General features: G+C 42.4%; 1 protein-coding gene across 20 annotated transcripts; it reads right to left on the bottom strand.

Moving 5' to 3' along the window:
- Positions 1-23801: 23801 nt before the first annotated feature.
- On the bottom strand, positions 23802-239082 carry LOC104138472 (NEDD4 like E3 ubiquitin protein ligase). 20 transcript variants are annotated; one of them, XM_068924505.1, is made up of 32 exons: positions 238855-239045; positions 195044-195117; positions 147805-147886; positions 142997-143035; positions 140081-140134; positions 85592-85642; positions 79577-79638; positions 79370-79472; positions 77067-77233; positions 75507-75639; positions 74067-74243; positions 71043-71117; positions 68804-68863; positions 60715-60846; positions 60140-60259; positions 57896-58093; positions 55525-55602; positions 53417-53471; positions 53271-53327; positions 48538-48596; positions 44733-44798; positions 43117-43346; positions 40636-40757; positions 39711-39781; positions 37734-37829; positions 33236-33309; positions 30452-30512; positions 30000-30059; positions 29489-29596; positions 28391-28487; positions 27704-27776; positions 23802-25284 (listed from the first exon to the last, which is right to left on the bottom strand). In XM_068924505.1, the coding sequence occupies exons 1-32, from the start codon at positions 238900-238902 to the stop codon at positions 25182-25184; spliced, it is 2985 nt and encodes a 994-aa protein (XP_068780606.1). In that variant the 5' UTR covers positions 238903-239045; the 3' UTR covers positions 23802-25181. The 20 variants fall into 20 exon arrangements, with proteins under 20 accessions (XP_068780606.1, XP_068780611.1, XP_068780616.1 ...); XM_068924510.1 differs by lacking the exon at positions 238855-239045 and adding an exon at positions 204691-204796; XM_068924515.1 differs by lacking the exons at positions 53271-53327; positions 238855-239045 and adding exons at positions 193623-193638; positions 204691-204705.
- Between the last annotated feature and the right edge of the window lie 27472 nt (positions 239083-266554).

Raw genomic sequence — 266554 nt, 5'->3', positions numbered from 1 at the left:
TACCTATTCTGGTCGTTCTGACTACTAGATAGAGAAAGATTAACTTAAAACTTAGGATAAAGTAGAGCAAAGGTATTTAACCTGGGAACCATGATCTTTTCTGATTTCTGCTGGGCCTCAGTAAACTAAATTGATCCACATTTCCCAATAATCAAACTCATTACATCAGTTCTACATCATCCTGGCATTCCCCACAACGATTCACCATCTGACCCATCAGAGATGAATTCAGGTTGAGGATTATCTTAAGACTGAGGGTAGAAAGTCCGATTAACAATGTGTCTTCCATGAAAGTTCTGTGACACGACGTATCATTACATACATTAGATGCTGAAAGTTAATTTTTAGAATTATAAATGAGGGACTGTCATTTCAGGAATATTTCCCCAAATCCTTTCGGAGCTCACATCCCAGTAGCGTTATGATCTGCAGGAACTGCCATAGTACATCAAACCCTTGTTCAGCGGTGGCCAAGGCCAACCTACCTCTGAGAAGACAAAAACCACTCAGCGTTTGCTCCCTCCTCTGTTCTGCGATTAATTCACCTTAATATCGTACTAAATTTTGATCATCGTGTCTGCACGACGGGCTTTGACGCCCAGCACAGAAAACGCACAGTTACCCTGGCCTAATTCACCGCAGGAGGCAGCCGCGGCGCGACCCGGGCCCGGAAGCGGGGTTGAGGTGAGATTGCGTCGCTCCCTTCCCTTCCTTTAATGCCGCTCGAGCTGCACAGAGAACGAAGCAGAAAAGCGCAGCGTGAGGGTCTTTGATTCGGAGGAGGACAAGAAGCTTTTCTCTCATTTTCTCCTATCTAGCTGCATTGTTTGCAGGTGATAAAACAGCCTGAACGCTCTTCTCAGAGTTCAGAGAGACGTTCCGGGCCTGACATCTTTTAATTAGCCATGTAACCACTTTGCTGAGGAAGTGGAGAGCTACGTGCTCACGCGGCGCAGGTACTGCGCTGCGCGGTGAGGCGGGCGGTGGGCCCGGCCGGCCCGGGGGGCCGAGACATGGCGGGGAACCTTCCGGAAGGGCGAGGAAGGGACCAGCCGCGCTGCGCCTCAGCCGCGGAGCCTCCCTGGGGCGAGCGCAGCACCGGGGGTGCGGGGGACCGAGACATGGCGGGGAACCTTCCGGAAGGGCGGGGAAGGGACCAGCCGTGCTGCACCTCAGCCGCGGAGCCTCCCTGGGGCGAGCGCAGCACCGGGGGTGCGGGGGGCCGAGACATGGCGGGGAACCTTCCGGAAGGGCGAGGAAGGGACCAGCCGTGCTGCACCTCAGCCGCGGAGCCTCCCTGGGGCGAGCGCAGCACCGGGGGTGCGGGGGGCCGAGACATGGCGGGGAACCTTCCGGAAGGGCGAGGAAGGGACCAGCCGCGCTGCGCCTCAGCCGCGGAGCCTCCCTGGGGCGAGCGCAGCACCGGGGGTGCGGGGGGCCGAGACATGGCGGGGAACCTTCCGGAAGGGCAAGGAAGGGACCAGCCGTGCTGCGCCTCAGCCGCGGAGCCTCCCTGGGGCGAGCGCAGCACCGGGGGTGCGGGGGGCCGAGACATGGCAGGGAACCTTCCGGAAGGGCGAGGAAGGGACCAGCCGTGCTGCGCCTCAGCCGCGGAGCCTCCCTGGGGCGAGCGCAGCACCGGGGATGCGGGGGGCTGAGACATGGCAGGGAACCTTCCGGAAGGGCGAGGAAGGGACCAGCCGTGCTGCGCCTCAGCCGCGGAGCCTCCCTGGGGCGAGCGCAGCACCGGGGGTGCGGGGGGCCGAGACATGGCAGGGAACCTTCCGGAAGGGCGAGGAAGGGACCAGCCGCGCTGCACCTCAGCCGCGGAGCCTCCCTGGGGCGAGCGCAGCACCGGGGATGCGGGGGGCTGAGACATGGCAGGGAACCTTCCGGAAGGGCGAGGAAGGGACCAGCCGTGCTGCGCCTCAGCCGCGGAGCCTCCCTGGGGCGAGCGCAGCACCGGGGGGTGCGGGGGGCCGAGACATGGCGGGGAACCTTCCGGAAGGGCGAGGAAGGGACCAGCCGCGCTGCGCCTCAGCCACGGAGCCTCCCTGGGGCGAGCGCAGCACCGGGGGCGCGGGGGGCCGAGACATGGCGGGGAACCTTCCGGAAGGGCGGGGAAGGGACCAGCCACGCTGTGCCTCAGCCGCGGAGCCTCCCTGGGGCGAGCGCAGCACCGGGGGTGCGGGGGGCCGAGACATGGCGGGGAACCTTCCGGAAGGGCGGGGAAGGGACCAGCCCCGACGCCTTCCGTCAGGGAAGGTTTGCCCGGCTGGGAGGGGGGACGGACCGGCGACTGAACCGCTGTCCCGCTGTTGCCGGCGGGCGGCTCGTGCGCGAGCGCTGCGGAGGGCGTTGGGAACGGCGGGAAAGGGGCGCGTGCCAACTCCCGCTGATCGACTCTTACTCGCGTTAACTCCTAGCGACGGGCGAAGTTTGTTCTGGGTGTGAATCGTCTCAGGCTGCATCTCCTCTGCCTCCCCCTGTGCGGCCAGCGAAACCTTTTCGAGTTAATCCGGTTAAAAAGGATTCGGGAAAGGCTTTCGCACGCCCTTTGCTTTTTATTGTTTTTGCTTTGTTGATAAAAGACAAATTACAGACTTGGGAAGTGGTTTGGCCTTTTGTAAAATTCTGAATACAATGTTTTTATAACTCTGTGTTGAAACTTTAACCTATTCTTCCTCTGCCACTCAGTTCGGTGACCGGGGAAAGGACTTGCTTGAGTTAGCCGATACAGCCAACGCACACGGACACAAGGCGGCAGTTACGGTTACCTAAATACAGCGTGGTGCGTTTTCTTTCCTTTCTTTATCCTCTGATTTCTTTATCTTTCTTCATCCTCTAATTAAACAAAAAATAATGGGGCTGTGATATCGAAGTTTTGGAGGCAAAGCCTCCAAAAGCCTCCTTTGGTGGCAAAGCCTCCTTTCCCCCCCCTTTTGGAGGGAAAAGGTCAAGAAATTTTAGTCATTAAGTGTTTTATATGACATTACAGACACTTTTTTTGCTAAATGCAAACTAAAATAGATATCAAGCAGTGGTGTTTCTTAGTTCACAAACTCCTTAATATCCTATCCAGCATGACATTGTTTCACATGGCTGTTCCAGTCCCGGATCCAGCACCTCTGTGCAACCAAAGTATCCTTCACAAAACCCCAATTTCAAGACCCCAGAGAAAAAGAAAACGCCATTTCTTTCACTAGTCTGTCTCTGTGGTTAATGGCTGTTGCTGTCAACGGAGCATGTCGGCAGTGAAGGGAGTGCACCTTTCAGGGCAGCCGTCTCCGTTTGCTCACCCTGATGCGGGTGGTGAAAGGCAGGGATCGTAGTTTCTTTTTACACATTAATAGTGATTTTCTGTAGTGGAAAGAGGGTCACAGTAGTGAGAAGATAGTCTGGTCTTGCAAAAGGAATTGAAGACCTCTCTCTCCTTCTCTCTCCCTCTAACAAGAAAAGTTGACCTGTTGTATTGGTAATTGAGGAATGCTACTAAAAGGATATTCTTTCTAGAAGGGGCAGCAAAAGCTGGTTTCCGACTTGAAACTTGAATAGCTGTGAAATATGATCAGTTTATATATTACAGATAACTTGAATGTAGAAACAACATAAATAATAAAATACGAATTTTGAGCTCAAGATAAAATGATGCAGCAGCCATTCCTGGCCCAGCACTGAGAATTGCAACAGTATTCAACAAAAATACTGAAAGAGTAATTATTAATCTACCTTGCAAACAGTAGAAGCAGGGTTTGGGAGTTGCACTATTGTTGAGACAGATAGGAAATGAGTAAGTCCTCATTGAAATCAGGTGTGAGGGTGGCTCAGGTGCATTCCTGGAGACTTTTGCATGGTTATCTGCTCTTTGAAGTGATACTTGGAATGGGCAAGCGATCAGAATAGTCTCTGCCAAACTGGAGAAGCTTTCCTATTGCACTGGCTATTAAATTTACTGGATACGACAGGTTCTTAAGACTGCTCTTCGGAAGTGACTTGGCTGGTGTGAAGAAGCTTACAGCTGACAATTTAGGTAGGAAAGATTAGTTCCAGACTTCTAATCCAGGGTTGTAATGTGATGGCTCTGAGGTTCCAGTACTCAGCAATTAAAATAAGAGGCACTGTTCCCTTAAAAATAATGAACTGCAAGTAACAGCTTTGCTGGGTGCTGCCAAGAGCATCTCAGCATGTCTTAGAGTTGATGTCCTTTACAAGCTGGACATCCATGGATGGTGGGAAATGAGCTGGATCAGAAATAAACTACCTCAAAATTTATGATCTCAAAGAACTGAACTTATCTGAAGCTACTTTTTCATCCTGTTCAATGGGATCCTCTTACAAATGTGCTGAGATGCTTCTATCTCCTTGAGTGGTGGAAGTGAGAATGGCATTTTTGGAAAAGAATGGACCTTCAGTTTGCGTTCAGTAGGATCAGGAGAGTGACAAATGGAGAGATTGTCCCTTTCTGCAGTAGTATTTTTACCTTTGCCTGAAATAGGGAAAGGAGTTGCAGTTCCAGCAGCAATAGAAAGAAAGCAGGTTCTGTTCATACAAGAACAGTTTACTGCTCTTGAGGTGCTGTGAGAATAGCCATAGGGTGTAGCTGGAATACCCTATAGCCCATACCCTATAGCAGTCACCTAGTCAAACGATGGAGATAAGTTGGCAACTGTTCTGTACCTGTCCTTTTTTGGTGTAGTTGACTGAGACTGGACATCAGTCTAGGCCTGTACCTGTGTTACACTGGAAGCAATACTGTGCCAGGGAAGAGCTGGGGATCCAAGAGAACTTGGAGAAGGAAGGAGTGGAAATGGAGAGCAACATAGTATGGAATCTTCTTCCCCTCCCCCATCCTCCACCACCCCAAAATATCTCATGTCCAGGAATTGACTTAAAATCTCAGCGAGGGGGGGGGGGAAAAGGTGACGTTAATAAAATCAGAGATGGCCTTGTGCTTAGCCCTCTGGATAGGTGAATGGCCTGGGCAAATGTGATGGTATCTGGCCCCTTGCCAGTTTTGCAGTTTCTGTGTTTTGAACTGGAGGGAGGTACTCTGGACAAGGTCATTCAGGACAGGGTAGCAGGAGCCTTTGAAAATCAGCTCCTGGGAATCTGTGGGTTTGCAGTCTACTAAAGCATGAAAACTATGGCACAGAGCTGCCAAAAATACTTTCCTGAGTTGTAATCCCAAAGACAGTGTTGATGAACCAGGCTTAAGCATTTATGTCCCAGCAGAAGGTCTAGGCCTTATTACATACTCGTTTGGTGTTTATGCTGTCACCTGCAGCATCTGCACTGATAGAAAAACTTAATTGTATCTGAAACCAGAACATAGAGCCTGGAGTCCCAGTAGCTGAGACAAGAGGTAATCTTCTCCCTTGTTCGTGAGTCCTCCTTGACTGGAATCTTTTCGTCTGACGGTGTACAGCCTGTACAGTGTTTTCAAGACCAATATTTAAGAGTGCTTGTCTCTGGATTTACGAATCAGGTGACTGCGTTTCTGTAACTCTCGCGGGCACAGAACAGATTATAAGAAATGGAAGGGCCGGCTTGAGGTTCTGCGGTGTAACGCGATACACCGCGGAACGTGAAATGTGCCTGTTAGGGCAAGTACGGTGCTATGGCTGCAGTAGTGTTAGACCCAACACCTGATCAGTATATCAGATCTTGTATTGGGTAAAGTGTTTAAATTCCAAAAGTGAAGCTGAAAGGACATTATCTCCACAGACGTAAATGAATGAATGCCAGAGCGTCTGGAGAGCAGTGAGTGATCTAGCCTGGATTTAATGCAGGCAGATTCAACAAGCATCAGCTTCTCAAGAAATGATGACTGTGGACTGTACTGACTTCAAAAATTTCACCTTGATTATATGAAGGTCTATATTGTCTTTTCTCTAAGTTTTCAAACCTACTCATTGTGGGAAACCTGCCCACATTTGTGTGAGATCTATAGAAAGTAAAGTTTTTGAGTCTCTCAGCACCATATTTGGCCTGTGCAAATTTAGTATTGGATGTTCTAAAACAATACTTGGAACATTTCCTAGAGAGAAGATGGTAAGCTCCTGCTGCGGACAGAGCCAGAGTCCCAGTTTACTGACCTGTCCCTATTATCCAGCTAAGATTTGGGGGGTGGGGAGGGAAGGGTGATCTTGCAGGACTATTACCACAGATTTGTATCTAGGTTCTTAATTGCAGGTCCCCTCATGGGCTTGTTACCCTGCCTTGTAGGCGATGGATGGCGGCACGTGTAAGAACTTTTTGGTATATTAAACAAATTCTATGTAGTGCCCTGCAACTCTGGAGTCCAGTAAACACTTTTTTTTTTTTTTTTTTTTAACATATGTGTAATCTGAACGAAGCTTCAGGGCATTTTGTACCTCAGCAGGAAATGGCTGCCATTGAAGCAGAAACATGTAGTCCTTGTGCGTATTCTCGTAATGCACCATTGATGCACGGGCAAACGTAGGCTTCTTTTCTGAAGACGGAGCTAAACGTGAAAAGGGAAGGCTCCCTCATTGCACTGTGGGGTGGGCGAGGAGATATGAGATTGGGTGTGTGAGCTCTTTAAGAAAGACACCTGGCCTCTGCTCAGGGAAGAAAACAGGTGCAAGTAATAGGAATTAGCTGCCTGTATAACCACGTACCAATTCAGATGACCAGAGCTTTAAACTGATTGCCATGAGCTTGCTAGTTTTCCAGGTCATACAATGTTGTGCTCAGAATACACTTACAAAAATATGTAATTTGAGATTTTTTTTTTTTTCTGTGATTCACTTCTTAAGATTTCATTGTGCTGGTATTAGTGTTTGAAAGAGGAACTAATTTGCTGGTCAAACGTATTTCCAATTTTTTGAAATGGAAAATGAAGATCCATTTGTGAAAGAGGTGAGTTTTATTTTTTTTAAGGGAGGGGGTCCATACTCGGTTTGCAACACCTATTTGAAATATTTTTATTTTGAAATGAAAACATTTTTATTTGGAAATACTAGTGAGATGTTTCTGTAGTGTTGTGAGCCAGGATATATTTAGTATTAATCTATACTAGTCCCTATAGTCTAGGAACTATATTTCATAGCCACCATATAGACCCCTTAGTGCAGTATGACGTCCCTCTTTTGCTGAATCATTGATATCATCTTGCTGTTACTCAGAACAGAGTACAGCTCAGAACACAATGGCTCTGTCTAAGCTATACTTTTCTTTAGGTCACACCAATTTTTTAAAATATATACTTAGTCTCAGAGGAGTCTTTTGAGCCAAAGCAGCTTGTTGGGTTTGTGTGTGTGTGTGTGTGGTTTTGTTTTTTTTTAATTTTAAAAGCTAAGACTTTCCATTGGCACCAAAGTAAAGCAATACTTTCCACTCTTGTAATTTTTCTGTTGTGCTGGAAATCAATTCAACATATGCAATTCTTGTTTTAGTAATTTTTGTGTGGATTAAAAATTTTTGAAAATAGAAGGTAGGCTTGCGTTTTCGTAAAGACTGAGCAACGACTAGTTATTTTCATATCCAATTGAAAAGACTTTTCAACTCTGAAAACTGCAGTTATTTTAATGCTACTTACTTTCATGGTTTATTCAGGGATTCAGAGATTACTTTTTCTGCTTACTGATTGAAAATACATTTTTAACTTTATGCTTGTAGGATAAAATCTATATGAAATTAAACTTGGAACTCACCTGCTGTTCCTAGAATATTCTTGAAAACGTGTTTTCTTCTGAGGAAGCTTATTATGACTGAAAAGAAAAATCACAAACCACACACACAAAGCTTAGTCTTTATCCCCAATGAAAAGTGACTTATTTCCTCCTTATGTTAGCTGATGTTTTTCCAACTTACTTTCAAACAGTATCCTACCGTCTATGTTATGCAGCGGCCCTTAGAATAGTGCGGTAGGCATGGCACTGGGCAAAGGTGGCGCTTGCGTCCACCGTGCCAGACACTGACTGCGTGTGCTGCTCTGGGGTCAGAATGGACCCTTTTCATGCGGTTTGGCTTTGTTAAAGATTACTCAGTCTGAAAGGTGTCAAGCGCAAGCCTTCTCTTAGACTTGATTGTTACTGTGGATATTTTTTCTTTAGGACAGCTGTTGTTTACCCTTTTGATAGGACTTCATCTTTCAAGGGGATGGCATTTGGCAAGATCTGTTTTCTAGAAAAATTCATTGCAGTTTTAGCCGCTGTGAGCGGGTTTGGTCACCGGAGGGACTGTGCTGTCCCGTTGCAGCTCTTGGGGGATGTTAGGTTTTATGAGTAGACTGCTGTTGTGTTGTACCTCTGGGACAGAGGAGACTGCAGCTGCAAGACTCGAACTGGCCGTGTGCTGAACTGAAGCATGCTCCAATAGTGTGTGGTCACCAGCACAGCCAGGAGCGTGTATTTTAATGTTATGAAATATGCCTGCCAGTGGAAAAATGCACACGCTTTTCCAGTGTGATTTGTGCATTGAGGTACGATATTCTCATGGATAGCTTGTTTCAGCCGTTTCACGATAGAGGCATTACATACATGAACTTGAAAATGTTAAATATTAATCATTCTTATCAGCCATCTGTAAGCAGTAACCCAATGCCCTGTTTTAACTTCAGGTAAATGAACAAACAGTCTGTACAGCTCATGAAAGGAAGCGATTTGTGTGTCAAGATTGAGCTTCTTTCATGATTCTTAAATGCTAGTTCCATGCATCTTGCAATAAACTTTCTCTAGAGCACGTGGCCTGTAATTATATTTATCCTTGAATGAGTTGCTTGTAATATCAGTGGACAGGCAGTAGGAATTACTTTTCGGTTGACAAGGGCCTGACCTGAGGAGAGCAACTGCCTTGACCTGAGGTTGCGGTCAGCTTTGTGATAAAGATTGCATCTAACTTCTAAGCTTCTCCCTTGTTTCTCCCCTCTCTCCATGCCAGAAACACTTCTTCCTTAGGACAGGAAGATGAAAGGTATTTTTTGCCAACTCAAAGCGTTGGACGAACAAATAAACCAGCTCCTAAAATATCAAAAACAATGAACTCTGGAAGAAATACTTTTTTTTCCTTTTTTTTGACAATGGTAATTAGCACCCCCCCAGCACCTGCCACTGTGTTGATACAGGACTGCCTCGCAGTAGGAGCCAGAGTTAGATCTTCCTTACTAGATAATAACAGGCTCATAGGCTAACTCAGGTTGGAGGGGACCTCAATAGGTCTCCAGTCCAACTTCCTGCTCAGAGCAGGGTTGGCTAGGGGGTCAGACCAGGTGGCCTAGAGCTTTATCCAGTCAAGTCTTGAAAACCCCCAGAGGTGGAGATGGTACAACCTCTCTGGGCAGTGTGTTCCCAATTTGATCAGAAGAGATCCAGTAGATCAGCAGATACTGAACAAGATCACACCAGATAAAACAGCTGCTGTTTGACCTGAGATATCCCCTAGGAAATCCATAACAGTTGCTTACTTTCAAAGCCATACACAGAACATCAGTTCCTTCTTTCAACTTTCATATGTCAAAACATTTCAGGTGAGCTACAACACCAAACAGCAACCTATTCAATTCAAAGGAAGCTTCCTATGGAACACAGGAGGTGCAGAAGCCTTCTTTCTGGAAGCCTATAGGGAGAAGTAATGGACAGTGGCTGAAATATAAATTCTTGGGTGACCAGAACGTGCATGCTTTGTTCCACAAGGCTATGAATTTTCGTGGGAGGGTAGCACTGGCCAACGCATTCTTCTGTTTGCTGATGTAACATATACATGTTATTTCTCCTAAGTCTTTTGAGGCATCACTAGAATTCTAGTAGTGTTTTTGAGGGGGGGAAAAAAAGGGTCTCATATCTCGTTTGTAGTAATGAAATTTATACTACCATACCTCTTAAGAGCCAATAACATAAAATTAGACTTTTAATGGGTTAAATGCTGCATGAAAACAGTGAAAGTGATAGACTGTAAAATCTTTAAAGAATAAACTAAGTAAAAGACAAGTGAAAGCCTGATGAGGGAGTGCAAGGAGACAATGAGACAATTTGCGTTTTTTCCACACACTAGCAGTCTATCTATCTGCCATGTTTTTTTTTTTTTTTCTTCTGTAACTTCATGAAGAAAGAGGCACTGTGGAAGGCAGTAATGCTTTGTTTATGTGAGTATTGGTGTGTCTGCCATACCATGTGTGAGGGAATGAAAGTGCTTCATTGAAAACTGAGCTAGTAGGTGATGGTTCTAGAGCTGACATTTCAACGCTGAAGGAAAGCTGATAGCTGGTGTGAGGCTTTGAGGAGAGGAAGAGTTTGCATGTGGCCTTGAGAAGGGTTACAAAGAGCAAGATGATGTGAACAAAGCAGCAGGTGAGAAATGTATTTGCGGCAACACTCAACATCATTAGTTTTTCATTAGTCTTCTTGCATTTTAAGCCTGCCGTAACTGAGGTTCCTTGCCACTACCGCGGTATAAGTAGGGACGTTGCTTTCTAGGGGCCATAGAAGAGGAAATGCCAAGTGGCACAACTGTTAGTGAAAACTGATTAAAAAAGAAGGAAGATTGGAGGTACTAATTAGCATATCAACTATTCATTTCTTTGAAGTTATTTCAAATCTTGTGTCAAAATCTGAAGAATATTGACTGAAAAGGAGGTTATCTATGTATTTTTAAAGTTAATGCATTAAACGTACTCAAACTTCAGTAAAGCGGGGGGAAAAAAAAATCACAAATGCTCCTCGTAAAACTTTAGTCAAGTCTATATTGGACTATGTTACATCAAAACAGTCTGGAGCACTGTATGTCTGATGTCCAGGACCGACTTCAAGAACTTTCAAAGTTGCATAATTTGTTGTTACTTGTAAACTGTTGCTACAGTTTCCAGTAGCTCCTTGGGAGTAACAAATTTAACACTGCTCAGAAAACGTGACGGGGAAGTGCCAGAGACTCCGTGAGGGCAGGCCAGAGGCAGCTTGTCGTAAGGAAGCTGAGACCAGATTTGGCTGCGCTACAGTGGAGCATGTGCAGTGCCAAGAGACCTGCAGCAAGCTCTTGTCAGTCTTGGTAGCGATGAAAACTGGTGAATGTTCTGGGTGAAAACCCTGTGACAGCACCACTGGCAGAAGAATCGCTTTTGGTTTTCTGTTTTTGCTTTGGGTTTGGTGTGTGGTTTTTTTTTTTTTTTTTTGGAGCACATCTGTCCAGATCCTGGAGGATGTTTTCCTTAAATAAAATTTTTCCTGAAAAACATCATTTGACCAAATATTTCAACTAAAGTGAAAACTTAAAACCTAAATAAGTTTCTGTTTCACTTCTAAATGCATTTTTATTAACTTCTTGAATTCTGGCATGAATTAAAACAAAAATACTACATTTTCAAGTGTTGCTAGTAAAAAAATTACACACATGCAAATACACACATACACATATATATATTTTTTTAAATCCAGCTTTCAGATATTTTGATTGGGACATGAGGAGGACATTGAGCACAGACCAATGAGGATACTATATATTGCTTTTGAGTTCTCCGATCCAATTAAGTGAAGTATTGAAGTGATGAATATTGTGTGAAGTCCTTAATTTTTAATGAAAATCAAGAGTCTCATGCTAATGAAAATGAACAGAGAGAATAGCTCAATTTTAGCTCTTAAGGCCGAAAATGTTCAATCTGAAGGACCTTGTGTTCCATGCCTGACCAGTTTAACAGTGTAATTTGATGGTACTGTAAGAATTGACTATGTGACATTGCAGATTTAAAATGTCGTTTCCAGACCAATTTTTCATAACTTGTTGGCTATTCCTCATGTGAAATCATCGCTTCAGCTCAGGCTAGAGTAAGAGTAACAAAGGACCTTCACTTTGCTGCTGCTTTATTTCAGAAGCGAATATGATTCCTTGCTTCTCTTATGTAAGCATCCTTATATTCTTTATGAAGGCTCAAAATACTTGCAGATAAAAATCTTGTCTTGTCTTGCACTTGATATTGCTGCAAATTTGTGATTGCTCATGCCTAATTATTGAGCCAATTTTTTTTAGTTGCACTTTATTTTTCTAGTCATCATTGTTCATTAATGGCTCTTGGAAGCAAAAAAGAGATGTAAAATGCATTGAAACATGTTCTGTGCAAACGCTGTGCAGATATGCAGCAAGGTTTTTTAGCCAGAACAGCTCCATATGACATGGTTGGTGCAGCTCCTTGTGTGATGTTACTGTGGAGTGTCAGAGTTGTGATTTGGATTTCACTGATGACACCAGTTACTTCTTTGTCTCTAGCCACCCTTAAACCTTAACAAAGAAGAAGGTGATGCAGAGAGATTAAAAAAAAAAAAAGCTTTGTTTTTATGAGTGTATGCCGTTAGCTTAGGTGATGTCTGACAGACTATAATAAAGTATAGAATTTAGTGCAAAAAATGATAAATACGATATTGGAAAAGAGTCAGAATGATTTGGTAAGGAAAAAATCCTGCCTCTCAAATCTGAAGTATGCCATGGCATGCAGAAAAAGAAAATATGCTTGCTCCTGTTTGTTTGGAGTGGCAAGTCACACCTGACAAATTCCTAAAGAGCTGAAGCTGCTGTGTGCCGAAGGGGAAAGTCTTCATAAAACCAAATATCAAGCTATAGGAGAGAAAACAAAATGCAATGAGTAATTGTCAGTTTTCCTCCTGCAAGGAGTTCCTCAAGGATCTGTATCGACCTTTTCAATGTATTTCAGGAAATCACCGCAGAACGCGGCAGGATGTTGCTGGGTCCCTGGTGTAGGTTTTTTGTTTTGGTGAGTGGTTTTTTTTTTTTTCCCCTGTCTTTCTAGCCTGCCTGTAGGAACTGATGGCCAAAGTCAAGCAGGCTACTGAGTAGGTGACCAGCTGAACTGACTGTTTGGTCATTGGACTCTTGTCCTTCAGGATGTGGACAGATCTGCTCAAACAAAGCTATTTAAACAGAGACCAGTGGCACAGATAAAAGGTGGTATGGAGATACGTATGTGTTTGTAAGTGTGTTTGTGTGTGCATATGTATAAATATATATAGGTGCACTTTTTTTTTTGGTCCTATAAGGACATGAATATGTATTGTATTAGTAAAGCCTGTTCAACATGAAAACTGGATGACTGGTCTTTTCCTGGGATTAATCAGAAGTTGCTGTGCCAGTCAAATGAGTCTCAGGCCTCTCCATTAAACGTCACTCTTGCTGGTGTTGTGTTGTCATTAGAAATTGTTAAGTTTTAAAATGCTCTGAATTTTTCTCAGTTAAGACTCGCGGGCATGCAGTAGGCATAGAAAGACCTCTGGCCTCACTTAAAAGTTGTACTCGTTTTCCTTCTGAGTGCAGCTTGATGTGGACTGCTGCTTACATTAGCAGTCTGGCTGAGTTCTTCCTTCTTTCCCCCAAAACCTTATGCTGCCTGGTTTCTTTTTCTGGGAGAAAAATCTATGGGGCTGTGCCAGAAATAGTTGCACAGAAGCTGCTGTAGGTTGAACTGTTGTCTGATACAGTAAGTAACAAACTTTCATTTCCTAAGCCTTAGTGAATATATTCTATCTGCCCTCTGCAGTGCTTTGAATCGCTTCCACCCAATAGTATTTTTTATGGGAGGCTGGATATTAGTGATAGGCTTGATTTTTTTTTTTTTTTTTTCATAGCGACTTGTCTGATGGACAAAGGGACAAGAGTAAGGGATGCGATATTCTCAAACTTTGAGAACATGAGCTAAAAGAAACTTAGAAGTAGATGTGGCGCTTGTTTCTTCATCCTACTCTTTTCTTGTAGAGCCAAGGAAAGCTGTGGAAGAGTAAGGTAATTAAGAAAATGGATCTGTGGAGTGAAGCTGGTGGGCATGTTGCTGTAAGTACTATTTGGAGACAAATCTGACTTTGTGCTCACTGCTCTGTGCAGCTACAGAGGGAAAAATTATGCTTTTATCACTACAAAGAAAAATAGTTACTTGTCCTGATGCTGTAAGGACAGTGTATGCTTGCCATGCAATGAACAATAACATTGTAGCAAGAATAAGCAGAAACTGAGATGTGTATGGTAAAACTATCACTAATATATATGGAGTTAAGTTTTAAGAGCATTCATTTCTTGGCCTAACGTTCACTTTGAAGACAACAGTAATACTAAAAAGATACAGGCAGCGCTAGCTGCTGTTGGGAATCTCTTCTCACATATGTACAGTTTCCCAAACTACAGTGTATCTATTAGAGAAATTAACTATTGTACAAGGTTAGTTATCTCCCATACCTGCCCTCAGATACATGAACAAATGAAGAAACAATATGCAGAGAAGTTGCAACTGGAAGCTTGAGGTTAATTTCAGTCAGGGTGGCCTCTCTTTCCATGGCAGCAAACAATATTTCATGGATTTGAGGTGCCTCTGTGCATGCATCAGAGGGCAGAGATCTGGGAACTGGATCTGATCTGAGACTTCTGGCTCATGCATTCAGAGAGAGGCTGGACACCAAAACAACTGTTAGAAAGTCCAAAGACAATTTGGCTTATGAAGCCCAGTTTTGTTTTGTTGGTTTTTTTTTTTTTTTGGGGGGGGGGGGGGGGAAGCGGTTTCCCTCACCCTGCCCTCCCCACCACCCTCTGAGTTAGTAGGTTGATTTCTCCATTGAACCAAGAATTTGGAGCCCAAAAAATCTAAATGGAGTTGCATTTTATCTTACTAGTGTTCTTACCAGTTCTTTTCTGTGCCTGTAAGCTGTCGAATTGTAGTTATTGACAGCAGGTAACCATAGAGCATTTGCATCTGAACTTACACCATCATGGCTCATATTTTTCTGGTCCTGTGCAAACATTGGCCCAGAAAGCATTCATCACACCTGGGTTTCTGGGGAACATTTTGATTTGTCTTGGGCTGCTTCCCTGTAATGTAACATTACCTGGCTTTCTGTCTTGGAGCTCAGTTCTCGCTGAATAGCGTATGATCTGCAAAACCCTCTTCCCAGCTGATTACCCGAGGGTTGGTACTATTGTTACCAATCAAAAAACAGAAAGGAGCAGCAGGGAGATGTTTTCCATCTCACTATCAAATCACAAATTCCTTTATAAAAAGAAGAAACAAGAATAATGATTTGGTCTGCATGCTGCTTTTTCTGCATGAGGGCACAGTTAGGAAATATTAAGGCCAAGATGTGTGTGTTGTAACAAGCCCTTGAGATAATGACATTATCACAATTTGTATTTACATTATTAAATGACAATGAACCATCTGCAAGCTTGATTAGGAAGTAGATTTTGGCAATTTTTCTTAAATACTGTTGTTCACAAAAGCAAAGAACTGGAGCAAACAATGACAGGGATGGTAGAAGATGATAGGGAAAATGTTGTTAGTAGTCAAAACAGGTAGCCCTGAACTCTAGGTGGGCTGCAGAGGAAGAAAATTCCTGGACTTGCACAAGAAGGGGAAACATTAACTTCTAGCTGCTTCAAAGGTTCTTTTTCCTGTCTTTTTTTTTTTTTTTCTATGTAAAGAAACCCCTATACCTAAAGATATGGTCTGCATCAGCATACCAAAACAGTTGGAGGCACAGCAGGGAAAGGCCTGTCCACTGCATGAGACTAGTATTTGCCAGCTATTGATCTAGCATCCGTCTCTGTTATTCTTTAACTTTAGTCCAGGGTTCAAAGGTCTGTCTTTTGTTTAAAAACTGATTTCACTGCAAGGGCATGAACTCCAGCTAATCCAGGAGTGCTAGAGGTCTGTCGTCTGAGAGTGGGGGTTTGCCACAATTTAGAGGAACATGCTGACGCTCATACAGAACTCACCTGTGGCACACAGGCGTGCGCGTATCCACACGCGTTGCAGTATATAGTGATCCCAAAAGAGTGGCAAAATGGAGCAAGTAGGTAGTCCAAATTAGCACACTAATGCAGAAGCCCCGGATCTTTCTCATCTGTTTCTGCACATACACGGCAAAAATGAAGGTGTGGTTTTTAATCTGTGCTTTTCTATCTGTGCTAGTTTAAGCTGGTAAGACCAGGTAGCACAACACTGGCACCCTGAGTACAACTGTTAAGTTCATGGCTCTGTTATTCACGCGTGTTACTGTGCCTTTGCTACTTGCGTTATTTGTACTCGCTTGAGGTAAAGGTCACCGCTTGCTTTGCTGTGCGAATGTGCCTTACATCTAAAATTGACATTAGCTCAGAGTCAGTGCGTTCAGCCCTCCGCAGGGTCAAGCTTTCTGATCCTGTTCAAGTGCAAAGGAGAAATTCGTTTTTACCACACTTGAGCATGTAGAAGCCAGCTAAAGATTAAATTCAGGGTTGCATGGTTAACCTGATTGCTGTCCCTGTGAATTTATGCCATCTCCTGCCCCTGTTTTATTTTAGTGACCTGACTTAGCAAGTGGGCTTCCTTGGCTTCCACAAAGTGGATGGCGCTAAGGATGCTCCTTCGCAGGCTGATAAAGGGTAACCTGATTGCTCTGAGTCACCCTCTAGAGGAGCCTTTCTCCTGCCATATCCGTGCTTAGGGAGGCTGCCCGTGCCTCATTTATAGCCACAACACACCATCTAATGATTTCTTTATGAAAGCCCCAGCTTCCTGTTCTGTTATCATATAGCCCGTCAAGATACGATGCTGAATGTCCAGGCTTACAAAACTGCAACATGTCTGCTTCTGTTCAGGTGTTTTAGCGCTTTCTAAATCAGTGAGTTAGGTATTTGCATGCCCTGATGGATCTGGACTTATATCAGCAGAAAAATCTGGCTACTGGTAAGGTGGCTGTTGTCTTCCTCTTCACTGTCATAGTAGAGCTTGCTGGGAATAATGGCAGATGTTTCAACCAACTTTGCTTCTAAACATATTTAGCAAAAATATTGTGACAAATGGTTAGATACTCAGAAAAATTAAAAATATATATTGAACAAGCTAGAGGTATAAAATAGCAAAATGGTTGATTGTTAGACCCTATTGACAGAGACCTTTTGTCAAAGGCAGGAAAATGAAATTCAGTGTCAAAGACTTGTATTACTAAGGTGGTGATATGACATAGAGGATAAAGATAATAGATTTAGACCAGGGTGTATTTGTAAGTAAGTAATGTATTTTATGCTTGTATTGCATTGTGCTCTAAATGAGTCTATTCTGTCAGGCTAATGAAGCACCCACGGAAAACTGCAGAAAATAAGTCAGGTAGAAAATACGAGATGCATTTGATCAAGAGTACATTGAATTTGAACAGGCTCTTTCAGCCCAAGGCAAGGGAAGGTGATACATGGGTAATCATCAAGAGATTATTTCTCTTTGTGCTCCTTGTTCAGGAGCCATTTAGAAACAGGAGCGCTTCCTGTTAGGTTGCCACAGCAAACCCTGGGTGCCGTTCTCACGAGCGTCTTATGCAAGAATGCAAATAACTGGTTTTTATGTAGCTCCAATTTTGGAATGAAAAAGAGCACGAAATTCAGCTTGTTATTCAGCAGGAATTAAAGCACTCGGGACTGCCGAAACGGAAGAGAGGTTGGCTTTGAGACGTGAGCGTGGACCTGCCATTTAAAGACATTTCAGCTTTTGCGAATGCCAGTAGGTTTTTCAATGCCCAAATAGTCATTAAATACAGTTCTAGCTGTAAGGCCTCCACAAGAACTGACTCTCGTGTTGATTCTTGGCCTGCTGCGTGCCCCCTACCCAATTAACGTCCGCCTGCCCAGAGCGTAAAGAGCTCTCATGGATTTCTGGGCGCTCTCACCTAGGCGTTGCAAGGCCCGGCTGGCCCGCTCGGCGGCAGAGGCCCTTGGCATCCAGGGTCTCTTGCCGTGGGAGTACCGTTACCGCCGCTGGGGGTGGCACTGCTGCCTGTAGGAGGCCGTGTTGGGATCCAGATGGGTTTGTGGCGGTTCCTACCCAACGCCCTGCTAGCGGCCAGGCCAAGGAAAGGCAGCGGCCCCGCGCTGGCCGGGCACGGCCCTGTCCCCCGCAGCCAGCAGAGAACCGCCGCCCTCTGGGCTGTATGTAGGCACGTGCACCCCACTGGCCATCAAAGAATATTTACTTTAAAAAAAAAAAAGAGAAAAATTATTATTTGATGGCTATTTATATTAAAAAAAAAAAAAAAACAACTCCAACCAACCCCCCACTTGAGCTGCGTCACTCTTACTTGGTCGGGCAGGGCCGTTGAGCTTCTGTGGGTAGTCGTATTATGACAGCAGGGTGGAAAAAAATAATTAGTTTTGATATTTGAGGGTGTTTTTTTTTTTTTTTGGTCCTGTCATCAATCCTGCTGGATTACTGCCTGAAGCACCAACTTTCAGTGCTGGAAATGAAGAGCTGCTCACTGCTCATCTGGCAACTGCAGCGGCTCCTGCGGGTGGCTGCAGGGGAGTCCTGATGTATACGTGTGTGTTTATTAGTGCTAATATATATGTGTTTGTTTATTAGTGCTGAGATATGTGTTTATTATATGCATTATTTTATTACTATTTTCATGTAGCAAATTTTTTTTAAGCAGCAGCAAGCCCTTCCTCAAAAGACCTACGCGGTTGGCGCAGAGCCGGGTGGTGCAGGGATTAGCACAGACAGCCTGCGACTACTGAGGCGGTTACGTTGCGACCAAGTATTTCTTTTTATTTCCATTTGGGAATACGAATAGCGTTGCAGAGCGTTTCCTTCTTCCTCTGTCCTGTGCTGCAGTTCATCACTTTATAGTACAAAGCTGTTTGGTGCTTAGAAAGGAGGATGCTGGCCCCACCGCTGAGCTCGTCTGGGCGCAAGGCAGGGCGCAGCGGTGACGGCCGCGCTGGGGGGCCGGGGGCTGCGCTGGGGGCCGTGCTGGGGGAGCCCCTCGGGGGCATGAAGCTGCTGGTTCACGGCCTGCAAACGAAGAGGCGCAGCAGCGAGCGCTGCCCGCCCAGGGACCGTGGACGTCAAGGAGGAAGAGGCGGCGGCGCTGAACTCGCCGGCCACGACGCGTCGGCCCCCAGCTAAGGCCGCTCACGGTGTTTTTTTTTTGGGGGGGGGGGGGGGGGGGCGTCCGGCAGCTTTGGGGAACTCGGGTCCTAACAGCCCTTCCCGGCTGCTGACAAACCGGGCAGTGTTTCTGAGTGACACGTGCCGCTTCTGGGGCGAATTAAGAGCTTGTTTGCCTAGTCACGGTGTCTCCATGTCTGCCCGTGCTCCTCTTGCAGCTCCTGGACACCTGCTTAGGCTGGTCCCCCCCCCCCCCCCCCCCCCACACACACAGTTTAAGCTTTTTGGAGGTTTTATTGGTTTTTTTGTTTGTTTTTTGCAGCCCTGAGGGCAGCTGCAGGAGAGAGCTACCCCGTCCCTCGGCTATGTTACTGCCCGTCAGCTCAGCGTTGCAAGTAGGTGATGCTTAATGAGACACTGGTAGAAGCCCAGAGAGTTTGAGCGCTAAGTTGCATAGTAATTAGGACTAAGAGAGACGAGCTGTATCTCCTTCAGGCGCTGAGCTCGGCAAGGGAGGCGCGCAGAAGAGAAAGTGCCCTATTCCTAAGGTGAGCCCGCATGTCAGAAAGACGACTTAGTGTTGTTTTTCTTTTTTTCTAAAGCAACCGATTAACAGAAAAGGCAAAATAAATTCTATTGCTGTTACTGAAATATGATTCTTACAACAAGTTTGAATTGTAGCACTGCATATTAATACCAAAAAAAAAGCACTGATGCATAGACCTGCGTTGTTAAAATAAGCTGTGTCTCATCTGTTGCGACCAGGTGATCCTACTTTGTAGTACATACATACATACATTAACATTTTGGGGAGGGCTCTACAGCCACCTCCCAGGCCTTCCAGGAAACGTTGACCCTACTGCTAGAATTTTTTTTAACAAAACAAAACCAAGCTTCAGTTAGACAAAAAATATATTTGAGGTATAAAATGCTCTAGCTTCCATAATTCTTTATTAAATATTTAAGTTGCATCATTTCATTACAACAACTTCATTTTGTCACATTGAGCTTTTGCTGTCAGGAAAACAAACTACAATTTCCTTCAGTTCTCTTATGAAAATAAATGGAAAAAAATTTTTTTGCCCTTAAACAAAACCTTCCCCCACAGTGTATCAAATCCAAACACAGTTCAAAGCTGTTTTAATTGTGAAAATGAGCATTATCTATAAGTACTTTTAAAATCAATTTTTAAGGTAGTTCAGCATAATTTTGAATTGTTGCCAAGTATGAGGCAATTTTACAAAAACAGTTATGAAAGAGTGTGAATTTATCTGGAATGTCTGAAACTCTCATTCACCTGTGGCAATAGTAACGGTCTCAGGTTTAAGTTTGATTAAAAACGGTGGGTTCACGAGCGTAGAACAAAACACCATTAGTTTCTGGAGTTTGCCGCCTGGGTGCTGCCACTCCTCACCTCGCAGAGCCAACGCAAGGGAGCTGAGAAGCATGGAAAAAAATGCAACACCCATCTGCATTACTGCATGTGGGTACATACTGTGTATGTTCTATATATATAAATATATATATAAAATTGTTAAGAAAAAAGGAGCAAAGATTACATGAAAATAATATGGGAAAGAAAAAACCAACACGTTGAGTGGCAGATCAGTGGAGAAACAGATTGGTTAAAATGTCTATATAGACATATGACTAAATGTGATTTGCGCTGACGGCTGTGTTACCTAAGGAGGCTGAATGCGCAGCATGAACGATCTGCTAGGTATGTAACATTAATATGGTTAAATTCCAGTTTCACAAGTTTCCCATGCATTTCAAACATGCATCACTTTTTAGTGCAACATCAGGTATCTGACAGCTGTAGGGTTTTTTGTTGTAATTTTATATACAAAAGGAGTTTTTTATCACTAACAAACAGAAGAAAATTAATGTACATTTAAGATGTCCAGTCTGGTAATTCTACCTTTTTTTGCATGACACATTGATGATTAGCCCTGGCATTCACATGGGCTTATTACTTATCTAGAAATGCAGCGCAACTATCTAGTTGCTCCCCCTGGACCCCGTCTTCAGCTCCCTAGTTTTGTGTTCCTAAACACACCTCCTGCACCTTTGGGAGCCATCAGGGTTTCACCGGTGGCACCTGGAAAAGGTTAGCTGGCCTCTGCAGCCATGGCTGTCAGCTGAGCGCACCATGCAAGCAGCGCATGTGTCCGGAGGGGCACTGGACGCCTGCTCGGCTGATACCGCAGCCACCTCCGCTGATTTCTCAGTGCGCAGCTCAGGCCAACGTGCTGCTCGTGCTCCTTTTGCTCCAAAGTCAGAGATGGAGCAGTCAGGATGACTGTTAACCAGATTCTGTTACTTCTGGATAAAAAGCAGCAATTTCCAGCAGCTGGCAATGCAAATTGGAGTTACTGTGGTAGGGATGGTGTATACTGATTAATTAGCAGCCTCACAAGGCACTCAGCTCCAAAAGCCTTGACATGAAGAGGTGACAGCTCCAGGGCTCTATAATCTATACTGTGACTCAAGTTTTCACGATTAAGGTTTCTCAAATGCAGACAAGTAATGCTGTATGTACCATTTTCATGATTATTATTTACTGACATTTTAAAATGCTGTTGGGACATTTTGTGGTGAACAGCCTGAACTATGAGTGTACAGGGGTAAAAGCAAGGTAAATTAGCTGGGTTGAGAAAGGCACTGGACTATGGTGCAAATCCCATTGGAGTAGTTGCTTTATTGTGTTTTAGATGCTATTTGAAGTAAATGACATATTTAGACACTTTTTTTTTTCCTAGCAAGATTCCTTCAGGCTTAGCTCTGTGCGGCCCAGAAGGATTCTCGAGTCTACAGCATGTTAGAAAGGAAAGTCTGGCATTCAGTTTAGGAGCCCAGGAACAGCACTTACTTAAGCTTTATGTTACAGAGCTGTGTAGAAGAAAACAAATTTGCTGCTTCGCAAGCTGATGCCACGTACTGGGCCTCATAGTTTACTGCAAAACTAAGGTAATTTCCTGGGTTTTGTCACACTGTAGAGGATCTTAACTTTTTGGCTGATGCAAGGGGCATATCTGCCCAAGGGTTTAGCCATCAAGGCAGACACCAACAGTACATTTTAGTAGAGATTTCCATCAGCGCAGCCAGAGCTGTTTAACTACACTGATGGCTAAAACCCAAAACATAGCCCAAACCACGATTGTTATTTATGTAACTTTCTTAGTAACAGCCTGTCAATTCTAGCTAATGAGAAGGCTCCGCTACACAACATAAAAGCTTTATGCACCAAAGGGATGGGCCTGAGCGAGCAGACTGCCTCAGCTCACCTGACAAGTACTTGTGCTCCTTTCCGGACGTGGACTCTAGATTATTTATGGGCCCCAGCAAGAAATGGATAGTGCCAACTCTACCATGGAAGCATCTGCAGTATTACAAAGCTGCATCCCCAAAGGCAAAACGCAGTGCTGTGTAGTAATAACGTAGCTACCTCAGATACTGGAAACTAAAGAGCTGGCTTACCGCTGTAGAAGTCCATCAGGCGCTGCGTATGCATTTCAGTGACACTGTTGCCTGAGTTAGTTCAGCTCTCCTTGCCCGGCGCAGGCAAAACTACCAGCTGTATTAACAGCACATCTTGAGGGACTCAAGGGCTTTCTTTTCAATGTTAAAACTTTTTTCTGGAAGAATGAAAAATCTCCTCCCTTAAACTAAACCAAACCAATCCAACTACACATCAGTTATGCTTCCTACAACTGCAGTTCATACACTAGCGTGATTCCCAGTGAGTTCTTCTGGAGCGCCTGCCGGTTTGTGCAGGTAAGTGCACCTGGAAAGATGTTAAGCTAATTCACGCTAAATTTTCTACAGAAATCCACAAACAAAAGTGACCCCCAACAACAACAAAAAAGCCCTTTCTAGTCTGATGTCACCATGTAATTCTTGATAACTATCAGCACACAGTGCCTGAAAGGACTTTGATGTAGGTCAGTATTAGTAAACCCTGTTTTAGACTTTGAGGATGCGGGAAGGGAAGGGACTAAAATAAGATCATTAACAAGAGGAGTATCAGCGTCAAAACACAACCCAACCTCTGCTTCCACCCCAGCTTAACTACTGCAAGAGCACATCCTCCATTGATACCTGAGATTACACTTCAAGTCCATAGCAAAACATCTCAGCAGTTCTTCAGGTTCTGCTACATGGCAACGGACACGAACATAACCCCCAATCCTTCAGATGATAGAGAGATTTAGAAAGGAAAAAAAAAAACAAAAAACCCAGATTCTGGAATATGAAATTTCTGTAGAGGGAGTCCATGTTGTAACTAGCAATGCTAAACACGGAAAGACACTGCAAATCATTGGGTTTGCCTTGTCCTCTCCCCTTCCCTCACACTGCTTCCCGTCAGGCTGGTCATCAGCACGGTGTCTCCCCAGCTGCACTGCTCAGGGCGCACTGCCCTTCTTCCTCATGTTCAAGCGTTTCTGCTCACCAAATGCAAAATGTCAGAAAGGAATGTCAGAAAAATATATTTCATAAAAAAATGAATCTGGCCTTGTGTTCAAATTTAAAAAAAAAGAACTTCTCCAGGTACCTATTGGCTCTTCAGAGGTGTTTTTTTTTGCTAACACACACACGTACGTTTGCTAGCACTAAGTCTTCTTCCAGTGGCCTTTGTAGCTAAAGTAGTTACATGTTAAAGTTTCTGCCCTCAAGTAGTGCAGAAAGCATCAGCATCAGCTCACTGTACTTGCCAGTGGGTACCGGGGCCAGGCACAGGCTAGCGAAGCTGTTGGCAACGAGGTGAAATTTGGCATGTGGTATCTTGCTTGGTAAGCGCTAAATGGATTCTTAGGGGGTTAAAAACCCTACACGTCGAAAGTATGGGGGCAAAACTGACAAAACTGACCATACCCAAATTGCTAAAGCCGAACCCTCAGACCTCCTCCTGGTAGTACGGTAACCAGTTAACGTCAGTAGGTCAAATGCAAATCTCACTTTTAATCCATCACACAACAGATGCAACTCAGACATCATAGTTTAAGCATGCAACATGTCATAGGTAACAAAACTGATTAGATAGCAGTGTATATTAACTAAACCTTTGTGATTAAGTAAAAAATAAATCACAAAACCAACTGGTGAGAACATGTCTGCAGGCTCAGCTCTACATCTGGTTTTTTTTTTTTTTTTTTCTTTTATACATCAGCAGCAGCCAAATTCACAATTGCTAGATATTGCACCAGAAAGACATGTGCAGTGAGAAGGAATATAATCACATTAATGTTTATGATAAAAAACAGATATGACTTCCATGTGTTACATAAAGTGCCTTTAGAGTTGGTGCAGTTAGAAACAAACAAAAAATATTGTTATTTAGTTATCATGAGCAAATGCATACAAATAGGAGACAAAAACAGCTCTGTTTTCCATAGTGCCAAATCACGCAGTGTCAGGTTTCATTCAAAATGCCTCCATTGCAAACAGTAAAGAGGAAAGGATAATAAAAGAATCACTGTACAAAGAAAATGACAGGGTTACGCATATTTTCCTAAAATGATTAATGCCAACCCTACCCCAAACTGTTTTATAGTACATGTAAATATTACCAAGGAATAATGAGGCAATTTCTTTATTGAACATGAGATCTGGCATGCTATGTTATGATTCTCTCTTGACTTTTAACTATTCTATTGATCTATACAAAAAAAAGCAACGTCCAATCCTTACTTCTTCTGGATACAGAAAAATATTTATGTGCTCGGTGAAAAGGTTTTTAAGAGTTGCTCTTGATACAGCCCACGAACAGAAAAGTTCCAACATAGCTTTCTCCTATTTTCTTTAATGGTTTGGGAACACGAGGCTCAAAATGCGCTTTGAATAAATGACACTGGCATCAAGTCTGGTATGAAATTAAGATAAGAAAAATGCTCATTTTTCCAAGTATATGAGATTTAATTGTAATGAAATAAAATCTGAAAATGTCTAAATCAATTAAAAAGTAAACATGAGTTGTAATACTATACCTGTAAAATGATTAATTCCATTCATTGTCATTAGAAATTATGTAAAATATTTATTAAGGGCTTTGCCTACAGAGGCACAACATAAATAGAACAAGTCTTGCTGAAATGTAATCAGAGTACACGTTAACCAGTTGGTAATTTGCTGTGGAAACGTCAGGAAAAACAATCCACAGATTACAGTTCAAACTTCTGAATTTAGGCAACTGCACTGTAGAAGTGTTTGCTCCATGAACCAACATTGTGCAACTGTTCTGCCATAGTCACTCAGAGTCCATTAGGCAAATGCAAAAGTGCAAGCAGAACTTGCTTGAAGGGGGGGAAAAAAAGTAGCTGCTTTAATCCACTCCTTCAAATCCTTGAGCATTTTCAACTGCCATAAGTAGCTTCTCTCGTAAATCTTCAAAAGATTCATAAAGAGGTAAGTCTAGGCGATTAAAGCTGAAATTTAGAAGGAAAAGAATAATTTAATAATTGAAAACATGTTAAAGAAAATGTTAAAGAAATTGAAAAGATTAAATATAATTTGGAGGCCTTAATAAAGGATATATCTTATTGCGCACATGGGGACAATCTCCCATAGTGCCCTTTGCCAACCTAGCTAAGTGCTTGCGTTTCCAAAATCGGTTTTCAAAAATAACCATCTTCCTTCTTTCTTTTCAGTGCTGAATGTGGGAATCTGTTAAAACCTGCTTAGAAAAGGAAAAAAGAAAAAAAAAAAAAGAAAAAGCATATTCAGGTGATAGGAAATCAGCCTTCTGACAAAGCTGAAATGTTTTCAAAGACTCAGCAGAGATGTTCTGAATTTACAGGATAAACTTTCTACCCTCTGGAGGAGAAAAAGAATAGGTCCTGTAAAATGTAAAGAGTAACTGAAAAGTGAAGAGGGTGGGTTGGTTTTGGAACTTTTTTCGGTTTTTTTCCTTAATAAAAGTTTTTAGTCTACAGAATGGTGATTTTTATGGAAAGACGACCATTCTGTACTAATGTTCTAAATAATAATTTTCTTATACAGCACAATTTTTTATCTTAAAAAAAAAAGCCATACTCTTGAGATGCAACAAAAATTTGTAGTAAATGCTTTCAACATTTGCAAATTCTATAAATAAGGATTAAATTAAGCCGGTTAGGCTCTAATCTCATAGTTTTAGTGAATTATCCAACACATTGGGGCCTTTATGCCACATGGCTTCCTATGGCTGTGCTTTGGTCAGTCAGGCTTTTCAGAGTTCACCAAACCCACTTACCAGGAGGAGGAAAAAACATCACTGAAAATGAGAAAGGGAACATGATGAGAGTAAAATGCCTGCAGAGTGGTTCAGATCAGAGAAGTGTTATCTGAAGCACAGCAACCCCCCCCCCCCCCCGCCAAAAAAAGTTTATCAACCCCTATTTGTACAATTGGCTTTTCCAACTTGTGGATATCCCTCAATTTGTCAGATCTCCAGAAGGAAGGATGAAGAGGTGATAAATTTCTAAGACATATGAAAGCAAGCAACGAATAGTTTTAATTCGACAACGCGAGGCAGCATTGTTTCTTCCAACACGCTCCTTAAATGTATACCGTTCCCTTCTTATTGGTCTCTCAGACAACTTATGCCCTATCCTGTATTTTTCAAAGCCTTTGGAGTGACAAAACAGAAAATATAAAAATAATTCAAGAGGAAGAAGATGTATAATTCCTCCTGCTACTTTTCCCCAATCCCAGTTTTGACAGGAACCACAAAACTCCTAACTGTTCCCATCCTGCCTCTGCCACTAATTTGCAGCATCACCAGTGAATCATTGTACTTCTCTGTGACAATGTATCCTTATCTGTAATGTTTGCTTGTCAGCTTCCCAGAAGGTTGTGGGAGATGTATAAAGTCTTCCTAACATGAAAGACACTGGAAAACCATAAAATATTTTTGCGGTGGACATAAACAGGATGTTCAGCCAGTGGGGCACAAGTTAAGACAATCCGTAAGATCTTGGGCTTTATCTCAGGAGGAGGTGAGGATCCTACACCTACGTTCAGTAAAACATTTCAGCACACAATACACTTCTGTGCTTTGCTTCGTGTGCTTTAATTTAGACTGTTACGAGTACCTTGCATGAATGAATTCTTATATATTTGATACAGAGAAAAGTCTTCTAGCAGAAGGGATTAAAAATACTTCAATTTCATCAGAAAGTCAGTTTAACTGGCAAGTGTTTAAGGCAATTTGCAGACTACTGTATGTCTTCAAATTTGATAGTGAATTAATATTTGCTACATATGGGTAGCATTTGTTTGGAACACAGGGTACAATGAAGTGGGGAGAAGCTACTGCTTCTCTCTAAAATACATCTTACGGCAGCAGCAGTCACCAGAGTAAAAGTCCCAAATTTACAGGCTACTTGGAACACAATAAAATAGAATTAAAAAGTCTTTTATGAGAAAAGTAAGCTGGAATGAATATAATTTGAGTTGATTTACCTGCATTTATTGTAGAAGTCTATACATACTTACTTTATAACATAGCTTTTTATGTGTTGATGTGAAGGCTAAACCAAGTGTCTTTTAGAAACTGTAAGAAGCAATGGCAACATACTGAAATTGAGCCTTGCTAGTTCCTGGAGTTCTGCATGTTACATTCTGGCAACTGTGTGTGAGCATATAAACACTAACTTTTCTTTCCATTTAGAACTTGGGATTCTATATATATACATATATATAAATATATAGATAGGTATGTGCAGTTTTGAGACTATCCAATTTTATGCAATGCTGTATGATCTGGAGCTAGAATATGTTAGATAAGGCTAGTTATCAGTCTCTCCCCTTTCTTGGCAGCGTAACAATGCAGAAAGGCACTAGTTTTATGCCTTTATGACTTACCATGTGTGAGCTCTGGGCAGTTTATCAGGACTTCCCCATTGCTCTATTGTAAACAGCTGAGGACCGTTTGAACCTGGTTGAAAATGAAAAACATATGAAATTTAAATTACTAGATACTACAGAGACTACCTAAATGTTATTTTCTAAAGTGAATGTTTGCACAAATTATAGGTTAGATTTTCAGCTGGCGCAAATTAGCTGGTACAAACTCTCTGAAGTCAAAACTACATTGAAGCACACAGAAATACTGTTATTTATTTCCACGTCTAGTTTAGTTAGTTAAGTTTGTTGAGCTCCCTTTGTACAGAGCGGCTGTAAAATTCCAAAGAAGTAAGCTCACACATGAACACTGAAAAATTAATTTGCCTGGATAAAAACACAACCTCCTCTCCCTCAAATGCCATCAACATTATTCCTGTTGACAGTCAAAATTTGCTGAGTGGAAGCTGATCCATTCCTGGGCAAGGAAAATAGCTGTGGCATACAAAGCTTTACTCCCTCTTCAGGTGTCCCCCCAAAATCTCCACTGTTCACAGCATCAGGAAGGAGAAATCTTACGGTGGGGTCAAAGGTTGGCTATTACTGTATTCCAGCAGTGCCCAGGTTTTCTCCTTGACGTGCTGTGAATAAGTTCCTGCAGCCACTCTAGAACTGAATGTAATCTGTGGGCAATGGAAAGCAGCTCACCGTACAGTTCAGCAAATCCATTCATAGGCACGCGTGACGTCCCAGTAACAAACTGCAGTAATCGAATCCGTTTTTCAGCATCCATCAGTAAAACAGCCTATTGACAAACACACACAGTCACTGCCTGTACACTAATGTAGCTGTAGATGCCATTGTTTAAAAAAAAAAAAAAAAAAAAAAAGAAACAACTGAGTAAATTTATTTGTGCAAAACTTAGACATGTGACTTTGAAAGCTGTCATATGGGTAGCATGCCAAGTTTTCTACGGTTAAATAAGGAGCATCCTTTTCTAACTGCCAGTGTGCCAAAACAAAGAAAGAGACACTGCCCTGGCAGCAGCTGGTGCTACGAACCGGCTGCGCCTCTGTGAGGTGCCTTTCCTTTGGGCAATCTGTAACCCTTACCTGCCAAGCGTTTTGGTGCACAACGGATGCATTAGATTTATAAATTTATTCTCTGACAGAGAGAGTAGAGAAACACAGAAGACAGAAATACCTTGAAGATCAGACAAAAGCAAATCCAAAGATTCAAAAAAAACCCCAGACTGCTGTTACACTATAGGAGGACCTCGGAGTCAAAACTTTTGGGACCATCTCACCACTCAGACTAGTGAAACTTCATATCATTGTAGTGTGGTGACTGTTAGTACAAGTACATATTCTTCATTTATACCATACATGGTCATGAAAATGATGTAAGAAACCCAGAAATGAACTTTGAATGTATGTACAAAGCTACAAAATTCCCGTAATTTTAAGAAAAACAGCCACCCCTTTGAAAAGTAAAAACCTATTGCCGTTACGTGAAAAAATATTTTAGTAGTTTTTTTGTGAACATGTGCTTCTCAGAAAAATATTTTACTTCACAAATATTTCAAGACGCTTTAGATAAAACCAAAGATCCAGACTTCATAGCTTGGGTCTATTTCTAGTACAGCTTCTCATGAGTGCCACGGTTGTCATTTCCTGCATACAAAAACGTACTCTTCAGCAGGTCTCGTGAAGACAGCAGACAGATTTCATAACAGACCCCGCAACACAGCAAGGTACCTCTGACTTTCCGAAATACAGGGAAGTCAAATGCAGTAAACAGTATTACCTTCCAGAACCACTGGATAACAGGATGGTTTGGACAGTAACCGTTCTTGTAGATAGTGTGCTGTCTCCAGTCGTTAACATCAACATCTCCAAGGCCACACATCAGCAACTATACGGGGAAGTAATTGTTAGGGTGTTAACTGAAGGTGGTGCTATCCTGCGCGCGCTAACAAAAAAACCTGGTAACCTCTCCCTCTCGTCCGCCCTTTTCAACAGCTACGCGCTACGAATATAAAGGAGAGTTGGGCTTCTCTGTAGCATTTTGCTCAAAACACATAAGGCCAATGCAGGCATAATGGCTTTAATTCAGCATGCAATTTTTCACATACTCAACTGCCTCACTGAATAATTAATATTTTTGTGCTTTTTTTTTTAATTAAATTGATTCATTAGAGGGAAAAAAATCCTCATTTCCCACCATAAGAAAGCACCTTTGCTACCAACAAACTTGTAATTTAGTGAATCCAGAATATAATGCAATTGTCTCTAGACGTCAGTTAAAATGTACTCACCTCTAGCTCATTTTCATCAAAAATTTTTATCAGATCAATGGGGAGAAGCTCTGTGAATCCCTAAAAGAAAGCAAAGTGAAGTTAAAATTCTCATACCATGTACAACTAAGTTTTTATTTAGCAAGATCTTTGACTTCAGGGAAGGGAAGTAAATGAAATATACAGTTGTGAAAGTATTATGAATCTCTAATTTAAAAATTAGTCGCTAAATGATTTCAAGTTCAAGTAATATAAACTTGAAAGAGAAAAGACCTTATGAAGGGAAAAATATGAAGCCATAAAATATGAAGCGTTCTAGAGCTCGTGCAGCCCTGCAAAGCTCCCCACTCCCTCAATCCAGACACTGATGTATAAAAAGTCTGCATAAAAAAACATTTACTCTGGACTCTCAATAAACATCCATAAACTTAAAAGATTTTTGGGGTGAAACACAGCAACTAAAAGAACCTTACCTCCAGAAAAGCATTCATTTGTTTTTGAACTCTATTTACAAACCTCCACTGGATGACGAGGCTACAGTAGAGAAACAAACATTCATCAGAAGACTGAAAACAAAGTGTTTAGAGATTTTAGCTACCCCAATATTTTCAGTTTCTCATTTACAGCTTCAGTTAGCTCCCACTATACTCTGCTGTAAGGAAACAGGACTTGGGAAGGGAAAAATCTCTCAAATTCCTGCGGAAGTTTCCCTGTCTATGAAAGACATGCAAATAAACAGCCTGTTATTAATTGCTCACATTTATCTTTTGTGACTTTTCAAATTGTTAAAAAAAAAAAACTACTGACTAGTATAAAGAAGATTAGCAATGAATATTTTCACTTTAGCATGTGACATTAAAACTCTGCCCATATATATCAATTTTTTTTTTTTTAGATATGACCTTTCTTTATCACTAAAAACTTTTGATGCAACGCTAGCAGAGGACATGCCATTAATCTTTTGGTTCCTCTGGATATTAATTCAAAGATGAACATGGTAAAATGGCTTGCTTGTGGACTCAAATGGCCTAGAAATTCTTGACTATGTTTTATTTTTTTCTAAGTAAGGCTGTAATTTAGACCCCGGACGTTGTATTTACTCTTAATATTCGTTATCTAAATAACTAGACATTTTATTCCTCCAAAGCTCTGGGTAACTAACAATGCCCAATAAAGTCTGCAAAATTTGAGGACAGTTAGAATTAGATTTAACAGTCTGTCAATAAAAAGCTAGATAGACAGATGAATAAAAACTGCAGTATCAACAGAAACTGCTTGTGTTTCAGTGCATAATTACCTACTGCATAAATACCTTACAGGTTAGTGCTTTAGAAATCCAATTACTTTCCTACTCAAGCAAGTTGCATGCCTAATTTGCATGACTATTACAGTTATAATGTTTGCTCATCACTTTGAGGAGGTACTTATTAAAAAGGCCAGCAAATATTTGCTGAATTGAATATTTTATACTCTGGTAGGCAGAAAAACTGAGGAAGCTTAAAATTAAACACAAATAGCCTGTTTAAATTCGGACAATTTCTGAGAGTGGCACTAGGTACCAAAATCACGGATGTGGTCTGTGAACCCAGCAGAGAAAGACGATGGGACGATGGCCACTCTAGCAAGCAGCTTTGGGCTCATCTTAACTTAGGAGCTTTGGGTCACCTTTGGGGAAGCATGTTTCCTGACTATGTAGGGGATTTCAGAGAAAACAAACTGCTCAATTAATTTATTCTATTTTTGTTCTTACGTTGGACAATGTATATGTAAACTGGAATTTTCAAAAACAGCATGACAACATTGGATAGTGTTCATTTGAAGGTTACTCACAATACTTAGAAATAATTTGAAATAGATTTTTAATTAGGAGCTATTTAGTCAGTTTATGTTTTCATTCTTTCCTGAAAAAAATATTATATATTAATAAAAAAAGGAAATGAAATATGAGATTTTCTCACACACTATACCACATGAGCACTACACAGGCGCGAGAATGCACCATTTAGGTGTTTGTGAAGACAAAGAAGCAAAAATAAGTTTATACTTGTGACTTTTTTTTTTTTTTTAGCATACCAATTAGTATAGTTGAATAGTGCTATCATAAGGGAATTCCAGGGAAAAATTATATGAAGGACTTTGATTTACATATGCCATTTCCAAATGAGAGAAAGCAAACAAAACTGTTGATTTTAAAGATATAAAACAATATTAAGGCTAGCCATGCAAGAAATATCTAGATGTATGCCTAATTCAGTTATGCATCTTGAACTGCACATTTTCAAGGAGCTTTTCTTTACGGCAGTGTATTGAGATGACAGAGGTTTTAAAAAAAAAAAAAAAAAAGGTTATGAAGTCTGATATTTTGCATCTGAAAGCACAACTGACATGCCTGGAGAACTGAAGCGTTGACAGCATAAACATATTCCACACCATCAAAGCAATAGTGAAAAAGAATTCATAAAAGCAGAAAATTGTTATTGTTCCCCCATTACAGTCAGGTCGCTGTAATACAACACTGCCAATGACATCAGCAAACCAGTACAGAGTTTTCCTCTTAGGAGGAAAATACTTAAACACGTACAGATCTCCTGAGCCCGCCCTTGAACGTGGACGAAAACAGCAAGCAAATGTTAACTTGATAAATTGTTTGCTATCCTATTTCCATTCCTTTCTCTTTAGCCAGTTTAGTGCTCAGATCTGGACTCGATTTGTATTCTGTGACCCTGCAGTCCGTCATGAAAAACTGCAAATCCCATGGTGGAAATTCATCACTACACTGCAGGTTTACAAAGCAGAGCTAGCTGCCCATGGCGCTTAGTCAACAGACAGTAACAGGCATGAAATCCGGTGAAATTCATATGCCTAGTTTAACCTTATAATTATTGCATCCAAGATGTGCCATTTTTTTTTCATCAACTCTAAAGGGAGCCCAGAGTGAGTAATTCATTGAGAGCAATCCCACCCATTCTTGAATGCTCCTCATGAAAATCAAGAAAATCTTGATCATCAAGAAAATACTGTGTGTTTCATATTACGTCATGCTCTACCTCCATTAGTGTAATTTGCAGAACAATTAATGTTAACATTCAAACTTGCTAAGCGTTAGTATGTAAACAAACTATGTTAATAAAAGGCTTTTCTTTTCACTGATGATCTGTTGGGCTGCACCGCTGCAGTAACTGCGGCAGTTTACATTCCAAGACAAACACTACTGTGCTTTGTTACGCTCTGGATAAATTCCATAAATATATACGTACTCAATGTATTCCCTTTTGTTTTCATTTGTTACCATGATTTCTGACCCATTTGGCTTCAAGTCAACTTGATACGTCTGTATTTCAAAAGAAAAAACAAAACATATGACATTATTTCAGACCTATTTCTCATGAAATCCACTACTCTTGAGCAGTGTTTTAAGAGCAGTATCATAATATTATTACGCCATAAGGGCTAGGGACATCAAGATATTCCACATTTAAAGATAACGTCATTAAGTAAGAACACTCTCTCATATTCATTAGCTAGCGAACAGACAAACAAACCACTCAATAGCAAACTTGTAGCCCTGAACAGCAGGTTCACTTGGGTAATGAAAATACATATTCCATTTTAATAAGGACCGAAACCATAGATTATAAGATTGAAAAATCTTTACAGATTGTTCTTTTCAATCTTACGTTCTATGGTGACCACATTTATTACACTTCACAAGAACGTACCGTAGGGCAAACAAGACATTGATTTCTGAATAAAGCAATTCATCAGCAAGAATTGAACAGAATTAATGCTGGGTGGGTACCATGAAAGCCATGGCAACCACAAAAGTTGGTAGCTATTTTTGTGCACATACAAAAGAGCTACCAAACAATATGCTCCACAGCAGCAGCATCTGAATGCAGATCCTGGGGTTAACACATAGCGCAGGCACAAGGTTTCATTCCCTTTTCCTACAGAACGCGTAGTTGGGACAGTTGTTCACTTGGGTAGCAGAGGAGGAAAATCCACTGTTTCACTGTTTTTACGTCGTTGCTCTGTTCCGTTCAGCTTGCACCATCAGTTCGAAAGCACGGTGCTGCTAGCAGTAACCGAGACGTGCCTACGCACCCAAATCCAGCACAGCCTTTTTTGAGCCATTACTAATCTCAGCATGATTAAATCAGATGTTCTGGCTGGGGAAGGGTAAGATAGTAAACTCATTTACTAAAAAATAGAGCTGTGAAAGAAGAAGGTTGGAAAGCTCTTTCCAGGACTGGCTTAACACTGAATGCGTCAATAAACAGAAAAACAGAATAGTAAGTCTATTTGGATAAGTATGCATATTATCATGTGGAAAAAAATAAAGGACTATACTATTAACAGAAAGCTATTAACGTGGAAGCTGCACGCCTCTGAAACATTTCTAGTTTTGTAGTTCCACAAAGATCAGAGAAGACAGTCCAGAACTAAGCAGTAAAAGGGCTGCTCTACTTTCAAGATTAAACAGGATAAAGATATTAAGATTACAGACATCATGGCGCACACAGATGGCAGAAGGATTTTTGGCTCTTGTTTCTTTCTGCCCACTGGAAGATATGTTGCTTTTAAGAAATGACAAGTAATATTTCAGAGCCATTAAGATGATACTTCTACTTTTGAAGAACACTCTCCATCCTGTACATCTTGAAAATATCTACTGCATTTTGTTTTGTATATAAGAACTTCCTACTAAAGAGTAAGAACTACCGAAACCCCATTGTTGGTTATTAAGAAAGGAAGGGTAACAACTAGAAAGGCTTCATTAATTTTTTTTTCTAACGCCACAAAACATTTGGGTAATAAATGAAGTATAAAGAAACAGTGACGCTAACAGCAATGCAGATATCTCACTCCTATGTCCCCACGTCCTTGTGGAAGCAGGTCAATCTCTTAAACAGTTTTCCCAAGGGCACTTCTATCCAGTTTTAGTAGTTTTAGCAACAGATAAGGCAAATGAAGTGTCAACAGTGAGTCAAGATCTCTTGACTTCTAGCAGTTCCCAGAGCACTGGGGACTGCGGCCAGTGGCACCTCCAGAAGCAACTGGTGCTGTAATGAGTAGTCGGTATTTGCCATATTCTACAATTTCTGAACTGCTGGGAAACCTCTTATATGCATTCTGGCTGACAAGATGCCTCTGGTTAGATGGATTCCTGCTCACTACATCAGATCCTACCCTTGCACTACCGGGCTTCTTCAGGCTTTTTGGGGTTAAGATTTGTCATGTGCCAATTTTGCATTTCACCAGAAGTATGATGGAAACAATATTGTATTTACTGCTATTGGGATTTGCGACTCAGTGAGCTTATATATATAAGTTAAAACAGGAGTTAGTCAAGAGAACTAAAAATTCATTCATCACTACTGCTGTAAAGCTACCTAAAACCGCCACGTCCCTCTGAGATACAGGAAGACTCTGCTATGAGCTCAGTCCCCGAAATCTACGTTAAAACAATTAGAGCAAGCAGTGATGTTTCTGTTAATAAGATGGGCATTGAATGAGCACATGTCCTCTACGCACCAACTTGAACTACCGTGTAATCGGAGTACAGAACTGGAACTTGTGCTGCTGCTGCAGCATTTTGTGGTTCCTAGATTGCAGAGGATTACTCCATTTTGTGGATTCCTAGATTAATAAAGACTTTAATCTCCAAAATTTATATATACCTGCCATATTATGAGGAAGGACTCTAGGGGCAAGAAGGTGAGAAGAAACGTTGAAAACAGTAACTAAGACACTTTGTGATGCATTTATTTCCAAAAAACTATCTCTTTCTCTAAGCAGGAGAAAGAAAGACTGCCTCATGTACTGTTATTATAGTTGTATCCAGGGAGCTTTAAAAAACAACCCACACGTGCTATGTTCAAGATAAAAGAAATTATAAACCCTGTTAATTGTTTTGCACCCCATTACGTACAGAAGAACAATGCTTAGAAAGCTTTAATAGGAAGAAGGTAGACTAAGAAATGAATCAGGGAGTCTCAACCTGTAGCTATTTATAAAGGCAGTTTGTAAAGCTTCCCTGAAAGTGGAAGGATAGACACCCTGGATATGTCTGCAGTTTTGCTGCTGTTGTTGTTATGATGTGTCACTCCCTAGCAAGGATCTACTCGCTGCTTATGCAGAGCTGAATTGCTGAAGAATGAAGTCTAAAAGATGAATGTTTTTTGGAATCATATGCATCTGTTGTAAATTAAATCAAGATTAAATTTGCTGGCAATAACAAAATTAGCTATTAGAAAGATTAAATAGTTAGATGAGCAAGAAACATTGCCAGCAAGTTGCCTGACGTGAAGTCAGAGAATTAACTTCTGCCAGCCAAATTGAAAACTGGCAGTAAAAGACAATTCACTACGAATAATTTGAAGTTAAATCATTACAGAATAGAAAATAATAAAAATTAACCAACAAACATTTCAGCGCATTGCAAGAACTTTTCTTCCTGTGACATTACTGTTCTCGTTATTTTCCACGTAACATGTAATGGAAAATACAGGTAATTGCCATGTATTTTCTATTAGTTTCCATGTTAATGGAGGAAAAAAGAAGTACACATTGAGAAACGGATCGAAATGTTCTTGACAGTACGTTGTGTGCTTATGCTTTGAAACTTTGCAGCCCGTTTAAAAAAAAACTACTGAGGCCCTGAATATAGAGACTGGGACTTGGAGGCAAGAGATACCAGCCTGAGAGGTGAACACAGACTGAAGACACTTAAAAAAGACTTAAATGCTTATAAACAAATTAAATAAGAAACACATCTAAGTATTATAAATTTGTAATGTTATACAAAATACAATATGTTTTGTCATTAAATGTATGCATACAAAACGGTTCAGCTAGTAAAAAACCAAACTGAACCAAACAAAGAAAACACAAAAAATAACACAAAAAACAAAAAGGCGGCCTACCCCTGGCAGGCAAATAAGTTCCATGATGATGTAAAACAAACCATGACTGATTTGCCTTTAGGTCCTCAATACAATTTAACATGTATACCTATTCATGGGACATTTATTTGTTCCCAAGTTATTCACATCCAGAAACTGATGCAGATCCCTGAAGTTTGGTTTAACAGGATTATCCGTAAAGGCTGACTATAAACCGAAGACAAACCGTAGCGTAAGCTGCTGCTACAGCTTCCTCTGATAAAATGAATTATGGCTTCAGGCGACAAATCACATTGTCGTCTACTCGTTTCTCAGTTTTTAAATATACATGTAACACTTTTGGGTTGTAACAGAGAATTATCCATGGACTGTGCACCTTTTTAAAATGTGCTTCTTTTTGCTGTATCATCTGACTATATAACCCAAAAGATAAAACTAAGCACTTCACTGATTTTAATTCTACCACTTACCTTGTCCTTCCAGAATAGCTTCAACCTATAGAACCCCAAATCAGCCCAGGTTGAGACTACTTTCTAATAAATACCGTGCAACATCTTCCTTATTAACCCATTACTGTGAGTATTTTGGTCAGCTGGAAGCACTGCTTTTCAGAAAGATGTGGCATTGCTCACTGGAAAGAATGTAATTTCCTTCTTTAGTTTAATCTTCATCCTTAGATAGCTCAGGAAGACAGACAGGCTAGGATTTAAAGCCTGCCTATTCCGATCAGTAACAACCTGCGGTTCTGACTGAGTTCACAAACCATGAGATACTGCTCACTATTTAGTTACTTTTTGGCAGCAACCAACAGTAAGACGGAAGTACAGATTTTCAGATAACTTTCACATACCTGTCCAAAGTTTTCCTCATCTATGCAAAACATGAGATCCAACTCTGTAGGGTCATTTTCCAGGATCCACTTCAAAGAGTTGTAGTATTCACTATCCTACAGCAGATTACATTTATAAATGTGAAGATTCAAGGTACAACTTAATTTTAAAATAAACAAGTAAAAAAAAAAAATCTAAAACTAGAAGGCAAAGAGATTGGAAGGATGAGGACTCACTGATTTGCACAGCTACGGTAAAGAAGGGTGAGATGGATTGCTTTATTCATTTGCACTTTTCTTAGATGCTATATTTTTAGATTTAAGTAACTAGTCTTAATTGGCTTGGAATCATGTTATACAATACTGTAAATCAGAACCTCCATATATGCTTGGCACTTAGGTATACTGCAGTGGGTAATAATTGGGTAGCAAATCTCCTCTCAGATAAAACTGAGCATTCTTTTCAACAAAATTTATGTATCATTTCATTACACCAATAATTCAAGACACCCTCTAATTTCCTGGGTTGCATCTTCACCTTGCATTAGTTTCATAATTAAAGAATGAGTCAAGAAAGGAAAGAAGTGTACATGTAGCTATCAGCAAACATTTCCAAGCAAAAGAGCCATAACAATCACAAGTTTAATTTCAAAATAAACTTAAAACGTTACTGAGTCATGTATGCTTCAACAAAAGAATGACTTGCCAAAATTTAGTGATTATAATAGAGAGAGCGGGAGCTGGAGCAGAGACTAAGCAGCTGAACCAGTGTTTATGTCAGTGACTGAAAATCTGTCAAACTCTACAACACCAGCAAGAATCAACCGCATTTTATTCTCCTTCTACCAGGTATCCTTTCGACAATATCAAGAAAAACTACTGCAAAGCTAAGAATTATGAGAGGAAAAGCTCTCCCAGCTAGCTGCAGGAACAACAGATAGGGTTTGATTCTGAGGGCCTGAATCTAATCCTAAGATCTCTCTGGATATGTATCATATCGGCTTGGGTTGAAGTCTGCACTTGAGCACAAGCCATCCGACCCTCTGCAATTTTGCTTCTGCGCCGGGGTTGAGAGTCACCCGGCTCTCGGTGAGGAAAGTCTCAGGGAAATGCAGGTGAGCGGCCGGGCTCACACCCAAGTCCTGCCTCAGAGATACGCTGGAGGCTGCCTGGGATGCTCCTGTCCAGATAAACTGTTTTGTGTAATGAGGTAAAAGCTGTTATTTAGCTGTTGTATATATCTGAAATGTACCGTCTGGTACAGTACATGCGGTACTGGTAGAGTACTGGTACCAGAACACGTGTCTAGACTGGGGATCTGAGAGATCCTTTTTATCCTTGTCCTTCATTTTACAATACAAAGGTAGAGACTACTACCTGGTAAAACAACTGTTTTCTCCCCCAAGAAGCTCTGAACTCCAAAGTCCTTGACAGCAACTCATGTTGAAGGACTGGAGGTGGAGAAAGTGCAGGGAACCAAACTGAAGCATAAATAAGGGCACAGTCCGTGTTGCACTCATCAAGTACATTTTGGGGAAAACTATTCATCATTTGGGAACACTTTTCTCTTCCAGCACCGCGGGTGACTTCCCTCACTCGCCAGGTCAGAGCCAAGCCCTGGCATCGCCTCTGCCTGCTCCCATAACGCAACCGAAAAGCGGTAGAAACCATCTATGGTGCTGCTTATAGCAGGGAGAAAGTTGACACAGTGGAAAACCTGAAACCGTAATTAGCACCTTACGCTGTGTGTCTTACTGGCCTACTCATCTCTTCTCCCTCATCCCTAACCACTGTTAGTGCACTGCTCCTGAAACTGCTGTCCTAGCAGGGAAAAATTGTTCTATTAAAAAAATAAGTAGGTATCTTTCTCAAGCTCTTGCAACTCTAACCTTGTGTTTTCCACCATGCAGTTTCCTGGAACTGTTAGCTTTTCTAAATCTTCCCAGAGAAAAAAATCACAGAATTGCTAATGCCGGTAAGGTTTAAGTGTTATCTTACCACTGACTCCATGTCTTTCAGAGTTATTGGTTTCCCCAGCATCATCTTGTAAAAAGGTCTGATGAAGAAGCCTAAAATAGAGGGACGAGCATTACATCCACTGTTCTGCATTTTCCCCTTACACAAAGACACGACCGCTCAAGGATGATACACCACAGTACTTCATGGCTTGCCCATGGGAAAGAAATCTCCTGCCAGCAACAGCACTGTAACTGCCCAAGTTAACCCAGCAGCCTCATTTTTATTTAGGCACAGAAGGATCAGTTTTTCAATTACAAGAATCATGCCAGTGTAAGTAATGTAAGAGCTGTAAGGCAGAGAGACATAAAAGACGAGGAATTGAGCTCAGAGTACATTAGAGTGCCATTTAAAAGTGCCATTCTTCTCTCCGAGGAAACGCTAGATAAGTACCACTGTGAGCCTCCGCTGTGGTGCTGCGTTGTCTCTAAATAAAATACAGTCAGTTTATAAAGTCTGTTTGCTGGCTTATTCTGGGATTTCAAAGTTGAGCAGAAATCTTTTCTCATTAAATCAATGAGTATGAACTTTCCTGTAATTGGCATCTGCGCAGCTTCATTGGCTTCAGCTGGTTTGCACAGAAATGGTGGATACAGATTTAGTAATTTTTCCCTTTAGGGATACAGCTATTTTGGCAATGCTGATTCTGTACGGTTAGCAAGAGTGGAATAAAGAACAAAACATAGTTGTATATGAAACACATTTGCTGAGCAAGACACTGTCATTTTGATAAAGTCACCATTCAAAGCAGGAATGCAATTTCTAGAGGTTCCAGTTCCGTTACTTTCACTCAGACTTTGTCTCCTGAAATACTACACACTCTTAAGCATATGAATTACTGAAGTGATTTATTTCATTTAATAAAAACCTAGTAACAGTAAGACAGCCATAAAGTGTAACAACTCACCATCTAATAACTTCCCATGATATACTGCCAGACCAGCAACCCGTCCAATAAACGTGAAATACGACAGATGATCTTCATTACAAAGACCTGAATTAGGATTAATCTGAAGTGTATAGTTGTCCCTTTTTGGGGGGAGAAAAGAAGAAAAAAAAGTATCTAAATAAGGCCAAGTCTTTAAATAACCAGATATTGAGACATGTTAATAAAACTTGGAGCTTAGGTCCAATTCGTTGGCTACTTTTGCAAAAGTGTAATACTCCGGTTTATTCACTACTTAACAGAAGTATCTTACAGTTTGTGGACAGGCTGACCTAAACACAACTGTCCCGGTAGGACCACAGTGACTATTTGGCAAAGGCTACTAATATTCCCCCTTGTGGAGTAACACGAGTCCAGCTGTGCCTACCTACTGTAAGGTACACAACAAAAACAGCTTTCTTGTAGGCAGCACCGTATACTGCCCTACCACACACAAAACCCTGCACGAGTCATTTTTACTAAACATGTCTCCCATTATGGGATCACTGAATGTCACTGAAGTGGGACCCTGGGCAAAAAAAACGGGGAAGACAAACCCATGCGCTGACAAATGATGACTGGACTTCAAGAGGTGTCACCACAGCTTCTGAAGCATGTGGGTTAGTGCAGAATTTAAAACTTGTCACTACTGTACACAATCTAACTGTAGGTGTTTTAATGAATAAGAAAAACATCTACTTTAAAAAAAAATCTCTTTCACAGATTAAGACTATGCTACAAATAAAAAATTACTGCTTTTAGACTAATATCTTGTTGTGACATGCTCTTTCACACCGGACTTGGTATTCTGTTACCCAGGTAAAAGATCTTGGTCCTTTGCCAGCTTTTTATTATGCCCTAGGGGATTAACACAATTTCAGAGACGGTCTGAAGCTGATGGCAAAGTTTTACTGCTTTCAGTGATGCAAGGCTTTCATGCAGCAGAGAGGCCGGCACAGCCCCCTTCACGGAAGATTAAATCTGACGAGCGCAAGAAACAGGAAATCTAAAAGCGCAGAGAGTCATGCAGGCAGGGAGCCCGGTCACCTGCTCAGGCACATCCAAAACGAGAGGACAGCCACACTCGGACAGTGCAGAGTCTCTTCTCCGAATAAACCAGGTCCGAAAGACTAGCTCAGGAAGGGTCGGTGAGAGCTAAGCTGGTGACTTCCAGGTTCCTGTGACATCTCTACGGATTTCAAATTCTCTAGCCCAGTAAGAGACTCCTAAAAATCCATAACTAAGTCCTATTTTATGTTTTGCAGACTAAATACAATTGATGAGACTTAATATAATGGTCTGTACAGTAATGTGTAAATGAGTAACTGTAGGATAGGTAATGTTTATTCCCTGGATGTACAAACATTCCCCAGAATTAATTTTACATTCATTTTTCCATCAAAATTATGCAATGGAGAATTAGAAGAAATATTGTTTCTTCTAGGGTCTCTCCCAGCAACATCAGTAAAAAATACGCCACCTGTAGTAAATTTTATTTATTTTTACTGCTGATAACAAGTCTCAACCTAATGTGAATTTTTACAATTTAAATTGTACTTTTCCATCAAATTGAACCTAAAATGAAATAACTTTTTTTTTTTTTTTAAATATCTGTAGTGACATATACCTCCATAAGTGAAAGTAGTATTTCAAAAGGCAAACATTATCCAGTGAAATCTCTTAATGCACAGGCATTCTGAGCTAAACAATGTTTTGTAAGCTCTGCTTCCCTCCAACCACAGGACGTCTTTTCTGAGACACCAAAGAGAGAAACCCCTCGTCATACAGCCTTTGCTCATCTACTTTACAACCTATGCAACACTTGCTAGAAAAGGAGTGAGCTTGGTAACGACAAGAAAACATCAAAACTGTTACCTGCAATTAAAAAATCCATCCTTACTGTAGCTGAGTACGTGACGTGGAGTTACGTGGAGCAGACTAAAATAGATGTACTTTAAGCAAATGAGATCTGCTTTCTCATTTACATGAATGCATTGCTCAGGGACTTCAAAATAGGACGAAAATACAATTAAACTCATTTGAGGCCACAGGTGTAAGTGTACTGAAATGTAACCGAGAAGGCGGTTCATAAGGGAATGACAAAGGAGCTCTGCATTTCTGGAGCGCTCGTGCTTTACAAGGTACGGGGAGGGCACAGAGAAATGCTTTCTCCTGGCACCACTCCTCTCACTACTGCTAGCCTCAGAAACCACCCGCTGCAAGCAAGGCAGTGGTGAACACTGTCGTAATAATGAAAATGTTTTATGAGATTTCAGTGGCAATTTGAAAGGTTTCCTGAAATAAAAATAAGAAATGATAGTACGGAACAGAGGTTGGACTGGTTAAGAGTATATACCCGTGTATCACGAAGGATCATCTATCTATTCTCCAATTTAACTTCATCTCCCACACAAAACTGAATGTGTACCACTTACAAATGGAAATATTTTAACGGACACTTACGTTGCTGAATATTCAAAGAGACCATAATAAGGATTAAACATCTCCTTGGACAAGAGGAAGAACCATTCTCTGGCCACACCACCATAGTCGAGTCCTTTTTCTGACTCAAACTCAATCCAGAGCCTGGCTTTTAGCACATCAGGTCTCTTCACAGACATGATTCTTCTGTAGGACTCCTCAAAAATATTATTCCTGTGTAGCTTCATCTCAAATCTGTTCGGTATATCAGCCTGTGTGAAAGGAGAGATACTGCACTTGTTAGTCTCAATAAACGGCCTTCAGACAAACTATTCATCGGTGGTTAACAGCTAATCGAGAGATTACGAAGCTTCCCCTTGCTCGTTGTTTTCCAGTGCTCTCTACGTCTACAAGATGACAGCTTACAGTGAGCTGCATAAATTCCACTATAGCAGTTCAATCATTTCTACGGTATTTGACAAAACAACGAGAGGGAGAAAATGACTGATACTGCTATGCCCTATTTAAGGGCATTTTCACTTAAAATGATAAGACACGCAAAAGCGGTATGCAGTCCTTCCACTCAGATATAGGTAAAGGCCAGAACGGGTGCACAATAAGAACACTTAAAGTGCCATAAACACACCAGAATTGTATTGCCAAGACGTAAACAAGCAGCATTGCACTGCCAAAATGTCTTAAGAGTTCAGGCTTTATGAGTTCTGTCTAAGCTGAGAGAGCTAACACCCGTTACAGTTTAACCCAGGCAGCTACATGCAGAAAGGATGGACGAGAACTGAGTTAAAAAGTAAGAGAAGTTGCAGAAAGCAGCAGCAGCAGAGTGGATGAACAGACAAGCATGACGTTTATAGCCAGGTGTAGTTTTCCTGATAAAATTGACTTGAAAAAAACCTGTTTCTGAAGGTTTGCTTTTTTACTGCCAATTAGAGTCTTAGCGTGTCCAAGCACCTAATACTCGAAGTGCCTGTGAAGTATTACATTTTAATATTGTCAGAAAAGATGTAGTCTCTCGCAGTTAAAGATGAAAACGTAGGGAGCTACCAACATACAGGCCAAGAACTTGCTGCTGCCAAGGCCGTTTACTCTCGATTACAAGTCGGTATCACAGAAGACCTAATACTGAACACTCTCTTAAGTTAAAGATGATACTGGAAATACTTTTCCACAGAAGAGGAGCACCAGAAGCACGTGCTCTGGCACAGCCTTGGGCTCGCTCTGCCAACCTGCTTCAGCTCTGCCCTTGGAAGTCCACTGTGGAAGATGAAGGAGAAACAGCAAACCCTCAAGCCCGTTTTCAGCCTAAAGGCTCGTCAGCTAGCACACCAATTAGTCTCAGGTGCAGTGGGAAACAGCGAATCACTGCTACTTCTTTGCAGCCCCATTGCTTTGATTTTCTAGGAAAATATGAGCCTTCAAGACTTGTAAATGTTTTTGTCCAGAAATCCATTAGTCAAATTCAAACTTTGCCTCAGTTTTCTGGCTCTACTTAACTCCTTTAGTAGGAAGATCAGCAAAAATTGGCAAGTGTGATGTAAGAAGATACACCACCATTCTACATCTACCCCTTCAGATGGGTGCTTTTTCTTCCCAGATACACCGTAATGGAGCCCAGCCCACAGCAGCACGGTTCTACTCACTGGCTTCTTCAACTTCTTCCGGAAATAGTCATATTTCTGTTTGAATTCCCTGGAATACGGAACTGCCTGCCAGAGAATTGTAAATACAGATTATTTCACAGGTATTAACAATGCGATACTCCAGTATTATTTGAGCAAAAACAGAAGTTTAAAGACATGCTATCTAGATACGTATGCTACAGGTTCATTGGAAAAATACCCCACTACGCAGGTAACACAGCACACACAATTTTCCCATTTCTGGGTGGGTAAATTGAGTTATAAGGCATCAAACCTTTTGACCCAATCTTCCTGTTTCATCAACTAGTTACCCTCAATTTTTCTTATTTTAGAAACAGAATAGAGCAAAGACAACTCTTTAACACAGAGAAAAATATTCAAATGTATTGCTGCCACCCATGTGTCATAATAGGAAATAATCAGCATGCCGTATGGTATTTTATGAATTTTTAAAATGAAGAGTGTTACCATCAAACATGGATTTACGCTGCTGGATGTGCTAAAGCACCGTCCAATGCTACACAAAGACATAAAATTCAAAGACAGACCTGAGAAAAAATTAGGGGCTCCAGTAAAACTACCCCAAGAAGAACAGACGCTGTTTGCTGGACGCGTGTGCCCACGCACCAGCGTCAATCCGGCGGGGAAACGCCCGCGGCCAGGAATTCTCTTTTCAGCCCCGCGTGAATAAACCTAGTTCTTGGAGGGGAAGTGATAAAGCTGCTTTTGTAAGCTGCTTCTCATGGCGGAATACACCTCCCTCGCGCTCCTCACCGGGATCCGACAGCGTTCTGCACACAAATCGCCACCCCTGTGCAGCAAGCACAAGGCACGGAGTAACGCCTGTCTGACGCGTCAGTCGGACGCGCTTCGGAGCGACAGCAGCGTGACAGAAACATTTCCGAGCAGAAGTTATAAAAAAAAAAAAAAAACAACCCCCCCCCACCACCACCCCAAACCCAACAGCACAGGAGTGAAGGATGGTGGAATTACATTAACCAGGAGAGCTGGATATCGGTTTCCGGCACCCGCGAGCGCCCCGCGCCGACTGCCGCAGGTCTGCGAGACGTTTGGGTGGACGCCCCGGCGCCCGAGCGGCCTCTCGGACGACTCCAGGCACGTGCAAACCCCTCAGCTAAACCAGCGGCAGCTACGTCCAGCCAAGGGAGTCACAGCCTCCGCCACTCCGAGCCCGGGCGGAGGTTTCCGCTTAACGCCGCGCTTCTCCTGCTTGCCAACGCGCCGTGACGCGGCAGGAGACGACTGCCACGTTCGACGCTGTCTGACCACCAGGAGGAGGACGGCCGCGGTCCCGTCGGCCGGCCGCGGCTCCTCGCCAGAGAGCAACCCAATGCCAAGCTGCCGACAGGCAGAGATCTGCCTCGCGGCCAAGCGGTGCCGGCCGCAACAGCGCTCACGGGCGCCGGCCGCCATCTCGGGCGCCGGCCGCCATCACGCCGCAGCGCGGGTGGCAGCCGTCCGTCCTCCCGGCTGCCAGAGCCGTGACCGCAAACTACTCCGTCCAGCCCTCGGGTAACGCAGGCGCTCACGAGATGTTGTGGCTCCGACAGATAACAGCTACGGCACCCAAGTAAGAGTCCTTAATTCCCTGCTTTTTGCCAGACCCCATCTACAACACCCGTTTACCTGGGGATTAGAGAGAGGCCTGAAGGACTGTCACTTTACCGCAGCCATTAAGGAACCTTTCGACATGCTCATATCATTTACATTCAATGTGAAATGCTATTTAACTACCTCTCTGTTTTGGTCGTGGCCCCAAAAATACCATTAAAAATACTATTAAAATCATTAAGATGAATATTTATGTGGCCGTAAGACAGATTTGATCTTGTTTCCTCTTTAAAAAAAAAAAAAAAAATCCTGTTATTAATTTAATGGGATCAGGATTGACCTTGATTATCTTGAAAGAAAATTCTCCTAACAGTCTCTCCCATTTATGCTCGAGGTTTCTTGGAGAATAAATGTAAGAATTGGTACCATATACTGTAGATTAGTATCGCAAGCATTAAGTCCATGATAAATGGATAACTCAGTCCAAAAGCAATTATGTTCAAGCAAGAAATTGTAGTAGTGAGTAGTAATTTAGGACTATACTACACAGTAGTTAATCTGCTATGCACTGTAACCCCTAAAAATCATGAGCCTTTATTCAAAATAAAAAGCATTATTGGAAGATTCCTTCCTCTTTCCACCTGAAAACATCTTAAGGGTTGGAAATATGATCACTCAGGACACCGTAAAATGATATAAAACTGCATAAAAAAGATCAAAGAATCACTCCACATAGCTGATGTTTTGACAAACTGATATTAAAGTAAAAACATAAGTTTATTTTTTCCAAGGTTCATAGTCTGAAAACGGTTTTATCTACAGTAAGTTTTATGTCTCTTTTGAATTTGATAGCCCCAGGAAGAAAGTACGCTTTCTTCCTTACTGAGTGGAAACAGCTTTTTATTATCCAGAAATCCAAAAACGTATACCTCAATAAGATTCTGTGACCCGTATAAGGGGTAAACACAAACATCTCTCCTATCCACATCCCTAAAGCTTATGATCAATGATTCAGCAAAGCACTTGGTCTGAAACTCCCAAGGACTGAGATTCAGAGCAGACTCAGCGCCTTCACGCAGCCTAATAACAAAACAAACTATTTGAACACAGTGGAGGAAGGGATAAGACGCAAAGATTTAGTACCGTCCGCCCCACAGTAAGAAAGTTACAATATCAGAAAGTTTGAAGAAAGAAAGAGAAAAAACCTAAAGAATATTTTACACTAACATTATTTTAGCTGTACTTTAAGTAAAATCACACCTGGAATTTCACCATCACAGGAAGCAGCAAATTCAACTGCAAAATCTGCCTTGAGATTTTAAGTTTTTACTTTCAGCCAAGGATCATACCAGTAATGGATCTCTTTCAGAGATCTCATTCATCACCTCACTTGGCGGACCCAGTCTCGGGCTGCAGCGGCAGGAGAACGCAGCAGATGAGAAACGGTGGCTTCCACGCGTTTCAGAGAACAAACTAGTGGCCGCAGCGTGTTTAGCTAGGTCATTTCAGAGTGGCTGGGGAATCATCCAGAAATCACACAACAACATAAAAGATAAAAACCAGCCCAACAAAATCATCTCTATCCTTCTGAAGAAAGAGCCTTCCCAGCCTTGAGATGGACGCATGCTGGGATCTACTGTCACAGTCCGTTTCTTAGACGCTCAAATAAGGATGCTAGCATCACATGCTAGCAGCTACAAGAAAGCAAGCATACCAGAAGACTGGAAAAATTCCCTATTTAGGTCGCTATTGTTAGGGAGGCCTCCAAAACCACCAAATAGCCACTGATACCACATATTTGCCAACCTGTGTGTTATCTGGATAGCGCTATAGTGAGAAATGCTCCCGCGATTCCTGATGAGCACGTGACTGCACCAACCTCGGGCAGCTGGTGGCAGGCCAGAAGAGACCCCAGTGTAGACCAAAGCAGGGACCAGACCGCTGTCCAACCTTCTCCACGCCGGGGACAAGGCAACGGCTGGGGCACCGTGACAGGCCTTCGCAGGGCAGCACCTCCCTGCTGCCCGGGAAGGCAGAGGTGGCTCACGCAAGGCCAGCACCCCTGGAAAGACCATGCGAAGCAGAGATCTGCTTCACAGCCCCTGCACGGGGAAAACAGCCTGAGCCGACCTAGAGGGCACGCAGTGACCAGCTCTGCGGGAACGCCTCCTGCCCACCCTGAATATACCCTGAGTCGCGGCACTCAACGCGCAAAATCCGCAGCAGTACTTACTGGACCAGTAATCGCCGGGTTCTGCAGCCTGGGGTCTTCCCACTGGGTAATTTTATTATCTGCAAGTAACAAAAGAAATCATAGCATCACTTCTCTATTACCATACTGTGAATTTATGTTTTTTTCCCCCTTACAACTCTTTTCCCTACCATTTCCACAATTTAGTATTTCAGGGTTAGAAAAAAATGCATTCACCCATATCCATCAAAACCCCATCACACCATTTAGTTGGAAACACTCATTCAAAAATGCAAAACTACAACATAACCCGGTATATTTACACTGCTTTTATTCCAAAGCCTGTACATGTTCTATTTGAACATGGTCTGGACTCAACTTATATTAGAAATACACAGAGTTCATGCCTGAAAGGTAAAGGAACCCAAAAACGTCATCAAACGACAAACTAAGTTTATTTGAAATTTTGCAAGAAGATAGCCAAGATATAAAAATTTTAAAAGATAGTCTGAATTTAAATTTGAAGGGAAGAGGATAAACCTCTTGAAAAAAGAAAAAGAAAATCCTAGACACTCATTTAATGAAAAGGTTAAAGGATCATTAAGGGAGGCAAAATTATACAGTCATGGTATAAGAGATCACTCAGTTTTGACCAAAGCAGATTTTGGCAAGAATGCAACAGAATTCAGTTCTTTCCATCTACAGTCTTTAAGAGCACTGGCAGGGCTAGACAGTAAGGTTACTGTGTAAGGTACTGTGGTTAAACTCTTGCTGCCTCCAGACAACTGTTCCTCATAAAATCTAAACACAATATAATCACAACAAAATGATGATGTTGCAACAATAAGACAATGCTCCAAAAACCAAATTGGGTGCCATCTGCAACGGCAAAGTTTAAGTCATGTATTTCCTCCCCTGCAAGTGTAATAATACATCTGTTTGTTACATGCACTGCTTTGATTTATGATATGTATATTAAGATAGTGGTCAAGATTTTAAGTTTGTAATTGCTAGTTTGGGAATAAACACACTAAGTTTCAAAAACAATTTTTTTAAGGCTGCTATAGTAAAAGCAAAAAAAAAACAAGCACACTTATACTAAAATACAAATATTTTCCATGTTTCTATAGTTGTTTAAATAAGTTTAAACATCCCAATCTAATTTTGAAATAGCCAAAAATTTAGACTGGATTTTGAAAGCTGACCTTCATTAAATGTTGCTGAAGAAAATTCAAAGAGATCACAAGAAAAGCACATCTCCAGAAGTTTGGATCTATCAGTTACTTTAATATTAAAATACTATTTTATTTCTCTTCACACGTTATCTATTTAGTGCTTATGGACATCAGGGAAGAAGGAACTTAGACTGACAGCTCCAGAAACCACAAGGCACCCGCAGTCACAGCGAGCGGTAAGGCTTGACTCCTAGTTTGGCCCTATTCATGTTGCTTCCACCTGCTCAGTCAAACTTCCTTCTACAAAATTCACTGTTTGCAAACCGCTTCCTTTCTCAGAGACCCTCTTGAAATTGAGAGCCACAAGTTGCGGTGGCAGTTTTCTATGAATCAAAGATAATAAACAGAACCGGAAAGGACTCAGAGTTTGCCAGGTCCCTCCTACCGCACCCGCTGAGGTACGTGCTGTCACTGAACGGCTTTGTCTAAGCTGTTTTCCCGAGCACTGCACTGACAGGGACTGATAGGACACTACACAAGCTGCTTCGGGTGCTTAAATACCCTTAAAATTAGAAAGGACAATGTCTAACCTGAATCATTCTACCTGGAACTGTAGCTCTAGATTTCCTGTGTTACTCAAAGCGGAGGTGGATAACAAATTCAGTCCCTTTGCAGCACATTTTTGAAAATCTATTGCTTCTCTGGAGTTAGGCCAAACGAATTCAGGACTCAATCTTTCCTCATACATCAGGCTTTATGGCCTTTGAGGATTCCCGTTTCCTCTGGTCCCTTCCCACCTGGTCCACTACTTTGCTGGAGTTCAGGACCCAATTCTAGACAGAGAATTACACCTGAGACATTACAGGTTAGAAGGATTACTCCTGGTCTTACCCAAGACACTCCAACTGATACATCACTGCATGTTTGCTTTTTTCCAAGTCAGTAGGACAAGTTAACTCACGTTTACCTGATGATATTTTCATGTCCTTTTTAACAAACATTCTGCTAATTATTCCCATTTTGAGCAGTATTTTGTAATTCTTATTAAATAGCATCTTTTTTACTTCAAGCTGCACCTGCAATTTGTCCAAATCATGCTGAATTCTCATGAATCTCTGAATTCTCATCCCACCCTACTGAGCGCTTCTTGCCTCTCCCACCTGGGAGTTTTCTGCAGATCTAACGAATACATTCCCCCTATTTATCGTTCAAATCACTAATAATATATTGAGGAGTGGCAGATCCAGGACAGACACTGAGGGAAACCATCCCCCTGTCAGCAAACCAGTGATAACTATTGTGAATATGCTTGGAAAACCTTTGTGGTTTCCCTCAAGATAAGTTCCAATAGCTGGACGATATTTTCCTAAAACGCTCCTAGGAAACGCCTAAGTTTAAGTGTGCTACAGTAGATGGAGAATACTAATTTTTCCAGGGATGGTAAATAACGTTGACCCAGCTGGCTAAGGACCAGTCATGGACAACTAGAGACTGCATTTTATAAGGATCGAGCGCTGGGGAAATTCTTAATAAACTGTTTTAAAGTTTTTGCTACATTTCAGTTTCTACTACGTTACAAGTAACACTTAAATTATTCTAACAATATTTTGCTTTATTAGTTTATGCTGTCTATTCAATAGCTGCTGGCGTTGCTCCCCAAGAGGCAGCTTCTGCGCTGGTTGAATTAGACTTTTTTACAGTTTCTCTCAGGGAAGAGAGAAACATTAATAAAATAGGATAATGGTACGGGGTAATTATGCAGGATAATTTAAACAGAGTATCTGGGGATCCGGGACTGGTAGCAGCTGAATCTGTTAACACTTTTAACATTTGTCTAATAATGAAATTAACTACATGTGTTGCCCCTTAACTAATCACTTTAGCAGAGAATGACCGAAATGATGGCCAGTTACCAGTGATGGACTGCCGAGGCTTTCTTATTCTGGGGAAGTACAGCTGATTGCACCCGTGACCGCTTTCACATATGTTCTGAAGTTAGTCAAGAAACAAGTAGGAGTGAGCGGACTCACTCCTAAAGGTCTAACTACGGTCAAAGAAATAAAGGAAGGAATAATATTGAAATCCTGTTCCGCACAAAGGTCATTGCGCTTCCTTACCAATACTGTGAAAATGCTACTATTGAGATTGTCCAAGACAAATCACTGATCCCTGACTGCCGCTGGTAGTCGTTCATTACACACGGAGCACAGTGTTATCCCAGGGGAAGTGGAGCATGTCCACTGTAATACCACTGGCATCACCTCTGCTGCTACAGGCCTACAGTCCCCTTGGAAACTGCAGCGGTGTAATACCTCCATGACAGAAAAGGCTATTTGCTGGAACAAGTAGCATTAACCAAAAAAAACCCCCCAAACTATTGTAAAATCTGCTATCTACAAAGCTAAACAATTTCAGATCAAAAGAGGGGGCTGAAGAGAGATTTCAGGTGCAAATACATTATTTTTATAGACATCATGAAGTCTTTGGGAGATTTTGATTAATATACACCTTTAACATTCTATTTACTTTTAGAGACTAAAACATATATTAAGTAGGTTTAGAAGACTGAGAAATTAAAACTTTTCAATGGTAAGGAGGTTCAGGAATCATACAGAGATACTAAATTAGAAAGTTTTATTCTGTAACTCTTTAGTGACAGCAGGTTACAATAATTTGCTAGATTTAATTTTCCAGACATTTGTTGATTGAGATAATTGCAGAAGGTATAAAGAACATTAACGATTCTGTATTAATGTCTGAAAGAAGTTAATCTTTTTCTTGACGAGTGTATTATTTCTTTTTTTTATTTAAAACTATGCATGCAATTTCAAAACTCATATTACTTTAGAGGCAATATTTTAATAATGATATAAAATACAACTAAAGATAAGCATAGGAGTTAATTTTACTGCTACTACAGGAAAACCATGATACTGTCAAATATGTATAGTGGTTTAAGATGTTCATTCCACAAGCTTTCTGCAGCAAGCGTACCCTCTTCCAAATGTTTTGTGAGCTACCTAGTTCTGTGAAGTTTATACTATCAGTAGAAACACCCCATTATAAAGTCCAGCAGAAGTCTTAAAACAACAACAACAACACCACAACCAACCTTGCTGGGCTAGTTTATTTTCAAACAACAACAAAAACTCACACAGTAGTTCTGAGATGCTGTAATAAGACAAATCTACAATGAAACATCACTTACACTAGAACTTCACTAACAGAACTGAATAGATATTAATGGGCTGGGTGCAATATAACATGCTACAAATAGGAAATAAGATCAGAACTAGCACTGCCACAGACCTTCTTAAAGGAAGCGAGAGAAAAGAGTACTTGGCAGTGTTACTTCTCCACTGCCTATATGCAGAGTTGTGGCTATACGATCTTTTCTCATCTTATTTTCTATTCCTAGTGTATATTTTAATTTATTAAGTGCAAATAAGCCATGGGATCATCAACAACAACAACAAAGAATCCAAAATATCAACAAGAACAAAAGAAACCACAAATAAGAAATGTTAATGCTTCACAAGTCAGAGAGGGACAAAGCTTGATGAGCCAATTAAAAGCAAGCTTTCAGTGAATATACAGTACCGTACGAGGGCACTAAGTCTCTGGTATCAATGTCTCCACATATCAACACCTGGCTTCCTAAATGAAGAGTAAAATTATAAAGCTTTCACTTCAATATTTATTACCTCCCTTTGTCTATATGTTGTAGTACCGGAGTGCTTACTTACTATGATCTATATAAAATGTTCTTCCATCCAAATGTATCCTTTCCTCCCAACCAGGCTAGAATTGGGGAATAAAAAAAGAGAGAGAGAAAATAAGTGAAGCGCAACTGCTCATGCAGTATGAAGCAACACATTACCCACAGCTACTTAAAAGTGTTTGGAAGATGTTTGTGAGGTAGAAAACACAAAGCGATCACAAATGCACTACGTCAAGGCCAACAACGTAACAAAACTCCAAGAAGAACTGACTGTTACACAGATAACTGTACCCAGTACAGTTAATATATATATATTTTTAAATTGGAAGCAGAAACTTCAAGGTTTGCAATCATTTCCTACTGCGAGGAAGCCATCACAACAAGTTGCCCGTCATCTGTCTGGTTGGAGAGTCTCTGCTTCTACCTCTGAAACCCCTGTGGGTTATTTGCTGTCAATATACAAGCCAGGATCCTACCAAAGCAGGACAAGAACATCTAACCTAGTCCTCACGTCTTCCCTTTTTAGCGATCCCCTTTGCCTACCTTCCAAATGATTATAGTATAGAAAGAAGAATAAATGGCAGATTGTACATGCAACGCTGTCCAACCTAGCATTCAGTCTGGCTTCTGCCTCCTATATGATACAGAAGGTAAATGATTTCATTTCAGCCTTTTTTTTTATAAACAGCTCTTGTTAAGTTCTGTAGTCATTCTTACCTCACTCAAAAATGCCTTGTTTTAACTGAGTTTAAAACTGTTGCTAATTATGTATTCCCAGTAACATACGCCCGGCTTCCCTCATTTAATAGCATGTTTTCTCTCTTGCAATTAACAGAATGAATTGTAAATTGGACGCTCAGTTACTCCTGCACAGTGTCTTCTAAGTAATGTCTCCCTAGAGGTTAAAGCATGCAGAATGCATCTGAAAAATTACCAAAGAGCTGCTATTCCCACAGCTGTTTTCTTAAAAAAAGAAACTGTTTTAAGAAACTGTGTCTTTACTGCTGTGTTGTAACTAGCAAATGCATCATAATAAATATATTCATCTGAGCATAGTTTTTGATCTAATTAATGTTCCGAGACACTGGGCCTGACAAACTGCCAAACTTGATTTAAATACAAAACAAAATTTTTTGCTAATCAAGAGAAGGGCAGTGAGATTTTAGGATGTTTCAGAGGAGAATGTCTGATCATAGGTGGTAACAGAGGTTGTCGCCCCAACAAGAGGTAGCTGTTGTCACCGCTCTTGCCCAAAGGTAGCACCCGTCTTGGTTTGCTGGCAGAGCAGCTCGTCTAAGTAAACTGTAACCCACTTTACTTGGGTTCAGTGACAAAACGAAGCTAAGTGTCCCACAGGATGGGACAGCAGCCTCTTCTGCTGGCCCAGCTGCTTGCCACCCGCGTGTCCCGAACGCTCCGGGCGCAGGTGGGCGGCCGGCGGGGGCTCACTACTACTAAGATTTCCACTGTGGCAAATGCATTCCCAATGGGCAATTTTTCAGAAGCGTGCTTAGTATGTACGAGGCAATTAACATGATGCTGCAATAATCAGCACCTTAGAAAGAGTGTCAACTTTCATAGGTTATCTTCTGTTTTTAAGGGTACAGCTCTTTAAAAATAAAGCAAAGATTTTTATTCGACGTGGGTATAATTCAACATTACACGTTGGCTACAAGTATGACCAGATTTTTGAGATTACTATGATGATTTTCTCTATAGAATATGACAGTGCCATTCAAAAGCAAAATTTATTTGGATTTCTGAATACCAATATATGCTGGTACATTTACAAAGCTCACTTCGAGCAAACATTTTTTCTAAAGCAACAGTTAACTATCTAAAATCACATAGCCAGTGATAAAACTAACGGTAAGTTTATTCAAAGCTCAGTGTTTCATATAAGCAAAGAAGTGTTTGATTACTTGAGAAATACTATGATCTGGCTTCAAAAAGCCTGAAGGATTCACAGATCACAGTAAAGCTCTTTGGTGTTGTATATAAACACAACTTTCAAATCTACATCAAAGTGATGATAGCAACGCACATACCCAAACACAATAAGTGACTGCAGTAACAGATCTATTCTCTTAAGAGAGCAGGTATATATTAAAATACATACACATTGTCACTTACAGGAAGAGGGCCCAAATCATTAGGATTCAAAGAAGCTTTCGATCTCAAATGCACTGGAAATTTCAGTCGTGGATCCTCCTGTAATATAAATCCATCAGATTAAGTCCAAACTACCCACTTAGCAAAATGCAGAATTAGCTGGAAAAGAAGTCTGCCTACGTTAGGACTAGCCTTCAAGGTTTTTCCTGAGAATAAAATACAAAACCAAAACACAGAGAAGCTACAGAACATTCAGTATCTGGATGTGTCAAATACTTTATTAAAGATTTATAAATTGCAACAACTTTTAGATGTTACAGATAGCTAGGGCGATGTTAAGACCCTAACTGTGTTATTTCCAGAGGTGTGCTTAAAAACAATACAGGCCTAGTCTTACCAATTCACACACTCCTATAAGGGGCGCTCAGAAACATATGCATATGCTTGGCTCTTAAAAACATAGAGAAATAAGCCATTCAGTGAGGACAAGGCTAGAAAAGGATCAATTGAATGAATTTAATGAAGAAATATTAAATTAATGTCCCAATAAGGCAAAAAGTGGCAAGTAAAATAGGTCACAGAAAAAAAAAATCTAGATTAAAAAACGCTTGAGATTTCTTCACATACACAATTTTCCCACATCCATCTGGGAACAACATCAAGGGCCACCATTAGAAACGTTTAATGTAAATAGCGGTTACTGAGAATTAGAATGGTACCTAACCAACTAAAGTGTTGCTCGTATTTAAATGACCATGTGAAACACCAGAACACTTGATTTCTAAGCTAGCTGAAATTACTAAAACCTTAGCTTGCTTTGGTTAGGCACAAAAGCTTCCACTTTTAGAAAACAATTAAAAACAGATGGATCAAGCACGCTCACTCTCCCTGGAGCTTGAGCTTAAAAGTTGACAAACATAAGTACAAAGCAGATGCGCCTGAATTTATACTGCACCTAAGTCAATGCACTGCTTTTTATTGACAGGACTACATATGAACTAAAACCTTAATACGGTGATCTATCTTAGATAACAGAGCTGGATAATAGATCATTTAATACTTGAAGGAAGTTTTATCAAAAAAACCAAAATATAACTTTCTACATTGCTAAAATAAAAGTGTCATTAACCCAATTTGTTGTAAATTCATAATCATCCTCAGCATTGTATTGACTTTTCTGAAGCTACTGTAAGCTGGTGAGAAACAGACAATAACTGACACTAGGAACTCAAGGATCAAACTGACATCTGGATCTAGCATGTCTCTTTATTCAAGAAACAGCATGAAGAGTGAACCTCAATAACCTTCTTGGACACAAATTCAGATGGACAGATGCAAAGTAACTTCTCAGCTCCTATGGACATTGCTGTTTAATACCAACAGCAACTTAAAAAGAATTTGCCTTCTAGGATAGTAAATTTAGAGTAACAGAGTAATAGAGTAAATTCTGATGGATAAAATGAATTCTTATTCTGAGAATACATAAGCAATAAGCAAGCAAAATTCAAGGATTTAACTAAGTGACCTAAATGAAGTCCCAAGCTGGTGCTGCAAACTTACATTGCTATGTCTTATCCTTCAGCAGGTAATACATTTTGCCTACAGTTGCAATTATTGCAAATGGTATATGTTTAACCAGAGGAAGGAAGACCAGATATTCTACTAGAAAATATCTGAAGTTCATACAGAAGCAAGATGGTGCCCCTTTTTGGGCCACCAACACATTTTTTCCTAGTTTAATTTTTTTCTTCAGTTTGCTTACTGAAACTGTAACATTATTGAAAAATAAAGCTTCGTGACCTAACACAAAAACGGATTCTGAGAACTGAAGAACATGAACATACATTATGTTAATAAAAAAGCAGTACTAGTCACAGTGATATACGATAGCATTACAGACAGTCTTAAACTAAATAGCAAATATTCATCATCATGTTGCATGCACCTGAAATCCAAATTTGGGGAGTTTCAAACATAATATTTGCATGCAATGGTTTACCAAGTATAAAAACATCAGATACAAAATGCAAAACACTACTGCATGGTATATGATGCATAAATTCACCAAAATGTATTTTCAGTGCATAAACCAAAATAAGTTTCCCCTCTCTGAGGGCAGCAATGGCAGCACTACAACCACATCAAGAAATTCGTGCTGGAAGTCTATCGCTACTTTACAGCGCTGTGCAGAGGATGCAGTCAGGTTCCTAGATCGGTTTTGTGAAACGTTTGGCTGATAAATCCCTCACGCTGAACTTGAACTTTAATTAAAAACAAGACAAATGGCCACAATAAAAAGGAGGGGATACAGGCAGGAAAACAGAGAGGGCAAGACAGAAATATTTCAGATACGGCAACAGATTTGAACTCCGTTACCTCGCGTTCCACTTACCCACGTAGTGGTCTTAGTGTTGTGGTCGATGAAGAAGGGCCGGCCATTGGGTGCGATTCGCATCTCCCAGCCCGGAGGCAAGAAGCTTTGTGCGACTTTATGCTGTGGTTTAGGAGAGTTGTAAGGCGAGGGCTGCGGGGACTGCGGATTGGAAAGGGTGTCCTTCACAGCTCTGCGCACAGGTGAGTCCTTCATACCCTGAAGGAAATGAGGAACATCAAAATTTGCCAAATGTCACTCAATTACCGTAAAACGAATAAAACTCGGCATTACAGCCAGTGATCTGGCTCATTCGAAAATTCCACTAGTAGACTGCGCATTTAGACATCTAAAACAGCCTTACAAATTTGATCCAGATTTACTCACCTGAGAAAACACTGTCACCACTAAAAAGAAAATGAGATTTAAATATTCAGTTTTGATCTTGTTTGCCTTTGTACTTCTTAGTTATTTTCCAAAAATAAGCTTTCTTTGGCTGATAAATGATAATTGTTTTTCTACTTATTTTGCTAATTATTAAGATTCACTAAATCTATGCATGCTTATTTAGGCAATTCTCTAATTTAACAACACTTATTCACTGTAATTACTTTTTTTCCTCCCATTATACTGGAAGACGAGGAGTCAACAAAGATATTTACAAAGCTATTATTGTCTTATTTGTGGCTTGTTTCAAGCTGCATTTGGATGGAAAATGCAGCTAAGTTACAGCGTACAAACGTAGTATGTAAAATTATTCTCATTAAATAAAAGCTTTCCATATGAGTTGCACACGAAAAAGTTGAACACGTTTTACAATAAAAGAACAAAATAATAAAAACAAAGGAAGTCCTTTATAAAAAGTTGAACTATTTTTTTTTCCTTGTGGTTGTATCCTTGAAGATTTTAATACTAATAAGTCTACACCTTAATTTAAAAAAATATATAAATTATTTTAATTCAGAGGTGGATAAAAGAAAACAAGCTTTGTGCTTTCCAGCACCCTTGTGGTTTCTGAACATTCAACAAAACCATCAACCACTGAGCGGATTAGCTGAATATACATACTGATGTGGAAAAAACTACTCTCCTTGCAGTTGTGAAAAAGGTTATTGCCATTAAAAGCTGGCTGATCACTTTGAGAAACCAAAGCGTCAGGTGCTCAGCATCAGCTAAGTGCCTCAGCTCAAACATTTAAAATTTCAGTAGGGAGAGGAATGGCTTGAATGTTTTAGTTTAAGATAGACAGAACTTTTAAATTTCATTTACTAAATTACAGTAAATTTAGTCTTTAAAATTAACAATGGTAATGGACTTGAGCAGTTCATTTTTAAAGGGCTTATTTAAATCACATCTAAATAAAGGTTATTTTAAATATAGTGGGCTACAATCATCCTGTCCAACATAGGATCAAGAGATCCTATGATCCTACCTTTGTTTAATGACTTGTTCAATGACTGGGACAGTATTTTTCAGTATAAGGAAGAAAGAAGAATGATGCATAAAATAAAACTAATTAAATGCTATGCTCCTCATATGACTGTTGGAGAGCTTTTCCAGGAGCAGAAGAGAGAGCAGCAGGAAAGAGAGGGTAGAAGAGAAGATGACACCAGACTCAGTTTGAAGTTTTTAAGAACAGACTCTCCTCCATACAGCCATGTTTAACTGATTTAAGAGGCTTAATCATACTTTCAGAAGTAAAGCACACAGTCTCTGATTGCGTAAGAAGCCGCTAAAGTTATTCTTCAGATACGCTGCAGAGAACAGCATCCAATACTGTTCTGAATTATCTTTACAGATACTTAAAAGAAGTCCTTTTGAAAGGCAAGAAATACAAAACACCAAATCAGCGTCTCATTCCAGGATTTTCCAAAATCAATTGCAGGTATGATTTTCAAAGGAACCAGCACTAAAATCAATGTTTCAACTTTAAAAATATTTCCGATTTTATAAATCTGTAGTACTTGAAAGGAGTCACAATAACGTATATATTTCAAATAGATAGTGAAATAAGTGTTAGCTAACTAAATCAAATTATCACATATAAGAAAGACTTGCACATATCATTCAAGGATCATAAAAGTTACTATTGTACAACACAAAGATGCAGACGGAAAACTACTGAAGAAAACAGTAGTATGTTAGGACAAAATTAACAGCTCAGGAAAAGCGGCCGTGGCCGTGCTGCATAACTAAAAGGTTATAAAGAAACGTAGCGTGAGAAGCCAAAGATAGGCGATCCTTGCTGACGACAACGTTTCTCACCTCAAGCGGAGCAGACAGAGTTACTGTGGGTGAGCTGAGGCTACGAGGCCGTCTTATCTGAGGTTCGCTCAGATGGTTGTTGCTGTTGGTTGCTGACCCAACCGTGCCGTCTTCTGCAAGCTATTTCAGAGGTAAAACCAAATTAGCTAGTTGTCAGGATCACAGTTCATCCAGTTAGGACATGTAAAAAAATGTCGTTACTTCATTTATTTATTTATCATAATTATTTTAAGGAAATCTTAAATGTACTATGTGAAAGATCAAGTTTATTATTTCATTTTAATTCCACTGGAAGGGTAAATAGATGATTTTATTAATGGATCTACAGAACTTTCAAATTCAATCCTGGAATCGTATTTGCCTCTATTTATTTCTGCTATGTACCTCTCCATAAATTCCCTCCATCGTCGCAATAAACTTAATCTGGATCTTCATATAGTTAAGAGAATTAACAAAAAAATCTTGTCATGACAATGCTTAGAATATTTTTTTTGATATTAGAGCTTTGAAGAACGGCTTCAACTGGAACTATATTCAGCACTGTCCAAGTTAAGCAATATAACATATCTTCATACCTGCATAATGGGTCGTGTCCAAGTTGTGGTTCGATTGTTATGATTGACATAGTAAGTACGTCCCTTAGCGTCTTTTCTTTCCTCCCAGCCTGAAGGTAAGCCTGGTGTAGTATGTACATAGGCCACTGAAGGCTGTTCAAGCAAGAAATTACCATAATGTTATTTCATAATAGCTTAGAAAAAGAAAGTTCCTTCTTTAAAAAACAGAAAAAACCCCAAAATCCTTAATTTACACCATTCTTAAACAGAACAAATATACTGAAATGCATAGCTTCAGATTTCCATTTAATATAAGCTCTTTTTTATTCACCTTTGAATCAAATTGTCTTTTCTGACAACAGATCTCTCACTTCACATTTGCACACCTTTAAGTATCTTGTTCAGAAAAAAGCTAAGCTCCTATGCCCTCAAACTCTTCACTTTGTAGATTACAGATCACGACAAAAAGCGATCTTACATTGTAATGATTTTCCTTTAAAAAAGTTGGGTCTTTTTTCCTTTGCGTTAGTATGGTCAAGGAAGAACGCCCGAGACCATGCAGTCTAGTCAAGATATCGCAAATTCTTACCCGGCCTCTACCACAGAGTGTCTCGAGCAAGCAACTCTACTACAGGCTAAGAAGTGAAGTTCGACCATTTTGTGGTAACTACAAATTATACGTTCAAGGGTAGGTGACTTGAAGATACAAGGTGCACACTAAATTTGAGCCTAAATTCTAGAGTAAAAATAAGCTGTTGTTATTACTATTATTAAAAAGTTGCAGAACAGCTTCATTGCCCTAACAAAAATATACAGATCATGGGGGGAAAGGGACTAATTGTCATTACAAAAGTCATGCCACAATTTAACACTATAATTGTGTTACAAGACATGATCTTGCACGCTTCCCGTGGGGAAAATTTTCAATACTTAAACCAACTGGTATTGTTTATTACTGGGACATACAAACGAAAAAAGAAATAGTGCAAGACAAACAGTAAAGCCTCTTGAAGAAAAATGGCCTGGAGAGATTTTTTTAAACCTGAGCCTATCTGCATCTGAACACATACCTAAATTTCTTCAGGTATTTGTTGCTAGCTTACAAAAAGTCTGAGCTTTTGTTTAATTCACTGTCTCGAATATTAAGAAATGTGAATTTTCTTTACTCAGAATTCCTGGAGGTGAGAGAAGAAGTTGTTCTTCTACCTCCATCACAAGCTCACAAGCTAATAGTAGCACCAAAAAGAACAAGCTGGTCGTAGCTCCCCATCTAAGCTCGTGTCAGAAGCGGAAAGGGAGGTAGTGGAAACAGACTTAGACGAATTTGTTATGCAGAATTACAAGCCATTTCATTCTTAAATTCTAAATAAAACTCTACTTTTCAGGTGTATGGAGTAAAAAGGGACCATCTGAATTTTACACAAAACTGGGCAGGGCTGCAGAAAAAGCAGCAGTCTTTGCAACCTCACGACTGATATAACCCGTCTCCAAACGGGGGATTCTTAAGTCTCCACACTGACTCAGTATTTGTGTCCTAGCTGCAGAGAAGGGGAGAGGGACAGGGAGCTGCAGTTGTTTTAAAACATACACTCTTTAACTGCGCTTATTAAACCTAGTCACCTTCTAGTTTGGGACTCCTTTTCTCTTAAGGCATCGCTCCAATGAGGAACTAAGGAATGCAATTCCAGCTGCCAGTGCAAAAAGCAAGAAAATCAGGCTACTCGGGGTAGGTGCCTTTCTGACACGCTGACTTAGCGCCACGGGCCAGAGAGACGCTGGAATTCCTGTGAGCTCTGCAGGACCGTGCTTCTGCTCTCTAACGCAGCCCGCGTACTGGCAATAGCACCAGAGTCTTGGTAGGTGCCACGCGCTTTTCAATATCTGTCTCCATATGGTTGGTTCAAAATATATTTGGTTTGATTATTAGATGAACCACATTGAAATATATATTCGTATTTTAATTACCAGCAGACTGTATTACTAGAGATTCCTTTAGTCTTTCAACATAGCTGTCGTGATGGCAAAAGAATCATTACACCTAAAAGTCTTTATCATATGGCAGAGTAAAAGAAAGTGCTTGAACTTAATTGTCTGATTAATCTTTGTGCGGTGCTTCAGTTTGTCACGAACAACATCAACCCCTTCAGAAAGCAGGTAGCTTTGCAGCTCTAAGAAAACAAGCCAAAGCGCCTTCACAAAGCAACCCACTTTTATCACAGCTTTCCGAGCGCAGGCTGTAATAACGGACACGGCGTTTTTCTCATGGATGTCGAGGGTGAAGTTACTGGTCCTCGGAGAACTTCACGCATAAACGCCAGCAGTTAGGGCAGCTCAAGACAGGAAGAACTACACAGCAGTGCCAGAGAGACAAAGGCAGGGTCGGTACTTAAACGGTTAAATTACTGGGCTCGTAGCACCTGAACATCAAATGTAGCATGATGCTGCAAATTCCCAAGCAGCCGCCACGGTCAGCGCCAGCGCTCAGGTCTGGAAGAAACGGTCCGAGCCGGGGCCGGACCGGTTTCCGATCAGTGTCCATGCCGCAGGGAGCAGCTGTGGGGTTTTCACACCGGTCCTCCCCCCACAACAGCCTACGGCTTACAAGAAGAAGGTTGATAAACTCTTTTTGGACTGTTTGGAAACAGAGATGTTGTTACAAGACCTTCCCTGAAAGGAGCAGGATGCTGTATTTAAAAATACCATCAGAAGGAGGACTGTAAAGCCAGGGTCCGACAAGAGGCAGTCGCAGGTCCCAGCAGGGGAAGGAGGCTGGGAAACACATGCACACTTGAACTGTCCTTTGCTAAAGGGTCAAATTCCTCCAAGGATCGCTAGTGTGGTTAACTTCACAAAGAAGCCACATATTTAAGGCAATTAAGAACTGCAGAAGTCAAAGGGATGTCTTTTTTCGGGCAAAAGGATTTTTACGTTAAAAAAAAAATCCTTTCAGTTTCAGCCCGAAGTGGAAAGACTTCTGATCTATGGTCCCGCTCTCATCCTGCCTTCTCACAGAAATCAAACATGAAGGTGTATCTTTTTCACTTCCGTCGTTTCGGGAAATCGGATGGCGAAGAGGTACAGCTGTGCTGGACAAAGGAGAAACGGAACACACTGGCTCATTTTGTTAGTAACAGCAGTTTCATTAACTACTGAGAGATTCCTGTTCAAATTTCAAACTCAGATTCAGCATCACCCAACAACAACATGATTTTACCATCAATCCTGACATTTTCATTAGTAGCGTAAAATAATTGTTGGGAAGATTTGAGCACTAGCGCACAAACCGTGAAAGAGGAATTTGTCTCATCCTTCACGCCTCAGCGTCACACCAAGCGCGCGAGTAAGACAGTGAGCTAGGGGTAGATTTGGGGGTTTCTAACCTCTTTTCTAGGAGTATGGTTTTACCTGAAGTCTTTGGGACCCTGAGTTAAAGCACCACAGACAGCTGCATATCCCCGTAACGGTATCGCCCACGTAGAGCAAGCAAAAGTGCCTCTGCTGTGAGCTGAGCGACAGTCCTTTGCCCACATTCGAGGCGACCATCTGAAGCACAGCTTGTGGTCAGGGCTGGGGCGCAGGAAAGCAGCCACAGCGCAGGCAGGAGGAGACGGAGCCCGTAGGCACAGGATTCGGGTGGGACGGCTCAGTCCCGCCGCGTCCTGACGCGCTCACACGGCGCCGAGCTCTTCGCCTCCCTCCGCGGTCCCCGTGAATTGAATTCGGGGAGCGCTTGCAAGAGCAATACTTCAGTACACGGCGCTCTCACAAGATACACAACAGGTAAAGGAGCTGAGGAGGAGAACTCAGAGCAGGTTACAGTGAAGAACCATTACAGAAGAGGTCCTAAAAATACTGAGCTTTCCTGCAGAGGAGAACGATGTCAGATTATGAGGCAGCGCTTGTTAGCCAGAGATGAAAGACGTTTGAAGATGACTCTTTAAACGTTTTTGGTATGATCTTTAACTAAAACCAAGGGAAGAATCAGCCTGGAAAGTACCAAACACCTCTGTACAGTTTAGAAACCGATTCTCAGGGTTAACGTAAGCTTTCTAGTCTTAGACAGAAGTCTTGCTGATGAAGTAACAACTGTACTGACGACCACTCTCCTGATGGGAAAAAGACCTTTTTTTATATATGAAAATTTCTGCTTCTTGTAAAATTCCAACACTGAAAAAAGTGCTATTCCTGCCTTTACCATAACTACCGCCCTTTTCCCTGCCTTGGACTTTTACAGAAATACTAACATTGGTCTCCTAGGAACTCAGGATATGTTCTTCCTCTTCCTTCATCTGTCATGGTTATCTATAACACATGATGCTTACAAAAAATATAGTGTGCTGGATAGCTTGATACAACATTTATTTCCATTTCATGGCTGTGTACTTTTGATATTTAATTTATTTTAAACATGAAGTAGTCCCCATCAAATTATATGTGGGAGTACTATTTACGAAATATACACCAAAAGTGGTGAACTAGAAAATTGTAATGAAGTGGAATTAGCAAGATTTATTGATACTTATTGAGTGTTGATGCACTAGAAACCACAAAGCTGTTGTCAAAAGGAAAAGTAACGAATGCTTAAGAGGACTGAAATTTAAAGTCATATGAGAAATATCACAAGTAGATTTTTAACTATATTGTATTTATATTCATTTGCAGGAAAATATTATTTTGCTAGAGTTAAAAAAAATCATTAGCACTTGCATTATGGCTGACAGTTAAGAAGAATCTGTAACCATTTACAGCATTTTATATACATAGGATGAATAGGGTGGATGCAAAGCTAATCTGTATAACAGATGGCTAAGCATGACTCCAGTTTACAGCTCAATATCAGAAATCTATTCACTAATACCTCAAACTTCAAAAGAATTTTTTCTTTTATTTTGCTTAGATTCCTGAGTGTAAGTATTCCACGTCTTAGCAAAAAATGTATTTTCTTTTGCTAAGTATACACTGCTTACGTTTTCAGGTACTATGCAGAATCACAAGACCATCGGGAGCATTAAGCCCCAACTAAGGCTCCTTGGATAGTTACATCTCTGTCTCTCTAGACTTTCAGCCTTATTGACCATCCATCCCAACCACAGAACAACTGAACGAGTAACTCTTTTGGGGCCCCTATATACAGTGATGTGTAATGTATGTTCATTCTATTGAAAAACAGTTACTGTGAATAACAACAGCGGAAAACTACTATCCCAGAGATCCAAGACTGCACAGTAGGATTTGGTAACTCTTTACGCCACTGAAGGCTCCTGCTGAAATTCAGGGTACGTTCTTTTTCTACACTCTACGTCCTTTGCTCTAGCAAATTAATATACTGTAACTCTTGTTCTTGCTTCAGATTTTTAAAGCCTCTTCCCAGGACTCCTGCTTAAGTCAGTATATTTGCTTTTTTTAATGGAAGACCATCGTTGACACAGTAAGCTGTAAAACTGCCTAGACGGTCGAGAAAGAAAATCAGAAAAGACAGTGAATGGGTCGGAACATATGGTATACTACATTAGGAAACAGAAAGCAGAGGAAACAGATGAAGAAAGTAAGCAACACTCATGGAAACAAGTGAGACTTCAATTCTTTCCTCAATGGTCGGTCAACTGCTGGAAAGACGGCTATTCTTCTGTTTGTCTTAGTTCACAGAGCTAGCAGGCAACGAGAAGGAGCCCCGCTCTTCCAAGGTTGTTCTAACGGTTTCCAAATTATGGTCAATAAAGCCACAGTAAGTGGCCAGAATATGGTCCGCAGACTATGTTTTGGTTAAAGTTAGATAATTAACGTATCTGATCTGCAGTCTGGCAGACATTTAAAGGGCAGGGAGCGATTCCCAGACCTTCTGGACCAATGTACGACTGCTACACATTCTTACACATCTGCTGTATTCAGTGGCTATTAATACTGTCTACAAGTACAGAGTAAACAAAAGCTGTGGAAAACCTAGTGATCTGTGATTAAAAACCCACTTATCTGGTTACAATAAGACAGATTCTATTCATGGTATGACGGGGTAATGATCAACTGAGACTTACTAGGTGCTGTGAGGACACAGAGACACAAGAAAAATGCACTAACAGCAGCCTTTCTCCTTAACATTCGTGGGCTAATGCAACCCACAGGGTAACCCGCAGAACAGAAAGCGTGCCTCAAAGTCTGCTCCCCATATACTAGGTAACAGTGCAAAGGATATTACATCATATAGCACAGAAACTTGGGAGAATTATCAAGAGGCTATTACCTAAACACTGAATCTTTTTAACGACTGCCTTTGATAAGTGACAGGAAAAAAGTATCATGAATAAGGATAAAACAAAAACAGGATTAGAACCACTGTCGTGAGAATGGAGATGCTGGGACGCGCGTTTTGCTCAGTCCAGTTTTACAACGCACGTTTCACAGAGGAATGGAAAAGGTTCTTTGGGGACTTAAAAAAAAAAATCATGAAAAGCAAGGTGGCCAATAAGTACAGACATATTTACAGAAACATGCTATTTTACCTACAAACATCCCTACCTACTTCATTACACAGACTCTAGTGTGTGTAGACACACATCTTCTGCCACTAACTTAAATAAAATATCACTCCATCATGGGCAGCTGCAACGTCGTTAGTGTTATAAATCACTATTTAGAGTATCAGTCTCTGATGAGCCATCTAATACTCAGACTTGGACCCACAGAGGTTCTAAATCAGGTACTAAGGTTAGTTTGTGCGACTATCCATCCCCTTTAGTAACCTCCTCAGGCCCAAAGCTTGCTCTAAGACAAGCAGAAATCAACAACACAGACACGGGAAGTGTCCTGGAAACTTTACTACTGGCACGTTATACGCCTACGAACTTCAAATGTCTAAAGGACGGAGCGTGGGAACCTTTGAAGATAATGCTTTTACATTTCAAGGCATAAATCCTATTTAAGTCCTGAGTCCTCTGAGGATTTGAGCCTCAAAGTTTAAATGTATGTAAAATGAAGAGGAAGTGAAGAAAAAAGGTCCCGTTATTGAGCAGTAATATATTTAGGTACAACATCAGTGACGCAGCCATATCAATTACGAGCCACTGAAATTGGAACTCAGCTATTACCAGAAAATATTAATATTTTTTCTAGAAGTATAATACAGTATCATCTGACAACAAAAGACTTTCTTTTTACTACAACTCTATATAGCACACATTTTAAATAATGACTGACACATCAAGCAGGTTTTGCAAGGACACTAAAAAATTTCCTATTTCCAGGAACCGGATATAAGACATGTTCCTCCCTTCTGATTTTCAAAAAATAATAAACATATACAGTATTACAGAATAATGCATCAACACCCAAATTAAGATCTGACACTACCACATATAAATACGAAACTTACTGAGTTTAAATTGTAATTGTTTCCCTGAAACAAATAATCTAGGAGTGCATTTATTCATAAAAGCTAATTCTTACAGTTATTGGAAAATGATTTGCTTCAGATAGACGTTTAATCAGGGTAAAAAAGCACAGGATGTTTTTGACAGAGTCCAGTATAAACTAAAACTGCTTTCTTTGGATTACACTTTCAGTAAAGCACTTGAAGAATTTTATTGGATGTTTAGAGTAAAAATTCAGCCTTAGACTTTTGAATGACCACCAGAAAATGAAAACTGGCAGTTAATAAGACCATTAAGAACTATGCGATGCATTACTGTATCTCCACAACTCTCAAATTATGATCTATTTGAAGAATTAAGATGAATTAGTCTAATGGAGAGCAGGAGAAGACAGAAGTAAGTTGAAAACTTAGCTACATGTATACTGATTTGAAGCCTCCCCCTGATTCTTTCAATATAGGCTTTTAAACAATTAGGCATTCTCTCTCTCATTTTTTAGAAGTGCATACTTTGTTGAAACTGAGTGGCATATCTGCATCACTGAAATGGGTTAGTATTAGAGTGAAACTGCAGCATTTATTATCAGAGAAAATTTGAAACATAAAAAACCAAATATAACTATTGATTCAGTGGTTGCGTTTCATTCAACATACTGCTGCTTTGTGAAAAAATGTCCGTTGCTGTATAAGACCTAAAGCCAACCCGCATTTTATTTACAGATAGTGCTTGATAAAGAGTATTATTACCGTTGATTCCTCACCACCCGTGACAGTTGAAGAACGAGCTCTCCTAGATGGACCACTCTGCTGTTAAATGATAATTAATGTTACAGTAAGTATATTTAGTGATGAAGGTCACAGATTACTCTCGTATCTTTAGGAATAAAGAATCATAGACACTCTCAAGCTTATTCATGGAGAGCAATTAGACTGAAATAAAGTTAATGCAAAAGTAACAGCAAAAAAAGGACAACATCAATCAGTGATGACCCAGTCAGAATTTCGCACACAAAACATTGAGGGAACTGATTTCAGGAGTTCTAGTATCCAATTCTCTATGCTCACTATCGCTAAGGATAATATCAAGAACACTTACTCGATGTCTAACATGATAAAGTTTTTCTTTTTTTTTTTTTTTGGAGGCACAAACAAATTTTGCATGTTCCCACTGATAAACAAATGCAGATAAATTCTGGTCATCAATGAGTACAGAGAAAAAGTCAGATTAAAAAGTGGATTTCAAACGGTATTTCAAATTTTCAGAGGGGATTAATAAAGTCAAGAACAGCACTTTATTTAGAAAGAAAGAACGAGCTCAGTTGCTAGAAGATAAAGTACCATTAGTTCAGTAAAGACTAAAAATTGGTCAGATCAGTTAACATCCTGGTTTTAGAGAAACGCTTTCAATTCTGCTGTTTCAAACATCTGCTAATGAAATAAATTTTCTACAACAATAAAGTGAAAAACATATCATAAGCAAGCTCAATCTGATTACAGCAGTTAAAGAAGCCGAGAGTCCATAGGCTAGTTTTAAGCAAAGAAGGAGAACACCCCTGGAACAGACGGCAATAGAGCAACTTCGGCTAGAGAGAGAAGACAGTTTAGGAGTAATCGTGCTGGAAACCACTGTATTTTTTACCCAGAAAAGAAAGCAGAGAGATGGATAATACTTCAGAAGCGCCATTTTGAACAACAGCTATTACCTGTTACTATCTGCAAAGCAGTAAATCTAGATACACTAAGCAACTTCTAAAATACATGAAAAATCAACAAAAACAAAGAGAAAAGTAGTATGGTTGTTGTAAACGCCTGCCCAATAACAACAACAAGCAAATGAAGGAGGGACATCACCTTTAGTAATGCACTTACTAATACATTCTACTTACTCAATATCTCCACAGTAAATTTGCATAATCTTTTCTGTTTGTGGTTTCATATGTAAAGTATTCCTAATAAAAATTGGGGGGTAAAAAAAAAGCCTGGAAGAAGTTCTCCAAAAAAATATTGAATTGTTTCGAAACACTCTGACTAATCTTATTCAAAAGCAGATCTTGTACAATTCTGCCGTCTCTCTATAGCTCACCACCTTTGCAATCCTCATACTTGGGTTGTAGGAAAAAAAATATAGAAATTGCTATCTACCTGTTAGAGTGAAGAGGTGCATGGTTATGGTGTGAAAGGCACCGTCACTTTTTTGAAAGATATCTTAGCATCTTTTCCTGTTTAGTGGATCTACTTAACTTCTTAAATAAATTTGGAAAAGAAAAGCTGCTTACTTAAATCACTCAGCTCAGAAAACTACAACAGATAGCATTTTATTGAGTTCTATTGTTCAGGAACTATCACAAAAAGGATCGTTATAACTAATTAGGTAAAACATCAATCCGTTTTAATGTTCACAGTACTTTTCCTACACCATATTAGTAATTCTGTTCACACTTGGGAGTGTCTACTCCCAAAACCGTCTGCGAGTGTCTAATATTCCCACTTTTTATTTATAGGCTCATATATTCCAAAAAAATGTAAACTGATTAATTTACAGAACACAAAAATCTACCTGATAGGAAAGCCCTGTGGTTGCAACAGTTCCAAGAATAGATGGTGTTCCTGCACTCTCCTACTCCAGCTGCAATATTTTAATCAAAAAGCCTAACTAGGCTACTGCTCGGAAACCTCCCTTGGAGGATTTGCTCTCCCTGCTGACTACGAGGAGTCGGGTAAACAAACTTTCTGCGTTAGACAGCTAAAGTTAGACAGTGCTAACAGGCTATGCTCACAGTCTAAAAATTTTTTCTGTCTTATAGATTTCACCTTTTGACTTGCTGATCATGATGCTATGAATTTGGTATCCATTACTATTTGGGAAAGTCAAATGTCCGTACTAGTACCTGATCTAGATCTGAATTCATAGCCAAAGGAAAAGATGCCATTCAGAACCAGAAAATATTCAAACAAAAACAAGAAATAAAAGTTAGCTTTGATTTACCAAGGATAACTGAGACTGTTCAGCAACTGTATCCGTTACACTGCAAGATCTTAGTCTTGAAGAAGGATCTCTTTGCTGGAAAAGAGAAAGAAAGATGTCTTTAAATTACATTGTCACAAAACACATACGGATTTTTTTCAGTAATTTTACTTTTCTTACTTTGAATCCAAATCCAAATTAACCATTAGGGTTAGAATTCTATATGGTAAAAACGTGTATAAATATCAGAGGGGGGGGGAATAAAAGAGACAGAATCAGACTGTTCTCAGTGGCGCACAGTGACAGGACGAGAGGCAATGGGCACAGACTGAAACACGGGAAATTCCACTTGAACTTAAAGAAACACTTCTGCACTGTGAGGGTGGCTGGACACTGAAACAAGCTGCCCAGGGAGGTTATGGTGTCTCCATCCTTGGAGATATTCAAAACCCACCTGGATGCAGTCCTGGGCAACCTCCTCTGGTTGACCCTGCCGGAGCAGGGGCTGGACCTCCAGAGGTTCCTTCCAACCCCAACAATTTTGGGACTGTGACTGCCTAATTTTGAAATATCTCCATAGATCGTGCCAGTTTCACAAGACATCTGGAAGACGTTAAGGCATGGCCTGAACAATCGTTTTTTGTTACCCTCATGAGAAATCCCATAAAACGGGGAAAAAAACCCACAGCATTTAAAAAGCCTTTTCCTTGAAAATGCCTTCTCTCTTGCTGGCATCAACAACCCAGCCTCCCAGGAACAGCCTTGTAACTTGCTACATTTGCCGTATTTCACATACCAAACCCTTGTTTCAGACAAGCACGCACCTTCAGAAGGCCCCGTACTTAAATAATATCCCAGATAACCTTGGAACTACCAGGCAGTGGCTATGGAGGATCAGAGACCACAGGAGCTTCTGTGGGAAGGTGACCTTGGGTAAACTGTACACTTCCTCTGACGCTACTTGCACTGCTGCTAAATCACCTTTTGGTGAAGAAACTGCGATGGGGGCTCAACTTTCTCTTTCCTTTTGGATAGGAATGGTGAGGATGATGGGAAGTTTATTTGGGGTTGTGGTGTTGTATTAGAGATACCACGTGAATCACATGCACTGAAATATGACAAATTTAGCTGGTGTTTGCTTGATTTCTGAATACCCTGCTCCATTGCTTTTCTGTGTGGTTTGACGGAGGTTGCAAGTTCCACACACAGAAACAGGCCTTGGGTAATTCTTAAACATATCATTTTGCGTAACTGATACCTCATTTTTAATCAAACCTCATTTTTACTCTTTCCTGGACATAAACAGTATGAATAAGAATGCTCTAATAAGCAAGTAAATGACCCAGCCCATTTATAACAACTCACATGGGCGCTCCTATGCACCACGGAGAGACAGGGAAGCAACACCATGAAGCAAACTATTTAAGAGGCATATACAAGAACCGCCAGCTCTTATTCAAAAGTATCATCAGTCTTAAAAGCACACTCTACTAAAAGATCAGAGGGTTAAAAAAAACCATATTGCTTCTCCGTTAGGCTAAAGATTAATGTGACAGGATTTGTCTGACAAATGCAGTGACCAGCAGTCTGAAGTGCATTCTGGCATTACAAAGATATATAAGAGTGATAAAGTAACTTTTTCACGCACATAAAATCGCCTCTGAACTATCTGTTGGCAATTTAGCTGTGTCATAAATTAATGAATGCATGGATAACACCGACGCTGTCTCTGCACAAAACCGTCAAAGGTCAGTCTGGATATATTAACATGGGCACGCTGTCGGGGAAACGCAACTGTAAGTTAGACAGCTAACAGTCAGATGTTCTCTCAGATGTTCTGAGCTGTTCTGTTCAGCTCAGAACATCTGAGAGAGCTTCATGCAGAGCCAGTCTAGCATTGATTGGCTAGAACACCTTGTGTTCAGCTGGTACTGCCAAGCTTTTCCTACCTACCTGGCTCAACCCAAATGAAGTTCTTGGACTGTGCTTGCCAACCTCTGAGTTAGGAAGATGTATTAGCCCAGGGCAAGCACTGTTCATTCACATGGAACCAGCTCAGATTTAAGTGCTGGATCAGGCTAATGAGCCCTCACAGCAGCCAGGCTCTGGGAAGCACAGTTCAGAGACAGGACTCGTATGACAGATGAGCTGGGGCTAAACACTGCTGACCCACTAAGTCTTCATTTGCAATCTTCTGAGTGTCTTGGCATGGCACCTTACAGTAACTTCATTATGTGTTTTTTTTCTCATTATTTGCAGTATCCCAAACCTCTGCTACTCTGGATAATGTACAGTAATAGGGATTTTAAATGCTTTGGCATTGACTTGGGCAGTTCCTTACTTTGCAAGTTTGGTCTGTAATTTTTATTGCACTGGTATGTTATCACTTAATGATTCATAGAACAGCTAGTTCGTACATGAATATAATTACTGAATTATTTTAATTAAGATAATTGTGTAGATATACTATTTATCTTTTATTCTCAATGTAAAAAAATGTAGATCCTGATCTTGCCACTGGCCACTGATCCTATGTGATTAGCCTCCTGCCCTCCAAGTGAAGGCCTACAGAAATCTGTAGTTATCTACAAAGACGCAAATGTCTCTTTACGCAGATGGTTAGCCATCAGAGCTATAATTTGCTGAACTAGCCTCTAGATGACATTCAAATCATTGCAAGACATCTACTGCATAAGTTCTTTGCAGAAAAGGATCAGCATTAGCACTTTTTCCTCTTTCCTTTGGAAAAGTCCTAGCTTGATACTCTCTAGTGATATATTTTGTTTCACCTCAGGTATAACTGGCGCGGACTCCGAAGTTAAACCCATACAGAAGAAAATATTAAACCCGAATTGAGGAAGTCTAATTGTTCTTTAAGGCAGTTTGTTCTATGGTAAAATTCAGATGCTTTTTTTGAAGACAGGTTTAACTTGTGTGCTTGGGTTTTCCTAAGCCCACTGTCCATGTAAATGATTCAGATTATGTCAAGCTAACAGAAGATTATAGCAATGGAGGATTATATGGAAAGCAGAGCATGTCACGTACAATCAAAGAACTGAGTTGTTCCCCATTGGAATCAGGAGTGACCTGAAGTCTTCTGTTCAGCTCCTCAGACAGCTCTTGAGGACTGGTTCGGGACACTGGGGACGCAGGAGGTGGCGGCAGTGACAAGCTTAAGGAATCTCCGCTTGCACTTGCCTCCTCTGAAATGGTTTCCCAAGGCTGTCAAAAGAGGAAAAAAAACTGTTTAGCATTTAAAAAGGCAGACTGAGTCTCTCTTTTCAGTATGCCTTCCAGATGACTACCTCGCTGCATCAAATACTGGCATTTTACTTATTTCTGCAGTACAAAGAGCTATGAAAAGCCTCAGATGGGCTTGTTATCAACTGAAATAATGAAACAGGCATGCATCTTCAATGCTGCTTTCAGGTCTGCTAATGTGATTACTATTAAATGAAATAAATTAATCCCTAAACACACAAAAAAGCATTCTACTCAGTAGGAAGCAGTCATAGGGAAATAAAGGGTTTTCATACTGTCTTCAAAACGTTCTTCACGGTGGATATTAAACAATGCTTTACAATTCAACATGGAAAATGATGCAGATGAAATGTTAAGTAAAAACCAGCTGTCGTTACATATAGTCGATTCAAAATTGGGTTCAAAACGTGACCAATTCTGCAGTGTGCTACGAAAAACTGTAAGAAACAACCGTTAATTTTAGTTCAGAATAAAATGCATACTAGAAAGTGTTCATAAGTATTTACAAATCAATTATTAATAGCCAATGAATGCAATAAAAGTTATCCAATCCAAAAGCAATCCATTTTTTGCTCTGAATAACATTTAGAGAACCAAAGATAACTTTCACAAAGAATTTTGTCTGTGACTAGTAAAATAAAACATTCCTTAAAACTGAATGCCATTAGAGCTTTAAACAACAATCCACTCAACTTCATTTACTTAGTCTAACCATAAATTATATAAACATACTGAGAAGTAGTATCTCAAAACTCTAAGTAAAAAAAAAACTCACCTTCTTTTCCCACTAATTCATGACACTAAAGAAAATTTAAATAAATGGCAGTTCCAATCACAAGGTTCTATTAGCTTACATTATTACCAAAAAAACCCCCTGCTTACAGTGCCTTATTTTCCCCACTTCTCAGAACTTTTTCCGTTTTTATTCAAAGCAGAATATTAAACATGTTTCCATCAAACTGCATGTAACAAGAAATTCTTGGAGTTATAACTATTTGTCCTTGCATTTGTATTGTATTTAGTATCGTGCATTCAATATCGGTCACCCATAAACGCATGTGAACTCGAAAGTATGGCTCTGTCTGCCATGGTATTTTATGCAGGCAGTTTCTACAAAAACTGTGTAAAAACATTACTGTGCACATTTATAGAAACTAGCTTACGAATGAGAAACACGTCAGCTTGGAGTTTAGTTTGACTCTTAAAACCAAGACCGTGACATACTTCAGGAATGTCTCCACTCTCCATCGGTTCTGGTTCCAAATCCTCACTAATGTGCCTCCGAGAGCGAAACCGTCTGTGGGCTGCTTCTTGGTTGATCTGCCTGATGTTGTTGTCTGAATCCGAGCCCACATCACTGGGTAGTGGGGACGTGAAAGAACGCGAAGGAGGGAAGAGCAAGAAAATAACGAATGTTAACTTAAAACATTTACTTTGTCCACTGTTTTCAAAATCTCATGTTATCCTTTGGATTATAATACAACATGGACTATTCTTGCATACGTCAGGCTTCATAAAGAGCAGGCAGTCGAGCCCTTTAATCTAAAGTAAGTAAAACCTGGAGCACTTCACAGAACTCAAGGGAGTCATGCTGATACTGGAAATTAACACTCTTTATCCATCAAAGCTGGCGGAGCAGAAGTGGAAGCCCACATGCAAATATACTAACCCTCCACTACCGATCATTTCCTGTGATAACCAGAATCATTCCAGATTTTACTTTTCCTTCAACCTTTACGTCTACAGGAGCACTCCTTCACTCTGGTATTCCTTCCAAGGTGGGTACCAAGACATCATCTTGCTGAGGAAGCAGGCCTGAGGGGAATGGTCTTTCAATACAGCTACTGCAAGTTATCTAATGTGACCACCGGAAAAGATCCCCAATGCAAAGGAGAACTGCTCTTTTCAGGAGTTCCTCTGAAAATTTCCCCACAGAGTTCCCTGACGTGCCTGCACGCCAAAGGATACCTTCAGGTGCACACGTAACTCACACTGCAAACAAGAACTGCACGAGGGTTGTCAAATACATATCAAAAGGGGATATGCGAGCAAAGCTCTTGTTTGTGGCGATTACGATTCATATTTACTGCTTTCATAAATATGACCTTTGTAAGGAAGGTTAAGGAAGAATTAAAAACAATCTTTGTTTTCATAAAGCTGAATTGTGAGGGAAGAGTCTAAACAAATAAAAAACCCTAAACTTTTCAACTTCCTGTTATTTTTCCAAACAACCAACAACGTTCAGTAAAAGAGGCCACAAATCTTGTTTCATATACTATACGTTGTAACTCTTTTCACCTGGAGCACTCCATGCAGCAAGTTAACAGTCTTACTCCTGAATCCCCACAGCCAGGAGAAGCCTGTCAAGGTGCAGTGTCCAACGTAGGATTTTCAAGTCACCTTACATTTAATAAGGATTTTCTTACTGTTCCCATTCTATCAAACAAGACACTTAAGCAACAAGGAGAGGTCATCTCCATGGGCCTGATCCCAGCATCACGAAGATAACATGTCCTTTGACTTCAGTGGAATTTGGACAGACTGTGTTGTTTTAGAGGTTTTTTTTAAGTGGAATTAACAAATATGTTTTATTTTGAATTTCTAATACTAATCACAACTATATTGCTTCTAGCCTTCCCTCCAGTTAGCGAACCCCACGATTCATGTGTCAGTAAACCCTGAATTTGTCAGAATAGTAATGCTTGTCTGAAAAAAAAAAAACCCACTACTCTTACTGATAATTTTGCACACCCCCACTAATTACTGCATTATGCCGCCATTTACATTAAACTTGGTCGATGCCACTGAGTAGTCCTGTTGTTATGGTTGACGTAGTAAGTCCGTCCCAGGTTGTCCACCTTTTCTTCCCAGCCAGGAGGCAGCGGAGGAGGTGGTAACTCCTCCTGACGTTGAGACGCGGAGTCACTGGAATCAACCACATCCCATCCATGCTTAGAAATGGGAAGAAGAAAAAAAAAGATTATAAAGTTTGACAAGTTACGTCGCTGTTGCTTATGTTAGCGTATAGGTACAGATTCTGAAATTTTTCCAAAGTGAAGCGTTCATACAGAAATAGAATAAAGCCCACTGTCACACAGGGTGCCTCATTTCAACAACAAAAAACCTAAAATCCCATCGGTCTCTTACAACAGTGATGCCCAAACTTAGTTGGGTGAGTGCTCGTGGTGGCCCGGGGCAGATTCCCAACCACGAAGCCAAACAGAAACAACTGGTAAACGTGGAACTCCCGACGCAGCCTTTTCCTCAGGGAGGGTAATCGTTTGCTCTCATTTCTCTTTCCCAGCTGCTATTTGCCTAAGACATATATGAACTTATTCCCTTCGCCACCTCCACACAACCCTTCTATCAAATTTAACGGAAGCTGGCCAAAAGGTGTTGAAGTTACCGACAGCAGTTAAAAACATGCAAAAAAAAACAAAACAAAAGCAGGCCAAAACACAGGCACACAGATCACTCCAACACACCTTTTCTTAGAAAGCTTAGAAAAAAACCTCTCTCCTAAAATTAATGTTATTTTAAAAGCATTATATAGCTTTCAATACAAAAAAGTATATTGCATGTGTGTTTCCTAAGTGCTTCCCAGTAGATTTTAACATGCTAACCTACCTGAACGCAAACTGACACCTAACTGCCATTTCGGGCTCTTTCTAGGTCAACTTTCATCCCCTAGGTAAGACTGTACAGGCAAAAATTTCCAGCCTACAGTAATTCAGGTAGAGGTGAGAATATTTTTTTCCCTCTGCTCTGCAAAATTAAATGTGCCAAATTAAATAACGGCTGTAAGTGTTTTGATTAACTGAAGCCTAAAAGCATTTCACCACTACCGACTAACAGGAGACGCCGTTTCCACAGGACATTGTCAGAGCTTTGTGGCATTATCTTATAGGAGTCAGGAGGATCTTTTGAAAGTCATAAAAATGTACTTTTGACACCAAAACACACACTAAACAATGTAGCAGAACCTCTAAAATTCCTGATACTTCAAGTAACAAAGATAATTCAGGTTACTTTTAGAAATTTCTTAATTTACATGAATGCTAGATTTAGATATTTTTGCTGTTTGAATGTCTGTGTGTGTGACTACATATAACTTTGACATATACCTCTGTATTTACATATATATATATAACATAAAATTATTTTATATACACACACACTTCTTTTCATACGTGATGAGAGAGCAAAAGTCATTGTTTGTGAGTCTGTAAACTCTTGTCTTCAGAGCAACAACAGTGGCGGGACCCTGCCGCGAGATCCAGAGGAAGCTTAGTACCGGCTGGGTGATGAACCTGAGGTGCTGTTTTAATGCGCGCAGCTCAAGAACCGACTCAGAAACAGCCAGTTGTGCGCGCACCAGGGTCTGGGCAGACCTTTGGGAAGGCAAACTCATCAGACGCTCGAGAGCCGAGCCCTCCTCCTCCTGCTAGAGGTGACTGCTGCAGGCTGCTCGCACCTGCAGCAAGCTTGGGCTCACATCCACTCTGTCAGTCCCAACTGCCGCTAATCCCTAAAACGGAGGACAGCTGAGGGAGCGCTGAGACGTCTTTTTAAACATTTGGTTTGCAGCACAAGGTAACTGCGCAGCAACTGCTGTGCCTGCACGAGCTTTATGCTCCTGAAGTCAGCCCCAACAAGGAAATAAAGGAAAACGCATCGCAGCAGCCAATTCGAAATGGACTTTTGAGAAGAGGTACTTCTTCGCCTAACCCAGATCATCATGCTCGTGTCAGACATGAATCGCTCGGGTAGATTTTCTGCATTCTTCTGTCCACTTTGCATGACTTACAAGGCCTTGAGAATTTTCATGAAATGGAAAAAACTCGTAACTGAGTCAAGTGGACTTCAGAACTCATTGTGGCACTTAAAATATCTGAAAACACGAGCTTACAGTTAAACGAAAAAAGAAAAAAAGCAAGCAGAAGAATAAGCTTATACCAGTGTTTTATCTTTCAAAGTACAACTTTTTCCACAATTATATTTGAACCTTTAATGCCTCCATCTCCCCACGTATAACAACGATACAAAGAAGTCAAGGAAACTAGTCCACTCCTCATTAAGTGCCTTACCTCTGATTCCTCCCTTTGATCATTATTTTCTTCCTCTTGGCCACCATTTTTGGGCATATAAGCCATCTTCAGCCTCAAGAAACCCTTTACACGAGATTTGTGGCTAGAAGGCAAGGAGGTACGTATCACTCAACAGCCTTTTAATAACTGCAAATAATAAACCTTGAATTAAGAAACGTTTTTACATTAAAAGCCCCTCCCCCTCACCTTCTTGGTCTGAGAAGGAAATCCTTAAATGTGTATGGCCTTTCCATGGTCGGGTCTTCAGTCTGTAAGCATTTAAGAAAACGGCAAATTAAAGGGCTTGCCCACACGTTCAGAGACACGTAAACAATATTCACAGCACAGACGCAGTAGAAACGCCAGAGGAAACGCTTTGTTTAGATAACAGAGTTACTGCAGACAGCCCTCTACCAGCAAGAGCTGCCATTAGCAAATGTTAAACGCAGAGTGGCGTATCAGGTCCGCTAGATGTCACTGCGAATATCAGCAACAGGCTGCACCCGTTGTCCTTCGTAGTAGCGCCCGCGAATATTTACAATTCAGAAAAAGGTGGAAAAGACCCACTAAACCAACTCTTCCAGCTTTCTCCAGTCACCCAACGGCAGCCTCAGTATCGAAGCAGTATTTTTCCAGCACGTTAGGGAGAGATTAAATCAAACGCACTTTTATTTCAAAGCAGTTGAGACTTTCAAAAACAGTGAAGACTCAAGTCCTTTGTGACGCTGGTAAGTACTATTAACAGGCTGACAGATTACAACTTCTGATTTCCATTTAATTACAGGACTCATACAGCCTTAATCCTCGAAAACTGTCTGTTCCGAGAGAACTTCCCCTCTCACTCATCACGGTGAGTCACAGCCTCCGCGGCTGCGGTCAAGGACGTCCTAGGAACCAAACTCGACGCTGATAAAAGAGAAGGTAAACTCGCGAATCAGATCTTCAGGCACAGACTTCATCTCGGGGGTTTCGCCTGGTTCTTCCTCTCTACGCTGCCCGACTGTGCGGCCGCGGCGCCCTACGCGCTCCAGCACGACCCGAGATCCAGTGCCTCCAACCTACGCCAAACTCATCTCAAAAGGAGCGCGCAAAGCTAGCAGGTCCTTCTCAGGACGAACGCTGCTCCCACCCGCTAAAAGCCGACGGCGTCTCCGTGGACCCCCTCCCAGCCCTGCCTTCGCGAGCAGGAGCACGGGCTCAGGCCAGCCCCCTGACTACACCTTTCTGAACACGGAGTAACCGTTGTCCCAGGTTATTATCCACTAAAAACATTACCGTCTTCCGCATTTCAAAGACACCCAACAAGAATTTCAGAGTGAATCCTAACTAATTCCATCAGCTCTTAGATCAGGCACCGCACAGACGCTCATCCCACCGAACGAGCCCTCTCCCTGCCAGCCGTTTCCTGCGTCGCGTTTCCACTCGGTCGGTGCGAGGCGGACTTCCCATTTTCCCAGAGAAATAGGTGATTTTAAGCATACCAACAGGACTTTTAAAGCACGCGTGGTCATGAAGCGTTGTTTTTAGTACTACCATCTGTGAGTCAGGCAGATAAAGGGTAATATTTTAGCCAGATTTTGCAGGTAGCAAAACTGTATTAGGGCAGAAGGAGGATTTTGCCGAACATATCAGCAGCGCAGCTGGAATGAGAAAGCAAACGTTTGTTTAAAAATACACCCTGAAGTCTCTCATTAAGGCCCTGAAGGGACGAATGAGCAAAATATGTATTAGACCCTAAAGAAAGGCATTATGCAACACACTTCCCTGAGCATCAAATTAGTGCACACACCTGAGTTAAGTGTCCCGTAATCAGCTCCTCGTTAGAGAGCGCGGGACCTCACCCCCAGCAGGTAACCCCGCGTGGGGACGCTGCTGGGCCAGCTCTGAGACCGCAGCAGCAGCTTCCCCAGGGGAAATTTTGGAGAAAAAAGTGGCTTCTGGAGCTGAAGAAGTAATCTGTGAACATGGAGGGTGAGAATCCCAAGGGATTGCCTGGGAATCACCTTCCCTTTCCAGCGCGCCCCAGCGGAAGGAGATGGGGAGCTCTGGGCTGCAAAACTTTGCCCTTTCAGCACACTAGTTGCGCCAGGAAATTTTACGGTCTTGGATTTTTCTACGTAAAGACAGCAGGAAGCTTTAAAATGATTCAAAAAATATTCTTATCGTTCTGTTGCTTAAACAGGAGCTAGAAAGAGACGCAGGCGTGACCACGTGCTGGGTAAGCCCCAGTGAGAGAGCAGAGCAGTCGCCTTCCGACAGAACATGGAGGAACCCGGAAAGCTGCTAATTCCTCAAAGCAACTCGCACCGGGCGCGCGACACGCCTGCAGCTCTGCCTCAACTCTTGCTGCTGCTTTTTAATTGAAAGTGTAAAGTTTACTAAAAAGGATCCTACCTGGGTCTGCGAACTGCACATACACTATGTCTCTCATGACTTTCTATTTTCTAGCACAACGTTTGCAGGACAAATATAGCTTAATACTGGAGGGTTTTTTTAAACCATTATGTACATGCTATTTTGAGAGATAATGTATACACACACATTTCCTATGTATGGATACCTTCATATAAATAGAAATATACACACGTTGACAAAATAATCCCATGCAATACAGCACATATGATGAGAGGGGAGTGACCTCTCTTCATCAGAGTATGTTTTTGATCCTTCCATCATATTCTTCAACTACTGCAATTAATAGGCCAACAGCCATAATACCCACATCCAACTAAACATCAGTGTCAAAGTAATTATAAAGCATCCCACCCGCTTCCCCCACAATAAGGTCCATCAATAGCAAGAGGACAAATTCAGGAAGAAATAAAAGTACTCCTGCTAAAATTGACACTTTTATTTTGATGTAAACATCTTTCAGTACCTTCCATAATTACCATGTTCACACATCCCAATTCCAAAAAACCCTCCAACCTCACGGACGCTGTTAAGATGAACTTGTACAACATTTACTAAACATTAACTAAAAACAAATCTCTGTTTAGATAATGTTAGTCATCCAAAATATATAACAAAATACCACAAAATACGTATACCAAGTATAAAACAACTGATATATAAAAATGGAAAATTTTGTGAAATAGAAAGTGTATTTTTTGTTATTTGTAAAGTAAATGAAAAACAACTGTTGTGTTTCACACTGTGTCCCCCATGGCTTTCAAATTTAAATGCTTTCTTCAGTCATGCAATCAAGCTTTGAAGCCTAGGGTAGCAGTATAATGTGAGTACAAAAAGACAAAAGAAACTTTTTTTTTTGGCACAAACTTTTTCTGCAAAGCTCATTTTGGATTTTTCGACTAATAAGTGAAAAAACCTGAAAGGTCGTACAGTACTACTGGAATACTGAAACCGAAGCAAATGTATCCACGAAGTAAATTACCCATTTTTACTTCTTTTTGCAAACCGTCCTGGCGGCGGCGTGCTTTGCAGCGCAGGATGGCAGCACTATAGACGCATACTTCATACCTACTAAAGCAAGTTTTCTTAGCGAGGCAGAGAGCTTTGTCAGCCCAGGGCACGGACGGAGGCTAAGTTCAAACTTCACGCAGCCTGAACGGCCCGGGGGCCTTCTGCGTGCCAGCGCTCTGCTTCCTCTGATGGCAGGCTCTGCGTGAAATAATTCCTCGTGAAATACCCATCTTCATTATGCCTTTTAAAAACAAACTAGTTAAAAATCACTGACTTCATCGGACTAAGATTACGTTGAGGGCACTGTTCACTAGTCCCTGAACGTGGACTTTCCTCCTGGGAGCAGGTTATATGAAAAGCGGGATCTGTGAAAACCTCAAGATGGAGTTTTAAGATATAATTTCCAGAGAGCCAGAGCTCGGTCACTTCTCCGCTCTTGGAACGAAAGGAGGGCGACGCTGCCCGGGGTTAGACAGCGCGTGGAAAGGCCACTTAGTCGAGGCTGCAACTGCGCTTGCTGCGTTGCGGCTGTGCAGAATCCTGGGCGCCAGAAGGAAACCAAAGGGCAGCTGGAGTTTTACAGAATTACAGGAAAAGCTTCACACTTGGAATCCCTCCGTTTCTTAAGAAACCAAAAGAAATAAACAAAAAAAGCCCAACCCGTCTCCCAAATCAACCACTCCAAACGTTTAACTGTTGGCAGTAAAACGATCGGGCTCAGTGTCCCACATCATACCAGCTCAATTATTTGTAATTATCTGCTCTTGGAACTCTTACTGCTGGCAAAGAAACCAAGCACAGCTGAAATAAAGACTATGCCACCACGTTTCTGCAGCGTTCTGATTTTCCATGGATTCCCGAAGCTTGCTCAGCTCATCTGCACTCCCTGGCTTTCCCCACGGCAGGCTCCCTCTGACCCCACGTGTCCCCGTGAACTTGGTGTCCAGCAGCAGAGCACCTCCGCAGGTCACCTGACGGGACCATTCCCAAGAGCGACACCAGTCGCTAACTGGGCCCGAGCGCCCCGTCCAGCAGCAGCAGCGCTGGTTTCAGCAGTTTCCTCCCTGGCTATCGGTACAACCCTTTGTGTGGCCATTTGATAAACCGGACCAAGGGGCTAGTCCGAGTTAAAAATAACCACCCCAAACTAACCAGCTATTTATAACCCCCACCAGCTCCCAGATCCAGGTCACCACGCGAGCAGCCGTCCCCGCGCAGCCAAGCAGGCAGCCAGCGGGTGGAGATGAACGGCCAGGGTCTGCCCCAGCTGACGCTCATTAAACTGCAGCCGGGGAGCCGGCGGCGTCAGGAGCCGTAAAACCTGGATTTATACCCACCGTACGCTCTGTCTGCTGTGCACGTAACCTCTCCCAGCGAGAGCTCGCAACGTACTGGGATAACCCTGAACGACGCAGCCGTGGCGGCAGTCCCCGGCAGACGCACGCGCTCGCCGCAACGCTTCCCAGGGCGGACGCGTCCCGAGCCCTCCCATCCTCATGGCTCATTCACAGCCCAGTGGCCAAGCACGGAGTTGTCCTACCTCGCTAACCCAGGCTCGACCTACTCGTGCAAAATATGCCGAGGTACCGCTACAATGCTACGGTTTGATGTGTCAGGAAACATCTGTAACTAAACGATGACACTGAAAGCAGGCATTAGCCCAAATAGTCAAACTGTGTAACTTTAAAAAAAAAAAAAAAAAAAAAGTATCAGCTTTCCCTTTGTAAGTGGACTCCTTTTTTTCCATCCTTATATAATGTATTTGAACTGTTTAAAATTGGAAAAAAACTCTAAAACACTTACCTTATCACATAGCGAACCTCTTACAGGTTAACACCTCTTACAGAAATAAGCTATATTATACATATATAGATGTTAAATGCTATATGCATGCATATTAAAAACTATAAGGTATGCTCTGACAAGACAATAGATTTTACAATTATTATTATCAATAATGCCTAACATCAATGTCTAATGTTGCTACATGTGCGACGGCACTCATGAATATCACACTGTATTTGCATTATTCTGTCAGAGTTCTTTGGATAATATTTCCAATGAGTAATCAATACAATAATTGATTTTAATCAAATTTGCTGTGGTCAAAAATCAGTAATTTTTGTAACATTTTCAGATGGACTGAGTTTTCAGTAATTTCTTAAGAACCTCTCATGATGGTTCAGCAATTTCTCTGATACCAGTCTGTGGCTACTGGCTACAAGTTTGAAGTAATACAGAAAAAGAATCATCCCATAGCCTTAACAGTACATAATTTAGATGGACATAATTAGAAAGATGAGTAGGACAAAAAATGAAATAAAATAACGCTTTTTAACAAAAGTTCTGGAAAAAACGGAGTTTGTTCCAACTGTAAGGGAAAAGCAAGACAAGAAAGAAGCCAGGAGATGAGCAACACAACAGTCACAGATGGTGAGGTGAGAAATGACCAGTCCACGGGCCACACGTCATCCATCAACTGACTGAGATCAGCCAAGGATCTTAAGAAAGCCATCAGGATGAGAAGTGGATGAAATCCTGGATGCTGAGAAATTTAACAGATGTCAGAAAATTCCTGTCTCTCTAGCCTCCGCAAGGGGAACAATTTCTCCAAAACTCCTGTGGCTGGTAGGGCTTTGTGTCTGGAAGACTCTTCTTTAAGCTTACAATGCTAACTCGGGAATGCTTGCTTTAAGAAAAATTAACTGCACTTCTTATGGGAATAAGTTCTGCCTAACATCAAAGTTTTTCACATCTGGTGATGGCAAAAGAGCACACTGCGACAAAAGCACTGCTTACCGGAAGATGACTAAGCGGCACATCCACTTGGCCTAGGAAGTCGTCTCTAGTCTGTTAAACAGAAAAAAACAGAAAGAGGAGTGATTTTACCTCTTAAGTACATCTTTAAATCAGCAAGAGCAAAAAAGTGATAAACAGCAATCTAGCCACAACGAAGCAAGAATAAAGATGGCTCAGGATCGTTATTTTAGCAATTACTGGTTTCTACCCTTTTATTTGTTGCACGTTATTTGTGGTGACAATTTACCTATTTCATTCAGCAGAGCACTTTCTGCGTCACTCCAGAACAGTTTCTTAGTCCACAGTGTGTACGTTAAACACTGAAGTATTTCTCCTAATGTTTCCTCTGACAACCTATGCATAATTCAATGCACCAAGTAAAGTAAATTATAGTCTCTACAGGCATTTCAAAAGTGAAGTGAAACTACCATTCACCATATAGTTGAAACATCCATGTTAAACCTTTTTGTTTTTGTTTTAAATAAGAGAATCTCATATAAAAACTTGATAACTCTTGGGAGTAGGAAAAAGTCCAACAGCCAACCAGGCAATATAGAACTGCATGAATTGTAAACATATTCCCCAAAATAAAAAAACTGTTTTTATCACTTTACCATGCAGAAATAAGTATCAGATTTAAAAAAAAAAAAAAAAAAGGTAAAAAGAACGTTGTTCCAGTAATTTGGAACGCTTACTGCGTGAGCTACAGTTACACATCCCCGTAACTAGTCTGCTGAGCAATCCTTCAGTCCCCACCCGAAGACCTGAGGTGTGTTGCACGTCACACCTTGTTGGTTCCTCTCATACGCCGCTTCAGTTAAGGCACGTGGACGTGGTTATACCAACATGCAGGCCACAGAGTCACCACAAATTCACTTATGCAAGTTATATCTATATAAAGATGATGAATACTACTTTGCTGTATTTATTTGAATAAAAAGAAGAGATGAAAGTTCTTCACCATCAGTTTGATCACAGTTGGAGGGTCTGGAAAAAGTCACTTAATACACCTTGTCCCTCGTCTTCAACCCCAGGGGACGTGCACAGAAACAGTCATCCAAACATGCACCGGTTGTCAGTCTACCCTCAAGACTGGTAGGTTCACATAAGAACGAAACGGTAAAGCCTTTCGGGCAGGTAATATAGTTTTGTGTTTGTGTGATAAAATTACGAGTATTAAACACCTGAAAAGATCAAGCCCCTCAATACCATTTTTATCTGTTTACATCAGAGATTCAACAGTGACCAATACCATCTGAGAAGTCAAAATCTGCACTAAACTGTCAATGGCGATGACCACTGAATTAAGAAATTCAAAGGAAGAAATTCCTTTGTTGAGGAGCTCCTATTGTTGAAACCAACAGCTTCAGCTGCAAAGGAGATACCTTCTAGCAACAGCAGCTCCAGGAAAGGCATTCACAATTTTTATTGTCAGTGTGAATGCCATCTTGCAGGAATATAGTCGATTTTAATGCTATTTATAGGTTTAAAATGATGTTAAATATACTAATGAAGGACAAACGCTCTTTGAGAACAATGTTTACAATAAGAGCAACAAAAAACGTCAACTTCTTGCAGATATGCTTTTTTAAATCTAGTGGATCATCTAATCCTGCCCATGTTCTTAACAATGTTCTGCAAGAGAAATAATGGTACTATTAGAGATTGACTTTGTGTTCAGAACAAAAGACCTATTCCCACTGAAAATACAGTACTACAGGCAAAAGTGAAGTGCCTTATGGAAGTCTCAGCAACATGCAGAACTAATCAGCACTCAACTGGTGAGCTGAATGCAAGAAATGTAAGAGCTCATTACTAGCTTCCATAGTCATCTCGCCCTCAAAAATACATGCATTTAGCTTTATGATTGAACTGCTTACAAAGCAGCACTAGATATCTAAAAATTATTTCTTAGCAAACTATTTTCTTAAATCAATTCTACTTTATTTTTAAAAGCAACTAGAAAATAAACGAGTCACACTTTTGATACCTTAAATGTGACAATAAAATGCAACTCCATGCTTCTGGAATACCGCTTGCATATTACTGTTCTACTGTAAACAGCTTCCAACAAAACTGATGGCCTGAACAATTCCAATTCCAAAATTCAAAGCAGAAATCTACTGCTTTTGTTTACCTTGCATATGTCAAGGGCAACGTGTGCTATCTACAACAGTAATCTGGAAAAACCAAGTCAGTTCGAATGCCAGTAGGGTTCTGCATCTCACAAGGGTCTCTCGGATGCGAGTTGCAGCAAAGCATTCTTTCAAAACACGCTGGTGTTAGCAAAATCAGAGCAGTTACATAAGCATCCTATCTGAATAAAGGCAATATTAACAAGCTGTAATACAGCTAAGGTGCACACCATGCAAAGTATAATCCAGAAAACAGGTAAATCTTTTCCATCAGGCAGGTCAATTAAAACCCAGAAGGCTTGGACACCCCTCCCAGGATCTGCTTCGGATTTTTAGAGCTCTGGACAAACCCAGCAGGTTATTGAATCCGGGTCTCCCACTGTTTCCATCTTCCTTTGTCAACTGCTTTGAGCTCCACGGATGTAAAGCACTACTGTGGATTTGTTTTCAAACTGCCCACCTGAATGCAGAAAATCTACTGACGTGCAGACTACAGAGAAAACCTGACCCTCCTTGTCCTTCAGTGATGCAATTAGTCCAATCAGATTTGCACCAGTTCTGTAGTATACAGCAAGCTCAAAGAGCTTCCCAACAGATTGACTGGCTTTAATAGACTGTATTAATCATGTAAAATCTTTAGAAAAAGGTGACAAGTATAACAGGACTGATGCTCCCAACACTTCTGTGCGGAAAGTTAAAAGATTTTTAGTTGTGGTAAATTAAAATATCTTACATCTCCACAGAAGGGCTAACAAGGAAAGCTTCCAGCAGGAGGAAAAAAACAATAATCAAACAAGATTTCTCAATAGCTCTCCTGTAGAGTTCGAAAGCCGTCTCCAAAGCTGCTCCAACCACCTGAACACCACGCTCCTTCGGAACCGCAACGGCGTTGCCTTGGCCTATCGTGTCCGCTTACTACATCAGCACAAGCGCACATCCTCTGATTTCTGACATTTCTTACGGCTATTTTTGAGGACTTAACAATGTTTGCCACTTCATCTTTTTACTTGCTGCCAATTAATAGAAAAATCATACACATATCAATCCTGCATTTTCAGGCCCCTATATAGAGCATAAGACTGTACACTTCACTCAAGAAGCCAGAACGTTAATCAAATGAACTCTGGTAACATTAGGTTATCCTATTTCTCCATCAGAGCTTTACCTTTATTACTGGGTATTTAAAGTGCTATTCATAACCCCATCAACTGAATTCCATACACATTTTTCAGTCACCAAGGTGGGAGAATAAAGAAAACTAGATTCGCACTTGGTATTCATTAATCTTCTAAGATACTAATTTTCAAAAAAAAATATATTGCGTTCATCAAAAATCAATTGTCTGTCCGGGAAAAAAAATTCTCCCAGATACTGTTTATGATACAGGATATCAGCCCTAGTGATTCCCAAATAACCTGCTGCTTATTTATAACCACACTATGCACAGAATTCCAGGAAGTGCATACTGCTGCTCTAAAGCCAAGTTTACATATTTGTCATAGCAGGGCATTAAGTTTAATATTAAAATCCATATTTTGTATGGTAGCACCATAAGAATGCTATTTTTGCTACAAAGATAGCATAAAGATCGCCAAAGCACGGACGCATGCTACTGTGCTACATGCCCACACAGCAACATGAAAAGAATACCTGCACCAAAGGGCCTACACTCTTTCTATCTTTAAACAGAAATACCTAACAGATTTTTGATTATGGAAGTTTGATTAGTAATCTTCTTCCTAGCAACTATCAGAAAAACCTGGCAACACGCATTGCTTTTAGAGAATTTAACAATTTCTCCCTTAATATTGGCAAATACCAAGCACCCTCCGCCTCCCACTTCAGCAGAATTACTCAAATAGCAACTACTCATTGAAAAACCTATCTATTTCCAGATCTGTTTATGCAGCTTTTGGCTCAAGAACAGCCCAGCTCACGGAAAGGGAAAAGTCTCAGGTTGGTCAGACACGGAAGCGCGACCAGGGCCGGACGGGGTGTCACGGCGCGCGCGGGGAAGGGTCCCGCGGCTGGAGGGGCAGACTACCGACTGGCGCAGGCAGCCGGGACGAGGAGACGACTCTACGCGCTTCCCTCCGGGGTTTTCACAGCAGGCCCATACAGGCTTGTGCTGCAGAGATGACTTGCGAGTACCCAGCCGGATGCACCTGACGCATGCCGCGAGTAAAGACGCTTGTACGTGCGCCACAGCCCTGACTTGGACGCAGCCCCGAGGCCCCGGAGCTGCTGCACCCACCTGGACTCGCTGACTTTGCCGGGATTTCCAGCGGCTCCGCAGCCTGGCGGCGGCCACAGCCACAACTGCAACCGGGCTACGACAACTGTGCAAATTCCAGGTGGACACTGAAAGTCTTCACTTCTACCTAGACCAAGTTTTCAGAAGTAAAAAGTAAAAGCAGCCTTACAAGGAAACCGGGGTGGCTGTGGTGCAGGGTGGAACCAGCCATTAGCAAGCCCTTAGCTCTGTCCTCCCTCTGCCCGTCAGCTGCAGCGACAGCTTAAACAAATTATTTCCTTGGCTACTTCAATCCTAGGGGGAACACCGTCGTCTTCACCAGACCTGAGGTCCTTGCGCGGGCGAATCCTTCTGCTACACTTTTGACTACAAACATACATTTACAAGAAGAATTATTTTGGTTTCTGCTTATCCACGCTTAGCATTTGGGAACATTTTTGTTTTGTAAAAGGAACTGTGCCCTATAGACCTCCAACATTTCTAACATTTAGGCACTGAGTTTCTGATTACTAAACAAATATTCCTAATTATTGTTATTTTTAGACAAAGCAGTTTATCTACAGACATTACTGTTCTCAACCATCATTTTAACCTCCAAATTCAGCAATTCAGTAAACTATGGATGCTATAATTTCATTTGTTATAAAGTGCAAATGCTACTGACTCTAGTTTGCAAGAAAAATAAATTTCATACACAAGTTAAGAATATCACGAAAAGAGCTCAACACAACTAACGAAAGGATTGTGGCACATTTTCATCCACTGTGGCTGCCAAACAGCAATGGGACTAGAAGTTTTGGGGACAATGTAAAAATGGAGCAAGGTACAGAACTGAAATGCCACTGTCGCTAGATTACGCACAGTAACCTTCTGCTGTGCCAAAATTTCCTTGACACTGAACAGAGCTAAATAGTTAAAATAGCAAAAAATACTAGAAACAAGAGCTAATATGCATGACCATTTTATGCATTTCTCACTGTAGACTACGACTATCTAACAAAATACCAACAGCATTTAAACACGAAAGTACTGGGAAAGTGTATGATGGTAAGATGTTCAGAGCTATCATCTACCTATGATATCTGTCTTCAATCTCTCCTTATGTATCCATTTATCAAATTCCTAATCATCACTACTTTAAGTTTACTAATTATCTTCAAAGTTACATTTTCCTGGCATAAGCTCAAAAACTAACAAAGTAATGAAGTTCAATTAAAAAATAGCCATGCAGAGAGCCCCCATTTTCTTGTCTTGGGGTCTGAGCTTCCAGATAAGTCACCTCACAGGACACATCAACCTTTTCCTTACTTTATCATGTATTATGTTTCCAATGACTTATTTTTCACATTTCTTCTATGATTACGTCTATTCCAAGAATCTCCTTCTCACTAAATTTAAAAAGTGCGGACACACAAGCCTGCCTGTTTAGCTGTATATTACGCCACGAATTCTTGTTCATATTTTAATCTTTTTTTAAGGTTATTCAGTAGTCCACTTTTAACAGTGAAGAAACAGCATGCAGGTGATTATCAGCCTACAACTTAAAACAGATTTTTACTTTTCTTCATTATCCTCCGGGCAGTTTTTATCCAATGATATCCATGGAAGTCAAGAATAAAGCTATGAGGAAAATATATATCCTTCACTTATTTTGAATGATTATATTTGCTAATGTTCAACATCGCATTACAAAAGATGTATCACGACAGCGAAGTATGATTTATAGTTCATAAACGTTCATAGCTTTTAGCTTTACCCTCCTGGTGTTTACAAAGTCCTTGAAGTATTTGTTTCGTTACGCAGACCCTGGACCGGGGGTCAGTCAGGAGACAGCAGCTCTCGCGATGTCTTGCTCTCCTCCGAAGGGAGCACTGCTCCGCTAACACACGCGCACAAGCAGTCAAGAACTACATACATCCAGGATTTCCTACAAGACCATTAGAATTGGCTGAGTTTGACAAGTGGAAGGTAAAAAATCCCCCAAAACAAAAAAACCCCCATGTTTTAAGAGTTGTTCCAAACACGCCTTTCATCTCTACGCTCAGTCGCTTCCTCAAGCGGTGGCCGGTGAAATCATTTTCAATAGTAACAGGCTTTGGCAGAAGTGCCAAGCCGGAGAGATGTGATGAATCCTTATATAACGCGAATAAACTGTGTTCACAAAACCTTGATTTGCGCCCAGACTGCGCATATCAATAAGGAGCAATTTCTCCTCTCTGGTCTATTGTTTTTAAGATAACAGTTTGATAAACGATCGTCTTTTATCAGTAGCAGAGGCCTGGACTGCCTGGATCAGAAGCTCCTTTCCGGACCAGTTCCTCCACGTGTCACACACTGCACTCGGCCTTTCCAGCGCGACGGGGAGCAGAGCGCTCCAGCCCTGCGGGAACCTCCTCGGCGGGGGCCCCCCTCGCCGCTCCGCGCTGCTCCTGCCCTGCCACCAAACAGCCACCCTAGGGAGACTGCAGAGCTCGGCGAATAAACCCTAACTCCTCCGGTCTGTAACCCAACCCTCGGCCAGCACCGAGGTTTCCCCTGGGTTGCTCATCCAGCACCAGGTTTTTCCCTGTGTCTTCACTATCGCTTTGGAGTTGCTGGCGTTTTATTTCTATCCGTACCACAAGAGCATGAAAATACTCCAAACCCAGAGACATAGTCGAGGACTGGCAGAAGAAGGGGACAACACAGGAGGACAGGAAGGTATGTTTAGAGTTAGACCATGGAAAGCAAGATACCTTCAAGATGCTTTTCAGCATTATGATAAAGACTTTCTTATTTGTTTACTTTCAAATAATATTTATCAAACTTCTGATAATTTCAGCGTGCCAGTTACCAAGTAGAGTTATCAAATTATATTTTTTTAGATCTATTGACAGGGCGGTGATGACCATTAGTGGTCTTTTCCAGGTCGGTGCATAAACCTAGAGGAGGTTAAACAGGCCTTTAAACAACAACAAACAAATAAAACAAACCACACACATACAAAAGAAACACTAAACAGAAGGAAAAACTAGTTCACTGGAGAGATACTGCAGCCACCAGCCAAATTTTTACATTTTTAAAAGCAAACCTTAATGCCCGCCTGGAGCAGCCCTGGCCAGGCGCTGGTGCACATCAGGGCCGCGGTGCGGTGCGATGCAGTGCGGTGCAATATGGTGCGGTGCAATGCAGTGCGGTGCAATATGGTGCAGTGCGGTGCGGTGCGGTGCAATGCAGTGCGGTGCAATATGGTGCAGTGCGGTGCGGTGCAATGCAGTGCGGTGCAATATGGTGCAGTGCGGTGCGGTGCAATGCAGTGCGGTGCAATGCAGTGCGGTGCAATATGGTGCAGTGCGGTGCAACACGCCTCCCCCCGGCCCTGCCCCAGCATCCCCGAGAGGCCCCTTCACAGCAATAAAAGCGACACTGGGATTTCTTATTTCCTCTTTCACACCCCAGGGCAATTTCAAATAGCTCTGCCTTCCTCTGTTCCAGCGATCACCTGCCAGACGTCAAGGCTTTATTTTAATGTATTTCCTTCTGAAGAGAACAAAGTCAGCGAAAAGATGAGCCCGCCCGCTTTGTAAGACGGAGACTCCCCTTTTGTACAGCGGCATGAAGTTTTATTTTTATTGCGTGCTCCATGCCATGAACCAAAGCGTGGTTATCACCATTCCTTTTAATTTGGATTTAAAGGACATAAACCCACTTTGGAATAAAGACATTTGAAGGCAACACAAAAGCTCATGGCTACTTGTGTTAGTAAGGGAATGTTATTTTTAAAAACTGGCAGTTACCGTATTCAGTTTTACTGAGGACGTACAATCTCATTACTTTTCATGCTCTCCTATTCTCCTGCTAGCTCTCTCAAACTGAAAGGCGACCGCCTCTCTTCTGTCTGCGTGGCGGAGACGAAATACTTCCTGTCTATTCAGAAAACATTAATCTGTCCAACCATCTAGCTTCTTTACATATCTATCTCGCAGAAAACCAATACTCCATTTCTCCTTCGTTTCTCTTCTGTGTGCTCAGAATAACCAGACAAGTTTGATATTGTCCACGCTCCATTTTCTTGGGTACGAGTTGCCCCATTACATCAACGCAGGCATTGCGTTGACACCTGGTCACGGCTACCCGATCCCAAGCGTAGACAAAATCTCAGATATCCAACAAATTACAGCGGGGAAAAAAGGATGCTTAGTATTACACCTGGTTGACGTTCATAAATCTCTTTTGTGTCCAACAAAAGGGAAATAAGGAGAAATAATCCCCTTTCAATTCTCATATTCCTTAAATCTAAAGTAAAATATAATCTAATACTAACTGCTTCCCTTCAATCTACAAGCCAAACTGGTCACTGAACACTATCCACTTCGTAAACAATACCAAAAACTGAGCAAGTCAAGGAGCTACTGCAATGGTCAGGAGCAAATTTAATAAAATCCAGTGCAAGAACAAACCAGCACAGGCCCTCCAAGCTCCCAGAAGTCAGGAAAGGTAGGAGGAAAATAACCACCCACTCTAGCCTGAAACTCGCAGATCTCCACCAACGGCAAAACCAAGATCTGCAGGCAGATACGCCGCCCATCGTGAGGAGGACTGCAGACGCATGGAGAGGGCCAACGGGAGGAAGGACGCAGCCCTCGAACAGCCAGCGGGGCACAGAGCTCAGGGAGCCGGCGCGGACTGCGACGGAGGCTTGGAAAAACCATCCACTGAAGAGTGATTCACTTCCCCCTTGGTGCCTTCTGTTCCCACCCATCCCACCGGCCCCCAAGCCCTCAGGAACTTCAAGCTTCCTCGAAGGCACATCGCGCCCAGCCCGCACGGGGGAACCGGACTGCGCTGAAACCTTCTCGCCTCCAGCAGGAAGGAATTCCCCAGGCAAGGTACTGCTGGAGCAGTACCAGCAGCAAGGCTCATGCACCTGGTATTTCTTGTCGTTTAGAAAGGCAACATTTAAAACGTGTGATGAGGGGATATATGCAAACACTACCTAAAATAAATGCCCTTACTAATATATGTTATCGCACTCTACCTAGTAAAACACATTTTTTAAAAAATCACAAGCATCCAGTGAAATATTTGAAAATGAAATATTTAAAAGCTTAAATTTATGCCTTTTCAAAAACTTCCATTTCATTGCAAAACCTTTTTCTGTCTAAAATTGGTGGAGAAAACAAGGAAATTTTTTATCACTTTATCATAAAGGTGTAATAATGTAATACTAGCTGTGTTCTGCATGCCAGTAAGTGTTCTAGTGCAGACTCACAGAGTGTAAATTAACTGAAGTCTTATTTGAACTTTTATCAATGTTGCTTTAGTATTTCTCACACAGGACGCCTTTCATTTTTAACAACAACAGAACAGTCTATGTTCCCCATAGGGTAACAAAGGAGCAACCAAAAGGATCTTTCCAATCTTCCATTTCTAAAATAAATACGGAGTGCTTGCAGAAGGAAGTTGAAAAGAAAGGAAATTCACGTCTTTGTAGCTAAGTTGAACAAATGAAGTAAATATTCTTTTCTTTAGAAATGACTAGCATAAGTCGTAACCGTTGGAATAAAATAAAGAGAATGGCTTGAAAGATTTAGAACAGAGTAAATATATGCATAATTTTGTTATGCAGCAGAGTTTGGCCATGTTTTGCCTACAGTACTGTTAGTGACCAATTTTAGAAGATAGCTATCATTAAAGGCAATGGCACAACAAAACACACCGTTATTATTAAGCATTATCAGTATTAAGTGACTTGAAAAGATGTAAGAAACAACAACAGAGCTACTTTAAAATTCTAATTTGTGTCAAACAACTTACAATGTGAAAAAAACATTCAGGGTAACATTCAGATGACAAGGTGACCCCCTCTAGCTAAACACATGCAAAAGTCAGCCTGCAACTTGATGTATATCCCAGCTGCAAAGCCAGGGATAAAGTCGCACCGTCCTATAAGCCCTTCATCTAGTAAAAAGTACGGACAGGAAAGCATCAATCAGTATCTTAGTACGAACCACCAAAAGTTAATTGAAATTTAGGAAGGTATATGTGCACCTTAATTCTACTTGATAGATGAGCATCTCACGCTGAACAATTCGTGGGTTCTTGCCTAATTTATTATCTTTCTGCTGACTTGTTTACAAGAAAATTTATTTAGAAAAATGAACAGCATTACTCTAAAGCTACAGCATTTCACCCAGAAATATCACTCTGTGCATTTGGAGAAAAAAGCACTCTAAAGACACTAGAAAAGGACAACATCTATCTAAAGATTAGACTCCAGCTTTTTCACTGGCATCATTTTTGCCTTCCAAACTGTAGACACGCTGGTAACTAGACTGAATTTGTTTATTATTGGAAGAATATTTTTTTGAAATGGTGAGATTAATAACAAATGATAACGAAGAGTCACAAACATTTTGTAAACAGAGTAAGTGTCCTTCCATCTCAACACATGAATCATAATTAACTTATAAAAGCAAATCTACTTTACTGACACAAAACAGGAGTCACGTTTAAATAGAAAAAGCACGAATAAAGTACTGAATTGATCTTAATTTTGAAAAGTTCAGTTTATGTGTTTTTCAGAAGGGAAACGTCTACTCTAGCAGTCATAAGCCCTTACTAATTGAAAACCAAACTGATAACACATTTATAGAACAGTCTCTAATTCAGAGAGACAACCCTTCTAGAAGGGTTCTACTCAGTTTTCATGAGCACGAGAAATGTTCTGATCTGTCTGAAAAAGAAAAACACCAGAAATACAAGACTAGATACAGCAGCCTTTAGGAAAGGGAAGTTTCAAGTAAAGCCGGAAAACTACTGGGCGTGCATGAAGTCCTAGATAAGCAAGTGTCAATGAAAGTCTGGCTCCCTTATATTTTCTTACAAGATTTCTTCTTCCTGGAGTACTGCATTCGATTTTGGAATAAAAGACAAATATTACCTCAGATGTAGAGCTATTTGATCTTAATTCTTGAAGTATGCCTGAATGTCATAACCAGTATAAGGTAATACAGGACATGCACAGTAACCATTAGAAACAGAACAGGACAAGATATATGAGTAACAGCAGAGCATATGTGAGTAACCATTACAGGACACTTAAGCCAGCTTAGCTTCATGTCAGCCTAAATAGAAATTGTATGATCAGAAAATAACAGAGGTACAACACAGGTAGGTAAGGACTTTCCACAGGGAAATGGTTACATGTAATAATTTGAAGGGGCTTAAGGAAGACCGGACGGATCCTGCTGGTCAACAACTGGTTGCACTGCTGGGGTCTACAACAGCAATTCAGCTTTCATGACCATGGAACCCTCCTTGAGGGCAGAGGACTGCTATGAAGACACAGAAAGCACCTGACCCAAGTGGGGCAAAAGCATCTTTGTCCACAGGCAGGGCAAGCTGGTGAGGAGAGCCTTAAATTAGGAAAAAAAGGGGATGGAGATGACGACCAACAATCAAGTGAGGAAGGGGTGGGCCAGGAGGGCAAGCAAAGGGTGCAAGGTGATGTGGACAGGAGAGACCTCGTGATCAACAGCACAGGGCTGAAGGGGGACCACCCCACGCGTATGCACATAAGTAAGGGAGTGTCGATGGGACAGCGTCATGGGGAAAGCTGTCAGGCCTTTTCTGGGAAACGAGCACCACCGGGTGCCTCTCGGAAGTGCCTGTACGCTAACGTGCGCAGCAAGGGGAGCAAACAGGAGGAAGTGGAGGTCTGTGCGCAGTTCTCACTGGGATCACGGAGACGTGGTGGGATAGCTCACACGACTGGAGCGTTGCTGTGGTTGGATACAGGAAGGACAGGCCGGGACGGCAAGGAGGGGAGTTGCCCTTTACATGAGAGAGCAGCGGGGACAGTCCTGGAGAGAAGAGAGGTTAGCAGAGTTGGTTGATTTTCAAGGGTCACCTCCTCCAAACTCAAAAATGATCCCTCCTGATGAGCAGGAAGTCAAGCAGAGGTGGTGGGAGGGCTGCATGGATGAACGAGGAGCTCCTGACTAAATCAGGCAGAAAAAGAAAGCGTCCAAGAGATGAAAGCAGGGACAAGTGACCCAGGAGGAATATGGAGACACTGTCTGAGCATGCAGGGATGGAAATGAAAAGGAAAGCCAAATCCTATCTGGGATTGAAAGTGGCAAGGGGCACGAAGGGCAACAAGAAAGACTTCTACAGGTACAGCAGCAGCAAAATGAAGATGAGGGAAAACGTGGGGCCTGCTGCTGAACGGGGCAGAGTTGCTGGTGAGAAAGAGACAGAAAAGGCCCCGGTGCTCCAAGCCTTCCTTACCTCGTTCTTTACGGGTAAGATTTGCCTCCAGCAACCCCAGGTCCCCGAGTTCACCATCTGTGAACAAGGCCTCCAACGTGGAGGTACAAGATGGCATTAGACAGGAGGAGAACAGGTGGATGTACAAGCAACTGAGCACCCACTTTTTCAGCGGCTGCAATCAAACCTAGGAATTATGGGTCTTGTACATGCTTGTGCTTTTAACAAACAAACACAGAACTGAAGGACTGGCCGCATTTTTTTATTTTAGCAGATAGGGGTCTACTAATGGTACAACATTGTTAGAAGTGATTGATGTTTATAAACTGTGGATATAAAGGTGCAAAAATATAATAACTAATATTATCTAAATACTTAGCACAAGGCTATATAATTAGAGTCCAACTGGCACGAATTGACATGTCAATGATTTTAATGACTACTTGTCCTTATCTTCCACATAGTCCACACATGCTAATATTAGCATAGTAGTTGTATCAACAATGTCATATATGATCAAGGATAAACATATTTGGATGGGATACAAGAAAAGACACCCCTTGTGAAAGGTGGCTGCAAACAATGCGTTTAAATATTCTATACTTTTACAAGTTTAAAGCTCTACATGCTTTCATTTTTTGTCCTGCCTGTATTTAAAAAAAAGTTAATCTAGCCTTCCTATAAATCAGCCTTTCATTAACTCTGAGAACTTTCTCCTAAGAGATCTAATACCTATCTATTTATCTACCTATTTATTTTTAAAATCAACATGTAAAATATATTTCTATATTCAAACATTTATTTATACTCTAATTTTTGTATTTATTTCATGCTATACAGACCTGTAATTTATGCTTGTATTTGTTTATTGTATATTATAACTGCCATAACTATGAATAATGAATATGCGATTAATATAATTTTATACGAACGCGCACATAATCCCATCAGACAAGCAGGTAAATGCTGTCTGGGATCACTGACTATTCAGATTGACTGAAATACCCCATTTCATGCACTTTCAGGCACATATGTTTTGGTTTTAATATTCACATACTAGCGAAAGAACGTAGAGTTTTTTTCCCTTTAAATGTCACATTTTAGAAGAGAAGTTTCTCCAAAAAGATTTCGTTATTGTAAGAAAAAGAAAGCAACTTTCAGTCAAAATACTTAGCGTCTATGTAATTCTAATGCCACTGAAAACTTTGAATGCGTTTTTAGTCTCCAAATACGAGACAGCTACCAAGCGTTTGACATTAATATAAATGAGTGCACAGCAATACTCTTTCAAACACCGCTAGAGCAATTCTAAAGATATTTTAAACTATAATTGTAGAAGGTCTCCAGTGGAAGGTAAACTATATATTTTTATTACGTTGATATAGTATCAGATTTCTTCTGCTTTAACATAAAAGGTCATTTAAAAAGGTTAAGATGTGTTACTTTCAAAATATAAACTTATCACTTGTTTCAAAATCAGAAACGCTGGTAAGTGGATCATCTGTCATGCCTTGTTCAACCCAATCTGAGTTGCTGTACTTCAAAACATATTGGAAAGTATCATAATCTTAGTCACAATGCTGTTTTATTTCTTATTTGTCACAAAATATTTAATTAGTATATTTCTGAAAGAATATAGTTTGAACACTCATTCCAAGCATGCACGAAATGTTGCAGGCACCAGATCAACATCTGCATCCAGGCATCTACTGAGTAAGCGTTAACAAAATAATGCAGATAAACGATTGACAGATATAAGAATTCCAACCTATGTAACGAAATTCCCACTTACAAACATCTACAGTTACGGCTACAGTTTCCCCATGCAAGGCATTTAGTGACAAAGCAGACCGGGTTACTCCTGGCCCCAGGCTTTCGCTTTATGCTCCCAGCAGCGTGGTGTCTCACACCTCCCCAGGTGCTAGAGCAGGAGACGATGAACTAGACCAAGAAATTCACCTGCCTTTACAGAAAGAACATAAATTGCCCGATCTCGTTGACACCGTGACTCTCCAAATAATTGCAGTGGCATAACTGGGGAGGATGGATGGAGAGGAACCCGAGCGGGGCGGGGGGTGTGATTTGGGCTGGGAACGATCGAACCCTGGGGTTCCCACGACCGCTCTGGCACCGGGGAGCCGTGCTGCTCACTGCCTCGGCCCGCAAAACATCAACATCTGCAAACCAGAAGAGCAATATCTGGTCAATACTGACATGGGATATTGGAGGAGGGGACAGGGATGGGCAAGGCACAAAAAGAAAAAAAAAAAACATTAAGAGATCCAAGAGAAACCGTACTGCTGTATGTGGCAGCCGCTGGAGACGTGGAGGTGAGCCCTGATCAGCTCTGGTTATCAACAGTCCCACAGAAGTGTTGGGAGATGTTTTAGTGCTCTGGCCAAACTCCAGGTTGGGTAATAACACTCCACCCACCTACCATTCCCTTGGCATTTTCAGCTGATCATGATGTTCCCAGCTTCCTGACCTAGAAATTGTTGTGTACTATTTCTGTGCGCCGTTTAAACACATGCCACATTCCAGCCCAGATATTGGGTGATTTCAGAACTGGGTGACATGATCCCCATAGTAACTTTTACTGGTTTTTAATCCTTGCAGCTTCTGCTTAAGGTAAAAAGCTCAAAGTCCGCATTCTTTGCAGACTGCACACGCCCTGCACCACGGTTCAGTGCACAAGTATGCACTTAAATCACCAGAGCCTGGACCGTGCAGGAACGATGGCAGAAACAGTCTGATGGGTTTCAGAGTCCAGCTTATCTTTAAATTCTATTCTAAATAAATTAAAGCTTTGTTATTTCCAAACCTTTCAAACCACTGAAATACTGGTGGGTGATTACCTCATGTTACTAGAATGGCTGTGCAAAGGACACTTACGTGGACATAATTTGCTGGCTGTGGGCCACAGCAAGGTAGGTACGTGTGCAGGCAGCGACGTGATGGACACGCTTCCAGGGTCCGGTGATGAGGCAAGGTGCGTGGCACTAACCTGCTGCTGAGATTACGCTCTCCCAGCAGTGCTGCATTGCAAACGCACGGGATAGAGAGGTAACTCCACAGGCAGAAACGTGGAACTGTGTGGGCACGCTTCTGCGCTGTGTTCATCAACCGCGCTGCAGACATGTGAACGCAAGACTTTGGAGCTGCAAACAAAGTGCTGGGTAATAAAAAAAAGCGAGGTTTTCTGTATTATAAACTCAGCTCTCACGTCCTTGCTGAAAGGCCTGTGGGTCAAACCTTTATTTTCTATTGTTTAGCTCCTTATCTGTCTTTCATGCCTAACACCAGAAGCTCCTTGCTCTGGGGGAGCGAGAAAGTCACGTAAGGCAACCCTCCGCAGCGATGTGCCCTGTCACGTAACCAGACGAGGCCGACGGGGCACTATCATTATGGGACACTTTTAAAACTGGCAGCCTTAGCTGCAAGCAATGATCAGTATGTCAGTGTAAATCATCCCCTCAAGGTGCAGAAGTATACGAGGCTTTGGGGAGATCACACCGAGCTTTGAGCTGGTATTTTCTAGAAGCCAAAAGCCAGTGACGCAGTCTGGCAAAGGCTTTAAACTGGGAGAAACTGGCAAAAGGAACTAACCTGGCAAAGAAAACACGGTGACGGTGAAGGGGCGATCGCCCCAGCTGAGCAAATTTGGCTGCCATATCGTTATGAAACGAAGCGTAAAATCAAGCCAGAACTAAGCAGTTTTCACTTGTGCGCTAGTGAGGCTGCACTCGGGGCGTGACGTGCCGTCAGCGCCAGCCCCCAGGGGAACCGTTCCCAGTTGTACGGGCTGTCTCCTTTACAACACTAAATCTTCATAACCTACATACAACAGAGCTGCAAAATGGAAAAACCAACCCAACAGCAGGAAATACATGCTAGCTTCAGACAGCACGACACGAGATCATCCCTTTCACCTGGCTGCAAGGCGGACCGCTCTGTTTTCCGTCCGCCGGGGAGAGGCGTTAGGCAGTGATATAACAGCGTAGCAGAGCCCTGGTTTCGGTGCGTTAGGAACAGAACCAACATTCCTTTCTAACACGCAATTATTCCAGTAGGAAGCCAGCTACTGCATTAAACATGCTTTTATATAAAAACGTGATAAAATCAACCAATTTTGTCCTCAACAGGGAAATGTGTTTAAAAACAACAACAACAGAAACAATAAACCGAGACACATACGTTCCCTCCTCCCTGCAAACACACTTAAGATTTCCAATTGGCTTAACTTGCCTCTTGATGCACAGACCCTTTAGACTTATAACAAGGCAACTGAACGGGGAAAATATTCAACTCCACGTTCACTGAAAACCATAAAAACGAAAGGAACTCCAAGAAACGAAAGGGAATTTGTCTTCATGTATATTTTAATGACTTTTGGAAAACTAGCAGCAAAACATGGATTCCATTAAATGAAACAAAACACACTTATCCTTGATTTTACTGCTTTTGACTATAATCTTACAATATACAACAGCCATCGCAGCTGACTTTCTACATCTAAGGCATATCAACTCCTCGACCTCACTTACACGAATGAAAGCACAATGATAACTATCACGTTCATTATCATTTAATGAAAGGAATACTGAAATGTAATCCTTATTGGGCAAATTTCAGCATATTTTTAAAATCTTCTTACTAACTAAACTGTAATAACGCTCTCTTCATTCATATAAACTTAAAGGAGTTCTGTCAGCTGCCAGTTTAATGTCTCTTCCGTTAAATAAACATTTTCAGCTGTACTTCCTAGTTCCCAAGCACGACTGAAAGCACATTTTATCCACTTGCTAACGCTGACAGCTTTTCATACTGTGGCAGCTAACCTATACTTCCAGGCCACAAAGATTTTTACTAAAGTGTTCCTTACCAAAAAAGCTTTCTAGCCAGTTTCAGGTTTGAACAGTTGTTATCTAAGCTAAAATCAAACACGGTTATCACTTTAGAGTAATATATATATGGAAAGAAATGTCACACTGTCTTCCCAGAAAAAAAATAGTTCACAAAAGTTTAACTGTAAAATCTCGTTTAACAAGAGCAGAACTAAAGATTACGTCTGGGGCAACGCCTGAAATCACTGCTATCCCAGCGCAGGGCAAAAACAGCCACCGAGATTTACATGACAGAACCGTAAACTCCGGCTTCAGGGCCGGAGGAAGCTGAAATACTCGTCTAATATACTCGTCTACTTAGCTAATTGGTCTAACTGTATCTCCAGCCTCTCTCCTTCCTTCCCAATCACAATAAAAAGAGCTAAAATTAAATAGGAAAAACAGCCACTGCTTCTGCATTTTGGACCAAAGGAAAGACTTTCGTAATCACAAAATTGTTCCTGTACCAAGCAGTTATTAAAAATGCATTATTACAAAAGTACGTCTAAGCATTTCACATACACAATCACCCCACGCTTTATTTCTGGCGTTTAAGACATGACTAAGTGAGAAGTAAGAGAAGGAATACCAGACACTGAAATGATCAGAATGTAAGTTATTATTAGCTTATAATGAGTTATTATTATTAGAACTAATTACTAGATTAGAACCTCTCTCAGACTGAGAAGTGGGTATGCTTTATTGTATTCTGAGTACTGACAAAATAGGTCAATATCCTGAAATCTAAACTTCCTCTTCTTAAAAGCACAACCAACGTAGAGCATCAGCTCTGAGCCCTCTCCCACCCGGAAAGGTATCGCGCTGCAAAACGTGCTTCTCGGCACCAATGCCGCCTTCACAGCGGAGCGCGTCACCAGCAAACCCGAGCCACCCTGTCCATCTCCGCTCCCTCCAAACACCGACCCGCCTTACTGCCATCCTGCTCGGATTTCACAAACCAGACTGCCCTGTGTGGGTTAGATACCAATTTACAGAAACGGCAGTATTAGCACCAGGATCCCCAAACAGTCCACGCTGCGCTCTTCGCTTCTTTCCGGAAGCGCTAAACCTGCAACCACTTCTCTTCTTGCCGCGCTGAGAGAACATGGAGGTAAAAGGACGGCAACAATTCAAATCTTTAATTGACTAAAATCTATTTTAGGTAGTACCCTCGAGTAGGTACGACGTGACTTCATCATCTTTCTTCAAACAAAGAAGAAAATGTTTGCATTGGCCCTTGCTGCATTTTGAAGGAACCAGCAAGCAGTATTTTGCGCTAGGGCAAAAAAACCCATCCAACCCACGTTTAACAACCTCACCCGCTTCCTCATGTTCAGAGACGGGGCTGCTGCTCGGCACGCTCGATCTCCTCCCGGCCGCGGGGAAGGCTCCCGCGCGGCGCGGGGCACGACAGCGGGAGGCGCGCTGAACGACTGCAAGCACAACGAACGCGGCTGTGCAGAGCACGCCGCCCGAGGTGAGCCAACCATCCTGCTTTTATTCCCAGCTATGTCAGACGCAGAGATCGCAACCACAGGCTACTAATTACTCCCACGCAGGTTGCAAACGGGCTGCGTCCCACAAAAAGATCGAGTCACTAACTCGCCTGCTACAGCAAACTAGAAAACAGCTAGACTACGACAACAGAAATATTCTGACTCCAAAATAAGTACTGCCAACTTTGTGTTTCAGTAGAAGCTCGCAATCCCACAGGCCCTGCACCCACACGCGCCGTTTCCTGCTCTAGTTCATCTGTTGCTGCATTTTACATCTATTTCCAGTGCAATTAAGAACTACTAATCGAATTTGGGCAACGACTGCCTGGCAGGCGCAGCACATTTAAGCGACACGCGTGATGCCGGAGAGAAAAGTGCACCCCTCTCAGGTAACTCACGCTGGAAAGCAGGCAAGGGTCTTCCAGAGTCCAAACCGATGCTCACACACCTCCGCGCTTTTAAAGAGCTTATGTGGCACAAAGGAAGCGATGATCTTCACGGCCATAACCTTTCCCCTGAACCAACAGCCTGGCACTGGGGAACTCCTCATCCAAATGAAAAATTAACACTACAGCTTTTGGGTTTGCAGACTTGTCGCGGCACGGGTCAGATCTCGGATTCTGCTGCTGTTGCTCTGGGCAGAGCTGCTTCATCTCGAGCCTTAGTCTGGGTTACGGTGCTGTACAGGCCAAGTTTTCTACCTGCCTTTTCAAGTCAGATCTCAGATCTCCAGAGCTCAAAACAAAGCCCAAGGTTGGCTGGTTACTTAATTGAGAGAATGAAATGCTCTTAATTCTCTTAATTAATTAAGAGAATGAAATGCTTCCAAGAACATGCAGCATTCATTTCCAGTGGGGCACAAATTTAGAGAAAAGCCATACTATTTCAGTTGTTAAAGTTATTTTACAAGTGTTCATTTTAATGTCTCCCCAACCTCAGTCTAACACAGTCTCATGCTAACATAAAAACACATATTACTGCAGGCGGGATGGAGAGCGGACTGTCAAGCGAGCCACCTTCCACGTGAATCCTGCACGAGGCAGCACTCCCACGGAAAAACAGCATGTGACCATGCAATTAAAAACTGGCCTGTTACCGCAGTCATACGAGGGGGGTGGGAAAGACCACGGACGCGCTTCAGACAGCTTCACGCTGCTTATCATGAAAGCACTTGACTTCGCAGCCTTAAGAATGGATTTCATATAATTTTGCGCTTGTGTATGACAAGTCTTAAATATGCACCCTTTCTTCCCTTTGCTGTGATACTAAGTGCAAGATACTAGAGTTACTATTGATAAAGAAATAGCGGCTAACAGCTAACTGAAAGTTTTCACAGTTACGAGTTGTTTTACCATGTCGAGAGATATACACCAGAATACCAACGGCTTACCCATAAAAACTCGAGTTAAACAGAACGTTGTGCATTTACGCTCTTCCACTATTTTATCATATTTTTTGCCAACAAATACTCTAGCACTGCAAAATATTTCATATCCCACCAAAAAAAAAAAAATCACAATTACTCTCCAAAACGACCATTTTATTTACAAGTGTTGTATTTCAAATGTGAACGTACGATACGAAAGGACATCCGGCGAGACAACTTTTGGCCGTCTCTCCGGGAGCTGGGGACAGGGGTGCGGGGGCCAGAGCGTCTCGAAGCGGGACGAAGCCCCGGCTGGGCAACCAGCGCCGACCCGGCCACGAAGGGCTCCAGCCGGGCGACGCCGCTTTATATTGTTACTACTATTATGGTGCTGTACCTCAGGCATTTGAAGGGGATAAATACTAACCAAAAAGTAGAATCTCTAATTTTTGTATTTATTTCATGCTATACAGACCTGTAATTTATGCTTGTATTTGTTTATTGTATATTATAACTGCCATAACTATGAATAATGAATATGCGATTAATATAATTTTATACGAACGCGCACATAATCCCATCAGACAAGCAGGTAAATGCTGTCTGGGATCACTGACTATTCAGATTGACTGAAATACCCCATTTCATGCACTTTCAGGCACATATGTTTTGGTTTTAATATTCACATACTAGCGAAAGAACGTAAGAGTTTTTTTCCCTTTAAATGACACATTTTAAAAGAGAAGTTTCTCCAAAAGATTTCGTTATTGTAAGAAAAAGAAAGCAACTTTCAGTCAAGATACTTAGCGTCTATGTAATTCTAATGCCACTGAAAACTTTGAATGCGTTTTTAGTCTCCAAATACGAGACAGCTACCAAGCATTCGACATTGATATGAATGAGTGCACAGCTATAACTCTTTCAAACGCCGCTAGAGCAATTCTGAAGATCCACTTTTTCACTCAGTACGATTCGGCAAAGGCAACAAAACCGCTGGTGCTCTGCAAAACCCGCGGCTCACAGAGCAGCAGCAGCAGCACTTCGGTCTCACAAACGCGCCAAAAGGGAGAGCTCAAAGCGCTGCCGTCACGACAAACACGGGCAAGTTGCGACGAAGGCTTACGCGCGGCGTTACTCCGTCCCTCACGCGCGTCTGCCGTTGGATCAGGAACCGGCAGATGACTCCCTTCTTCTGCGAGGGGAGCAAAGGGCAGAGCGGCAGCCTGCCCCCACCTGCACGGGGCCTCCTCTGCTTCGGGGAAAGTAGGGCGAGAAATGCTGCAACCGAGCCACCTGGGAGGCGCACAAAGTATCTGAGCAACCGAAGCAGTAAAATACCTCTCTGTAGTCTTACGCGCCCTGTTTGCATCAGTTAAAAGTCATCAACCAAACCTTCCAGGACTTGCCTTCGTTCTTCCTTTCCTAAATGAGACTTTTCTCCCTATTAAAATCTAATAATTCAGCCCGGAAATAAAGCAATTATTTTGAGGGTTTTTTTTTTTTTTGAGAAAATAAAAATTTGCAGAAAATCATACTTCAGTGAAAGGTTCCTGAATGAATTAGAGAAAGACGCAACTGAAATAAAACACAACTTTCCACCCTGAATCTGAACACAGGCTAGGCTCCTTCATGCAATCTCCAGTGCTCCCCGGCAAAAGAAAAGTACGTCTCACCATTTTATTGTATAATTATATTTTAACTGTTTCAAAGCGGGGACGCATATGCAGGCTACCGCTCTAAAAACCGAAGCTTTGCAAACGCAGAGCGGCGCCGACCCGCAGCCGCTTCTGCGGACTGCGGCTCTCCTCAACGCAGAGGAAGCTTCCTCTCCGCTGGGCCCCTTCCTAGGCCTCACTGGAATGAGAGTATCGTCCCGCGACGCCTCGGCACCTGATACGGGCCCGCCTTCAAATCGCGGTAGACCAGGGCGACCTCGCGGCAGCCCCCCGGACGCCGCCAGCTTACCGTTAACGTAATCAGCCTGGCGTTTCAGCAGAGCCGCATCACGTTCATAAAAAGCAAAACAAGATGATGAGACCAGCTGTGAGTTGTATCAATGGAAATCACATTGACATTTAATCAAATCAGTTGCCAATAATAAAATAAATTGAAAACATTACCTTGGAAAAGAAAACATACTGGACTGTTTTTGTGGTCCTTAAAATCTGACTTTAAAGTCTGTTTTTTTACTATTTACAAGCTTGGGTTTACATTCAGATACATTAGATTTACTTTCAGACACATTAAAAAATATTACCTTCTGAAACGCAGCTGCGTTGTACCGCTGCCCAGACCCGTCACGACTCTGTTCACAGAAACATGGACAGAGTTTGTCACATCCATACAGCTCGTGACACGCCTGGAAGTCCCCCAGTGAATTTTGCTCTGCTTCAACATCTTTCCTTATTCGTGAATAGAACGGTCCAAACCACCGTTTCTTGACCTTCTCAAACCTCTTAAACCAAGCTGCCAGTTAATTGTGCTCTCGTATGTCACCACTAATTAAAGGGGAAAAAAAGAAAAGAGAACGTCTCAGTGGTGAAAGCCTCGCCTCCCAGCCGCTCTCGTATGCGCCTCTGACAGGAACCCGGAGGCAAACGGGAAGGTCCGTCACTTGACGAGGCAAACGGCGCCTGAAACGCGGAGCCAGGCAGCAGCGCAGGGGCGCCCGGAGCTCGGCGCCCCGATGGCGAGCCCCGTGTCAGGCAGCCCCCGGGCTAGCCGCCCCGCGCCTCCTCTTCCCCAGCCCAGGAGCTGGACCGAGCCTTCTCTCCAGCCCCGCGACCCAAGTCAGCCGTCTCCTAACGCGGCGGTCCGCGCAGCCGCGCTTCTCCCCAGCCGCCTGGGCGGTGGCTGAAGGCGGGACCTCACCTCAGCCACCCGCGGCACGCGGCGGCCCAGCGCTTCCTTCAGGCTGGCTTCGCTCACACGAGGGCTCCTGCCACGGAGGAGGGGGGAGCGAGCGGCCTCGCCGCTTATCCTGGGTTCAGGCAGCTGCCCAAAGCCGACGGGGAACGTCTCCTTCCACCAACCACGAAAACACCCTCCATCGCTAGCTTCAGACAAGACCCCTAATCTCTATGCAGCAGAAGCTTGAAAAAAATAATTTGTCCTGGTGTTTTGCGTTTTTTTTTTTTAAATGCCTGCTCCAGTGTTTTGCTCGCGACGTTCGGACGTAACAGTACTCTCTTGATAAGACTATTTCTCAACTAATAACTGGTGACTTCACTGAATAGATTATTTATCTGGTTTCTTCGGTCAGTTTTGTTAGGAACGTAGTAGTATTTTCCTTTTTCTCCTAATATATTCGAACATTGGACCTTACATTTTTAATCTAATCCTTTTTGGATCGCTTCTTTCTGTGAAATAAAACGTGCAAGGTTTTTTATGAAACATTAGAAGACATTTCAGTAATTCTTTCCACAAAGCAAATATTTCAGATCATTGACTTTTAAGTTTTGTTGCTGAATGCCATATACTTTTACAGTACGATACACATAACACTTTTCGGGCTTAGTATTTTTCCTTTTTATATTCTTTTTTTGCCAATAGCTCTGTTGACAGGGGCTGTACATCAAATTTTCACTTCGGACCAGAATTTACTACACAAACGGTAATATAAAGTTAGTCCAGCGTTTGTGTTTAACTGAAAAGGCTGCAATTTAACCACAGAATAAAACAGTAAATTCTAGTGGCAACGTTTTTTCCCATTGCAAAAGGGTCTCAAAGCGCAGGGAAGCGATTAGAAGATTTCTGTGTTTTCTTAGACGATCGTCTTCCGTTCTTAACTTGTGCACTAATAAAAGGACACTGACTGCTCCTCTGCTGGCGTTCACAGAAACGTAACCCACGAACACCCATTTCGCACATTTGAGTCCCCATAATGTTGTCTTTCGCACTGCAAAGTGGTGACATTAACTTGAACGACGCATTTAAACTACGCGTTAGTTTTTAAATAAAACGTACAGGCTGCCAATTCACAATATTTCTTAACACTGAAGTTAGGAGGAGTTACTCAGGGAGGAGGGAAGGAAAAAGGAAGGGAAGCTCTCCCGGGCCATGCTGTCTTTGTAGCTTTTTTCAGGTATATTGACAGGCGCCGACAGACTTGCATGCCTTGCTCTGCACGCGTGAACGACGCTCCCCAGAGCGCTGCAGCGCGTCGCCATGATTTACCCTCGTTCAGCCAGCTCTGTCCCAGGGCACCAGTTCATTGCAGCTGCCCCTCCGGCGCCACCTCCACCCGCCACGGACGGTCAACGAGGCGACGTGCCGCCCGGGCTCCCGGGACATCGCACGCGCTTGGGCGCGCCTGCTGCCGACTCATGATCTTTCTTTCACACGATAAAAACGCCCGCCTGCCACCCAGGCGGAGGCCCTGCACGGCTTCAGCTAGAAATAAAAGGCATCACGTTAAAGCTGCAGCTTCAGAGATGAGGGAACAGCGCTGCAAACTAGTCACAGCTCAGTGAAAAAAGCCTACTTCCTCGCCAGCGCGGACAACCGTGACAACCAGATCCTCGCTAAAACGGACTGAGCGAGCTGCAGCGCAGGAGCGTACATTATTCACAATCTAAAATAGTTCCCTCGTGTTGTCACTGCTTATTTAAACGTACTCAAAAACACCGGGTACCTATGCCAAAATCTGATGCATTCCTGAAACGTGAGTCACATCCGAAAACTCTAGGCAATGCCAGGAAAAGGACAGCAAGTTACAGATTTATTTATTCCAGTCTTTACAATGAAACGGCTTCCTCTTTCGACCCCTGTTACAATTAAACGTGTGACACACAGGAGCGCTGGAACGGGCTGCTCCATTTCCCGGCTCCAGCGCGGGCGAGAGCGAGCGAGCGCCCGCCGCGGCCGGAGGCCTCCGGGACGAGCGGGGTATCGAGCAGCCCGAGGGGCCGAGGCGAAGGAACGTGCTCGGCAGCAGCGGGGCTCAAACGGGCCGAAGCGCTGGGAGGATTTCGGAAACGAGAACGGAACCGAAGCGGATAAATGAGAGGGCGGGGAGAAAGCTGAGCCCAAGTCAAGCGCGTTAGGACAGCTTCTGTCCTTTGTCCCTTTAAAAAAAGGAACCAACGGTAAGAAACGCCCCGGAACAAAAACGAAATCGTCTGAAGAAGTTTCATTAAAATTCTTCGAGAACGAACAGTGCTAAGAGGAAGAAAACGCAACGGACGGCAGTTCCCCACGTGGGAATCGGGGCGGCACCAGCAGGCACCAGAGCATTCCAAATATTATGCCCTTTAATGAATTTTAAGCATGTGTTAATAGAAGTAGGTTCTACTACCTTCCTCAAGTTTCTTCCGGGGATAGCAAAAGATGACTACTTACTCTTTTCTTTCTTTTTTTTTTTAGCTTCTTTTGTGTTACCTAAGAAATACGCAATTTTCAGTTTGAAAGAAGACTCAAGATGGTAAAGCTTAGAGCTACTGGATTATATTGCATCTTCTACATCTGTTGGAAAACAAGCACTGCTGAAATAAAAAGGCTATGTAGGAGTTTCTTCTAAATGCTACACACACACACATATAGTATGCTATATACTACTATAATACTGCCATACATACATATTAGATAGATAGCCTTATAGCGTGTGTGCATATATAAGAGTGCACATAGTATTTATAAACATATATGGTACATATATGATGTGCGTAAGTATACACACACACACACATACAGGCAAGGAACAGGTTGAATTTGTTTTAATAAGCATTCAGGAAAGAAGATGCCATTATAAAATCACTTTAAATATATTTTGGAAAGTTGATAGATAGAAGTTAAAAGAAAGAACAATGAAAAAGGGATAAAGTGTTGCCCATATTAATACCAAACTTTCAATTCCTATTCCAGATTCTATTTGCTGAATTTAAGAAACCATCATTTACAAGAAAAACCCAGGCAAGCTGCACAAAACACATTCCTGAGAAAATTATTTTAAATCACCGTTACTGTGAGACTTGGCAAACTGAAAACCATGTAAAATGAAAACCATATCTAACAGGAACTAAATAATCCCAAGAGTAGAAATCATGCTAGTGAAAAATTAAAATGAACACCGCAAACTTTAGGTTTATGGCATCTCAATAAAATTGGGGTGGGGAAGCACCACATAAAAGGAGCCATTATTCGACTATTCATATTGAGGGAGTTGTATCTTCTTGCTACAGAAATTCATCAGTAATTGCAAAATAGAAGAGAAAAATACGGCAAAGAACGGAATCCTTATCATTAAATTCCTAGAGCCTTATTTATGTGCTGATTTGAAGTCACTACTGGCAGCTGTTTGCTTTGCTTACAGCATTCTCTATTCCTGAAGCAAAATGCAAAGTATTTCCTAAAAAGAGTTCAGCAGGACCACAGTTGTACTGCGGGATTCACTTAATGAAATTAAATTTAGTGGGAATGCTTCTTTTAACGTGGGGTGAAAGCCTACCCGTCGTTCAGCATTCGAACATCCTAGTAATACCCAAGAGACAACAGGAACTGTAAATCACGGGTGCAGTTTGGTACAGTACTCTGCTCCGTGACGCAATGAAAGAAGGGGCCTCTCCAAGGCAGCCCGGTTCCAGCGCAGGCGGCTAGAAGAGGGTCCCGTACCAGCCGGCCACACCGCGGCGACCGGCAGAGACCTAAGGAAACTTTCCTCTAACTCGCCCAGGACGCCTCATCAATTCCTAATCAACCAACCGCTTGTAAAGGTAGCGAACTTTAACAGTGAACTGTTAAATTTGCTCAACCGGGTGTAAACCAGCCTAGAGCGCGTCACCTCACATCGGTCTGGTCACAGACTTACAACGTATTGTAACGGGAAGGGAAAAAAACAAACAATTTCAAAGGAATATTGCTCTGGGACATCATTTTTTTTCTCAAATAGACACTCGTTACGGTTAGCTTCATTTCAGCACTACTCCAATGTAGACCGACCCCACCCTGCTCCCCGCCAGCGCGAGGCCAACTGGCAGAGGCAGAGCAATCGCTGCCGCTGAGCCAGGACTACGGGAAAGGAAAGCATCGCCTTCCCCAAATGCTGAATCTAACCGCGGACCAAAACAGGTAGAAACGGCAGCGGATAAAGTCCTTGAGCTTTCCTTACCTGAATTACAGCGTGACAAAAAACTGGAAGGCGGCAACATTTTCCCTTGATGGCACGTTTGGAAAACGTTGCTTTTCGAAAGGCAAAGCAGCCCGGGGACGTTTTCACGAAGCAGCAGGTAAGATCGCGCAGCGCTGCGGACTCGTGCTCAAACCAGCGCACGGGACGCGACGCTAACGTGCCCGGCTCTGCTCACAGCTGTGGCATCCCTGAACGACCAAAGCGTATTACTCAGAGGCTTCTCCCAGAGCAGTATACTAAACCATGCTTCAAATCCTTAGTGTTTCAAGACATGAAAAACCAAATGCTGTGAGGACGATGTCGGAGCCTTCTACCATTATCCTACCATTCATCCATCCATTAATTCTTTAACAGCTCTAAAAATTTTTACCGAGCATCCCAATAATTTTGGCCCTGAAAGTTTGATGCCTTAATTCAAAATTTAGGCTTTATGCAAAATGATGCCTTAATTTCAAAATTAACTGTGTCCCGTCACCGGCTGGGGGAGCGGAGGAGAAGCATTTCCCACGCGCTGAGCACGTCCGAGACGGCACAGCGGGATTCACCAGGAATCACCATCCCTCATATCCAGCGGAGGAAACTGGATTCAAATTCGGTGTTCTCGGCTCCTCAGGTATAAAAATTTGGAAATTGGAGAGAATTTGGAAAGCAGCGACAATCAAAATTGAAAAACTTTAGACGGGAGGCTAGAGTTATACCTTCTGACTGCTAACATAGGTGGGGCATGACCTTGAAACGCCAAGTCTATACTGTAGAAAAATGATGACAAATCAATGCAGTATGGGATAAATACACCGAGAAAACACCAGCGACCTCTTTTATCACTGTATAAAGAAAAAAAGAACTGAACAGTTATGACACTTAACAAAAGAAATTTGTACACAGTTAAACGCAAAGTACCAGATCTCAATTACCCGCGCCAATTCAAGTCAGAGAAACAAGTTTTTCCTCTGAGATTCGCAGCCAGGCATGGATCGAGCAGACGGAGCGGCCAGGCCGTTTCGCCCCAGCTGCCCTGGACCTCGCGCTCGGAGGACAGTTGCCTCCAGCTCCTCCTGCCAGGGAAGAGACGCAGCTCAGCTGCATTAGCAAACCCGTACATCTGCTCAGACCCCTAACGATCACAGACAAAAGCCTTAAGTAACTGCGTTTTTAAATCAGTGAGGTGCCTCAAGCTAGCTGGCATAACTTAGCCCTTCGCACTTGCATTACAAGAAAATACTAGGAATTCAGTGGTCTTCCCCAGAGGTGAATGTTTTATTTAAAATCACTCCTTGTGTATTAGTAAACAAAATGTTTTATTTCATTTCAGGATTATTTACTGCGAAGCACTGCTGCTCACATAGCTCACATTTAAAAACCAGTATTCAGCGAACAGTTTTCTAAAGTAAAGTTTAACTGCAGCTGGGAACTATTTCTGCTAACAGCGGTAAGCAAGCAAGCGAGGTAGGTCGGGAAACTGCTACGGTGTACAACATGAAGCAGATTAAGAAGAGTATAATTAACTGGCAAATTGTTCACTAATATTATCTTTATTACAGACACTACAAGCCATTCAAATTGAAAAAAAGACCTTAGATTACATCTATTACTATTTCTTCTTTTTCCCTCCTCTTCGTTATCCTGCTTATTCTACGTTTCCCTTTTGTTCCAGGAGTCCTACTTTTTCCTTCCGTTTCTTTTTCTCATCAACATCAGTTTTGCCTTCTGTTCAGACTTTTGGATTGCACTAAACACCTGCCTTTCCATGACAAATTTTTCTATAGATGTGCAATTAAGAGAACAACCTTCCTAAAAGCCAAGTACTGTAAAGGATATAAACACGCTAGGGTGCTCCAATGGATTTATGTTCCCTCCGCAAGCTATCCCACTGCTCATAATATATCCCAGAAAACTGCAGCAGTTTGAGATCCAAAAACTGTTAGAGCTCAAGATGCAAAACGTATGCAAGTCTTGCAAACGTGCTGAAGAACTACCTGCAAGATAGCAAAAAAGCTAGAAACGGTCACATACTAGTGCTAAAATTTTAACTTTGGCCTCCCCATCTCTGCCTCTGGAACACGAGGAAATCACTGACAGGTTTAGGACATCTTAGAAAGCAACCGCTTTTGAAAAGCGTTAACATTGTTTGATTTCTAAGGGAACTGAACGTGGATAATACTGAAAAAACACAGCAGTTGTAATTAATCCTCTCAAACATCAATTTTTCTAGAATATTTTAAAAATATTTTTCTCTTAAAATCGGTAAAGGATGTAATTGCTATTTTAAATGAATGCCTTGCCTTGTTAAAGATTAAAAGAAATCAAACCTCGTTTTTCAACCCTGAAGAAATACTAGCTTAACTTTGCGAAATGCCCCAATCCACATTCTGATCCTCACCGTCAGACCTAGTTCACAACCATTTACAGAGCTACATGCACGTGTTTTACTGAAACATCGATCACCCTCTTAAACAGCACTTCTCCAGCCTACTTCTATGGAAAGGAAAGACTCAACGTAGAGCTTCAGTCATACTCCATAGCAGCTCCTCATCAACAGTAAGGAGGACTTTGAAGTGAGCAATGGCAGCACAGGTAAACTATAAGGTAATATTGGCCTCCACCCCATAAGGCCCATCCACAAAGATCGGGGAGAGCCGAGAGCCTACGCTTAAAAGGGACCAAGTGGAGAGGAAGCTGCTAAGACTAGTCTGTTGATTACAAGTCACAGAGATGCGCTGATTATCTGAAAAATTTGAAGCAGCTGTAGAACTGAGGAAGAAAGTTTTCTTGGTTTTCACGTGGAGCAGAAACAACAAGCCTGAGCTCCCCAGAAGAATCCATAGGAATCTCAATTTCCTTTTCCTTGTACTAGATTTTTGTTATATTGAATAGAAGCTTTCTCTATAAAGTGCTAGAAGACTAAAGTGCAAAGTCTAAACCACACTAATTTAACCAAGTGCAACTCTTCTCGAGAATGACTAAAAGTAAATATTTGGAATTTTACTTCCCTAACTCTACTTCTAAGTTATCAATATTCATACACATTAATTTTGTTACTCTTCTGCTCAAACTTCTGGAGGATAAAATCATGGTTATGAGGCCTTCTCAGACTGAAACTTTATGGCCATAACAGTGGATAAATGTAGTTCTTGTCCCAATCCTGCTTTAAAAGTTTACACCTATATTCCCGAATTACTACAAGTGATTGTATTGTAGCTCACAGAAGGCTATAAAAACTTACTTAATTATGCCACGACCTTCAGATTCAAGCTTACCCTTCAGCAACAGGAAATTTAAAATCCCATTCACCATATACTGCAATTCTAATTTTCAAAGTCACTATTTGGTGGCATTCTAATTCCAAGATGATCAACAACACTTCAAAATGCTTAGCTCTTGTTTTATGCTTTGATTTACTAGATCTTCTGCTTAAAATATGAATGGCTGAACCCAAATACAATTTTGACATAGAGTTAAAAAATAGTACAAAATTAGCAAAGTACATTTCAGTAGAATTCTAGTGTTCCATTTCAAGTGATTTTTCCTTCATATCTGATGGTAAATCACTCAGGTGTTTTGCTGATCAATAAATTAAGAAAAGGTTTTTTTATCATTTATAGTCATAATTCCCAATACAAACTCTGTGGACGAGTTTCCGCTACGGCTGTAAAAAGTAACTGCTGGCTAATCCTGACAGAGTTTCTCACGGCAGATGACAGCGTTTAAAAAGTCCAGTTTATCTTCTCTTTAGCATAATCATCAAACATAATTTTTTGAGTTTCCTGTTAATAACATAATTTGTCACAAAGATGTGTTAATTAACCAATCGTTGAGCTTGGTACCTTGAGAAGGACTGCCTCACTGCTTTCACATTAAATATATTATTTCAGGAGACAAGCTGGTAGCACTGAAAATCATTAAGTGAATATCTGAATTACTAAAATTATGACTTCTGTAGAGATAACTGAAATTCCCCCTACTAAGGAAAAGCTCGCCAATAATAAAAATAACTTGTTCTTTATTGCTAACAGCAATTATACGAGTCCTAAAACAAGAGGCTTAAGCAACTGCTTTTCCCAACTAAGAGACCATTTCAGAGAACACTCTACTGTTCCTGTGTTTGGGAACTTTAAAACAACGTTCTTTCCATTTACTAGAACAGTTATGTTAAAAATGTAAAATGTTTGTGGTTGATAGATAAGGAGGCAGAGTTAGTTTAATGGTTTTGCTGCCTCTGGAAATCTTTCCTGAAAATAACTCCAGAGAGTTTGGCCATTTCTATCAACTCTCCAACATTTTTTTTTGCTAGAGTTTAAAGCCATATCAGAATTTAGTACAGCAATTGGACAATTTCTCTTAATAAACAATTCTACAATTGGACCACAGTATCCAAATACATAAGCACAAAGCATCGTTGCTGTGGAACGGGACAGCCTGATACACCATTTCACAAATGTTATGTAAATACAACCCTACTATTTCCTGAGAGTTAAGGGAGAAAATTGCTAATGTACATCAAAGATAGCTTTCCCCATTTCTGTATACCCAAATTTTCTTAAGCTACATAACATGAAAAATATACATCTTCTATTTCTCTTCCTGGTTCTTTCGGGCAAGTTATCATACAGATTGTTTATTCACCTCTTCATATGTTGAATTTTAGAAGTGTAACAGGACAATGCTTGCAGATAATGGCAATTAGTCCGAGTACTGTATTCGTACCTACTGTCCTACCCTAGAACTGACACCAAAACCACTTATTTCTAAACGGGCTTTATGTCATCAATATCAGAGGCCACTCCAAAGAACATGATGAAAAGGTTTATTCCACAGTGAAGTGAAATCTGATCCCTGAGCATACTGAGTGATCTTTAAGAACATGTTAAGAAAAAAATTAAGACACTTATTGGGTTTTGATTTGTAGGCATCTAAAGCAGATGAAATCTGCATCCTCTAAAATGATACGTACAGCTGAATTAACATCCTGAAGGTGAAATGACCTATGGATTCAAAATGTATTTTAAGATAGTACAAAGAGTGACAGCAACAAACAGCAGAGACTAAATTAACAAAATATTACACAGGCCAGTGTAAAAAGTGTTTGTTCTCTAAGATTCCTAAAGCAAAAATGGAACAACAACAACAGAAGTCAAATATCCAACCGTTTAGCTTACTGCGTGAAACTCAAAAAATGAAAACAACTAGTAATATGTAAATGTGTCCTTAGAGTAAGTTAGGGGAGGATTCAGAGAGCTATAGTTGAACCACTGACACGAGTGATCTCAACTTTTATATATCTTAATCTCACTTTGCCTCTTACAGGCTGGGCACCTTGGGTAGCGGGAGAAGCAAGTGGAAATCTGCTACTGCAAGGCAGAAGGAAATCAGAAAACAGATCCTTAAAAAATGATGTGTTTGACAAGCGGAAGACAGCGTACTTCTAACCAGTGCTGCTTCTCTCTGAAGCTCGTCCTTCCACTATTTCTGATTAAATTTACTGGCTCTCTCCATATGAACAAGAATCATTTTCAAGCAAGGATTTGGGACGTAAGAACTGTTTCAATGGTACAAAAAAAGGTTCCTGAAGAACAATCTTATTTTTAGTCATCCATCCCACGCAACGAGCACCTTCGTTACACTGATGTAATACTCCGTTATTACGACTCCTGAATTAGGATTGCTGGTTAGGTGCATGACTGTACTCCTGTCAAAGCAGCGGTAAAACAGAGCAAATATATGACTCAAGGGGGAACAAAAGTCCCCAATTTTCCATTCAATAAAGACAGACTAATTTCTGCTATTTCATACTCCCCTTCAACACGCTATACGCTTGGGCATATGCCACTATAAACAGTTCAAGGCAGTCTGAAACACCAGTAATCCCCACGGTGCTTTGAAATTCGCTGTAACTTGACCACATAACACAACGTGCTCAAATGACCAGAGACAGTTTTTGAAAGCCACTAAATGTTTATCTGACCCCTTGTGAACTCTTAATAAAATACTTGGCTGTATGGGCAGACAAACAACAACTAACATTTATACAAGCTACAGTTCCCCCTGAGAGCGTACCAGCTACGTCCTGCCACCAGAATTACAGCTCCTTTATCACCAAGCTTCCTTGTTTTGGGGAAGCTGAAGGTGCATCAATTTGAGCGTACTGCAGAAAACTGAAATTTCAGCCAGTCTCAGTAAAAATGTAGGATCAGTCTTTTGTTTAAAAATTGCATATAAGAGCCGTAACGGTACTTCTGAATTTCTGTTTCTCCCAAAACACGTGTGGGTCTCCTATAAACTGCCAGGGATGAAAGAGAGGAGAAGTCGCGTTAAGCACTTTCCCCGAGTATTCAGTTATATGGCACGAGTACCCATCAACATGTTTATCTTGGACCATGATGCAGTACTTTGGGTATGTGGCTGATGGAAGAATCATAGACTGAGATTAAACAAAAGAGAACAATGACAGGGAGGGAAAAAAAAAGAGAAGAAACTCGCAGCTCACAGGAGGCAGAGAAACGGGCCGTAACAGAAGCAGGGAGAGAATCAGGAGAGACACTTACTCGGGCAACGCTTTCCAAAGGTACCCGAGCAAGTTCTCTCAGCCACCCGTCTGATCTCACCAACGCTTAAGTTCGAGGAGGCGTTATTACTCTTGGCAGTATTTGAAGGAAAATCATTAAAGCAAAGATATTGCTAATATTAAAAAAAATCCCAACAAATACCTTTAAGAACTGTAAATGCCACGTACAGCCTACGCAAAACCACCCTGCACCTTACTTATTACAGCAAGGAGGAAAAACAGCCACGCACTCATCAGAGAGAAATTAGAAAACTAGCTTATGTTCATGCCACTGAAATGCTGATTAGTGGACAGTTTAACTAAGGTAGTCTTTTTAATTTCTTAAAACAAATGATCATTTTACTAAGATACATGATCAAACGTTTTTTTTTTTGGCCAAGACAAAGAACCTTGAGAAACTCGTACCCGATGCACTCTGGCAGTTAGAAACAACCTATTTGTTATGTTAGTAACCAGAAGGTGAGCCAAGACTATCCCGACTTGCTGGTCTTTCACGTTTCCAGTTTGGAAACGCACATGCCCATCCGTCCCTGCACGACCTTGCTCAGAAGCCCCTTTTCAACTGAAATTATGCTTTGCATAGAGGAAGGTTGCACTGCCTCAGTTTATACCTTGAATCATTTGATGAATCATGCTATTATTAGACTTTGCTGTTTCTCAGAAGCGGCCTTTCAGAGAGTTCATAAGCTGATCCAGAAATCCGTACTCTCATCCTAGCTCAAATGTTATGAAAGAAAATGAAAAATATACTAGTTTTAACTGTTTCATTTTATCAGTCATGTTCAATGATTTTATCCTGTAATATAACTTCTTTTTGTTGGAATTTATAAAGTTATGAAAACTCAACTCAGAACATTGACAATTTTGGTTTAATCAATTCTTAGAGAAGAGTTCATGTAGATCAGCAAGAATTATTTTCTGCAAGGTCTTTATGATGGGTAGTTTATTCATGTAAATTCACAAGCATTAGTGTAACTGGCAATGTAACTTTTCAGGGTGAAAAATAAAGAACAGGGGAAAAAAACCTTTTAACAGTTTGTTTCATATCACGTCTATTTCTTAAACATCAGCTCCTGATTGTTTCTCCAGGGAAGGAGATAAACACGCTTGCTTGCATCCTGAAATTCCGCATCGTGACTCGATGCCTGTCTTTAAACTTCATTGTAGCAAAACAAGGAGGGCTAGACACTCCAGAAATACTCGCTACAAACGTTTGGTCAGACGTGCTAGCTCCCATAAAATTCAGGGAGGTAACAAAAGGCGAGGAGGAGCCCTCGCCGCCGCGTTCCCCGAAACCCGCTCGGAGGAGACGGCGCTGCTGCGGGAAGGGCTGCAGCACCAGACCGAGGCAGGCGCCAGCCCCGCGGACAGCCGGGCTCGCGGATGCTCTTCCCCCTGCTCCGGCCGCGCCGGGGCTCGCGGCACGGCGCGGCACGGCACAACGCGGCGCGGGAGCCCGCTCGGCCGCTCTCCCGCGAGCGCCTTCTCCGGCCCCTGGCCCCTCTGCTCCGGCCAGGGAACAAGCTCAGCGGGAACAGCGCTGGCCAGACGTAACGAGGAATTAGACAAACAGGGATTTTCGGAGCGGGGAACGGACCACCTGCGAGTCCTCAAAGCGCATGCCGCAAACTGTGCTCACGGCTTCTCCGTCGCAGGAGGAAGCCTTTGCTCTCCTGCCGAAGAGCTTTAAGACAGAAGAACGCCTTGCTGCGTGCGTACCCTGCAGTGAACAAGTTTAACCTCCTTCTCCTCCATTTCCACATGCTTTTAGCTTTATGACACAGGAACTATTTTAAGACAGGATAATTCAGTTTTCCCTGCCGTAATTCCAAATAAATAAACGGGTACTGAAACGTTTCCTAGTTTTCATTATCAGGAAGAAATGAGCACTGCTGATGAATTTCAAAGCTATCAGGCCCTACCGTGGGATAAAGACACACCTATTAAACGGAAAATGAAAACGCTTCTTACATTTCGAAGCGCAGAGACGTTCTGCAAACGTGTACAGTTTAACCCCTTGCACGCGCGCCACAGCATTTACATTCGGCACAAAGCAAACAAGCAAACTCTCTGCAAAGACCCTTCTGCCGCTCCGCTTATTTTCTTGCTTCTCCTAAGTTAACAGAAAATTGCATGTTAAAAAAATTAGCATAAGGCAATGCTAATTTCCTAAGATCCAGTCACCACAAGCTTCACTGTGGGGATGCCAACAGTGAGACACTGCACCCCTGCAGTTTTTATTTTCAGTTCTGCCGTTAAATACAAAGCAGGTAAGATTGGCTTCACTTAGAGGTGTTTGCATCAGGGCAGATGCTGCAAGACCGAGAAGACTTTTAAAAATGGTTATGTCAGACAAAACCAGCTGCATTAACGTCAGCTCCCCCCATCTCGGGTTATGGCCGTGGCGCGATTCTTCCCCGCTCAGCTAGCACGTCGTTACCTGCAGAGAGCAATAAACTACATTTCGCTTGCCTAGGTAGGATCGGACGCATTTTAATGCGGGATGACATCACGGTAAACACAGTGATTTCTGAAAAAGCCCTTCTGTTCTGGCTGTGTACCTATGAGCACCAAACATTAGCTGCTTTTTTGCATTTCATGCTGCATGTATTACTAAAAACTAAAAGGCTAGTATATAGTCTTATTTCAAAGAAATAAAATTTGTTTGAAATTGATGCAATTTATTTCATTATTAAGCTTTTATGCCTAGTGTTTAGCACACACAAGGCTATTTAGGCTGCAAATTACACACAAAATGTAACTAATTATGTTTTATACACTACTTCCATTTTAACTCCTAATAGTCCTCCTTTTCTTTTTTTTTTTTTGCCTTTTACTAGTGCTGTATGTGTTATTGCTGTCATGTGCGTTTTCCAAAATTCAAAACCATAAGATTAGTTTTAAAATACAATTTTGCCCATCTTTGAGGTGCTTACTGAACCATAACGCACGGGTTCATCACGGGATCAGGAAAAAGCCTTCAACAGCAACGGTTTTTGGAAGGTAGATCACTGCAGCAAGCAGAGCTGAGCACGGTCGCCCTAAGCGCCGCTGCTGCGCGCTTCGCGTTCACTGGTCTTCAACGCCCAGGACCCGTGTCCAGCCCCGGCCAGCGGCGCGAAGGATGATCCGCGGTGATTTCTCGCGGTGAGAAGCAGAGCGAAGCCTGCCTCCTGGGAGCCACGCTGGCCTGAGCAACCCCAGGAGAGCCCGGACGGATTTGCATGCCCCCTCCGCGACCGCTGGTCCTCCCTGACCCCCCAAACGGCTGCTGCAAACCACCTTTTCGATCAGAGCAACAGATCGTCCCTTCGGGTGAACCACCATCTCGAGCTCGTTTGCGTCGTTCGCTGCGCCTTTCCCACAGAGCGCGCGAGGTCGAAGTCGCCCCGAGCAGGCTCAGCTTACAGTCCGGGGTTTCTGGCACGGTCGCTGAGCGGCGACGCTCCAGCGAGCGAGGGTGAGCGGACAAGCTGCCGCCCGGCGCCGGCACGGGAACAAACAAAAGGACCAGTCCCTCACCTTGAAACAGGGAGCGCTTCAGAGCTTTGCCCCGGCTGGGAAAGACCTGCAGCCGCGAGGGAAGGGCAGACCCGACCCCGGGGCTGGAGGACTTGCTACCGCTTCTCAAGATGTTAGCGGACGCCTGAACCTGTGTTTGCCGGTCGAGCGCCGTTGGAAACGGTCAGTAAACGGAGACCTGCCTGCAGACCTGCCTCCGAGCAGACGCATCCTCCAACCTCGCTGCGCTGACGGGCAAACCTCCTTCGTGGCAACCAGATCATCCCGGGCTTTGACGGCGTATCGGGTCAGCAAGGCTTATACCCGTCCCTAAGCACGTGTCCTCCTCCTCCACCGCCCCCTTTGAAGAGGGGGGCTGCTCTTTGCCTGCTGTTATGCCTGAAGCAGGGCTTTGGCCAGAATTAGCGCATCGCGCCCGGGGCTGGGGTCTTGCCCCCGCTCCGGCCGGCAGACGTTCACGGGGGCGGTCGCGTTTACGCCCGGACCGTGCCTGAGGCCAACGCGGCCCGGAGCAGCCGGAGCTCCTGCTGTCCTAGGTGAGCTGATTCAGCGTTGAAGCCTTGGACATCAGGAAGGCTAGAGGTAAGGAAGAGATGCTCAAAGGATGCTCACTTGAGCGTTAGTCAGGCTTAAGTGAATGGTAAAATTCCTGACAGCTTCGACGCAGTAAGATTTAGCCATGTATCTTCAAATCACACAAACCGACAAAATCTGGCATCGCAGTTTGAATCTTCCACAAACTTGCGCAGCAAAAGCGAATGAGCTGGAGCTGCAGCGGGACCGTACACAAATGCCTCTGCTCCACTAAACCTTTCAGTTTACTCTGGTTTTGGTCAGTTCTTCGCAGGAAGCGATTCTCACCCCTCTTTGTCGCTCAGCTGGGTTCTCGTTCATATTCTGGGTATTCTGGTATCCCGGGCTGCATTAGGCAGAGTGTTGCCAGCAGGTGGAGGGAGGTGATCCTGCCCCTCCGCTCAGCCCTGGGGAGGCCTCACCTGGAGTACTGTGTCCGGTTCTGGGCTCCCCAGCACAAGAGAGACATGGCGCTACTGGAGGGAGTCCAGCGGAGGGCTACCAAGATGATTAGAGGGCTGGAGCATCTCTCCTATGAAGAAAGACTGCAAGAGCTGGGCCTGTTCAGCCTGGAGAAGAGAAGACTGAGAGGAGATCTCATCAACGTGTACAAGTATCTGAAGGGGGAGTGTCAAGAGGATGAGGCCAGTCTCTTCTCCGTGGTGCCCAGCAATAGGACAAGAGGCAACGGGCACAAACTGAAACCCAGGAAGGTCTGTCTGAACCTGAGAAAAAACTTAATTCCTGTGAGGGTGACAGACCAGTGGCCCAGGTTGCCCAGAGAGGTGGTGGAGTCTCCTTCCCTGGAGATATTCAAAACCCACCTGGATGTGATCCTGGACAATATGCTCTAGAGGACCCTGCTGGAGCAGGGAGGTTGCACTAGACGATCTCCAGTGGTCCCTTCCAACCTCAACCATTCTGTGATTCGGTGAGTTTTATCGCTGTCGGCAGGGAAGAGAAGCCGGTTTCTGACGGGCTGCGCGGCGAGGCCGGAGCGAGCGACGTGGCTGCGCCGGTGGCTCCCCACCCCAGCTGCCCAGGCGGCCGGAGCGTGGCTCAGGGCACGTTGGGCGAGCCTGGAAGCTATCGGGAAAGCTGGTAATATCACGAGTGTTGTAAACTATATAAATAAATAAATAAATAAATATTTTTTGGAGTCAGTTTGTAGCGCGATTAGCATGCTTTCAAGAATATCTCTTGCAATCCTATTTCATTCCTATTTACCCGACAGCCAATGTTAGCAGTTTGTTGGAAATTAAAACACGATCTCCATATATATGTATATACATATTTGAGGCAGAGCACCTGAAAAACGGAAGCTCCAGTGACAAACTGATTTCTAGAAGTAAGGAGGGACGTGCAGAGCGCACCGCGAACGGCCATGCTTTCAGGATCAGCGTATCAGCAAAGTGTTTCAGCAGTCAAGTGCGGATAAACTCCATTTACAAAAAGGAAAAGATTACACACCTTACAGAGACAATTTTCCCCTGCTTTACAGGAACAAGAACCTCCTTCTAAAAGTCACCGCGCACGCTCTTCAAGAGCCGAAACTCTCCCACGCTAGTCCTTCTGCAACGTCTCAGCCCCGTACGATGCAACTAACTTACCCAAATCAAAATTCAGTTCAGTTACCAGCTGTTCCAAAAGGTTTTTACCCTCCAAGAGCGGGCAATGTTTTCACAAAGACATGGTTTATAACAGGCGCGTTTAATGAAATCCGCAAGGACCTGACGCAGGACATCGCCCTCAACACCTACGCAGAGCCCAGACCCCTCCGTGGCGGGACAACCCGGACACAAACCAAGGCAGAAATACGCCACGAAGACTTTAAGCCCTGCAGTCCAACACAAAAACATAAAACATTTGGCTCATCACCTAACTTCTGGACAAAAGGAGGAACCCTGCGATGGGCCAAACCTCCTCTGTCTCCCACCAGTGATTTCTCCCCAGTTGTTTCCATCGGACGCTGAAGCACAAACGCTCTCAAACGCTCAGCTATGCGGGTGCTCTTCGCTCAGCACGATAGGCCTAAAACTCATTGCACCCCAGGCAAATCTTTTTTCTACACAGAAAGAGATGCTTTATTCCATTTCCAGACAGCTGTGGATTCAAGCCTTTTTTAGCTTTTCAAATACCTGTTTGAAATGATTCATAAAGCAATAAACGGCCTGTAACACAATTCTGGTAGACGGGACCCGAGCGCCACGCTGGTGTACTGCCACATAGGAAACCCTGCCACTGCTGCTCCAACCAGAGCTACCTCTTAAAAATGACGATCGACTATGCCACAGGTGTGATGAATCTAAAAAGCACAAGGCTGATATTGCTAACTGAGCAGATCACGTATTCTGGCTAATTGTTTCTAGATCCACATTTTTATATACTAGAATATTCAAAGAGAACTCCGTTAAACTTATCAATTTATCATACTAAATTTCTGCAAGACTACGCACGTTGCCTGCCTTTGGATAAAAGGCACAGCTTCTGTAAGACACAACAACGTAGACCCGTAAGGTGAGAAATTCAAAGCACACAGTATATTTGCCAGTTAAAAGAGAACATGTTGCTCCAGAAGGAAACTCTTCAGGTTAAAATTTCCATTGCTATAAAAGAGAAGAATACTGACAACTGGTGCTTCACCAAGTATCTCGTTTGCGCTCAACATTAATGCAGCTAACGTAACGCAGATAACTCAGGTTTGAAGACATTTTAAAGTTGCATTTATCTCACCCATTTAAAAGAAGTAACTCACTAGAAAGGTCACAACATGCCATCTGCAGCCTTCTGAGTTTCAGAAGAACTGCTGGCTTATCAGCCTAAGGAGGCAATCAACAGCTCCTAGCAATGCCTTTGGGCTAGCAACACGTTCGTGTGCATTTTTATTTTTTATTAATAATTTAAAAAAAGAAAATCACGGAGAAGCCATTAAAACCGACGCGGACCTTGCAATTCAAGCACGCAAAAACTTCACTAATCCGCCCAGGGCTGGAAACCTCTACCAGGGATCAGTGGGTTCTGAAAAGCTCGATGCGAGGGGACGCGCTGCTGCACAACTGCGAGCCCATCACCAGCTGCGCTGCAGTTCTTTCCCAAAGAGTTCTTTCCCAGCAGAGTTCACTTGTGTTTATAATAATTCAGTGTGCTGGCAAGCACGCTCTGATAGAGTTTCTAAAAATAATGAAGTGTGAGCAATACAGCAACTACAACAGCCGCCTCGCTCAAACCTTCAGAGAGAGCGCGCGAGATCGCGGGTGTGCAAACTGGAAATTCTGTTCAGCTCTGCAACAATAAAATCAAGTTCCACTTTGACGGAATTGGGAGCAACTAAATGTCTTCCGGGAACGAAAAACCATGCTTTAAGCAGATTTCAATTAACTAAATAGCTGGCATATTAGCAACTCAAAATCTTTGCAACACAGGCATCCTACAAGATAAATGTATTACTGCTAAAATTCACAACAATTAAATTTGGCAAGTTTTTCACCTTCCAAGATGATACATGCAAAACTTAATGGATATCATTCTTAGCTTTAATAATGCTTTAAATTTTACTGAGCAATATGAAAGTATTTCAATTAATTGTGACTTTAAAAAAAAGTTTGAATAATATTGCTATCCCCATATCTTGATATGATCAGCTCTTCACTTTTTATTTTACTTTTTTTTAACTTTTAACTTTATTTTTTTTTTTAAACCATCTTTTTTACTTTACTTTAATCTTCACTTACTGGATGTGCAGCAGAAATAATTTCAAAAACAGACCAAAGAAGAACATCTGGTTTTGGAAAAAAAATTAGATGAATTGTTTTAAACACTACCTTAAGGTACAACTTAGGCCATAATGTTCTCAAGGAGGTTTATTATCAGTCTCTAAATTTGTGTTTGGAAGGGTTTTCACCGTTTGATGAATACCTTTCTCTTTCATTCTATAATCGTTTGCTTTTTGTAATAAAAGCATCCAAAATACCATGCCCCAGAGTTTTATGTTTCTGTGTGACCAGCAGTATGCCGAATGCCAAAATTAATGCAGAAGCAGCAGACTCCGGTTGCCTTGTTTGGATTCATTATAAATACCCATGCTACATACCTATTCTTTGATATTAAACATTCCTTAAATAGGAGGATTCAGAATGCGAGCTTAAATAGCTAACTGAGGAAAAGGCTAGTCAGTCGTACAAATTCACAGCTGAATCTCCTTTTTACTGGAGATAACAATCACACTTGTAATACAGTTTATATCCTCTCAGTCTTTCCCAGAATACACAAAATACATCCTGGAAACGCTGGTCACTCTTCAACCGAGTCTGAAACGGAAGATGCAGCTTTTTCCCAAAGCAACCGAAAACCTGTCTGATTTTACACCAAACTGCACAGCGCAGTATGCAATTAATTTGCACAACTGACCTAACCAGAAACAAGTTTTCCTGTTGGCCTTCATTCCCAGAGCACTGCCCGTTTATTTCTCAAGGCTTGAGGATTTAAAGAGAGTGAAGGTGAGATTTTCTTTTTTCTTTCTTTTTTTTTTAGGGGGTGACTGGGAAGCCTGCAATGGTCACACTGTTAATTTTACTGATTTTTTTTCTACACAATTGCTGTCATTTGGAGGCTACTATGCCACCCTATTAAATGAAAAAAAACAGATAAAAGCACCGGACTTCAGACAAATGTATGCAGTAATAGATTTTTACAAAGTGATTTAGTTCTGAAACTAAGTAAACAGCATAAAATCTAGATTTAGAATAGCTTTTTTGAACTAGAACAGTCATAAAAAATGACCATTCTTCATTATTTGACAGCTTTCCTCAAATAGAAAGGACAGCTAAGGCTGCACAAAGCAATTAACGCTCTCTGCTTTCTTATCTGCAGTTTTCTGTGGCTACATCTATGCTGCAACTAGTCTGGTCGGTACCTTCAGTGTTAAGACTGGGTCAGCAATCCCGTTATAAATTCAGGGCCTTATAAACTCAGCTTTAAAGAGATCGCTGTGTACTGAAACTCAGCACACAATTTTTCCATGCAGGAGCAAACGGTTTATTACTGCTATAAAAGAGTGACGTTATTTCCAGCTCTTCTATTCAGTGTTTTATTCTGGTTTCTCTTTAGAAAAACAGCACAAGGTATGGCTTTCAGGGAGAAAAAGTAAAATCCTCCAGCAGCGAAGTCTAACAACATCCAAAATTGTTTCCCAGGGAACTCTGGAAGCAGGTAGGGATAGATATTTCTCAGCTCCCTTATAACTTGACTAGGAGAAGTATTTCTTGATTCTGCAAGCTAATTTCCACTACTCAGGAAGAGCTATTTGTGCTCCACTCGCACGGACACCTTGGTACTGCTCTCACCTGCGAGCTCACGCCCCTGCAAGCGCAAGAGAGGGGCAAGGAGCGGATCAGATGATTTCTTTAAAAAAAAAAAAAAAAAAAAAAAGAGAGAACCCAACAAAAACAAAAACCACACCACCACCACAGCCTGTGAGCTATGGCAAATCCCGTAACAGCAAAGCATGAGAAAGAAGAACGGTAACGTCTAGACACAGCCTACCGCGGTCAGGGGAGGCCTGTAGCGTAGTGTCACCTAGACGTGGGGTTGCCGAGAGGGGAGACTAGGGAAGAAGAATCGATTCTGCCCTTGACAGGAAGCCTGCAAAGCCTTGGGGGTGCAACTCGCCGCCCCCACCTGCAAAGGGGGCATCCGCACAGCGGGCAGAGGCACGCCATGCAGCCACCCGCGCTCCTTGGATGGGACGTGGAGGGAAAGAGGAACCTGACAGCACGGTTCATCTCATCCGTTTTAGACACCTAGCTAAGGATTACATGAATCATGTTCTAGAAACGCCCACTAGGCATTCTGGAAGCAGGTGCCCAAACTTAAGACATATGCAATATAAAAGATGAAACTTTTCTGAGTAGCATTCATTCCCGGTGGCCCGGCAGACAAAGCAGCCCCTCGGAGGCGCGCAGCGCTTTCCATAGCCTTTCCGTGCCTGCGTGCAGGCGAACTGTACCGATCCGGCTGTCCTTAAACAGACTTGGAAAGAAATAGCTGCCTCTGAAATAACTCTCTCTTCTGTTTTAGAAAATCTTTGCATCTCAAGAATATGCTTCCGCTAGAATGAAGAGCGGCAAATAAACCGTTAACAAGTTGACATTTCTTGCTTTGTACCATTTAAATCTCTGTACCGCACTCAATAACTGCTTCCGAAGTAGAAGCACAAAGTTCAGCCCAGCTCAACTACAAGTGTCATATTCTGAACATCAGGAGCGTGAATGCAGCCAAATCTGACTTTCTACACAGCTAACTGCCACTATATCTGGATGGATAGATGGACGGACGGACGAGTGGACGGACAGAAGGAAACCCTCTGACGCGAAGTTCGCTGTCGCTCTTCGCGTTAGCGCTTAACGGAGTGAGTGCTGGTTCTAGTGTAGGTCACCATCCACACGAAAACCAGACAGGCAGATAAACGGCTACTAACGCTCATGAGGAACAGGATTTTTGTCCTGATTTTGTCTATTTATTCGCTGGAGTTCCTGGACACATGGACTTGGTTCAGAAATTATAAGAGAAGCAACTAAACCTCTTTTCCAAATGACAACTACCACCATCTCCAATACTTACTGAGAAAATATCAGAGTGGGGGCCAGCTAAAGATGATGAAAGATGTGAAAATGAAGTACTGAATACTGTGTCAAGGACAGGCTGGTGATTGACCAGAGGATCAGCAAGAGCAGCAACATTAAAACAAAAACTGTAATCTCTATCTCAACGAAACAAATCATCTCTTGCAATGCTTACTTGAATTGAGAAAAAAAAAAAAAAAACCTTTTCATTACATTTAATTCTTAAAGATGTCCAGCAGTTTTTCATGTGATGATCAGCAATACATAATCCATTTAATTTCTCAGTCCCATCTCAGAAAAGACACTTTCTGAATTTGCCTTAGTTTACATCAAAACATTAAAGGCAAAGCTTTGAATTGACTTTATTAGCTCACAAGGATCAATTTATGTACAAAAGAAAAAACAGAAAATTCAATCTAGAAGTGAACGCCATACTAACCGAAAATGTCTATTATTTTGCCAATTGCACTGGTGATAATACGGAGCATTTTTATTCCTACATTGCCCTTTTTCAGTAAGGCAAAAGAGTATGCTGCTAACAAAACGGGGCACGCGGCAAGTACAGACAGTTGCTTCTTGTTCATTAGGAAGTGTTAAAGGTTGGTCAGGTTACAAGATGTAACTGCTAGCTTTTACAACCCAACTGGATCCAAGATACAGCCCAGAAACGTGAAACAAAGGAATAAGGAAAGCAAATACTGTGGTGGAAGTATGGTCTGAAGACGTAGCCAAGGAAAGTTGCTCTGTGAAATCACCAACTTCAGAGAACTGCCAACAAGATTCATTTCATTTTCTGTTGTCTCCTGCAGTGAAGGTCTAGCTAGCCAAGGTAACGGTGGTTCAGATGTTTCCTCCTTGAACGTCACTCTCCATAGGAAACCATCTCCAGTTAAGAGAGCAGTGAGCACACCCCGGGGGAGCGGCGGTCCACGGGGCACCGACGCAGGGGCTGTAAAGCAGGCGGCACAACAGCACTAAAGCAGACCTTTGCTGTTGATAGCTATGTAATTAGTGGAAACAGTAGATGAAACTGTGGCTACAGAATAAACATTCACCTGCAAAAGCATGACGTTTGTCTTCCTTTAACTTGTCTTCATTTTTTATTTAAACATACTCTATTTTTTTCTTCCAATGTGTAAAACTGAATAACAACAACTTCCCTCATTTGAGATCCCTTTTTTGCCAACACCACCCCGCGACCTCCATATCACAGACAGTCTCGGAGCATGCTGCTTCAGGAGCACTCGACTAAAACTGGGATAATAAGAAAAGCCAAACTCAAAGTGAAAAATGCTTTCCTCAATGTGATACACAGCCGTATTTACAGGAGTTGGCTCTACTCTAGAGGACAACAGTTATTCCTGATTAAGCACAGAGCCCACCCTAAACACCTGCCCCCATGACGGGGAGAGGCCTCCTAGGGAAGCGCTGCCATCAGAGGACGGCAGGGACATCCCAAGCAGGAAGTCTGGAAGGGCCCCAGGCGAGGGCGGACCAGGCGGGCCGCGGGAGGGATGCTGCAGCCGGGGAGGAGCGGGGCTGGCAGAGCCGCGGCCCTTCCCAGCTCCTTAACCCCCTCCGGAGCCGCGTGCTCGGCCTTGGCTCAGCGCTTCGTCGCCAAGCGCCCTGCAACCCGGGAGCCTGCCCACTGCCGGACGGCGCTCATCCTAAATTACCCCTATTTAGATTCAGATGCCCCAATTCCAAGTGATATCTCCTGAGCGTAATTACATTCTCTATACTTCCGTAACAAAATTTATTCTAAAATTACGTCGAAGGAAGGAAGGAAAAATAAAACCTGACTTGTAGGAAACGCAGAACCACCGAGTTGCCACTTCTATTTGGTAACTAATACAATTCAACGCTACTACAGTATTTTGTCAGGGCACTTTGTATTTTTTGTCACAACAAAGATGCCGTTGTCAGCTCTCTAACCAGTTGTCCAAACCACGGCATTTTTGAGGTGTGGTTCCCACACATACACAGCAGCGCTCACGGACCCCAAATTATAAACAGCGTAAGCGTGGTTGTACGCCACAGCATACGCGCGCAGCCCACTGCGTTACACACGAAACCTCCGAGCAGCCAAAAGAATTTGTAACGAGGCTTCCAAATAAAAACGTTCACAGATTGGGCACAAGCTCTTATTTTACTTAATACCTTAATAACAACTTGTAATGAAATACATCCTGCTTCCCCCAAAACATTTCTGTCTAAAACAGAAGATATTTGAAAGGTCATAAACACTTGGTAGCAGCAGGACTGCAGACGCCCGCATGAATGTTTTCACTGCAGATAAATAAGGCCGTAGCAGCTGCTGCTTACAGCCCCAGGCCCATGCCCTGTATCAATCAAATACACGCAAACTACCTCAACTGGAAGAGTCTAGAATTTTTTTTTACCCTAACAACTTTAAAACATGGTAACTTTTCCCCGCAGCTCCATAGCTCAAATATTGCAGGCACACCCTTCCTCAGCATCACAGGTCCTCCCTCAAACACTTCCACGGGGCAGATCAAAAGTGACACCTCAGTGAAGAGGTGTTTTGTCAGTAGATTAAATACAGCAGATTTCCATCAAACTGCTTTTATTGCCTGCCCTTCCTATGGCAACCGGCCCACGCAGTCACCTCTGTCCAGGACACTCCTGGGGTCACTACAAATACGAGAAAACTATGCTAGAAGAGTAGGAAAAAGTTTTATGCCTCAATTAAATTTCCATTTCTGAAACTTTCTGCAGTAGGGAACGCAAGTCCCATTTGGGCTGAGCGCCTCTGACACTGCCATGCTTCACGGCTGACTAAATTGATTTCACATGGTAAGTAAAACTAAGGGTACATAGGAACAAATTTCATAATTGTCTTCTGGAAATTCTCAAGCGTGCCTCTGGTGTGAGAGCCGCTACTGCGATGAAGATCAAAGCAGCGACTTTGGGGGAGTATATATTTTACGAGACAGAACTGTTGCAGAGACACAGGGTGAAGATGCACATCTCTGAGCAAGTGGCACAAATGGGCAAACCTCTGCCACCTGCTATTAGGTTTGACCTATTGCAGCTACTTATATAATTGTTTATGGTGGCTCTCCACGCTGCTATTATTGGAAAGGAACAAGAGATAATAAATAGAAAATAGAAATTCAGACACAGAACGTGGTAATGTGGGTAAATACGAGCTGTGAAGACTCCACAGAAGTTTGAATGGTGTCTAAGGAATCCCATCAACTGAGTATGTAGACTAAAAGAGACAGGCAAAAACGGAACTCCAGATCTAATGCGGCGCTTTGGGAAAACTACATTTGGAGCCAGACCTCACAGTTGGCTTTTCTCTCACCAAATTCAAACATCCTTAATATCTTGAAGCAACTCTATATTCCAGATTAAGACGAGTTCAGCCAAAAATTACATGCAGAATAAATTAAAAATAGCTGAACAGAGAAAGGAAAACAAAACGTCTTTTTTAGGAAGAGAAAAATAGTAGAACGCTTAACATTGTGCTATATACACGACATTTAAATGAAGAAAAGAGATCAGTAAAGGTTTCTGCATTCCAGATTTCCCTGCTGAAACGTTCTCAGGCTGACGGTAAGGATACCATACACTACCCGCTCAACAAAACTGCTAGCCAGTACAGACTGAAATGAAGCTTATATTCCTTTGGCAAGAACACATGTTTTGCAGATTTTGGGGTTTGGGTTTTTTTTTTTTTTTTTAAACTAAAAGCTTAAGGACACTGTGAATTTCTACTCAACACTGTCTATAGAAGGGCTAAAAAGACAGTTATACTGAAATAACTTTGAGACTGAGCTTTTTGCTGGGAAAGCTGCAGAGTCATCATACGGCCTTGCTGCAGCGAGCAGCTGTCTTTCGGTACTACATTTCGCTGAAAGAAAGCGCAAGAGAATGCGAACACACGAGCAACGAAGACCAAAATCCGTCCTAGCGAATCTGTTTTCATAGCTGGAGACAGAGCACTTACTGTTCTATATACAGCGTCACCGAGCTTAGAAACTCAAGTGGGTAGTGTTAAATTGCACAGCAAAGCAGTTCAACCAAATGAATTAACTCAACTCTTTAACTTTTATCTCTGGTTTGGTCTTTTCAAAAATGGTTTAAAAACATAAAACTTCAAGCCTCTCCCATTATAAGCAAGAAGAACTAGAAGATGAAATTTGTCATCTGAATGCAAAGTCAGAGAAAGTGCAAATGACAGGGCAGTTTACTAACTTGTGCCAAGCTGCTTGTGCAGTTGTTTGACTGGGATTTGGGGCTGAAAAACATGTGACAAGTTTTTAATTTACAGAAGGTTGAAAACAAACATAATTTTTTGGTAAAAAAAGAAATTTTCCTAACTTTGTGGTACTGTAACAACAAAGTCAGTATCTTCACAATTTCTGTAGCCGTAGCTGCTAGCACACCACAACATACCTTTTTAAACTGTGCAGAGATACATACATGTATGCATTATATTTAGAAGGTAGCAAAGTGTTTGTTTTGAAAAACAAAGTGTAATTCTTCATGCAGCAAGGTCTTGCCAAGCTGAACAATTAACAAGACTATTCAGTTTGACATTTGGTTGTTCCAATTTTTTACAATCTTTTCAGCTGATGTAACACTGAATTAAGTAACACATGAGACATTAGGATCTCAAAATATTACACTGGATGTAATCATAACTGAGAGCAAAGTTATTTTAGATTCGAAATAGAGATGATTTGTGGCCTGTTCCAGAGAAATGCGGAACGTTCTAGCACTAACAATGGAAGCTCTTCGGTGGCCTGAAGTTTAGAAGCCTTTGTATGGAAATTTTGCCTTTTACTAGCGCAGAGGAACGAGCACGCTCGGCATCATACTCACCGCGGTGCCGGCTGCGGTAGGAGCAGGGGTGCCACGACCCTCCGTCGCAGCAGCCTGGTTCTGCTCTTCCGGACTGCGGGTCACGAGGATTCGGAAGTGCTGCTGCCTCGTGTTCTGATCTGGTCTGATTTTAAACAGGCATCCCTGCCCTTGAGGGATCCTCTCTACTGAATTGCTTCTGGACATTTCTGACCCGTTCCTGGCGTTTCCGTGCAGTTCTGAATCCAATCCATCGCCTGTGGGGCTAGCCTGCTCCGGTCGCGGCTGGACAGGGTAGGAAGTGCTCCTTTCCAGTCGTATCCGCGGATACCTGACCAATCTGTCCCCTTTTGTTCCGGTAAAACCAAAGTTGTATTCACCCCCTGTACCCGTACCACTCGCCTGCGGTTGCTGCAGCTGAAGAACAAAGAACTTCTTTCCTGAATTTGCTGACATATCTGGCACATGTTGCAAAGACCAGCGCCGGGGTTCGGGGCTGGGAGCGTTACCTTGAGCCTCAGAGCCAAAGGGTAAGAGAGTCACCTGAGGCATATCCGCGCTCGAAGCACGATGCTGAATCCTCACACCACTTATGTTTAAACCGGAAGATGCTTCGCTTGCCTCATCTTCTTGGGGAGCAGACAAAGCATCATCGCTCTGGTTCTTAGAAGGAATAGTACAAAATATTCTGCGATTACAGCAAACAGTCCCATTGACCTGCTGCCCTAGCTCTTCCGTCAGCCTCGGCGGAGAGTTTCCAGGAGTCACCTCCGGACTGCTCGGAGAAGAAGAACGGTTTTCAACAGGGGACGCGTAATGCTCGCGAAACTCTGAGAATTTACATGGAAGCGTCTCCTCAGGAGATCCCGGGGTTCCACACTCATCAGCGCAGCCGTTCACAGCTTTGCGCTGAAGAGAGATCTGCATAGACGAGCTTCTCGTTGGACGCACATCAATGTTGTTCAGCAGCTGGGGAATAAACATGGATGTACTCCTTTTTAAGGAGCCCACTTCTTGCAAGTCGCCACCACCACCATAATCTGCTCCGTGTCGGGAAAAAGCGTGAGGACTGCTTCTTCTTGGCAAAGTGTGGAATGCCATGAAAAAGTCATCTTCTCTCTCCCGGTCGAGGATCTCCGATTCAGGGGCTGTGTTGCTTCGCCCAGAGCCAAAATGAAACCGCAGCCGATGGGCCATGGTTTTACAGGGAGAAGAAAAGGAGAGGGAGAACAGCAACAATTCAGGCACTGCCAGAAGTTAAAAACCAAAGGCATAAACTCCAAGAAAAAGTGTCCCATCTGCCAAACTGTTAGCACTGCAGCACTGATAGCGACAGATAGCAGAAATAGCCCAAGTGGCAAGCAGCATTCCAGGCATGATTGGATAAGAGCAATCAGCGCTCCTACACACTGTGACAGAGGGTAGGATGGCGGGAGTCACGTGGCCTGGTTCCCCCTCTCCAAAGTGAGCTGGTGGGGGTTTTGTGTGTGTGTGCGTGTGTGTGTGTGTGTGTTTTTTTTTTTAATGCCAGCAAGAGCCTGAAACAGCACCTTCACAGCTGCTCCTTTTCCATCAGAGAGGAGCGGCCCCAGCGGGAGAGCTCTCGCAGCTGACTAAGGCAGCAAACACACTCGGCACTGCTATAAATCTAAACCACATCATATCCACAAGGCACATTCGTATAAAGCACAGGCACACAAAGTTAACTACGGCAAAAACACTCTGCGTTAGTGTTAAAAGTTCAAGTCAAATCCACATGCAAACGAGAGAAATTATTCCAAGCTTAACTTTGTGGTGCGTGTTACAGCGTTAGGCTACCATGGCCGAACATGAATAAATATAGCATGGTTATGCTTTTCATTCTTAACTGCGCTCATAACACGCTTAAACAACAAACTTCTCGCCCTTTAAAAAGCCACAACTTTTACATTGTCCCTACGAATGCAATATAACCTACGCCACACAGTCCTTTTAAAAAATGAAAAATTACAGCAAACAAAGCAACCTTAGATGTGGCAAAGATTTCTCACAGAATAAAAACAGCAAAAATGTGCAAGATGGCAGAAGACAAAGTTACTTTTTCAGTTTTTACCAGGCAGCAAAGACGAGTGAAAACCGGAGACGGGTGTTGCATGTCGTTTTATGCTGATTTGTCTTAAACACCGTACAGAAACTCTGCCCAAAGCTGGCCAGCTTCCAGTGAGAAAGTTAGCAATATTACCACAGGCGCGACTGCCAGCACGGAACACAGTTACGCTCACCGAGAGCCAAAAGATCTCAGAAGAACAGACAGGCAGACAGGATACACCAAAATGTAAAACAAAGCCCCTAAATCAGCTCTACCACAACGCAGGAAGTCCGTGATCTAACGGGCACTCACACTGGAAGCGTGCTCACCATAAAATACTTGTTAGTATATACCAGAAAAGAACATCTGCTTAGGAAAAAGGGCATCTGCACAAGGAGACCCCGGGGTAGCTTCAATTCAACACATGGACATTCGCTCTTTTGCGAGCTCAGAAGCGTAAGTTTTGTCAACAGCTCTGAAAACTTGCGGGTACGGGGTCAATACTCTAACCTAGACATTTGAACCTCTGTTTGCAAGCAGCTTGTTTTCAAAAGACAGAAAATGACCAGTCACGAGAGAAATGGAAGCTGTTTTACAGCGATGCAACTGCCAAAAGACAGTACAATCCCCTATTGTTTTAAGGGGACCATGAGCCAACAAGAAGAAAAACATGAATAGCTTCTTCACAGCAACAGTACTCTAGATTGTGTGCAAGCACAGGTGTTAAAGTTGTTTTATCTAATTTTTCAAGTAAAACACGTTATCCGAGGAAACTGTCTCTCTTTGCACTGCTGACTAAGCTTGCATCCAATATTCTCCATTTTGACTGGGGGAGAGAACGGAGAGGAAAGGACATACTGCAAACTCAGGAAGTGCTTTGATGATTTAGGGACATAAGGACAAAACAAAAACTGAATTCTCGGTGCAAGTACTGACAATAAATACTTCACTGTAAAGTCAAAACAATTGATTAAATGCCTCCTCGTTAGAGAAACACAGCATGTTGGCCCTGATATACATCAAGTCAGAACTCAGCTCTGAGCTCACTGATGGAAGTTTGTTACTTGAAAAATCCCAAGGTACTTGCTTTGCCAACAGCTCAGAGGCCCCTCTGCAGGGAGGGTGACGGATCCTAAGCCAGGTTACAGAAAGGTTGCCTGCAGAGGTGGGAACACAGGAAGAACCACCAGAAAAGGGTTCAACAACGGAGAAGGACTGAAACTGCCAGCGTAAGGCCAGTACCACATACAGAAACTTCAAGGTCTTGAACAGTGCCACTGAAACGAGCATGCAAAAGCTGTCATTTCTCAGCTGCTGCAGCGTAGCAACACTAGAATTTTTCTTCTGAACTGTCACCACTTTGGTGCCACATACGGATTTCCCTGTGCATGCCACTGCCCTCTGCCGGCTAGATCAAAACCTCTTCCACGACTTCCTGACCTGCCTTGTGCTGATGACTATCCCACAGAGAGGACAAGGTATTTTTCACAAACAGACGCACGGGCGCTGAACGCCCTCCAAGCCAACGCAAACGTACTCCACCCATCTTCCACGAGGCGTGCAAGCCACAGAGCCACACCAGCACAGCCCTGGGCCCAAGGCTTATATATTCTGCCTCTCGGTCACGGTTACAGGATTTCTGCCCCGACGTTTGCTCGCACCAGCAGGCGATGGAGGCACACCTTACCACAAGGAAGTTCAGAAGGTACAGGACTGTGTTGACGGTGCAAACGATTAGTACGTGCCAGTAAATACATTGACGGTCAGGCCGCTCTACATGCGCATTTACCAGTTTACTTCCTCCTAAAGTAAGACTCGTAAGACGTCATCAGTGGGGTCATAAGTCCCTTTTTCCCTAGAACACTGCAGCTTGCATGTTTTCCTTCGCTCTACATTTAACAGAAAGTCAGAGGAGAAGAATATATATTTTAAAGACAGATGTTTCCATACTACTGGTTTTGTTTTTAATAAAAAGATCTTCAACACACTGAACCTCATCTTCACAAGGCAAGCAAGTTTAGTACAGAGTGTACCGCACCCAACTGAAAAACTGAATACCTTATCTCCTCAACAATGGAGCGGTACTAGAATTTTCAGAAGAGAACAAGGGAAAAAAGTCATTCACCCAGTTTACCATTGCTGTAATGTATTTAACCTACTCTGTTCAGAACGATGGTGTCGTTTACCTCATGTATGCCTGCGTGGAAACCTTATCTATGCAATCTTATTAAAAGCAACAAGCAGTAAGACTTGGAGAGCTCAAGACAAAAAAGCTAACAATATGCTAGGCATCATCAGGAAGGGAACTGAAAACAAAACGGAGAGCATTATTTTGCCACTATCTAAAACCTTCGTGCATCTACCTCTGGAGTACTACATGCAGTTTTGGTTACCACATCCCAAAAAAAGGATGTGGAAGTATTGCAGGTACAGCAAAGACAACAGCAACAACCAGGGGATGAAGCAGCCACTTTATAAGTAACTAAAAGTCTCAGACTCGTCATCGTTTTGCATAGGAGAAGCCTAAGGGAGGATATGATTGAGGTTACACCATCAGAACTGTAGGTTAAGGAGGACCATTTTGGTCTTACACAGGAGAGTGGTACTTTTGTGTTAATTCTTTAATGTTCTGACTACTAGTCTGTAAACAGGGTTTTTTTTTTAAATGTTTCACTCTACGTTACTTAGCATACTTATTTATAAAACAGACAGAACTATGCCTTTGAGATAGGCTATGTTTTCATCAGCTACGTTCCACCGAGCCTTACCGTTTGTAAAACACACTCAAGACAAGCACTCACCAATCTGTTTTCGTCAAACACTTCAAACAGGAGACGATGATTGGTTGGGTTTACCTATGAGAAAATTCACACAAATAACGTCACTTTAGGTTCATCAGCTTTATGATGACAATATACAAGCACTAGGTCATACAGTGATTCAAGCAAGGCAAACAGAACAGGACTAACAGGTTTAGTTTTACTTTAACTGGAGCGCTATAACACCTTATTTCTAAAAATACACTGCAACTAGAAATAGACTAGTAGTTAACGTTAAAAGCCTTTATTTCCTGATTCGATATACCACAGTTACCGCGTTTCTCCAGAAAGCTCCAAAGCGGCGAAGATATTACGGTTGCTGCATAGCACGAGTTGGATGCAACCACAAGGCTGACAGAGACCTGGAGAGGAGGGCGCTAGGCAATGCCGCGGCTGCTCCTGGCACGGCCCGTCACGGGCTGCAGCAGACGGTGCTAACAAGAGGGGCTTCTGCTGCCCTGAGCACCCAATAAACCCATCTTTGCACCAAAAAAGGTGGCCGTGAGAAGTAGCCAGCTTTATGGTGGTGGGCACGAGGGTCCCAGACTGGACGGACGACGAGCGCTCCTGGATTTTTTGGCTTTACAGCTGCAAAGCTCAACTAAAACGTCGGCAGCAAGAGCCTTCCCTTCAGGCGAGTTTCACGGCCCGCTGCCTTGCGGGCGGACTGTCCCTTCGCCGCGGCTTCTGGCCCGTTCCTCGCACACGCTTCTGGAAAATCCCGTGGAAGGTAGAAACCCTACTCTACCCGCTTTCAGCAAACTCCTCAAACGCTTGCAAAGAACAAATATACCTCCAGGAAATAATTTACTCTGAAGCAAATTTAAGCAGAAAGACTGCTAACGTTTAAAAGGAAAAAAATGACTACTGGTAGGAGGACAAAGCAGTCACTACTAAACAAGAAAAATAGTTTCTATGGCAGTTGATTCACTTTTTTTCTTTTTCCCCAGAAAGTCTTTGTAAGCCAGGCTTCCACGTCCGCTTGTCTATTTGAGGCAATTTAGACAAAAAAGTTTCCACAGGGCACTAATAATTCTGCAGGGCTGGGAAGCCCCCGTTTCGACAAGGTCAAAGAACCGCGACACAGATAAAAAGGTAGGCCTGACTGCAAACGTTCACCGCTGGTCGTCGAGGACGTTCAAGCTGTTTTGACAGAGGCTCTGAACTTCACCTGAAGTTTAAACAACGCAGACTGTGGCCGTTCTGCGTACTGCCTTTTTTCTCGAGGCTGCCTCAAGAAACATCGGTTCAAATTATAAGCACAAGGTACGTCACGAGTCTGCTGATCCTGAGGGAACATCCTCGGCCCTAGTCCGTCTTGTAACTCGGGCTGTTTACGAGACCGGCATTTAGAGAGGGGGCCGGCCCGCTCCTCCAGCGCTCGCTTGGGCAGCGGGGTCCAACGCCGCGGGCTGCAGGCGCCCACGCGCGGACACCCACCACCCTGACCTCGCTCTCCCTTCCCCTCCCCAGCTGGTGGTCTGCTCTCTGAAACCTCTGCGCTCGAGCACCTGGCCGTAAAGTACGTGAGGCGTTCCTCCTGCCCGGGGAACGGCTCTCTGGCTAAAGTGACAGCGTTACGACTCCTCTGCGGTTTTACAGGCAGGCGGCTGCAGTTACGCCGTGGTGGAGCCACCTCTGCAACGAGCTCTGCACGTACCAAGAACTGGTGCGATGGAAACGGAGAACCACGGGGCCAGTCAAAATGAATTTAGCTCCAAGGCGGTTCCTATGGACTCGGCATAACTCAAAGAAACGGGCATAAGTCCATATTTTTTCCTTAGAGCACATTATAAAAATCAAAATATTTAACTGGATGAAGAGGATTGTAGAGATTTAAATTCATGTTAACTAGTTGCGAGACCTATAAAAGCTACTCTGCACATGCTTAAAAATAAAAATTCTATTTAAAACTCCAAAAACTGTGTATTAACAAATATATTTGTGGCAACTATTTAAATCATCACATCATCCAGAGAGTCAACTGCTAAAACGCTATAAACAAACTTCGATAGGATACCCGTTTGTAACAACCTACAATGACAATGTCTGTTCTCGAGCAGCTGTTTCACATTAAATTTTAAAACTACTGAAATTTTACCTACCCTCCTTTAGTGAAAGCTACAGCTGGACAGATATTAAGTCATTCTTCCTTGGAAAAATATTTCCACCAACTAAAGAACAAAGCTGGTTTTGCCCTGTTCGTTCACATGCCATAAATATATTATGCTGTTTTTTAGTTCAATCCATCCTTTACCATTTTCAGATATTTGAAACTACTTTTTCCGATGAAACGACATCTATTATTTAAAACTGTGTATCATTTGGTTTTAGGCAAAATTTTTCAGTTTTCATTTTAAACAAAACTTAGAAAGACAAAAATTAACTGCATGAGAAAGACGTACTTTGATCTTATTTGGCAAGTAAGGACAAGGCCATGAGAAATTACTTCTTCAGTCTTCCTTCCCTACGTTTGTATTTCACCATATTTTTCATGATAGGTTAAATTTTACAGTGTTTGCAAATATTTCTCATTATTTGCCACTACACTAGCAGTTCAAAACACTAGCAGATCACAGCAAACATGCTCTGCTAAACATACATGTTCCAGTAAAAAGAATCTTTTATTCTTCAAATGAAATAAGCCAAAACTTACACCAAAATCTCACCAAACTGTGCAACAATCCATTTCTATAATAACCCTATGTCAATTTCTACTGCCCGTTTGATCGCTATAGACAGAGAATTGAAGGGAAATTACATTGAGACAAGTGAATTTTTTATAAAAACATACTAATACGAAATAAGAAAATAAGCTTCCTTTCAAACATATGAAATACAGTATGATTAATGGTACATGTTATAATAATGGTTTATTGCATATAAAGGGAAACTTACTCTAAAATAAAATTCTTCGTTCCATTTTGGATTCAGTGTCTGTAAAAAAAAAAAAAAAATCACATTTTTATATACTAAAATCTCTTTAGGCTTGCAATTCTGCAATCACTAAAATGTGCATGCACATTGTTAAAAAAAAAAATCTTTTAAAAAGGAGAAAAAGCATGTCATAACAAAAAACAACAAATAGAAATACTGTCATCAAATGATTTAGAACATCTCCACTGTGGGAGAAACCAAGTGTGGGAGGGTATTTGAGTCAGATGACCCTAAACTAGAGGCTAAGTATAAACAGGGTTCTATGAGTAAAAGGCAAATCACCGAGAACCTCTAGAAATAACAAAACCCAAGGATGTTTCATTCTCTAAATTCGTTTACACCAAGATTACATACATACACACACATATATTTTAAACACAAGGTCAACTTCAGGCTACAAAGATAAGAACAGATTTATAATGTAAATTAAAAAAAGGGGGGGAGGGGGGAAGTTGCATTGCATAGGTACTATATGATTCTTCCCAACCTCCCAGAAGTCTATAGAGCATCACAGTTTTGTTTTAATAACCTCAGTAGAGTAAGAAATAGAATAGAATAAAATATGCATTTATTTAGCAAACTGAAGGGAGCTCAAGCATAAAAACCATAAGAAAGATAGGTACCCTATAAACCCTAATAATTTGTGCAAATCCAATTTGGATAAATAGCTTGAAAAAAAGCTTTCGTCACGGCCAACAGTTTTTGTTTTCCTTCGTCCTCTCACCGAGGCAGAGATTTATCAGAAGAGCAGAGGGTCGAGACCGGCTCTACCCGCACCAAAACCCTGGTCGCAGCAGCGGAGGAGACCCTTGCCCGTCGACCTGGAGCTCCCCGCCGCGTCCTGCCCAGGGCACAGCGGCTCACTACCCAGCGCGTTTCTCTAGAGCTTCGGGGAGCCGCAGGGCAGCTCCACCTAACGCCGGCACGACTCTCCAACCTCCCTTCCCCTTTAAACGGGCCTGAATCTCAACCCAACCCACACGTAGCTATAGTTATCGACCAAAATGAAACTCTGAGATCCGAAGACTCTGTTCTGAACACGCAGAGAAAGAAGGAGGAGGAAAAGGAAATAGTTCTACAAAAAGAGAAAGATTAAAAAAAAAAAAACCCTCAAACCCTAAACCTATATAAACAGCTATGCAGGTGGTTAAGACTTGTGGTCTCAGAAAAATTTACCTGTTGTTAGGGGTGGGGGTGGGGGGTGACAACTCTTTCAGTTTTTTGGCTATAAGAAGCAAACACGCATTCACTAACACAATGAAGCAAGAAAAAAGAAAGAAAAAATGTGTTACTGTTTAAGTACTTCTGTTCATTAAACACGGCTGTTCTTGGCAAGACAGACTTTCCATGTCATTTATCAAATGAAGCATGGTCTTGCACTAAAATTGCTGGCACTCCTGCCCATCAATAATGCATTAATTTTGAATGCTCCTTAACTAAAATTACTAATTTCAGGAAATATTTGCTCTATTTGGCAGCACGGTTTTGGTAAATGCACCAAGAATCTGGCAACCGGCAGCAGTTTCTTCCACCTTTACAGATCCAACAACCGGTAGCTCGAGTCAGAAAGTACAAACGCTAGAATCCTAGCAAAGGAGAAAAACACTTGTGAAGAAAGACTGCAGAAATAAATGGATGAACCACCACTTCATAAAGGATGTTAGCAGAGAAACAACAACAAAGACTGATCAGCCAAAAGAGCAACATCCTAAAAAGGGCAAGTAGCATAGAGATAAAGAACTGCCAAGAGTCAAGCTGAGTTAGATCTTCCACAGGATATCAAAACAAACACGAAGAAGGTTTTTCAACCATACAAATAAAAAGAGAACAAGCAAAGAAGTACTAATAAGCAATGAGGTTCAAACAGGAGAAAAAACATTTAGGTACAAAAAAAAAAAAATCATGTTTGACCTTACAATAAAGGCAAAACAGCTAAGAGGAATCAGTATGCAGATAAAAGTTAGCACAACTAAAGGAGAAGTGAAGTTTTAACAGCTTAGTGCAGTCACACTGAGGAAACTGGATAACTTTTGAAAGAACATGAAATCACAGGCTTAGTAGCAGAAATTAGAAAAAAAAAAATCATATGAAGCCTGATCTAAGATCACAAGACTGGAAACAGCAAATATAGCATTTTACTACAGAAAGAGAAGCGACTATTTCCATCAGGCTCACTCAAAACACAGGTCCAGAAGAAAACACAAAGTATTAAGCAAATTTTGCAATTAGGGAAAAATAAATGGGAGGTCTCTTCCTGCAAAGCTGCTCTCCAGCTGGTTGGCCCCCAGGCTGTGCTGCTGCCTGGACTTATCCTTCCCAAGGGCAGGACTCTGCAATTCCCCTTGTTGAACTTCATGAGGTACCTCCCCGCCCATTTCTCCAGCCTGTCAAGGTCCCTTTGAATGGCAGCACAACCATGGGTTGCATCAACCACTCCTCCCAGTTTTGTATCATCTGCGAACTTGCTGGGAGTGTATTTGGTCCCATCATCCGGGTCATTAAAGAGCATGCTAAACAGCACTGGCCCCAGTATTCCTGTGATGGATTTTCTGAACCCCCTTTCTCCACTGCAAGGGATCATTTTCTCCCAATGTTAAAGTCACCTATCTCTCACCTTATACAAAAGGCTTTACGTCCTTCATTACTGCTTGAGTATAAAAGGATCATTAAATTTTTCAATTATTTCTTTCATAGCCTCTATCAGGGCAAAGGGAATGATGCAGTAAGTTCCCAAACCAGGGAAACAGACAGGAGCGTAATCAGGGACCTCATGGAAGAGCTGGAATGAAAGAGGAATGGAAGAAACTAGATGTCCCTGCCCAAAACTTATAATGACAGAAAAGCAGGTATCCTAGACATGTTCTAATTATATTTCCCAGTATGGAATCAAAATTTAAATAAAACCAGAGAACACATGGATCTCAGTGATCCATGAGGTACAAATGACTTTAGATTAAATTAGATTAAAATTTAGATTAAATTTTAAAAGTTATTTCAAGATTAGGTCTAGTACACAGAAATTAAAATGGATCAAAGAGAAAATGAAATGTTAATTAGGAATCAAACTAGGTCTAGATGCATTAAAAGCTCACACCCTAAGCCTCTGAGGAAGAGGCACAGAAAAGCCAGCAGAAGGACTTGTACCATCTCACATTGAAATTCTGATTACAAACGAAAGGGGAAAGACGAGTCTCCCACCTCAGGCATCTGCCAGTTAACAGAAGCTACAATACTATTTTAAGGTAACAAATAAGCATTTACAGTGTCAGTAGGGTCCCACTGTTCAAAGGTCTTAGACTCCTCTGAGCGCTCTTCAGATGAAAGGGGTTGCTCATTTGGCCACTGATCAAGTGGTCCAAATTACTTTTTATGAAAGAAGAAACCTTCACCTACTTGCAATGTTATTCTTTTCATCTACCCTTTGCTATGGAAGGAAGATTTGTCAGTACATAGATGCAGGTGTACTCGTGTAATTTTTACTTTCTCAGGAATACTGCTGGTTCCACTGTAAGACAACCACAAAGCCAATCTCCCACTTCATCATGGACACGTTAATTAAGCTACACCAGCATTATAATAGCCAGGTATTATACAATAGCCAGGAAACGACCATGTAGCCTAAGCGTTTTCCCTTAGCGTGATTCCAAGAGGAACAGGAGTTCATTCCATGTAACTATATCCCAGGAAACGGGACACCAACAAGCACACGCTCTACAAAAATGAAACATGCATGTCTTAAGAAAACCTCCCCCATACTTGTATGGGATTGGCGATAAATCTTGGAACTATTTAAGGAAACAAAAATGCCACGGTCCATGTTACTATAGCAACAAAGTAGGTACTGCTTTTCAGAGAAGTTAACTTTTTTCTCACAAATTTCAGTATTTAAAACTTAGGTTAGATAGGCTATAGAGAATATACTTTGAAGGAGATGATAAATGTAAAAATGCTATTATGAATCACAAAAGGGCCCATATACTTTAACTAGGGATATTTAAACATGAAAACTTCAAAAAAATTACTTTGACTTTCCAGTACTGAAACACTTGCACTTTGAGTTCTGCAGAAAGTTCCATTCAAAGCTGTCACGACGGTGCAGGATTGGTCATGAATTTTGTCATAAATGACAATTGGTGCTCCGATTTTAGACTAGTATCTTGCTATTTTGTGATCCAGATTAAAAAAAAATTCTTGCTAATCTATTTTGCAAAATTTCTTTTTAAAAGAAAGTTTAGCTTTAGTTCTAACTACAAATGAAAAGACTTTCAGTGCATTTTCAGGCTTTTGTTACAGCATATCTTTTTTCATTCTGCTCCATATTGTAAATGCCCATACTGGGGAAATACTTTTAAAATGTAAAATTTTGAAAAGGATCATTGTAAAGAATGACCATTTTTGCTAAAAGCCAAATAAATGCTAATCAAAACAAAGTTTCTTAGTTCTTCATTTCAGGTATGTGTTTCATTAAAACACAACTCTGCTAAAAGAAGCAGTGAATGATGTACATGATATGCATTATGCCAAACTTTAGAGAATAGTATGTAGCATACGGGGGAAGGGGTCGTTTGTTGATTTTCCCGTCAGCAGATCATGCACACTGCAGATGCATGCACCTGTTTTCTTAACTTTTTCATTCTTTGAAAAAAGAATGCATTATTCAGTTTCTACATATTTACACAACAATTTATATAAATGTTATGCTACGTTGAGAATACTGGAATATACTTCTATAATGTTTCCAAAACAATGAAATAAAAATATACACATACCTTTTTAATAGTTTTTGTCTGCACCAGAGCAAGTTCTCTGTTCTCATCTGCTACATACAAAGAAAGTTTCACATAGGGGTCACTGCAAAAGAAGATGTCACATTTAATGGAAACAGAATTTCACAGACACATATAATTTCGATAGAAATTTGTCATTTAACGTGGATAAAATAGTAATAGCTCTAAACATTTCTAGTAAAAATGTTTTTACTGAAACAAAGTGTCTGGAATAAGCTACTAAAATATGCGTCTGACTATGCTCAGTTACACATACTGACCATAGCATTACAGATAATTTAACTTGCTGCTTTCTCCCATCACCGGGGACAAGTTGCACACAACTTCCGTTCGCTAGCATGCATGAAGCAGTCCAATTAAAACATGGGTGAGGTAAAAATCTGAGCCATGAGTTTTGGAAGAGATTCACTGGAAACACTCAAGGCTGACAGGGAAGAGATATCTTTATTGAAGAAGTGGTTCTAACTTTATTGAACCATAAAACCAAGCTGAGCTGGTACCAGTGGCGAACGCGGAAGGGGGTCGAGGGATTTGGTAGAGGTGCATCCAGCAGGCTTCCCGTTTGCAGCTCTATCCCACAGCACACTAACCCTGCTTCAGCTTTTCAGGCGCTTCTTATTGCCAGGCTGGTCTCAGAGGTATTGTCGAGGTTTGCACAAATGCTTTGGCCTCCGTTCAAACCCAATTTCCAAGGTCCGTGAAGCAGAGTGAATATCTGTAACCTCTACCTCAATCTCTACAGAGTAGTAAGCAGAGCCACCACTAGAGCTTATCTCCATTAGGTTTTGTCTACACGTAGCAAAAGTCTCATCGAAAGTGCCAGGACCAGCTAACATAGATGAATTGGGCCTCAGATCTTTCTTCCTCTCTCCTCTTTTTAGGAAAGAGGAAGTAGATACGTTCCAGAAACTATACAGCTCTGTATGTCAGGCTCTGGACAGACACCCTTCAGATATAAGCTGTGCCACTACAGGAGGTAACCTTGCAGCCTACCTCCAGATGCTCATCACTGTTGCCTTGCTGCAGGTTTCTACCCCCTAAATCCGTACTTCCTAATTTCTTGCAGCAAAACTTGGCAAGATCGATAGGTCTTTGCTAGCCCATGTCACTGTAACAGCTGTTGCATAGGACAGCTCATTCAAGCGGTCAGGCCAGCAGCTACGAGGGACTCTTGCTCACTGCCAGGGAGACGGTACCGACTGGTAAGGGGTGGTGGGGAGCAGTGACTTCTCCCTTTGACACAGCTACAGCAGAAGAGACTACCTAGCCCTCTACACGCCTCTCTTCCTACAAGGGAAAATGTTCTACCACGAGGAGTCGTCATCCAAGGAAGATACTGAGGTTCACTTTTGCTTCTCCAGTAAGTAAAACTCCACCAGTGTGGAGGTGAGTCTGCTAGTTCGAAAGGTAATGACTCTTCCCAGTGCCCGTTAGAGGACCACTACACCCATGTCGTGAGGTCTGAACACGAAAGGACTCCACAAAACCCAAAGAAGGAGGAAACCTTGTGTGCTGCAGCAACCTAAAGCATGCTAGTGCAATTTCCACAGTACTCACAAACAACATACTCAACTGTAACCTTTCTTTCATGGAATACAGATTAGCAGATTAAAAGGACCTAACTAGCTGAAAACATCCAGCAGAAGGCAGAATAACTTTGTGCAGGTGTAACGTCAGAAAACAGAACTGGAGCAGTGCCTCCACCTGAAGGAAAGGAAATGCTTGAAAGAGTAAGAGTAGGACGCTGAACTGCTCCCGTGGCTCCCTTTCAAGATTACAGCACAGCCGACAGGGAGCAATCTAGGGCTTCTTGAAGGAAGGATAAATAACAGAAACTCAGATTATCAATTAATTCATTCAGAGAGATTCAGAGACTCTCTCAGCTACGGTTCTCTGATACCTTCTAAATTTCCAAAAACAATTTTGTGATAGTATCACTAAACAGTAATCAGTATTTGAGTGTTCATCATACTAGATGTTTAATTTACATGGAAAGTAAAATATCACAGTAGGGTGAAAGGAAAGAAAGAATAAACAAGATACCATGCTGAAGTGATTATTGTATCACTAGATGCACATAAATGCATCTATTTAAACTGAATTAAATTCAGAATTGAGCAAAGTTTACATAAAAACAAAGCATTATATCGATTTTAAAAATGCTAATATTGCTGTGTGAATTGTTTAATGCACCATGCTTCCTAACATTTATTAGCACAACGCCATATTAAAAGAAGCAGTAGAAAACAAACATTCTTCAAAACAAATCACGTCTTTGGCAGCTTAGAAGGGAGTTAACACAATTTCTCCAAAATATCTAACTTTTACTGCTTGAATACCTGCAACACTGCCTGGATTTCCATATTTCCGATTGCTGTCACTGAGCTAGAGGTTGCGAGAGCTGGGACTGTTCAGCCAGGGGAAAAGGCAGCTTGGGGCGATCTAATCAGGGTGTATAAATGCTCGAGGAGGGGAGTAAGGAAGATGGAGCCAAACTCCTCCCAGTACTATCCTGTGACAGAACAAGAGGCAATGGACACAAACTGAAATACAGGAAATTCCATTTGAACAAAAAACAAACAAACCAACCCTTTTTAGCATAAGGGTGGTCAAAGGCTGGAACAGTGTTTGCCCGGAGAGGTTGTGGAGACACTATCCGCAGAGATGCTCGCAGCTGACTGGACCATGTCCTGAGCAACCTGCTTTAGTTCACCCAGCTTTGAGCAGGGGCTTGGACTAGATGATCTTCCAGAGATACCTGCCAACCTCAACTACTCTGTGATCCTCTCTTTTTAGAAATTATTTGCATCAATTGTATAATCACTAGTGGCATACTGCTACCTCTTCTCACCCTAAATGAGTACACCCATTAGTCACCTGAGAATCACAAGAGAGGATAACAAATTTGATTCACAGATTAGTTCTGCCAGAAAAGCTGAGGAGCAAGGAACAGAGACAAAAGCAAAGACCAAGACCTCCATCAAGCCTCACTTTTCTTTCACTGTAAATTACTTTTGCACATGCCACCACAAATAAAGCTCTAAAATACTTCCTCTTAACGAACACTCATTCCTCCACTCTTCTGGAATTTACAACTTTACTGACTCTCTCTTATTTTCCCCCCAAACCCCACCAATAAAGAAAAAAATCCTCATACGCCATACACATGCTGCCTCCGTGCTCCTTCTCTTATATTGGTCTTTCATCACATAACTTCAGTCAGTTTCCAACCCTAATCCTTCCCAGACTCCTCATTCCTCATCCTCCTTATCAGGGAAACATCAGGCTGGAAGGAACTCCCAAGTCATTACACCCAGTCCCCTGCGACTGTAAGCAAACACATCACCTAACTCCTTTCATGAACTCCTTTCTTTTTCCTTTTTTTTTTTTCCTCCACTTTGACACTCATTCTGCTCTCCCTAAGCCCCAAACGTTTCTTACAAAGACGACTTATTTATACAATAGATTATAAATAAACCCAAAATTGTATTAAAATAAAAAACAGGTTTAATCTGCACCCTTAATCTGCCCATAGTGCGCACTTTTCTCCCTTGCCCTTCATCATTAAACATCATCATCATCTACTTTGGATTATAAACATTTAGTGAAAAACATTTTTCAGGTGCTGAACAGGGAATAGTTAAACTCATTTGTGTAAAAGGAAAGTCAGGGAAAGGTTGACAACTAAGTAATCTTATTGGCTAACTCAGATCACGTGAAATAGCTACTAACAGTCTAATCATATCATTTAAAACCAATCTTTTAAAATAATGGTTCATGCTTTCCCTTTTCTCCATTTATACAGTAACAGGAAAACACACAGATGCACATGTATGTGAAAGAACTGAAAAGAATGAGCACAACTAAGTCAAAATGCTGTGCTTCTGGCCAGCAACTCTTCATAGCTAGCTCCCACCAGAAAACTTTGCACGCTTTAACAGATCCCTTGCGAAATGAACCATCAGCACCACAGTTCCTGAAAAAAACTGCTGGAAGACCAACACTACAGCACGATGGACTGACATCGATTTAATCTTTAATACTGGGCAAGAACTGCATCAGGGGAGCGGTTGTAGAAATCATGTATACGCATGGAGAAAACCAGAAGCATAAACTACCAAATTTTTGCCTGCTTGCAATACAGTCCTTATTACATAATAAAGCTTGGAAGAAACACAGCATTAATAATAAAGATTTCTGCTACTGCTCCTAACTATAAAATAAGGCTTATGAAGAAATTGTTAGATCTTCTTAAAAGCACGGCTTGTAAGGACAACCTAACTCAGAAGAAATGAAGGTTGCCAACGTTTTCTACAGAAATCTTAACTGTAGGACTGCCAGTGCAGCAGGGAGAAAACTAAAGATTTTACAGTGGCTATAGAGCAATAGTTCCTCTAAAGGGATAAACTTATTCTTGTGAGGATCTACAGAGGATCTTGTGAGGATCTTTTACAAACAATCAGCCAGAATTATGGGACAAATGGGTACTGAAAATATATGTACACAAAGAGTTTTAGGAGTCATGGTTATATTTTCTTTATAAAAAGGAAAAGAAAGATAACTCCCACCATCCTGAATTTAAAAAAAAAAAAAAAATCATGTTTTTCTTAGAAAACTAATACAGGAGCTGCAGCCAAAGCCGTTTTGCACTGTGCAGTCAGAGGGTAGAGTATGATCTTCCTCTCCAGCAGACCCACAAACACTGCGACTTGCCAACAGGCAAACCGCCTGCAGAGGGTGGGAGAGGACTCAATCGGCGCCTTTTTGACAATAAGCTGATGTGAGATAAGAAGAATGACATAAAGAACAGATAAATAAAAAGACACAGTTAAGGACCTGAAGGGGCTGTGAAATGAAAGTCTTAAATGCCAACACTGTACAACATGAGAAAACTAAGATTAACTTGGATTCATAGAAGTATTTCGGCGCGTTTGTCGATCCAGGCCTTATTTTAGTCTCAATTCAATGTGGCACTTAAATGCACGTCTAAGAATGCAGTTTTGCCCTCAGTTTTAGCTGGTCCGAGTCTGCCGCTGCTGAAGAAGTTAGCCCATGCCCTCCTTCATCCTCGGCCACGTGTTCCTCCATCAGTGCTAGTCAGTCAGATCAGACAGCTGAGGTGACCGAAAAATAACACTACAGAAACAGTAATATTTTGAAAGCATGAGCTTTCTGAAGATAGAGCAGCTCCCAGAAGGGAGGGAGACTGAAACGCACAGCCGGGGTGAGGGGAGGGTGAGACCTCACTTCCAATGAAGCATGGACTCAGATCACCCAAAGGCAATTGTGAAACCTCACCCTTAGATACTTCTGGAACCGAAGCCCAGAAATCAGTAGTTTGACAGCAATTTCACTGCACAGCACGCTGACAGTCATCCACAAAAGTGAGGGGAAAAAACTGGACGGGCAGAGGTGGACCTGCATCCAAACACAGCAATTCTAGCCCTGCAGACCTGGGAAACGTGAAGGGTCTTAAAGAACAAATCATCTTTAGTGCTAAATAAGCAGGAATAATGCCCTCCCACATTCAAAAGAAGTTATCAGCCCATACTCGGGCACTGTTGTTTTCATTAACCCTTAGGAAGATTATTATTTCATCATAAAATACACTGAGCAAATAACCTTCTGTCTACAGAAGCTGAGGAATTTGTGAAGGCGGCTACGGTTTCTTTTATAGATATCTTTTTTAGAACAAGAGAAAAATATATACTGAGATTTATTACAAAATTCTGTAAGGAAATTTTGTCTTTAATTAACAGACTACTGGAATCTGCTGGCTAGAGTCCGAAACAGGCCAGACTGAGCCAATATAGAGCTTTCTACCGAATTCTGCCAGCAAAGTTCCCACTCCTGAGCGTAACTGAGGCTGGAGCTGATCCAAATAACTACATCTTCAACGCTTTTTTTAATATGCATTTGTTTACTTAAAATGAACAAGCAGCGTGACAGATACTTTAAGCCAGTGAAAGTCCACACGGCACCGAGTGAAGCAGCCTCGCATCTCCCTCTACCCCCAGAGGCTTGTTGTGGCCTCCTGCCGCCCCTTCTTCAGGAAGGGAGCATCTCCGCGCGGAGCTGCGCGCTGGAACAGGCTGCAGATGGGATCCGGCCGACGGGCAACGGGCGGAGGGGAGAGACGAGATGACCTTCGAGCTCAGCGAGTACCCCAGTTCGGCTCGGGGCGGGCATGCTAACGTTTGCTCTGGAGCAAAGAGGAGGCATAGCAGAGGCAGGAACGAGCATCAAGGAGAACGGCAGAAATGTCCGAGTCACAACGTCATCTTCAAGTTTTCTAAAGTCTACCATCTGACTTGTTCTGTCAATGAATTAAGCACTGCTAACAAACAGAAAGCACAGCACTTGTTTGGGACATCTTTAAGCCACGCAGAACGCGTGGCCAGCTTCTCTGTTTAGTTTTTTGAATAGCAACGAGCATTTAATAGGAAATAAGAGAAAGAAACAAGAATTGCAATTTAGCATGTACAGTTTCTTATCCAGAAGCTGACACTGATGTGGTTTGTGGACAGCTTTTTCCATAAGTTGCTTCAGTCATGTTATATACTTTACACACTGATAAATTCAGCATTTTGCTCAGGACTCTGGAAGCTGCAGTTGCCTAAACAGATCTGACATGTTGCCACTTTTTTTCTTTTGTTTTCTGAACTCATGATCTATCCTGATCAGTCGTGAAACTTCTTCATGTGAAAGAAGCTTCCGGTGGCTCTAGGAACTGATAAAAGAGCCAAGCTCACTCAGCAACAGTGACAGAGACAGCATCTCGTTCACGCAGCGTAGCTTCCAGGTCAAAATTTCCTAATAGAATTTAGTTATCTCAAGAATAAGTACTTCACCTACAAGTTTACTCCATCAGAAAATAAGAGGACATAATTCACAGATACCAAAGAACACTGAGTTTACAATTTTTTCCCCCACTTAAAATTAGCTATTAACAAAAAATCCTGTGGTTTCACGTGAAGTTGCTTCTCTCACTTCACAGACCTTGCTAACCCAGCACAGGCTTACAGGAAATCATCCTAACTTGACCTTCGTTAGGACTTGGTATCATGGTAACCACATGAAGCCGGCAGGGGCTAAAAACAGACATACTTCCAAAATCATAAATCTGGATATCTTCTGTATCCAGATACAACAAAAATCAGAACTTATTTTCAGTCATCATATACACCAGTTCTTAGTTTAAGATGTATCACAGAAGCCAAATGTTCAAGGAAGCATTTCAGTGCATCCACCTGAGCTACATCTTTGCTTGGAGAAAACTCTGTTTTCACATTAGCCAACCCGAAGGAAGGTCTTAGTGAAGGCAAATCAGCGTGTCATTGCTTAGGGGTTCCAGTTTACTGCACTAGAGGCAGGGTTCCCTCATATCTAATTTCAGTGAAGACAAGGTCTACATGACGTTGAAGTATATCAAATCAAATTGTTTTTAAATCAGCAGATCTTTTTTTAAAAAAAGAAAAGTCTTAGGACAGCCTATAGTTTTAGTTCTTGGGAAAACACGGTCAAACGTTTAAACGCTGTATATTACAGTGACTAACATAGGGAATGACTACCTCTCTCCTCAGCAAAGGTCCTATAGGTAATTCAGATACAAGCAACTCTCAGTTATCTCTGGGCATTTTTTTGTTCCAGGTTGAACATTAACAGTCCTACAGGTCCAGGGACAGTTTAGCCAAGGACTCTGAGCTTTATTTTTCCAGGTGCAGCACCACACAAGCATTACTATCTTGCCTTTACAGCTAGCTTTGGTCCAAAGTCAGCATGGCACCACTACGGGGGTAAAGAGCCTGAACCGCTGGGCCTGGAACGACTCAGGTATCTTTTACACCAGCACTCCAGATTTCAGGAAGACTGACTAGTTTCAGCATAATGCCGAACCAAGCTATTTCCAAACATGTGGACAGGGCCGTGACTTAGCTAAGAAGCCCAGCCAAGAGGAAAGGGCAGAGAAGAGCAACGGGGACGCCCCAAGCTGGCATGCTGCAAACTCCAGCTCTGTCCTGCAGGTCTGTGCTCAGCTGAGCAACAAACCCTGCTGGACTCTGAGCTGAACCACCAGGAGATACCTGGACTGCGCGCCTCCTCCACATCATCACAGCACCGGTTTGCACAGAACAAGCACAGAACTATCCCAGACAAACTTGAGAAATGCTCTCTGTTAAGACTGGTCTTAAGACTGTTGACCTGAACCTCCTGGTCCCTCCGGTCGCCAACTCGTCCTGGTGTCTCGCCCTCAGACACACAAACACACACACACACACACGTCTGGTTTCCAAGCCACTTGGCCTCTTTGCCAGTTAGTCCAGCTTGATATTCGACAGCAACCACGCACTGACTTACGCACCCTCGCTTGCTCCAGTTGCTGGCACCTGCTGACAGAGGCCCCTGTGACCCATGGGCCCACTCCAGTTCTTGGTGCTCAGACCTCCGTACACACACACAGACACAAGAATAGAGAACCCCTCACCCAAGAAAACAGTCAGAAATGGAGTTTACTGAGAAGACAGGACAGAACGATCAAGCGCAGGGCATGGCCAGACAAGCGTACCGACCAGCAGCCTGTTTGCAGGCAACCAGCCCCTTTTATCTCCTCCTCCTTCTCTTTTCCCACGCTTGTGCCTCCCCAAACCGCCGCGATCCCTCCCTTTCCCCTTTCCTTTGGTTCTGCCCTCAACATCCCCTAGCAAGGCTCGCGCGGTCCCCAAACGCTCGTCCCCTGCGTCCCGTAACGCGCCCCACACCCTCGGCCGTCATCCCCTCAGCGTGTGAGGTGATCCGGAGGCCTCTCCCGGGACTCCTCGCGGGGGTGTCCCCCGGCCCGTGGGGCTGCTGGTCTCCTGGGACAGCCCGGGGGGCCGGGGCTGCGGTTCATTTCTCTGACCAGCTCGTTGGGGCTCCCCTGCCTGGCACTGGGCCGCCGTGCGCCTCCGTGCATGTGGACGTTGGCTTTTCATCACATAACCTCGCAGCATCAAGGTAACAAATATTTAATCCAACTTTTCCTTAACCATATCTCTCTTCAAAGTACTGCTAAAATTACATGTTACATTTCCATGAGGATTTCACCTTTCTCCTGTAAAATATCTGACTGAGTGTTATGAAAAGAAAGAGAGATTGCTACACAAAACTTATAAAAATTACAAAATTGTGCTAGAGGAACAAAACATCTCATAACCCGAATGTGTCAACATTAAAGAGTCTATTCTTTCTGTGGTGGAAGAGCCTTTAAATAACTGTCCCTGTAGAGGCAAGACTGTACAACAAAAAAAAGTAAGTAATCGCTTTTGTATCCTAGGAACATACTTTGACACTTTCAAGAGAAGACTTGATAAGGTCAAAGATCTTTTATGGGAAGTATTGTCAGAGAAAAGGTCACACTTACAATATTTAAGTTATAACTTCCATTTTCTTTTCGACATTCCTCTTATGCCTTGGTGCCTTACCATCTTCACATTTCTATTCTTTATCACAAATGAAGGCTCACCACCTTGCACCTAGCAAATAACTGTGAAAGTTCTTCGGGAAAATCAAGACAGGCTTCTGGGCAGCAACGCAGGCTACCACGGATATTTAAGCATCTCCGCAATGAAAACATGGGAGATTAGGAGCCTTCTAACAAACTGAATTCACTGTGAGTTCATAGGCCTTTAACTGCAAATGCCGTGCCACTATTTTGGAAAAGTAACAGCTATTAAAATCTTACCAAAACATTCAGACACCCTAGAGTTGTGATACCATGCAATGGAAACATAATATGCATCCATCACCAGAACATCTGCTATCAGATGCTGATTTAGCTTAGGAAAACCCCAAGCCCTACCTAACCTGTCCTTCCAGATTCTCAGGAAGTATAACACCTGAAACACAAGCAAAGAAGATTAAAGGTTCAGGATTTCAGAATACCTCTAAAGTACATAAACGCAGTCAGGCTGCCTGTACTTCTCACCCAGAGATTCTGCTGAGGAAACAGTTAGCTCAAGCCTAATCTCATGGATTTTACCCAAATGGCGTTTTAAAAACAGATAGCAATGCTTATCTCTATTTAAAAACTGCCTTTTAACAGGCTGTTCATCAGCCGGAACAGATTGGTCAACCAAGATTCGGTGGTATAGATTACCATACTCTGTCTCGCACATGGTTTTACTGTGGGGCTCCTAATACCTACACGTAATTGATCTAACTGACCCACAGCAGTACCCCGGCCCTATCCACTGCAAGCTACAGCGAACATGAGCACGCTATGGCCATTGGTGAAGGCCTGACTGAGCTAATGGCTAGATATAGATCCAGTAAGGATGAAGGGCAGTGAAGGCACAAGCATGGCTAGATGCAGATCCAATTAGGATGAAGGATAGTGAAGGCACAACTGTGGCTAGATGCAGATCCAGAAAGGATGAAGGGCAGTGAAGGCATAACCACGTTGTGTGACTGAAAGCACACATGTCCCACAGGAAGAAGTGGGCATGCAAATTACCACAGAAATTAACAATACTGTGAGAAGGGGAAGGGTGTTAGATGCACTCGAGACCCTGGAGCACCATTAAGCAATATGCTTCTTATTAAAACACTGCTTACTGTGAACTGAAAGAGAACATACAGACTCTACGAGATTCCAAGAATCAGTCAAAACTGAATCAAAACAAAACCCCACAGGCTATATACATCTTTATACAGCAAAGAAGTTTGCATAAAGCTGTATAACTCTAGTTTACCTATTGTTGTTAGTTCACTTCTGGTGGGTAGATATACTGGATATACCCAGATGCTGCACCTGCACAAGAACATGCGTGAATACTCCTCTCCCAAGCTCTGGGATCCTCCCAATCCAAGATCACAACAAATCAGCACTTGAGGCAGTATTTGCCCAAAACCCGGTAACGCCAAGATGACCATCAGATGGATTAAACAATAACCAGGGGATTACCAAAAGACTTTTAGAAAAGGTGGTGAGATCAGCTTGAAAACAAATACAAATTTTCATGCTTGTTTTATAACAGTGGGGTGAGAAAAGTGGGAGCAGAGCAGCAGTCAAAACCTGGTCCGAAGTTGCTGGAAGCTGCCGTGCTGGCACGGTCACTGCCATCCAGGCCGTGTGCGTGTGTGCGCGCGCAATTGGACCTTTTGCGGATTAAGCACAGAAGGGCGGTTAAGAAATTTCTAGGTGTTCATTCACATTGTGTAAGTGTGTATTATTGTGGCTTATCTCTTGCATTGCTGGTATTAATCCTGAACGTATAGCTCATTGACTGCTGGTTAGTTACGTGTCATTAATCAAACAATAAACCGATTTGGTCCTACTTTGAGTTGATTATTTTTTCCCTGCAACTCTCTAGCTGCCATCAAATCATTGCTCCAGTGCAGACCTACTTCCTCACAAAACAGCCAGCATGGTCACAGACTAATTCAAGTGGACTTTCTAACGTAGCTACCATCACCAGAATTAGGCCAACTCAAGTATTCAAACACGTGCTATAAAAGCTTGTCAATTAACCTGTTTCCCACACACTCATAATACCCCACAGTGATGCTGTAATGCTTTTGGGCCAATAGGAAAATTCGGAAATAGACTTGTGCATGTGCATATGTATGTGTACACCAGCGCATAACGCAACAGAGGCTTAAGAGAACAAAACAGATACTGTACTTGTTTTGTAGGACAACAACCTTTTGTTTTCTTAGACCTCCGTCTCATAATGCTGCCACTGCACATCACTACTGGAACAGCAAAGCAAGATTATAGCAAGATTCATAAAGCTGTGGTGGGATGGACCCCGCTATCATCGAAGTAAGAGCAACATCTGATGCCTCATAAACATAAAGGAAGCAAAAAACAGAAGTAGTTCAATTAAGTTTGCTTGAACCTTTTTTGTCTTTGAAACAAACTTCTAGCATTCGTTTGGTCAGTTGCAGAAGAAGGGATGGTAAATTCTAACTGAAGCACAGCAATTTCTCAGGTCACTTGAGCTATACTGCAAGCATTCACTTGACTGTGCCTGCTGGGAAAGCATGCTGCCAGCTTCAACACCACTGTTTAAACACCATTTAAAAAGCACCAGTATCTTTTCAAAATCTGAACTGCTCTAGCCTTCTGCACAATCAGGCCTGCCCAGCCTGGCTGCCTTCTAGAATAAAATGACTGGATTTGAGGACAAGGGAAGAGTAGTCAATATTATTTATCTCGGCTTTCAGCACCGTCTCCCAAAATCTTCTTGCATCCAAGTCAGCAGTTTATACTCTAAGTGGATGGGTAACTAGATGGGTAAAAAACTGTCTGGACAACTGGGCTGAAAAGGTAGTGGTTAATAGGTCATACGCTCCCTGGAAGCCAGTAACAAGCGGAGTACCACTGGGGTCAAATCTTGGACCTGCCCTCTTTAACATCTTTATCAGTGTCCTAGAGGAGGCAACAGCGCACTCTCATCAAGTTCCCAGATGACAACAAGTTGGCAGGGTCAGTAGATATGCTCAAGGGCAGGGTTGCCATCCAGAGGGACCTGGACAGGCTGGAGGAAGGGGCCAACAGGAACGTTATGAAATTCAACAAGGACAAACGCAAAGTCCTGCACCCGAGATGGAATCAAATAGAGTCCTTTACAATGCTGAAGGCTGGAGATGGCCTGGCTGGGGAAGCAGCTCTGCTGAAAAGAGCCTGGGGGTCATGGTAGGCAAAAGCTACCACATGAGCCAGCACTGCACCCTGGCAGCAAGAGAGGCCCACAGCATCCCGGCTTGTATTAACAGGAGTTCAAAGGAAGCAATTATTGCCCTCTGCTAAGCACCTGTCACACCACGTCTAGAGCATTTCATCCAGTTTTGGGCCCCCCAGTACTGGAAAGGCATCAATAAACTGGAGCAAGTTAGAGGAGGGCCACCAAGATGGCTGGCGGGCTGGAGCACTTGCCCTGTGAGGAGAGGCTGAGGGACTGGGGCTTGTTCAGCCTGGAGAAGGGAAGGCTTTGGGGAACCTAATAGTGCAGTCCCTACGAGGAGGTCATCAAGGAGATGGAGCCATGCTCTTCACAGTGGTGCATGGCAAGAGGATGAGAAGCAATGGGCATAAATTCAAAAAAGAGAGGTTCAGACTGGAGGTAAGGAGAAACTTTTTCACCGTACTTGAGGACTCAAGTAGTGGAGCAGACTGCCCAGAGAGGTGGTACAGTCTCCATCCTCGGAGCCTTTCAAGACGTGACTGGATAAAGCCCTGACCCATCTGGACCCCACAGCTGACCCTGCTTTGAGCAGAAGGTTGGATTAGGCTGAATTTTCTTATGATCCCAAGATTATATTCGAGTCAAAATTTTAGCACTCATTGATTCCAGAGTCAGTTTTTAAAAACACACACAAAAACACTTCATACTTTTTCCCCACCATTGTGTCCATCTGAAGATCTCTGTACCCAATGTATTACAACATAACTTAGAATTAACACCCCAGGTCTTGTCCCAAAGGTAAACTTCCAAATAACATTGTATACGGTTTGTTAGATTATGCTCTATATAGAAAATAGTCAAAATACTGAATATTCAAAAGCCTAAGGGTACTCAAAAAATTATCTTTTTTTTTTTTTGATGAGTAAATCAGAGAAAGAAATTGTTGAATATCCTGAGTAGTCACGCAGCAACTTATTCTTTATTTCAGCGCACCTGCCCCTTCTTTCAATTTTGGTGCCACTCCTCAGTTTCCAAACACCTTTAATGACATTTGGCTCCTCTGCACTGCATGTTTCAGCAAGCCAACCGTGCAACATTGTGATCGTTCTCTGACAAATTTCTCAAGTAACATGACAGAGTTTCCAGCAGTCATAAATATAATTAGGCAATTCTTTACATTGCAGTTACATAAACTCTTGACGACTAGAATATATCTGACTAATATTAAACTTCCTTGTGTTTGGAAGTCTATAAATACATGCATGGCTAAGCTTTTCAGAAACTTGTTACTTAGAATCAGGCTCAAATTATAAAAACTAAGGTGGTTGTAAATAAGTAAGACCAAGCAAAATAAGTAGTTCAAATTTTAAGTGCCTCTAATTCAGCAGCTCCAGATGAAATAAATGGGTTTGCATGTCCACAGAAGGACAAGGGTCATTTGTCTGAAATGACTGCAGAATTACAGCTCTGTTAGCACAGCAAGGACATTAACACAGTCTTATAGGATCCAACACCAATTTTCCCAAAAGGATTGCAGAAAATTAGACAAGACCTGTCAGAAAATCTGTGGTTGTTAACATTAAAATAAATGCCATCAGGAGTAATTCATACCGTAACCTGCCTATTCATGCTGAATCACCCAATTCAGTTTTTTAAAATTAAATTCAGGAGAAAAATGCACAGTATTTTAAGCATTTGGAAAACAACACTTTCCTAGTCTTGGGGCCAATACTTAATACTCAGTAATATTTCTTGTTAAGTTTCTCAATAAAACTGCATTTGTTACGTAACGAAATCATTATTAGCAAGCTCTTACTGCAATCAGTTTATTTAAATAGAGGGAGGACGCAAACCTTCATTCCACTACCTTAGAGCGTTGCAAATATTTTGGTACGTAATAACCTTAAACCTACTCCTTGCCAATAACTTGCAATTTACAAATCTCTTGCTAACATTACAATCTGCTTGACTGCAAAAGAAAGTCAGAAGTGCCTGAAACTCTTCACGAACATTAATAAGCCTTTCATTTGGGAAAACAAACAACAAAACCCTAAAAAACCTACACACTCCAGAGCATGTGTGCGCTGCAGCCCTGAACCCCTTTCTCGATCTGCTGACACCTTTTGCGGGGAATTAAAGCGGAGTGACCGAAAGACTTAACTCCTCCAAAAGCGTGGTTTGCTCCTGCAGCAGCGCTGGCTAAGCTGTTCCCATCCCAGCTCCCCAACAGTCCGAGTTTACTTCTGAACCCGCGTAGGTGAACCAGCAGTTTTGCTCACCCAACTCCACCAGGCCGCAGAACGCAGCGGATCAGCTGGCGAATCGCAAGCTGGCAGCCGCCACCAAGGCAGGGGAACGCTGCTGCGAGGCAGGAGGGAGAGACAGTCGGCGTCGGGAACCTCTTCAACCGAATCATCACAAGCATGTCAAGACGACGACCTGTCCTCACCTCCTCACTGCAGCCACAAAGCCTCCACGCTCCAACCAAAGCTTCCTAACCAGGCTGCCCTTCCCCATTGCAGCTGACACTTATCCCATCACCACCTTGCAGCACCTGATGTCTAGCAAAAACCGGGATATGAAAAAACATGTTGCTCGGAGCAGTGATAGTCCAGTAATGAGGATGCCAACCCAGGACCTCCTAATTCATACTTCAAGTCTCCTTTGCCTCAGAGTTCTTGCATGACCTTTAGCAAACCCCTCCGCTCTGTACTACTCATTACTGAAAGTACACAGAGACACATATGCAACGAGACGGAGTTCAGCAGGGTGTCAAGCAAAACCAAGCCAACTGCTATCACCAGCAAAATGCACAACGTCTGTTGTTTCTAATCTCTACAGCTGTCACGTATACTAGAAATCATGAAATACCAATAGGTTTCCACAGAAACCATAAGCATATGCTGCCACAGTAGGCCTTAATAAGTTAAAATTGTGTGTCCCAGAAAGAGACGTAAGATAATACCTGGAGAACGACACAGGTCTCTAATTTCTGCTCATGAAGAAATCTCATCACAGAGCAGATGGGAGATATCCATGGAAGTAACACAACAGAAGTTTCACAAGAGCAATAAAGCTACCAGGAAAAACTAAACAAACAAAGTAAAAGGAGATAGACAAGCTGAGACTTCTTGGAAAGCAGACACAGTAAAAGCATTGAGCGAATCAGTAAAGAAATCAAAGAATGGGAAAGCAAGGAAAGAAGCAGATCCAGAATTAAGTATAAAACTACATTAGCGAAGCAAAATACAAAAAGCTCTCCCACAGAACAGACGCTAAATGCCAAAGAAGTAGTAGAAGTGCTGAAGGAACTTCACAGACAGATCGCACCCTGAAGTCCATCTAAAAGCAAATACCGTAGATGAATTTGGCTTTCTTGCAAGGCAGAACTGACACAGAAGCTTTATCAGAAGACAACAGGTACACCAGTAAAACTGTTAAAGGAAAAATTGCAGAAGAAGAAAATATAGCATCTGATCTGTGATATTTGTCCCAACGACTTTTAAAAGAATTAGAACAAAATACACATGAAGACAAGAGAGGAATAAGAGATGCCTAATAGCAGTATTTACAGAAGTCTTAAAGACAGGCAGTCCTGATGACCCAGATCAAAAAATACACAACAAACACGAGACCTGCTGAGAGTACTGAGAAAAAACAGCAAACTAGTTTAGAGGGAGCTTTTGAGCACAGAAAGCAACCTCAACATCGCAATTACCAAGTGTTTTCACCCTGAAACTGATGGATAAGGAGGATGGGGTTGGAGGATTAAAACAAAGTATCTTTACTGACTTTTTAAAGGAATGTATAAATCATTCTTGAAGAAAGTATTATTTAATTAAAAAAGAAAAAGCTCATATGGCACTCCTGATAGCCACAACTCTAGAAGTGATACACAAGTCTCTTCATTGTGCTTTAAAAAAAAAAAAAAGTTGTAAATCCTGTAGTTCATTCCACAGTTCCTTGTCCACATCAAACTGACTCGAATCAGTGCTGGTTTGCATCCGGTTTTAAAACTCTGAATGTCTGATGAATTTAAGGGCATGACATGGATGAGGTAGAATTAACCCTTTAGTTCATGCAGATGACATCGTATACCTGATAGGTATGTTTGAACTAACAACAACAGTCTGCATTTCCTTGGAAAACTTGCTGTAGGGGAAGCTCTGAGAAAGAGTGCTGGTTTCGTCTCGGGAAGAGGGTGAAAGATTAAGTGAAGAAATGCAGCAAAATAATGCAAGTAGCAAACTACAGAAAGTTTGATCAATATATATGGTTTTATCAATATTGATGATAAAAGCCAATCTTAATGAAACCTGCTACACAAAAAACTGACAAAATGATGGACTTCTATGAAGCTGTGGATATAGTTAATATCTAAGTGAGACTATAGAGTGGTGTTCTAGTACTATTATGTAATAACTGAGAGCGGATATAGAAAATGAAACAGAAGTCAGGAGACAGTACAGATGGCAGCTCCTTATAGCCGGACCTGTTCCTTGATTTTACAGCGGCCAGCTTTCAAAGAGAAGAATTACAGTGCCAGGAACACCAGCAAGGAAAGACGACAGCCAGAGAAAGCCCCACAACGCAAGCCAGGTCACTGTGACCATGAGCCTGTCCACTACACAGATGACTTGATTATACAATAGGGCATTAAAAAAAACGAGGTTTAGCAGAACAAAAAGTGATGTTACACTATCCTGCTCATCTGTAAAAATACTTCTTGATGAAAGAGGAGCTGATTTTATAATGACAATAGGAGGAAAAAAAAAAAAAAAAGGAGAAGTTTCCTTTACTTTCCAGACAGTGCTGAAGAAATAATACCAAAAGTCATCCTCAGGTGCATTCAAAATAAGACACAACATAATAAAGGGGGGGGGGGGGGGAATGCCTCCAGGTGCGGTGATGGAGGTAGGCACAGCTATACCGAGAGTCCAAAAGGTTACAGGGTTTTTCACGCTTTGAATTCCTATACTTGACAATGTCATCGCCTGCTAAAATCAGAAGTCAGTAGATACCTTCAGTATGTACTACAAAAGGACTTTGCAGAGTTTTAAAGTTAAGTTTTTGTAAATAAACTGAAATGAGCACAGTCACTAGTATACTAGTGATCGGAGGTGAATGAGAGTTGACTTTTTAAACACTTATCTACAATATTTCTCTTCACAAAATCCTCAATATAGCAACAAAAAGTAGTCTAATTCTACCCTGAAATGATCTGCCTAAACCTAAAGGGAACGCCCACGCCTGCTCAGACTAGCGGCACTTCGCGGCTGATAAAAGTTCTCAGGAGAGCCAAGCGGAATCCTAGGAATATTACGCTAACGACAGCGTTAGCGTCATAACAACAAATTAGGACAGCAAGAGCCATGAATTTTTTTGAGGGCTTAAGGAATCCTTTTCCCGACCTTCTGACATCCCTCAGACATTTGCAATTGTCCATTTATCGTGGCTTTACCAACTGTCAGTACTTGGTATTTTCTTAAAGCTCAAACCATTGAAAATGTACAGTTATCTTTCTTACGAACCTCAGCTTCCACTTGAAAAGGCAAGCTTCCAGCTCTTGTGGAGAACAACAGAAAACACTAATTACTTTAAAATTCTGAAAATAAAAGGACAAACAGACCAATACAATTTAAAAATTATTTTATTTCAGATTACTGTACTATTAAGACCCACAAAGATTTTCCTGCTCGATCACTTGAGCCTAGAATTACATTTATTATATCTTCTTGAAACAGCACTGGAAGCAAGTCTCAAAACCTCTTTTACCCGTGACCCAATTTATTATTTATTTATTTTAAGCCACAAAAGGAGGAGGAGAGCACGCACACATGAAAGAACAATGAAACTATTAAGCCCTACACTGCTCTATTTTTATTTTAAAACCTGAAACCGCCTCCCCCAAAAAAAGATTTATTATCACTTGTTATGTAAGTGCATGCATGCCAAGCTTGTCACATGAAAGCAAACTCCGCGTTTCAAAACAGCCTTATTGTTTCAAAGGAAACAAGTCCTGCGTGAGATGACAACTTTACTTTTGTGAGAAACGCAGATACGTTCTTTTGCGTTACCCTTTCCCCCCCCTCTTCTCCTACATGCACGAAAGCAACTTATCAACAGCTCATGTAGCTCTGTCTAGAGAAACACCGATATCCTCAAATATAAAGGCAGAGAAGGATTTTTCCTGAAGTGACATCCAAATTCATTTCTTTCCATAGTCTTGAGGGGACCTCTATGTGGCTACTGGTCAATTGCCACCCAATTCCCCCTCCCGCCTCAAAAAACAAGCTAACAAACAAAAAACCACAAAAACCACAAAGAAACAAACAAAAAAACCCACACCACTTGTACAGTTGTTAGCGCTCAGTGAGGGGGGATGTAAGCAAATCCTTCCCAAGTCCCTTAGGGGACGTGCCTCCCTATTGCTGAGAACTATGAAGTGGAATGTTTTAATATTCCTCAAGACAATTAACTCCAGATTTACACCAAGTACATTCGTAGACTTCAGGTCATCTCCTTCCCATGGAGCAGGGTCCACAGCTCCGGTCCCCTGATGCCCAGCTCTAGCCGTCTACATGGAAAAGGCAGATCTCTATTTCTGCTGCCGAGTTTTGAACTCTGAGGCTTGTCAAAAGGCCTCTGCAGAAACAAGCAGGCAAACGTCATCCAACCTGCCTACAGCAGGCTGTAGCCTCTAATATCCCACGCCAGGTTCTCTGCTGTACTCAGCCACTGCAACCTCGGGCTTCTACAGGTCACTGGCTTAGACATAATTGAGGCAGCCTAAGGGAGAGAAGTCATTTTAACTTAACCCCCGCCAAGTCTGAAGAAAGGATGATAAGCAGAATGCACTTGAACTTGTCTTACACTGTTGCACCTAAAGTTGAGGAATCTCTGGATAGAGTTTGTCTACGCTTATCCTCTCCTTACCTGGAGCAGCAGAAGCACACCAGCCTGCCTGCCACTTTCCAGGCCTGACCGCCTAAAGACAGGCTGGCAAAACGTACTGATACGGAGGGAGGTATACCAGCATAGTTAAACCTGCCAGAACTCACCTGTCAGATTTTTTTTTTTTTTTAAAATAACTTAAAGTTTGTTTTGCCAATCTTAAAAATGGGACAATACTAATTCTCATCAGAATATTGTAGATCAGAAAATGCCAACGCTAGCACAATACCTCCTCCCACTTACTCAAGCAAAGTAAACTCTAGGCTCCATTTCAGGCTGAGATTTGAGTCGCATCAGCAGCATCTCCCGAAGTGAGACATGCCTCCTGGGGAAGCAAAGAGCTGACGTAGGAGGTGGCTGAAGGCCCAGAATAGCGGCACTGCGTGTTTCTCCAAAACTGCTCTTTTAAACTGGCAACGCTAAAGAGGCTATTATTTGAAACAGTTTTCCCAGGAGAGGGTTCAGTATTTCAAAAGCTTGGCCACAAAAAACTTCTTAGCGTTAACAGCCCTGCACGTAATCTGATATAAGCATTTAAAGAAACACCTATGCTACAGTTACAGAAGTGGACGCGTAAAGATACCTTAGCGCTCTCTACTCACAGTAGGAAGGCAGTTTGTATGAACTAACCTAGTCCAGGAGGACACTCGGGTAAATTTACACATCGCAATCTGTATGTGCTATTACAGCTGCATTTCTTCTACAGCCAGTCTACCTTCAAAGAAATAATTCATAAATTCATGTCAGTAAAGGATATGCATCTCTGAAAAGATTCACCTTAATGAGCCTCCATAAAATTATGGGAATCCCATGAACAGCAATTAACATCAGGGCTGATGCAGATTATACTTAGTGAGAGGAAGTTCCTCGAAAAACGTTTTACAGAATCATTTAAACCCACTTAGAGATAACTGTGTGTGTACATGCACTAATTGAGCTTAAGAAGTGATCAAAAATGTTGAAAGATCTCTAAGTTTTGTCTGGTGATTTTTAGATTCAAAGAGATGAAGGGAGGGAAACAAAACCCAAAGTATGTGTTAATTAAGGTGAGTACAATAATGAGATACTTTTAACAAAGTTCAATGGAGAGTAGTAAAAGCTAGACGGTAAGAGGCAGAGTATCTTCTAGAATCTCTGTTGTTTTTATAGGCAGTAACCGTCTCCCCGGTGGATTCCCGCCACTATAAGAAGGCAGAAGTACAACAAAACTATATTGAAAATAACTACATAGAAGGCTTCAGAGCGTATTGTCTGTGTTTGCTCACTGTGTGCTTTCTTTAGCATGAGCTTTCTGGGGTTCATCTTCCTGCCCGTGTCCTACAAAACACATTACATGCTTGTCTGAAGAGAAATAAGATAGATTTTTACGTTCAGTTGCACAGGTCTCACGTACTACGACTAAAGGAAAGCTCGGGGTGCCGACTAACTGCACTAGAATAAAGGAACAGTCACTTCCAGGAAGAAAACAATTCTTACCTTATTCTTCACTTATGAGCCGGATCTGCAATCCGTTGAGTCTAAGCAACTAACAAAAATCTCACCTCTCCGTACCAAATCCCAAAGCTATTTTACAGACCTCACATATTCCTTCCACTTTTTTTATTTTCCAAAGACAGGCTCCCACCTCATCTGGCACTTCAAGAAATTTAGCAAGGATTTATTCAAAGAGCTGCTAAAGATCATGGTGACTCACATCACAGACAGCTGCAAAGAGTGCCTGTGGGTGAAAGGGAGTTGAAAATTAAATATCAAACTCCACCTACAGTGTCTCCACCTTCCTAGATAGTTACTTTAAAATGCTGCGTTCTAATAAGGAGTAACAAGACCAGATTCATCTTGCTTTCTTCCTGTATAAAAGAACTCCCTGAGCATAAAGAAAAGGCTCCAAAGTTTCCTAAAACACACGCTCAACAAATTTATCTTTTTGATTTTATCAAACAGGTGGAGGTGTAAACATATGTATTTTTCATTTTCACATTTGTGAGCACATTTTTCGTGATTGCAAGCCAAAAGTGAGTGAATGAGAGGACCCACATACATCAGTCTCTAGATCTGAATTCTTCCTATATCGTTTCTCACCTTCAAAATACGTTAATATGCTCTAAAATCAATGAAAAAAAAATTCAATGACACCTGACTTCTAGAAAAATTCAACATAGGAATTCTAGGCAACCTCTGCACCAATGAATACCACAGACAGCTGTGCTGATGAACAGGCTCATCCGGCTTTACACACAGGGACAAAGAGGTCAACATCTCACATGCTTTTAAACCACCTAATTGAGCGCTGCTGCCAGAAGAGGCTGGCTCACCCCGGTCACTTGCTCCTGCGCTATCTCCTCTCGTGCAACACACAATTCCATATCTACGGACTACGGAACAGATCCGGGAACTAACTCGGTGAAGGCGTCTCTTCCCCAGCCCTGGCTGAGGTTAACTGGGATTAGACCCTTCACCCCCGGTCACCGCAGCGCCTCATAAACGCTTGCACTGGTGCAAGGGAGAGAAAGAGCAGCCAGGGCAGAGGAGGAGGGGACACTGGTCACGTGGCTTTGGCCAGCATGATGTGCAGGTCCCAGGTGAGGTTCTTGGACGGGTTATGGCGCTCTGCATCAGCCAGAGCTGCTGTGGTTTTCCTGTGCAATCCCATTTGCGTTAGACGGCACCATCTGGTACTAAAGTGCAAAAAAATATTCACTATTTTTGCCAGGTTAGTTTTCGGCTTGGCAAAGGAAAGGGTAGTATGACCAAGAGGGAAAGCGAGACCCTGGCGGTACGGACTTAGGTGGCGTAAATTGTTGCTTCACTTTCAGAAAGCTTGGCTCACCAGCGAGGTTGAGGGCTTATCCACGTGCCATAGATCCTGCCTGCTTATCGCAAGGTCCCACAAGCCCCCTCTGCTCTCAACTGCTGCAGGCAGACATATGGGAGCAGGATGATATTCGGTGAAAGCCAAAGATGGAAAGAAAAGGAATCAGATAATTAGTCTGGGCAATTCACTGTGGCTAAGGAATTATTGTGGTTCGAAAGGGACCAAATTAGTCATGTAGATAACAAGAGTAATACGCTAATGACATCAAAAACTTCAGAACCCTCTCACGTGAAGCCTGATGGTAATCTTGGTTATCTTCAGTTACCAAGGTAAAACTGAAACCTAGGAGAAGCACATTATTTTCTTGCTACTGTAGGTTGAACCTGCTGGTATAGACCACTGAAGACCAGACTTCAAACAACCTCAGCTGAAAAAAATCCTAAATTCCCAGGCTTAAATTAATAAAAGGATATTTAAACTCAGGACACTTTGCTCAGTATGAGGTTTTATGAGGTTTTCTGTGAAAAATAAGGGGCTGGCTATCTTTTATATAACTATGTTCAGTGATCCTTATTCTGCAACGCGCTGCTGGGAAAGAAAATAACATCCTTGCAGGCAGGGAACAATGTAGGAGGTGAAGAAGGCAGGGCTATTCCCCAAGCTATTTCATTCCCTTCCCATATAAAGCCCTCACCAAGAGGAAATAGCTTTCACAATGACTGCTCCTCTTTCTCAGCACCATTCAAACCTACCCCATGGTCTGGGAAAAGGTATCATAGATTAAAGAGTATTAAGAAACAAGGAAGAAGAAAGCATGACACTGAAATTCACTTTTTCAGGGGATGCTATTTCCACCAAGCTCTGATTTCAGGGCCTGTTTCTGCCTGATAGCCTTTCTCCTTTCTTTCAGAGACAATGTCTTCCTTTTGTGATGTGCAGATGAAAACACCATGAGGTTTGCAGCTTCTATGTTAGTGGGAAAGAGAAGAGTAACCAGCCAAGGAAAGTAAAAGTGATAAGGATAGCCACATACCCTACACTGCCTTAAATGTTATCACATGGTCACTACTGGGCAGACACTCTTAGGTATTATAAAGTTACATGAAACAGGTAAATGAAGCCTATTTCCTCATCTAACACAATTTATCAATGGGAATTTACACATGAGATCCCAAATAACTCACTCCCTATGGGACACCTTAGAGCACCAAGCTCTGACACACGTGTCTCAAACCATATGCATCACACCAAGCGCAACAGTGATACTCTGCGAGAGAAGCAACTGCATTTCTTACGTTAATTCTCAGTGCTAACAAAGCAAACTGAAAAAACGTTAGCTGACGAAAGCAAACATATTACCCTAAAGCCAGCGATGCTGCCCCAGTTTCCAATAGCTGAAGATCCAGTCTTTAGTTATTTCAGAACAAACCCACACACCGATTGTCTCAGAATTCAATGTATACGTTCCTCATCAAAAGTGCATATTTTAGTAATGCCTACTTGACAGAGTGATATCTTACCATAACCAGTCACAGAAAGTTTCTATAGAATAAGTGCAAAAAGCAAGCAAAATAAAAGAACAAAAAGTCCATATGATAATTTCTACCTGCACCTCAAAATCTTCAGCTCTTTGGGGCTGAGGTCTATTGCGGCAGTAACTTTTGCCTATTCGTCGTCATCTGTATCATGCCGTCAGTATGGCCAATCCTCCCGTTAGCAACGGTCTCATTACGGGAACGCTCCCAGGAGCCAACAGCCGACATTTACTCGTACGGAATTTAAACAGCAAGAACGAACCATGCGTTACCGCTTCATCCTCACGCAGGTTCGGTGCTCTCGCCTTAATTCCGCTCCCAGCTGACATACCAAACACAGTTTTGGATAAGAAAATAAGAGGTTGCAGAAGCAATTGTTCTCCTTCCACAGCAGGGTTCTCTGTGTAGGACAGTCTCAATGAAAGGATAAACAATGCTGAAACTGTTGGTCAGACTGGACTCATTGTTCCTCCCAGTGTTAAGCAAAATACAGTATTATACTGCAGGAACATGGTATAAGCTGAATCATTAGAATGAGCAGCAAGATAAAACATTCAAGATAATCAATGAAAGCAAACTACTAGTAAGCTACTCTGTCAAACGTATATATGGACTACTAGGACAGATGACAGAAGAATACAGCAAAGAAGAAAGATTAATTATTTACACTATACAACACATATTAATAGCAAATATTTTAAATCTTGCTTTCAATAGCCACAGAGGACATAGAATTTAAACCGAATAGAAATCTGCCATTTATTTTGTGAAGTTTTTAATTTACATCTCCATCTGAGTAAAGCAGCAGAGGGGAAGTTTCTTACTATTTGTCCCAAGTCCCAAAGGCGGCGAGCTCCATAAAAAAAGCACTACCATTAAGAGACTTAAGAGACTTGAAGGATCGGCCTCCACAAGAGGAGGGCACCGTGGCAACACGGGCTGGGTTAAATGAATTCCCCAGTGATTACTGGGGCAACACTGGGATGAAAATGCAGGTTATGCAAACTCCTCCGAGAGGGAAACTCACCTCTGTTGTCTCCAGTGAGTAGCCAGCCACTGACAGACTACAAGTTAGGCGGTGACATGCAGCCACATCCTTTGCTGGTGCAGGACAACTTCACTCACATCAGCCACATAATTGTCTAAGTGGGCACATGCACTATTAAAAGGTCACGAATTTTTAAAATCATTAGTAGGTGGAGGGCCAAAACTTTTACATAACATGAATATCATTTCTTCCCCCTCCTTTTTTGGCTGATAGGGAAATAAACTCTCTTGTTTCTCCTTAAAATATTTTATTTCATTATTTTCTTCCATATGTGACCCTTGGCCACGCCCTTGCAAGCTGCACTTTAACTACAGTTATTGTATTGATAGATGTGGCAATAAAAAAGGCAAAAGCCTCCACCCACCAGAGCAGAGACGCATGTTGTGTGCTCATTGCCCAGAAACACAATTTCAATCAGTACTCCTGGGAAACGTTACATCACTCTTCATCCAACTGCACAGCAAAAGGCACGTCTGAACTTCCATCCGAGCAGCCCCTTGCTAAGTGCTTTCCCCTTAAAACACAGGAGGTGTATGCTTTCGAACAGAACTCATCCCTGACTTGAAGAAAGATTTCTGTTGTCTCCTGCTGCAGACACGGCTATGGCCTGGAGACACCATGCATTTGCTATTTACAACATGGCTTCTGAGACTACAGCTTACTTAAGTTGTCTTTTCACAGCTAAGTGGACAGAAGCCACAGTTGTCAGAAGTTCCCAGAAACCAACATCTGTCGGGTACCACAGGAAATTTATTTAATTTAAAAGGAAATACTACTGAACAATTGAGCATACAATACTGAATATTACGCCTGCTTCCCATCAGTTACCATCACGTCCTGGCTGGAAGCTACTGCCACTCAAAATCTGCCTACTTGATCTGCTTGCATGGTCCCTCCTGTAACTGCTCCCTAGCCTGTTCCTGTCAAAATGAGCAGTCTCCGTTAACTTGAGAAAAGCGAACGGATTTTAACCAACCGCGCGCTCTGACTGAAACGGGTGAGACGGCAAACACACCACGCGCAGTCTGACTGGCATGTCCACAGAAGGAATAACCTTCACCAGGAGGAAGCAGAAGAGAAACCCGGAGGTGGTTAACCTCTTCAGCTGGTATCATTAACCGCACTCAAAACAACCATCCTTCAGAGGGTGCTTTAAAACAGTTAACTAGAAAGGCACTTACAGGATGAACTAAGTGAGATCCTGAAACTCGCAATGCGCCTGTAACAACAGAAGTGCGTTTCACAGAAACAGGCTGAGAAGCACTCTGTCTGCCAGAACAGAGGAAAAAAAACAAATCAAACCAAAATAATCCTTCCTTATTTCAGAGATGATAGCAAGTTTGCCACGAGTCATCACATAACCATCTTTTTAACTAAAAATTTAATCTTGTCATGAGAACGTGTTCATTATGAAAAAGGTGTATGAAAAACCCTGTGTGTGTAGAGGGGCTACTGGGGGCCTGTCAAAGCTCTGCAGTTGCACCCCTAAGAGGAAAGGCAGCTGCTTTCAAGTAAGGAAAAGGGAGGGTACAAAAAGAGTTGCCAAAGAGAATAACTTCAAGAACATTAGACAAAAAACACAGGGGGAAGAGGTCAGTTTTGTTCCTTTATGCGATTATTCACTGTCACCAGGAGGTGACAATGAGATTCACCATCAGGCTTCACACCTTATCAAACTGCTCCTCCAGGCAGAGGAGCCTTGAGGGCAGCTCTTTCTAAAAGAAGCGGCCAGGAAAAGGGGTGAGGTGCAGGGCTCCATCAGCACCTTCCCCACAAGACAGTTTCTATAGTGTCCCACTTGCAAGGAAAGTATTTACACATCTCCTTGGACATGCAACTAATTGCTAAAACTAGTAAGTATGGTCTTTCAAAATTAGTTTTCCAGTTCTGGCTACACAGTTCAACATTATCCCTCATAATACAGGACTCCTAAATAAACCCAGATCCTGGAACAAAACAAGCAGATACAGATTTACTTTGGAAAAAAAAAAATACACTGTAAGAAGCTACGTCATTAAAAAACACCTTATGTTGCATGGACCAAAGCAGTACTAATTCAAAGATGTAACCGATTTTTAAATGCTGAGGACAAATTAAAAACAGTGCAGTGTGAGTCTACAGAACAACAGGCTGATACTTGGAAAGGCTGAGGAGCACTGCGGTGCAGTTGGTGAAAGAGTGGACTGGATTACTACCACCGTAACTTTCCTACCACAGATCAAGAGAAGACAGACGGACACTGATTGGTTCCAAGAATAATGCTAGGTCTAAATGCGGACAACCAAACCATTCTAGCTTTACAGTAACTAACAGCAGATACCATCAACGGGCACTCCAAGCAGTTCAGACAGGCCTAAGGAAACGTGTTTCAGATCGATTTATACAGAGCATGCGTTTTGTTTTTCAATACTAGGCTAAGATAACCGTTACAGACATCTGCAGTGGCACAGAAAAAATAGTGACGTTTTGGGGAGGTACAGATAATGCTTATTTTTCCTCTTTATGTGCCCTTATGAAATTAAAGAAAAATAGTAACTTCATCTGCTTTAACATAAACTGTAAGGATGAGGTTATTCTGTTAAAAAAATTACAGCCCACATTCATTCGTGAATGGATCCACGATAGACTAACAATTTTTAAACATGAGTAGCAGACTCCCTGCTGCCCAAAGCTATTGGATATGCAAAAGATATACAGATTGCCTTCAAAAGAAATCATTTAAAAAAAAATCTAAATTCTTTGTAAAGAGAAAAACATGTTTCTTTAAAATGACATCCTGAATTCCAGAGGTAGATCAAACTGGTGTCCAACAACGGAGGTGTCATCTATAAAGTAACGTATATCATATTCTAACCTCACATCATTCTTCCAAAAGTCATTTAAAATATCTCAAATAGGGACAGAATCACTGAGCACAGAGATTCGATTTCTTTGCAGTCAGATATTTACGCATCTTTATACCCATTTCCAAGCTCTTATAATGGCTTCTGTCCCTGTAGTTACTATGCACCTTTAAATAAATAAACAAATATCAGTGTTTGCCATCGTTTTCAAGACAGTCATATTTTCCCTTCATTGTAACAAAATTATTTCCTACTGTCTTCCTTCCAGCATCACCATGCCTTCATTTCCACTTCTGTCTTCCTATCTTGACTATCTTTTCTCTTTGTTTTTAAAGGCAACTAATGGAAAGATAATTTGCATAAAAAAACTTTCAAAACAAAATATTAGGATTACTACCTTTTAGTCTATAGTCTACATTTTATTTCTGTTATTAAACATTTATAAAATATTTATCGTTCACAGCAAACTCTGCAATTTATGGGCACTGGGTAGAGAAACCTGTGATCTAGAAGCATTTCAAGTGCACCAAGAAGGTACAAGCAACCATCCAAAGTACAAGACACAAAAGGAGAACAAGGCCAGTTTGCTCTAAGTCAGTTATAACATAATCAGACTTACATTAAATATAGAAATATCTCTGACTAGTCTATTCTGCTCAATGAACTCACGAAGAAAAGGCCCTGGGGGCTCCCAGTGGACACCAAGTAGGGCATGAGCCAGCAACGCGCCCTTGCAGTAAGGGCCAACGGCATCCTGCGTTGCATTAGAAACAGCGTTGCCAGCAGGTCGAGGGAGTGATCCTTCCCCACTACTGCCCTGGCGAGGCCTCATCTGGGATGCTGGGTCCAGTTCTGGGCTCCCCAGTACGAGAGAGAGACGGAGCTACTGGAGCGAGCCCAGTGAAGGGTCACGAAGACGATGAAGGGACTAGAGCACCTCTCGTAAGGAGGAGAGGCTGAGAGAGCTGGGACTGTTGAGCCTACAGATGGAAAGGCTCTGGGGGGATCTTATCAATGTTTATAAATATCGGATGGGGGGAGTAAAAGAGACGGAGCTAAACTTTTCTCAGTGGTGCCCAGTGACAGGACAGGAGGCAATGGGCACAGACTGAAACACAGAAAATTGCATTTAGACATAAGGAAAAAACTTTTTTTTAGTGCGAGGGTGCTCAAACAAGGGAACTGGTTGCCCAGAGAGGCTGTGGAGTCTCCATCCTTGGAGATATTCAAACCTAACTGGACATAGCCCTTGGCAACCTGCTCTAGTTGCCCCTGCTTTAAGCAGGGAGGCTGGCCAGCATCCAAAGAGGGGCCTTCTAGCCCCAACCATTCTTTGCTTTTGTGATGAGACCAAACCAAAAAGTCTAGTGACCTCTCATGTCAGAAAGTTCGATTTGCACTGGGATCCTCTGAGAGCTAAGAAACATCTCCCAGCATCGTTCTAAAAGGTAATTCCAAGAGGAGCGCACCCTTATTTCAGTGACCCTATTCAGTAAGAAAGTCATTAACTACAGGATTATTCTCTCATATACAACTAGAATCAGCTCCTGTAAACTGACCTAGGTGCGGAGTTGCTGTCTCAAACCATGAGCTAGGGTAAATGAACCTTTAACTGAAATCTCAAACTTTTCAAAATATAAGAAAATTATTTAAATCCAGGTATGCTAAAAGTTATTCATTAATTTGTGCTCATTTCTTTGGTAGAACATACAAGTGCAGATACAAAATATTAAATGTCACCAAAATAACGTTTTTATCTTCTGACAATCTGTAAACAAGACTGCTTGCAACACGTTTATACCACCATAGACTCAAAAGATTTGATGTTTAATTGCATAACGTTATTTATCGTTATTTTTCTGCTTAACGTTATTCACATCAATTTTCAATTTAAATGGAGTATTTTACCAGAGCAGCACTCTTCATACATCTGCTTCAAGGCTCTCTACATAGAAGCCCCAAACTGTTATCTTCTTTTCAAAGTTTGGAAAACCGAGAAACAGAAAGGGCGAGCCAAACCTTGGGCACCTCCCAGGGTCTTCACTTTTTGCCAGAGGTTTTCTACACAGCTGAAAATTTAGTGTTTATTTGCCTGATAAATATAACCGAATGTCTCATAAGAAGTATGCAAAGCAGTTCAAGGATATTATTTTCTTTACTTCTGAGAAGACCAGTGTCTTGGTTTTCTGTAGCCCAGATTATTATCTGCTATAACTGCCCCTTCTTCCTCAAAAAATGCAACCAACAACAAACCTAGGACACTTCTGTTTTAGCTAGGGTAGGGGAAAGAAAAAAAGGAAACAAGAGTAGATGTTTCCCATAATTTTGCCTCTCCCCCTCCTTGGGTCTGATTGTCAACTCGAGTCATGAGGGCTACACACACGGGCACACACTCGTGGCCCTTCTAGTCAGCCTACTGAAAAAGGGAACCGAAAGTTACGTCTGTCCCCGTATCCCTAACTCGCCCTGCTACGGATTCGTAGCGCAGGCCTAAGAATACAGGGAGACCGACGGTTTCTTGGCAACCCGTCTGAAAGAAAGTTTCAGGCTGAGAGAGAAGCACATCACTTTCCTCAACCCCGTAACGGAACAGTATTTATGAAGAAAATGAACACACACAAAAAGCCCCACACACCAGCAAGGTGGAGCGCACAAGGGACAAGCAAGCAGGCTCACCCCCGTGAGGGAACGGGCTAACGGGGGTCTGCACCAGGTGCAGATGCAGGGCGGACCCTTCTCCTCCTTGTCTCAGGTAGCCCGACACGCGCCAACACAACGAACGGTAGGCTGCTATGTGCTAGCTCCTTAAAACGTTATTTTAAAAGTTATTTTAAAAACAGAGCTAATACATTAGGACAGGCTGAACTGCATTTGTCCTGCTCTTCTACGCCCAGAAACATTAACCAGCGTTCGTGGGGAAACTTTGAGGATAAACTGATCTTGACTGAAATCTATCCTCTGCAAATCTTAAACCAGCGTCAGGATTTCAGTCGGGGGAAGCGAGGAGGGAAGCAACTGAGCTCTTTAGTTCACTGACAATGATAAACGCACGTAGGACTTGCTGCATTTTAAGGCACACCAGCAGGACTTACAGCAATAAAAACCCACGTTGGCCAGCAGCAAAATTGCATAATAAAAAAACCACTGAGTTATACCTGCTCCAGTTACTCACAGAAAAGCCTGGAAAAAAATGCTAGCGCTAAATCAGCTCTAGGATTTCTATAGCTATTTTTGGAAGAGACCGCGTTCCTCTCTTCTTCGCCTCTCTCTACGCTTGACTACTTGAGCGGAGATGCCCAAACGAAACGAGTGGAAAGACCATGACAGAGCCCGGTCTAGCATCAGGTCGTAACTCTTGAGCTCTTGCAGCTGAAGGAAGTGCTCTTCCAGCCACAGTACTCGGGCCTCAAAGCACCTGTCCGTCTGCCCGAACGCTCCAACCCACGCTCAACTGGACAGCCTACGCCGCAATGGCCCAAGCTGCACTAACTTCTTACAAATCTCCACCTCAGCAGCTCCCCTCCGCCTTTTTCCACAGTCACAACCTCCCACCCAACCACGACCCCCAGCTGGGCTTCCTGCCCCCTCAGTTGCACTCACCCACCTATGGGGACCACCTTAACGGAGAGGCTGGCTCCCAGCAACGCGGAGCAGCTGACCTTTCCACTCACTGCCACCCCACCACAGGGCACGGGAAGCAGCACGCGCAACCACAGCGGCCTCGGGTCTTCTGAGCTTCAGCCAGCTTAACCTGCCATGAGCCTGCACCTAATGGCTCTCCGCAGTGACAATTACTTTAAAACAACTGATTTACAAATTGATAGTTATTTGCAGTATCTTATTTGTGTGCATACCAGTCGCTTATGGTTTCAGGGGACTACACAGCAATTCCTGCACTTGAAATTTAATGCTACTTTCAACAATCACTGTTAGTATCGGAAGACTACATGGCAAAACCTAAAAACTTTACTTCCTCCCATGTAAAAAAAAAAAAATCTGAAGACGTTAAACACGTTTACGAAAAAGTGCTCTAGGCCACCAGTTGCCAGTAAACAGTACAGAAACCCTTACAGAGAAGCTCAGACATGCTGAGAAAGGGTAATTATTGGATAAGAAGCAAGGACGTGAAATTACAGTATTTTACCTGTTCTCTAGGAGTGCTTTTCATGTACAAAGAGCTTACTCTAAGCTTAATCAAAGTGAGGTCAAAACACCTCTCATGAAAACTGTTTAGTGCATCTAAGTGGAATAGGTACCGGCTTGCGTGAAATAACTTCCCAACCAAAGTTTCCTGGCAAGTAACACCACCTACCAACAATCTGTCTAATGAAAGTAACGCTGGTCATCGCCATTTCCTTATGCTTATTTTACTTGACCCGCAGGCGATGCAGACACAGCACTGACTGCGTCTATGCCTGTTAATAGCTTCAACAATCCTCAGAGGCACTTGCAGGTCCAAGTGGAAAGCAATCTATGAGAACCAATTCTAAAGGATTTTGCTAATGACAATTATTTATATTCATCTTAATAACCTTGCAAAAGGCTTTTTAAAACATTGGAATCATTTTAATTTGCAACTCCAGTGTGTATAATGGGCTAGTTTGTCCATAATCTACTTCTGTCCAGCACGCATTTCTACTAAAGACAGTGTTAACAGGAAAACACGCTTGTCTGCGGAACAACTTTATTTGCTCATCTGCAAATGATGGGGGCTGTTATGTAGTTCACACAGAAGCTGAAGTTTTTCTACTTCATAATCAGCAACAAAAATTCTGTTGAATAAATCCTGTTCTTCCCTACTCCTCTCAAGTAGCACATCTTTAGCACTCGTGGCCCCAACAATTTCCAATTACACAGTGTTAGAGATCACAAGGAGTTGTTTAACCAAGTATCACTGCTACTGCTCATAAAACCTTGCTCTTTCCAAGGGCCAGCCTCTCTGAAAAGGACCCAAAAAAAAAAAAAAATCACTGCTTAATTGCATGAACAGCTGTTGCTCATCAGCAGTTACTGTTTTAGTCTTCTACTGAGCACACAAGCACACCTGACTGATCCAATTCAACGGCCACATTGAACTGCTGCAGTGAAAGTTATGTTTTATGAGAAATAACTTCTATCAACTGTTTTGATACTGGCATTGTTATATGATGTTAGAATCGCCTATCTTACACCAATAAAAATAACTGTTGGGCTACCAAGATACACAAAACAAAAAACAAGCAAACAAAGAGAAACACCACCCACCCACGGTAAAAAGCATCGTTTGCATTGCAGCACTTCTAATTCTTACTGTACTGATATTAGCTTTCACCAAACTTGGGCTATACTCATAACCGTTAATTATGATTTTATTTTTTAGCAGCCAGGTGAACATTGGGACAATTGCAAGAGGGGCAAATAGTAATATGGGACAAATAGTAAAGCTGCAAGGAAGAGAGTACCCTCTGGAGCCAGCACCAAGGTCTTCACCATCAGTCCCCACCGTCTGGGGTTGCTGCTGCCCCAGCGGTCCCCTGAGTGCTCTGGGGGGGACCAGGGTGACTCAGTGCTGGGTACGAACCACCACGGTCCGCTGTCTCACGCCTGCCACAGCTCCTGCAGCTCCCAGCACTCAGGTCAGTCTCTGCAATTCATGACAGGTTGCCAGGCCTTATCAACACTCAACATGACACTTAGTTTTGAAACCTCAAAACTGTTTTTATTTTTCCCTTACATAAAACTGTTGTTCCAACAGTATCTTCCATAAAAACAAAAACACTGCTGTGGTGTCTTCAAGTGTACAAGAACCCCATTGTATGTACTGGACAAACACAGAACAAAAAGATGATCCATGGCCCTAAGAGCAGACAATCCAAGCATGCGATGAGATAAAACAGATACAGACAGACAAGTGAACGCAAAGAAAGAGCAAACAGCTCCAGGCAGCATGATGGCATGTATATCAGCAGTGGTTCCTTTGGCTAGGCTTTTACAAGTACTACTGGCAAAGGTGGAGCTTTACAGTGACCAATAAAGTCAAAGGAAAGTAAGCAAAACCTTGTTTAAAAATTTAACAGATTAGCGAGGGAGCCAGACCTCACAGAGCAAGCACTGACGTCAGCCAACAACTTCATGCAACCGAGAGCAGTAGATTCAAAGAAAGGGAGGGTGACATGGTCAAAACAGCAAGGTAGGGAAATAAGTCTTTCTGCAATAAATGAATCAAGATGTATTAATACAAGCAAGAAAAACAGGATATGAAATAAATAAGGCATGTGATGATGACAGGCAAGGAGACCAAGGAGGGCTTCATCTTATAAATTTATACTTGAAGGATCTGCAAGCTTTTCAGATGGGATATGCAGGCATTCAAGTGATGCAAGCACGTAACACTGGCAGAGATACTGCTGTGAACAAAGAAGCATGAAGCAGCCCAAAGGTTGAATCTGAGGCAGAAATTGAAAGTTTTAGATACATTAAGTCTGAGTTGGAGGCTACAAATCCACGATCTATCCAAACCAAAAATTATAGCCCAGATCCTGGACAAGACGGAAGTGTCCCCCACCGACAGAAAGACTCACGAGTTATCAGCACAGATGTGTTGGCTGAATTTGTAACTGCAGATGGGAAAATGAGTAAGCCTGGAAAAGTCCAAGAAATTGCCACTCTCAGAAAAAGATTTGTGCTTCGACTGCTGGTGGGAATAAACTGACTCCATAGCTCTATATGCACAGATATCAAGAAATTTCCTCTGGCTTACAGACTCTCCTTCATACCCCAGGGAAGTGGAGGGGAGACTACCTTGGAAGAGGACAGAATGGGAAAAAGTGTCGCAGAGCCCTTAGCTGGCCCGGCATGCTTCAAAGTGAGATGCCCCAGAAAGGTCACCTGCCAGGATCGAAGAGGACAGAACAGGAGGAGGAAAGAAAACCCTTACTTCCACAATCCCCAACCATCCCACTACTTAAAAGGTCTAATTGTATCTTGGTATCAGCACTGTTATCATCCCTTGTTTGGTATGCGAGTTGTGGATCCTTCCACATGGCATTTCCCCATGCTGATTTTTAATCAAAATACTTGATTACAACACTTATTTGTAATTCAGTTTCGAATCCTCTGGATAACAGGCATTTGAAAATGAGCAAGTATTTTACTGCTTCCTGGTTATGTTTTATAGGTTACAAGGTTTTGCTTGAGGTATTAACACCAAAATCACCTTACTTGTTCTGTTAAAGGTGACCTTAAGGATACATGTTCTGTTCTTGCTAGCGTCTGACTTCAGTTAAGCTGGGGAGAAGAGGCAAGCTTTAAAAGTTAATGATCATGCAACAACTTAGTTTTGCTACATTAGATACAAGGCCTTCCCCCAAGATGCTTTAGTGTTCTTCTTTTTTTGAGCCAATAATTTCTGCCTCCCTTTTACTCAGCCCCAAAGAGTAATATTTGGTTATTACTCCATACAATATGTGGTTATAAGAGAGAAGTTTTAAAAAAAATAAATATCTGCCTTCATATTGTTTCTCTAAAACGATTTGTTTTTACTACTTCTCCAAAAAACAGAGGAATTTTGCTTCTTTAAAGCAAAAACAAAGGTCAAATTGTGATGGATTATTCTCAAGTTTAAAGGAGTGAAGTTTCGTTGGCACTTCAGTACAGAACAAAGCAGTAAAACAGGTTCAAGTCATTTGGGAGTTCAGCAGAAGTTTAAGAGACACTAGCATCATTATACTGATTTATATCACAAGCACTAATTCCAATGAAATAAAGACTTGAAAACAGAGTAAGAGCTATCTGAAATCTAAAATGCTAGCGGTCCTTAAATGTACGTGGACAATCCCAGCTCTGAAATTTTAGGATGGATAAAGAAAACAAATACTTCACACACAGGAGAAAAACTCCACATAAGAAAAACTCACCAACTTTGATAGATGTTTCAGTGTAGCACTTGCAAATGATGGCTAAGCTTGCCAGAATTACTTAATAAAATACCACCCATTATTGTTGTATGCTTTCCGTAACTACAAAATGAAAATAATTTACAGGCTTGTAGTGTTGAACGAGTGAGCAACGTCTGTATTCATTTATCAGAGAAGAAACAATGCAGTTATTACTAGGACTGTTCCTCTTTTCTTTTGCTTAGTTCAAGACATGATGTAGAAATAAATATACATTGCATCCTGGGAAACTGCCAGATACAGATAGTCTTTCAAGTATGAGATATGGGGCATTCCTAAATTTAGGAAGAAATAAGGAGAATACATAAACATTGAAGCTGCTGATATCTTAAATCCCTTCCACTTAATGATTTACTGCGATCAGCAAAGAGGAAGAAAAGACAGAAGTTCTGTCCCAAATTTTTAAGATCAAAAAGGTTTATCTTAGAAAGTTTTGTCTCATTGTTCCTCTTCTCATTGTTCCTTTTTCTTGTAAGGATAAATATTCTGGTAAACTAGTAGATTACAGGAGACAACACGCAGATGAAAAGTTTGAGTGGCTGAATACAGGCACTTCCTTCTTTTAAAAAAAAAAAAAAAGAGAGACAGACATCTTAAGTATGTGTATCTGTACAGGGCACCTAACCTGCCACGCAATTAGCTGATTGAAATTCTTCCACACTATGACGTTCTAAACTTCAGAAATGGTCATTAAGTCTCCTTACTCATTAGCCTCTGAAGCAAGACCTTCCAACTCAAGTAAACAACATTCCTCTATTTGTCTGAAGTACAACAGCTACTGAAATATATATCCCGTGCATCCTGAAGAACGTAACATGTATGAATGGATAAAACCCTGCTGATTTTGGTGAAAACTGGGAAAGCATAATTTCCATTAAAGCCAGCAAAGTACCAGTTAGTGGTAAAAGCCGAGGAAATTCTTTGGTGCCCTCTGCTGCCAGCTGCCAAAAATGAGCTAGACGCGACATGCTTGGTTTCTCGCATTTGTTAAGCATATCTTCAAGCACAGAGGCCTAGCCCCACCAGAAAGCCCCTAAACGCGTGGCTGGCCGGGAAGAACGTGTATGGGGGCTCTGCAGTGCAAACGATCCTTCAGGAAATCTCCATGCATAAAATTAAAGCAACCATAATGCCTATTCCAATTTAATGGATACACTGATAAACCTCCTGCCTACACTTAGCAGCCCAATACCCCAACGTTTAATCACTTGCATGAGGTTGCATAAGCATTAAGGTTTCTAAAAATCAGATTTCACACATAAAGATATCTCTCTTACCTATTTCTACTAAGCAAGCTTTAATATCTCCTCATAACACCACTCTCAACTATCCATTAATCACCATTTGGGACAGGGCTTTGTTTAGCTGTCTTTTAAAGTGTTTTCTTGAGGTCCAGCTCAAAATTGTTGCTCAGCCAGGTCCGACGCTACACTTCTCTTCAACGCAGAGATGAACTGGCTCGTGCTGTCTCCAGCCACTGCTCCTCTGGCCAGGCTGTGGGTCACTGTCCCCTTCCACTGTGCCAATGAACACCAGAGCGTGAACCCAATCGCCCTATAAGCCACTGCTAGTGAGGAGAAGGAACAGGATAAGCCACCGTGCAGGGACGAATGAGCGGCTGGAGGAGACAGAGACAGAAACTTAAGACTTTTTGTTGCTTGTAAATACATAACGTCAACTGCAGCCTCATTACTCTTCTCCAGTAACTCCACCACTGATCATATCTTGAGGATATCTACTAAAAACAACAAAGGGTCTGCCCTGGGAACACCTGATATTGCAAAATTATCTGAGCATGTATTTTCCAAAACTCTCGGGAGAAGCCTAACAAAACAAGAAAGTACAAGGGGACTTAACAAACATTGGGAATGAGAAAGGAGGAGACAACTCTGGCTCATACATTTACTGAGGTTGGATTATATTACCACCGACAAATTCTAACTTCAGAAAACAACCATCTCTGCCTACACGTGGTCTATTTCTCCTCCGTTCCAGGCAGGTACGCACACCTGCTTTCGCAGCAACACTCAGCGAGTTTGTTTAAACATTTGCCTAAGGCTGTTCTGATTGCCTTGTAGCTGCTTTTCATTTAAACATACTCGTCCTTGCCTGGCAGGTACGCACATACGCATAGCACTGATTAGGTACGAAACGGCTTTAAAGGTTCAACGCCATTCCAAAATCCTGAGCAGTCCGTCTGACGCCTGCAAGCGTTACGCCAAGTCAGCGCCCTCTCTCCACGTTCTACTCATTTATATGCTGCATCCCTGTTCGTTTCGCCCAACTTTACCGGTGCAAAACCGGCACTGAAGGGTAAAGCTGTTATAAAGTTCGTATCTTGTTCTCTGACTGATGCAACACAAATGTAAACACATCGGTACTGCTGGTCACCCAGGAGGAATGGGATTTCCTTCATAATTATAAAACCACAGCATCAGAGCACGGGAAGAACCCACACGCTCAGACACGTCTGGGACGGGATGGGACAAGGTGACATACAGCACTCTTACCCGATGAACAGAGTTAATGGAATCGTTTTTCAAATTTTAATTTGAGCTAAGAAAAGAATATATGTAAAAAGCTTTGAAGCAGATGAAGTATCATACACTTCCTGTTAAAATTCTTCAGCATCTTCCCCAAGCTCTCAGAATTGTCATGTTTTATTGTCACATTTCGCACAGAACGGCTCATCTACTTTATTATTAGGTGCATTTGGAAACTTTCAGGATTCCCATTGCAGCTCAGCTGTTGGAACACATTTGTGCCAAGACAGAACATAATGAAATCCAACAGAACTGACCTGTACATTCAGATTTTAGGAGAGGAGACTTAAGGCATTTATATAATGCCAACTACAACAACAACAAATTCTACTTAGTTTCTACACATATCTAAATCATTTAAGCCAATACTGTCCAAAGGGTAGACTGAGAATGGGCACTAGTGGACGTAAGCAAAAGTAAAACAAAATCTGAAAGAAAAATAATTTAAAAGTTTAGAAGATTTTTAGTTGCCGATACTAAAACTATGTTCTTTATAACAGTGACAAAAATCTTTTGACAATTTAATTTTGTCACAATGAATCTATGAAAAATAAGTTACTACACACATGGCAAAAAAATCTGAACCTGAACTCTCTTGTTGGGCAATGCCATCTCTTAAGGCAAAAAGAAAGAAGGCTCAGCCAATTCCTTATGTTTTAGCCTGCTTTTTACACGTCTTCTAAGAATTTAGTAACTTACCTCTTTGTCAGGTGTTCATTAAAGAGTTCTGTTTGGTCCTCTGAGCGCTCTTTCCGCTTTCAAATGAGTATAAATTTGCCATCTGCCATCTATTTGCTTTATAGACATTATCTCTGTTGAATGTCCACCTCACACATCCATAACTACTACAGCTCTGTGCAGTCAAATAATAATAAAAAAAATTTAGTGACCAAGCCTTATTTCAGTTAACCAGGGCAGTGGCTACCTTGTCAACATTTTCCATTTCCTTCAGGTCACCCTCGCTATCCAGTACTTTACTGTCAACATCTGAATTTATGTTTTTATACTCCACTGCGTTCCAAAGTACAGCTTGGTCTAGATTTAATGAGGTTCTCAGGGGGCTTCTTTCCTTTCCCCCTAACTCCATAACTAATACGTTGATTTCTCCTATACCAGGAAATCTTCCAGTTTTTCACTGCGTATTGAACCGTCACTTCAAATATCCTGCTAGCACACTCTTTTTTCCCCCAGTGCAGTACTGTAACAGCCACGCGTTGAACGATTCATTATTAAAAGAAAAGGCAATGTCAGTGGAGATGGGGAAGAGGAACCCATCACAGTTTCATCGTAATGACTGCTAAAGCACTCAAGTCTTATTTGATGAGTATTTTTGTTGAAGCAGCATAACGCATCAAGATTTTCCACTGAAATTCAACTCAGATTTGCCACTGCTCCCTTGAAACATAGCAAGGGCACGACAAACGAGAAAAATTACGAAATTAGCTACAGCAACGGTATGGAGCAATCACATCACTCTTTGGGTAAGACTAAACACTTATTTTCAGTGACATTGCACAAAATTCAAAGAATCGAATATTTACATTGCTCCAAATATTGCATTTCTCAAAACCTTGAACCAGCAGAAGAAAGGTGGTTCCTATTCTTCATTTTCCAACTAGAAAAAAGAAATACTACATGAATCCAAATCACTCGAGCTCCTGCCTTCTGCGCAAGTGGCTTTGCTGAATTCAATCGTTTGAAAGTTTGCATTACAGAATTCCAAAGTTTTGCTCCACCTCCAGGAATTGCTCGAGACAGGACAGACACTGTATTTTCCACTCTGGAATATATTCTGTTTTGCAATCCTGAAACATTCCTCCAAAAAACTACGTTCTCCTATGAATGCAGTTAAATGGAGTTAACTTTACAGGGTAAGATTTTTGACTAATGGCTGATGCCAAAAAACATTTTACGTGCACCACAAAAACAATTTAAGAATCTGAGTTTTTTAAAATTGTATGTACAGTAAATCATTTTAAAGAAAATACAAGTTCTTGATAAAAAACATTTGCTTATTCAGGCACTCGCCAAACTAGCCGCCAGAGGGAGCTTTATTGTTTATAAAGACAGTATTTGCAAAATCCTGTAGAACAGTGCACTGAGGAGTCTGTTTATTGTGCATCAGATTATTTACAAAATCTAATACTCATTAATTTTTTATGAGTAGCTCACCTCCATAATTAGTCTCTATTAGACAGAGGAAACATCAGTAAGAGAAAGAACTGAATGTTTTTAAAACTCAGTTCCAAGGTAGTTGCACACACTAGCTCTTTCACGGGCATGTTTTTCACTAGAATTTCTCCATTAGTTAAGAGAATTTACCATCACTCAAACTGGACTAGAAATAGCAATGGTGGACACAGAAGAGGCAACAGATACGCGTCCGCTGTCTTTGCTACCTGCTGGTCACGCTCTCCGCAGCCGTGGTGCTCTACTGCCATCGTAAATCAACAGGAACAACGTACGCGTACCTGACAGAATCCGGCCACGCTTGACACAGCCCTGTTGCGAACGGGGGTACGCAACACGATTGACACCCCCTCGGGGGCCCTGGGGCCTGCAGGGCCCCCCCAGCACGGCTGCGGGGAGCCGCTCTGAAGAGGAAGGCGGCTCCCATTTTGTCTGAGCCTTCACGCCGCAGGCTCTTCCGAGCAGGTGAGCACAACCGACCCAGAGGAGACCCGCAGCGTCTCATTTGGAAAACGCTCGACCTTTCTCAACTTCCAGACTGCCACAATTTTAACTTACTTCGTTATCAAGAAGGCAAGAGCAGCAGCTAAGGAATTTAAGCCAATATGCCCTTTTTCAGGCATGCGAACGTACCCTTCTTCATTTCCAGTTCTGTTCGATCAGTAAGAACATCCACGCCACAGTGTCTTTTCTGCTTATTATTGGTTGTGTGAAGTAACATTTTCTTCTCATTTATACGTATCACCTTTATTACTTGTGACTGCATTCGTGTGTGAATGCACAGAAACGGTATTTATAAAAGCGTGCCGTGACTGTGCCAAATAACATAATGGCCAACCCAGTGCTACCTTCAGAAGTGCTGTATTTTAAAAAACTGGTGTGGGTGTATTCTAAAAAAGTAGTGATGTAATTCATTTGATTATGTATCTTGTTAAATTTATTTTTAATCTTGTGTCTTTTCCAAATGGTGTAAACACACTGCAACGGGAAGAGGGGAATTATACGCAGTAAATCACACAAAGCTATGGTGGTATCATCTGTTTCACCAGTTACTACAGAAGTATTTGCCCAGAAGAGTGACATGAGGCTAATCTCCAGACAGTCTAAGAATCCATAAATCCATGTTAAAAAGCTTATCTGCAGATAAAAAAGACCACCTTCTTATCTATAAACAACAGTATTACATTCCCATAACTTTGAATAAAACAAAATGATTAAAAAAATCCAAGTCCATCCTGGAACTACCTTCCAGAAAAGATATAAACTTGCCCCCTGAGGCAGAAGGTGCTCAAACAGACCAACTCACTGGAGGAAGATCTACTCAGATTTCAGTAAGACGTAAACATAAGAACTGGATTCCAGAGAGGAGATTTCATTTTATACCCCAAGGTTCTCCAGGCAGCAACTGCATCTGCACCCAGCAACTTGCACAGCGCAGCCTCCTTCAGGAGCGAGGCTTTGAGTGCCGTCATAATATGTGAGTAAAAACAAAACAGTAATAAATAATAATAATCTGTTCAGCATGTTGCACGATTAAGATAAATTTCATTATAATTTGCGTTACCCAATTACATACAAGAATGCAAATACCTTCAATAGCTGAATTTAGTAGGACATGGCATTTAAGAAAGTTTGGAGATAGAATGAAAGGAAATACATGTAAAATTGTAATGCTTAAATTACAATACAGCATGCTTGCTAGGAAACATCTGTGCCCATGCCTAAACAGCAATGCAGACTACAGCGATGCAGACTGTAATGTACCGTTCAAGTCTAAGTCAGAGGTAAGCATGCAAAGCTAATACTAAGTTCACGAAATCCGTTTACAGCACCTCCTAGCCGTTGCAGCGAACCAAAGATTCCACGTGTTATGATTTTACAGGGCAAAATCTAAAACAGGCTATAAGTCACTTAGGTCTACTTCGACTAAAATTCTGGAGATGAAATCCATCACATTTAACCGTCACCTCAGATAACTCAGAGCTGCTACTCATTTTTACATTCTAGTATATTCTGTGTCATTCTAATCGTAATTCTAAGAATGTCTCAACTCACGCATGTCATCAGTTGCTATCCAAGTGATTTCGTAAGCCAAAAAGAATTTCAGAAAAGGAAAATTAAAAGCAGTGAGTCTTCTTTATTGTTGCAGTCTTCAGGAGAAAAATACTAGTTTCTCTAGTGCTCTAAACTGGCAGGAGATTTTCTTCAGATGCTATCAGGCAAAAATGGCTTTCAAACTCCACAAGTCTAGAAGTGGTGGCTTTAATATTCCAGTTAATTAAATACTGTAAGAAAAGCCCATTGAGATATAAAACACAATGTATGCTTTGTAGTTCATCTTTCATAGTCACACAGTAATATGCTCACTATTCTGCCCCAGTATTAAAAACGCTGCATGACTCAACCATGAAGGAGCTGCTGCCCATCAGCTGCTGGGACTGTAATTCTGCAATTCTAACATTTTTCAAAAGATTTCATTAAACATTTTATGATTTGCTCATTCCAAAGTTTATAACTATCTAAAACATTTAGCACAGTCGTTTGACCACCTCTCTCCCAAAAACAGCATTACAAGAGCAGGAATTTGTCCTCAGCACTTGGTTTAATTTGTGAGAAGAGAGAGGAAAAAAAAAAAAACAACACGTATTTGTCCACAGCCCAGCAGTGCCTATAGACAGAGGGAGCCTGGTTAGGATGTGTCATACCACGAGCGAGGGGCATCACAGACGGTGGGGTGGACACACGGTGGGGTGGACACACGTTGCACTCCTTGAGAGACCATGCTGCTCTGTCCTTCGGTGCTGGCCGTTTCTGTTCATTCGTTATGAAAGAAACGGATACACAGGGCAACACCCCTAAGTCAACCCTGTCCCAGTTTGCATCTGGATGAATCACAAGGCATTTTCCTCTACTCTTAAATGCCTCCTTTTTTCAAAGCAAGGCCTACTCATTTTCACACTTTCAAATGCATAGCCCACTCATTCGCACGCGCCTGCCCCGGCGGAGCGGAGCGGCGCTCTGCTCTACCACCACCATGCCTCAGCCTTTGCCTCTTTGTTCGCCATACCCACAGGCGCAATGACGTGTCTCCCGCCTCCCTCAACATCTCTCAGGCAGGAGGGATAATCACCTCAAAAAACATTATCCAACAGCCGTGGGCGGGTGCTCCACCTGACAGCAGATGAGAAGAGACAAGTATTTCTTGTAGAGGAACAGGCAAGGCTGGTGCCAGACAGAAACCCGACTCTGCTCCTGCTGCCTGGGCCGGCAGAGACACTCCTGCAGGACGCTGGCGTTTCCACAGGAAAGTGGCCTCGGGGGCCAGCAGTCCCCAACTACTGCCAGTAAAAAAAAAAAGGAGTGAAGGAAGCAGAAAGATTTAACGGGAGACTGGCCACTGTCACGCGCACCTTCCGTTAAAGGTGTGGAGAGGTCGGTCCCTCGGGAGCGAGGGCAGAGACCTGAACTGCTCCTCCTTCCGCCCGCGTGCACTGCTCATCCCTGCGGTTCCTTCGCAGCCGACCAAAAAGATCCTCAACATGGCCCACTCGGTTCTTCAGCCTTTTGCTGAGCCTGCTAGCAATGGTCTCAGATATGGCACATTTTTCTTTGATACGGGTAGCTACTGCCTAGCACACACCGCATTTACGGAATAAAATTGTGTAACATAACTTTCATTTCCTTCCAGGTAAGATGTTAGTCTGTGGCTGTGTGCTAAAAGTTACACCATCACAAATCTCTTCCAAGTTGATTTTCTTTATCTGATGAAAGTTATTTATGGGAGAGTAAGAAGAAATGGAGGGTTGGGGTCTACATTCACACCAACAGAAGAAAACACGCATAGATAGGATTACTTACTGTTATGTTTAGGGATCCTGAACATATGCTACACAGAAAAACTATTTTTATGGCCTTTAGAAGTTTACATTTTCCTCATCCTCGTGCTTAGTTCAGACATTACGTACTCCCTTGCCCCCCAAATAAGAATTTAATCATCCATTCCATACTGATTCTCAACAAAACTGTTAAAAGAATAATTATTACAAAACACACACTTGACAACTATGTTAGAATGATTCTATTTGTGATGACTTAAATCATACTTAAGATTCAAGCAGCATGAAATGATGAAATCTCAGCAAGATATGCAAGGCCCTTAAAATAAGCAAAAAAAGTCAACTCCAACTTTAGCCCCCGCCCAAACTTTCTGAAAGCTTGTCAGCACAACGATACAAGCACTTCACTAAGTTTGTGATGTAAGATGCTGTTAGCCTCACTTCTACTAAAGAACTGTTTAAAACACAGTTAAAAACATATTCCCAACTTATGTTTTTAACTCTCTGGTTTTATGGAAACCCTACTGACTTGAGGCCAATATACTTAAATATTTAAGGGCCACATCAATGGAACTCAGTTCAAATTTCATTTAGTTTAAGTATATCTGAATTTTGAAAGATAATTTTCTTTCATTTATCAATTTCTGAACAAATTTCAGGAGTTCTTTTGAATGAGACATCTTAAATATTTACAAAAAGATCTATGAGAAGTATGGCTGAAGGAGATACTACAATGCCGGGGATTCAACTGTAAAGTTTCCAAGGCATCCTTTAAAGAATCGAATGAATTCCAAAGAGATTCCCATTTTTCTTAGCTTACTTCTATGAGTTTGCCATAGCACTTCAGTATTTCTATAAAATCCCTTCTAATAAGTAGATCTGATATTCCAAACACAAGTTTTGCTTTTTTTTTTCCTTCAAAAGACGTGATAAAATTTAAAGCTCAGAAAAGTGCAGAAACAAAATCCACCCAATTAAATATATCAAGTAACCAAAAGATTTGTAATAATACAAAAAGGTCAAATTAAACAAGATATAGAAAAAGCAAAGTTAGCACATAAAAATGGCAATTCTATGGTTAGTATTTTTAATAGAAATCTCATTTTCTCTGTGCCTTAGTCCCATCTCTTCTCCAGAATTTGTTCCTCCTCTCTCATGTTTTGGTACTGCAGCATCTCAACTCCAACTGCAAGAGCAGGCAAAGGGCGAGAGTCCCATGAGGTATATGCTGATGCAGCGAGAGCAAGCAGTAGTACTCCTATAGTGCAACCTAGCCACACTATTAACAGTACTACCATGAATCTACTCAGCAAGCACTATGTGTCTGATTACATCTACACATGAGCCACTTCTTTTGCTGCTTATGTTAGCACCAAAAGCTATTCTTCAAAAGAGCAAATTTGGAGGAGGAAAATAAAAAAAAAAGCTTAGTCTTACCATATTCTGCATACAGCTACCGAAGGAACGTTTGTTGCAAATATCACAAAAAAAAATTAAAGTTGATTAAGCCTTTAATCGCTGCTTTCATGTAGTTTCAAACTAGATAGGCAAGCTAACAAACAATTTGCAAGCATCATTAAAGATATACAGGGAAATCCATAGGGAGGCTCATTTATAAATTATGAAACTAGAGTCATTTCAATAAGAGCTAAACTGGTTACCACTAACTTCAACTTGATACTTCTACAAAGTTCGGGGCACTTTTAGTAAAGAATCTCCTCATACTAAGGACTGAGATCAGCAGAGAAAGTCAAACTTGGAATTAGCCTTCAGAAAAAAAGAAGGTTTTCTGCATCAGTTTCGACTTCAGGACCAGTTTCTCCCTCACTTACTACCTTAGAAAGATCTGATTCTTTAAATCACTATTTACACAACAAGCCTAGGCTTGAGGAAAGCTATTCCACCCCCCTTTTTAATATGTGCATTTTACACCTGTGACTAATTCTTTCAAAACAAAAGACTTCAGAGAACAAACAAAGTGACTGTGTCTGTCTGTTTCCACTTGACCACTTAAAACCAGTTTTGTCATTTGGCAATAGTTATTCTGGCTTGAAGACCAGTGCAAAGCATGGTCTGTTCGCTCCATCTTTCAACGCGCAGACAAACAGGGAGACAACCATGGGCAGACTGCCCCGTGCACTCCGGAAGGCTCTCTTTTTCCTCTCAGCTCCCAGTTTAAAACAAAAGTAATTTCAAGGCTCAACCAAAAGCAAAACCTGGACTTGCCATAGCCAAAGCAAAAAAGCAGCAAGTCGGCACAGTTCATGCCAAACTCTTTCCTGCACTAATACTTCCAATAACATAGGCTAAATAAAGATAAAATGCTTTACTGCCTTTCCATCTGAAAGGTACCATTCTTAGGAACTGCAGCAGTGATATCCAGATATGTCTAAGAGTCCAGGAAAATTCAGAATCTGGCTATCACATCAGACTTAGACACCTGGCACCGAAGAGATTGGTGCTGAAAACCAGCAGAGAGTGGAGCTTTCTCAAATTAAGAGAGGGTGCTGCTGGCTTTTGGTCTTTCTTACATCATGTGAGTCATATGGGGAGACAGCTGGGAGTAATTTTAAATATTACCAAAACCTGCCAAAGTTTGAGTGCTTCCTTACACATTGACAGAACTAGGGCAGAAGATGAAATAAGCAACTGTTTCCTGTGGTGGAAGAGGGAATATTCCAGAGGGCATGAACAGTCCTTAGTGTGATTAATTGCTTTCTTGCCAACAAACATCCCATAATTTGCATTGGCTGTAATCATGTAATAGGATCTCTCATTATGTTCATGAACAATTATAGTGTCCTTGCTCTAAGAGTATTGTGTTTAAAAGCGTAGAATACTCAACGCAACACACCTACCTGGCTCCGAAGATGTCTTTTTTTGCTAGATCAATGCCAGAAACCACCTTTACCCTGAGGATACGAGACTCCTCCTGTTAATAAAAAAAAGACGACAGGTTTAATGTTGGTTCAGTAATTGATCTTCAAGATCACCACTGTGCAAGTGGTTAAACTGTGAATGAACTCTCAGCCTTTAGATAGTAGCAGTCTTTCCTAGGTTAGATTTTGAAAGGAAAAGTACTCCAGGAGGTGTACATTTAATCTGTTAAAGAATAGCCAAAACGCAAACATGAAAAGCATCCAACTACAGCCAAAGGTGGCAAAACTTAAACAAAAAACAGGATAATAATAATAGCATAACAGTAATAATACTATAAGAGAATAACAGTAATAAAAGTAAACAACGATTTGCTGAACAGGGCCATTTGAAATCCTAAATGATCCTCAGAAATCTAGTTCATTTAATATATACTCCACAGAAATTTATTCTGCGTAGACTATAAAGCTCTCTTCAAACACAAGATAAAACATTCATAATAATTTTGTCTACAGTAGAGATACATTGAGGGTTTAAAAGGTACAAGATTAAAAAAAGTCCTGGATTTTGAAATCCAGAATTCAGTTGTTTAAACCTGTCTCACCATCTTGGTATATACAGAGCTCAAAAACAACGTTCAAAGATGCATACTGCTAGGACATCGACCTGTTCAGCAGTTTATCCCTGTGTTATGTTTAGCTCCTTGGGAACAGTGATATCAATAGTATTTTCTTTTTATTCTGTTTGTCCAGTTTATTTTTGTTAAACAAAGAGGCCACCAAAATTAAATTTGAAGACTGTCCTATAGAAACAGGTTTTGCAGACACCCAAGTCAGTTGTACCTTTTCGTCCTCTAAAACACCTTCCAAAACCGCAAGATGCAAGATTCAATCACCATCATTTGACTCCGTTCCCTGAAGCTTGTTCAGATAACAGTAACGTTTTCCCACAGATTTACCCTGGCATGACCATGCTTCACCCACTCTATTTGCTGTAGATAGCTAAAGGAGAGATACTGATATGTTAGCGCTATCTAAGGTTTTCTGAGATTATTAGGAAGGTCAGAAACACCCCAGAAGCAAACCAATGTCTGTCCAGTCTAATACCATTCCTCTGGGAGGGGTCAGAAACAGAATACTTCAGAGAAAGAAATACAAGGGAGGCTGCTCTTATTCTACCTGTCTACAAGGAGAGCGTCATCCTAACATCCTGTTCGTAACAAGGGTGCTGCGTTAAAAAAAAACCAACCAACCAATCTTGGGGATTTAAATCTTTTCCAAAAATTTGTTTGTTCATATTCTCCCCAGCAGCACTTATACTGTGCAAAGTAGTTTTCAAATTGAGAAAACAGGATTCCTTACAAAAAGAGCCTAAAGTTTACCAGACAGGTAGACAAAACCAATATATAGGGAGAAGAAAACAACAGGAGTTACATTGACAGATGGTGAAATGAATGGGGGTTTTTTGTTTGTTTTACTTTTTTCAACCTGGTAATATCATTACTTTTCTTTGAGGCATTATAGCACACACTCAATCTTTCTAGACAAGAGTCAATGAACTTGCAGATGAGGGTCAAGAAAATTCTTTTATGAAGAGAAAGCAGAATGGAAAAAATGTCAGAAATGCAGAGAATTCTGACCTTAGTGAAGGAGAACTCAAGGACAGGAAGTCATAATAGAGAGGGACAGAACAAGGGATTTGTAATGGTAGTTATATTCTGAATGCTACTCCAACGCCCTCTCACAAAGTCCAACATCAACAGGTATTTGTGCTTTTTGTTGGAGTGGCATCTTATCTCTGCATTAAAATCACCTCTATGTATTAACTGAATCAAAAACAACGAGAAAAAAAAAAAATCACAGGAGGAAGTCCAAACACTGGCCAATCTCTAAAATTCAGGTTCTACAAGACCTAAAAGACGATGTTCCAGACTATCTGAATAGAACTTCAAACGTTCCTCAAGGCTCACTTCATACTCTAAAGTACACATCAACACTAACCCAGAAAATGATTTGGTGATATTACAGATGAGGCTGTACACTAGATATTCTATTCAAATATTTGAATATTCTAGTCAAACAGCTATCTCCTCCAGAAGACGTGACCCTGTTCCCTCCCTGTCTCCATATTCTCAGCCCCTGCTAAATATTCCTTCGTCTCACCAAGTAGGAACAGACCAGGTTTCAGACCTGGTACTCCTCGTCTGCAAGCAATGAAGTACAAAGTAATAGTGCTTTTGCAACTACTGGTTAAAAAATATGTAATATTAAAGCAATAAAATAAATTAAAACACCTTAACGCCAAGGCAAGAGCGTTACAATTGCATTCAAAAATTTTCCATCAGTCAGTAAGATACTCATTTGATAACACCCAACGTATTCAAGGCACAAGGCTTTGAATGGTGGCATACGTGCCAGAACCTTTGCACGCGCACCACATTGTCCTTCTGTGTTGAGAATGCAAGGACAGCTATAACAGGCGTTCCCTTTAATAAGATATAAGCTCTTCTGCCACCTTCCAACAGTAAAATCCTTCACGTGAGGAACTGCAATAAACAATTTACAACTAAAGCAGATTACTTCCCATTTGAAACGGGTCCTTCAGCCCCAAATTCAGTATTTCCATAGGAAAACTGAAAATGACAGCTGCACAGCCTTCTTGAAGGCTTCTGTTGCTCTCATTTCTGGAGAAGAAAGATTCCACTGAGGTTTAATGTTGGGCCCTTTCAGCACCGCACTATGTTTTTGGAGATGACTGACAGATTAGCTTGGTTATCTACCACATACATGGATTTCTCCAGGGAAAGTCACATCCTAATTAGAGTTGGATACAAAAATAATTTTTTTTTTCAGAAAGTTAAAGCAAGAAATTTCAAATAAAAAGGTTTTTATTGCAAAAATTCAGTTTTGAACACCCTTCCAGCTGAAGGATTAAAAAAAAATTTCAGAGCTGCCCATGAAGTTTCATGTCATTTCAATACACTTCTGGGTTCAAAACAAGCTTGTTTAAATGTATGCATTTATTTGTTAGGGGAGGATGAAAGACTTAAATGTTTTAAATATCACTTGTTTTCCAAGACTGTATACCAAATTTTTTTCCAGGTTGTCTGCCAAAATTGAGAGATAATTCAGGAAATAAACATATTTGGAATCTCAAAACTTAGGTATGTTACGTTACACGATTAAGAGCTAGCCTTGGTACACACAAAGGAACAGAGGGCTGATGAGGCGCAGATGAACCCCAATAATCCCATGAGAGCAATCAGACCCCTGACCTGGTTGCTAGCAGGGCTGTCCAGGAGAGCCACCAGCCCATGGTCCTGGGGCAGCACCACCAGGGGACTCAACGGGAGAGGACCTCCCCACATCACTTACAGGCTGCCTTCAGGGGTATGCCGCTCATTACGGGATGCCAGAAGAGCATTTGGGCATCATGCAAGACTTCTTATGAGATGTTTAGAGGAAGGACCAAAGGTGGGGAAAGGCAGGGATTAAGGTGGTTTGGTGAGGAACAAGCATGGGAAAACAGAAGGAAAAATTGAATAAAGGCATGTAAGCTTGTCTGACCATGCCTTGCACGTGATCACCACAGTCTTGTCTTGTCTTCTTAATAAACTGCATTTCTATTTTCCTGGGTGAGAGGGCTCCCTATTAGGTGTACGGGGTAGGCATAGGGGTCCAAGCTGGAGAAGGGGCCATGGGTCATAGGAGCCTGAGCATCTGCGGTGACAGTAACCAGAGTGAGCGCATATTGCATGGGCACACGTGTCAGTACGCAACTGCTAACACACACCAAGCCAGACTAGCCAGCAAGCAGCCTAAGAGGCTTGGGAGCCAAGTCTGCACCTCCAAGAGACCGGGGGGTCTGAGAGGTGGCTACTGGAGGGACCAGGGTATCCCAGCCAGCTACCAGAGATACTGTGGGGTCTGAGGGTCAGCTACTAGCAAGGCCACAGGTCTGGACCAACTAGCAAAGACCTGTTTGCAGTGGTGTGCAAATAGATCTCAGGATCTATTTTTAAAATTTACAAGTTTTAAATTGATTTACAAGTTTTAAACCAGAAGCTACATAACTCTTGCAAAAGCATGCCACTTAATATGCAGTATTCTGAATCAGATGAATAGTAGCTCAGATAGCTTGTCTGTAAAATAAGTCTCTTGCAACGCACAGAACTTATCGCATCAGTTCACCTTAAAGGTGTTCTCAAACACAGCATAACAACACAGATGCATCCAAGTGCACACATATACCAGAAAGTTCATTAAAAGAATATTCCAGCTCATGGGACTGGGAGAATCCTCAAATTACACAGGTAAAGGGTTCCCAAATTAAGCTTGCTCAAATATCACCACTGATAGCAGGTACCAGCAGCAGCTCCCAGCTTCCCAGGCTGTGCATAGGCAGACACCTCAAACCTGTACTCCCCTGACCTTCCACTTCCTCAGCTGAGAGCGCTACCTGGGGGGAACAGCATGGCTGAAGGGCAGGAACATTTTTTATATTCTTATGCTTGCTCCTTGTGCCTCAATTTGTCCATCTGCCTCCGAGTATACTGTCCCTAGGTAGAGGAAGCAGTTAAATTTTTGCAGCAATAGAGAGGTAATCTCACCTCATTGTCCATCAAAAATCAGATAAAGGATTGCCGGCTAGGCACAAAGAGAGACTTTAAACAGAGAACATCAACTACTTGGCACAGGATCCCACCCTCCCTTCTTTTAAAAGGCTGTTCAAGAAAAGAAAATTCAGAGTTTGGTTTGTTTCCTTCTTGTAAGCCCAGGACACAATGACTGAGAGCAGTCAGAACAAGATCACTTAACGTGGAAAATTACTGAGTCAGGAGACTCAGGATCCAAATGCCAAATTAAAGGAATCCCTTCTCAGCTTTGAGCCTGAGCTAATCTTTAGTTAAGTAGTACTTATGCTTGTTGAGATTAAGGCCATGTTTACATGTACATTTCTTTCAGTGGAAAGTGCCAACCTAAACTGCTCCCCCCCCCCCCCCCCCCCGCGCCCCGTTGCTTTGTAGCTAGGTGAATACCTTGAGCCAACGCAGCCCACAAACAGCATGCCAACAAAACTGAAGATAAGGGGAGGAAGAAACGGACAGCCAGAGATGAAGGGTAGATGGAGGTAGCTGCTTAAAAGCCAGTACTCCCATGCAAAGAAATGCATGTGGAACCAAGCCTGGACACTCAAGAACATTTAACTGATCTTGGAAAAAGCTGACTTTATGCAATCCCAGGAAAAACCCAGATAGAAGTAGAGGATACTAGAGGATGAGGATACTAATTTGGAGTAAGGGGAAGCAATATAACTGCTGTGGAGTTATGGGTCTGGTTGGGATCCTATGCATGGGAGACTGTGTGCCATGAAGCTGAAGGATGCACGGAGAGACATGCAGTTGGTGTCCTAGATTGAAAAAGCTTGCCTATTTTTTCCAACTACAATTGCAAGTAGTGTAATAAAACTGGTCCAATAAAATCTATGGATCCTACCTACAAATCTTAACTTGCTAAGAATGATCAGACTTATCAAAAGATTTCTGTACAACATAGGTCCACACTTTTCAGTCTAAGAAGCAGACAGCTGAAAGAAGATTTGAAAGAAGTGCATAAAGTCACAAGCTATTTGGAAAAGGTAAACACACAACAGTTTGTATCATATCATTACAGAAGACTGAAAACGTCAATACTACGAAATGACAGGTTTCAAAGTAAGGAAGATCTTTTCTCTTTGAATTCAGCTAACTTTCTCACCATCACTGGAAGTTCTGAAAGCTAAACAAATAAATGGGTACAAAACTAGGGAAGGCAGATTCATAAAGGATGTGTGTCCACTGATGACAATGAAATGGACGGTCTTGATAAGAACTTTCTAATGCAGAGACTTTAAGTTGCTGACTGCTGGACACAGGGTAGCTTTACCAGGAAACATTCCCTTTGCATTTATGTATGTGCATGTGACACCCGATGACACTGCCATTGAAGAAGGCTGTCCCCTACCCTCAACCACTCTTTCCTGTGAGCAGAAAGACGACCAAGTGCAGCTCCATGGGGACCTGGATTAGAGAATTAGAAACATGAACCACAAGAACAAGGTTTCCTCACCACATTTCACCACACACACTTTCACACTTGCATAGTGCACTGCCTGGAGATTGATCAAACCAGCAACCAGAAGCGGGAAAAGAGGCTCTGCTTGAGCAATGCTACACAATCTTGCTCCTCCTCAAGCATCAGTTACAGAGCAAATACAGCTACTGCAATCAGAAGAGTTCTGTAAAGATACACAGCTTGAGGTACCACATGAATTGAATGAGCCACTGACCAGAAAGACATTTAAACTGTTTAGACAACATCACTGACATATACAAATAGAGTGGGAAAAAGTTTATTGGCAGGTGGATATTTTAACTGAAAGACTTTCGTAAGTAACCAGTCATCTAACGCACTCTCACAGAGCAGTTGTGCCAGCACAAACTCACTTCCGTTTGCTGGCTCCAGCAACACTACCGAGCATCCCCCTGAGTCAGGGGGCGCTGGAAGGAGGTGGTCACTTACCACCCCGTCCGTGGTCCACAGCACCCCACTGGACCATCCCAATCCACCCACAGCAAATTAACACTTGGCCTTCCAGGGTCACTCTATTCAGTGCTGCATGTTTTCATAGCTTCACTCTCCACGTCAACAGGAAGCAACTGTCAGGCTGGTTGCGCGGTCACACCGGCTCTGACAGCATCTGCGCTGAAACGCAGATGGGGGTATCTGAGATCAACAAGATCTCTTTTCCTGTCCCCTTTTCCCCAATGACACTGATGGAAGCTTCCGACCTAGATTCCTTCCTCTTCGTTTTATACATATATTTAGTAATCACAGAGAACTGGTGCCTAGATGATTGACATGCTGCAATACTGATGTTGAATAAGAGCAGCACCTTTTCTATTGTATCCATCTTTAAATCACTTAGTGTTCTTGATAAGTGGATATATAAAAAGCACTCCTCTGTTTCTGCTCACAGTTGAAAATATTTACCAAAGAGAAATACTTTTCTCCCCCAGATCCTTCACTTCTATCAAAATATAATTTGAGAGATTTTTTTAATCATTAAAAGACTCAAATACATTTGCTCTCTTACATCTTCCAGAGGATTAATACCTCCAGAATTTGTAAAATATACATATTTATACAGTTAAGATATACAAGTTACCTTTTCTGTCTTAAGAGTTTTGCAATGTTTCTTTAGAGACTAATATGAGAAAGAAAAAATTGCACTAGTTTTGGGAAGACAGAAAAGTTTCAGTTGTCTCCTAAACGCAATACTGTATGAGGTTATTTTGTTCTTGAAGGGAGCATTTACTTACAGCACACGCACTCATCCAGGTTACCCTCTCTTCTTAAACTACCAACAACCTGAACTTTGTTCTTAGTTATAAATGGAGTTGCTTTCCATTTCTGTAAAATATGGACAAATGATATTTTGATAACAGTTATAATCCACTAATGAATCCATTGGTCAAGCCACTGACAGAGGCATTCTAACATATGCCTAACAATTTCACCAAAAATGTAAATATACCGCTTTTCTAAACTGTACCTTGTCCAAAATAATGTATATTTCTTAACTTCATTCCCTTCTCCGCTATAAAGCCCAGCTTAAGAGCAGTACTCCATTAACATTATTCCAGAAGAAATATATTAATATAAACTTATGTGCTGCTGAAATTCACCGTTTCAAAAGGCCATGCTCTAATTCCATCTAAAAAAGAAAAGAGAGAGAGAGAGAGAGAGAGACAGAGAGAGAGAGAGAGAGAGAGAAATGAGAGGGTAATCCCACCCCACAGAGGAATTTTTCTATCATTTCCACGCTTCCTCGCCTTTGAGGCGCTACGCCTGGAAGGTCTCCTGAGAACGCCAGCCGCTGCCGCTCCTCGGCCAGGCTGAGCACCCAAGCGGCACGGGGCACGCTGCCTCGACCGCCCTTTGAAGCCACCTCGGGCACACAAGGAGACCCACACTGACATTACATCTCCGATCTCGCTTGGTTTTCTAACTAGAACGCGGAGCGTGTCTCAGAACCACGAGACTAGGTCGTTTTGAGTAGTTTGACTCACAAGAAATTTTGTGACGCTGCTTCTGGAATTCCGAACTTCTACACGCCCGTCGGGATCGCTGCTGCCCGCTTGTTGTTAGCGCTCAGACAGCACAACGCTAACACTGCCGAAGCCTCGCTTCTCCGGGCCATTTAAGCACGCACCCTTTCTTTCCTCTCCCGCCTAACCTTAGCCTGCCCTGCCTGCTTGGGCAGGGGCGCCATAAAGCGCTCGGTTAGATATTAATGTTGAATTCTGTTGTTAAGCACATTCGTATTTATTTCTGCTTTGTCCAATGATTAACGCAAAGTTTATGTGTTCTTGTTCCCCTTAAAAAGTGGCAGAGGTTACATAGTTTTTTTGCTAAAGAATAACCTTTCTACAGATCATGAGATTTTTATATCAGTAATTCACACGGCCGTTTCACAGAAGACGCAGCTGAGCAAGGTGGTACCAAGCCAGCCGAGTGGAGCGCAGCAAGGCCAATCACACAGCGAGAGCTTCACTGGCAACAAACAGATACGCACGGACCCCTGGTCACGTCAGCACACAGATAAGAGTGCAGATATGTTTACAGATTTACAAGCCATATTTATGTAAATGATTCACGTTTTTGTTTTTAAGTGAACAAGACGTTAACTCTCCTCAGGTGCTCTTAACAGTAAAGTCATTTCAAATATCTGCTATTAAAAGCATTCACACACACAAAAAACCAATCAACCAACCAAACAACAAACCACCAAACACCTCCTGCTGCTGGATTACTAAACTATTCCTGGAGCTGGGAGGCTTGAGGAAGAAGAGTTCAGGAGACAAAACACGGGCAAAACCTGCTGCTGTAACCCGTGCAGGTCTCCCCACTGCGAGCGTGCAATGCCGCTCCTCAACTTGTCCCCGCCACCGAATGATCGAGGAGGGAACTTGGCCCACATCAGCTAAAGGAAAATGGCTGCACCATGCAAACCAGCTTGAATAAAGTTTGGAACGCACCTTAGTATGTTCCAAACACATATCAACATGAATTCACAGCAATACACGCTTTCTGAGGCAAGAAGGAAAACTGTAGGTGTCCGCTTTCTGTTTGTGTTTATAAGACAGCAATGCCTGTGATGCATTTAAAGCACGCATTAAGAGCGGAGCGTTCGATGCGGGTGTGCGAGTAGAAGCTCGGCTCTTTTAATGAGCCGGCAAGTGTGAAGGGCACTAAGTCTGGATCAACAAACCGGTGTTTGGACAGAGAAGCTGACACGCTACATCAAGCATTTAACCTGTTCTTCCACTATTGCCGTATGAAAGGTATATAAAAATCAACTGTAAGTCAAACATCTCAAGATGGACAAATTTCCTTGACAAATGCGTCAAGGACCGTTGAGACACAGTACCTATTTTCCCAGTAGCATGAAAACCCCAGACAACCTTCATGACATTTACTTCAGACACATTAGAATTAGACAGTCGCATTAACAGCTGATGACAACTCTAAAAATCACCGAGATAAAATTGTACAGTCTTTAAACAGTTAACGAAAGCCCAACTTACCAAGCACTTCAGTTTCTTCAGTACAAGATCTTTATATAAAGAGAGAGAGAGTGTTTCTAAAGAGTAAGAAGTGAGGCAGTGAGACGACCCAGAAGTGCTCTAAACAGTAGTAACCAGTATGCGGAAGTTTGACTCTCAGAGGCAATAAATTTCCATTACCAAGGCAACGAGGTGAAAGGACAGCAATCTAGTATTTCACCTGAAGAAAGCGCCACATGAACAGCATTTTTTTTTTTCTTAAATACAAACTTTCTTGATTTCAAACCAAGATAGGAGTCAGTGAGGTAAATTTCCACTGAATGGAATGAAAGAAACCAGGTAACACTGGAAAGTTACCTGCACACCAGAGACCTTGCAAACACAGTTCTCCCATTCACAGAGCTCGTGTCTTCTTTATTATACTTGTAGGGTTGCAAAACAGAATGGAAAAAGAACAAATACATAACAACGTTTAAACTCTCGATAATTTTTTTTGTTTATCTTGAATAAAAAACCCCACCCCCTGGTGTGCTGAACATAATAAAAATAGAAAATTACCCAAACAAATTGCTCTTTAATTCACTGTATTATGAAAAGTTGCCAGCTAGGATCTGCATTACCAAAACAAAACAGAACATTTGTCATCCATTTGAAAAAGCACAGGAATATTTTCTATAGCAAGACTAATAACGTTAGCATACTTCTAATCTCCAAACAATTGAATATGCAGAAGAAAAATTAGATGACAAAAAGAAAAGAAATCAAGTTGATTTTTCACTTGGATCTGTTGGTGGACTAAACCAAGAGCCATGCGAAAAAACCTGCATGCTAATAAGCTATTCCACATTAGCATTTTACACAGATTATTAGAGTCAGATTATCCTCGATCTAACATACATCAAACAGCCTAACATCAAACTACCTCAAGGGAACCAAAGTGATGCATGTACCTTATCGAGATGCCTGCTGCACAATTCTATTCTGGTGGACAAATCCTACTTTTATCACACCATCTGTAAGTAAAGCCCGCTGTTAACGCCACAGAAGCGGCCAAGAAAAACTGAGACACTATCGTGGTGCGCAAATATACTATGACTCGAAAAAACAAGAGCAACAACCTGAAACCAGCTGTTCACGCCTCAAAAGTGCTCAGGTGAGGCAATCCTGAGTGCTTACTCCTGCCGTGTCATTGCCCAGTCCTTCCTATCCGAGTGCCAGAAGGTTGCCCAGGCTGCCGGGGGGGAACGCGTTCCTCCCTCCGCACCCTTCTGCCGGACGGGCGACGGCTCCGCTGACTGAACAACGCGGCCCTACAAACGCTCCGTTTTCAAATTAAAATCTCTGCTTACATCTAAAGAAAGAAACCAACCAACCACAGTATGGAAGAAAGGCTATAAGCCAAGTAAGAAAGTCAGTCAAACATATAACGCTGCTACATCTCGTTACCTCCAAATATTATGTACGGCTAGAGCAAGAAGTTAGTTTTCTTTCCGAAGACATGGAGAGAAATGATGACCATTCAAAGTGAACAGCTCAACTTGTGTGTGGACACGTCTGGGGATACCATTTAAAAATTATTTTCTGAAGCCTACAGCAACAGTACACAATAAATCTTGTGCTCTTATTCATCTTGAGATTTATGAGTGGTACTTTTGCAGTCAAACAGTAAAAACAAGGACAGGCATTACAGATATGAACCCGAATCTCTACTCTGGCCTGCAGCACTCAGCACAGATAATGAAGCTAGTGCAAAGGTGACTAGTTACAACCAGCTATTTATTTGGCTCAAGCATGGAGATTAAAATCTCATTTTAGGTAGCTTCGTTATGACCAACCTGGAAACTTAGCTGTTATTTCTCCTTTTTATTTATAGATCACTGTTTACCTTGGAAATTCTGAGACTGAAACAAACTCAAACTGCCCTATCCCACCTACAACACTCTGAAATATGTTACTTTGTGCAGCGTGTGGTAACAAAATGGATTCGATTTCTGCCTTCGACAAAATAGGTTAAACTGAAGCAACTGAACCTAGAGGGCTTTGGGGGAAGGAAAGAACGCTATATAAATCTGGCTACAAAGATCTTCCTGGCTGTAGGAAATAGGTCAGTTTACAAAGAGTTAGCACCTGCAATTGTTCAGAGAAAGTCAGTAGACTGATGTGAGGATTTCCTGTGCAGCGAGAAAGCAAAACACGAGAAAGTCCAAATTCTGAGAAAACTAGGATTACGCTGCTGAGAAACTTGACTTTTCTTCATCTTCACCCAACACCACCCCGAGTTTAGGGGGGTCTATTCTTTTTAGCTTTAGAACAAAGGGAACACTAGTCAGCTCCCTGTGCTGGCTGCAGAAGGAAGAGGCAGTTGCTTGAGGAGCGTACACACGCTTTCTTCAGATGAGTCTGGAGGGCTGGCAGAAAGGAAGAGTGGCTTTAGTCCATAGGACGATTGTATAAGCAAGTTTTTAAATCGTAAGCAAAGACCATTTTTGGCTAGACTTAGAAGACCGATTATCTCACAACGCTACACAATTATTAAATTGCATTTTACTGAATATCTTATTAAATATAACGAGTACCAGAATTAGTGTACCAACTGATTCAAACATCAATCAGCATTAAAAGGATAGGAGAGCTTGGAGAACTTCAGGAATCATCATCTTATACAAAAAAAAGGCTGTTTAACAGAAAAAAGCCTACATGGTAGCTGTTGGTTCAGCTCCTTGACCCCAATGTTCCACCCCTTCTACAAGCTGAGTCTGCAGCTGCAAGCTTCTAGAAAAGCAAGAGACTTGCAAAAACATTAAATGGTTTACAGTAATGTTTTTAGTCCTCCTCTTAGGACGTAGAAGGAAGAGGCAAGATTTCCATGCTTTCTTTGATTAGACTGACACATGGGGGGGGGGGAGAAGAGGAAACGCTAGGCAAAATTTCACAAGGACATGAGTTCATCTTAGAGAGACAGTATCATGATGCCTGTTTTATACGTAGGCAAACAGCAGAAAAAATTTAAGCAGGTTTCAGATACAAAGGTCAAGATTAGTATAACAAGAGCAAAGGTACACAAACCAGCGACGAAGTTCGGAAGTGGAACTCAAAACTCCCAGTCCAACATGATGACAGCAACAACCATAAAGAAACAACTTCAGATCACAAAGCGCTGAGCTCACAAAAATCTGCTTACAAGATATTTTTACTGCATTTTTGTTTAAATAAATACTGCAGGTGAACTGCAATCTGTTTTTACAAAAAAGTCAGTTCAACTCCATACATATAGCTAGATACACTTGAGGAACTTCAGCAAGCATGTTAAATCAGGTCACCTGTGCTCTTCAGAAATAACTAAAAGAACGCAGAAGAATTTTAAACTAATGGACTTGCTGACCTGCAGTACAAGACTTGATTTTCCTTCATTCACATGAACATTCAGATCTATTTATATCACTCACCGAAAGAACTCACGTAAGCAATGTATTTTCTGCGCAACGTAATTCATTATACTAACCAGCAGTCTCATGCAGGCTATGCACAGATGTCTTCCTCTAGATCTGGCTGTGCCAGTATGTGTGTGTGTATATATAAACATGTATATATATGTTTGTGTATAAATATGTATTTATATATATAAAATATATACTTTTATATATATATATAAGTTTCAAGATTTGTTTAACGCTAAATATCTTGAAGTTGCTTTATTTGGTAAACTGAAATCCAATAGCCCTTTGAAATTTTTCCCTTTAAAATTGTTTGAATTAAGTACACTTAATGCAATCCTCTTAATTTGTCCTTTGGCAAAACACTACACAAATCAAAGTGTAACTGTGTTGCTCCGTATCAGTATTTTAGATTACACGTTCCCATAAAAATCCAGTGATGAATCAGAACATCACCAGTAAGCAGTATATCTGACCTCAAACAGAATCACAGAATGAATGAGGGTGGAAATGACCTCTGGAGATTGTCTAGTCCAACTGCCCTGCTCAAAGCTACGTCAACTACAGCGTGTGGCTCAGGTTCGCGCCCAGCTGGGTTCAGAGCATCTCCAGTGATGGAGGCTTCCCAACCTTCCCCTGTTCAACCACCCTCATAGTAAAAAAGTGTTTTCTTATGTCTAAGTGGAATTTCCTGTATTTCAATTTCTCCTGTCACTGGACACCACTGAGAAGAGTTTAGCTCCCTCTGCTTTATTCCCCTCCATCACGTATTTACTGATGGATGTCCCACGAGCCTTGTCCTCTCCAGGCTAAACAATCCCACCTCTCTCAGCCTGTCCTGCATCAGATGCTTCAGTCCCTTAATCATCTTTGGGCCCTTCCCTGGAGCATGCTTGGCTCCAGCATGCTCATGTTTCTCGTACTAGGAAACCCAGATCTGCATACAGCACTCCAGGTGAGGCCTCACCAGGGCTGAGCGGAGGGGAAAGATCACCTTCGTCAACCTGCTAGCAACGCTCTTCCTAACGTGGCCCAGGATGCCTTCTTTGCCGTGAGGGAACGTACAGGCCTCCAGGCCCTTTTCTGCAAAGCGGCTCTCCAGCAGGTCAGCCCCCAGCCTGTACTGGTGCGTGGGGTTATTCCTCTTTAGGTGCAGGACTCTGCACTTCTCTCTGTTGAATTTCATGAAGTTACTCTCTGCCCCTTTCTCAAGGTCCCTCTTAATGGCAGCACAACCATCTGGTGTATCAGTCTCTCCTCCCAGTTTCATATCATTAGCAAACTTTCTGAGGGTACGTTTGGTCCCATTGACAACTTCATTAATGCCCTGGACAAACAGTACTGGCCCCAGTATCAACCACTGGGGGACACCACTAGTGACTGGCCTCTAGCTGGACTTCGTGCTGCAGACCACGACCCTCCGAGCCCAGCAGTTCAACCGGTTTTCAGACAACCTTACTGTCCTTTTATCTAGCCCATAATTCATCAGTTTGTCTATGAGAGTGTTGTAGGAGACGGCATTGGAAGCCTTACTAAAGCCAAAGTAAACAACATCCCCTGCTCTCCCCTCCTCCACCAAGCCAGTTGCCTCATCACAGAAGGTTGTCAGGCTGGTCGGGCACGATTTTCCCTTCTTAACTCCACGCTGTGATCACCCAGTGATCAATCAACTAAGCAAAAACAACACACAACGTAAGTAGGTAGGAACACTTTTTGAAAACTCTATGGTAAGATGCTACTGAGAAAGAAATCAGCAAGACTATGTACAGTAGGGCTACTAAAGAAGTTTTTGATTCCCCACGGTGCTGTCACAGTATTAAAGATCAGACGATCAAATGGGGTTAATAGATGTGTTAAGCATCTGTTTTGCATCCTCCATTCCTCTCAGTCTTATTCCACAAACTATTGCTTGAACGCTGATAAATAGCGAGTTAGACTGCAGCACAAAGAGGAAAGCACTGTGCTCAAATCTAAGTAACACCACCAGAGTGGGAAAGTTAGAGATGAACAGGAAAGAGACAGGAACAGAAGCCCAAGGAAAATAGCTTTAAAACAACTGTGGTTAGGAGGCGGGCAGGTAGGAAAACAGCTTTAAAATAACTGTGGTTAAGAATCGGGCAAGTAAGAAGGCATTAAGCTCAGGCTGTATTTGTAGGCAACGACACGTAAAAGGCTTCAAGGTGATACACGCCAGCATGGTGGACAAACAGTAACATATATTTGCACATAGTCAAAGTATTCTGCAAAGCGCGATAGCGCCTGCTGCTCTCTGGAACGCAGGCAGTTTCCCAGTGGTTTGCCGTAGCTGCGTTTCACTGCTCCTCACGGTTTGCAAACGCTTTCAGCGTCACCCAGAATGGCACCGAAGCTTAGCTTTTTCTAGTAGCTTTATTGTTCATCTTTTAAACTGAATTTGAATATTCACAATATTGTCATATCAGTATTACTGCTATCCAGCCTTGTGCCTGTGTTTAGAGTCAAGTATCCAACATCCGTTGACACCTAGCAGAGTTGAGATGGGTTCAGAACTGCTTTTCACGATAATTGCTTTACAATTATACTATAATAAACATCATTAACTTCACATAGGCCATCATGGGTGCAAGCTCTGAAAAAGCAATACACTGTTACGCAAATTAAGTGTCTGAAGAAGTCCACCACATCCCCTAAGAGGCATCCTCCAGTCAACGTTTATTCCCTATTGCTCTCTTAAAAACAAATGAAGAAACCACTCAAAAACCCACAGAACTACTCTGACTGAACATTTGCACTTAAAACTATCAGCTTGCAAAACTCAATTTTGTCTTGCTTACAAAAGACTGAAGCCTACATTGAGGAGATGAGGGATTTTCCCCAAGTTAAAGTTGTACTACAATATTAAAACTGTAGTTTCAAAGTTTAACTGATGACAAAATCTAATTTGGAAAATGTTTCTTACTTGCGACCGCGTCTGAACCAGATAAAACCCATCTGACTTCCAGACCGAATCTGCAGAACAGCAGCTGTCAAAAAGTGGTAAGAGTTTAATGCATAACTAAAAATTAGATTAGCTTCATATACCCTTGCAAACATTTTGCCCAGTTTCAAAAACATTCTTCACCACTGCTATTAATTATAAAATCCTCAACAAATACAAGAAACAGAGTATACTGAGAAAATAGTGAAATGGATCACATGCAAGTGAGTACCAAAAGCAGAAGAAATACTTTCATATCTGTTTTTTCTCCTAGCCATTCTTAAAGAAGCCAGACAGACATGTTTTTTTTTCTTCCTGAAGTTCATCATATTACCTAAGAACGAACCAAAACATATCCTATTAGTAGCACTTCCCATAGAATGATATATATTCAGAAGCAGCTTTCTCAAAGTAAAAAAACAACCACCACCACAACCAGCACTTGCGGGAGTTCTGTGGAGCGGTTTCAAAGGTATTTCCCTGATCTTAGATCTGATAACGTTTGAGATAAATGAAGCAAATTAGCATTTGAAGGCTTATGAAGATAGATTTCAGTGTCGAAATCTTGTTTTTAACTTTTTTGTTATAGAAGTTAAACCTGAAAAGTTCCAAGAGTCAAAAAACACACTGAAGGGCACAAATCCTGAAGCGCACAAACCATACTGATAATCTCTTGGCAAGATTCATTTATTGCAAACAATTCACGGAAAACCATGCAATAAGAGAAAGGTCTGCTTAAACCTTTGCAAATATCACTGTGTTTAAGGCTTCTGGTTTTTTGTTTGAATAGGGGAAAAAAAGAAAACACTCTTAACATGATTCTTCTGTAACTGGCTATAGTATATATTGGAATGATTGTGTTGGGACATACCACGACAGCAGAGATTCACGTTGCGTTCCAGGACCATTTTAGACAAGGCGAGCGAGAACCAGCGCCACAAACGCCTGCTCAGCAGGACTCGCTGGCCAGGCGAGGGAGGGGACGGGAAGGGGGCTTGAGTCACTCCGCACACACCGAGGTGCTGCTCGACCACCCACCAGCTCAATCACACGCTCTCTACCCCTGCAGCCCACCACAGCTGTAAGATTAACTGTAACAAACGTGATTTCAGTATTGTTGTTTTACTTCATATCTTCAGGTTAGGAGCAGGGACATACTCATCTACTACATCTACTGGTGACGATTCTTCATGCAACCTCCCAGCCCCACGCAGGAGGGCCCGTGCCCAACGCCCGCTGCACCCGGCCGGTCCGGCTCCTGGGCGACGGCGGAGGCTCCTGACGCGCGCGGACCCGGCGGCGCCTGCTGGCTGCGGCCACAAGCATGTTTGATTTCCTAGCATGTATACAGGAGGCAGTGACCGCTACTTGCGATCATATATTTATACAACAACAATCAACTGTGATTATGCACGTATAAACAAACACTGTGCCTGCAACAGTTCAAGGGACTACGCACACCTCAATGTTTTCATATGAGTATCTTGCTTTCCATACTGTTTAAACAAACTGAACTGCAAAGTTCTAATTATTCTTGGCATTTGAGCACACTTAGGAGACGTGTACTTTGTTTGCAACTCAAATGCAACAACAGAATAGCAGTTGAGAAATAAGCACTTTATTTTAGCAGAGGTTTGGTAGTCTCCGAGTCAGATGATCACTGAAAGGCTTATGAAACATTATACTCCTGTTGGATATTTAAATAGTGTTTTAACACACTCTGGGACTGCTTAAGGAAGACACCTTCTTTCAACTGCTCATTTAAAAAAAAAAAAAAGAGAAAGTAAAAAGCCTTTAGATTTTTGGGCAATAATAAGCAGAGTTAAAAATAAAGAAATCCCTTACATATCTTAAGATCACCTGTGAAAGCCAGAGGCACACATCAGGGTTGCCTGGGTACACTGCCATTCCTCCCCAGGCGAGGTCAAAGTTGACTTTCCAACCTACATACAGGACAAGCATTGACCACACAGTACGCTGTATTCCACTCTTTCTCAAAACGAAAGAGCAAACTCGCTCACGTACACACCACCTGCTCACATGCACGCGTACGTACACTCCAAAACACGGCTGCTCTTCTGGCCCTATTCTTTGGCTCAGAGAGAGGGGTTTTTTTTGTAGTTTCCTACTGCCTTTCCACAGTGGAAGAGTAGCACAAGGAGTATATCTTCGCGATGCTCTTCCCTCAGGGAGGAAAGAAAAGTCCCCTCTTGAACTCACTTAAATTTCTACAAAGCTGGGTTATGATGCACCCTGAAACATCCAGTGCCCCCCAAATTCCCTATATACATCAGTTTAATTAATGGTATTTTGAAATACTTCCAGGAGCGGGAAGGCTTTGACCGTAACTTGAGCCTTATCTACAGGTCGAAACACAGGCAACGTTTGCTGAAGTAGACCAAGACGTTACTGGAAGCAAACCGAGCAGAGCTGCTGCATACCCGTCCCGTCCAGCGAACGGAGCCTTCCCTCGGACGAGGGTAGGCTTAGTATTTGGCAGCAAGTTTGCTCCTTACTGCCAAGCAGGACAGGGCAAGGTTTTTAAGCCATGACTAAGCAAACACAAAGGAGAGAGGAGAGGTGCAGCAGGGGTAAGCAGGTAGCGGTACGAAGCCTCCGACTGACTCAACGCTTGCTCATTTCCATTACTCATTAGGACCAATAATTAACGACAGGTAGCTCCGCTAACAGGGCCCTGCCCCAGAGCCGCGCACGGCGGTGTCCGCGGGTCGGCAAGCCGAGGGGCAGAGAAGCGGCCGCACGCATTACGCTCCACGCACGCGGGGCTCTTGCACTGCGGGTAGGGGCGTAGGCCATCCACTTTCTGGACGCAGCAGAATTAAAAACGGTAAGCAGACGCGTCAAGGCATACCTGCCTGGCGAGAAGCGTGCCTTTCCTTAAGGAAAGAATTAAACGTTGTCCTTTAAATCACTGCATGAGAGCATTTCCTCAGAAGCTCCTTGCTGAGTAATAACCAATGCTGGAGATGCAAACATTTCGCAAAAGAAGTCCCAAAGCTCAGATCAACGCATTTCAAATATTTTCCTTAGAGTCTCTGCAACGGTCAACAGCTTATTTTAAAAGTCCTATGCATAGAGAATATTCTAAACGCCATTTCTGAGCAAACGCTATGACAATTCTAATATCTTCTTTCTTTAAATTCTGAGGACATTGCTAGCTATAATAATAATAAAAAGACGACACTGCGACTTCTTTCCTTAAAGAGGAATGCTGTTCTTCTGGAGGACCATTCCTCCTCTTCTGATGTTCTACTTATCTGTCCAATACTTTGACGCTCATATATAAAGAATTGAACTAAAAATCCAATACATTTATGTGAGTAGCAGAATAGTTGAGATACAGAATCATTTGATGCTGTAATCGACTGCAAATACAAGAAGTAATTTTAAAAATTTCACACACCAAAAAATACAAATCAGTTTCCTGAAAATGCTTGAGCAACCGCTCTTTCAAGGCTGGGGTTACAAAGCAGGAAAGCACAACCTAAACTAAGTGGTGGCTGCATGTTCTACTCTCTGCCTGTATTTTATATTCCCACACCTCCCTCTGTGCTATCATCAACACTTGTTGAACTCTTCACTGCACCGAAACAGTGCACTGAATCAGCATAAATTTGTTTATTGAAAGATTTTTCTTTGCAGATGGCACATTAACAGCTCAGGGAAGCGTTCCATTAATGCTTTAGCAGATGCAAGAGAGGCAGCAGCAGAAAGGCAGTTGGAAGTATGCCCCCCCAATATAGGAATAGCTTATCTAGAAGGTTTATTATAAAAGGAGGAGTGAAGAGGAGATCTAATTCCTGTCTGCCGAACAGGCATTTGTAGAGACAGCACAGTCAGGCCCTTCTCAGAGGTGTGCAAAGGCTGAGAGGTAGCAGTCACAAGTTACAGCAAGGGAAATTCCAACTAAATAAAAGGACAAAAAAAAATCTCACATCACTGGGTGGTTAAGCATTGGAACAGGGGCCTAGAGAGGCTGTGAAGAGCATTGTGCATCATCAGAGATGCGCAAAACTCGACCGTGCGACCGTGAGCGGCTGTGAGCGACCTTCTCTAACACTGCCCGGTTCAGAGCACAAGTTGGACCGAACGACCTCCAGGGCATCCCTTACAACTCCAGCGTAGGAGTCTGCGATCACCGCTCACTGAATCTGACCGCACCACCTGCACAGGCTCTGCGGTACAGCCCACAGTATCCTCCACCAAAAGGCTTTCCAATTCCAATGAAACGCAAGCACGCAGAGAGACAAAGGTGGACTGGCACAGATAGGCCTTGCGGTGAGCAGGAAGGTCACAGAACTGGGAGCCGCTGCACAAGGATGCTGCAAGTTTCAGAACCCCCGAATTACACGTGATTGCTAATCAGCACCCGACTCTTCCTCAGAGAGGAGAGCGCCGCGAGTACTCAACAGATCTTGCAAAAGAGCGTTATGAGCCTACTCCACCGCTTGACCAGCTAGCTGATGCTGGCAAGTTCTCTTCCCCATTTGTATCTCACTTTTCCTGGTGATAAAGCGCGAGATGCACGAGGGAGCAAACCAGGCGATAGCTTAGAACCCTGACCTACAACGCTAGGGGCTTAAATAAGACCCTTGAATTTTGGGGATACTCAAAGTCCAATGTCTGACAGAAACTCACCCTGTACTTTTTACTTATTCATTAGTCATTACTTTTTTAAATATTGTAATATCTCAGTTGAAATAGACTTCAGCTTTGAGCAGAAAACAGGAATGTCAGTCGTTGCAGAAAGATCCCATTTTCTGACAATTTGTTTTCTTGCATGAATCATCCTATTATCCAAAAAGAAAGGAAATTAGGTCTTCCAGTTCTCAGCCAGAGTTAATGATTAGTGTTCCTGTAACAGTTTTCAGTTCTTCCCCAGTGAAGAAACTCTTTCAAACACATTAACCTGTCAATGAGTTCTACTGTCAGTCACCTCTACTTCATTTGTTTGGCCTCTGCTCTCCATCTTGATCAAGTGGTTTTTTTTTTAAATATCAAGTTACACCTTTCAGCAGCACCTTTTTGCTCTTAAAAAGAACCTGATTTTAAGCTCTGCTCCACAAAGTTTTCTAAGTTTGGGGCAAGAATTACTTCAGTTGTAATCTTTGTCCAGATTAGGAAGGAAAAAAAACACCACCACCACACACCCCCCCAACACACACACACACAAAACCCCAGCCACTGAAACCTAAGCTAAAGTAATGCAGAAGAGAAGGGAGAGGGGCATCTACTCTCACTATAACTGTCCAACACTCAGACTTTTGTACCTCGGCTTTGTTCTTACAATTTTCAACATATTGAAGCTGCAGCTGACAGAAGCAACAAGCCAAAATCACCACTCCAGTCCCATTAGATTTGGTTTCCCCTTCCTGTGCGTGCCGAGTAACAACGCAAGAGTGGAGGCCCAGCTCCTTGCTGACCACAAGTTTGAGGAGATAGGGAATTTTGCTGAAGGTGGCCAAGTCCAGTCTGGAGAATTTACATGTTGCACCTCCTTCGCCATCTTCACTTCAGCACATGTGCTCCTTCCAAGACTGCGGTAATCACCTTTACGCATTCACTGGGATTAGGGCCTGAGAGGACGGGGAAGGTGGAGGGGGGTTCAGAGTGGTTTGGAAAGGGGAGGAGAGGTGTTTGCTTTGGGATCATCTCATCTGGCAGTGAGCCAGCCAGTCTAGGTCTAACTCCCAGGAATAGTCTACTGCCAACTCAAGAATTGCTTGCTTATTTATTTTCTTCACTTCTGTGACCCGTATCTATGAAAGCAGAAGTAACGGCACAGGTAGTCAAGAGTGGTGAATGTTACTTTTTAGTTATGACTATCAGGGCAAAAACCCCATGACCTGTGGAAAGGCACAGAAGAACAGCCCCGCAGCGGCACAAACACTGCATTACTGCTTACTCAGGAGTGAGTACTCTCCCAAAAAGACTTAATTCTGAACTGAAAGTCCACAGTAATCAGAATTGGAGGTCATCACTGCACACACTGTCCATCCACGCACCAGAGCCATCATGTCGTGTCCAGGATATGGGGAACAGAAGAGAAAATGTGGGAAGTACTGTGCAACAAGCTGCATTGTGGATGAGCAACTTTGTTTGTCCCATGTCAGATATTCTCTTAATAGCTCTTCTACCTCTTTTCTCTTTCTCTCCTATTCACTTTAAAAAAAGCCTGTAGCCTTTAACAAAGATTTTTACTCATTTGCTTTCTTACAAAGAATATTCCCATTTAAACTTAGGAACTAGGGCTAGGACTGTAGGAACCAGGGCTCTGCTATAGTGAAAAAACTATAGTCTCTTATAAACTAGCATGAAGAAACTGTGCAGTTATTAATTCAGGCATAGATTGATTAAGTTTGAGAAGTTCACTTCCCGATTAGAAGGACAGCAAACCTGACAAAGTTGTTGATGGTTACCTTCTCTAACACGTGCATTGACATAAGAGGACACATTATAAACAACTGAAGAGGTGGACAAAAATTAAGACAATGTAAAAAAAAATAGCTATAGTTAAAAAAAGACTAACAAGAGCATGACTAATTTAAGTAATTTAGCTAGAGAAGTTATTTCCTAGGCATACATGAATTTAAGCCACTTTTCAGGAGGAAGAACAGTAGTAACTGCTTTTATTTAAGGGAAATGAGGTTGCTGCTCAAAAAAGGCTAAAGGCACACCCCAACTAATACAATCATTAAAATAATCAATTTTCGCAATTTTATCACTAGCATACCAAGGGGACTAGGTAAAACTATATAATCTCTGCTTGGAGGCAGACTACTTGATGAACAGTTGACAACTGACTTACTGTTGGTTTCTGAAGTTGTTTTAAATGAAGTATTTAAACGCCGTGTTAGCATGTATTTGTCTGCGTGATCTCCAGTTCGGATCAGCAGCGTTTAGAGCCATGTTTTGCTTTCGGTGCGTAGACTGGTGAACCACGCACTTAGTCCTTAGGCAGCCAGAAAGCACTGGTAGCTATACGTATCACAGAAATGCTGTTAATAGGCAAGATAAGTTTGTTTCCTGTAATAAAATAGGCTCATCTTTCTCATGTAGTAAAGCAGAAGACCCGAATTAAAAAAAAAAAAAATCTAAACAAGAAATACTGTCATATTGAGATTTTTAGTTTTGGGTAAGTAAATCTGCACACATACTGAGGGTAGAAGGGGTTTGGGGATTTTTTGTGTGTGTTTTGTTTTTAGCTATATTAATTGGTCATAGGGAACTCCTTAGGAATTTATGAGATCCTATAAATAAATGGATTGTTGCTGGACAAAGCTCAGAGGTTAGCTCAGTCACTTGTTCCTAAAATGGTACTTGACACTGACTAGACTAAGGAACACTTATTAAAATATTCAGCTCTCATTATCCAAAACAAAGGATGGACTTTGTGTTCTGCCAGGCATTCTGGAGGCAAAATGTAGCTCAACTGCACTGAACAAAAGCCACATTCAGAATCAATGCATTGCAGAAGATTTGTAATAAGGTCAATCATTCATCATATCAGAGCAGGACCTTGTCCCAGGAAAACACAGATGTGGGTTTTGGAAGAAACAGGAGAAAGAAGGGAGCGCAGACCAGGGCACTTCAAAATGTCCTAGCCAGCTTGCGAAGCAACTCAGCAGCTTCTACCTCATTCTTCTGTGGCGTTTACAGTGCGATGCCGTTCTTACCAACATACATTCGATGTTTGAAACTTTTGTGTGGAAAGCAAGCATGCCCCGAGTGCCTGTACAAAACTGCATGCAGTCTGGGAAACAAACAGAGGAGCCATGCACATGGACAGAGAACTGAACACCACTGGAACAATCGAGTCACAGTGGGACAGCTCCTCTGACCGCAGGGGGACGGGTGGATGGATACAAGCCCTTCAGGACTGAAAGGCAGGGCAGGCAAGGAGGGAGGTCACCCTCTGCACAAAGGAGCAAGTTTGTAGACAACACCAAACTGGGGCTGTGGCTGATATGCACGAGGGGAAGTCCCCAATTCAGAAGGACCTAGCCAACATGGAGAAACGGGCCAACTGGAACCTCATGAAATTCAGTAAAGACAAATGCAAAGTCCTGCACCTGGGATGGACTAAACCCTTGCAAGAGCACAGGCTGGGGAGCAGTTCTACTGACAACCACCTGGGGCAGGGGAGTCCTGGCAGACAGTAGGCTAGACACCAGTCAGCCAGGAGCACGCTCTGACAGCGGTGGTGGCTAACTGTGTACCGAGCTGTACCGACAGAAGCATAGCTGGTAGGTTTAAATGAAGTAGATCCCCCTTCCGAAATAACAAGATGATCTTCACAAAGTCCATCTCTGTTTCAGTCTTTGGTTTGCTCTTAGACGATTGCTGTGGTCGCACAAAATGAAAGGGGGGTCGGGGGGGGGGCAAAACAGGAAATGCTGCAGAGATACCAAATTCCAACTACATACAGAACTGTCGTTTCATTTAACAGATGATCACTTTAGCATTTAGTTTCAAAACGACAGTATATAACATTACATGATATGTCTAAGGTTATTTGGCCAACATACAATTTTGAATTCCAGTTGTGTATGTTAAACTTAGTAAACTCTGCCTGTAAGACTTGGTAACAGCTTCAAAAAATGAAATTCCTGGTAAGCAACTCATGGCACTTTGTTAAGGAAAACGCTAAACCGGTCAGCAGAAGAAAAGACCAACTGTGCTAACAGGTGAACAAAAGAAATACCTCTTTTTCTTTCTTGCCCCCCCCCCCCCCCGATGATGTTTGTTCAAAGCCAACTAAAAGCAGTTCTCAGCTTGCTCAAAGGAACCCCAAAGCCCAGGAAATGCACGTACCCCCACTCCCCACCACACCACCAAAACACACTACTGTTACTCAGTCTGGAGTCCAGGTCTATCTAATCCCTGCTAACTCTAGGCCTGCTTTCTAATACAGACTGAGGAGACAACAGCAGCAGTGCCAAGCCCGTGCAGGGAGAAAAGTAGATGGAGGCACAAATCACAGCCAATTTCATCAAGAGAGGCTTAGCTACCAGTGAAAGTCTGAAAACCACTGGCCTAGAGACACACTACCACATGACAGCGTCTAAGCAGGTATCGTGCAGATATATTCATTCTCTGTGCCTAGGTACTTTCATAGCCAAAAACCACAATTTCTTGATACCTAGTCAAACTGCTACAGTCAGAGTGAAGTTAAAGCAGCCGACAGAACTAACAAGCTAGGAGAAAACAGTACTAGACTGTAAATATTCACCCTGTTGTGTAACAAGTAACTGACACTGCACAAGAAGATGACTGAAGCAGGAAATAAAAGTCACAGAGCACCAGGTAGGTTGCCAAAGATGCAAGGCAGCAAAACAGTGAAAAGCAGTGAGAAACGTTAACCAATATGTCTTCAACTAGAAAGTCTTTACTTCTCTTAAACATGCAGTTGTCACTTGTTCTTTTAATTTACAGAAATTTTTTACTTCCTTCAATGCAAAGGGTCAGATTTTATTTCTTACAGTCAGTTAAGAATTTTGGCAGAGGAGGTAAGAGATGACATGTTTGCAGGACACTTGCTGCAAGCCACACTGCTTTCAGAGTTATCTGAACACTACAGCTAGAGCTCTGTTTAAACACAGCTTAGGAACTAACACAAGCAGCAGCAATTACTGTATGGAATTCCAAATTCTAGACCTAGCGAGTTACGCTAAGAACAATTCATTATTTGGTCCACAGAAATTCATACTACATCACTGCCCATGTATACAAGTGCAATAGTACCAAGCAATTAAAATCCTTAATACCCATGATCTAAGTAGTAGTCTAAGCAAAGCAGTTTCAATGAGATAGCGCACACTTGTCCTACAGAGACATTAGACTCGCAGAATAATTTAGAAGGGATGCCCTGGAGATCTTCTGGTCCAACTCTCTTGCTCTAGGACACAGTGCTTCAGATGTGGCCCTGGAAGGGCTACCTAGATGGGAGTCATCGCTTCCCCTGACCCACTGGCTATGCTCTTGCTGATGCAGTCCAGCATGCAGTTAGTCTCTGTCACCACAAGGGCACCCATCAGCAGATGACCACCAAACTGCAGCTGCAAGCCCACTGTTCATCTGAGATGTCAAAAAAAAAAAAAAAAAAAAAACCACACACAAAAAAACCAAAAAACCCATACAAGCCACAGCAACACACACAAAGAAAAACTGAGAGAGTTTAAGAAAGGGGAAAATACATTTCCAAAAGCCAAAATTGTTTACTCAAAAACAAAACGAAAAACCCCAAACACCCTATCAACACAGTATCTCACAGGGCTTGGTGAGAAAGGGAGCAGGAAGAACTTGTTTATGAACAAGAATGGAGGCCTGCAGGACCCTAAAGAGCAACCATGCCTTTAGCCAAACACTGTCAGTAAGAGGCAGAAGCTTTATACTAGAATTAATGCTTTCAATGTAAAATTATCCTTGTCAAAACACCAGAGCGTTGCCCTCAAAGTACATTTCTATGGAAAATTCTCAGGTAGCCTCGCCTTCAAACCTGTGATTTGGGGAATAAGCAAATTTCAGGCTTACTTTCACCTATTAGTAAGTCAAGGGACATCATTATGTGTAAAGCATGGCTGTCAGTCACTTCCACCGTTCCTTGTTGCATCACAGCAATCTGCATTTCTCGTAGGAGTCAGAACCGCATAAAGTTTCTGCGGTCCCAGAAGAAACGAGGAACACTGCACGCTGAACTAATCCTCATTAATGTGGAAGGGAAGAATGCCTTAGTCTGCTTTAATACGTAGCAGTCGGAAAACAAGATCCTGATATCCTGCAAGTAGAAAAACTGAAGGGGAAAGAAAAAAAGAGAAAAAACCACCCTACACTGTTGCTAGGCAAACACATGACTTATGAATGCCAAAGCAAGAAAAATTCAGGAGATATCAAGCTTACAGGGAAGATAGCAAAAAAAAAAATAAGACATATGTTCTTAATAATTGCTTCCTTTTGAAATGGTCTGTTCTTACTATTAAAACACAACCACTGCTATTGTCTTAGAAAGGCGCTCTGTTTTGGAAACACCTCGGATGAAAGGTTCCCAGAACAAAGAACTGACAGCAGAGCCACAACTTTGGTCAAAACTGCGGGGAAGCAGCCCAGAGCTGGTTGCGAGAGTGAAATTCCACATGAATTCCACCTCTGGACAGAGAAGACTTGAGAGGAACAGAAAAACACTAGCCAGAAGAAACGCCAACTAAGAACAGACACAGCAAGCACTGTAAACACAGCCCAAGTTAAAAAAAACCCTCTGCAACTCACTCACATCAGGACAAAAATCAAGTTTTTTTGTGAGCTCTGCCCTCAGATACAATTTTTGACCTACCTACACGGACAGCAGGGAATCAGTGAGTAAAGGACCAGGGATGGAGCCCTGAGCCCTCTGGAGACAACCATCCCATTCCTTTCACTCACTTTTGCCTAAGAATGGTATAAATTAAAACTTTATTAGTAAAAACAAAGGCAAGCAAAACAAAAGCAAAATGTAAGTAGGTTAGGCAACTCATACCCAGATTAATCCGCACAGAGACTGGCCCAAAATTCCCATCTAATTCAGTAAATCATATAGTTCTTTCATCCTTCCCAGCAACGTAAGGATATCAAAACAAGTTTGGAAAAAAAAAAAAAACCCTAAAGACTCAAAAGCCATCCTTACAATAGGAGAGCGGTACACGAAGGTACAAAACAAGGCAGAAGCCAGGGTTGTGCTCCCTCCTTCCCTCTCCCCACCCCACATCTAAGCCCACGTGTCCTTGTGGGCCGTGTGTCCAGTTCTCACCTGATCCCTCAACAAGCCTGGGGAATTAAATCAGCAGAAAGCATCTTAAAAAACACACAACATTAGGATTCATTTTCAGCTAGTTTGATCTCCTGATCCGACCTACCTCGGGTCAGATAACGACCAGCGCAACACCCGGACAGGAGCACGTGGCAGGAACGGACGGGCGCCTGACAAACCTGATGCTGATCAGTTTAAGCTGCTGGGGAATCGCACTCTAAGTTCAGTAACATCCCAACTCTTTGATAAAGATCAGGCTACCAAGAGCTGACCACACTAAAAACAGCAAGTGCTAAAATGCAGGCTTCCACAGAAAGGCAAACAACGACACACAGCGCTTCTGCACTATATTCTTGCGTTATCAGACGCTATTAGCGCATGTACTGTAGCTTACAGGGTCACACTGGTTTGAGGACCCTAATGTCACTTCTCCAAATGCTTCAATTTCGGTGTTTGAAATATATGTCCTAAATTACTAAAAAAAGATGATGACAATGTTTAACGATGCCCATTACCACTGACAGACTCCTGAGGAGAAAGGGGGGAAACGATTTCAACACTCACATTCAAATTCCTCTACCATGTTAAGTTTACTAAACGGGTAAACGACTTCGCTTCTTAGGCAAGTTCCAAGAACCTGAAGCAAAAAGAGAGACCTTCACTTGTAGGGCATGGAAAAGTGAGAGCAAGCAGCACATGCTAGCTGAGTCAGCTAACTGGCAACGGTGAGGTGGAGAAAACGTTCATGGGTTAAGCACACTGCACTAGGTCTTCAATAACTTCTCAGGAGCATGAACTAAAGCAAAAGGAGTGCAGTTACAAGCGATTCAAAACTGAACTGACCAGATAAAATAAAATTAGACTACATAACACTATAGATTAAAGGTAAATTTTATAGTGCTACCGAGATGAGAGAATAATACAAATTTTTGCTAAATCAATTCACATAACAGTGGTAAATCAATTGAAACACCAATTGAAGTCATGACTGAAAATTTTCTTTAGTAATGCACCAATCCCAACGCAAATTCTTAACTACATTACAAATCCTGAGGAACAAACGCACAAAAAGATGAGTGGCGGTTCAAATACCCTAAACTCACTGAAGGTAGCATGGCATGATGTTGACTGAGCATATTTCTTTGACAAGTTGGAAAAAAAAAAGTTGCTGCAAAGCATACCCAGTAACTCCCATTCATCGAGGCGTCAGTAAAGCTACAATGATACTGCACAGAAAAGACTACTTTCAGGTAAGCAGCAGGTTATAATCACAACCAGGGGAAGCTTGTTAGGGAAGAGAACCCCCTGTGGGATTCTCACCCGGCTGAGGCACCAACTGGTGTTTAACGAGGATGCTTTCCAAGAAGGGATAGAGGTGATGCTTCATTCCAAGTCTCTTACCATCCCACTACTATCAGGAGAGGATTAGTACCAGAATTGCAGCCAAGAACTAGCACAAGGCCTGGCCAAGGAGGAGGTGACAATACCTTAGAAGAAAGTCCTCCTGCCTGATAAAACTATAAGGCATAGCGATAGGGTATTACTAACAGAATGGGTCCTACCTCCTGGGCTCTCCATTTAATGCCTTATCTAACAGATCTTTGCTCAAAAAGCAAGTTCTGGTGAATTACCATTACGAATACTGCCAAGACCCAGGTGTGTCAAGATACTGATGAGACCAGGCTGTCTCACAAGGGAAAATAGAGCTGTTAAGTTTTATTTACTCGCAAGGAAAGAAAACAAGTGCCTCCTAAGGCCAAAGCTGCAGGATTAGGTACGATTCACCCAAAATTCTAGCAGAATTTTCATAGGATTTTTCTGCATTGTTTTTCTTATTTTCCTACCTGACTTCAGGACATTAACTTTTTTTCTAAAGACATTAGAAACGAGGAATAAAATATTAGAGTGACAAGTCTTGGTGAGATGGAACTGAAGCGAAACTAACAGACAGCTAGCTGCTATCAAAAGGAAGGTCTTCCCCTCTCCCGCCCAACCACACATCTCCACAGCTTATCTGAGTCAATCGTAGGACTCGTGACCGCACAGTAAGCAAATTCAACTCTAACTAGAGCAACAGAAAGCTAAGCAGCCCCAAACTGCGATTTATTTCTAATCCTTTTTGGCTAAATTGTATTGATTTACCTCCATATCAGAAGAGTACCAGCTGGAACAATAGGGAGGGATCACAAAGGTGGAGACAAAGAAGGGTAAAACCATTCATCCTCCCCACTTCGGCAGCACTGAAATGTTAATTAGCTCTTTTGTATGAGAAAAATCACATCTTAAGAGCAATCATTTTTGTCACAGCTCATGAAACCTCTCCTAACTATAGGGAAAAACATGCTACTCATTCAGTAACTTGATGAGACTCAGGAAGAAGAAACTTCCACAGGTTTATACAACTGTACCTCCACAATGCCTAGACTGTCTACGCCCGTTCAAATGTATTTTTGGCTGTTAAAAACAATAAAGCTTCCTACAGAGTATCACTGCAATGAATTGTGCTGATGTGCATCTTTAAAATATGAACACCAAAAATTAAGTATGTTTTTATTTCAGTATGAAAAATGAAGAGCAATTTAAAAAAAAAAAAAAAACCACACACACTCCAAAAAGTTCTAGATACTTAGCACTTTCAGCATTTTGACATTCACCAAACACCGCTCAAGCCGCCCAGGGCAGGGGAGAAGCATCACTGTCCTATGGATTTGAAGCTGCCTTCCATTTTTATGCACCAGTAATACATTCAGGTATCCTCAGGCATAACTTAAGTAGTTAAGCAGCTCTATTACAGGTAACTTCTCAGGTGTTAAGCTTCTCAGCTTGCCACTCCCTATTCTCCTACATCACCTTTCATACCCAAACGCAGGGAAGTTCACGATTTCCTCAAGCACCCATCAACTGAGCCATTTGTGTGACAGCTTTAGCACTAAGGCTACATTTAAAAAGAAAAAAAAAACCCACAAACCAAAAAGCACAACCAAACCAAACAAAAAACAGCAAAAAAAAAAAAAAACACATACACATAGAAGCACAGAAGCCAGTCCAGTAACGCTGAGGCTTTAAACAATTATAAAATTAGCACAGCTATAAAATCAAGTTGCATATACTCTATTCACATGTTCCATACATTAGCGATGAAGGCCAGGGCTTAGCAGAACTTGTTTAAACTCGACTTTGGAATTTATCTACTCAAAACTTTTTATTCTGAAAATCAATTCAGAAGGTCAGACTATACATTCCAAGCAAGCAAATACCAGCTCAAACAAGATTCTTCTGCAGCTATCACCTAGTTCCCTGAAGTAAGTAGTGTCCACGCCACACTACTTTCAAGTCCCTTTGGTTCAACAGTTACAATCACTGGATAAACTCATATTTTATAATACACATAACATTGCTGTCTTACAAAAAAACCCAGAGGTTAAGCAGCCAAGAATGTTGCTGCTTACTATTTCCAAAGCACCAGTTTTGCTGCTTTGTTAATAAGGCTAATTTAGCAGATGCACAAGAGAAACGGTTTTGTCCACATATCACATGTCCCCTCCTACCACTCCCATCACCACAAACATCACAAGAGACTAACTCAGGAAACCCGTACTTTCCCCCCTTCTGCCTAGGTCCATTTCACGCCTGCAGAAGGCTGCAGCCGAGCTGCCCTCAGGCAGAGCTGTCACAGGTCTCGCCAGTAAGGATCCTGGCCAACGCCTCGGACTGGCGAGACCAGGAGAGCCAGATAACTCACTGCCACCCACCAGTGCCTCCTGCCCTGCCCGCTTCTTCACGCTCAGCCTGCCCCAGCCACAAGCCACTGCTGCTTTCCTCAACTCACGTCTCTCTGACCACCAGCACAGCCACGGACAGCTGTCGGCTCACCGGCAGCCATGCCAGCTCAGGGAAGGGCCGGAGACGCGCCGCAGAAAGCAAGACCTCCCTCTCAGTGCTGGAGAGCCATGTCGTTCACATCAGCTGCTCCAGAAGCCATAGCCTAACACTAGCAGCATTGACTCCATCTGCTAAACACAAGTGGAGCAAATCACTACACTAAATCCTTAGCCAACGGTCACGCTCAGCTCACTTGTGCTGCAAAATTAAAATCAGATGGCTGAAGTGAAGCCTGCACCACCCACAGCAGTACCTGACCCCCCTCCCAGCAGCAGGAAACCACTGCTGAGGAGGGAGCTCTGCAGCCTACAGCTGAACTGATCAGTCTGGGTTTCAGCTTATTTTAACAAACTGGGCTAAAAACCTGTATCCACTTGGGAGCTATTCAACTGTCCCTGAGGTAAGCACAGCAAACAATTTCAATGTCTGATTTTAACCTGTTGCTGTGTAAAACTCAAAGCCCCCAAAAGGGAACACAATTTTGGGAAGAGACGAGCTTACCTTCCCCAGAGCAGCTACATCCCAGACAAGGGAAAGCTCTGGCTGGTGCTCAGAGGAGCACAGCGGCTCTCGCGCTGCGTGGCTCAGTGCAGCAGACAACGCCGCTGCTGTACGATACCAGAGGCTCCGCATCTGCTCTCACGCTCATCTCACTACCCAGGACACCGGCTGACTGCACTCTCCTTTCTCCTCAGGATAGTTTGTTGATTAGGGAGAGAAAGAGGCAGAGCAGAACCTCTTCCTTCTAGGAGCAGCCATAATGACTCAAGCCAACTTCATTTTCAGACACCTGGATTGTCTCCATCACTGATGGCCTCAGTCTGACCTCTTGCTTCCCATTACAAAGCTGATGCTTCCCTTCCACACTGAAACACGTGGAGACTATCTTACCCCAGCAGCTTGACAGCAGATTTCCAGTGATCCCCGTGTTCAGCTGCCAAATGGATGCAGCTCGGCCTCCCGGATGACTGAGGGACAGCAGTTTGGGAACTTGTCAGCTCACCTCACTCCAGACAGCAGGCTCACTTTACCCAGCACGGCCCACAGCAACGCGGCTCAGGGCTGGGAGCTGATCCTGAATAGCTGGTAACTCTTGGGGCTTTCGAGCCAGAAGTTGGCTATTACAGAACTAGAAGATCTGCTGCCAGAAGTTGGCTATTACAGAACTAGAAGATCTGTTGGCCCTTTCTACTGCAAACTCTACAAATCTACATTGCACAAGGAAGCGTGCATGCAAATATGAAAAACTAGAAGGACAAAACAGATATCCTTAATCCGTGAGAGGAGATACACTAGCCAAATGCACACCTGGACCAGAAAACAGCTTCCTACACTGACCAAAACTAAACTTTGAGGAGAATAAGATACAGGCAAACATCTGGTAACATTACAATGCTATTGCCTCCTAGCTTCCAGGGACTGCAGGCTCAAGGACCCTTTAGAGCCAGAATCTGGATCTCTGCAGCCAAAGCTAAGAAACTGAGGCAATCAGTTTATAAGGGAAAGTCAGCCTTACTCATCTTTCAGATCCTTTTCAATACAACAGAGTTAGGATCTGATGACTGCAAAACTTTGGTCTTCCGATATGCTGGCTGGAATACCTTAGTTATCACTAGCTGGCCATGGGGAAAAATCTTAAAAACAAAACAAAACAAAAACAAAAAAAACCTTCAAAGAAGTTTTTTGGAAAAAGTAAATGGCCAGTTTTTAAGTTTGTTCAAATAAACAGAGGATTGAGTGAAATTTCTCTACTTTCATTTAGCAGAAGGAACGAGGCAAAATTTCATATAGACACACTAAAAGCAAGGAGGAGGAAAAAAGCATTGCTGACCTTCAGGAAAAAGAAATATTGAGAATGTGAAGCAATGTCTCTATTGTAATTTCTCAGTGATTAAAAGTTCATATTTTTGTTGACTTTTATTTCAAAAGTTGATGAAAGATTAAGTTACTTTCCTCCATGGTGTTAACAAGAGCTGAAGTTCTATTTCTTATCAGAGAAACTGGATAAATAGGGGGAAGAGGAGAACTGCAAGCAGAGCACAAAGGAAGGAAAAAACAACAAAAAAAACCCACACACGCACACAAACACACACCTTTGGCTCTCCTCCTCTCAAGGTATCCCAAAAAACTTCTTCCTTACTGTTAGTTTATCTTCCAAACCATTTAACTCTTGAAAGACAGAAACGCTTCTTCATCCTCCAAAAACCTTAAACACAACCACAATCCTCCCCATAGCAGTAGGGGAACAGAAGAGAAAAGCATAATTGGAACTGTGATGATTATATGCACACAAAGACACCAAGTCTTATGAAACCGTGTTCTCATGATCTCGTGTCCGGTCTCCCTGGAAAGAGGTGAGAAGCTGGGTTTCTCAGCTACGCCAGTTACCAGATAGACAGTTGATGAGGAGGTCATCCAAGGCTTCCTTCTACTGAACCTGATTTCTATTCATTATCCACGCCTTTCCAAAATCCTGTCATGTAATGCAGTATAAATAATCTACATAAAGACATTTAAAAAGAGTTTGAACTGTTTTCCATTTAAAACAAACACATAAAAGCACAGATTATATTAACATACTTCCAGCCTCAAGCCAGGATTATTCAAATTGGAAACTGCCAACAACAACAACAACAAAAAGACAGCATGATTCTGCACCATTCTGCTATTCTGTAGCAGATAAACTAAATAAAAAGAAGAAAACCTATCTTGAGCTGGCAGGACACCCATAGGACAAGACTAATCCATGCAGTTAGGCAAAAAATGAGATATTGTAATTTAACTGCAAAGCACAGCACGTTAATGGAGATCTGCCACGTATCCCGCTAGTGTTCTCAGAACGCAGAGACTTCTTTTGACTATGCAAAGATCCTAATTCCTAAAAATCAGGATTCTCATAAATATATACATCCTGCCAGTGCACAGGAAATAAGGTTAAAAGAATGGAGGGAAGAAAAAAATGCACAATTATGCCCACCAAGTCTGCTGCTCAGTCAAGACATTCCCTGGAAGATGAGGAAAGATTTTACAATAGATTTCAAGAAGAATCAAGTTCTGTGGGTTGTTTTTAAACTATTTTAACAGCAGTTAGATTCTGAGCTTGCCTAATTTAACCATATCTTTTTCTTAAAATAAGTTACCAGTAAATTGCTGCTTTTTTGCACAATATCTCTTTCATGATTTTTTTTTCTTTCTTCCTTTTGGGAGGGGAAGAAAGACAGAAAGAGAGGGCCAAGAGAGTTCAAGCACTTCAACATCAGACCTCAGCAGTTATTTTTTTTTTTTTTTTTTTAAGAACCCCATGATGGGAAAAGTTGGCATGACAGTGGGCTAAGTACTTTTGAAAGCTATAGTTCTAATTCTAGCTGAAGTTAAAACCCCTCGCAGACTTCAATAACGAAATAGCAACAGCTCACATGCCAAGTTGAGTTGAGCACACCAGCAGTAGAACTACATTCCTTTCTCCTGGTGTGCAAGTCAGAGAAGTCACTCAGCCTGCCATTCACATTCTTACCAAGCTTAACTGCAAATAACCAAGTATTTACAAGATTACACTTGATTTCTTTTAGAAACGGACAGAGCTGCCTAGTAGCATTTCTTTCATTGCTATAGCAAAACCTCCTTATTCCATGTAATTAAACATTTAGGAGAAAGTAAAAGAAAGAAACGTATGAAAATTAGTGGGATTTTCTCCATTCCCTGACACTGAAATTTACACAAGCTCAACAACAACAAGCTACTGCACAACTCAAGCTACTGCTGCACGTTGATGTTGCATCTATGACTTTTTAATGGACCTACACTTTTGAGAGTAATCCAACCCTCACCGCTAGTGTAAGTGCTGGAGATTTCCAGCTCTCTTAGAAAAGCCCTAGTTTATATGCCACGCATTTTAATTAAGCAAGAGGTGTTAGCCCTATATAATCCCGTAGGACTAAAAGCGATTGTCAATTTAGCCTGACACAGCTGAAATCAGGTTTAACCCTGTGACTTAGCTGCTAAACAGGCCACATCTACATCAGATCTTGCAATACTAGAACACAGTGTTTTACATAGCTGCCACGGCAGTTGCCGTGTTTCTGCCTCGTGCCGCATTCCCCACGAGCGTGGCAAGAACAGAAGGCAACAGCACCCAGTCCCACCAGCTCTGCCACGGCCACTTGGATCACAGCGCATCCGTGGAGACATTCCCTGCTGCATAATGGGCTGTGTTTGGTTTAGAAAGGATAAATATTACACCCTGTTGAACCCTCTTTATCCGAATGATGCAGCTCCAACCCTCAAGCTGCACTGCTGCACGCCTTCCTTCCTTGACATCCTAATTTTCTTCCTTTCTGAAAGCTAAGCTCATTTGGCATTCCAATCCTGGAAAGAAAGAAAGAAAGAAAAGAAAAAAAAATTCCTAAAACATTCAACTCCCAAAAAGCTGTGCCCACGAGATCAAGACAACTGCTTTGTCAGCAGAAAGGTTTTCAGTTGTATAGCAAGAGTCTCGACAGATTTGGGGATCACAGTCTGCATTAACTTCCCAGGTAATGGTATCTGGGCAGAAACTGATGAAAGCTGAGTGTGCTTTTACCATTACACAGTGCCCTCCAATGGCCAGCTCATAATACGAATCTTGAAAACACTGAACCAAAAGAGATGTTTATCTTCCTTTCCCCAAGAACAGCGCTTAGGTGACAATGAAGGCAAAGATCAAACTACCTACAGCACAGTCCCCCACCTGCACTCACGAAGCCGTAAAATCATCTACTCACTTCACATGGGGGCAGGGGAAGAGGAGATGTATCTGTCTCTGAAGACAGATATGTATATAGACAGAGAGATATATATGCACACACACACACACACATATATATATATAAAATTATTGCAGTGCCTAAGACCCGTATCTCAATGCAAACTACCTTAAGCACATTAACACTAATTTTACATTAAAGCTAGAATTTACTTAGTGTCAGTAACAATGGCAAGAATAGGTTAAAAACTGATTAAAAGCAAATTTAAAATGCAAGCTTTTGTAAAAAATCTAAAATGGACTGACTTACTGCATCAACCACAACCTATTAATTTTGTTATTAGGTCACAACAAGCGCATATGAAAGCCCTTACATTTATGAAATGCTTCCTTATCTGAACTTTTTAACCATCACTTAAAATTTTATGTTCTGTCTCTGGGAAGCCAATGCATTTAGAAACTATAAAGCCAATTCAGATTTTTTTTTTTCTCCCCCATTTAAAAAGTCAATACAAATTGTTACTACTCTGAACCGTTTATTGCGAGGACACCGTGTCACCGCTGTAACACAAAGAGGTCCCGCACACACTGATGACAAAATTATTCTTTCATATAACCAGACTGTTCAGAGCAGAAACAAAAGCCCGCTATGCTTAAAGAACCTGCGTTCGCGGCGCCGCTCACCACAGGTATATCTCAGGAACTCCAGCTTTCGTCCCACTGGTTTCTACCCAAAAGCCTCCTGTGAAGGATGCCTTAAGCCCGAGCTCCGGGAGCTGGAAGAGGCGCCGGGAGGGAGGCCGAACGCTCAGCACTGCGCCGCCCTTTTTCCGCGGCGCAGCTCAGATCCGGCGACGACGGCGAACCACTACGAGGTGAAAGCTGCTTCTCTCGCACGCCAGCCGCAGCCATGCCCTGGCGCCGTTTTCCCGACGCGGTCGTTCAGGCGGTGCTCCTCCCGCGTCAGAGCAGCCGGTCCTCGCCTCCCTCCCCGCCGCCCGCCCAGGGCTCCAGAGGCGTTGGAGGAGCGGAGCTGGGAACCTGCTCAAACAAGCCATACCGCTCAAAAAGAGCGTCCCAGGCTCCGTTTCAGGGACCCAGCAATCACGGCCTGGCCCCGGAGACAGCTGGGGCGATACAAGCGCGACGCAGAAGCTGGACGAGCTCTTGCAAGAGTATCTTCAGACAGTTTCAGCATCACAGGCAAAACATCAGGAAACGTTATCTTAAATCTAACTACCTCATCTAGAAGAACACAGACTTTCCACACATACAATTCACCGTGTTTATTTCACAAATTTATGGTTTGTTTAAAATGCAAAATAGAGAAATCCAACACTGAAATAAATCCACCGTGTCACCACTTTGTCACCGAGTCAAGCAGGGAAAAGATTTGCAGCTTCCCTCAGTCATAAATAAAGTTCGCTGGTAAGCAGTGCAATAGCATATTCCTTCCGGAGCCTCCTAAGCCCCGTCTCACAGACGCAGCGAAACGCACAGATGAACTGCATTAACATGACGTTCGAAGTATGGGAAAAGGCACCCTCAGGAGACATCATTCCAGAGTAACAAAGCCATCGAGAACATATAAACACAGACACAAAAGCCAACTTCCCATATGCCTCATTTTGGAACAGTTTACACAAAAGAGACGGTTTCCCCACCGTATTGCAGCCGTTTTCTTCGCTTACCTCACAGCCTAACTGCCCTTCACCATCGCTTCGTTCTGGCGACTTCTGTTTTTGTTCTTTACCCTGATGTTAGCCCGCCCATACTTTAAAGATATTTGTCCCATCTACAGGCAACATTTCCGTCGTACTTGAGAACTGTTTTCAGTTGCGCGTGCTAAAATCCTGTCTTAATAGAGCAGAGGACCGCAGAGGCTCCCGAGGTCTTGCAGCCCGCCAGGATTCACGCCTCACGCACCGCCGCTTGCTCAGCGCCGCGCACACGAATTCAGATGAGAGAAGAGACGACGCAGCAGTGATGACTGCTGGATCAGTGACTGATCCTGAACTATTTATTACAAGGCTTACGCAGCTATTTCTCAGGCATCAAGTTAGTTTCCATGAACACGAGCTCCTTTATGACAAATTCCAATGTATCACCCAAAAAACAAAAAAATAAAAACGCTCAAGAAGGAGCCTGTCATTTCTGCTTATGCAATCAAAACTCATGGAAGTTCATCAGAAGAACGTTGGAATTGTAAAGAGAGCAGCTCACGTTTAAGCATTTTCTTGGCCCATGTTTAAAGATACATAAGCACACGAGAGAGAGAAACATTTTTTCCACACACGCAAAAGTTGTAATGAACAATTACTTTCTTCAAAGGTCTTTTTCTAAAGATACTTTATTTATTCAACTAAACAAAATACAAGAAGCTACAGAAGTCTGTGCTTCTACTCAAGCTTTCTGGGAAGAGGGAAGGGAAAACTATGAAAAACGTTAATATTGTTTAGGCGCGACTCTCAAGAAACCCAAACTGAAATGAGAGGTCCACTTCATTAAGAGACAAATTATTTCTTTAGTGTGGAAGAAAATGCTTAAGCACCACTTGAACAGAATTGGGGGGAGGTGCGAGGGGAAGGCTGATATGGCCATTTATCAGCTTTCTTATTCTCCACAACCACTAAGCCCCGAAACTATATATGGGCCAAAAACCCTCTTGGAAAGTCACAACGGACGTTTTCTACTTAAGAGAACAAAACAAAAAAAAAAAACCAACAAACAAAAGACTAAAAAATGGATTACGTTCATGAAATTAATCTGTTCACTACTAGAATTAATGGTCCTGATATTTTCCATGGTTCATAAAGTCCCTAAACAGCTGAATGCTAAAAAACTGGGAAAAATTCCTTATATCACTTGGATTGCTGCTTCACGTTTTGCTCCCTTTCTCTCCGCTCCCTAGGCCAGCGGTGAAGGCCTCTCATTGTTATCAACAGGAGCTCTTAACAAACGGCAATTTCACAACCAACTAGGGATGCACAACCTATGTTAAAAGAAAGCGCTCTACGGGAGAACAGAAACAAACATTGTCGGCTACAAAGGCGCAGAATTTTTTAAGATGCTGGTATTGAAAGCTTGCGTCAGAGCATCTAAGCAGCCAGTAGGCTATGTGAATAGTATTTGAAGGACACGCATTTGGTTTAAAGCGAATCTTTGTTAATACGTGAATCTAAATTTTTCATAATTCATATTTACAAAGATGAAGATTTATGAAGACGCCAGTAAAAAACCTAGTCTGTCAGTGGCTAAAATGCAACAGCTGACTGTGATTGAGTAAGTCCCCGAACTACGCAGTGTCTTACTGCCTATCAGTGTCTGAACAAAATATGAACAGATGCCCATAAAGAAGATGCCCACAGAGAGTTATAGCTATTTACAGAGATAAACGTAGGCACAAACCCTGCAAACACTTAAGCATATGCTTAATTTGAGACATGAGGTAGTCCTACTGACATGCACATCTACTGTATAACTAGAAATTAAACCTATGCTTAATTATTTGTAAGAGATACTGCTATTTTTATGGCAAGCCATTAAGCAGGTCTAGCTTAAATTTAAATAACTACTTTTTCCAATCAGCAAATGGTAGAACATGTAGTTAAAATAAATAAATAAATAAGCCCTACCTAAAACACAAAACACCAAGTACGCAACAAAATTGCAAACTGTATTTCCAACTGAGGTAGGAATAGGAAAAAAAAAAAAAAAAAAAAAAGAGAGCATAAATACATCTGCATATATGATTCAGTCTCTCAAGACAAGTAAAGATTTTGTTTCTCAAATCAAGAAGCCAAGTCAAGTCCAAGCCGGTACTAACGGGAAGTTGTCATCCCAGAACCCAATGTGCAATAAAACTGTCTAACCACACTTGCCTTTCTCAGTCGCTCTTTAGATGTGCCTTTATAAAGCTTCCTTACAGCTGCTGTTCCCAGAGAGAGTCTTCTCTCCTCCTTCAGCATCTTCCTTTGCTCAGACACTTACCAAAGACTTGACAACGATTTAGACTTTTGGGGTATTGAAACTACAGCCTATCAGACTACCAAACACTGCTTTACTGCTTATAATTCTACTTTGGAGCAGTTGCCCAGAGAGGTTATGGAGTCTCCATCCTTGGAGATGCTCAGAACCCACCTGGATGTGGTCCTGGGCAGCCTGCTATGGCTGACCCTGCTGGAGCAGGGGGGTTGGACCAGATGACTGATCTCTAAAAGTCCCTTCCAACCTCAACCATTCTGTGATATTCTTCTCCCTGCATTTTCTCACCCTTCCCCCCTTTCTTTCCCCCTATTTCCATCTGAGGTCTCTACCGTCATATTTTTAGATTATCACTGTTCTATTTTGCAAAATGTCCACCAGAGCCACAACCTATAGCAGTACAAAACAAAACAAAAAAAAAAAAAAAACAAAAGTCAATCTGCTATAACATCATTGCTCCTAGCAGACAGAATGACTCTTGCAGTCATCAGTATGTTTGTGATGTGGGACCTCGCAGAAAGACTGAACGTATGCTTCTCTAAGTAGCTGTTTTCCAAACAGCTTGGTTTTATCTTGGAAGGTGAGAGCGAGATGCCTCTTCTCACATGGAATACCATATCCTTAGCACCGTTTAGCAGGCCTGGTCTCTAGTAGCAACTTTGAGGCGTTATCACAGTAATTGTTGCTATCAATGTAAAGAAGATTCCTTCCATCTCAGGCCCAAGGTATGTAAAGTTTGCACAGCCAAAGGCTGCATACCTCTGTTTGGTGGATTTCTCAGTTTATTCGCTTCTACACAAGCACCAGCATACAGCAAGGAGGAAGGCACGGACAAAAGATACCAGCGAGCACACATACAACAAAAGCAGCAGCCACACTGAACGTTGTTTCGGCCACCAACTCTGGACACAGCAAGATTCTTCACGGGTTTTATTTAATAGATTAACACTTGCTAATATATTCAAAAACGTGCGTGCACATAACCTCCACGAAGCGGCTCTAGCATTTCGGGATGCCGTATTGACACAGCGAGCCCAGCTGCCCTAGTTGTTTCTTCAGCTCGTAAAAGCCCTCCAGCACCACTGCAATAGGCAGGATCATCTCAGTCCACACAACAATAGACTCCCGGTTATCTGAGTGATCAGGCGGCACCAGAAGCACTCCGATAAGTGGGAGTCCAGCGAAGGAGGAAACCAGCCAGCGGGAATTGTTCTTGGGGATTCCTGCAGCCATCGCTGCTGCGAGGTAGACTTGTTCCCACATGAAGGTTTACGAAAACAAAACAGGGGAGGAAAAAGACTCTAGTCTAATTTTGCACGCATGATCTTAACCCAAACCTCTGTAACGCATTCGCTTCTCCCCTCCCTACCTTCACACACACACTGAATAATTTATATGAGATTGCTGTCGTAGCTTTATAAGCTAACAAATCCTGCACAAACCACCCTCTCCCTTTATAAAAAACAGCCACCCAAGCAGAAGAACCTCCTTTCCAATTAGAAGTAGTCACCTAGATTTGATGCAGTTCAAGTACAATAGGTAATAAAATAGCCTGACAGCTTTCATAAGCAGAAGATTTTTTTCATGCCGTAGTTTTTTCCACGGCACAAGAAGACTGGCAGACACCCCATCGTGTTTAGTCCCATAAATCTGGCCATAATGTTATTACATTATTATTATTAAGTTTTCTAAAAATATAACCTTGGCAAGCAACCTGCCTGACACTAAGAACAATAAAACCAATATACTGAGATCACAAAACAGTAACGGCTTATCCCTTTTCCGACGGTTCGTTATGCTGCCTACTAAGAAAAAGGAGTACCTCCCCAAGACCATGAAAGAAAAAGGGTATTAACTGCAGTATTTCACATTCTCCTGAGATAAAGCGGACTGCTTTGCTTGCGTGTATTTAACTCGCTAGTACTGCCCCCGGCGCCGCACAAGACATCAGCTGATAACGGGGGAACACAGCGACTAGCTATCGCGAGTCCTACCTGGTTTATCAAGCTCCATCTGCACTAAGCACCAGGCTGCATCTGACACCAGTTCCTGGACAGGAGGAAGCAAAGAGCAGGCCGGCCCCTCGCCCGGGTCTCCCCGGAGCAGGGCCGCCGGCCCCCGGCCCCTTCCGGGGCTACGGTCAGGGCTGGGCCACCCGCGCTCCTCGGGCGACCTGGGCCACCCGCGCTCCTCGGGCGACGTTTGGGAGCAGCAGCTCTTTCCACCTCCAGCCCTGGCTCTTTCTTTGTTCCCTACGCCGGCAGCTCGCCGCTTCCTGAGGCCGCTCCGAGGCCTTCAGAGGCGAAAGCCGAGTTTAGGCAGGATAAAAAGGGACAAAGCCAAGCCTTCGGGCCCGCCGCGCAGGGGGGGACCGCGAGGCCTCACAGCGGCTAAGCGGTGCTGGCCAGGCGGGCGCAGCCCTCGGCCCGACGGCGGCCCGCCGCAAGCCTCTGGCGAGGGCCGGAGCCTCCTCGGCCGACCGAGCAGGAGAGGGCACCGCGGGCGGGCGAGGGGCCGCGCTGCAGCGGTTTCTGGACGATGCGCAGACCCAGGCGCTGCCCGGGGGCGAAGGGCAGCGTGCCGGCCGCCGCTCCCCCCGCGCAGCTCAGCCGCGCTGGCGCACCGCCCTGCGCGCACCCGCTGCGCGCCGGGCTGCCACGCGCCGCCCGCCCGCACGGCGCACGCGGGCGGGCACACACCTGTGCACACCCGCACAGACACCCGCGTGCACGCAGGCAGGCACGCACACCCGCGCCTGCACCCGTGCACACCCGCATGCACCCGTCTGTGTGCGGACGGGCACGCATGACACGTGCATACAAACATGCACACAGGCAGGCACGCATGCACGCACACGCATGCACACAGGCAGGCACACATGCATGCACACAGGCACCAGCATGCACACATACCTGCATGCGTGCACACATGCATGCACACAGGCACCAGCATGCACACAGGCACATGCACAGAGGCAGGCACGCAAGCACACATACCTGCATGCGTGCACACAGGCAGGCACACATGCACATGCACACATGCAGGCACGCATACCTGCACACACGCGCAGAAGCAGACATGCATGCACACACGTATATGCACAGAGGCAGGCACGCATGCACACACACGCATGCACACAGGCATAGACACACGTGCACACACACACACACACCCGCATGCAGACAGGCAGACATGCACGCACACACGCATGCACAGAGGCACAGACACACACGCATGCACACAGACACGCACGGCCATGCACACGGGCAGACACACGCACACGTATGCGCACAGGCAGGCGGGCACACCCCCTCGCGCACCCCCCCCCACTCGCACAGACGGGGGCGCAGGCCGGCCCCTTCCCCGCCCGCGGCGAGGGGCTCACCTCGTCCTCCGCGAGGCCGTAGACGGGCTCCACCGCCGCGGCCGCCATGGGGCCCCGCCGCCCAGGTGAGCTCGCCCCTCTCGCCCTTCGCCCCCGCCTCCCGCGGCGGAAGGCGGCGGGAAGAGCCGAGCCGGGTCGGGGGGAGAGGAGGGGAACCGCCGCCGCTCCGCTCCGCTCCGCTCGCCCGGCCGCGGAAGCGCGCTCGTCCCGGCACCGCGGAGCCCCGCGGCCGCCCAGCGGGGCGGGCCGCGGCCGCGCACACCCAATCGCCGCCGCGGTTGTTGGGGGCGGAAAGAGCGCGGCGGGCGGGGCTGGCGGCGGCGGCGGCGGCCCGCCCTGCGCCTTGCGGTGCCGGCGGGAGGGGCGGCGGGGGCGGCGGCGGGCGGTGCCGCCCCCGCGCTGCAGCCCCCCCCCCCCCCCGCGGCGGGGCCCGGCCGCGGCCTCCCCTCGCCCGGGGCTGCCGAGGCTGCCGGCCCCCTCAGCGCCCGGCCCGTCACAGAATCACGGAAGGGCCGAGGTTGGCGGGGACCTCTGGAGATCATCTGGTCCAACCCCCCTGCTCCAGCAGGGTTGTCCAGGATCGCGTCCAGGCGGCTTGTGAACATCTCCAGCCAAGGAGACTCCACCACCTCTCTGGGCAACCTGGGCCAGCGCTCTGTCACCCTCACAGGAAATAAGTTTTTTCTCGGGTTCAGATGGAACTTCCTGGGTTTCAGTTTGTGCCCGTTGCCTCTTGTCCTGTCGCTGGGCACCACGGAGAAGAGACTGGCCTCATCCTCTTGACACCCCCCCTTCAGATACTTGTACATATTGATCAGGTCTCCCCTCAGTCTTCTCTTCTCCAGGCTGAACAGCCCCAGCTCCCTCAGCCTTTCTTCAGAGCAGAGGTGCTCCAGTCCCCTCGTCATCTTGGTAGCCCTCCGCTGGACTCCCTCCAGTAGCGCCATGTCTCTCTTGTGCTGGGGAGCCCAGAAGTGGACGCAGTCCTCCAGGGGAGGCCTCACCAGGGCTGAGGGGAGGGAACCTTCCGTGGCCTCGCGCCCCCTCAGCGCCTCGCCCGGGGCAGCCTGGGGCTCCCGCGCCAGAACCTTCCGTGGTGGGGACCCACCTCAGCACCTCGGCCGGCGCCTGCGCCGCAGGCCACAGGCTGTCCGCCTCCCTGTGACAGCTCGAGGCACACAAACGAAAGGGACGCTTTTAATTTAAAAATGATTTTTGCCCGAATTCAGGTTTCTCTGAATTCTGAGGAGCAAGTCAGGCCCGTCAAAAGGAAATGCAGAGTCAACACAAATCGTCTGGCTGCCAAACAGCTTCTCGGTGCACATCCCTCCCTCCCAGCCTTCCCGCGGAGGCGTTAGAGGCGTGCGGCGAGGCACCCCATGTGCCGGGGGCTCCTCCCTCACACCGGTCGCGGCAATCCCTCCCCGCTGCGCACACGAGCCTGCCCCGGAGCCGCTGTCCCCTGTGTGACCGACAAAGTCCTCCCTGCGCGGCCCGCTCCTGGTCCTCCAGCTCGGAGCTTGGCCGCTTAAAGAAATAAAAACTTACAACAGCCTCCCGAGAGCGAGGGGGATCCAGCTACAGAAAAACACCCGGCTTTCGGGGCCCTGGATTCTGCAGCCTTTTACCAAAACAATAATTATCTGAGGTGTGAACCACTTGCTATCATTTCCTTGAATAAGATCCGTACTTGGACACACATGGGAGTTAAATGGACAGAAATGAAAGGTGGTGTTACTCAGCCTTAATTTAACTGCAGAAGTTACTTGAGTTTTTACGTTTTCCACCCTTGGTTTTCAGATCAGATAGAAAGTTTCCACCAATATTCAGGGAAAGCGTTCGCTCAGCGCTGTAGTCCACAGCGATTCCACCGTTACAGTGTTTTGAAGACACTTTGTCCTGTCCTAGCTTGGGAGAAGTTATAGAAGGAGACATAATTCTCCTGAGATGACTCTTATTTACAGTTACAACACAAACTTGCCCTCACTTTACTTGCTCACGTGTTCGTTCTCTCTCTGTCAAGGTGCCCTCTTTGTCGGTCTTGCAGGAAATCTTCTTCCCAGAAATTAATGCAACGTAACTACTTTTTCCTAATATGAGCAAGCATAGTTTAGTGAGCCCAAGGAAATTATGGGGAATCAATCTTTATTTTCATAAAGTGTCTCAGAACTAAAGAATTGCCGTCAGGTTGCATGCATCAAAGAACACTGTGACATTATTGAAACAAGTGAAAGTTTGCCAGTAACAGTTTTCCCACTTCCCAGCTCCTTTAATGCTGGGAACTGGATCCTGTTGCTTGGCATTTCTTTACTCCACTTCAGGCTCTGTAATGAAGACAGAGACAAACAAGAACTTCACCTTTACAACTATAAAGTGCCTTGGAAAATAAAGGGTTTTGACCGACATGAGCATTTTGGCAGTTTTTGCTGTTCCCCAATAATCCTGCAGAGAAGGATGATATATTGCAGAAGGCATATGAGAGTTGAGTATCACATAACCCGCTCCAGGTTCCTTCCTTTTTTTTCTTTTTTTTCCATTCTTCAGAGAGGCATATCAGACTACACAAGTTCAGGGAATACGTATTACAGATCTATCCCCCCCCCTCACATAACTAACTAGACTGAATTGTATGGTGGCTTCCTGCTATTCAAAGTGAATAAAACTGATTCATTTGTAGACGGGATATGTGCCAGGCTCTGAACTCAGTGTTCTCCGAGTCACCATTTTGTGGATTTTTTTTTCAATAAATATCAGCCACCACAGGAGCTGCAAGAGAAAAGCAAAAGCTATCCACAGATCTCTCGAGCAACGATTATTATTCGCAAAAGCTTTTTCATCATTTAACATCCTGGTTTTTTAAGGAAACAAGATATTCTGGGCATTTGGGAGCTAGGTTGTTTCTGAGCAAAATCAAATCACAATTTAGCCATAAATTACTTCCTTATTTGATTTCTGCTCCTTCCTTAATTGTCTCTAGTCTCCTCCCCAGCCGTGCCCCACCCTCCACTGCTTTCACGTTTATCATCTATCTGTTATCTTTTGGCAAGATGATAGTACTTAAGTAGAGCCTAATGAGCTATAGTTTACATGAAAGCTGTCCTCAAACCCATTTGTGCTTTTACAGGACAACAAGTGATTTTTACTATGTTTACTTTGCTTGAAATACGAAATGTATTAATAAAGCTCTGGAGGGAAATCCAGATTCATCACCACACCCCAATACAAGGGGTATTCACACTTCAGAAAGGTCGTCATTGACTTTAGATACAGAGGCTGAGGAAGTCACTTCACTAGCACGGAGCACAGCTGCACACAACAGGGTTCGTTACTCAGCATCTGGTACAGTAACACAAAACCAACAGCAATTTAATGAACACATGAGGCTCTGCTCTGTGGCAGCACAGAAACTCCTTTTCTCCTGTTGCCGACTTCCCTCCTGTTCAGCAAACTCTAGCATGGCACTGGGGACATCCAACAGGAGGAATATGGCAAATAACTAGAGCACAGTAACTCGTGAAATTGCCCTATCACGAATACAAATAGATCATGATAGGCCAGTAACCCATTTCATGTTTTTACAGCAAAGAGTAAATTGGCCACTCAGAAGAAAAATCACTAGCGGAGCCCTCTGCCTGACAGGCAGCCCCTGTGGGTCCAGATCGCACCTTACACCTGAGAGCTGAGGGGAAAGGGAAATAGAAGATGCCTTTTTTTTGGAGAGATTCCACAAGCAGCCTATAAATCAGAAAATTTTCTCTAGCCTTTGCAAAAGGTCTTCCTGGGGAAGGACAGATTTGACCTATGCCCAGGCAACAGAGTACAGGAACTAAAATTGCAAGCTGCTAAAGTACAGCTTATGAAGTCATTAGCCTTTGTCCTCACATGAAAGTCTCCTGTTCGCAAGCTACATATAATGCAGTTAATACTGGCACCTGTAGACACAGACTTTCCCAGCGTCATGCTCTAAAACTACTTCGGTGTCCCTTCTTAGGAGGATCTGTTAGAGTCCCCTCCAATTGTTAAGTCCAGGAGAACCATGTTGGTACCAGATTCTTCCAAAAATTCAAATTCAAGATAAAGCAAGCCTCTTCCACAAATTCCAGTTTCTTACTCTTTAGCTGAGCTCACTTCATCATTCCCAGATTTGTATCTAGCTCTTTCCCCATGCTTTTCCATCATCTCTTTCCGTTCCTTCACAGAAGCAGCTCTACCAGGTCTTGTTAGGTTGCCACAGAGGGTATTCTCTGATCACTCCATTCCCGTAGTTCTTCCTCTTTAGTTACCTCTGTCTTGTTTTAACTCCTCATATCATAGCTTCAGAGCTCCAAGTCACTCCAGGCTTTCTCTCAGAAGGCCACTTCTTCACCAGTCTTCTCCTTTCATTAGGGTAGGCTTCCCAGTGAGGAAGTTCAGTGCCCAGATTATCAGTTTTTGCATGGCCGTATCTCCGTATACCAGCAGCTGAGACCATTAGCAACTATTAATAACCTGGCATGGATTATCATCAGCATTTATAGTTCTGAAGTATAGAATGAAAAGGAAATAGGTGACTGTAATTCAGTGAAAGGATCCAAATACTGTAAAGTTGATGATATAAGGAAATCTCAGAATCCAGATCGTTGCCGCAACGCGCGATTACAAAGAGCGAACTCTAGACACGCGTGCTCTACAGGGCCGGCTGTGGGCCTCAAACCACAGCTATGTTTTTCTACTTATACATGTTACAGCATTTGCATTGTTATTGTAAAATCGGATACCATTCCCATCAAAAGGTTCTCCTTTAGGAAAAAATACATATGTATATATGCTAAATGAAAGGGTGTCTGATGATAAGAGCAAAAAATTAGTACTCACCAACACTAACACATCAACTTTATTGGATTGCAAAGCTTTAGTAGCAAATCTGTGATGGAGATTACTTGTGTCTCATGAAGATTACATGCATAATTCCTCTTCAAAATTATATTTAGAATAATAGATGGGCCTAAAGAGATGTAATTCTTTTGAGGATGCTGACATCAAAAATCTCTAGGTGCAGCTCAGCTGATTTATAACAGGCCTCTTTATATAACAGAGGTCGATTAATTATTCACGATTCTCAGAGAAAAATTAGATTAAATATATATTATGGATGGCAATTCTCAATTAAAGATTAAGCTTCATACAGCTGGATAAGACAGGAGGTAGCAGGGAGTGGTGAGGGTGCAGCACTCAGCGGTAAGTACATGTTGAAGGCTGGGAACAAGAGGAGTTAATATACCAGAACAGGCAAGCGATCTGAATTTGACGATTCTCATGGAGCCTCCACAGCGGCCCCAACCAAGTGTGCAGCGCTGTAACAAAGGGGCAGAGAGGGGATTCCTTTCCAGCTCCAGCTGGTGATTAGCTTATGGCCTAAAGCTTAAGAACGATATGCCTTGTAATTTTTTTTAACCTCATGAGTGTAACAGCAGATGTGATTCCTATTCATATAAATGCCTAATCCTTTTCTAAATCTCACTAACCATTTCCTCAGTAATATCTTCCAGCAGCAATATACTCTGGGCTGATTATACAGACCAATAAAAATTATTTCCTTTCAGCCCTTTAATGTATGTTCCTGCCCACCCATTCTTTTGTTCATATTAAATAGCTGAGTAATGCCAGTACATACTTTTCTGTAGAAAAAAGGAAAATATTCTATCTGCTTTGCTACACGGACCCACAGACTGTCGGCTTTTACTTTTCTCTTACGGCAATAAAAGTCATAAAAATACCTGAGCACAGGCCCATTTTTAGCCACCTATCATTTCACTTCAGAAGGCAGTGGAACAAGAGATTGCTTCTACAGACTGGTTTTTCCCATGCTTTATGAAAAATCACTATGGCATTTTGGTAATTACCTAAGATGTAAGAAAAAATAACTATATTGTTCTAAAAAGACAGACAGGATGCTTCAAAGAGAAAGAATAGCAAGAGATGATTTCTAAATAGCTCTTTGCTGGAGACACACAGGAAACTTGTTTCTGGCTGTTCAGTCATCACCCAGCTCCAGTTCAAACGCTGAGTAACCACACTGAGTTTAAGAGCCCTGCTGAGCAAAAGGCTTCAAGCTCAAGCTCAGCTTTTGAGCTTGAGTACCTCCTGGCCTCTTAAACTCGGCTATGCAGCTCCATCACTGGAACTGGATGGTGGGTTCCAACCAGTTCAGAGCCATGGGCAAAATGAATTTTCATCTGTCTTCTAAGGACAGTGCAGAGATATACTAACAGTATATATCCCTCATGCAAATATTATAAATACCTCCCCTCTGGCACGTTCTGTAAGGCTCAGACGGAGACCTCTCTGCTTGGCTGGGGGCTGGGGCACAACAGCGACAGGAGTTCTCGGGAACAATTTAGACTTACAGACAATCCAGAACTTAATAAAAAAGAAGGTGAGGGTCTGAACATCATTAGCATAAACAAGACATTAGAGTAGAGAGAGTTTCTGACATGTATACTTAAACTTATTAATCTATATTAAACACACTCGTTCTATGGTTAATTCACTACATCAATATCGACTTCTGTTTCTATGAGTGCCTGCGGTAATTCATTGCACGCACAGCAGCATCCTGGGGGCAGTGAAGATGAAAGTACGCTGCCTTACAATACCTCTCCGCGTTCCTGAGAATCAATAACACAGCGAAGGGCCAAAAAAAGTGGCGGGGGGAGGGGAGGATTTATGGCTATGGTTAAAGGATCTATGGCTTCTCCCGAAGAGCTGTACAGAAACCAGAAATAACCTCACAAAACTGCTGCTACACGCTCTTTAATTTAACTCTGAAAATCAAATACAGACAAGTAAAACCGTACAAAAAGGCCTCTGTTCTCATCTGTATCACAACTGTTCCCTATTCTGGTGCCTGTATGAAATACAGTTCTGAACTACAACCTAAAGCCACATGAGCAGATGTGTCTTCCAAGGTACATCAAACTGCAGGGACATGGAGAAGAAAGCTCTTAAAAGATATGTAACTGTTCCTTAAGATTTAACCTGGTTGCACTCCCTGCAGGCACTCATTTGTATAAATACCGGATGCGCAGTAGAGGCAATGATGTCAGCTCTACGTCACTATTTTTAGCTTTTTTTTTTTAAAGAAGCATTCCGTTGTTTAATATTAGAAAGAGAAACCCTTACTTGATATTGACTAACTATCAGTCACGGTTGTATAAACCTTCGAGATAGTCAGTATTATTTGAGGGCATTTTTATTTATGTAAATTACTAGTAAATAATACCCGCTCCCACTACACTTTGTAGGTCTTCTGTTTTGCAGTGTGGTCTCCCTCCTCACCGAGACGCTCTCAGATAACAGCTGTGCCTTCACCCTTCCGTGGCTCCCTCTCACATGTTTACTGCCTTATCTGTTTAGATTACAATTTTATGGGGATCAGCGACTGGCTCATCATGTGCTTGTACAATGCTTAGAAAAAAAGGGCAACTATAAATAGCAATAATACAATTCCTTACGATAGAAAGCCTAATACATCAAAGCACATGTGACAGGCCCAGAGGTAATGCGGTAAAAGCACCAATCAGGGTTCGAACTTTTTGTTTGAAGTTACTGTTGTTAATATGTCCTTTTCCCACAATTGGCGTTACAGTGTAAACCCTCCAGCATCCTTCAAGTACAACACGGACTTTTTTTTCTCATTCCCAAAGCCAAATAATACACCGTCTTTCACAAAAAAATTATTTTAGTGAGAAGAATCAGAACTAGCAGCTGCTGGACTAGCTTGAATTAGTAGGGTGTTTTCTCCCACCCCGGCAGTCCACCGCTGGATGATAAACAGATTCTGCCAAGCAGACGTAATCTGTAAAGAGCTTTCCAAGTTTTTAAGCAGAAGCCAATTTATAGTGCAGGTAAATTAAGGTAATAATACGCTGGTAAACAGAAAAACTTCCCACTTTGTGTTCAATGCGTTCTTACAAACCTCCTCATGGGGCTCGCTCTTTCCCACAGCGCTAGACCTCTTCCAAATCTCAAGCAACTTTTGACATCTCTTCCTCAGAACGCGTGCAGAATGGTACAGTGGGATGAGAGCAGAAAATGAGCTTTCATTTACCACGGCACAGTCCACATACATACCTGCTCCCTGTCTCATTCAATGACTCTTCTGTGTACTGTCAACAGGAGCTTTGTAATATAGTTCTCTTTCTGCATTACACCATCCGCGTTGGTTTATATCAGGTATATGGTTTTGTTTCATTTTTAGCTCAGACTGAAATATAATATTGTGCTCTAACTTTTTTACTGTTATTGTCCTTATTCACACCCGTGTAATTTTTCCACATTGAATCAGTGGTACTTGATATTAGTATGTATCACAGTCTATGAGCTATGAACTCCTCTGGTGCAAGAAAGCTTATAGCATCATTGCAGTAGAAGTGAATTATTTCAAGTACACTTGAAGCCGCTGGAATGAAGTTCTAGAATAGCTTTGCAGTATGAGTAATGAGAACAATATTCTCGAACACTTTTAAGAATATTTTTGATGTGGTCATCGATAAATTGGATTTGATTGCCACAGAGATTTCTACTGATCTTTTTTTAAATCGGAACCAGTACTTTTAAATTAGTAACAGGGTAAATCATCCTCTCCCTATAAAAACCCTCCTAGAATCTTTGTGGATTCCAGTGAGGAACGAAGGAACCTGCTTTATAGGATGCCCAGCCCCAAAATTCTGTGCAGCGCTCTGTTATATTTTGATTGTAGTTAAAGCAATGTCACTTCCATTGTACTGAGCCTTCTTGGTCTTCTGACAAATTATCTTTCATGTATATGATGACAGATCCTCTCATTTCCATCGATTTTGGTGAAGGCAATAACTTTTAAAGCTGTGACAATATACACCTCCAGTAACTCACACTCACAGAGAGCCCTTTTACATTTAGTTTGAAAGACCTGGAGCTGGAGAAAGCTAAATTTTAGACTGGTGTTTCAGGGCAGCATTTTCAACTTACAATTAAATATTTTTTTCTTAGCTTTTAGTTATTTATTAATGAGAAAAGATTTGCAGGAAGTTCATGACATATTCTGTGTTTTTTAAAATAGATGTATCAGATTTAATGGAGTAAGCAGAATTTTACTTTTCAGTCATTCCAGCTCTGCTTTTCATTTCTGTTTGCTTCTAAAGTTCCATTTTTAAATGGCTACAGGGAAGGGATTCATCTGACCTAGTCTCTCTAGGGTCCCGTTATCCCCAACAGAGAGAAACAGGAGCTTTTAAAATGCAATTCATCTCATCCTAAAGCAGACATCTAAAAAAAAGTCAAATGAATGTTACCATGAAAGTGCCTCTTTCTCTCTATTGACTATAAGAAAGCCCAAGGCAACGAGCTCAAATAAAGGCATCCACATCACAGCATCTAACTGCAGGTGGGAATGTGATTGACATTCACAAGCAGCTGAGACTTACCTGACCTAATTTTTGTAATTTTTTTTTCTTTTAAGAATGCAATGATTTCAGCACATGTCCTTTCAATGTATTGAAATGAGTATTGAATATTTTAACTCAACTTCTTAAAAAGTAAAACAGCAACCCATCTAGTAGCTGAACTGTTACGCACAAAGAAATAGAGGTAGAGTAAAAACCTCTTAGCTGTTATCAAAGTCTGTAGGACAACATTCATTTCTTGTCATTTAGATTATGTCAGATTAGCAGGCAGCGTGGAAATGCACTTGACAGAAAAACACTTTCCCCACAGAACAAAGCTGTTGCCAAAACTGCTTGGCCACAGTTCAGCCAAACACTTAGGTGCTCTGCTAAACAGAAATGGATTTAAGCATGTAGTTAAGATGAAGCACTTGCTGTATTTCTTTGCTAAGTCAGGGCCCCTGTGACTAATGCCTGTATTTTTTACATTAATTTTGAAATATTTCACCAAGTATTCTTTATCAATTGCATATCAAAAGAAGTTAAAACAACACATCTACTACTGGTAATCCAGTCGACTCCACTATAATGAACAACATAAAAAGCATTTTAAAACCGTTCCAAGCTCTGCCAGTTGTCTTGTGCAGCCAAGATACCTAGACAATACATGTCAGCACCTGAGCAAATCCTTAATGTCAGCATCAGTATCATATGGAAAATAATTACTTAAATTTCAAAATGTCAAGAGGCTACTTTACTGTAACAGCTTATTCTAGAGCCCTGCTCAGCAGAAGCAATCTAACTGGGAATGCCGTGCCCGCTGCTTTAGGCTAGCCCTTGCAGAATACGTGTGACATTGCGCTGGCAAATCATGAATGCTGCAGTACGCTACTTAAAACAGCAGTGAAAGGTTATTCAGATAACAATAGAAAAGTTTGTTTCCATTCATTTTTTGGCTGCCCTGCTGCTTGTTTCAACTCCCGCATAACAGCTCTTTTCAGGATGCAGCCAGGGTACTCACAACCCCACCCACATCACATCATCGGCCCTCTTCCACAGACCTCCCCTTGCTTCCATAAGAAGTGTTTCCATAAGAATATGTGGAAGGAAAGCCAAGCATCATGGCTTGGATTCACAGGCAGTGTGGGACCTTGTGTGCTTGTATACAGCCAAACCGGGCTCTCCAGCGCACGAAAGACATCGACCTATGGAAGCCAGCCAAGACGACTGGGGCTGGAGCACATGCAGTAGAGGGGAGGCTGAGACAGCAGGGTTTGTTCAGCCTGCAGAAGGCAAGGTCTGGTGGAGTCCATATTGCTGACTACAACTACCTAACAGGAGGGCACAGAGAAGATGCAGCAGACTCCTCTCAGAGGGCCACAACGACAGGACAAGAGGTGACGGGGGACAAGTTGGAACATACCAAACTCTGACCACACACGGAAAATTTTTCAACTATGCAGGGGGGTAAATGCTGGAACAGGTTGCCCAGACAGGTTGTGGAGTCTCCATCCTTGGAGAGACTCAAAACTTGACTGGACAGGGCCACGAGCAACCTGACGTAATTGTACCTGCCTTGAGTGGGTTGCACTAGAGCTCTCCAGGGCTCCCATCCCGCCTACATGACTCGATGGGTCTATCGCAATGGAGTTCCCTGGAGTTTTACTACACCTGTGCATTCAGGTATAATAACAACCATTAAGTAATACCTTCTGGCTAAGTAGTGGAAAGGAATCTAAGTTATTTTCAAGGAAGAAGCGGGAGATGTTTGGCAAAAAAAAAAAAAAAATTAGCTGAGGGAGCTAATTTAATACATTAATACAGGAGCCCGTGGGGGTGGGGGTGGGGGGCTCTTCATCATTTTTCCGATAAATACCACACATACCTTTTGTAGGATATAAAAATGTTAACTAAACATTACTGTACAATTCACAAGAAAACTGTAGTAATTATAAAAACAAAAGCCTAGTGAATAGCTGAAACGCTGCAAAGCTACTTCTATTATTTATAGCCATTGTATATTTTCCTGCTGAACTTAACAGTATTAGCTGTTACTCAAGTATAAGGATATGCTACTTAGAAGGTCACTGTAACGTGCCAATAAATAGACTTAACTGTAAACCCCTAGTACTTTTAATCATGCAGTGGCAGCAGACACAAAGAAAATCTAGATAAACCATGATCTTCATAAATGCAGATGGTTTGGATTTTATGGAATTGGCTTGAGCAGATTAACAGAGCCATAACCTAAGCAGAAAATGCTCTTTAGGAAATCAGACGGATGCTTCACTGGCTTACCCAACAGCCTTATGATGATAAACTGTTGCCAGGTCCTTCCAAAGTGACAAATTATTCTATATAGTGGGAGCTGTAAATTCACAGCAACAGTTTCTAAAAACCTCCAGTGAGATGGAAAAATGTAATACACAAGTTCCCAGCAACAGAGTCAGCGTTTGTGTATCGGCGCATGAAACCTTGGGCCACAGCTTCTGTGGTTGTAAATCTTGGAGCCTCACTCAAACTTCACCCTTGGAGGCCCTTGGTTTTAGAAGTCTCCAATTACTTCTCTTACACCAAACATCTATTGCTTTTCTCTGACGAAGAGTCTGACTGTTTCAGGACGGCAGACTTCAGGAACCTGCGCGGAGTACCAAAGCTCTTCTCTCCAGTCAACTGTTTGTCAATAGCTTTCATGTCCTGACCGCACACTTGTCCCTACGAGGCAGTCAACGTGCTGTGAGTCTGTGACTTCCAGCTCCCCGTGACAGGGAGGACAGGCAGCTGAGAGACGGGGCTCACTGACGTGACGAGCCCTTGCTTTTCCCTGCAAAACGAGGGTACGGTTTGGGGACAGAGTTAAGCCGATCCGACGGACGGCCGTCACCCAACGAGGAAGTCCCCGTGCTGCCCTGCCCGTCCCGAGCTGCACGCTCCTCTCCGTCCCTGCTGCTGGCACCAGTCACCAGCCCCACGGAGAGCAAAGCTAGCAGAAGAACACTCCCTTTTGCTGAGGAAGACGAGTTTTACACTAGTTTACCCCCCGAACCAGCTTGCGGGGTGAGCGCCCCTCGGGAAGCGGCCGAGGCGGGTGGGCAGAGATGAGCCCCGCTGTCCCGCCACGCGGCGCCCTGCCTTCTCCTCCACCTTTCAACTAGCCAAAATAACCGTTACTCAACAGTGCCCATACTATGGCCTTATCAAAAATAAAGGAAGGGACCTCATTAACTTAACAAGCAGTCAGAATATTTTTAAACAAGAATTGCTACGGTTGAGGAATGGAGAGAGAACTCTGAGACTGATTAACTACGAGGCAGCGGTCAATGCCAAATGTAAATAGTCCGGAGCAAAAACGGGACATACCTCCTTCTCTCTCCCTCTGGCGGTTTTAATGTCTTTAGACGTCACATACGACAACAACAGTTAAGAAATCATACAAGCAAGAGTGTGTTTAATTTGACGGGGTATTTGCTGCATGTTGATTTTTGTGCTTTATTTGTCTTTTAAATGATTAATTTGAATTAATTATTTCAAAGGAGATTTTTTAAAAAGTTCTATTCCCAAGGTATTGCTAGTTCCACTGAGTTTATCAAATCAGAAGAGTAATAATGGAAAGTTCTACTTGTATCCTAATATTTTTTCAGCCTTTAAATGGAAATTCATTATTCTGTTTCCAAACATAAGAACAGAGATCTACATCCACTGAGCAAAAAGGCGGCTGTTTACAGACACGCTTCAGCACAGGTCAATATTTCTTCCATTTTAGAGCTTGTCAAAATATTCTGTAAGAAGAGGAATATATGTTGTTGTTCCCAAATAATGCTTTTCTCACTGCAAAACTTGCCAACAGTAATCATATTTCTTTTTCTGGAACAGTTTCATAAGAAATTTAATATATTGTCAAGTTTAAGTTTGATCAAGTGACACTGTTGTATCTACGTTTTCAGTATACATCCTTTTTAAAGCATTATGGCAGTGTGGAGGGACTGAAAATGCAATTTTGAACATACTGAAAACTGGTTCTGAGCGTACAAGAGTTAACCATTGAAAAGTATGCCAGTATTTTGTAATCTGTTATTGAAAATACATAGACAATTTATCAAAACTATAAAACAAGTTGAATCAAAAATCCCACAAAACACAATTTTTTAACTTAAAAAATTTTTCTTTTCTCTATTCTGGTCTTTTCTGCTTTCATTGCTTTATGGGGATGAAATGGTAACGCAGTGGCCTATATCAAGATACCCTTTCTGGAAGATTTCTGGTACAGTTTTGGTAGAAACACTGATATATTTACATTTGCCTGTGCTGTTTAGAAAGGAATTAACTGTGCTTCCACCTGTCTGCCACCTTCCTCTCTTCACAGCCCGCTCCATTTAGTATCCTGGGCCTCTTCGCACAGCCAAAACAGCTAGAGAAGATGTTCAGGTGGGGGGTGCTGATCATGACCCGCTCCTGCTGAAGTCATTAGGAGTCTTGCCAATCAGAGCAGAAATTTGGCACGTTTGGAAACTGCCTTTCAATTTTTAAAAGCCTCAGAAAGAGACGGTCGAGTCCCATCACTGAGATGGGACTGAGCGTCTTCCAGCTACGGTAGCAGCGTGTGTCATCCAATTTAAAAATCCCACGCTTAATTTCTTTTAGCCGTATGGCATCAGCTGAAAGTATTAAAGAAAAGCATGCAGCGGCTTTACGCTATCAGCTGAGCCCTCCGAGGGACCGCATCTCGGTCAGCCTATTTCGCTAGTATTCTCCTCTCAACGCAGCGGGTGGGTTAACCTTACCTTTGCGCCAGACCTTGCTGTTTAACGTCAGCGGATTTTTTTTCTAAGCGTCTCCAATTGTGGAGAAGTTTGAGCTACCTTTTGGCTGGATTAATTGCTATGCAGTTTCCAATGACAATATAATACTTGTGGCCTGAGCAAGACGCGTGCCCTCCTGCGGCAGGACTCCGCGGCGGGGTGACTTCCGCGCGCTTTCCTACTTTTCGGATATTAGTCAGACAGGCACAGACAGAAGGCGCTGAAACAACGCTTATACAACGAGCTGCTTTCATAACTTCCTCCCTGGTTGCAATGGTAATGCAAAATAACCAAAACAATTTCAAAAGAAAGACAAAATATTTTCTTTCTTGACCCAAGTCAAAAAGAGGGACCAGAAGTCGGAGCATCCGTTCTTCCTCAGGCCAGTTACTCTGACTTATAAATGTTGTGGGTCAAAACACCCTACCCATTTTCCAAAGAGAAAAAGGCAATGTTTTATATTGGCCTACTGTGAATGCAGTTTTTCCAAGATACTGAAAGAACTGCATGAAATAAAGGCTTGTTATAGTATAATTTTTGTAGCCGGTGAATAAGTCATTATTTTCTGAGGAGTCATTGTACTGAAAGTATTGAATTAAAACTTTTTGGTGCTCAAACAGTTCAGAAGAGACTTTTGGGGAGTTTCGTAATAGTTAAGACCTTAGATGTTTGTTTTTGTTAAAAAAAAAAAAGAAACTCCACAGACGTCACTCGGGAATTATTGCCAGTTCAAATGCATTTTTTGAAATTCAGACTGTTACATAAATGATACTGTTGCAAAGGAAACAGCAGGCGATATTTCAGTAATATTTCATACATCTCATACATTTTCATACATATTCTATACAATGAAAAAAATGAGTTTTTTTGTGGTTAAATCCCAGATATAAAATCCAGGAGGGCTGGGCTACGCTTACACCACAAACTTCCTACACCACCATGATTAAATCTCTTTTTTTTTTTTTGAATCTTTTCTACCCATGAGCAGTAATTCTTAATTCCCAGTAGCAACGTTCGTAAGGCATTTGAGACAACGTGATAAAAAAGTTGTAAAAAACCTGCTGTCAGCAACGTACTGTATGCCTCCGCTCCCCGGATCGTCCCCCAGGCTGAACACAAGACCGCTCTCGGAAGAATTACCTAATTCACTCACAAAACTAACGTGAACTCAGAACATTTTTCCCCCCGCTTTGTGTTTGCCGTGGTTTGCTGCTCCGTGCTCGTGCTCTCAGCAGCTGGCGGCCGCCCCGCCGCCGGTTCGTCCCGCGGACGACCCAGCTCCACAACCGGCCCGGCCGCACCAGGAGGGGGGCGCAGAGGGAGCGCCGGCCGCGGACGCCGCCCGTGGAAGGGGGCACCTTCCGCCGAGGGCGCTCCGTGGGGACCAGCGCCAGCGCCGGGCTGCAGCAGAAGCCGGCGGCGGGCCCAAGCGCCGGGCGGGAACGGCCGCGACAAACCGCTGCATCACCCGGGCTGCAGGGCGTGTGGGACGCCGTGCCCCACGTCGCCTGCGGGACGCCGTGCCCCACGTCGCCTGCGGGACGGCGTGCCCCACGTCGCGTGCCTCAGTTTGAAAGTCCTACAAGGGATCTCATTTTGCATCTAGAAAGACATTGAATCTGAGCACACAGAGTCACCGTGTGACCTTTAGTGACCTTTACAAATTCCATTTCAGCATTTGTAATTCCGGGAGGTAGCAGCTTGGGTCTATTCTGACTTGAAGGAAGTGCAGGCTCAGATCGTCCAGGCCCTACACAGCTGATTATTAAAGAATCAGTGTTTTAGATTCTAAGACATTTTCATTTCTCTGTGAAGCTTATGTATGATCTTTAGGTTAAGTATTCTATGCAAGACTGACACTATCATTCATCACATACGTGGCTGTGGTGCTGAATATGTTACAAGACTGGAAAAGGATCAGAAGATGCTGTTTGATGCTTTTGCCATGGTAGCAGTCAACCTGAAGCCCAGTTATGTCTTTTCTACATAAAAGGCTTTTCTACTCCTAAAACAGACAGCTAGTTTCCACATTTTCAGCTGCAGAGGACCCATAGCCCGATGTTGAAGAAGTAGGTGAAAAAAAGCAACTCTCCAGACAACCCCCCCCCCACTCTTCTAGTATCCGCTGGAAACAGGAAGATGCATTTATCCCACATGCAGGAAAGGACTTGAGAATAGAGGATGTATTAATGACTGTCCATATGCATCATTTCCCCCAAATACGCTGGCAGGTGCACAGCGCTGCCCAGAGCCTTCAAAAGGGAAAACACAGGATTTTACAGCACAGCTGGGGCTGGCAGGGAGCCCTGGAGATCCCCTGCTCCAGCCCCTGCTCCAGCAGGGCCGGCCAGAGCAGCCTGCCCACGACCACGTCCAGGTGGGTTTGAATATCTCCAAGGATGGAGCAACCTCCTCCAACGTTTCACCACCCTCACAGTGAAGAGTCTGGCCCTGGCCTCTTGACACCCTCCGATCAGATATTTATAAACACCGATAAGACCCCCCCCCTGCTGAGCCCTCTCTTCTGTGAATGACTGCCAGGCACCTGCTCACAATCCAGCCTCAGGTTTCATAACAGCAACAGGCTTTCCCCTTATCAACCTCCCTTTGTTTTTCATCAGAGTGCAGTGTGGAGGCAGGTGACCTATTCATTATGATCAACCACTGAAAAATAGTAAGCTTGCTTTTGCCAAGTTAAATAGAGCCAGATCACAAGCGATGGCAAACATTAAGTTTAGCATGGATCTGCATAAAGTACTGGAGGCACGCACGCAGTTAAAGGCTGAAAACACATCACACAAGCCGATATTTATTAAAAAACTCTGCTGAACTCCTGCATTTTAGGGCAAACGCATAGCTTGTGTGTTGGATACAGACTTATTTAGCTTCTGTGATAAATCTTGTCCAAAAGTCATTATTTGCCATAGTCTCAACTTAATAGGATGTGCCTCAAGGCTGTGATTTCGTGCAACAGATGTTCTATTGTTTCTTATGTCATTAATAGATTTTGTGGGCCACCTGCTTTTTCATACCCCCTTCCTTCCTCTCCCCCCCTTTCACTATACCCCAACCTCTTCTATGCCCTCTTAGCACATTACTGGTTGGCGATTTCGGAATAAGAGCACTGACAAGCACAGTCCTGTGTAAATAGGTCTGCAGCTTTCTATAAAAAGGACTTTTGGCTGAAGATTTGGTACTTATGGCATTAGAAAGGCTGCCCTACTAAATATATCTTTTCTTAGCACGTATGTCCTATTAAAGCTGGCACACCACCTTGAGGACTGGCACAATGCCACCCCTAACACATGGACATGGTGGTACACTCTGTATGAGCTTGAAATATGTTTGCTGCGGGTAGGATTTCAAGCTCAAGATACTGCAATGATAATGTTGGCTGTCATACCCACAGCTAAAACCCTGAGCCAATGTTTTCAACGTTCACTAACCTCAAGCACTCAATTTTAGGCATCTCATATCTGATTAACTTAGAGAGTGAGACTTCAGCAATTCCAGCTTACCTCAACCCCCTGAGCAGTACTTCTGCAGCTGCAGAAAATCTGAGCAGCAGCTTCCTTTCCCATCCCTTCGCTGGAGCTGCTCTGCAACACCTGGGACAAAATACAAGCTGTCTGCAGTGAAAGTTGCCCTTTACTATGAGAATTCAACAATAAAGTGTATACAGGCTAAGTTAACTAACTCTGGGCTCTGGCTAACCGGGATGATGTTCAGATGGAAGAGAGAGAGGTCAGCTATTGCTCTGGAGCTCTTTCTATGGCAAGAGGGCTTTGTGAAATTAGGTCTCACAAAAATTTCCAGATTGTTGCTTGTATTGCCCTCCTCTTCAGGATTATCAATGAGGCAATTTGCACTTGAGCAATGGTAAAATGTTGTGGTGTAGACTATTTCAGCTACGAGAAGGATCTCTACCACAAGATAGGCTAATCTGGTTATTTTCAGAAATGCATGAAGTCTGGTACACTTGGACACCAGACACGGCTTCCCTGCTTACTGTACCATCTAAAGTACCATCTAAAGTCCATCTCTCCAGACCTTTCTTGAAAGATGCATTACTATTTTCAATCAGGCTGTGCTCCTTCTCAGATCTTCCCAATCTAAATTGCTTCTCCTATTCCATTCCTGCCCAAAAGCGCATGCAGCAGAACCACCCCACCTGGCTATTTGAATTCCAAATCAGGCTTGCATATCACTTGGGGTAGGGCGGAGACCTCGGCCTGTATTTTGGGTTTGGTAACATCTGCTGGTGTTTGGGTTTGTAGATTACTGTTCTTTCTCCTATTGTGTTGTATAAGTGCTGCATGGCTTCTCACATTCTAAATGCAAAGTGGCAGTACAACAGCTCTGGAGAGGTTTAGCCAAGCTGTAACATGTCCTTATCCTAGTCTTGGGAGATTTTAGAAGAAAAAGCACATCTTTTTCTCGAGGCTCATTCATTCTTTGGCTTCTAGGCCTTGCTGACTAGATTACACAGCAAGCTTACTCATATGCATGCCTGGAAACGTGCCCCCGACACCACCCAGATCAAGGGACGAGACCAGTGTGTGCTGCAGCAACTTTACAGCCCACAAGCTTGTGTGTCCTTCCTAATGCAGAGCCTGAGCACAAACAATAGTGTGGGCTTGGTCTTGTCCTACACGGAGCTGGAGGGCAGCTGTGGTGCTCACCCGGGTCCCGCAGGCTTGCCTAGCCAGTAGTGGTGCCTGTCGTAGAGGTGTTTTCCTGCAGTACACCAGGCCTAGGGCAAACGCACAACTAGAGTAGAATAACAGATCCACTGGAGTAAATCGAGCAATGGCAGCTGGTACCGCTTGCTGATCCGGCCCATAATGTCAGTGCTTTGCACACGCACGTTCACAGCAAGTTTGCCTATGTGCTGCAGAAAAATGTGTCCGTATGGATATCAGAGTATCACACATTTATTAGAAGGTTTTTTTGTACCATGTTGTGTATTACTTTTGAAGTCGCAGAAGCTGCTGCAGGAGGAATCATTATTCCCAGCATATCACATATGCTGTTATCTTCCACCTCACTTTCACTATTTTTCAGTCGCTAACAATGATTATGGCATTAGCAGCTCAGCATGTACTAGGGGCCCTCCAGACCAGAAGGTGTGGGAACAGTCCCACTGTAAGTCTCAGGCTGGACATGCGAGTAGGAATTATAAACACCAAGAAGGGGTGAAGTCATCTGGCTGTTTAGTACCTACTTGTGAACATGGCATTGTTAACTAAAAGGTAAGCTGGATGCGAGTGACAGAATAAGAACTGATTATTCTACCACTCAGTCACATTCATTTATTTCTTGCCTTTTGAATTATTAATATATTGCCTTTAGAAAGCATTTCCCCTATATGGTTTGCAGCTATGATGTTCTTGTGTGCCAGCTCCGCGCTTGATGTGAACTCTCTGGGGTGTTTTGGATTGGCCTTGGCTCTAGCAGCAGAGAGACTGCACGATGATTCATGATTGCACTGTTGTTCACAGATCATACTTCAACTACGTTATATTAGGAGGGCCTGCTTTCATTTTAGAGCATATTTGCCTCCATCCCACACAGATCTTGTGTCATCTTATTTTCACGACTCTAAATCACTGATGTGATAAATACAAAACTGAGGTGAGGGACAATGTTATTTATGTTAATCCTACATCGTTTACTCCTTTTGTCTTATCTCTGAAGTCTTTTATCTTGTGTCCATCAGTAATGGTTATTGCTCACATTTCTAAGAGGCCCATTGCGATAGTACCTAACTGAGGTGAGAAAACGATCATGCAGTAGTGGGAGACACTCAGCACACTTCCAGACCTGACCATCATACTTCAGAGACCAGACCTAGAGGATCAAGTCAAGGCTCCTAAACTCTTCCAGGCATTACACACACATGTTTCTGGTTTGTCTTTCTTTTTGTTTCGTTTTGTTAAAACAAACCAGCATATAGGAGCAAATAATGAAAGAAGGACACTTAAGAATTCTACTTTATAAATATACTAACATGAAAGATAAATAGACTCCCTCATGCACTGCTACATGAGATCCTACTCATATAACTCAGGAGATTTATATGTCTTTATTTATCTGATATTTTTCTTCATCAGAACTGATTGAACTGGCTTTTACAACTTCTTTATTTTGAATTCCTAGAAATCAATCCTACTACACTGAAACTCTTGATTTAGGAAATGTCTTTATAGCAGAACTGAGCCCCTACTATCAGGTAGTTGGGTTTACTGCTAATATGAAATGAACAAGTGTTTTCAGGGATCCATGCATACGCTCAAAGACTAAGCGTGCTTAAGATAGAAGGGGCCTATAGCAGGGTGCCAACTGATTTATACAAAGTGGTGTTCAGTAATTACAGAGCATACGCATGCATATTCAACACCTAACATGTTAATAAAAGGCAACTACCCATGCTCTGCCAGAAAAGTGACATGATCTGCATTGCAATGACGAGACAAAGAGGAGCTGCAGACTGCTCCGAATGACAACAGAAGGAAAGTCCTGCTCAGCCGTGAAGCAAACAGCTTGGTGGTGAAACAGGGAGTTGATAAAATGATTTATATCTAATCACTGCCTGAAGTGCAAAGCACAGACAGTACCTTATCTCTCGCAAATACTAGCAACTGCATTGTTCAGTCATATGGTGCCAGATTTTGTTCCCCTCGCTCGTATTGAGCTCTACCATTTCTATAAAAAGTCCAACTTAAGTCAATGGAAATATTCCAGAAGCCAAGCGTGTCATGATTTATTTGAGGGGATTTTCTCCAAATCTCATGTACCTTTATCTGATTTTTCTCCTTATGTTGTAGCTGTTATAGATCCAGTAATTAGAAATATTTTACAACCATTTCCACCCACTCTTTTGATGAGCTGTTTAGGATTGCCTCTGGCCAAATTGAAATTTTGTGCACACACACACACACACACACACACACACACACTCTCACTTTCCATTTTCAGAATATTACTTTAACCCATTGGAAATGCTGTTTCCCACTTTATTAGTGCAGGCAGTCTACTAAGAAACGTAGAGTGTATTGCTACTTGTTCTGTGAGAAAAATAGAGATTGATAGGGAGAACCATTAAAGCTGAAGATAGGAAAGGCTAACCAGATAACCCAATCCTCTCTCTGGTGCATATCAGCTTATATTAATAATATTAGCGCTATCCTTGCTTTTATTAATATCATCTTTACGAAGGATAAATTATTTGCTTACCTCAAATTCAGAAAACTTCAGGTTTCTAGCTTTTGTGCTTCTAGCAGAATTCAAGATAAGTCAGTCCCCATGGATCTCTTTCGGACTCTTTTATATTCCCATGGCAGAGTTACAGCTCCACCTGATCACACCTGAAGCTTCAGCCAGAGCAGCAGCATTCCCCATGTGGTGGCCTTTTAGACCATTTAGCATGTGACAAATCTACAGTTAGAAACAGGAAACTGCTGTGAGGTGGTATGTCAAGAAGTTTCAGCCCCATCATCTCTCTTCCTGAAGCAGCTGGAGAATAATTTAATACTGAGGAGACATGGTACCAACAAGAGGAAGAAAATACTCTTTTCGTATGTGTGAAACCAGGCAGATGAGTGAGAGACACTGCCAACACCATAGAAAAACACAGTTCTTAGCTGTGAAGGTGGTACCAAAAAATTGGAAAATTCAGTTTAGATGAGTATTCTGCATATTCACTGGGCTTCTTTTTGATAGTGCTGTCATTATATATTCATGTGGATTATCTGAAAGAACCCAGGGATCCATTTTACCAAGGACCTGCCATAATGAGCTCATGTTCCGATGTCAAGAAGCAGAACCACTGCGATAAATAGCAAGAAGGATGGAGAGAGAAGGAGATCAAAGGAAGCAGGAACAATGACCTTTGCCAGTTCAGAACTTCTGTGCCTCTGTTTTGTGTATGTAACTTGAGACAACATTAACAGAGGCTCTGGAGTGTTTCCAAAGCACACGGAGTCCAAAGCACTTCGAGTCTGAAGTCTGAGACAGAAATGCAAATTTTCATTAGTGTTCCCTACAGTTCCTAAAGTTCGGTTCCCAAGTCGTGGAGAAATCAACCTTTTCTCTGTTTTCTATCTTGGCAATCTAAGATCAACTGACACAACTTTTACAGTAGTTCTTAGATTTGTACATTTAGCTACGGCTTGTAGAGAAGTCAACGATCTGAAAAAGCCTGAGGACCTCACTTGCATTTTACGCTGGCATAAACTAGAACTAATTTAATTGAAGTCAAAGGAAACAATAAAAGGATTACTTTTTTTTTTTAAACAAGGGACTCTCATGTAATTGTTTCTTCCCTCAAACCCACAATCTGCCTCAGCTCCCAGCGGTGCTGAGGAGCACAGCAGCCTAGGAGATGTCATGGAAACAAACGCCCTTCACCCCACTTCCAGCAACAGCAGCAACAACGCTGACTAACGCCCATCAGCCAGGTGAGCTTTGCTGGAAACACCTTCTTCCTAAACAAGGTTTCAAGCACATTAATACAGGGCTCTGAAAAAAGGGTTAGTGACCCTCTGTGGTTTCCTCCAGCTAATGTCCCCAAATAAAAGCTTTTGGAAAATACCTGTCCTTGGATAAAATATGCTACATAAAAGGAAGCACAATTATTCTTACATATTTGTGAAGCCACAGTCCTCTCCCAGCTGTAGGCAAGCAAAGTTCTGCAAGGGGCAAACAAATCAGCTAATTTCTGTAGAGTCTGGCTACGGACAGCTAACACGACTCCAGAAGAACCTCAGGACTCGGAAAATGATGGCGTCACTCTGAAAGAGATGCAAGATTAGGTTTCAGCCCCCCAGAGTGGTTGTCAGGCTATGGCATAAATCCCATCAGCTCAGGCAGAGACATTTAGATATTAGCGCTTAATGACTTGTTTAGGTCCATTTGCTTTTGTATTGCTTTTAAGAATTTCTATGCGTTCAACCAAAGAAAACTGTAATAGCACAATCTGCTAAATCAACTTCTCAAAGAATCTCAAAACACAGTAATACTGTAGCAATGCCTTATAATGTTTCAAAATTTAAAAGAAACTTGTAAGTATTTTGGGGGAATTTTAATTAGTGTGATTGCTATATGAAAATTAATCAGTCATCTGCATGCTAGTTGAATTATCTTTATAAACAGTTCATTTGCAGACTGAGGAAATTGGGATACATACCATGAAATCAATGAAGTGTAAAATAGATCTGAAATGTTTTCCTTCTGTTTTCTCACACTATCTAGCTTAAACTCAAGCTGCAAATGCATTTGTGTATTTTCAGTAATACTAACAATAAATGCAGTCTGCATATCTTTGCCTGTAAAGGAGATTACATCAAAAATGTATGTGAATGAACGTAGAGCTAGACCAGCGTACAGTAGCATGTATATGCTGCAGTGATAGATATTACAAAGAAGAGCTGCAATAACAAGAAGAAAAAATATTGGAAGCATCTTCTGTGACAGCAAAAGATGTTCTGATATTTATTGCCATTCTGATATTTTATTTAAATCATATTGTGACTTACTGGATTATCCTCCTCAGTCTCTCTATAGCAGATTATCATCAAGAACATCACACTCTGAATGTTTTGGTCCTGTGTTTGTGGTCATTTTTCCCTGTCTTTCGGAATGTGAATGTCACCATGTTTCTGGACAACAGACAAAATATCTTTCCTAAGAGAATGGAGATTAAGATGATTTGTGAGAAGCAGTGTAAGTCCGACTTCAAAACACAGATTCTAAATCTTCTAATAATTATTTAAAAAATATTAGGGTTTTTAAAAACTATCTTTGTTATAAAGACCTGCCACTAAGACATTCTGATTCCATATTTAAACTAATAGTATACATACTGCTACAAGACTACACACCCTTTTCAATATTAGATGACCTTTGGCATTCATCATGCAATACATTTCAAAAATCCAAATGATTTGGTATTGCACTCAGCTTTTCCACATGTTCACTATCAGGTACAACCAATTTTTGATACATTGCTTATTTGGACCTATGCCCCTGAAAAATGTTTTACTTCAGCTTCTTCTTTCATGAGGATCGTCTTGTGACACCACTTTCGTACTTCCAACCCATAGCAGAAGTCCAGGGTTTGTAGGCTGGTTTCTCAGTGAAGAAGCAATCTGTGATACAGACTTGGGGTATACTCTAAGTGGACTTATGTACCATAAACAGCAGGCAATAGCACCAAATCCTTGTTCCAAGAGAGCAACTCAACTTTAGGAGCCTTAATCAGAGAGCAAATTCACTGATTATTCACCAGCTCTTTTTCCAAGAAATACTATCTCTAAACAAAACCTCATATAACATCAGATTTTCTCAAACCCAAACGTTTAGTGCATATGAGGAAACAGCACTTTAAGAGCACGTATCACAGGGGTAGCTGGTGATAGCTACCATAAAAATCACTATTGCCTACACGGTTCTGCAAGAATATAAATAAGGTAGACAAAAGCCATCTAAAAGACTTGCTATTTAAGATTAACATTACAAAAGGGTTTAGGTGTGGTGGGATAAGGAATAACAGTTTGGAAAAATCCAGATACCAAAATGCTCAGGGAAGCATTTGGTACAAGTCTTTCAAGGAGTCCAGAAAGGCACTTGGCCCTTGGATGCACATTCCACGTGAGACCCTTGGCCAAGCTTCCCAAAAGTCGCACTCAGCACAAGAGACAAGGGAATGAAGAGGGCAGAGGAGGGAAAACGAGATGAAGGGATTAGTTAGAGGAGAACGGGGAGGAGTGTAATGAGCAAAAGGGTGAGTAGGAGGAAAATAAATCTGAGATGTAGGTGGGTGAGAGGTACATAAAGCCATGAAGATGATACCAGATTACAAAGTCGTGAGTCAAACACTGAGGCATGAAGCAAGTCTACAAAGGGTATCCCAGATCCTTCTAACTCACACTAAAACTTCTGCAAATAACACTCCCTGCCTGAGATATGTTATGCAAAATCAATATTCATCACTGTGGGTTAAGCAATGTGCCATGAGTGAGTCACATAGCTGATGAATATATCAGCAGTTTGAGTGGTTACAGACGTTCAAAATGCAAGCAAGATATAATACAGGAAAAGAGCGGGATTAAATATAAAGAAACATGTTGTGCAAAATACGAAAACTGAAAACTCTCACCCTGAAAAAGAAGGAATTTGCATAGGTTGAACTTACATGCCAGGTAAGTCCAGTTTTTCAGGATCTTGCCATTGTCCCAAGGGTCTAATGCCTCACTGAAATCAACTGTCCAGAATATGTAATTACCCTCCTCAGGACCTGGTTTCCCTCTCAGCAGTTTGGTGCTTGTGTACCTCTCAGCAGAGGTGTCTTTCTCCTCTGCGCGCCTGGGGAAAAGGGAATGACAGAAATTATACTTCTTTTTAAACGAAGGCGGTAGGTACAACCCCATCTGCCAGGGCGCGGCGGGGGGCGCCGGGGGCAGTGGGGCAGCCCCAGCCCGGGGCATTGGGCACCACCGCGGGGACAGGGATGTGGACGGGCCGAGGCCCGTGGGTCAGGGTCAGGGTTTGATTTCCCATGTCTTATTATTCATTTCTGTAAGTTCACACCTTTTTACGGAACTTCCTAAACTTCTTGGCTTGATGGACAGTGGTCAACTCAATTTTCTTCCCAGACTACCAAATACTCATATCTTTAATTACCTTTTTTATGTTTCATATATTCATGTGGGTTGTTTGCCTATCACTAACCATGGTCTTACAGACCACCACTGTTTGCAAACCACAGTATTTCAAAACACGGTCATATATTAAATGCAATATAGGACTAGTCTAGCGTCTCACAGCTGCTCATCCTCTCAACTGCTAGAAACATCACTGAGTTTTTAGACCAAAAATACAACGTTAAGAGATGTCATAGTGTGTAAAACACACTGCAAAAGATGTAGAGCATCACTTATGATTTTGGATGAGAGAAATGTTGCCTTCTTTGTTAGGCACTTAAGTGGGTGTTTCACTTCTCCCTTTAGGATACTACTTCTGTAGGAAATTAAAGCAATTCAGGGTTTCATTCCATATTTACATTTTTCCAAAATCCTTCTTCAGAACTGCAGAGCCATGGAGAACTAAGTAATAACCAAGGACGCTCTGAGTGAAAGACTTTTGAAATTGGAATTAATTTCCTTCCTCTGTAAACATCTCGTGCTGGCCACTTGATCCATGACCTGGCAATGTGAAATATCATCAAGAGCAGTAGCTTTTTCTGGCAGCAGAGGAGGCAGCATCTGTTGCTGCAGCATTAGCTGTATTGATCGAGCCTGTATGCCTCTCGGCTAACTTCTGCTTCATTCTCACTCACTGGAGGCTTTTTCTCTGCTGACTCTGGATGCCATGTGTGCAGCAGGGGAACACTGTACCTGTCCTGCAGAGCCAAGAGTGGAAATGTAAGTTGTTCCTCCTTTTACAAAAAACAATGTTCTAACATGTGTGAAACACACGTGAAACTTCCACCTCTTTCCACTGTATTGGCTTGTTTGTTCTTTGAATCCAACTTATATAACAAACACTAATAGCTGTAGTCAATTGAGGATATTACTGCCAATTCCAGACTGAAAAATTTCAAATGATTTGTGTATTTTAGTTTGCTAGCAACGCAGTAGAACTGAAACAAGAGTTTGTAGGTCTGCTGATTTTAAATAAAGTGATCCAGTAACCCAATTATAAGATGCCACAAGAATTTACTGCAATTTTCACTGGAGTTGGTGTGAAGCAGTGTACAGTAATATTAATTCTTCATAAACAGCACATACATTGTCCTTGTAAATGCATAGGGTAAAAATAGGAGACCGTATGAAGTTACAAATAAAATCGTTTGAGGATGTTGAAACTTGGCAAGATATTAGAACAATTAGTTTCGGTTCAGTATTCTTCTTTCCTCCCAAAGGTGTTGATTATTACTTTACATAAGAATTGCCTTTGCCAATTTAGTGATTTTTATACCAACTACTATGAACGGGATAAAACCAATATCCATTCTATTCTGACAATTTCTGTACTCTTCATCTTCCTTTCTATAGAACAGATGAACTGGTAACTTTTCTTGCAGAGATTTTGTGAGGTTTGTGCAGCATTTAAAATGACTTCACCTGACAATAGATACTGCAAATGCTTATTATTACAAGGACATATTTCTGTTAGTAGAACATCTCCTCATTATTAAAGCCTTCATTATTTTACTGAAAATAGGTCTGAAATTATAATCAAGGCTACTAAAATAATGTGCTCTGTATGTTCGAAGAAGTACAGCAGCCACAGGGTCTTGTGCGAAAGTCAAGGGTTTGGTACTCACAAAGACTGCAGCACCACAAGCAGGGGAAAATACAGCATCTGAAAGATGCAGCTTGCCGGAGCCGCGGGACGAGGCTGCTGGGCTGCCCGCAGCGAGGCACAGGGAAGGGCAGGCTCAGAGCCAAAGACAAGTCTGTGCAGGGCGAGAAGGAAGAGCTCGCAAAGCCAAACACC

This window comes from Struthio camelus, chromosome W (genome assembly GCF_040807025.1).
Source record: "Struthio camelus isolate bStrCam1 chromosome W, bStrCam1.hap1, whole genome shotgun sequence".
Classification (NCBI taxonomy): Eukaryota; Metazoa; Chordata; class Aves; order Struthioniformes; family Struthionidae; genus Struthio; species Struthio camelus.
The sequence above is the reverse complement of the archived record's forward strand: the minus strand, read 5'-3'. Positions and strand labels throughout refer to the sequence as shown.

Coding starts and splice junctions, on each gene's coding strand:
- LOC104138472 (XM_009666077.2), bottom strand. CDS start 136,408: ATGGCCCATCGGCTGCGGTTTCATTTTGGCTCTGGGCGAAGCAACACA. Junction 30,513..33,235: donor AACAAAAGGGAATACATTGA/GTACGTATATAT, acceptor TCTCTACTGTAG/CCTCGTCATCCAGTGGAGGT. Junction 28,488..29,488: donor TTATCCAGTGGTTCTGGAAG/GTAATACTGTTT, acceptor GTTTGTCAATAG/GCTGTTTTACTGATGGATGC.